Here is a 216,130-nt window from a genome sequence, read left to right as displayed (position 1 = left end):
CACATTCTCCCCACGTTAGACCTGGATCACATTCTCCCCCCATTAGACCTGGATCATATTCTTCCCCCGTTAGACCTGGATCACATTCTCCCCACGTTAGACCTGGATCACATTCTCCCCCCCCCCCCCCCGTTAGACCTGGATCACATTCTCCCCACGTTAGACCTGGATCACATTCTCCCCCCGTTAGACCTGGATCACATTCTCCCCACGTTAGACCTGGATCACATTCTCCCCCCGTTAGACCTGGATCACATTCTCCCCCCATTAGACCTGGATCACATTCTCCCCACGTTAGACCTGGATCACATTCTCCCCCCCCCACCGTTAGACCTGGATCACATTCTCCCCACGTTAGACCTGGATCACATTCTCCCCCCGTTAGACCTGGATCACATTCTCCCCCCATTAGACCTGGATCACATTCTCCCCACGTTAGACCTGGATCACATTCTCCCCCCCCCACCGTTAGACCTGGATCACATTCTCCCCTCGTTAGACCTGGATCACATTCTCCCCCCGTTAGACCAGGATCACATTCTCCCCCCCTCCCCACCCCCACCGTTAGACCTGGATCACATTCTCCCCCCATTAGACCTGGATCACATTCTCCCCCCGTTAGACCTGGATATCATTCTCCCCCCCCTCCCCCCCCCCCACCGTTAGACCTGGATCACATTCTCCCCCCATTAGACCTGGATCACATTCTCCCCCCCCCCCCCCCCCCGTTAGACCTGGATCACATTCTCCCCACGTTAGACCTGGATCACATTCTCCCCCCCCCCACCCCCGTTAGACCTGGATCACATCCTCCCCCCCCCCCCCCCTGTTAGACCTGGATCACATTCTTCCCCCGTTAGACCTGGATCACATTCTCCCCACGTTAGACCTGGATCACATTCTCCCCCCGTTAGACCTGGATCACATTCTCCCCACGTTAGACCTGGATCACATTCTCCCCCCGTTAGACCTGGATCACATTCTCCCCCCATTAGACCTGGATCACATTCTCCCCACGTTAGACCTGGATCACATTCTCCCCCCCCCCCCCCCCCCGTTAGACCTGGATCACATTCTCCCCACGTTAGACCTGGATCACATTCTCCCCTCGTTAGACCTGGATCACATTCTCCCCCCGTTAGACCTGGATATCATTCTCCCCCCCTCCCCCCCCACCACCGTTAGACCTGGATCACATTCTCCCCCCATTAGACCTGGATCACATTCTCCCCACGTTAGACCTGGATCACATTCTCCCCCCCCCCCCCCCGTTAGACCTGGATCACATTCTCCCCACGTTAGACCTGGATCACATTCTCCCCCCCCCCCCCCCCCCCCGTTAGACCTGGATCACATCCTCCCCCCCCCCTCCCCCCCCCCCGTTAGACCCGGATCACATTCTCCCCCCGTTAGACCTGGATCACATTCTCCCCACGTTAGACCTGGATCACATTCTCCCCCCATTAGACCTGGATCACATTCTCCCCCCCCCCCCCCCCCCCGTTAGACCTGGATCACATTCTCCCCCCATTAGACCTGGATCACATTCTCCCCCCATTAGACCTGGATCACATTCTCCCCACGTTAGACCTGGATCACATTCTCCTCCCCCTGTTAGACCTGGATCACATTCTTCCCCCGTTAGACCTGGATCACATTCTTCCCCCGTTAGACCTGGATCATATTCTCCCTCCGTTAGACCTGGATCACATTCTCCCCCCCCTGTTAGACCTGGATCACATTCTTCCCCCGTTAGACCTGGATCACATTCTCCCCCCGTTAGACCTGGATCACATTCTCCCACCCCCCCCCCCCCCCCGTTAGACCTGGATCACATTCTCCCCACGTTAGACCTGGATCACATTCTCCCCCCGTTAGACCTGGATCACATTCTCCTCCTCCCTGTTAGACCTGGATTACATTCTCCCCCCCCCCCCCCCCCCCGTTAGACCTGGATCACATTCTCCCCCCCCCCCCACCCCCGTTAGACCTGGATCACATTCTTCCCCCGTTAGACCTGGATCACATTCTCCCCACGTTAGACCTGGATCACATTCTCCCCCCCCCCCCCCCCGTTAGACCCGGATCACATTCTCCCCCCATTAGACCTGGATCACATTCTCCCCCCATTAGACCTGGATCACATTCTCCCCCCATTAGACCTGGATCACATTCTCCCCACGTTAGACCTGGATCACATTCTCCTCCCCCTGTTAGACCTGGATCACATTCTTCCCCCGTTAGACCTGGATCACATTCTTCCCCCGTTAGACCTGGATCACATTCTTCCCCCGTTGGACCTGGATCATATTCTCCCTCCGTTAGACCTGGATCACATTCTCCCCCCCCTGTTAGACCTGGATCACATTCTTCCCCCGTTAGACCTGGATCACATTCTTCCCCCGTTAGACCTGGATCACATTCTTCCCCCGTTGGACCTGGATCATATTCTCCCTCCGTTAGACCTGGATCACATTCTCCCCCCCCTGTTAGACCTGGATCACATTCTTCCCCCGTTAGACCTGGATCACATTCTTCCCCCGTTGGACCTGGATCATATTCTCCTCCCCCTGTTAGACCTGGATCACATTCTTCCCCCGTTAGACCTGGATCACATTCTTCCCCCGTTGGACCTGGATCATATTCTCCCTCCGTTAGACCTGGATCACATTCTCCCCCCCCTGTTAGACCTGGATCACATTCTTCCCCCGTTAGACCTGGATCACATTCTCCCCCCGTTAGACCTGGATCACATTCTCCCCCCCCCCCCCCCCCCGTTAGACCTGGATCACATTCTCCCCACGTTAGACCTGGATCACATTCTCCCCCCGTTAGACCTGGATCACATTCTCCTCCTCCCTGTTAGACCTGGATTACATTCTCCTCCTCCCTGTTAGACCTGGATTACATTCTCCTCCTCCCCGCTTTAGACCCTCTTGAGCATGAATGGCAACGAGTTGATTTCTCCGAGAGCCCGGTGCATGCGCGGCAAGTGAGGCAATAAACCTGAAAACAATCCATGGCCCACACACAATGCCCCATCACTCACTGCAGCTCTCTCCCAGAGTGTTTAGTTTGACGGGAGTGATGATTAACAGTGTGGTTTTCGATCGACGCGTGACATCATCCATCTGCGCATGCGCCGGACCACCCGATGACATCACTCTCGGCGCATGTTAAAAAGCTACAGCTCCGCTAGTGACGTCGCTTTCAAAGACACCATCCGATCTTGTTGAATGAAATGCACCCCACTAAACGAATCTTGCAGTTCAAATTATGTAAAATAGTCAATGCTGTGGATTTGCCAAATTAAGCCTCAGAGAAACGGTTATAGCACCCTGCATGATCTTGCAGTGCCCGTTCATGGGACCACATATTTGAAGGGACCTGCAGGTCAATTGCTGGGTTGGCCTGGCGTGGAGTGCTTTCAGAGTCAAAGCGAGATGAGAGGCTGCTCAATGTGGTGGCCTCACTCCTCCAGCAGAAACAGGAGTTTTTCCAGATCATGCTGATCGTGTGCCATGCGTGATGCCAGGTTCATAACGACTGTCACAAATTGGTGCCATGCAACCGTCCATAGAGTGGGGCCTGGCTTGCCAGTGGAAATAATCTTTCACTATTTACCCTCAGTAAGGTCCCCAGGTTTCACTCACCCCTTTGCTAGCTGCTCCTCTCTTGGCATCGCTCCCACTCACCATGTTCTTGCTGCTGCTCCTGACGCTGCCCGACTTATCCCACCACGTTCCTCTTCACCCCCAGTCCCCAGTCTCCCTCTTATCAGGTCGCTCTAAAATAAATAGACCCAGCTCTTTATGCCTATCTGCATAGCAAGGGTTCTTTAAGCTAGGAATTATTCTTGTAGCTATCCTTTGAACCTTTTCCAAGGCCACCATATCACCCTCCATGCAAAGGATCCAAAATTGAGTTCAGTACTTCAGATGTGGTCCAACCAGCGACCTGTAATAATGACAGAAGGGGGTCCTTTGATTTTACTGAATGGTTCTATTAATACAACCCAATACCGTTAGCTTTAGCTACAGCTTCTCTACATTAGTCACGAACCTTCAGTAATCTGTGTACAATAACACTTAGATCTTTTTCTCTCTCAAGCTTTTTCAGTATTATTCCATGTAAATGATTGCATATTCTGTGTCCTACCAACATACATGACACTACATTTATGTGTTGTTTGCCATTTTGGTGTTTAACGGCAGGCAGGCCTTCATGGGAGCTTTACTAGGGCGGTAGGCCATTCAAGGGTACACCAGTTGCTGCACCATGGATTGTAGTAGGCCTAGGTGATCGATGACTATGGGCCATGAGATTGAGGATGAGGGGGGATAGTGCACCACGGCGACAGTGAGTTCCTTGCAACTTGTCGTTGGAGGTGATCGGTAGGTAGGGGTGAGTTTATGGAAATGATGGTGCAGTAAAGAAGCAGAGGGTTATTGTTGCTTTCCAGGATGTCCCTGGAGTACTAGGCAGTCTTGGCAGAGGGGGTGAGGCCTGAAAGCGCTTGATGTTGTCCATCCTGATATGGTGATGGATGGTTAAGCGTGTTGGACTTGCAGGAGTGAAGATGGGGCCTATACCAGGGGAAGGATGGAAAGAAATAAAGGAACCAAATCACAACAGCCAATTTGCACACAGCAAGGTCTCACAAACGGCAATGAGGCAGTGTTGGTGAAGTATCAGGATGGAACTTATGCCTGCCCATGCAATCCCCCCAGTAACTACTCGCAATGTGGAGAACTCACTCCCCCAGCAGACGGGAGTTTTGTTGGAGTTTTTACAGATCGTGGTGATGGCTTTCGACAAGGTTCCACATAACAGATTGTTAACAAAAATGAGAGCACGTGGAATTGGAGGCAGCCTATTGGTTTGGATTGGGAATTAGTTAGAAAGTAGGAGTCAGAGAGTAGGGATAGTGGGTATGTACTCAAATTGGCAGGATGTGACTAGTGGTGTTCCCCAGTGATCTATACTGGGGCCACAGCTTTTCACTATATTTATAAATGACTTGGATGAAGGAATAGAGAGCCGTATATCTAAGTTTGCTGACAACATTAAGTGAGGTGACAGAAAATAGTGTAGGTGGGAGCAGAAAGTTGCAAAGGGACATTGACAGATTAGGTGAGTGGACAAAAAAGTGCCAGATGGAGTTTAACATGGGAAAGTGAGGTCATCCACTTTGGACCTAAGAACGACAGATCAGAGTACTTTATAAACGGCGAGAAGCTAGGAACTGTGGATGAGCAGAAAGATTTAGGAGTCCAAGTACTGAAATCACTAAAAGCTAGTATACAGGTACAAAAAATAATTTGAAAGGCTAATGGAATATTGGCCTTTATCTCAAGGGGGCTGGAAGAAAAAGGGGTATTTATTTACAGTTATGTTACAGCTGTACAGAGCTCTAGTTAGACCCCATCTGGAGTACTGCATTCAGTTCTGAGCACCGCATCTCAGGAAAGATATACTGGCCTTGGAGGGGGTGCAGCGCAGATTCACCAGAATGATACTGGGGCTAAAGGGTTGAATTATAAGTCAGGTTGCATAGAATAGGCTTATATTCCCTTGAGTATAGAAGATTAAGGGGTGATCTAATTGAGGTGTTTAAGATGATTGAAGGATTTGATAGGGTACATAGAGAGAAACTATTTCCTCTGGTGAGAGAATCCAGAACAAAGACGTATAACCTTAAAATTAGAGCTAGGCCGTGCAGGGGTGATGACAGAAAGCACTTCTTCACACAAAGGGTAGTGGAATCCTGGAACTCTGTCCTCCAAAAAGCTGTTGAGAGTAGGTCAATTGAAAATTTCAAGACTGAGATTGATAGATTTTTGTTAGGCAATAATATTAAGGAATATGGAACCAAAGCTGGTAGATGGAGTTAAGATAAAGATCAACTATGGTCGAATTGAATGGCGGAACAGGCTCGAGGGGTTCAATGGCCTACTCCTATTCCTGTATTCCTATGGCAGTCCAGGAGATCAATGTAGCCATCAGCCAGACATTAGGAGGAAGGTATAAGAGCTGTTGTCACTTCTGTAGTGGTAACAGTTACTGCCCATGTGTTTGAATTTAGCAATCCCCCCCACCCCGTTCATTTGATTCCGGTGGTGGGGGGAACAGCTGAATGATCAGGACCACAGAGGGGTGGTGGGAAATCGAGGTGGCCAGTTCTGGTGCGGAGTTTGGGCTGAGGGGCCCTGCCCCACTCCACTTGTCAGACCACCAACCAGAAATGGGTAGTTTTCATAAGGAAAGTACAGGCCTTTATGTCAGAGGAAGTTGTGGACAGTCCGCTGCTCAGACCACACCTTGACTCCCTTGTGCAGAGCTGGTCACTGAGGCACAAGGGAGCTACTGATGTGCTGTGACCAGTGCAGAGAAAAGCCACAAGGAGGATCGCTAGTGTAGGAGAAATCAACAAAGATTCAAATGTAGGAATGATATCAAGAAATCATTCTTCACACAAAAATGGATCAAAGCTTGATTCAAGGCGAGCCAAATGGCCTTGCTCATCCATAGCTATCTTGTGATCTCTTTTTCTTGAATGAAGAAAAGGAGGATGAGCGGCATTCATAGATACACAGAACCCAACTGGCAGTGCACTTGTAGGGGTGAATTGGAGGCATTGTGTTGCCTGAAATTTCCAACAGTTATTGCCTGTATTCCAAAAGACGCTGTGAGTTATCTGCAGCTGTGGAGTAGAAGGCAATGCTGCTGTCCATTGGCCCCATACCTGTCTGCCATCTTTCCCACAACTCAATTTTTGAACCTCTCCGTTTCAGCCCTAATTAAAGTCAATAATGACGTCCTCTGTGACTGTGGCCCTGGTGCACTATCCCCCTTCATCTTTATTTCAGTAGTTTTTAAACAGGGTTAACCACACCATCATTCTCCAATGCCTCTCCTCCATTGTCCAGCTGAATGGGAATGCCCTTGCTTTGTTCCACTATTACCTATCCAGTCGTAGCCAGAGAATCTCCTGCAATGGCTTCTCTTCCTACCCCTGCACCGTTAACTCTGGAGCACCCCATGGATCTATCCTTGGCCCCATCCTATTTCTCATCTACATGTTGCCTTTTGGTGACATCATCCGAAGACATGATGTCAGGTTCCACATGTATACTGACGACACCCAGTTCTACTTCACCACCACCACCACCACCACATCTCTCGACCCCTCCACAGTCTTTGTGTTGTCAGACTGCTCGTCCAACATCCAGTCTTGGATGAACTGCAAATTCCTCCAACTAAACATTGGGAAGACCAAAAACATTGTCTTCGGTCCCCGCCACAAACTCTGTTCCCTGATTCCACCCCCCTCCCTGGCCACTGTCTGAAACAGACTGTTCACAACCTCGGCATCCTTATTGATCCTGCACTCAGCTTCCGATCACATATCCTCTCCATCACAAAGTTCACCTACTTCCACTTCCACAACATTGCCCGTCTCAGCTCCTGCCTCAGCCCATCTGCTACTGAAAGCCTCATCCATGCCTTTGTTACCTCCAGACTCGACTATTCCAATGGTCTCCTGGCCAGCCTCCCATCTTCCACCCTCAATATACTTGAGCTTGTCCAAAACTATGCTACATGTATCCTAACTCTCAGCAAGTCTCGTTCACCCATCACCCCTGACCTACATTGGCTCCCGGTCTACTAACACCTTGATTTTTAATATTCTCATCCTTATGTTGAAATCCCTCCATGGCCTCATTCCTTCTTATCTGAAATCAGGAGTGTTAGCGCTGTGCCTTGTCTGAACTCTGTAGTCTGCCTGACAATGATTGGATCATTGCAGAGAACTTGAATTACTCTGCAGCAGACTGGATCAAATTACACATTCCAGACAAAGGATTGGGTGAGCATTGTCCTCCCACTTCCTGTTGGTGACAATAGCGAATTATCTTAGTTCCACCACAGTGGTGGTATATTTTAGGCAAATGTTTCGTTTCCTGTTGCTTTTCAGCGGGTTGGAAGCTACTGTGAGCCCCAACTGTCCACAGTCAATTCAGTTTCTGTACAGCAGCATGGTTATTGGTTTTTACTAACGAATGAAATGCAATGCACTGCAAAAATTGTTTGATGTTGTGAGCTCTATCCCTTTTAAAGATGTGGAGATGCCGGTGATGGACTGGGGTGGACAAATGTAAGGAGTCTTACAACACCAGATTATAGTCCAACAGCTTTATTTAAAATCACAAGCTTTCGGAGGCTTCCTCATTCCTCAGGTGAGTGTGGGATTTCATAAAGGTACAGCATATATAGTCAGAGAACAATGCCTGGTGATTACAGATAATCTTTCCAACTGCCCGTTATCAAGGCAATCCAAAGGAGTTGAATAGTGTTCAGACAGAGAAACATTACATACAAGACTACTGAATACACAAACGGTCAGAACACAAAGACAGAGAGAGAGAGAGAGAGAGAGAGAAACATCCGAAAGGCAGAGAAAGAGAGAGAATGACCAGTTGTATTAAAAACAGATAACTTTTTTTCGCTGGTGGGGTTACATGTAGCGTGACATGAACCCAAGATCCCTGTTGAGGCCATCCTCATGGGTGCGGAACTTGGCTATCAATTTCTGCTCGACAATTTTGCGTTGTCGTGTGTCTTGAAGGCCACCTTGGAGAACGCTTACCCGAAGATCGGAGGCTGAATGTCCTTGACTGCTGAAGTGTTCCCCGACTGGGAGGGAACCCTCGTCTGGCGATTGTTGCGCGGTGTCCGTTCATCCGTTGTCGCAGTGTCTTCATGGTCTCGCCGATGTACCATGCTCCGGGGCATCCTTTCCTGCAACGTATGAGGTAGACAACGTTGGCCGAGTCACAGGAGTATGAACCATGTACCTGGTGGGTGGTGTCCTCTCGTGTGATGGTGGTATCTGTGTCGATGATCTGGCATGTCTTGCAGAGATTGCTGTGGCAGGGTTGTGTGGTGTCGTGGAAGCTGTTCTCCTGAAAGCTGGGTAATTTGCTGCGAACGATGGTCTATTTGAGGTTAGGTGGTTGTTTGAAGGCGAGTAGTGGAGGCGTGGGGATGGCCTTAGCGAGGTGTTTGTCGTCATCGATGACATGTTGAAGGCTGCGGAGAACATGGCGTAGTTTCTCCGCTCCGGGGAAGTACTGGACGACGAAGGGTACTCTGTTGGTTGTGTCCCGTGTTTGTCTTCTGAGGAGGTCTACGCGATTTTTCGCTGTGGCCCGTCGGAACTGTCGATCGACGAGTCGAGCGTCATATCCCGTTCTTACGATGACGACGAACACCTCGCTAAGGCCATCCCCACGCCTTCACTACTCGCCTTCAAACAGCCACCTAACCTCAAACAGACCATCGTTCGCAGCAAATTATCCAGCTTTCAGGAGAACAGCATCCATGACACCACACAACCCTGCCACAGCAACCTCTGCAAGACATGCCAGATCATCGACACAGATACCACCATCACATGAGAGGACACCACCCACCAGGTACATGGTCCATACTCCTGCGACTCGGCCAACGTTGTCTACCTCATACATTGCAGGAAAGGATGCCCCGGAGCATGGTACATCGGCGAGACCATGTAGACACTGCGACAACGGATGAATGGACACCGCGCAACAATCGCCAGACAGGAGGGTTCCCTCCCAGTCGGGGAACACTTCAGCAGTCAAGGACATTCAGCCTCCGATCTTCGGGTAAGCATTCTCCAAGGCGGCCTTCGAGACACACAACACAAAATCGTCAAGCAGAAATTGATAGCCAAGTTCCGCACCCATGAGGACGGCCTCAACCGGGATCTTGGGTTCATGTCACGCTACATGTAACCCCACCAGCGAAAAAAAGTTATCTGTTTTTAACACAACTGGTCATTCTCTCTCTTTCTCTGCCTTTCGGATGTTTCTCTCTCTCTCTCTCTGTCTTTGTGTTCTGACCGTTTGTGTATTCAGTAGTCTTGTATGTAATGTTTCTCTATCTGAACACCATTCCACTCCTTTGATTGCCTTGATAACGGGCAGTTGGAAAGATTATCTGTAATCACCAGGCATTGTTCTCTGACTATATATGCTGTACCTTTATGAAATCCCACACTCACCTGAGGAATGAGGAAGCCTCCGAAAGCTTGTGATTTTAAATAAAGCTGTTGGACTATAACCTGGTGTTGTAAGACTCCTTACATTTGTCCCTTTTAAAGATTCATTTTACATAGAATTACATAGAATTTACAGCACAGAAACAGGCCATTCGGTCCAACTGGTCTATGCCGATGTTTATGCTCTACACATTTTGAATATAATTTGAATTGACTTTTTATATGGTAACACTTTTTTGTATTTGTTCTTGTGTCTATTATATTGCAAACTGCTATCACTTCCTCGCGTTTTAATATATATATATCTATATTATTTGTACTGATTCTTTTCCTCCTAGACAAAATGACAAACTTGCAATCAAACGTTTGGCAATGGGGTTTTTCTTTTTAAACGTTTTTTTAAAAACTTAAATTGCACCGTTCTGGAATAGCTTAAATTCCAAAGCTAACAGTCTTACTTGACTGCATCACATCGCGGTTTCACCCACTTGGGAGCGCTCTGTCCGGGAGTTTTCTTCAAGGTTGGAAAGTTTTGAACAATAAAACTGCAGCTCCCAGGATCCACTGTACATAACAGACATGGCTCCCATCTGAGGGGAAGGACTCTGAGGTGATTTCTGGGCTCGCTTTACACTCACTGAGTTTTTGGACACATTTTCGCTCTGGTCTCGATATCTACTGAATACCTTTTTTTTCGGGGGGAGGAGGGCTTCAAATTGTTTTTAAAAAATCTGAAAGGCAAGTTGCATGCCTGGTGCAAAATGTAACTCCCCTCCATTCTGTTTTGTAAATCCTAGAAAGGAATTTAGTATTTCTTTAAATACCAAAGGTTTTGTGACTTAAGGTCGCGTACAACTAAGTGGTTGCCTCTGTGGTTATCATTCCAATATAAGACGTCACTGCGGGAAGAACATGCTAACAGCAAAGAGGAGTTGGGTTTTGACTTGCAGTCGAAGTGCTAGGATGTTCTCGGGTTTCAAAGTAATGAGCAAAGGCCTCCGAGACTGCTACAGCTTGCTTAATGTACAGGAAAGCTGCAACCATGACGAAGTGAAGGAAGCCTATCTCAAATTAGTAAAGATGTATCATCCGGATAGTGGTTCTGTTGAAGCAGATCCTCGAAAATTCATGCAGGTGGAAGAAGCTTACAAAATTGTTGTCAAACATTTGGCCGAGAAAAGAAAGGCAGAGGCTGAGCAAATATTGGATGATGAGGAAGAACAATTCAAGTGCATGGCACCTCAACACAGACAGTATCTTAGCTTTGAAGGCATTGGCATTGGAACGCCAAGTCAAAGAGAGAAACAGTATAGAAAATTCAGAATCACTCGTGCAACTGACCAAGTGCTGGACTACAGAAAACAGAAACTGGAAGGCCAGGACCTAGAAAATTCTATGGTGGTGAAAGATGTCAGGCAGAGCAAGAAAATAAAAATAACCCAAGCAGTGGAACGACTGGTGGAAGATCTCATCCAAGAATCGATGGCCAAAGGTGATTTTGATAATCTAAGTGGTAAAGGGAAGCCACTGCAAAAGTTTTCACAGTATCCATACATTGATCCCATGACTCATAATTTGAACAGGATACTCATAGAAAATGGATATCAACCAGAATGGATTGTCCGGCAGAAAGAAATAAAGCAAACCGTTGAGAAGCTCAGAAATGATATGTTGGGTTATAGGAAAAAGCTTGGCGAGTCTCTGACTCTCTACAAACAGAAGCAGTGGAATCTGAACTGTGAGCAATTCAGAGATGATATTAAACAACTCAATAAAATGGTAGATAGTTTCAATTTAGTTGTCCCTCTACTGAACAGGCAGATGCTGCACTTCAGCCCGGATAAGGAGCTTGCTATCATATTGAAGAAATATGATGCATTAATGGAAGCAAATCAGGCCACTTCAGAGGTTCTGGGAAAATCAACTGAGGAAAGTGGCACTTCTGTACGTACAAAAAATAGTCTCTTTTATTGGATCAAACTTTTCCTTAAATAAGGACTGAGTAAGAAGTGAAAGATCGGTGATCTTTTGAAATCAGAATGGTAATCCTCTGTGCTCAAATTGTTAATTTATCTCTTTAATTATAACTGAATGTGTTGTGTACAGAAAAGCACATTAATAGCAACAGGCCATTCAGCCCCTCAAGCCTGTTCCGTCGTTCAGTTAGATCATGGCTGATCTGTACCTCAACTCCATTTACCCGCCTTAGCTCCATATCGCTTGATACCCTGACCTAACAAAAATCTATCTATCTCAGTCTTCAAAGCTCCAATTATCCCAGCATCCACAGCCTTTTAGGGGAGAGAAATCCAGATTTCTACTATCCTTTGTGTGGGAAAAATTCTTCCTGATTTCCCTGCTAAGTGACCTGGCTCCAATTTTATGTCCCCTCGTTCTTGATTCCCCCACCAGAGGAAATAGTTTCTCTGTATCTACCCTATTGGACAAGCAGGTTATCATCTGTTCATGCCAGTTAATGCTTTTTACAACAGTGTTTAACTTGCCTGTAAAATTTCTCTGTCCTGCAATATACTGTAACCAAGGAAAAACAAATAATGTAGGATCAAGTTATTCAAATTGTCACCTAATAAATTTGAATGCAATTATGATTTTCTAGAGCTTGCTTTTTTAAAAAATGTGATTGTTGCCTTCCTGGTGGGAATGGGACCTGTGTGCCAATTCTGTCCTCAAGCTAGTTACAAGGAGATATGCAAGTGTGGGCTCAGCCTCCAGTGATTCTTCCCCCTGTTCCCTCCTCCACTTCATCTCTCAGGGGAGGTTCTTGGCTTCTGCACACATCCTTGTCACAGTATTGTTGGAATCCTAGAACATTAGAATCATATTGATTGAGATCAGCAATTCATTGGAGTGGTGAAATCAAGCTATTGGCCCATCACCTTTTTATTGGTTCGGCATTGCTTTAAACTGGTTACTTCGAAAATTGAGAATCAGACAACAATTGCTCTGGGCTGATTTATTTATTTAGGTTTTCAGATTATACCTGTGGAAATGTATGCCTCCGATCCGAGGCACAGTTAAGATTGGAAATTCAAAATATGGGACCAAGCACACATTAATGTAGAGATGATTAGTTAGAATGCCCACAGCTAGTGTGGAAATATATCATGTTTACATATCTATGTAACATATATGGCCGTATTTGCTCTGCGTCAAGTTGTCCTACATTAACCAATCTGAATAATATGAACTGTGGCTGCAGTGTGTACCACTTACAAGATGCACTGCAGCAACTCGCCAAGGCTTCTTCGACAGCACCTCCCAAATCCGCGACCTCTATCACCTAAAGGACAAGGGCAGCAGGCGCATGGAACACCACCACCTGCACGTTCCCCTCCAAGTCACACACCATCCTGACTTGGAAATATATCGCCGTTCCTTCATCGCCGCTGGATCAAAATCCTGGAACTTCCTACCTAACAGCACTGTGGGAGAACCTTCACCACATGGACTGCAGCGTTCAAGAAGGCGTCTCACCACCACCTTCTCAAGGGCAATTAGGGATGAGCAATAAATGCTGGCCTTGCCAGCGACGCTCACATCTCATGAATTAATAAAATTAAAGATTCTGCCAATAGCCTGAGTGAAGTGCATCATTGGTAGTTGAAGGAGCGATCATTGCGTCTTTTAAGGGAAGTGTGGATAAATATTTAGAGGACAAGAAGATATGGGACTACAGGGAGAGAGAGATTAGGATTAGTTTTGGATTGCTCTAGCAGAGCTGGCACAGCATGGTAGGTTGAGGGGCCTTCTGTGCTCTAAACTTCTAAGGTATTGATTGGAAAACAATTAGCTTTTAACTTGCTAGAGATCAAGAAATGAATGGCAACAAAAATTGTATCGCTAACACTACTTTATTTTCCTAATTGTATATTCATTCTCTCTACCATGTGAGTGGCATCTAGATTATTTGTCAATTTTGTTCTTGGTTCATCAGGCATCCTCTCTGTTTCTTCTGAACTGTTACTGAATTATTAGTCACAATACTGCTAGATAGCTTTCTGACTGAACTGAGCTTTTGCTGCCTTATCTCTTTTCCAGCACAGATTTCTTTCTGTTTTAAAATGGTTTGCATCTTCTACAGAGTCTCCCTTTGTTTGTCTGACTGAATTATTCTAATCCTTATTCTGAATGTCTTCCATTGTATATGCCCTTGGTCTGAAGTTATCCTTCTCATGACTCATTTATCTAACTGCCTAACTGGAGTAAAGCCATTTTTAAAAATATATATATATACACATACACACACACACACACACACACACACACATCACAGTTATCCAAGGGAACGTTTATGTCGCAAACCGATTTGGCCGAACTTTTACTTGGAAAAGGTCTAAGTGTTTTTACATGTTATTGATAAGTGATCAGAGAGAGGGCACAAATTTATTGTAATTACAAAGAATTGAAGAAGAGGATAGGAAAAATTCTGTTGAGGTTGATTAGAATATGGAATTCTCTGCTACAATCAGTAATTGAAGCAGAGTCCATAAATTTAAATGGGAGTCAGATAGTTGCTTGAAAAGGAGGAATATTAAAGGATATGGGGAATGAACAAGAGAGTAGGATTAGATAGGTAGCTCATATCAGGAAAAAAAAACTGGCACAAACTTGATGGCTAAATGGTCTGTTTCTGTACTGTAATATCCTATCATTGTAACTCTGGGCTTCTGCTGTTTGATGCCAACAGTTGAATGCTTCTGGCAGGCAGCTTTAAGGGCCTTTAGACTATAGTTTTATCAAACTGCCTTCTTTTGGCCATCTTTAAAATGAAGTATTTCCTTATAAGGAATGTTGTATTTTGATGTAGGAGAGGGTTCAGGGTGAGGGGACCTCTGGCCTCTCGTCACCCACCCCAGCGAAGTAGGAAGGTGAATGGGTAGGGGACATGATGGAGCAAGTGGATCGGAGGAAGCACGCGATGGGGGAGGAGATGGGAAGATAGCCCCTGAGGGTTGCAGGCTATATATTCCCTACCAGATTATGCAGCCTGTAGGCCTCAGTAGCTACATGTAATGTCACCCACTACCTCCCATCTGATAGGAAAGGAGAAAAAGACAGAGAAGCAGAAGAGTTAGGAGACAGCAGTAGAAGAGAAAAGAAATAGAGAGACAAAAGCAAATTAAGAGAGAGAAACGCCACCATGAAGACAACAGAGACTGGTAAGAAAAAGGCTACATTCTCCTACTTGCCATGTGCAATGCCATCGAAAATACACCAGCATTTACTGAACTTCCCTGTTTTTCTTTCTGCCTCTAATGTCTTGTCCTCAATTATTAAACTGAGGAGCTATCTCAATAAAACTCCTTTGAAACTCCTATTTATTTTTTAGATAATCAGATGATAGTGAAATTTGACTTGATTCATTTTTAGAGCAACGGGTCAAAACTTTTAAGCTATTTTAAGCCGATTCTAGTGTATGAAAAATTGCTGGATAAGATAGCCCATCAACAGCCTTTTTTCCGATGGATTTGCCAATTCCAATTTAGTGTTGTGGTGGTTTTCTGCTATTGAAATGTACCTAACATTGGGAAAACTGAAGCCATTGGGCTGGAAATTGCTCTGAGTGGCGGACAAATGGCGCTTGCCGCTCCATAGATTTATACTCACCCACAAACTTACTGTGGGAACTTCCTCTAATGTGAACCTGAAAACAGTCCAGTGTTAACTCCCGCGAACCTAGGATCTATGTGGCCGACAAGAGGATCGCTCTCTCCTCTCGACCAAACAGATTGCAGCATCGTTGACAAGCCGCGAAGAGTCAAAACCTTGAAGTGCAAGCTACAACGCGTCAAAACCAGGAAGTAAAAGCTACAACAGTAAAATCATTGTTAAAAACAGCTAGAGACAGCGAAATAGAGAGGGTAAGAAATATTGAACTAAAAGACAGAGATAAAAGATATAGAAAGATAAAGTAAAAAATATATTTTTTTTAAATGTCCAACAACTATCAAAATCGCAATGAATGAGACTCCATATTTTAAATATTTAATTTTCAGTGCCAGAGAGGTTGTCTGGCAGTCATTAAGACTTACCGTGCTGTTAAAACTTAGTTTGGACCTGATATAACTGAGCATACTTGTTTTGTGGCATGATTAGTTAGCTTCCAGCTGGGCAGGAGTGCAAGTTGTTGCTGGTCCATTGATTGCAGCCGGTGAGGTCCCTTTAACACGAAGCTGTCAGATCGCCGGCGAACCAGGAAGACCAGTTCCGGATTTCCGCATTTGACTACACATGTGCAGTTGCCGGAACTTGCTCTTTGATTTCGCCACTAATAATGGTGAGTACTATTAGGCTCACCGTTATTTTGAAAGCAATTTCTGGCCCATTGTCTTTGGCCCCTGCCACCGATTCCATTCCCCTCTCTGGCCACTTTCTCAAGTTGAAGCAGACTGTTCGCATCCTCTGTGTTCTATTTGACTGGAGCTGAGTTCCGACCCCATAATCCTCTCCATCATAAAGACCGCCTGCTTCCATCTCCATAATATCATCCATCTCTGCCCCTGCCTCACTCATCTGTTGCTGAAACCCTCATCCATGCTTTGCTACCCCCTGACTCGACTATTCCAATGCTCTGCTGGCTGGCCTCCCATCTTCCACCCTCCGTAAACTTGAGCTCATCCAAAACCCTGCTGTCAGCGCCCTAACTCGCACCAAGTCCCGTTCACCCATCACCTCTGTGCTCACTGGCCTACATTAGCTCCCACTCCATCAATGCCTCAATTTTAAAATTCTCCTTGTGTTCAAATCCCTCCATGACCTCGCCCCTCCCTATCTCTGTAACCTCCTCCAGCCTTACAATCCTCCAAGATCTCTGCGTTTCTCCAACTCTGGCTTATTGTGCGTCCCCCATTTCCTTTGTCCTACCATTGGTGTCTGTGCCTTCAGCCATCTAGGCCCTAAGCTCTGGAATTCCTTCCCTAAAACTCTCCGCCTCTCCACCTGCTCCTTAAAACCCACCCCTTTAACCCAGTTAATATGAGTGTGGAAGGCATGAAATTTATTTCCTAGGGATGGCTGAATCATGTCTCCCCCATTCTCCCTGAAATGTGTTTTAACACTTGATAAGCTGCATTTACTGACATTTCGGAGACCACTATAAGTGCAAATTTCAAACTTCTCATTTTATTTCAAACTCTGGCATACAGTAAGAATGCTGAAAAAAGCTAGATAATGCATTTGTATGAGGGAACACCCTCTCCAGAAAGTTCCCCTGTGAAAGATTAACATTTTTTTAAAAAGCTGCAATTTAGCTTATTGCAAATATATTTCTCTGGGGATAAACACTAATCCCACCTGTAACTATGTCCCTCAGAAACCAACAGCTGATTTGAGAATGTTCTGCTCCACTTTGTTCATAGCCACCAACAGGAGAAAGTAATATCTAGTTGGTTCTGACAGCCTCCAGTTGTGTCTTCCAGATGATCAGATTAGGATTGGAGGTTATCAATATCAAATAGTGGGGTGGGGAGTTGATTTTTATTCTTGCCAACAAGCTGCTACGTGGCTTGAAATGTTGATAGTTGACATGTATGAACCTTCCCAGCTCACACAGTCAACCTGATAGCTACTTTTTCTGATGGAAAAGTGCAACCTGTTATTTCTACTTGTCTCCTTGGAATCTAATGGATTTGCAGTTGCTCAAAATCCTGTCCTTGTAATGTGTTGAGTTGGCAGCTACTCGGTGAACTATCTATTAAGCTGCTAACTATTATCTTAAACATTCTCTGACTTGTACTGTTATTGCCTTATCAGTAACTTGACGTACTGGAAGTCTTCACATTGGACATCCAATGGTGACTCTTGTTCTATTCGATACGCACCCATTAAAGTGGGCGTAACCTCGTAACTGTGAAAAGAGAGCCGATTGGTGGTTTAGGTGACAGCCGCTGTTCCTATTGGCGGACGGGGGTGTCCATCACTGGCCGGGGAGGCGGGGTCGGCATGCGGTTAGGATGCGGAGGTTGGAATAGTTGTTACGCGGACAGGACGGAGCCCGGGCGGCTGGTTCGGTGGAGGACTCGACGGGAAGAGGCCGAAGCCAGGTTTGTGCATTTGAAAAGGAATGAAAAAATTGTAAAGTATTTCTCATTGATTGTGGCCTTATTTTTTTTTTAAAAAGAAAGAGCCGGTTTCGCCCCTGCGGCCGAGTCTGTCCGGTACCCTTCTTGTGACGTTAGGAGGTGACTGCCGGGGAAGCTGCAGCAGGAGCAGCAGCGACTGAAATAACCTTGTACCTGCATTTCGGTCCAATGCATCCCTTCAGTGCAGAGTTATCGGCTGCAAACATGGCTTTATTTCATATGTTTAAAGTCAGGGGCATGCTATGAACCTGTCACCTTCAAACAAATGGAAAGCTAAAATAGTGACTGCTGTTGGACTACACGTTAATTCCATTTTACTCTGGCATTGCTGACCCTAAACTGATGACAATAAATGTTTCATCACTTTCTAGTGTTCTTTGTGGGGTTTTGTTTTGGTACAAAAGACAATCCAACCAGCAAGATTTGCTTGCCTGACAAGCAGTTTATTCGATTTCATAATCAGGAAATCAAAACAAAAAGCAGGAAGTGTTTCTTTTAGTTTAAACTCTTGATTAGATTTGTACAACATTGCCTTAAACTCTAAAATTGTATTCTTGCAAATAATTTACTCCTCACTTTTACCTTGCTGTGCAGCATTTTGAGGCTGGGAGGGGGGGGATAAGGTACCTTCAACCTCTGCATCAATTAGGTTGACCCTTTGTAACATAATGCTGGGAGATGTGCAAGATGTGGGGTAGCAGGTGTCAGCTTGACTCAGTTGCTAGTACTCTTGCTTCTACACATGTGATGTAGGTGGACATTTCAACACAGCACTGCATTGTCAGAGGCAACATCATTCCGATGAGAAGTTAGACCAAAGCCATCTGCCTTTCAGGTGGCATTTAAGAGATCCCGTGACATTATTTAAAGAAAAGTGGAGCGTTTTCCCAGTGTCCTGGACAATATTTATCCCTCAACCAACATCACCAAAACAGATTAATTGGTCATTGATCTTGATGTTTGTGGGGCCATGCTGTTTGCAGATTGGCTCCTGCATTTGTCACCAATGCAACAGTGACTACACTTCAGAAAAGGATTGCATTGGCTGTGAAGTGCTTTGGCATGTGAAAAGCTGTACATAAATGCAAGTTTGTTCTTTCTTTCATGGAGTGCCTGGTCTACCTTTTTTTTTTGCCCCATCCATAGCTCTCCCTGTGGGCAAATGAGCTCCTGTGAAGGCACAACTGAGATGAATTTCACTCAGCGATGGAATATGTGGCACAACTGTTGTGCCATCTTTTTCTGTGAAAGATACACTTTTGCTGCAGCCTTAAAGTATATTAGCAGGGAGAAAGCATTGCCACCTGAAATTGTTTTTTCTGCATGCCACTCTGTTGTGATGAGGAGACAGACTTTTAATTTTTGCACTCCATGCACAGTAGTTGCCATTGAAAGCTTGTCTCCCTTCCCTTTTTTAAAAATGTTACCTGTTAGGATTTTGCTGTTCAGGAACTGTTTGAAAAGGGGAAAAAAAACATTCATTCTTCATTCCAATGTCTGTCTCCTGAACTCTGCAAAAGAGACCTTCGCCTTTATTTCACAAAAGATGGTTGTATAAAATATGCATAACTATAGTTATATAGATCGATTATACTAAATCAGTATCGGAATGTTAAAGAAAATGTTTCACAAACAATATGCTAAATATCATAACCCAGATTGGTTTTCCTCCAGCTGGTCGCTGATGTGTGCTTTGATTTTGCCACATTCTTTGGCAAATAGGTTATTTTCAAGATAGCTTAAAACTTTATCTTTAGAATCATAGAATGGCTGCAGCACAGAAGGAGGCCATGTGGACCGTTGAGCCCGTGCCGGCTCTCTGCAAGAGCAATCCAGCTAGTCCCACTCCCCCGCCCTTCCCCGTAACCCTGCAAATTTTTTCCTTCATGTAGTTATCCAATTCCCTTTTGAAAGCTACGATTGAATCCGCCTCCACCACCCCGTCAGGCAGTGCATTCCAGATCATAAGTTTTTCCTCATGTCGCCTTTGGTTCTTTTGCCAATTACCTTAAATCTGCATCCTTTGGTTCTCGATCCTTCTGCCAATGGGAACAGCTCCTCTCTATCTATGCTGTCTGGACCCCTCATGACTTTGAACCTCTATCAAATCTCTTTTCAACCTCTTTTCAATATTCTGGAGTTGTACTTGATTACCTTTGGGAATATTTATGTTAAATTTCCCTTTAAATGGTAGGGGTAAAGTTCATGGAAGGGTAGATTGTAGCTTTGTGGACGGACCAGAATTGATGGGTTGGTGATCTTTTGTTATCGCGTGCATTATTTTCTTGCGTCATCATCTTGTCCTGGTCCATGGTCTCACTGGAAGCAGCCCTGCTTCTGAGTCATTATGCATATTGACTGGTGGCTCCCTGCTGCTGTTACTACAAATATCTCATCAAATCTGCACCACTGCAACTGGGGGTAGGGGTGGGAGTTGAGTCGAGTCAACACAGGCCAGAATCGTAAGCCTTTTTAAAAATGTTTTCAATGAACTAGTGGTTTTTCACCATTAAGCGAAGACTGACTATTAGAATTTTTCCACAATTACGTATATAGACAAAAATGGTGAAGCTTTACATATAAAATCAACATTTGGGAGAGAGCATAGATAGAGGAAGAAGATAGAGGAGAGCAAATATAGATTCATTAAATAAATGGATATGTACAAGTATAAGTGTTTTAGCTAGGGATAAACAGTGTAAGATATAAGCCTCACTTACTAAAACCTTTCTCTAACATGAACCTTTTGCATTCCAATATGGAGAAAACACCTGTGTTGGCATCATTTTTTTTGTTCAAGTTTTAAAATCTAATTTTCAAAAGCCAGCTGTTCCTTTTTTATGAAGATATGACAGATAATATCTACAGCAAATTAATTAACCAAGTGAATGTCTTTTTTGTTTAATTGGAAAATGTATCTAGTGCATTTCTGAAACTTGCTGTTGGCTCTTAGGAGCCTGTTATACTATGCACAAAATGTGTTCATATGTACTAATATTCTGATTGCATTAATATACTGCAGCACTGACCAAATGTGAGGCCGGTTCAGTATAGCAGACAAGAGATTTGGAATAGAATCAATCTAAATCTATTCTATTCTGTGATACTAAGCCAAATTCGAGTGGAAGCAATTGAAACAAAGCAGTACAGGAGGCATTTTTAACACTAAAAAATTTAAATGAAGTCAATTTGAATTAATAGTAATATACTGTGTGTTGATTCAATACCATAGGATTTTAAGTCTTCGGAGTCCTAATTATAGGTCAGATATGTAGTAAGATCATTTGTTAATCTGTCATCTGTATGCATTTTAAACTGTGCTTTGAGAGCAAATGTTTTATCTTGCACCTCTTAGAAATGGTACTCCAAAAAGTTGTAACTGTAAAGAGTTCCACCAAATATTGGTCGGCTGGGTCAGCACAGGCCAGGGATCAAACCTGGACCCTTCCTGTATGAACACCTCTTGTACACCACCATGTGGCTGGTTATAGAGCAGTTTTGGCGGATATGTTGGGAATGAGTTATGTGCCCATCCTCTGGTATCGTGTGACTAGGGAGAAATAGGAATAGGAAGGAGAATTTTTTTAAAAATTACAATCTTGCTTTTATTAAAATGTGATGTTTTATTCTCTGTAATTTTTAAGACAAAAATGGAAAGAATACCATTTTTAGCAAGAGGCCAAACCATCCCATTTCTTTTCATAGAACAACCCCACCCACCTGCCTTCTCACCAGATCCCTCAATCCTTTCTCTCCGGAAACACATCCAATTGTTTCTTGCATGGCCTTCCCTAGTAATGTATTTCTTGACTTTGGTATCCTTTGCATGAAAGATTTCCACCTGACTTCCCTCCTTACTCCTAACTTCCTAATTTTTCACGTGTGCCCCTGGTATTTGAACCATGGAGAGGTCATACGTAGAATCATAGGTCATACAAGTTGAGCACATACTAATTTTTGCAAGTCTACACTTGGCTCAGTTGGTAGCACCCATGCTTCTGCATCACAAGGTTAAAGGTTTGCGGCCTACTATGGGACTTGAGTACATAACCTAGGTTGACACTCGTACGTTATTGAGCGAGTGCTGTATTATCAGAGGTGCCATTGTTCAAATGAGATGTGAAACTTGAGATCTATCTGACTGTTAAGTTGGATGTTAAAACTGTAATGGAAAAATAGTAGGGTTGGTCTTCTGGAAGGAAACGGAGCCCTTTCATCTGATTTTATCCCATTTATCTTATGATCTTGTAGTGAGCTCTTGTGCCAAACAAAAGGTATGCCAACATGTAGAATGGGTATCCAGGAAGAGTTTGGATATTGAAACATTTAGATGCTGTAATGAAAGCAGAGTTTTTGCCCTGCGTCAAACAAGAAAAATTTCTGAATTTTAAGTCATATAGTTTTGGAACAACTGGAGTTGAGATGGAAGCTGACCTCCATTAACTAAACTTCAAGAGAAAACAGAGTCCAGTTATCTGTGAGAATGCAGGCAGGTTCTTTTGATCTGTAGAAGATCCACGGTGCAGAAATTTAGTTCTAAGTGCTAATCAAGTTATTGGCCCATTCAAGACCAATGGGTATTATATGTGGCCTCAAGCTTCAGTCAGTCACACAATGGAATTGTTTCAATTGCTGGCCCATGTTATATGTGAGCTTGCAGATAAATGGATTAGATCCTAAATAGGTGAACCATCAAAGGAGCTTTCTTCTAAGAAGAGTTCAGGTTGTGCATTGTTTAGAAGCATTGAAGGATATGTGAGAACTGGACAAGATGCAAGTTCATTCAGTGGCTGGCAAATGTCAAAAGCAAACATTACATCAAAGAAAGGGCACCCAATATCATTCACTGTCTGTCCCATGATTTTCATTTCCCTGCTTCACTCTGCCTATACCATGACCATGAAGGACTCCATGTGAGTCATTGCCATGTAGCATCCATCAGAGGCTCAGTCAAAAGAATCTGAAAAGAACAACGGATATGGAGTATCTTTTTTTGGTTTGCTTTGAAAACATTTATGTATTGTGTAAGTCAAGTATTGTGCTACTAGTTTCTTGCTGTGTCTTTCTGCTTCTGTTGAACTTAAATGTAAGCTATTAGTTTTAGCCTGAATGCATGTCTGACTCAGTGGTATCTGCAACCTTTTGGATTGGCCAGGAGAAAGTAGTGGGTGTCCCTTGCAGTTCTGAGGCACGTTCTCTCACTCGAGACACACGTAACAATCTAGGTTTCCATTCATAGGTGAAACAGGGGCCTGTAGGCTCTTTTTGCATTGATGAGCCCGGATGTATGTGATCTTATCCATATCTGTCTTGCGTGTAATCTTGATGCACACGTTATCCCCCCAGTCTGCGTTGAGGATGTTAATCCGCTGGACCTGATGGCTTACATCCTAGGGTTCTTAGAGGTGGCTGCAGAGATAGTGGATGCATTGGTTGTAATCTTTCAAAATTCCCTAGATTCTAGAACGGTCCCAGCGCATTGGAAGGTAGTAAATGTAACCCTGCTATTCAAAATAGGAGGGAGCGAGAAAACCGGGAACAACAGGCCAGTTAGCCTAACATCAGTTTTCAGAAAAATGCTGGAATCAATTATTAAGAAAGTGGTAACAGGGCACTTAGAAAATCATAATATGATTAGGCAGAGTCAACATGGTTTTATGAAAGGGAAATCATGTTTGACAAACCTATTAGAGTTTTTTGAGGATGTAACTAGCAGGATAGATAAAGGGGAACCAGTAGCTGTAGTATATTTGGATTTTCAAAAGGCATTAAATAAGTTGCCACCTAAAAGGTTGTTACACAAGATAATGGCTTGTGGGGTTGGGGGTAATATATTAGCATGGATAGAGGTTTTATTTAACGGACAGAAACAGAGAGTAGGGATAAACGGGTCATTTTCAGGTTGGCAGGCTGTAAATAGTGGGGTGCCGCAAGGATCAGTGCTTGGGCCTCAGCTATTTACAATCTATATTAATGTCTAAAATGCAATAACCGAGTTTAATGTATCCAAGTTTGCTGACGATACAAAGCTAGGTGGGAAAGTAAGCTGTGAGGAGGACATAGAGTCTGCAAAGAACATAAGAAATAGGAGCAGGAGTAGGCCATATGGCCCCTCGAGCCTGCTCCACCATTCAAACAGATCATGGCTGATCTTTGACCTCAACTCCACTTTCCCGCCGGATTCCCCTAGAATCCAAAAATCTATCCATTTCAGCCTTGAATATATTCAATGACTTAGCTTGCACAGCCCTCTGGGGTAGAGAATTCCAAAGATTCAAAACCCTCTGCATGAAGGAATTCCTCCTCATCTCAGTTTTGAATGGCCGACCCTGTATCCTGCGATTATGCCCCCTAAACTCTCTAGCCAGGGGAAACAATCTCTCAGCATCTACCCTGTCAAGCCCCCTCAGAATCTTATATGTTTCAATGCGATCACCTCTCAGTCTTCTAAACTCCAGAGAATATAGGCCCATTTTACTCAACCTCTCTTCATAGGACAACCCTCTCATCCCAGGAATTAATCTAGTGAACTGTCGTTCCTTAGATAAGGAGACCAAAACTGTACACAATACTCCAGGTGAGGACTCCCACAACTGTAGTAAAACTTCCTTACTCTTGTACTCCAACCCCCTTGCCATAAAGGCCAACATGCCATTTGCCTTCCTGTTTGCTTGCTGTACCTGCATACTAACTTTTTGTGTTTCTTGTATGAGGACACCCAAGTCTCTCTGAACACCAACATTTAATAGTTTCTCACCATTTAAAAAATATTCTGTTTTACTATTCTTCCTACCAAAGTGAATAACCTCACATTTCTGCACATTATACTCCATCTGCCACCTTCTTGCCCACTCACTTAACCTGTCTCTACCCCAGAGGGCTGTGCATGCTCAGTCATTGAGTATATTCAAAGCTCAGCTAGGTAGACTTTTGGACTCTAAGGGAATCAAGGGATAATGGGATTGGGCGGGAAAGTGGAAGATCAGCTGTGATCTTATTGAATGGCGGAGCAGGCTCGAGGGGCCGTATGGCCTACCCCTCCTATTATGGTCTTAAAGAAATTACGACAGAAAAAAAATCAACTTCTATATTTACAAAATACATGCTTGCCAAGCAAGCGCTTCCTGTATTGGGCGTTACTTGCATTTGACTGAATGAGGCCACCAATAATGTCAGAGAGGCTATTTTTACACCCTCTTTAAACTGACGCTGAAATCCACACATAGGGTTGAAATTGATCTTACAATTTTAAGGATAAGCAAGCTATGATATAGAGCTATAATAACTAGTTAGCAATCCAATCCTCATGTGCTCTCAAGCCTGTGAAAGCTTACTATGATTTCATGAAAGGGACCTGTCCCTTCATGTGAATTCCGAAGAAGTATCAGCTGTACTGAAATAACGTTCTTCCCTACAGGGTGCTGAATAATCCTTCTGATATTCCCGTAAGTGCTTGTGCTTTGGAAACGAGTAGTAGCTGCCTTCCAACTTCTCTGCAAAGACAATTGTTACAGCTGCTGCTTTTCCTGGGGTGTGTCTTCCATTCAATAGCATCTTTGTGCAATGTTAAGCTACTTTTATACTTAGTTAAGTATCACTGACTGCTTGCATGAGCCTTGCACAGTTAGTGGCGACCCCAAAGTAAACTGGATGAATTTATGACTGCTGGCTGCCAGGAGGACCATATTTCCTTTTTATAAAAATGTATTCCAGGGCACCAGCCTCGGAAAATTCTGCCTTTACTGTCATTATCAGCAGCTGCGCAGGAGCTAGTGGCACTAGCATGGTACTTAGCCCGATATAACGGCAGCTTCAACATGCCCTTCAATTCCCCAGCACATGTTCTAAGTGTTTTCTGTGTTTTGAACTTGAATGATAATAGGTGGTTGCCTGCCAAGTTATTTCTTTGAGTGCTGCTTGAAGTGCAAAAACCACAGTTCAGTTCTTTATCGACACAGGCAGCTATTAGAAAATCGATGATGTGGTTCTACACTTTCACACGTGACATATTGAGCTGGTGGGTTACCGTATCTTCGAGGTACTGTTTTTCAGAGAAGACCATGGAAGGAAAATTCATAGTTGGCTTTTACCAAGCTATTGATGCTGCTGTTTATAAAATAGCATTCAAGATTTTAACAAATTTCATCATCAATGGTAAATCTGTGTTTTGTTTTATTTTGGGGTGGGTGGTGAGTTAAAGCTTTCTTTCCCCTCTTATCCTTTCATTGTCTCCTCACCCCAAACACCATCGGTGGCCGACAGTCCAGGCAACTTTCCCTTGCCGCTCTGCCAGTGTTCTGAAACCTACCACTGGGAGGTGCATGACAGCATACTGGTGATGACTTTGCTGTTAACCCTCCACATGTGTCCCTACCCCCCCCCCCCCCCCCCCCCCGGACTTCATCTCCACCACAATGTGTCATACCCTGGTTATTTACTACTTTAGTTTATGGGTGGGAAGGTCAAATGATGACGAACTCTCCAGCACTAAAGAGATCAGCCAGTCTAATTAATACGTTAAACTCCTGGCCTGTAAAGTGAAGTGACATGATGGCCCTACCCCTTCTAGAAACTCTCCAGATGTGGAATGAGACTGCTGAGACAATTCACATGCTGATACAAGTTGCTTCACCAAGCTGGTAATTCTCTCCACAGGCCCTGTAAACACATGGATAAACCCTTGACCAAGCAAATAATAATGTTGAAGTTCTTGTAAGCATCACCACCAATAGCGTACATTCAAATAATGCTTTAGCAAAGCAAAACGACTCATGGTCTTAATAGGTGGGTGTCAGACTTGGCTGGGGTGGCAGTGAGGAGAAATGACCAAAAGCCCAATTGAAAGAGGTAGATTTTAAGGAGGTTTTGAAAGGTAGTGAGATCTAGAGTTTGGGGGCCACCAAGAGTAGAGCGGAAGATGGAAGAAACGCACAGTAGAGCAGATTTTGAAGAGTGGAGGGCACGGATAGGGACCATTCCTTGACTTCACTTGCATCTTAATTGATGCCCCTTCGCCTATTTGTGCAGTTAATTTGTAACCTAACTCTAAACATCAAAGATAAAAGAACATGACTTTTCATTAGAAACTAGTGTGGCATTGCCTCCCTGTATTTAAAATCCATAAAAACATTTACAAAATTTGACTTATAAACTGGACTGTACAGTAATAATTTAATACCTTTGTAAAACTGAGTGTAAAAATCTTCGTTTAATTTTTATTTATAACACAAACAAATGTAGTCCCTAATCCTAACAAAGTGCTTCGGAAAGCCATTTAACGGTTTTAAAATCTAAAGCTCAAAGATCCCAACTGCAGATGCAGATTTCTGAGCACTTCATCCTCTTGCTCCCATGCTTTTTGTTGCTACTAGCTGTAATATTCACCCTTTCCATGTGATGACTAATAAATTGAGGCATTTTCCAGAACTGGTTTGATAGGTTGCGTCGCTAACTGTCAATGGGTGTTTCACTATCTGCGCTACAGGATAAATATGAAATTGTGTTTTGTTTTAAAAAGAGAGGTGACTGGAATTGTTACTGCATAATCCCAAATGTCTCTGCTTCTTCCCCTTACCTCTCGTGACTTATTCATGAACTTTAAAAAAAAATAATTATTTAGTATTTAGCTATTTTTTCCACACTTTTATTCAAGTTGTGTTTCTTGGTGGTTTTTGGATAGTATGTTGAAATTTATTCGCATGCTGTAAAACCAGTTTGTTTCACAGTTTGAAAAAAAATCATGATTTCCATTGTGTGAGCCCAATATTTGTTTTAAATCATTTGTATATTTTAAAAAAAGGAAAACATTCTGCTTCTACCTGTTTATCTGACCATGGAGGAAGTTACCAGCTAATACAGTAAATGGCTGCTGATATAGTCAACACGTGTTCTGCTCACTGGCACTTTAAACATTTAGAATTCTAATTTTAAACACCTATATTTAAAGTGCTGGAGGCAGAGCATCAGGACAAGGGCATGTGGGGAGAAGCAGAACATTGGGACTTGTTCAGCTGTGAGGCAGTTGGGAAGAGAGAATCATCAGGACTCTTGCGCAAGTCAGCCTATGGTATGGATAGCATGAAAATTTGTACACTTTATTTGAGAGTCCTGGATCATGTGAAACATACTGTGCACAAAATATACCAATTTTACGGTATATTTTGTGAGAACAATGTACATTTTGTTTAAATGAAGATTGTGGGAGTGTCTGATATTTTCAGAGTTATTCGCCATTTACTTTCAGGCACCTGTTTAGTTTTCAGACGTGAATTTTGCTGTGCGCAGATTGGCTGCTGGGTTTGCCTACATGACAGCAGTGACTACACTTCAAAAGTACTTCATTGGCAGTCAAGTGCTTTGGGACGTCCTGAGGATGTGAAAGGCACTATGTAAATTAAAATTCTTTCTCTGAAAGGGAATGATGTAAGTACTTGGGAATAGAATGTCACCCAGTGTCAGCACCCACGACTTTGAGTCAGGGTTAGAAGGGTAAATTTCTCTACACTGATGCAGCAATCCCATGGATTAATGCCAAACTCAGAGCGCACGTCACTAGCCAGGTAGGTGTGACTGTTAGTGAAAAAATTATGACAAGTGTGTTCATGCCCAGTGGGAGCTGAGCTTGTTTGATATCCAAGCTCCTAGAAAAGAAGTAGATTCATATTGTTAGAGCTGAAAAATCAAATGTTCATTTCATAAAATAAACCTCGTCATTCAAAACTTTGAATGGGACCCAAATCTCCCTCCGTTTTTGGTCCTCTTTTAATGAGTCCTAAGGTGAAAAAAAGCCTGTTTAAAAATAAAACATTCAATTGACTCAACTTTCCTTCATTCTTGTATCCGGCACTCCTCTTGCAGAGTTTCTCTTTCCCTTCCCACCAATGGAATTTTCATTTGCTGGTGCCTCCACAGTAACTGAGGTTAATGCATTCTGGAATTATTTTCTTTTACGAGCTATTCATATAGTATGGACAACAATTTTATCAAAATAAAAGTACTTCATATTTGAACAAGCAGTTCCCATGTGTTTCGAGCCTTACTGTAAGAACTCTGCTCGTAGGGTGACTTTCTTTTTGGGAGAGCGTAACAACATTAAGTACTTCTCCGTGCTACAGTATCTGCTGGCTGTTGTGCAGCTTGTATAAATACTGAAACTTACTCCATTTCCAAAAAGCAGAGTGAAGAACAGGAAAACGCTTCTACACTCTGAAAAGGGCAGTAATATCCTTCCTATGAGAACCGTGCACAGAACTTCTGATGAGGTCTAACCGTGTGTACTCTGTCCCTTTGCTAATAAAACCCAGTGCTTTACTTACCTTTTTCCACAGCAGCCAAACATCAGTATCTCCAAACTGCACTTCTGGTGTAAGGCATCTTTTCTCTCCAATAGCAGTTAGCACCAAAGTAAAGCACACCTTTAGTTGCCTGCATCATTTGTGGATGGTTGAACATCGTTCCTGAGAGTGACATATATTTATATTTTAGCATTATTATGCAGTACTTTGTAAAGAGAGTTGAAATATTGTATGTATTTGTTCCCAAAGTTATGCTGTTGATTAAACTCTCAACAAAAGCTTTCTGATTAAGAACATATTTTTGTTTTATTTTTTCACCTTCAGAAACTCAAATCAGAAGGCCTAGTAATTAGAATAATTGGGACCAGTTGAGTCCTGCAGAACTGAATAATCCAGCATTCAGCTGAGCTATATTATGGGTTTGGCCTCATATTATTCAGCTAAATAATGACGTGGGGTAGCAGGTGCTGTTTGAAAGGAGGTTTGGAACACCAATGATAATCAAGGTGTATCTTTTTTTTTTCAGTGAAACACAAACTGAAGTTGAAGGCGGAAAACTACATTGAGGTCCAGCCATTTAGAGCACGGTCCCAACAGCAGCTTTAAGATGGCAGGATTCCTAGACAATTTTCGCTGGCCAGAATTTGAATGTATTGATTGGGGAGAAAGCAGAAATACTATTGCTTCTATAGTTGCAGGGATGTTGGTAAGTTCTGTGAATAAATTTAATTTGTAACCAGGTGATTTTTTTTTTCAGTGCCTCACTTTGTAGATGTATCCAACGTGGCTATATACTTTTTGAAAACTATAAATTATATGCTAGTGATCCATGACATGGAGAAAGAGAAAATTAATGATTCTCGTGACACTGTTATACGTAGAAATTACGACATTCGGCCCAACCTGTCTGTGTCAGCGTTTACATTCCATGCGTACAAATAGTCCTAATCATTTTTATCTGTCCTGTTACTGGATATATTCATCATATACAGTTCACCCTCATGGTGAAATGCTATTTGAGAACTGAAATGCATTTATATAAAGGAACCTTATAATGAGCGTCCCATTAACTGTGAACACTATTGAACCGTACTTGAATCTATGGAGAAAGCTCATTTTATTCCTTTAAAATGTCCAACTTTTACATTCAGGCTAAAAGTAAGAGATTAACCTTCAAGCAAGATATTACACAGGAGCAATGGAACACCAAAACACGGTATAGATACTAGAATCAGTTCACCAGGGTTTAAAATGTCTTTTTAAAATGCAGTTCATACAACGTAAGTTATGCAATGTAGCTTTTGATTGTTTTTTTCCCACCTTCGATGATTCAGTGGTGTTTGTGGGCGAAGTGATTCTTATGTTGGCCCAGGGGGGTCCACGTATTAGTTCCAGAAACTGAAATGGTTGTTAAGAAAAGCCTTCAGTATATAATCTGGACAAAGGCCTATGGGAAAAAAATAATTACCAATGAAATTCACACACCGTGGACTATTATGTGTATAAAATCAATTGCCATGTAGATGTTTACACCATGAAAATGTATTTGCTTGACTACGTGTAATCTGATTTGCACCTAGGATAAAGCTGCTGCATCTTGGTTAATCTACAGAATAAAGAAACCTGCCTGCATCTTTCAGACAGCTGGGCCCCAGTCTCCATTTTGAAGTTTAGTTAGGAAAGGCTATTTCAATATTATCTCTAAGTATTTCTAGAACATTTGCCCTATATATCTACAATCATAAAATTATCTGTAGAATTACTTAGAGCACCACTTTTAAATTGTGTTTGTAGAATGCGAATTTAAGCATTGCACTGCAGCAGGCTTTCTGGGCCACCTCCATTTTTTTTGAGGACTGGGGTATGAGATAATTAATTGGCAGAAAAGAAATACTACCTAGAAATTCAAAATTGTCTTCACTCGCTCCTTTTGGGTCATACCATAGGAAGCTACAACTGTATCATAGATAACTACTCCATTCCCTCCCCCATCTTAACTAAAAATAAATACAGTTTAGTTTCAAAGAAGTCTCTTTTTATAGGGCTCCACTGTAAAGACTTCCTTGAGTGTGTAAATTGGGTCATTGCGACCAGCAGCTCAATATAGAACTGCATAGAACATCTTTGATCCTTTAGACACTGGTCTTTTCTTCCCCTCCCTCCAATCAACAACACCACCATACTGTACTAGTCTCTACCAAGTACATAAGTACCACAATTTTAGACACAGTAATTGATCTAAGCCTGGCATTTTGATCCTGATCTAGTCCTTAGCAGTTCTTCTAGGGGCTAAGAAAAATATTTTTACTGTGCTAGCTGAAGGATTAATTTGCATTCCCTCAAATTTATCTCTGTGGCTTGCAGAGGTTCTCTAATCATTTAGTGTGTGAAAATTAAACTATTTTAATCAGACTTGGAAGTGTATGGAAAGCACCTGGGAGTGAAAAAGAAGATAACTGATGAGCATCCCACATTACAATCATAGCACAAGGGGTTGTTCAGATGTATTGCAAAGGGAAGAGTCTAAATGGCTGTATGCAAAGAATGTAACTGCAAAGAGGGAAGGCGTACTCAACTGGGATTTAAGGTATTAGAAATTGGTATGTAATAAAGTTGAAGCAATTCATTTTTTTTTGTATGTGCATGTACATATGCTTGTTACTCTATTTGGAAATCAACTATAGTTTTTACAAGGAAAAAAACCCTATGCACTATAGGACCTTAATACATGTGCACGTGAAAATGGGATGCTGTTTGTGAGACAGACCTGCCTTGAGATAGTGGGGCCAATTTTCGGATGGCGGAGTGGGGGTGGGCTCGTAAAATGGTGGAAACCCGGAGCAAGGTTCGGAGCCTGGCTCCAACCCTCTGACTTCCGGGTTCCCCAGTGACACGTTCAGGTGCGCGCGCAGCTTCCGAATGTGGGGCTCCCACCGGCAATTAAAGCCGGCGGGATGATCGTTTTCATAGGTAGATAGTTGAGGTACTTGAGAGACCTCATTGAGTGGAGATTTTGGCAGGGGTGCAATTTTGAAGGATCCTCAGCGTGTTTCCTGTGCTGTGGGAAACACTCCCTGTTGGATCAGACGTGATTCAGCCAGCAGCCAGTGAGAGATGCAAAGGATTATTTGACAGGTGGGTGGAAAACCTTATTTATTGCAGCAGGGCACTCTGTCACTTCAGACAAAGTTTTGGCTGCAAGACCTTTGTGTTTCCAATCAAAATTATTAATTTATACCCTAAACTCTGCTGTGCAAACACATTTACCTACTTTTCGGACCCCCTTAAACTCACACCGTCAGGATGGGGGGGACGCCATGGCTGCATTCATCACTTCATCCGAGGACGAGCAACACCACCCACCTCACCAGGCATGCCGTCCACCTCCGCCACGTGGAGCTCCACAACACAGTGCTGCGCCACAGGCACCTGCACAAGAGTACGCAGGAGGCACTACCCTCGCAACAGGGTCTGCAGACCGAGACTCATCTTCCTGGACCTCTCTGAGGAGCAGTGCATACGGAGGCTCAGAGTCAGTTGCCAGGTAGTCGCAGACATCTGCAGCCTCCGTCATGCCGAACTGCTCCAGGCTGGCACGAGCAGCATCTCCTTACCTGTCACTGTCAAAGTCACCACTGCCCTCAACTTCTTTGCCTCCGGATCGTTCCACCAGGGACATCGCCGGGGTCTCTCAGTCATCTGCACACAAGTGCATAAGGCAGGTCATCAACGGCTTGTTTTGCAGGGCCTCGCATACGTCAATTTCCCTATGGATGACCTCGGCCAGACGGAGAGGGCAGTGGGATTCCACGCTGTGGCTGGCTTCCCACGGGTGCAGGGTGTAATCAATTACACCCAAATAGCAATACGAGCACCTCCAAATGAGCCAGGACTGTTCATCAACAGGAAGGGCTATCACTCCATCAACACTCAGCTCATCTGTGACCACGGCAAGAGATTCCTTCACGTGTGTGCCAGATACCCTGGCAGCTGCCACGATTCCTTCATCCTCCGGGAGTCCAACATCCTGCCCCTCTTCCACGCACCGAACACCCGCAAGGGCTGGCTCCTCAGGGACAAGGGATACCCCTGCATATGTGGCTTATGACGCCTCTGAGGAACCCGATCACCGAGGAACCCCATCACCGAGCAACAACGTCGATACAACGACAGCCACATCACTACTAGGTCTACAATTGAGCACGCTATAGGACTGCTCAAGATGCGCTCCAGGTGCCTTGATCGTTCTGGGGGAGCGCTTCAATATGCACCAGACAGAGTGGGACGCATTATAGTCATCTGTTGTGCCCTGCACAACATGGCACAACAGAAAGGGGTACTGCTGGAGGAGGCCCCATCCACATCTGCCACCCACATTGAGGAGGAGGAGCAACGCATGGGCAGAACAGCGGCTCACCTGGCTGCTCATGAGGCCAGGAAGTCACTGATATGTGAACGGTTCTCCTAACATCAGACAGTGTGAAGAGTCCAGTCCTCAGCACCTGGAAAGAGCAGCGGCCACACCAGCGCCCCCGCCCCCTGCATAAAACAGTCCTGCAACTACACATGCAATCACTGTAGAGTGACCCAATGGGTGGTATCAAGTGTGGGCGTTCATGGTGAACCTTATGAAAGGGCCTTATTACACAAGCTAGTCAAGAATGGCCAAGACGTGGCAGTGGAGGTGACAATAATAATATTTAATGTGCGATTAACAAAAAGCAAATATAAATAAAAACAATGACAAACAATCAAACACCTTTTGTGCATCCCCCTTGTGCTCACAAAACCTTTGCCTTTCGCTTATGACTACTCCTACGTGGTGCATCCCCTGTGGCTGCAGCAGAGGTAGCGGCAGGTTGCTCTTGTTCATGCCCTGAATGATCAGATGCTTTGGGCCAACGCCCTCTGGGTTTCGGTGCCCGTGAGGGCTCCTCCAAAGACTGCTCCACCTGCTACCTGGAGAGGAGGCAGCATTGCGAGTACTGATTGAGAGGGGGGTAACGGGTAAGACATGGGGGCGCTTTGAGTGGTGTCCCCACTTCCATGTGCCCTTATGCCATCTTCCCTCCCCTGGGCCAGGCTCTCACCACTCCTACAACTCTGCTGGATGACAGTTTGGAGGACATGTGTGAAACCTTGTAAAAGCCAGTACCGGAGTATCTGTCTGCCTGTTTAAGGCAGCAGAATGTTGTTCACCCTGAGTCCGAAGGGCCGTTGTCAGGGCCTCAATAGACTCATTGATGAGCTGTGCTTGAAGCTCCATGGAGGCAAGCCTTCCCTCCATCGCAGACATTACCACACTTACCTGCGACATTATCTCAGAGGTGCCCTCGTGTCCCTGTGACAGTATCTCAGAGATGCCCTCCCTTACCTGTGCCACCATTCCACTCATGCAGGCGTTGGACTCCTCCATCCTCTGCGCGATTGTGGAGAGTGCGCGTGACACCTGTTCCAGCACCTCGCAAATGCGCTGCTGCCCCTCGATCATTCTGCTTTTAAAGGATGGCCCCCAGGGTTCAGCATCTGTGTCCAACTGAGCAGAGCCTGGAGAAGAGTGCTCCCACCGAGGCGGACTCTCCACAGCTGCCCCTGCCACCAGTGTCTGCTCGTGCTCATGTGTGTGGAATCTCCCTCCACCGTCACGATGGTCGCTGAAGGCCCTGTATGAGAACAGAAGGCAATATTAAGCATGATGATAGATGTTGAGGTGCTGAAGATGGCAAGGCATGTTAACATCAATTGCTATTGTGTGTGCTGAATGTTAAAGTTCTGTCACCAGACATTTGTCGGGTGCCAGTCTTGGCAACCCCGACGGACAGGCATTTGAGGGTGCGGCTCAGTTCCAGTGCCTCCTGCTCCGCGCCTGTGAGGATGACTAGATGTTGTGGCCCCCCTCCGGTCTTCGCCCTCTCCCGTGCATTTTGGGCTCTCTTCTATCAGGGGAGAAAGTAGAGAGGCATGAGTGAGGGATGATGACGTGGCCAACTGCTGAATGCATTGGTTTGGGTGAGGCTGACGGTGAAAGAGATGCATCAGAGGGTGAGTTTGAGACAGAGCCATGACATTGTATGAGGATTAGGTTGAGCGGTAGTGGTGGGATGAGTACTGGGGAGGTGAGGAAATGGTAAGTAAGTGCAGATAAGTTGAGGATGAGGTTTGAGTGGGTGTGAGGAGTGATGTGATAGTGTTGGCAGTGCAGAAGGAGTTGTGGGGCGGGGGTGGTGATGTGGAAGACGGAGTGTAGGAGAATGAGTAATTGCACTCACTTTGGCTGACCTAGTTAGGTCATTGAAGTGCTTCCTGCACTGTATCCTGGTGCAGGAGACATTGCTGCTGCTGGTGACCTCCTCTGCCACCTCGAGCCAGGCCGCCTTGGTGGCAGAGGCAGGCCACTTCCTCTCCCCTGCCAGGTAAAAGACATCCCTCCTCCTCCTCACCCCATCCAGTAGCACCTGGAGTGAGGCATCACTGAATCCAGGAGCAGCCTTTCCCCTGGGCTGCTCCATTGTGTAATTTTGGGTGTTTGCTCTAGGAGCAGCATTGGTGGACTGCCCCTTTAAATAGGGCTCCTCCAGCTGACAGCCTATGATGCCGGTGCGCAGTCTGCCCGCTGCGCAGGTTTCCGACGGGAAACCCGGTAGCCAAGGTAAGTAGCTCCAATTTACCCGCGATCGCGTAGGGAACAGACGGATTTTACTGGGCGGGTTACCCATGTGCCCAGTCGCGCGCCCCCCTGCTGCCATCCCGCCTCCCCGGTAATATCGGGGTCAGTGTTTCTCCTTGAGCCCCTAATATACTGGCTTGTTCATCTTTTGTTGTAGCACCTGATTAATACCTCTGGGTGGCAGTGTATTAAAACTGTGATCAATAGGCATAGAATAAATGAAGGAAAACGGCCTGGCTTTTTTACAAAGAGAAAAAAGGTAGTTTGAAAGGAGGTATAAAAATGTAAAAAGCAAATAGAATGAAATAGACAGAATAAAAGTAATACAATTTAAAGAAAATAATTGGAGATAGATTTTTCTTTCTATGAATGCTGGAAATCTGAAATAAAAAGAGAAAATGACAGAAAAATGCAGATCTCTACTAGATACATTTACCATATAATTTCTGTTTTCAGATGCTGCTGGGCCTGTTGCATATTTCTAGCATACTTCGTTTTTATTTTAAGGAAAATAAATGCATTTGTCCAGATAACCATTAGAAAATTGGTGCTGCTCGTGACTCTGTTGCAGTGATGCCAAAGTTTGCAACCAATAAATTGCAATACGTGCTCACCCTAGAAGGTTAACATGGATTTTTTTTTTTAAATCACTATGCAATTATAATTCATGTTTTTCTGCTTTCTGGAATTGTAATTTGAATACAAAGCACGCTATACCAGACGGGTCTGTTTTTATTTTAAGTTGGGCTAAGCAGGGAAATAATGGCGATTCATTCCTTTTATTTCCTTATGCTCATAGGGTTGCAAAGATTTTGTAAAATTGGTGAAACAAGAAATCACTTTAGAAATATATATTTTTTTTAATTTATTTTTTTTATTCGTTCACGGGATGTGGGCGTCGCTGGCAAGGCCGGCATTTATTGCCCATCCCTAATTGCCCTCGAGAAGGTGGTGGTGAGCCGCCTTCTTGAACAGCTGCAGTCCGTGTGGTGACGGTTCTCCCACAGTGCTGTTAGGAAGGGAGTTCCAGGATTTTGACCCAGCGACAATGAAGGAACGGCGATATATTTCCAAGTCGGGATGGTGTGTGACTTGGAGGGGAACGTGCAGGTGGTGTTGTTCCCATGCGCCTGCTGCCCTTGTCCTTCTAGGTGGTAGAGGTCGCGGGTTTGGGAGGTGCTGTCGAAGAAGCCTTGGCGAGTTGCTGCAGTGCATCCTGTGGATGGTGCACACTGCAGCCACAGTGCGCCGGTGGTGAAGGGAGTGAATGTTTAGGGTGGTGGATGGGGTGCCAATCAAGCGGGCTGCTTTATCTTGGATGGTGTCGAGCTTCTTCAGTGTTGTTGGAGCTGCACTCATCCAGGCAAGTGGAGAGTATTCCATCACACTCCTGACTTGTGCCTTGTAGATAGTGGAAAGGCTTTGGGGAGTCAGGAGGTGAGTCACTCGCCGCAGAATACCCAGCCTCTGACCTGCTCTCGTAGCCATAGTATTTATATGGCTGGTCCAGTTAAGTTTCTGATCAATGGTGACCCCCAGGATGTTGATGGTGGGGGATTCGGTGATGGTAATGCCGTTGAATGTCAAGGGGAGGTGGTTAGACTCTCTCTTGTTGGAGATGGTCATTGCCTGGCACTTATCTGGCGCGAATGTTACTTGCCACTTATGAGCCCAAGCCTGGATGTTGTCCAGGTCTTGCTGCATGCAGGCTCGGACTGCTTCATTATCTGAGGGGTTGCGAATGGAACTGAACACTGTGCAGTCATCAGCGAACATCCCCATTTCTGACCTTATGATGGAGGGAAGGTCATTGATGAAGCAGCTGAAGATGGTTGGGCCAAGGACACTGCCCTGAGGAACTCCTGCAGCAATGCCCTGGGGCTGAGATGACTGGCCTCCAACAACCACTACCATCTTCCTTTGTGCCAGGTATGACTCCAGCCACTGGAGAGTTTTCCCCCTGATTCCCATTGACTTCAATTTTACTAGGGCTCCTTGGTGCCACACTTGGTCAAATGCTGCCTTGATGTCAAGGGCAGTCACTCTCACCTCACCTCTGGAATTCAGCTCTTTTGTCCATGTTTGGACCAAGGCTGTAATGAGGTCTGGAGCCGAGTGGTCCTGGCGGAACCCAAACTGAGCATCGGTGAGCAGGTTATTGGTGAGTAAGTGCCGCTTGATAGCACTGTCGACGACACCTTCCATCACTTTGCTGATGATTGAGAGGAGACTGATGGTGCGGTAATTGGCCGGATTGGATTTGTCCTGCTTTTTGTGGACAGGACATCCCTGGGCAATTTTCCACATTGTCGGGTGGATGCCAGTGTTGTAGCTGTACTGGAACAGCTTGGCTAGAGGCGCAGCTAGTTCTGGAGCACAAGTCTTCAGCACTACAGCTGGGATGTTGTCGGGGCCCATAGCCTTTGCTGTATCCAGTGCACTCAGCCGTTTCTTGATATCACGTGGAGTGAATCGAATTGGCCAAAGACTGGCTTCCGTGATGGTGGGGATATCGGGAGGAGGCTGAGATGGATTATCCACTCGGCACTTCTGGCTGAAGATGGTTGCAAACGCTTCAGCCTTGTCTTTTGCACTCACGTGCTGGACTCCGCCATCATTGAGAATGGGGATGTTCGCAGAGCCTCCTCCTCCCGTTAGTTGTTTAATTGTCCACCACCATTCACGACTGGATGTGGCAGGACTGCAGAGCTTTGATCTGATCCGTTGGTTGTGGAATCGCTTAGCTCTGTCTATAGCATGTTGCTTCCGCTGTTTAGCATGCATGTAGTCCTGAGTTGTAGCTTCACCAGGTTGGCACCTCATTTTTCGGTACGCCTGGTGCTGCTCCTGGCATGCTCTTCTACACTCTTCATTGAACCAGGGTTGATCCCCTGGCTTGTTGGTAATGGTAGAGTGAGGAATATGCCAGGCCATGAGGTTACAGATTGTGCTGGAATACAATTCTGCTGCTGCTGATGGCCCACAGCACCTCATGGATGCCCAGTTTTGAGCTGCGAGATCTGTTCTGAATCTATCCCATTTAGCACGGTGGTAGTGCCACACAACACGTTGGATGGTGTCCTCAGTGCGAAGACGGGATTTCATCTCCACGAGGACTGTGCGGTGGTCACTCCTCCCAATACTGTCATGGACAGATGCATTTGCGACAGGTAGATTGGTGAGGACGAGGTCAAGTAAGTTTTTCCCTCGTGTTGGTTCGCTCACCACCTGTCGCAGGCCCAGTCTAGCAGCTATGTCCTTCAGGACTCGGCCAGCTCGGTCAGTAGTGGTGCTACCGAGCCACTCTTGGTGATGGACATTGAAGTCCCCCACCCAGAGTACATTTTGTGCCCTTGCTACCCTCAGTGCTTCCTCCAAGTGGTGTTCAACATGGAGGAGGACTGATTCATCAGCTGAGGGAGGACGGTAGGTGGTAATCAGCAGGAGGTTTCCTTGCCCATGTTTGACCTGATGCCATGAGATTTCATGGGGTCCAGAGTCAATGTTGAGGACTCCCAGGGCCACTCCCTCCTGACTGTATATCACTGTACCACCACCTCTGGTGGGTCTGTCCTGCCGGTGGGACAGGACATACCCAGGGATGGTGATGGAAGAGTCTGGGACGTTAATTTATATGTAGGTGAATGCATTTCCACAACATTCACCTGAGGAAGGAGGAAGCCTCCGAAAGCTCGTGAATTTCAAATAAAATTGTTGGACTATAACTTGGTGTTGTAAAATTGTTTACAATTGTCAACCCCAGTCATCTCCACATCATGGCTAGTCATGAAATGCATTAGCTCGGTTATGAATTTATTTGAACAACTACAAATGGCCAGTAGATGGAGTCAGAAGATTGCCAAATTATGATTTTTCTTTTATAGTTAAACAATGTTTTGGACAAATGCAGCTCAGTTTTGGGGTCAATTAGGTGTCAATTTTCCAGGTTTGAGAGTCATATAGAATATTTTATTTTCTCTTATTTTAGTCCTGTTGTTAAATCGTGTGCTGTACTTCAGTGTTTTGCAGCAATTCCTGTTCCTTTGAACATATTTGGAAAAATTATTTTCCTAAATATTAGAAGCCTTGCTGTACATGTAATCATGTTTTGGTACAAATCTATAACTAAAGCAAAATCAAATGATGACTTTCCAGTAGCCAGATTGATTCAGGGTTTGCACTGGACTGTTGCAATTTGTGGGATGCACAAAATGTACTTTTTTTTGCTGTGATCCTCCCTCCTCCCTGGCTCCAATTACAGGTCTGGCACTATTCATATGACAAACACAGTTTGCCAAGACACTTGGGTACCTGCTGGAAACAAACACATAACTTGTAGAAAATATTGTTGATTCATTCACACAGGATAATTGCTTTGGGCAAACTATGCATTGAGCTCTTTATTGGGCAAGTACTCTAAGCATTCCTTAGCTTTGAAATTACATTGTAGGATCCTAGCTTAAAGCATTCATTGGAAATTCCCCTCGGCTATTTTGGTTGAGATGTTGATCTATATTTAAAATAAATGGGTTAACACCTGTATACATAAAGAGCATCTGGATTTTGGGGGATACCACAACATTGTTGCTAAGTACTGCTGAAATTTCAGTTTTTGAAGCTGTGCAGTGGTTTGTCAGTTTATACTTCTCGGCTGATGCTTCTTTGAGTCTTTCACTCTCTTTGTTGCTGAGATGGTTGCACCTGGTGCTCTGCACTCTTTCGACTATAGTGACCATTTATCTCTTGTAAGGTTTCATATTTAAAATTAGATGTCAAAAATGTATCGATACTGTAAGGCATTCAGTTATATTTCTCCCCCTCACCATTCACGGCCAAGAGATGTTAGTTGGCAGTCCTCATTCCAATCCTCATCAAATTCTGTTCCTTGTATGGTCTACTAGGAGGCACGTCAAAGTAGCCAGGGGTATTCATCTCCCCTCTTTTTTAACAGTTTGCTCACGTCCACATAGAACTGTCTGTTGCTGTTTTGTTGGCACAGTTGAAGTTGGGAACTCATTTTGTAGGAAACACAAAAAAAAAACTTTTTTTTACTTTCCTGCCCCCACCCTATAACTCAAAAAAGGAAGTAATGGGAGGATTGAAAAAGTAGTCAGGTATCTGAGGAAGGAATAGAAACAACTGAAGGTCCTTTTAAGCTGGCGAGTGTGGGTCAGGAAACTCAGATTCAGTGCCAGTAAATTTGTCCATTGTATTATAATTGCCAAAGTTCTGTCTTAGGAAATGGTTTGGTAATGTTACAGTATATAGAATTCTTATTGCCTGTTGCAATCAATTCTGTCTAGACATTGCAGTGCCCCTAGTAGTTGTACTGAAGTTAAATAATTTAAACACAAACTTAACAGATATGCAATCCATTTCCTCTTGGGCCTTATTAATTTGGGCTGGTCCACAGTTACAGGTTATATGCTTAGTCACTCATTTATCCAGAAAGCGGGAAGTCGTCATTGTTACGATGGTGTATGTGCAGGGTTGTAACCGATTCTTGGAATTTCATTATTTGATTGTGAATAGTAATGAAAGTAATATGCGCTTATCATGAGTAATTTTATATTGCTGTATGGTCCCCCATGAAATCCCTTTGCTCTCCCACGATGATTGTGTAAACAGAAAAGAGGAAGTAGCATTGCAGTAAGTGTAATGCTCTTACTGTAAGTAACTGAAGTTATAAGGAAGCTTAGCCAATTTTGAATTAGTACAGTGTTGACACCATTGTTATTTTGCATGATAAATGCAGATGAAGAAGGTTGCTCAGCCCACCTTGGTTCATTCCCAGAAAGTACAGCCCCCTTGTGGCATCCAGTTGTTAAATGATTTTCACCTCCATTAATATATGTCCAATCCATGTAGTGACCACTCTGAAGAATTTCCTCACATCAATCCTAAATTTGCCTTTTACTAGTTTGAATCTGTTTTTCTTTGTCCTACTGTTACGTTAGAGCTTTGCATCCTGTTTAAGCTAAAGTTCTGCATGCTAATGTTGCACAAAGCATACAGAACTGTATGTCTGTCTAAATGTCCCAGGATTACTCATAGGTAGGGCTATACATTTTGCATGAAGTGTGTTTGTCAATCACCTGAAGTTCTGTAAACTTGGCATGACTCCTTGAAATGTTTTATAAAGTTGTATACAGTAACCCCAATTAGGGAAAATCCTAAATCTAATCTGATCATTTCGTGTATGTTATATGTCCTTTGAACAAATATCTGTTCAGTTTAACATTAGTTAGTACTTTGCTGGTTCATTGTTATAGCTTTTGGGTGTGAATAGTATAGGTGGTGGGGGAATTCCACTCAGAGTGATTCACTTTTCACCTCTGCTGAGCTGAAGCACAAAGCAGTTCCCTAATACGCAAGCAATATCGATGTGTTCCTCCACCATCTCCAATCCTCCAGTGGAAATGGTCAAGAATGGTTTCTCACCCTTGCAAAATCTTTGGTCCCACCCCATAACTTTCAGTATATTTAGCTATTTATACTTAGGAAGTAAGATTGATATGCTGATATTTTGCTGAACAGATGGGACCATACTTACAACCACAAATTTCTGACTCTGAAGTGAGAGTGCTATCACTTAGTCAAGGTGCCTTGGCTCAGTGGCAACACTCTCAACTCTGAATCAGGAAGTTGTGGGTTCAGTATCTAGGCAGCACTGAGAGGGCACCATCAGAGGTAACGTCTTTCAGATGGGACGTTAAACTGAGGCCCCGTCTACCCTCTTAGGCGGATGTAAAGGTGCAGAGAAGTTCTTCCGGTGTCCTGGCCAACTTTATCCCTCAACCAACGTCACCAAAACAGATCAAAAGCAAAATACTGCGGATGCTGGAAATCTGAAATAAAAACAAAAAATGCTGGAGAAGCTCAGCAAGTCAGGCAGCATCTGTGGAGAAAGAAACAGAGTTAACGTTTTGGGTCGAAGACCTTTTGTCAGAAACTGTTTCTTTCTCCATAGATGCTGCCTGACTTGCTGAGCTTCTCCAGTATTTTCTGTTTTTATTTCACCAAAACGGATGATTGGTTCATTTTAGTTCTTTGCAGTTTGTGCTCAACAAGGCCCCACAATTTGGCTGCTGCATTTCCCAACAGTACAACAGTGACTGCCCTTCAAAAGTAATTCATTGGCTGTGAAGTATTTTGAGACATCCTGAGAACATGAAAGATGCTATATAAATGCAGGTTCGTTCTTCCTTACAACAATGGCCAGAAACTGGGATCAGAACTGGCCCATGATCATCAAAGGGGATCAGGACCAGGCTGCAGACAGTTGGGATTTTGACATTTTTGAAATGGGGATAAGAGCACTGAAATTTATTTTCTGCAGGGATAGGGAGTGGCAAATGTGAAAGACTTGTGGAGTTTATGTCTGAAAGACTATCTGCTATCTTAGGTCCTGGCCCTGACCACCTTATCACTTTGTTGCTCCTCAGTTATTTCCTCCACCAAAGCTCCTGTCTTTTGACACACACCTCTTGCCCTCTGTCTTCTGACTAGTCAACTACTTCATTACTTCAATTGTAAATGGCTTCCATTGCTCAGGCTCTGTCTCTCCCCTTCAAAATTGTCATCCTCAACATTCTCCCTCCCAACCTGGCTCTACTCCTGTCTTACCAATGTAGTCATGCATATTCAGTAATTGCTTCTCATCCTTTCCCCACACAGTCATCTCTAGTATCCCAAGGTTCCATACTTACTGCGTCCCGTCCATTTGCATGTTGCTTCTCTCTAACATGATCTATTTCTATTCCATTTGTGTGCTGACAACATTAAAGAATTTGAGTCGAAATAATGAAATCCATCAGTCTACCTCTCATCGTCTCTCTCAACTCCCAGACCATTACAGTGTCGCTGGACAGGCCATTTGACATCGTCATGGATGAGTCAGAACTTCCCCCAGTGGAATTTCGGGAGAACTGAAGCCATCCCATTCATCTGATATCAAAAACTTTGTACCCTTTCCAGGCTGCTCGCTCAGGTTGAACCACTGGATGTGTAATCTTGGTGTCCTTTTCAACCCAGAACTGAGCTGAGCTTCAAACCCCACATCCTGTGAGTCACTAAAACTGCTTACTTCACCTCCACAACATCTCCCACCTTCACCCTTGCCTCTAGATTCAAATTCCCCAATACTCACCTCACTAGCCTCCGGCGTTCCAACTAGCACAAAATGCCACTTATGTTGTGCTGTTCTGCTTGCCTGTCACCCACATCTCAGCAACTTTCATTGCATCTCCCTCTTCCCCACCACCCCCCACCACTCCCCGCCATTCAAAGTTTCCATTTACTAATACCTCCACAGCTGCACCCCACCCTGTCTCTGCAATCTCTTTCAGCCTTGCATCCCAGCCTGTGCACTTTGATCCTCCAATTTTGGCTACTGTGACACCATCTTTCTAATCCCCATTAATGTGTATCCATGCACATTTACTTGCTAAACTGGATCCAGCTAATTAAGGAGCTGAGATCATTGTGGTTGAGTTATGAGGAAAGATTAGAAAAATTTGGACTGCAGCCTGGAAGGAAGTGTATGAGTAGAGACTTCATAGATTCTAAATAGAATGGGAATTGGGGGCAAGGGGGGCTGGTGGGGAAGAAGGGGAGAAATTCCATTGCAATTTCTAAGGGGGTGGAATCACTGAACACTCTACTGAGTGTACTACTATATTTTAGGTTTTGAATCAATATGTAGTGGGTTTTGGCTATGTGATCTTAGGTTTATGATTACAACATTAGGGTGGGGTGCTTAAGCTATGAAGTGAGTGTTGCTGACCTGCTAGTGGGCAGGTCTTAGTTCCTCATAAGTGTATTTTAATACTTCTTCTTTGGGCATGTAATCTTTAGGAAGGGAAGATTTGGAGGGGGAGAGGCGAAACATGAATTTGCCGCAGTGAGTCCTATTTTCATTAGATGCCCTTGGTTGAATGTGAAGCAGGGGCAGAAAGATCTGGAGTAGGTATTGGAATTTACTTCCTAAAACTGCTACAGAAACCCGTGGAAAACAAAGTGCGATTCAGCACAAAATGGTGATCAACCGTATAAATCTTGGATATCCATTAAATGTACAAATATGCATTTGGAAGTTCCAGAACGGCAGGTGAGCTTAGGCAGTGAGCGTTGGCAGACTATTCAACGATGTGGGTAGGGGAACCATGGGGAAGGTAGGGAAGAAACGTTGCCACAGCTCAACATGATGTCCACAAGTATGTACTTTACAGCAATGGGACACTGAATAACAATGAGAATAACAGCCCTGTCTATTTCTCAACCCTTCCTCCTTCCCACCCCACCCCCAACCCCCCAGTCTGGGGGCACTGGGGACACCATTACCACAATCCCAGCTATTGTCAGTTAAAAGTATTGTCTGAGGGTCAGACCTATGACTCACCTGGTCCATTATGTCTCCATTCTATACTAAGCAATGTGTTTACAGTTGAAATATTGGAGAAGTCAGCTTTATGATCTTTAAAAGGCCCTTGCTGTTTTACAACATTGTAATTTTTAGAACAGGATTATAATTTGTGCCACCTATTTTACTAGGAAAAATGAGTTTTTTATTATTTGTTCATGGGATGTGGGCGTCACTGGCGAGGCCGGCATTTATTGCCCATCCCTAATAGCCCTTGAGAAGGTGGTGGTGAGCCGCCTTCTTGAACCGCTGCAGTCCGTGTGGTGAAGGTTCTCCCACAGTGCTGATAGGAAGGGAATTCCAGGATTTTGACCCAGCGACGATGAAGGAACGGCAATATATTTCCAAGTCGGGATGGTGTGTGACTTGGAGGGGAACGTGCAGGTGGTGTTGTTCCCATGTACCTGCTGCTCTTGTCCTTCTAGGTGGTAGAGGTCGTGGGTTTGGGAGGTGCTGTCGAAGAAGCCTTGGCAAGTTGCTGCAGTGCATCCTGTGGATGGTACACACTGCAGCCACTGTGCGCTGGTGGTGAAGGGAATGAATGTTTAGGGTGGTGGATGGGGTGCCAATCAAGCGGGCTGCTTTGTCCTGGATGGTGTTGAGCTTCTTGAGTGTTGTTGGAGCTGCACTCATCCAGGCAAGTGGAGAGTATTCCATCACACTCCTGACTGTGCCTTGTAGATGGTGAAAAGGCTTTGGGGAGTCAGGAGGTGAGTCACTCGCCGCAGAATACCCAGCCTCTGACCTGCTCTTGTAGCCAGAGTATTTATATGGCTGGTCCAGTTAAGTTTCTGGTCAATGGTGATCCCCAGGATGTTGATGGTGGGGGATTCGGTGATGGTAATGCCGTTGAACGTCAAGGGGAAGTGGTTAGACTCTCCCTCGTTGGAGATGGTCATTGCCTGGCACTTGTCTAATAAGTGGTATAATTTGCATGCGTAGATCTGCTAATAATGCTATATTGTTTTCCTTTTGTAGTTTTTCACAGGTTGGTGGATAATTATAGATGCTGCAGCGGTTTACCCAACAAATGAAGAAATGAATCATGCTTTTCACACGTGTGGAGTCATGTCAACAATAGCTTTTTTCATGTAAGTTGCTGATTGAATACACTACCTTGTTGCTTGCCTGTCTATCATTTTTCTATGTGCACTGTATAAAGTTATGTTCTTTTATGGGTATAAACCCAAGTGTGAACACAGAACCTTGCTGAGTCTTTCCTACTTTCAGTTTGTTAATAACCCAGCCCAATACACAGGAGAATTTACACCTGGGTAAACCTGCCAGATATGCTCATATCAGAAGGAAGGATACTGTTGAAACAGTGACTTGGTTCTGGCATGACGTACAGCAGTGGGACAAGAGAAATGTGGATGCAGGCCACAAACCTGATCCCTAGTGATAGAGGATGAGTTATGAGGAAAGGTTAGAAAAATTCAGACTCTTCAGTTTTAAAAGGAGGCAAATGAGAAGGGACCTTATAAAAGTATATATGATGCTAAGTGGAATGGAATAGGTTAATCTTAAACACTCTTTCAAGTTAAACCACTATTGTAGGACGAGGCGGACATGGGAACAAACTGCTTAAAACCAAGTCCTGGACTGATTTAAAGAAGCATCTCTTCACCTAAAGAATATCTGGAGTAGTCTTCTGGGTTGGGTAGTGGAAGTAAAAACTCTTGAATCATTTAAAAGGGAGTTGGAGGCTGTGATAGATGACTATAGGTTTCTATAGAAGGATAAACTTGATGAGCCAACCCTCATCTGTACTTGTCTTTGTGATTATAGTGTGTTCTCTGGTATGAAGTTTTGCACAATATTATCCTGCACTGACTACTTCCCACATGAATCATTTGGTAATCTAAAACTCCTACACAGGTCCATAATAAATGTACATATTACAGCTCATCACCATAATTGTCTCATAACATATGTAACATAACTTGTTTTTAATTCTAAAATTTAGGATAAATGCTGTGTCTAATGGACAGGTCCGAGGGGATGGATACAGTGATGGCTGCTTGGGAAGAACGGGTAAGAATACTTTAAGCTATTTAATTATTTTAGTGATTACTATATTTTGAGAAGTCTTGAAGAATACAATTACCTAACAAAGACATTGTAGAGAGAATTGAAGGCAAAATGTCACAGAATGAACATACAGGAGAGTGCCGACCACCAAACTAGAGTGCAAAATGATGCATTATAGAAAAATGTTCATCTCATGTCAGACACCTCTAACTAGAATATGTAGTGTGATGCATTGTAGGTCTAGTACCAGGCTAATGAGTACTGTGTATATCACTTACTCCATGTGCCACTCTTAAGTGGTTAAAGCCGTTCCCATATTAGAGTTGCTAGTCATGTCGAAAGCAAGTTATTTTTTGTTGGTCACTGAGGAAACCACAGGCTTTTTGTTTTGTTTTTATTCTTTGCCAATTTGTTTTGTAAGGTAAGTTTCCTTCTAGTCCCCTGAGCTATGCTCCTCCCTCTGGCTGTGAGTAGTCTCTGGGCCTCTGCCATTGTTGTGCTGGAGTAAACTAGGAGGAGGTACACAGGAGTAAACTAGTTTCCTCCATACCCCCACCCTATTCCTTTCTGGTCCCTGGCATCTGCTTTGTGCCACTCCACAGCAGTGAAACTGAAGTTGGGAACTCTGTGGAGTGGGAGAGATTGAATCTGTGAACTATTGCCATGTGTTTGCATTCCATGCTGCTTAGCTACATATTTATACTTTCTAAAGAACTGACGTCCAATCTCAGGTGAGCACAAGCTGGACACTAATTTGGGAACTATGCGCCACTAGAATTCTGGTGGTTGAGCCAAGTTTTGGAAAATGAAATGGAATGTCTTCTGTTTCTGATAATGCTGAAAGTTCACCCCCCTCTGAAGATATTAACTCTTACTGATTTTACAAAGCCAGAAGCCCTCGGATACCTTGCCCAAATAAGCCTTCATCTGTGAGCCTAGATTGTGGAGAGCGTTTACAGCCTGCGTGATCCTGTTCTCACCCAACATCATCCACAAGTCTACTTATCAATAGGATAGCAAACAGGAATGGGAAACCTGGATTTTTTTTTTCTCTTCTCTCCTTCCTCCCAAGTCCAAAGACGCTGTGACTATTTGTAGCACTCCAACTACTTCCATGGCTAAAATCTACAAACTCAGCACAGATCAGGAATTAAATTTGGGACCCTCCTGGTCTATTTGGCTCAATAGTGCACTGGGTGACGCATTTATCTATTTTGTGGGGGTAAGGGGGTGTTAAAAAAGACAGTAAATACCTCAAGAGCATTGTAAAAATATTAATCTCTTTCCAGTATTGAGTCCATGTGATCAAAAATGCCTACTGATGACCAGTAGCATATGGTGATAAATATAGAGAAACCCTGTGCCACAATTCTTCCAGCTGGAAGAATCATGGAATATGGTGTCTATACTTTTATCATCAAGGCAGGTGTTTTTAAATTCATTCCATAGAAATCTATGTGTCTGGGTTATGTAAGAACTGAGTGAAATAATTTCCATATGCTACTGGCTCAGATGAATTATTCTATTCATCACATAGTAAGTTTGTTTTATTTTAACCTGTCAGAAAAGTACAAAATTTGGAGTTGGACTTTTTGGGCATGATTTTAGCTGGGAGACAGGAACCCAGCCCGTCCCTAGATAATCGCGTGGGGAACCCGGAAGCCAAATGAGTGCATCGCAATCTGCGATTGCAACGCAATTGAAGATGAGTATTTGTTCTTCCGGGTTTCCCACGTGCCAGGCAGCCAGATTGACAGGCTGGCTGTCTTTCGGAAGGGAAGGGGGGGGGGGGCGGGAGGGAGAGATCGTGGACTCTGGAACAAATCGGAAGTGGGGGTGGGGGGGGGGGGGGACTTGGACGGCATCGGATGGGCTTTGAAGATCGGGTGGTCCAGCATCGGAAGATCGGGGGGGGGGCGTCCAGCATCGGGCGGAGGTGGGGGTCAGCTGATCACAGGTGAGCCTGTTGGGCCTGGATGAAGCACACCTGCTGCTCCGGGCTCACAAGCAGCGCAACAAAGGCACTCACCTCATGGATCCGGCCCTTCCTGCTTACTTCCACCTGACATGAATCGGAAGCAATGAGGAAACCTGAATGGGTACGGTTAAATTAATTTTACTTTTGCAATACACAAAAAATTAAGCACCTCAACTATTTCAAAGAGGTACATTGCCCCTTTAAGTATCGGTCCACCGGCTTTAAGTGGGGGCGGAACTTACGGGTGTCTGTTGTGCACGTGCATCCAAATGCGCCTGGGTCAAACCCAGAAATAGGCGCGCTGAAGCTGCGATGTGGTCCCGCCCCAAAAAGCTATTATTTTAACCTCTCTCTTACCCCAACCCACCCGTTCTTGGGGGTTAAAATTACCCCCTTTGTGTGTCAAAAGAGGAAGGTAATATCGGGCATTATCTTGTTATATGATCAGAATTAGACGCACGCTCTTTAAGACGCATAAAGTCATTTTTGTGGATTGTACATTTGCTTCGAGCAAACATTTATTATCTGTAAATCACCATTGAATAGTGTTAATGGCATGTGGTGCTAATAGGATTTAATGTCACACAATAAAAATCCATATTGAAATCATTCCCTCAAAATCCTCCGCAAAAATGGCAGCACAGTAGGAATTCTTCCCAGTGCAGATATTGATGGGTGGCGACAGGCAAATCCCCAGTAATGTTGAGCTGCAGTAGAATTTCAAACAAACGTTGATGCTGGCAGAAAATGTACTTATAGGCATTTGGTCTACTTAATGCGTGTTCAAATTTAAAACCAAATGCAGCCCATGATGGATCCAGGAATCTGCACCTCCCCTCCCATTCAAAATAAAATATTCTGTGGATTAAAAAGAAATGCAAAGAGAAAAGATAGGTTTTAGGTGTAAGCTTTTTAATTTGATGAGGGGTCTAAATCTGAAATGTTATAGAATCATAGAATCATAGAAGTTACAACATGGAAACAGGCCCTTCGGCCCAACATGTCCATGTCGCCCAGTTTATACCACTAAGCTAGTCCCAATTGCCTGCACTTGGCCCATATCCCTCGATACCCATCTTACCCATGTAACTGTCCAAATGCTTTTAAAAGACAAAATTGTACCTGCCTCTACTACTGCCTCTGGCAGCTCATTCTTTTCTCTCTTCAGATGCTAACTGACCTGTATATTTTTAGCATTTTCTTAAACAATCTTTCAGTACAGGAAATGGTTGCTTCAGTGTCCACCAATGTGATGTTCTGCTTACCTTTTTGTGGTAACAGTGATGTACCAGTATAAGGGTACGGTAGCATAGTGGTTATGTTACAGGACTAGCAATCCAAATGCCTGGACTAATAATCTAGAGTCATGAGTTCACATCCCGCCACGTCAGCTGGTATTAGTTAAATAAAATCTGGAATAAAAAAAACTAGTATCAGTAATGGTGGCCATGAAACTACCGGATTGTTATAAAACCCATTTGGTTCGCCCTCTGAAATGGCCGAGCAAGCCATTCAGTTGTACAATATTGCTACGAAAAGTCACATAAGAATAAAACCGGATGGACCACCCGGCTTCGGACCACGAGGCACCGGACACGACAAAGGCAAACCAAGCTCAGTCGACCCTGCAAAGTCCTCCTCACTAACATCTGGGGACTTGTGCCAAAATTGGGAGAACAATCCCACAGTTGAGTCATGCAAAAGCCTGACATAGCCATACTCACAGAATCGTACCTTTCAGCCAACGTCCCTGAATCTTCCATCACAATCACCAGAGGTGGCAGTACAGTGATATACAGTCAGGAGGGAATGGTCCTAGGAGTCCTCAACATTGACTCATGGCATCAGGTCAAACATGGACAAGGAAACCTCCTGCTGATTACCTCGTAGCACCCTCCCTCAACTGATGGATCAGTCCTCCTCCATGTTGAGCACCACTTGGAGGAAGCACTGAGGGTAGCAAGGGCATAGAATGTACTCTGGGTGGGGGATTTCAATGTCCATCACCAAGAGTGGCTCGGTAGCACCACAACTGACTGAGCTGGCTGAGTCCTGAAGGACATAGCTCCCAGACTGAGCCTGCAGCAGGTGGTGAAAGAACCAACACGAGGGAAAAACCTACTTGACCGCGTCCTCACCAATCTACCTGTCGCAGTTGCATCTTGTCCATGACACTATTGGTAGGAGTGACCACCACACTGTCCCGTCGCAGTCCCGTCTTCACACTGAGGACACCATCCAAAATGTTGTGTGGCACTACCACCATGCGAAATGGGATAGATTCAGAACAGATCTAACAGCTCAAAACTGGGCATCCATGAGGCGCTGTGGGCCATCAGCAGCAGCAGATTTGTATTCCAGCACAATCTGTAACCTCATGGCCCGGCAAATTCCTCACTCTACCATTACCAACAAGCCAGGGGATCAACTCTGGTTCAATGAGGAGTGTAGAAGAGCATGCCAGGAGCAGCACCAGGCATACCTAAAAATGAGGTGCCAACCTGGTGAAGCTACAACTCAGGACTACTTGCATGCTAAACTGCGGAAGCAACATGCTATAGACAGAGCTAAGTGATTCCACAACCAATCAGCCAGAAGTGCCGAGTGGATGATCCATCTCGGCCTCCTCCTGATATCCCCACCATCACAGAAGCCAGTCTTCAGCCAATTCAATTCACTCCACGTGATATCAAGAAACGGCTGAGTGTACTGGATACAGCAAAGGCGATTTGCCCCGCGACATCCCGGCTGTAATGCTGAAGACTTGTGCTCCAGAACTAGCCGCGCCTCTAGCCAAACTGTTCCAGTACAGCTACGACACTGGCATCTACCCGACAATGTGGAAAATTGCCCAGGTATGTCCTGTCCACAAAATGCAGGACAAATCCAATCCGGCCAATTACCGCCCCATCAGTCTACTCTCAATCATCAGCAAAGTGATGGAAGGTGTCATCAACAGTGCTATCAAGCGGCACTTACTCACCAATAACCTGCTCACCAATGCTCAGTTTGGGTTCCGCCAGGACCACTCGGCTCCAGACCTCGTTACAGCCTTGGTCCAAACATGGACAAAAGAGCTGAATCCCAGAGGTGAGGTGAGAGTGACTGCCCTTGACATCAAGGCAGCAATTGACTGAGTGTGGCACCAAGGAGCCCTAGTAAAATTGAAGTCAATGGGAATCAGGGGGAAAAGTCTCCAGTGGCTGGAGTCATACCCAGCACAAAAGGAAGATGGTAGTGGTTGTTGGAGGCCAATCATCTCAGCCCCAGGACATTGCTGCAGGAATTCCTCAAGGCAGTGTCCGAGGCCCAACCATTTTCAGCTGCTTCATCAATGACCTTCCCTCCATCATAAGATCAGAAATGGGGATGTTTGCTGATGATTGCACAGTATTCGGTTCCATTTGCAACCCCTCAGATAATGAAGCAGTCCATAGCCGCATGCAGCGAGACCTGGACAATATCCAGGCTTGGGCTGATAAGTGGCAAGTAACATTCGTGCCAGGCAATGACCGTCTCCAACAAGAGAGACTAACCACCTCCCCTTGACATTCAACGGCAATACCATCGCTGAATACCCCCAATCAACATATTAGGGGTCACCATTGACCAGAAACTTAACTGGACCAGCCACATAAATACTGTGGCTACAAGAACAGGTCAGAGGCTGGGTATTCTGCAGCGAGTGACTCACCTCCTGACTCCCAAAGCCTTTCCACCATCTACAAGGCACAAGTCAGGAGTGTGATGGAATACTCTCCACTTGCCTGGATGAGTGCAGCTCCAACAACACTCAAGAAGCGCGATATCATCCAGGACAAAGCAACCCACTTGATTGGCATCCTATCCACCACCCTAAACATTCACTCCCTTCACCGCCGGCGCACCATGGCTGCAGTGTGTACCATCTGCAGCATGCACTGCAGCAACTTGCCAAGTCTTCTTCGACAGCACTTCCCAAACCCGCGACCTCTACCACCTAGAAGGACAAGGGCAGCAGGCACATGGGAACACCACCACCTGCACGTTCCCCTCCAAGTCACACACCATTCCGACTTGGAAATATATCGCCGTTCCTTCATCGTCGCTGGGTCAAAATCCTGGAACTCCTTTCCTAACAGCACTGTGGGAGAACCTTCACCATACGGACTGCAGCGGTTCAAGAAGGCGGCTCACCACCACCTTCTCAAGGGCAATTAGGGATGGGCAATAAATGCTGGCCTTGCTCGCGATACCCACATCCTATGAACAAATAAAAAAAAACACATACAGGACGTTTACATTTAAAGGAGCAATTAAAGTCCATCTCACTGACGTCCACGTTCGCTTTAATAGAATAGATTTCAATCTCTAGGGCACTTGGAATTGTGCTCGGCATTAACATTGGTTGCAACATTAATGGCAAGAATCAAATTTTGTACAGGTGGAGATTGAGGTTGGACAGAAGTTGCTTATGTACAACAACCATTGAGGGAAATGAGTGCCTGCATCTTGGGACTTGATTCCTGTGGAATCTATAGTTGTTATAGATTTAGAGTAAATATGTTTGCATAATGATTAGTGAAGGTGGCATTATGGTGCAGTGTACTGGAGCTTTAACAAAGTACTACAGAGTGACCAGGCAGTCTTGCCATGCCACCTGGGAAAGTGAAGGCCAAATGCTTTCTTACAAGAAGGGGGACAAAGTAAAAGGTTTACCTTCCCTTGACTCCCTCCTATGTCCATATTTGCTGGCTTTGGGCACTGTTGGAAGCCTTAGGAGCAGATCTCAAATCTATTCTCGCAGCCAGTGGAGCTACATGCTATGGAGATTGAGAGAAAGCAGTGGAAAATAAACAGATATTTTTTAAACCTTTTATTGATTTTGGTGGTTGTGTACAATCTAATGTTGGGAGAATTTGTTTGGCAGTTACTTGGTTTACCAATGTGTAGAACTACAGAGAAAAGAGTTGGACATGGGAATCTGTGCAGCCTTGCGTGCAGTAACTCAACAGTCATGCTGCATTGGAAGTGTCTCATGCCAAAATCATAAGCACAGGCTTAGTTGATAGTTGTTGTTACTTAATGTTGTCCAACAGTTATAGAGGCAGTAACAGTGTGGCACGCTCTGATTTACTTGGGAAAAACCCATGACCAATTTAACACGCGCATGGATAAGTCAAAATAAAGTCCCAAATTAAACCTGAGCAATCTTTCTTTGCGTTTTTTAAATAGTAGATTTATAATTGAAGAAGTTCTAGGATGAATCGGATTTATAGTCTTTCCTGAGCAAATATAAAGAACATTGGGAGGCTAAAATGAACACAGTAAACATGGTAGCACAATGCAAATGCAGCCTTTAGTTGAAATGATTGCTGTGGAGTTATGCTTCCTGGATTAGGTTTTAATGAGTTACAGCAGCATATGATTCATTATTCCAACCCAAGCAAAACTAATATGCAACTAACCCAAACAAAGCCAATGTTTGACAAGTTGCTTCATTTAACTGTTCAAATAAAAAGGGCTAAGTGGGGAAACAACAAATGCTGGAAGTCTGGGACAAAAACACAAAATTCTAGAAATACACAGATCATACAGCATCTATAAAGAGGAAAAATCACCAGTTAACATTTTTAGTCTGAATTATTAACTTTTTTTCTTTCCAGATTCTGCCTGATCTGTGTATTTTCAACATTTTCTGTTTTTGTTGCTTCATTTAACTCTCTCTGAACTATTTGAGCGAATAATGTACCTAAACACATAGTTCTACACTGTGCACTTAACTTCTGCTGATAGTGCTCATATTAATAGTTTGTTCAGCCAGGGAGTTTTTTAAAAAAAAAAAATATTTTTCTGGATTTTACTGTAACTTAATTGGCCACTTGGCATCTGAGAATTTGGTCATCAAGCTGGCTGGCTCAGATTTTCTATCCAATAAAATGATCAAAATAAAAAATCCAACTTTTGAATCTTTACTGCCAAGTCAAACTGTAGGATTTGGGTTTACTGTATTAGTTTGTTTTTGGGAGTGTGTTTTGTTACTGTAATCGTGAATGGTAGACTAATTCCAGTAGTAAGGGCACATTCTTCGTGGCACTGGTTTGACACTTGGCCAGGCATTTTCAGCTGCACAGAGCTAAATGAGACAAAGGTGGTTATCATAGTTCACTTCGATGTCCAACAAAAATATAGCCGAGAGGAAAGCAGTATTACTACACAATGCCAATTGATGTACCTGAGTATTCTTGTCCATTGTTTACAGATTCTCTATCTATAAATATTGGGCCATAATTTGTTGTGGCAGGTCATCTAACAGCGTCTACCATCAGTTAGACTTGCCCATGCACATTTAGGTTTTAACTTTTTTTAGGTGGCAAGTTGCTGAAAGTGTGAGGTGATAACGTTGTAGTGAGGGAAAGAGGGCATCTGGGACCTGAGTGAACAGGGCAAGCAACAGGGTATCTCCTTAACCAATCAGATTGAAGGATTGTGAAATAAACAGTGCAAGGATTGAGAAAGAAGTGTGAATTAGAGTGGGTGAATTCAATGTCAAATCAGGTACAGAAAGAAAAATATAGAGAGGGAAAGAAAGATTGGATTATGAGAGAGAGAAAAGAGACAGAAAGGAAAAGGAAAAAATAAATACATTTTACATTTTTAAAATCTCCACCAACAATTAAAATCTGAAGGAATGAGACTCCACACTTGTAGTAGTTAATTTTCAGTGCCAAAGAGGTTGACTGGCAGTAATTAACACTTATCACATTGTTAAAAAGCTACTTAGGCTGAACTGGGCAAGACTTAAGATTTCTGTGTCAAATTTAGTTCATTTCTACTGCAAAAATACTACAACTTCACACCGTTCAAAGCATTTCAATGGTGAGGCAGACAGCGAGATGCCATTTCCGTGAACGGCGGAGCAGCACATCTTGGACAGCAACTTTTGGATTTCCACGTCTAACCATGCATCTGCCCTCACCTGAAGTTGCTGTAGCATTTGCGCATAAATAATGGGAAGCGCCATTAGCCTCACTGTTATTTTGACAGCAAATTCTGGCCCACTATGTTGGGATGTTTTCCCACGTTAAAGGAGCTATATAAATGCAAGTTGTTGTTGCTTAAAAACATATTCTTTTTAAGAAAGGTAGCGCCCTCAAAATGACTATTGCCATTGCATGCTGGAAAATTGGTGGGATTCTTCTGGCTGAAGCACCTCAAAGAAGTCAGTCAAGCAGCTACCTACAACAAACCTGGCATCTGTAGAAAGCAACAATCCAAGCATTAGAAGCAATTAGCATCTATCACTGGGTAATTCATGCCTCAATCTAATCAGGGGAGCTATGACTTGGGTAGCCCTGGTCAGCACCCCAGGTAGTCATTGGCATGCCTTTGTGTATTGTGTTATGGAGCTCACTGTTCATTGTGGAAGTAAATGCCTTGGTCTTGCAGATTGGCATCTTAGCTGTACTGTACTTGAGAGTTGAGGAGTATGAGGATCAGATATATTGGTTTTCAGTTTTGACCTGACCACTACAGCTGTAGAGACATGCCGCAAATTCCATAGATAGAAGCACCTTTTGTAATTCTGAGTAAGACTGCAACCAGAAGGCATTAGCTTACTACTGACCTACTAGACCTTCTTGAAATGTCTGCAAAGAAAGCTATTCAAAGGGTCTCCACTGATTTAGTTTGTTTTACCTTTTTGTGAGCTGGTTCAAAACTATATTGTTATTTAAGCTATCTTTGACAACTGGCTGTATCTACTGCTGCTGCAAATGACTAACCATGAATAAACCTGTTTGGTAGTTTACTCTTGTACAAAATTGTCTGCTGTGACTGTTACTGTAAATTCTATTCTTGTCCTGGCATGCTATCCCAGACTTCTTTGTCTCATGTTATGTTTCATTTCAAATGGAGTAAGGGTTCTTGCCTTTTAGAACTGACTTATTTTGTTGAGCAAAACTGGTGAGAGTTGGAATTGTAATTAGAAATTGAGAAGAAAGCTAATCAAAAGCTTTGTTAGAGCTGAGAAGCCTATAATTTGTAGAAAGAATTTAGATTGCAAGAAAGTTTGTGCTTTGCCGGATATGGATGGCGGTGATCCTATCTGTACAGTTACTGACTTTAGAGGCGTGTGCTTTTTGTTAGCTCTGTTTCCAAAAGCTTGAACGATAAAGCTGTTCTGTTAATTGAGACCAGAGAGTACAGTGAAGCATGTGGTTAATGAGGAAGAAAAGGATGTGGTTACAGAAATGGTTTATGTTCTTGTACAACAAAAAGCAGCTAGTTCATTGCTGACAAACTAGCTTTATTGACAACAGATATATCATCTCCTTGGCTGTAGATGAGCCAATTGTGTTAACCTAGTTATGGAAATAAAGCTACTCAGAAGAACACCACATTTTGTGAAGCAGATGATCCAATTAAAATTTTAGTGGCTTCAAGTCTATTTTATATGTGACAGTTTTGTTTACATTTTTCAAACAGCACATTAAGTGAAGTTGGGACAGATATGTGAGGTGATTTGTGTAGAACAGGATCCGCTGTCTTAAGCTTTGTACAAGTAACTTCAAGTATACCTCCTTTGTCCACTGGTTTGTTTGTTCATGTGTGTGTATGTATGTATTGGCTACTGCCCCAGACCCGAGCTCACCCACCTCTTTGCTAGTCCATTCTGTTCCCTTCTATTTCCATCCTCTTCTCTCCTCTGAGTCCCAGCCATTCATTCTTCTTACTACCCCCTTCCTCTCACCCCCATCCCCCTCCCCACCGTCACTTCTGCAACATGCCCCCAAACTTCTATCTGCCAATCTCCTCTCCTGCTCTAGGGTCCTGATTTGGCTTCCCTTTACACCGATCTATGCATCATCTGTCACGTCATCTACCTCTGGTTGTCCCCAAGTAGTAACGGCAACTGTCTCATCCCCTTCTCCTGCCACCAGACCTGCTCTCTTCTCCCTTTCCTCTCCATTCACCTCTGACACGGTGGCTGTCCACTGCAGAATGCTCCCATGTAAACAGGAGCCTCCACATCCATGACCTTATCCTGGAGGACTCAGTTGACATGCTGGGCTGACTAAAACCTGTCTCATAAGTGATTCTTTTCCCTTCATCAAGTCCCCTTGGCCCAGCTACACATTCTGTTATGAACCCCCCAAAGCACTGTCTCCCACCTCGACCAGTCCTCTTGCGGCTTGGCTCCTCTGCTTACAAGCACCTCACCGTTTACCACCCCACCCGCCTCTGCTTCAAGGCCTTCTAAAGCTCCCTGCTGAATTACTTAATTAATTAACTGCAACCTTGATCTCATCCTGACTGCTCCTCATCACTCAAATACCCCTTCTCATCCCACTTTTTGGCAAAATGATCAACTGCTCCCTCTTGGTGGGCATTGTTTCTCTCTTTCTCCTCCCAATTTCTTTACCTTATTTTGTCTTCACTCTTTGCACCCCCCGTGTGTGTGTGTGTGTGTGTGTGTGTGTGTGTGTACGCACGCGCTTGTTTCTCATGCTCAATTCCTGATGTGGAAGCACTTGCAATTAGAGGCAGTTTCACAATATAAATACTGTATATGCCTCCAGAGGCACGAGACCTGCTCTCAGGTAAAACACTGCTGATGGTAAACACAATTGGCAGCCTCCCATAGCACAAACCACAGCTTTGCTGTAAGTAGGCTGAGCTCACAGCCCACTGAATAGCCCAGCAATACAGTTTTTGCATTCCTGGCCTATACAGATATTCTATCTGATTTCTATTACTCTCTCTGTCTCCATCTCTATCTCTGTATCCCTATCTCTGTCCAACTCTATCTCTCTCTCTCTAGCTCCATCTCATCAGTGAGGGCAGAAGAGGTGGCTATCATTCTGGCTGAGGCACTCCTATGGTGCTCTTCCCTCTCCCCACTCCCAGCATAGGAATGAAGCAGTTCAGTTACCACTCATCTGTCCAAAGCTTCCCCAGCCATTGGAAAAGTCATCGGAACCAATTGAAAAGATTGTTTGTGTATTTTAGTAAACTGAGCAGCTGTGAGTGCAACTTTAGAAAAGTTTGTTTTTCCTTTTGCTGCAGTAGCTCAATGTGTACAATTACTTGTGCACTAACATTTCTGCATTCTTTCACAGGCGCAAGAATCTGGCTTTTCATTGGTTTCATGCTAATGTTTGGATCTCTCATAGCTTCCATGTGGATCCTATTTGGGGCGTATGTTGTACCTAGTAAGTAGTAATTTTTACCTGGTCCTATAAATGATGGCTGACTTTCTAAACATTTACCCGTATTATAACAACCAAGCTAATGTCTATCTAAGGTTGGCTGGAAATTCTGTGTGCTCTTTTATTTTGGTTGGAGGATTTGTTTTAAATGGAGATTGACCCTATCAGATAAAATTTCACGGTTGAATGACATTGAGAAGTATAATGTCACTGCTGCAGTGCTTTGCTGTATGAATGCCATTCCCTCAGGATGGTAGAATATGGGCTTCCTCTATTTCCTGAGATGCATTCCAATCTCCTGGGGCCTTCAACAGGAGAAACCATTGAAGTTTCCAGCATATAATGAGTCAATTTGACCTATCTTTTCTGTGCCGGCTCTTTGCTAGAGCAAATCAAAATCAATCTCATGCCCTACAATCTCCCCATAGTCCTGTACCTTCCTCTGCTTCAAATGTTTATCTACTCTTCCCTTTAAAAGATGCTAGGGTCTTAAAAGAAGAGCGATGTGGAGGGATTTAGGAAGAGAATTCCAGAGCATGGGGTCGAGGCAGCTAAAGGCACAACCATTAATGGAGTGGGGGAGTGAGTTGCACAAGAGGCCGGAGTCAGAGCAATGGAGAGATCGGGGGGAAAGGTTGTAGCACTGGTATAGGTTACAGTAGATAAGGTGAGATTTGGTTTGAATTGTTGAGTAGCTTTATTTCGCTGTAAGATAAATGTACAGAGCAATAGTTAAGATCAGATTCTCTTAATTAAATCAGTAAAACTTATCTTTACATAATAGTATAAAAATAATGAGCATGTGACATTCCCCCACACCAAGTGGGTTAGAACATAAGAACATAAGAAATAGGAGCAGGAGTAGGCCAATTGGCCCCTCGAGCCTGCTCCGCCATTCAATAAGATCATGGCTGATCTGATCCTAACCTCAAATCTAAATTCATGTCCAATTTCCTGCCCGCTCCCCGTATCCCCTAATTCCCTTTACTTCTAGGAAACTGTCTATTTCTGTTTTAAATTTATTCAATGATGTAGCTTCTACAGCTTCCTGGGGCAGCAAATTCCACAGACCTACTACCCTCTGAGTGAAGAAGTTTCTCCTCATCTCTGTTTCGAAAGAGCAGCCCCTTATTCTAAGATTATGCCCCCTAGTTCTAGTTTCACCCATCCTTGGGAACATCCTTACCGCATCCACCCGATCAAGCCCCTTCACAATCTTATATGTTTCAATAAGATCGCCTCTCATTCTTCTGAACTCCAATGAGTAGAGTCCCAATCTACTCAACCTCTCCTCATATGTCCGCCCCCTCATTCCCGGGATTAACCGAGTGAACCTTCTTTGTACTGCCTCGAGAGCAAGTATGTCTTTTCTTAAGTATGGAGACCAAAACTGTATGCAGTATTCCAGGTGCGGTCTCACCAATACCTTATATAACTGCAGCAATACCTCCCTGTTTTTATATTCTATCCCCCTAGCAATAAACGCCAACATTCCGTTGGCCTTCTTGATCACCTGCTGCGCCTGCATACTAATTTTTGATTTTCTTGCACTAGGACCCCCAGATCCCTTTGTACTGCAGTACTTTCCAGTTTCTTGCCATTAAGATAATAACTTGCTCTCTGATTTTTCCTGCCAAAGTGCATAACCTCACATTTTCCAATATTGTATTGCATCTGCCAAATCTCCGCCCACTCACCCAGCCTGTCTATATCCCCTTGTAGGTTTTTTATGTCCCCCTCACTCTCTACTTTTCCTCCCATCTTTGTATCATCTTACTTAACTTGAATACATTAACTCTTCTGAATTCTGTTCTACACTCCACGGCAGAACCTCTTCTTCCTGCAGACTCCTGTCTTTCACAGCCTTTTGTTGCCTGACTGCCTGTTCAGTGTCCTCTTTCCAAAATCCACACTGCCTTTTTGGTGACTGTCTCTCTTAGCCCTCATTTCACAGAGACCGATCAAAAGATTTTCCAACACAATGGGTGAGAGGTGTTTTCCCAATTACCCAGAAAAGCTACCAAATCATTTATTTACTTTGTGGGGAAAACAACTTCCTTTAAGCATATCAACCACCCTTTGTCTGGGAACCCCCTTTTTAAAAAAAAAAATACACATTGCTTTTAAAACACAGCATTAACACTCTTTTCCCCAAATCCTTTGTGGAAAGATGGCCAAAAAATCCTGAAATGTAATAGTCGTCGAGGGGGCAGCATGTAGATGAGAAAGGGGTGATGGTGTGGGGGTGAGAAGAGAAGGCATTGATAGAGATTTTTTGACTGCGATCAGGTAAGAGTGGACCCAAGTAAAAGTCGTTCCACTGAGCTCGACATCAGAGGAGAAGGTCAGCTGTGTCAAAGGCTGCAGAGAGGTCGAGGAGGGATAATGCACCATAGTCACAGTCATGGAGCACGTTGTTCATGACTCTGGTTAGGGCTGCTTAAGTACTGTGAGAGGGAAGGAATTGAAGGGATTCAAACAGAGTTGCGGGAGATCAGAGATGGGGTGGTAGTTTGCAAAGACCGAGTGGATGAGGGTGGGGTTTTTTTTTGAGGAGGGAGCTGATGATTGTGGTTTTGAAAGGGGAGGGGGTCAGTACCTGAGAAGAGGGAACCATTTATAATATTAACCAGCATGAGAACCAGGGAGGTAAATTAAGTTGTCAGCAATTCAGTGGGAATCAAGGGAACAGGAGGACGGTCTCGGGCAAAATGAGCTTGGAGTGGACCTGGGGTGAAATAGGATAGAAACTAGAGAGTCCGCTCAGGGCTAGGGTAGGGGGTCCAATTGGATGAAGTTTGGGTTGTATGCGAGGAAGAGAGAGGAACGCAACAGAGGCTGCTGAACAGATGGCCTATCTTGGTGACAAAGTAATCCATGAGCTCTTTGCATTTGTTCTTAGAGGAGAGAGGGGTTTAAGGAGGCAGATGGTAGTGGAAAAAAGAAGCCTCGCTGTGCTCTCCAGGATGATCCTAGAGTAGTGGGTGGTTTTGGCAGAGGAGAGTAAAGCTTGATTTGATCCAGCCAGTTCTAGTGAAGGATGGCTAAGCCATTTGTGTGCCAGATATGCTTAAGTGTGTGCTCCTTGGACATGAGGGAGCAAAGATATAAAAAAAAAGGAGCAGATTTGTCCTTAACCTGAATTTACTTAACCTGAAAGTACCACAGTTCTATGTTTGACTATTTTTAGGAGTAAAATATAAAATCTACATTCAACAATTTAACAGTTAATATACATTTAGAGTACTGGATTTGAATACAGCTCAGACTAATGATTTGAAAGGATTCATAGCTGGTGAAGAATGAAGACTTGCGTGAATCAATGTGAAAAGTCTCAATCAAGTTCTTTGAAATGAGTCAACAGCGCAATCACATTAAATTGATGGTCTCATTCTAAGAAAACACAGGAATGGTTGGTGTAAATAGAAATTCAGACTGGAAGAATAGCAGGTGCTGTTCTCAGGATTTAGTTTAGGGAAAATGCTGCAGTGAAGTAGCAGGTTACAACTGCCCATGTTGTGTTGGGAATGCAAAAGTAATAGCTTGCTTCATGAATTTTGATGAGCTCAAAGATTCTCTTTTTAATCCCCTGTTCCCCACCCAATCAAAAAAAACAAGTCAATCTTGTTAATCCATTTTCATTGTATTTTCTTCTGTTTATTGACTGACTGAGCCATGAAGTAAATTGTTCCACATGAAGTAAAATCTTCCCTATAGAACAATTGCAATTTAATACTTCAATATTAATTCCACTTACAAGTATATTAAATAAACTGTTATTACCATGTGATCAGTTAATGTGTGTATATCAGCAGGCCTTAAGTGCTTTTAACCAGTCAAGTTAAAATAGATTTTTTTTCAGTTTTATTCAGTTTGTGTTTTATTTTTGTTTTGCTGTAATAAAGACCTACAGCTACAAACTATTTCTAGAACTCAATAAAATCAAATGAACAGATTAAAATAGATGACAAAATCTGTGTCATCTAACTGGTCCATTTAAACCGATATGTTCTAAATCTAATCTGTTTCCTTGGTTAATGTTCCGATACTTTTTGTTGCAGAGCTTAATGTGTATCCAGGCCTGGCTGTGTTCTTTCAGAATGCATTAATATTTTTCAGGTAAGTGGGTCATTTGCTTCAGGAAATGGTCAGTTGCTGCATTGTTCCTCAGAGGTGTAATAGTTTCTTGCTTACAAAACACTAACTCACACGTTTTTTTACTAGGCCATACACCCTTGCCAGACTCATCTGTTGTGAATTGTTGTTTGTTGTAAACAATTTTACAACACCAAGTTATAGTCCAGCAATTTTATTTTAAATTCACAAGCTTTCGGAGATTTTCTCCTTCCTCAGGTTTGTGTGTGTGATCTGGAATGCAGTGCCCAAAAGGGTGATGGAAGCAGATTCAATAGTAACTTTCAAAAGGGAATTGGATAAATACTTGAAGGGAAACAATTTACAGGGCTATGGGGAAAGAGCAGGGGAGTGGGACTGATTAGATAGCTCTACCAAACAGCTGGCAAAGGCATGATGGGCCGAATGGCCTCCTTCTGTGCTGTAGCAGTCTATGATTCTATCTCTTCTGTGAGACCCACCTGCAGCTTTCTTGATCCCCTGCCAACTCGGCTCCTAACCACTCATTATCCCATCTCGTCTTGAGCTTGCTGACCATCCTCAATCACTCCCTCTCATCAGGCATTGTTTCCCCTCTTGTTCAAAACTACCTGCCTGCCTCCCCCACTTCTTAAAGTGTAACCTTGGCCCTTCCACCCTCTAACTACCCCTATCTTCAACCATCGCTTTCTCTTAAGGTTCTGGACAGTGCTGTCACCTCTCAACTCCTTGCGCACTGCTCCTAATTAAATCCCATCAGTCTGGCTTCCACCTCACCCACAGCAATGAGAGCATCCTGGTCAAAGTCACCAACAACACTCTGTGTGACTGTGACCATGATGCTGTATCCCTCCTTGACCTCTCTGCAGCTTTAAACATGGTCGACCACCACCTCTTCTCCGTGGCACTGCTGATTCATAGTTCTAGTCTTGCCTTTCACAACACAGCCAGCACATCCCCTCTTGCAATGGCTTCCCATCCAATGCCCACAGCCTAAGCTCTGCCCTAGCCCATGGTTCTATCCTTACCGCTCCTATTCGTCATCTATATACTCCTCTCAGCAATGCTATCGGGGAATAAAGGGATATGAGATCAGGGCGAGCATATTGAATTAGGACTACTGTTCGTGTGCAGGGTAAACCAACATGGACTGGTTGGGTGGAACGTCCTGTTTCCATATTGTAAGCATGACATCAGCTTTCACAAGTATGCCAATAATACCCAGTCTTCTCCCCATAAACAGCCTTAATTCCATGATTATCGCTATGTTGTCTGACCAGCGGATGAATGCACTCTTCTGTAAACCATATGTCTCTCAGGCCTCACAGATTAGGTGAGGCTATCACCACTTCCCTGCCTTGTGCCAACTTCCCTAATCTCCTTTGCATCCCTTTTACCCCAACCCTGCCAGCAGATTATAAATCACAACCCCGCTGCATATCACCCTCCAGAATGTTTGTTCCCTCATGAGCAAAGCTCTCCTTCCATAACCTCATCACAGATGAATCTATTGTCATTCTGACCAACAGAAACCTGGCTTATGATCATTAGATCCTCTCTCACTGAAGCTTTCAACCTGACTATAGATTCCATCATTCCATCTTATCATCAACCTCTCCCTGGATTCTTCTGGCATTTTTGCCTCCTTTTGAGCACCTCGTCCTCTTCGTGTCTCACTTCAAATCCTCAATCTGTACTCTCCTCTCAAGCCCCATGCCTACTTCCTCACAGACCTCTCCTCCCTTTTCTTCTTTCTTAGCCTCGGCACCTGACACTTCATTCTTAGTGATTTCAACTTACACTTAAACTCCTCTAGTTTCCCTCCTCTGACTTCTCTGCCCTCCGTTCTTCACTCAGTCTCAGCTTTCACATGAACTCTTCCGACCCTACCCACAGTCTTCCCCCTTGACTTTGACATTTCTTGTATCTCTCTACTTCCAAGGCCTCTGTCACCAATGAAATCGTCTATGACAACTTTCTCATCTCCCTTAACAATCGCATCCCTTCATCTTCCCCAACTCACATCACCTATCCTGGGAAAAAAACTTACTTTCTCAGGCCCTCCACCCATCAGAACATTCTTGCCACTGTTGATCTGCTCCTTTGTCTCTGCTTTGATGTACTCATTCCTACCAAATCGATCACTATCTCCCATCTCTGCCTTTTCCTGGTACTTCCTCATCTTCACTTCCTTAATTTCGAGGGCCACAGATTTGAGTGCATCTGATTTGCAATTGGTCTAGTCATTTATTGCCAGATCTGGCTGGAGCATGCTAAGCACAACTGTGCCTCACTTTCCTCAACCAAAACCTCTTCCTGCTCCAAGATTGTCCTGCAGAGCAGGGAACCCCAAGGCTCCTTTTCTCTGTCTCTCTTCAATCCAATTTCCCCACTCCCCTCCAAACCTAATGTGAAGCGCCTTGGGACATTTTACTATGTGAAAGGCGCTATCTAAATACAAGTTATTATTGAAGAGTGCATGGATTTCTTTTGGGCCAGAGACCATCCGTACAGCTGCCTTTGCTGCTACCTCCCTCGATGCTCCTAATCTACTGAAGTCTCCCACCCACTCTACCCCCAATCACCTGCCACTTTACAATTTCTATTCCATCTTTCCTTCCTGCCCTCTCCAAGCTTATGTCGTCCATAAGACCCCGCTCCTGCTCATGAGGCCCTCCCCACTGAATTACTGGCCACTCTGCTTGCTGACATTGTAAATGGTTCTGTTTCTTCATTTCCCTTTTCGTTTCAAAATCACCATCATTACCCCCTTCCTCAAAAAAACCTATCCTCAACCTAACTATTCTCTCCCAACTATTGCCCCATCACTAGCCTTCCTTTTCTCTCTAAGATACTTGAACATGTCATTTCCTCCTAGATCCATTTCCCAAAACGTTCTGTTTGAATCCCTTCCATTCAGTTTCTACCCTGCTCACCACATTCACACCACTCTAAAGTCATGAATCTCAGAAGGATACTAGTGAATTTTTACCTCCCTCTTCCCAGTTGACCAAAAACCTGCCAAGCTTGATGTACTTCTTGTATTGCACTTATACAACATACTTGTATTTTAGTTTTGTAAATTAAAATGGTTACCTAACTGTTTTTACTCTTCAAAACAGTATTTTAAAATTAGAATTTTAGAAATTGAGCAATAAATGATGAAAGAGGTAGAATACTTGAATACAAAAATAAAGACGAGTGCTCTGTGCCCTGCGGTTTGTATTTGAAACTGGATTTTAAAAAAAATATTTCTTGTAACTTTGCATTATTTGCGCTAAGTAGAGATTTTGTGAAAATCTAGTTGTACCTTATTTTCAAGAAAGCCTGATCAGCTCAACAGCTTGGTTTCAGTTCCTTTTATTAATCTTTAGAGACCAAAGGTATCGTAAGGATGTTACAAGCAACAGACTTGTTCCCTGGGGACTTTAGCTATAATGGTAATACTGTAGTTTGAAGTGTACTACACAAGTCTGTATATGTGTGCCACCATTGCTGCAACAAAGAGTTCTACTTTTCAATATCACATTTAAGAAAAACAACACATCTTCACAGCTTTCCCAATGGCTTAATGGGTAAAATTAGCTGCAGCCCCCTTGGGCTAAGATAGGGAAAAAGATCAGCCGCTATTCTTGCATGTCACAGCTGCCCAGTTATTCCTGCTCCAGAGAACGTATGTGCGGACCATCTCGGGCTTGACAATATGATGGGATCCTTGTTTAAGTTGCTTCTGACACTGTCCAATCTCTCATAGAATAGCCATTTCAATGAGCTATTGGAAGGCAACTGATACTCTGACACTTTGTATCCAAGCAAGACTCAGTGCCTTCAATGGAGGACAGAACAAAATTGGAACTGGAGGGAAAGAAACCTGCATTCCCTAAAAAAAAATACCGTAGCACTAAATTAATCCGAGGAGAAGTTGTCACAATTTTGCTAAAATCTCGAGAGGTGGGTCTCCTAGTGCTACCAAAGGATAACGTCAACAGAGGCAAGCTTGCATATACAGTTTCATTATTGCTGCCGGTGCTCTGTATCTGCCCACAGTGTAAACTGGGTGAATTCCAGAGCACAAGTGGAAATAGTTGCTGCAGTAGAGATCTCCAGAAATTCTAGTGTGAAGATGTTAATAAAGTTTCGCCCCACCTTTACAGACTAACTGGAACTGCTGACTGCTGCTTAGTTTTGCATACAGATTTTCATGGAATGTAGCTTGAAAACTTTTTATGACATTAACATTAAATTAAATTCACCTTTTTCTAATCCCATAGTTGGATATTTTGAGAGTGCTTTTTATGGAAGCAACGCATTTCCATTGCCGGGAATTTCCTTAGAGCCACTCCCCTACTGCATTGGAAACCCTATTTACACATAAAGAGGGTTTCTATTACACTTCCGGTGAAATTACGGCAACGGATTGAGAGCAAATTGAGGAAATTCCCAGTGCATGACTGTATTGTCAAGTCCACAAGTAGCTGATGTAGATCCTAGCTCAGCTTAGCTTAATGGAGTGTAGTCCTGCATGTTTTTTTTAAAAAAGTGGCTTCTATTCACATCAGATAGAAGTGCAGGATGACACTAGCTATTATGTACTCTGGACACCATTCTCTCATAGTAATTCTAGCAACCAGACTCAACACACCTGATCAGCTGCTTTCTAGTGAATAGTATGAAAAACATTCAGGCAACTAGGAATTTCATTGTAGTATATATCACTAGGTTCGAGTATTTCTAGATTAAGATTAGCAACAGCAAGGTTTAAGATTCTGAGGGTGTTTTAACATTAAAATTCAGACAATTGAAACCTAAAATCATTTTTTAAAAAAATTTTGTTTTGAAATATTTTTTGCGTAACTGAGAAGTTTGATTATTACTTTGAGGGTACTGACTCAAAACAGTTACTGAACCTAACAAGTACACAGGAGCTGAATTAAACATACTGTTCAAAGCAAGATTGGAGAATCCTTGTGACTACTGATAATTCAGCCCCAGTCACTTTCAGACTCTACCTCCTGCAGCCAAATAGCCTGAAACTCACTATTTATTTATAAAACGAGAAAAAGTTGCTTATTCCTTCTGAACTCTCCTTCCATTTTTATAAATTTTCGCTGCTTTTCTCAAACAAACAAACTTACATTTATGTAGAGCCTTTCATCCTCTCAGGACGCACCAAAGCGTTTCACAGCCAATGAATTACTTTTGAAGAGTAGTCACTTTTACCATGTAGGGAAACATGGCAACTGATTTGCGCACAGCAAGGTTCCACAAACAGTGATGAAATAAATGATGGTTTAATCTGGTTTTGGTGGTGTTGGTTGAGCGTTAAATGTTGGCCAGGTCACAATGAGGGAGCTCTGGCTCTTCCTCAAATAATGCTGTGGGATCATTCACGTTCACCTGAGCAGGCAGATGGAGACTCAGCTTAACATCTCATTCAAAAGACAACACCTTTGATGGTGCAGCTCTCCTTTGGTGTCAGTCTAGATTATGTGCTCAAGTTCTGGCCTCAGTCATCTCCTGAAGGCGATGACTTTTGCTGGGTTCCACAAATTCTGACAAACCTCCAGGAGCTTGCCGAAGTGACCATTCTTAATGTTTGATCCAAGACGATGAGTGTTGCTAATTAAACTTTTTGTACCCAAATTAAGAATGTAGGAATCGATTAAGCATCTTGCCTTGTCTTGTTTTGCAGCAGCCTGATCTATAAGTTTGGAAGAACAGAGGAACTTTGGGCATAGATTCTGCCTAACTCAGCACTGATTCAGGATACTCTGCACACGAACGACAACTACAAATACACATTGTTTTGTATTTTTGGCCAAATATTAATTCAAGTTGATTTTAGTGATAAAGCATATTCAAAATAGTTTTGAAAAACTCATCTTTTTATTTTAAGAACATTTAATATTTTGTATTCTGATACTGCTTTGTGAATAATCATATTGAGTCATATAAACAGAGGATGATGCACTGTTTGGGCTGATAACTGTCATATGACCTCTACTCAGTTAAATTCATTGGAAAAATATGGGTAGTATATCAGATATATGTTGCTAGAATTATTGTTGCCACAATTATTGCTGCTTTTCATTTTTAAAAAAATCCTGATCCTCTGCACCCCCAAAGCATTATAACTTGTAAACTTTCAGTTTTGCTGAATATTTGTAGCTGTTAGTTATCTGTTTAACTATTTTAAAAACACTTAGAAGGCACTGCTGTTGAATCATATTGTTTGCTCCAACTCTGTTTTTAGTTGTCTGAGGGACCGCCACTGTTAATTAATGGGTTTATTTTTTTCCTTGAACAATATTTATGAAATAAACCTTTTCAGTGGCATATTTTTTTGTGGCGTTTTCTGTTAAACAAAATTCACAAAATAAATTAATTCTGTTCTGTTGCAAGGCTGGAGAAAATTAGCCATTTGAAGACTTGGTATAGTTGACTTAAAATAATTGATTTTCTTTTTCATTTTATCAACGACCCTCATCTTATGAATGTTTTTAAAAATTTCACACATATAACAAGGATTTTGAAAGGAATTGATAGGGTAGATAGAGAGAAACTTTTTCCAGTGGTGGGGGGAGTCTAGGACAAGGGGACAAAACCTTAAAATCAGAGCCAAGCCATTCAGGAGAGAAGTTAGTTAGTTAACAATCACTTCACGCAAAGGGTGGTAGAAGTGTAGAATTCGCCCACAAAAAGAAGTAGATGCTAGCTCAATTAATAATTTTAAATCTGACATCGATAGCTTCTTGCTAGCCAAGGATATTAAAGGATATGGAGCCAAGGCGGGCGGATGGAGTTAGAATACAGATCAGCCATGATCTCATTGAATGGCAGAACAGGCTCGAGAGGCTGAATGACCTACTTATGTTCCTATATATTCATTTGATCCAGTATCCACAGCCTTTTGGGGAGAGAACTCTAGATTTCCACTACTCTTTGTGTGGAAAAAGTGCTTCCTCCTTTTCACTCCTGAATGGCCTAGCTCTAATTTTAAGATTGTACCCCCTTGTTCTGGATTCCCCACCAGAGGAAATAGCTTCTCTGCATCTACCTATCAAATCCTTTTATCATTTTAAGCATCTCAATTAAATCACCCTTCAACTGTCTAAACTCAAGGGAATACAAGCTGTCCTCATAACTTAACTCTTTAAGCCCCGGTATCATTCCGGTGAATATGCCACCTTGTACTCCCGCCAAGGTCAACATATCCTTTCTGCAGTGTGGTGCCCAACGCTGAACGCAATATTCCAGATGGGGTCTGACTTAAGGTTCTGTATAACTAAGGAGTCACTTCCTCACTTTTGAATTTCAATCCCCTTGAGATAAAGGCCAACATTCCATTAGCCTTTTTGTACCTGTGCGTCAGCTTTGTGATTTATGTATATGGACACCCAAATCCCTTTGCTCCTCCATACTTCCTGGTCTGTCACCATTAAGAAAATATTACGATTTGTCTTTCTCCGATCCAAAATGGATGACCTCACACTTCCCCACATTGAATTCCATCTGCCACAGTTTTGCCCATTCACTTAAACTGTCTATGCCCCTTTGTAATTTCCTGTTCCCATCTACACAACTTATCCAAACTTAGTGTCATCTGCAAACTTGGATATACAACTCTCTATTGCTTCATCCAAGTTATTGATGCATGTGATGAAAAGGTGTGACCCCAGTACAGATCCCTGGGGAACACCACTTGTCACATCCTGCCAAGTAGAGAATGAACCATTTACCCCTGACGCAATTTTCTTTCATACTCCCTTTTTGCACCTCATTATTTTCTTTATATCCCCTTTTTGCATTTTCAGGCTCTCCTAGTCTTCTGGCTATCCACTTTTTCTTGCATTTGTGTAAGCCTTTTCTTTTAGCTTGATGCTGTCTCTCACCTTGTTTGTTGACCACGATTGCTTAACTGCAAAAGTGGAGCTTTTGCCCTTCAGGAGTATGTACTGGTTTTGTATTGTACCAAAAACATCTTTTGAATACTTCCCACTGTTTGTAGGTTTACCCATTGACAGCTCAGCCCAGTTTACTGTGGTCAATTTATTTCTCCCTTTTGAAGTTGGCCTTACTTAAAATTAAAACCATGGTTTGTGACCTTCACTTCTCCATCTCAAACCTAATATCAAATTCAATCTATCATATTAATGGAGAAAATGTCCATGGTGTTTTACCGGGGGTGGAGAGGGGGATGGGATTAGTGGGGTGTCTGGAAACTTGCTCAAAAAGATGAGGTTTGAGAAGGTTTTTAATGTTGGTGACAGGAAATGAGAGGTGGAGGGACTTGGGGAGGTAGTTTGAGAGTAGAATTGATGTGGGTGAAGGCTCTACTGATAGGGCCAAGGGAGCTGGCAGGGATGAACAAAAAATCACAACCAGAGGGCTTGAAGGATGTTGGACATATACAGTTGGAGTGGGGTAAAGCCATGCAAGGATTTGAATACGAGGATGAGAATTTCAAATTTAATGGTTTGGTGAACTGGAAGCCAGTGTAGGGCAGTGGGGATTGGGGTGATGGGTGAGCAAGTCTTGTGGTTTGGACAGAATATGGGCAGCTGTGTTTTGGACCAGTTGGAGGATGGGAAGCCAGCAAGAGTAATGTTGGAGAAATCAAGTCTAAAGGTGACAAAAGCTTGGACTGAAGTAAATGTAGCAAACGCTTTTATCCCAAGTTAGGTGGGTGCAAAAAAATACAACCAGGTAGATTATCTTCCATTACACTTGTATTTTCTATTATTCCCTTTGTTTCTAACTTTGTGTGTACTTTTTCTGGAATTTTTTTAAAAAAGAGAAACACTATAACTTCCTCATAATTAATATGGAATATGGTATGGGATGTACATGGGGTAAAGTATGTAAATTTAAGAACTGGAAACGAAAGTAAAAATTAGGACCAAAGATTTAAAATTTAGAAAAGATTTAAAACCCACTCATAGGATCTATATTAATGACTTAGATGAAGGGACTGAGTATAATGTATCCAAGTTTGCTGATGATACAAAGCTAGGTGGGAAAGTAAGCAGTGAGGAGGACACAAAGAGTCTGCAAAGGTATATAGACAGGTTAAGTGAGTGGGCAAGAAGGTAGCAGATGGAGTATAATGTGAGGAAATGTGAGGTTTTTTTCCTTCGTTCAAGGGATGTGGGCGTCGCGGGCAAGGCCAGCATTTATTGCCCATCCCTAATTGCCCTTGAGAAGGTGGTGGTGAGCTGTCTCCTTGAACCGCTGCTGTCCGTGTGGTGAAGGTTCTCCCACAGTGCTGTTAGGGAGTTCCAGGATTTTGACCCAGCGACGATGAAGGAATGGCGATATATTTCCAAGTCGGGATGATGTGTGACTTGGAGGGGAACATGCAGGTGGTGTTGTTCCCATGTGCCTGCTGCCCTTGTCCTTCTAGGTGGTAGAGGTCGCGGGTTTGGGAGGTGCTGTGGAAGAAGCCTTGGCCAGTTGCTGCAGTGCATCCTCTAGATGGTACACACTGCAGCCACGGTGTGCCGGTGGTGAAGGGAATGAATGTTTAGGGCGGTGGATGGGGTGCCAATCAAGCGGGCTGCTTTGTCCTGGATGGTGTCGAGCTTCTTGAGTGTTGTTGGAGCTGCACTCATCCAAGCAAGGGGAGAGTATTCCATCACACTCCTGACTTGTGCCTTGTAGATGGTGGAAGGGCTTTGGGGAGTCAGGAGGTGAGTCACTCACCGCAGAATACCCAGCCTCTGACCTGCTCTTGGAGCCACAGTATTTATGTGGCTGGTCCAGTTAAGTTTCTGGTCAATGGTGACCCCCAGGATGTTGATTGTGGGGGATTTGGCAATGGTAATGCTGTTGAATGTCACGGGGAGGTGGTCATTGCCTGGCACTCGTATGGCGCAAATGTTACTTGCCACTTATCAGCCCAAGCCTGGATGTTGTCCAGGTCTTGCTGCATGTGGGCATGGACTGCTTCATTATCTGAGGGGTTGCGAATGGAACTGGACACTGTGCAATCATCAGTGAACATCCCCATTTCTGACCTTATGATGGAGGGAAGGTCATTGATGAAGCAGCTGAAGATGGTTGGGCCGAGGACGCTGCCCTGAGGAACTCCTGCAGCAATGTCCTGGGGCTGAGATGATTTGCCTCCAACAACCACTACCATCTTCCTTTGTGCTAGGTATGACTCCAGCCACTGGAGAGTTTTCCCCCTGATTCCCATTGACTTCAATTTTGCTGGGGCTCCTTGGTGCCACACTCGGTCAAATGCTGCCTTGATGTCAAGGGCAGTCACTCTCACCTCTGGAATTCAGCTGTTTTGTCCATGTTTGTTACTCACTTTGGTTATTCACTTTGGTAGGAAGAATAGAAGAACAAAATATTTTTTTAATGGTGAGAAACTAGTAAATGTTGGTGTTCAGAAAGACTTGGGTGTCCTGTTGCAAGAAACACAAAAAGTTAGCATGCAGGTACAGCAGGCAATTAGGAAAGCAAATGGCATGTTGGCCTTTATTGCAAGGGAGTTGGAGTACAAGAGTAAGGAAGTCTTATTACAATTGTACAGGGCTCAGTGAGACCTCACCTGGAGTACTGCGTACAGTTTTGGTCTCCTTATCTAAGGAAGGATATACTTGCCTTAGAGGCGGTGCAACGAGGGTTCACTAGATTGATTCTTAGGATGAGAGGGTTGTCCTATGAGGAGCGATTGAGTAGAATGGGCCTATACTCTCTGGAGTTTAGAAGAATGAGAGGTGATCTCATTGAAACATAAGATTCTGAGGGGGCTTGACAAGGTAAATGCTGAGATGTTATTCCCCTGGATCGAGAGTCTAGAACTAGGTGGCAGAGTCGCAAGATAAGGAGTCGGCCATTTAAGACTGAGATGAGGAGGAATTTCTTCACTCAGAGGGTTGTGAATCTTTGGAATTCTCTTCTCCTGAGGGTGGTGGATGCTGAATCATTGAGTATATTCAAGGCTGAGATGGATAGATTTTTGGACTCTAGGGGAATCAAGGGAATTGGGGATCGGGCAGGAAAGTGGAGTTGGGGCCGACGATCCACCATGATCTGATCGAATGGTGGAGCAGGCTCGAGGGGCCATATGGCCTACTCCTGCTCCTATTTCTTATGTTCTTATGTGTGCCTGTGTTTTTCCCTTCTCATTTAATTGCTTAACAGAAATCCGATGTCTTTTGCTGGGAACATGTGATTGCAAATCAAAATACTTAACCTCCTTCATTTTAAGATTTGTGCCGTATTGAGGGCCTATTGTCCCGTAGAGTAGACATGCCGGGTAGATTACATAGAACTTGATAGAAAAGGCCATCACAACTTTATATTTAGCTCATTTGGGGATAAATTCAGGGAAAACTGCTCTGTGTCAACTGTTTATTTTAGGAAGATTTGACACTTCGAGTACCAGTTTTTTTTTGTATTCGTCCATGGGATGTTGGCGTCGCTGGCAAGGCCAGCATTTATTGCCCATCCCTAATTGCCCTTGAGAAGGCGGTGGTGAGCCGCCTCCTTGAACCGCTGCAATCCGTGTGGTGAAGATTCTCCCACAGTGCTGTTAGGTAGGGAGTTCCAGGATTTTGACCCAGCAACGATGAAGGAACAGCGGGACGGTGTGTGACTTGGAGGGGAACGTGCAGGTGGTGTTGTTCCCATGTGCCTGCTGCCCTTGTCCTTCTAGGTGGTAGAGGTCGCGGGTTTGGGAGGTGCTGTCGAAGAAGCCTTAGCGAGTTGCTGCAGTGCATCTTGTAGATGATACACACTGCAGCCACGGTGTGTCGGTGGTGAAGGGAGTGAATGTTTAGGGTGGTGGATGGGGTACCAATCAAGTGGGCTGTTTTGTCCTGGATGGTGTTGAGCTTCTTGAGTATTGTTGAAGCTGCACTCATCCAGGCAAGTGGAGAGTATTCCATCACACTCCTGACTTGTGCCTTGTAGATGGTGGAAAGGCTTTGGGGAGTCAGGTGAGTCACTCGCTGCAGAATCCCCAGCCTCTGACCTGCTCTTGTAGCCAAATGTGGCTGGTCCAGTTAAATTTCTGGTCAATGGTGACCCCCAGGATGTTGATGGTGGGGGTTTCGGTAATGGTAATGCCGTTGAATGTCAAGGGGAGGCGGTTAAACTCTCTCTTGTTGGAGATGGTCATTGCCTGGTATTTGCCTGGCGAGAATGTCACTTGCCACTTATTAGTACAAGTCTGTATGTTGTCCAGGTCTTGCCATATACGGGCACGGACAGCTTCATTATCTGAGGGTTTACAAATGGAATTGAACACTGCAATCATCAGCGAACATCCCCATTTCTGACCTTATGATGGAGGGAAGATCATTGATAAAGCAGCTGAAGATGGTTGGGCCGAGGACACTGCCCTGAGGAACTCCTGCAGCAATGTCTGGGGGCTGAGATGATTGATGTCCAACAACAATTACCATCTTCCTTTGTGGAAGGTATGACTCCAGCCACTGGAGAGTTTTCCCCTGATTTCCATTGACTTCAATTTTACTCTGGCTCCTTGGTGCCACACTCTATCAAATGCTGCCTTGATGTCAAGGGCAGTCACTCTCACCTCAGCTGGAATTCAGCTCTTTTGTCCATGTTTGGACCAAGGCTGTAATGAGGTCTGGAGCCGAGTCATCTTGGTGGAACCCAAACTGAGCATTGGTGAGCAGGTTATTGGTGAGTAAGTGCCGCTTGATAGCACTGTCGACGACATCTTCCATCACTTTGCTGATGATTGAGGGTAGATTGATGGGGCGGTAATTGGCCGGATTGGATTTGTCCTGCTTTTTGTGGACAGGACATACCTGGGCAATTTTCCACATTGTCGGGTAGATGCCAGTGTTGTAGCTGTACAGGAACAGCTTGGCTAGAGGCGCGGCTAGTTCTGGAGTGTAAGTCTTCAGCACTACAGCTGGGATGTTGTCGGGGCCCGTAGCCTTTTCTGTATCCGGTGCACTCAGCCGTTTGTTGATATCACATGGAGTGAATCGAATTGGCTGAAGACCGGCTTCTGTGATGGTGGGGATATCCGGAGGAGGCCGAGATGGATCATCCACTCGGCATTTCTGGCTAAAGATGATTGCAAATGCTTCAGCCTTGTCTTTTGCACTCGCTTGCTGGACTCTGTCATCATTGAGGATGGGAATGTTCACGGAGCCTTCTCCTCTTGTTAGTTGTTTAATTGTCCACCAACATTCACGACTGGGTGTGGCAGGACTGCAGAGATTTGATCTGATCTGTTGGTTGTGGAATCGCTTAGCTCTGACTGGCATGTTGCTTCTGCTGTTTAGCATGCATGTAGTCTTCTGTTGTAGCTTCACCAGGTTGGCACCTCATTTTTAGGTACCCCTGGTGCTGCTCCTGGCATACTCTTCTATACTCTTCATTGAACCAGGGTTGATCCCCTGGCTTGTTGGTAATGGTAGAGTGAGGAATATGCCAGGCCATGAGGTTACAGATTGTGCTGGAATACAATTCTGCTGCTGATGATGGCCTGCAGTGCCTCATGGATGCCCAGTTTTGAGCTGCTAGATCTGTTCTGAATCTATCCCATTTAGCATAGTGATAGTGCCACGCAACATGTTGGATGGTGTCCTCAGTGTGAAGACGGGACTTCGTCTCCGCAAGGACTGTGCAGTGGTCACTCCTACCAATACTGATCTGGACAGATGCATCTGCGACAGGTAGATTGGTGAGGACGAGGTCAAGTAGGTTTTCCCCTAGTGTTGGTTCGCTCACCACATGCTGCAGGTCCAGTCTGGGAGCTATGTCCTTCAGGACTTGGCCAGCTCGGTCAGTAGAGGTGCTACTGAGCCACTCTTGGTGATGGACATTGAAGTCCCCCACCCAGAGTACATTCTGTGCCCTTGCTACCTCATTGCTCAACATGGAGGAGGACTGATTCATCAGCTGAGGGAGGACGGTAGGTGGTAATCAGCAGGAGGTTTCCTTGCCCATGTTTGACCTGATACCATGAGATTTCATGGGGTCCGGAGTCAATGTTGAGGACTCCCAGGGCCACTCCCTCCTGACTGTATGGCACTGTACCGCCACCTCTGGTCGGTCTCTCCTGCCGATGGGACAGGACATACCCAGAAATGGAAGAGCCGGAGACGTTTGCTGAAAGGTATGATTCTGAGAGTATGGCTATGTCACGCTGTTGCTTGACTAGTCTGTGGGACAGCTCTCCCAATTTTGGCACAAGTCCCCAGATGTTAGTGAGGAGGACTTTGCAGGGTCGACTGGGCTTGGTTTGCCTTTCGTGTTTGATGCCTGGTGGTCCATCCGGCTTTATTCTTACTGTGATTTTCTGTAGCGATATTGTGCAACTGAGTCACATATAGGCCAGACCGGGTAAGGACGGCAGGTTTCCTTCCCTAAAGGACATTAGTGAACCAGATGGGTTTTTACGACAATCCGGTAGTTTCATTGCCACCATTGCAGATACTAATTTTTTTAATTCCAGATTTTATTTTAATTTAATTAATTGCTCTCTCTATGTCCTGCTGGGATGTTTTCACAGCTGCCGCAGCCCACCAATATCTCGTCAAACTGGCCATTTTTTGAGTATTAGACAAGAGATTTGACTATTGAGGGCATCACAGCTATGGCTTAATTCAACCCTCATTCAACATATATTTGTATATTCTCTTTTTTTCCCCTCTCGTACTCTCTTTCAAGCCAGAGTCTTTGAGTCATGAATAGGAATGAGAAACCTGGCTGAAATTTTTTTTGCTGTCACCGCCCCCTCCCTCCTCACAGCCCAAGGATGTTGAGGACATTGAATAATAATAAGCCAGGAGGCAGTTAGGGCAACTATCAAAGGCAGGCTCTACCCAGTTTGCAGAGACCGAAAGGCAGTGGTTTAAAACTTGGGTCTCTGGACCGGAGCAGATTTACGATGGCATCAGATTTTTGTGTATTTCTGTATTTGTTGACATACAAATTCTACTTCTGCTTCTGCTACATACTATTGAAAAATTTTCTGCACTAACAATACTGTTTTCCTTTAAGTAGTAGATACTATCAAAAATTAAAATGGGGGTCATGGGAGTGTCCATACTTGCAGGGATTCCCCATGTAAAAAAAAAATTGAAAATTATAATTTTAAAAAAACTTACATTCTAGGATAATGACTAGGATATCACAAATAGAGGAACAGATGGTCAGGGGAACATTATAGATGTGTTTGTTCAAAGTTTTAAGTACGCACATATGAATCTTAATCTGTATACATCTGTAATAAGTTCTACTGCGCAATGGATATCTAATACTGGAAAAGAAAATTACAGAAATGGTGCAGCTCCGACATTGCAGCTGACAATTCAGGCTGATGACACTTATGCCATGTAAGTGACCCCATCCCTGCAATTTGACAAAGGATCTGTGGCTACTGGTATGGGTAAATGTGGTTCTGCTCCTCCACACTTGCACTGGTGAAGTGGGCCCCCAGGAATTTCAGAGCCAATGACTATTTTTGGCCAGCAATAAACCTGCCTGCCTACCCACCCACTGGAAAATTACCTGCACAGCACTTAGCAAATGCCACTGATGCTGTCTGGACCTTGTGTTGAGCACATTGGGAGACAATCAAAATCTAAGTACATTATAACAATGAGTTAAAAGTTCTTTATTTTCAATTGCAAAGCTAATTTCACATTCATAAAAAAAAATGAAAGATATAAATCCAGTAAGAGATTACATTTTTTCATAGCTCATACATTGAAGTAGAAACAGGAAAACAAAAATGTTTTGCTACTAACATATTTACAAAGTTATTTGTACATGTAACATGTCCATTGAAATACTGGGGAGCATTGACAACAGTTAACGGTTTTTGAATAGACACAGTAAGTGTCCTACCACAGTAATGAAACGTGACCCCTGTAAATTGCTGAACAGTTTACCAGAAGTTATTAATTAGTTTTAGTAGTTGCACCTTTTACTAATTTGTAAGCACCATATAGTAAAAAGACTTTGACAACTGTCGTATTATCAATGTTCACAGATCCCTGTATGCAAATAACTAATGATGATCATCATAAACTGATAATCTTCACTCTTGTGGTTTATGACAGTATATGAATCCTTTCATTGTAGATGATAGACTCGTGCGGTCTATTATTTGCTTATCCTTTACTTGTTCCACAAAGAAGTAAAACTATTTTGGGGCCTACATACTGCTGAAAGGGTGAGAAGCCTTATCCCCAGCAGAGTCGGGCTGGGTTTAGGCCCTGCCTAATTACCACTGAACGATATGGCCCATTTACTCAAATATTTAAATTTTCTATTGGTGGAAATCAAGTGTTTTACAACTGAAAGCACAGCTTCCAATAAAAGTGAAAGTAGAAATACACACCAGGGCCAGAGCAACAATTATGAGCTGAATGATTTTTGCCCCGAAACAAAACATATGAATGGACTCCTGCCTTATTAATGATAAGACAAGCATCTTGTGAGTTTCCCTCCTCCCCCAAATAACCATAAAGCACAATTAAAACCTACTTTGTGGTAGTCTTAATAGTGTGCCATAATTTACTGCGGAAAATTGGAGGTGACGAAAACTGTTAACTTGCCGTGATTTGTACACGATGCCCATGAACTGGTTAGCCTCCTACTGCTTGATGCAAATGGATCAGAATGCTCAATAATAATCCGAAGAGACGACTCTAAATGCTTTGGCTTAGAAAAGAACAAGTTTTTTTTTCTGATAACAATGAACAGAAAGATATTAATTTTCCCAAAGAGCCAGATATAATTTACATGCATACTACACTGTCTACTGTGTATATATATATATATATATAGACACATAAGGGTTCCTTCAAAATGGTTGCATCAGCATCAAAGGCTACTTTATAAAAAATACTGCAAAGCTAATTTCACATTCATAAAAAAAAATCCAGTAAGAGATTACATTTTTTCATCGTTCATTTCAGCCAAGGATATTAGAAAATCACTGATAATGTTCCATTTTCCATGATCTTTATCAGAGGACTAATTATGCTGCAACTATCAGCAATGTCAGTCTTCATGAATATACAGATCCTGATCCTATATAAAAACAGGAAAACATATAAAAGTTTGAAGGGAGTTGTGCTCACTTAGTGAAGTCAATTACAAGGTGTCTTAGTTTATCACAATATTAATACTGAAGTAATTTTCTTATCTTTCATATTATGTCCCTTTGCTGTCACCACATCTGCTATGCTTCCTGCTTTAGTTGGGAAACTGAGACCGTCTGACCCACAGACCCGACCAGAACTAGACAATGCTGTTTCACATTTGACAGCTGTGAGGAGGTACAAATTACAGCACAGAAACAGGCCATTCGGCCCAACTGGTCCATGCCGGTTTTTATGCTCCACACAAGTCTCCTCCCACCCTACCTCATCTCACCGTATCAGCAAATCTGCAGGAACTACTTCCATCAGCTTATTACATCTTTCTTGAGTTTCCATGCAGTGTTCCATCTACAGGCCCAGTCACAAATCAGCAAAAGTTCACTCAGGAACGTTAAACAACCTAAAATGAACCTGCGGCTGAGGTCCAAGCTCACATCCTGTGGTTGAGAGTTTCAAGGTTAGCTACTACTAGAACAACCAGGCCATTTAATAATGAAAATATTTATGTTAACATGTAATTATCCTCCAGTATGTTTCACAACAGCACTATTGCAAGATTTTTGTTTGAATTAATTTGCGGCAGCTTGATGGAAGCCCTGGATAGAAGTTAAACGAGGTTTCAGCAACAACAACTTATATAGCCCCTTTAACATAGTAAAATGTCCCAAAGTGTTTCACAGGAGCGTTATCAGACAAAATTTGACACTGAGCCACATAACATGATATTAGGACAGGTGACCAAAAGCCTGGTCAAAGAGGTAGGTTTTAAGGAGCGCCTTAAAGGAGGGGAGAGAAGTACAGAGGCAGAGAGGTTTAGGGAGGGAATACTACAGCCTAGGGCCTAGGCAGCTGAAGGCATGGCCACCAATGGTGGAGTAATTAAAATCAGAGACGCACAAGAGGCCAGAATTGGAGGAGCGCAGAGATTTCGGAGGGTTATAGGGCTGGGGGAGGTCACAGAGATAGGGAGGGGCAAGGCCATGGAGGGATTTGAAGATGGATGAGAATTTTAAAGTCGAGGGGTTGCCGGACCGGAAGCCAATGTAGGTCAGTGAGCACAGGGGTGATGGGTGAACGGGATTTGGTGCGAGTTAGGATGCGGGCAACAGTTTTGGATGAGCTCAAGTTTATGGAGGGTGGAAGATGGGAGGCTGACCAGGAGAGCATTAGAATAGTCAAGTCTAGATACCACAGCCAACTGGGAGAACCACCAAGGAAATTCCTGACGATTATGTTCACTTTAATATAAATCAAATGACACCATCAAGAATGAACTAAATAGAAATGCACACAATAACATCTTCGTGTTGCTGTGGTAACTCATTCTTGCCTTCAGATTGTAATTTTTCATTATCTCATACAACAAGAAACACTAGTGTGTTGGGTTTCTCACTACTTTCCCACATAACGATGGAAATGCTAAATATCTACACCTATCTAAAACTGCCAACACATAAATTTCTTTAGTTATAGATTGTAGCTCAATGAATAATTATTATGCAACAAATAATCAAATGAATCCATTCTCTCTAGCTTTCAAACCATTCATATGTATCAGATATATTGATTTTAAATTGCATCAGGTTAATCTCAGTGACCTGTCTTAATGTTAGCACTACCACCTCAAAAATAAATTCTGGTACGCTCTTTGTGGTTAGTTTATCTGACCTGTTCAGCTTTGAGTGGCACACACCAATTGCAAGTAACTGCACTAAAATTGGGTTGACCTGAGAATGATCAGAAGACATGCTCTGTGTAAATAAAGAATGATCATTTTTAATACTCCACAAAATTAGATTGAGTTTAGTCATTGTTTCTAGCATGTGGGAATAGGAGGATAGATTTTTGTCTTTAGTACCTGGGCGATAATCTGGCAGCATGAATCCTCACAAAATTCAACCAGATTAGTTAGACATGCCCTAACCTTCACAAATCCACGCTGACTTGGGATCAGCTCTTAAGTGTTCAAATGCTCCGTCACTGTCCCTGATGAGAGATTCCAGTAATCCCCTGTAATTTCCTTACAATTAATGTTAAACTGACAGGTCTGTAAGTTTCCTGGTTTCTCCCTCCCTCCTGTCTTAAATAATGGATTGACTTTTGCAATTTTCCAATCCAAGGACACAATTCCCAAATTTGTGGCTTCAACATGCACTCATCTTTTTCAGTAGTTAACTGAATAAATGCCACTGAATCCAAACAGAACTCGAAATGCATGTTCAATTCACTCCCATCGTAATGAGTTCCAAAGCACTACACCTCATTTATTCCCATTATACCAAATTCAAATGCACTGTACCATATTGCATTCCAATTATAGAGTTCCAATGCACCAAATCATACTCTCCTATATTATACCGAACCTCATTGTACAAAACAACACTGCATGCACTTTCACTATGCAGAGTTCCAATGCATCAAACCATGTTGCACTCACACTCATTCAGTAAATCCACTAAACAGGAAGGACAGATTGCCACATTAATAGTTAAGGTGAAAACATCTCTAGTATGCTGTTTATCAGTTCCTGTTTGAAAAATAATATTTTGGGAGGAGATCGTCTGTTAAGTATTCCTCTATAGAACAAAATATGTGTTAAGTCCAAATCTTTTCATAGTCCAATTATTTTGAGATATAAGATTAGTCTGAGGTTTGTCTATGTACTTCCTTCAGTAGTCCTATCATTCAAAATGTTAGCAGCCTTAAGGTATTTACTGTTGCTAGTTAATTTCTAAATGTTCTTTGTTGGGCAGTGAAAATAATGTAGATACCCAGTTACAATTCCTTCAGTGAAAGTGAGTGCATCAGTACTTAGTATAGAACATCAGGAGACAAAGGGAATGTTAATGTTAATCCACCAAATTCATTTGTCTTTTAATTTCTATGTCTTAGATGCATCTTCTAGACTCTGTGGATTTTTTTGGGAAGAATTTTCCGTATTATTGGAATAATGTCCAGAATCTACACTTGATTGACTGCTTTGCAGATCATCCTCTTCGTTAAGGACCTTCCCGTCAGACTTGGTTGTGTCTTTGTCTGACTTTGATCCGTCAGTTTTATTTGAATTTAGCAGTACTGAAGTAATTTCTGAATGAGATACAATGGAGAGTTTGTCCCAGTGATCCTCCTGCAGGACATCTTTATCCAGCGTTGCAAATATGGGCTGTTGGGATGGTTCAGTCAAGTACTGAAAAATGTAAAACACATCTATTAACATATTTATTCAAAGTAACCTATTGGCAATTTTTGCTGAATATGCTAAATTAAAATAATCTTACTTTGGTTGCTACAAAATTTTTTTTAAAAATCCAAAAAAATGAAATTTCTCCCTAAGGATTTTATCAGTAGTTTCTCCCCAAACCACCCACCCCTGATTTGTACTTTTTCCCTCCCCTTCACCCTCACCCCCAAAGCACTGCCCCATCATTCCTCGGCTGAGCAGGCAATTTTCTCCCAAGCCTTCGTCTGATACTAGGAGCTTCAGAAGAGCAGTGCAATTCAAAGGTGAGGGTGGCCATTTGCCCCACCTAGCCCCTGCTTCCATGGAGACGCATATAGCAAAAAAAATTAATTTTTTTTGCCTTCTCATTGTATCATTTTTCAGCTCCTTAAAATTGCTCCTCATGGGCACGATTTTAAAAGGGAAAAATGGGTGGGTTGGTTGGGGGGGGCGGGAAAATCAAAACTGCTGCTTTTGGGAGCGGGCAGACATCCCGACTGGAAGCTGCACATTTTTGAAGGAGACTCAGGCAAATCTGTGCGCGTCAACAGGAAGTCCCGCCCCCACTTAAATCCGGCGGGCTGATAATTAAAGGAGCAAATGTACCTCATTGAGGTACTTAATGGTAGTTTATTTTTTGTGTATTCGATAGTTAAAACAATTTTAACATTGCCTGGGCTGCTTTCCCACGACTTCTGATTCACGCCTGGTGAAACCAGACAGGAAGGGCCAAATAAACTAAATAAAATTACATTTCCCATTGCAAACAAATTAAATAAACATACCTTAAAAAACAACGTTTCCTGGACCCCCCTCACTCTGATCCCGATGTCTGATGTCTCCACTCTAATCCTTGTACCCCCCACCGCATTTCTATCCTAACCGCCGATGAGGTCTCTCTCTTTCACCCCCCCCCCCCCCTCCACCCCACCCCACGGACGTGCAGGTCCTGAGGGCAGCCAGCCTGCCAATCAGGCTGACTGCCCGGCGCGAAACCCAGAAGAGGCTTTGATTGGCCTCATGAGGGTTGCGATCACAACCCGCCTACTTCCCTTCCGGGTTTGTCACCTGCAAATCACCCCCACTCCGGACTCTTCCCGCGGCATATTAAATTTGTGCCCCATGAGTCAAACTCACCTGGCCTCTTTTGTTTTTGCATGAATTGCTATATAGTACCTCTCCCATTCACATTTGCCATGTGAGGAATCATGGGTGCAAACTCACATCCTAACACTCAGCAACACAACACACTGGAGCATGAACACACAATGTGATGGATGAATAGGATCTATTGAAAGTGGATTTTTTTTGGCACAACCTACTAACTGTTGTAATGCACTGTCCACCCAGTCCTTAATTCCATGATCTTTATATAGTATTTATAAAAACAAAATCATTTTATGTGTGAACTCAACTCTAAAAATGATGGGTTATAATAACACTAATCCCCAAAATAATATGATTTCACTAGTAATGTTGCCGTATAGCTGTAAACGTTGCCTGCCTAAACAACAGGAAAAGGAGCTGAAGGATAAGGTGAACCCGTAGCACTTTTACACATGTTGTGGTTTATTAATAAATAACATATTTACTGCTAATTGTAACTGCCTTTGGAAGTTTAAAACATCTGCAGCATTTTCAATGCAGGGCCTTGCTTTCAGCAAATAGTGCCATGAACAAAATCAGTATCAAACACGGTTCCCATTTATCAACAGAAGAACAGAATTTCCAGATTCTTTTAAGGGGAGAAAGTGAAGCCTCCTATTTCTTATTTATTTTTCTCCCCTTCTTCAGAGTCTCCTGTGTCACGACACCATTCCCTAGTTATATTAGCAAGCAGCTAGGAGGTGTGCAAGGTTAGTTCGGGATGATTCTCCATTTTCTGCTTTCCTGTTGAAAAATACTGGACATCAGATCTACAGCTTGCCCTGATGGCATGGCTAAGACCATGAACTTCCCATGTGGGAAATCTTGGGTACTTGTCTGTAACGCTACACACTCAAACATTAATCACCATTACCACTCAACCTTAAGACCTGAAGCTGCACTGAAATATAAACCAGTGAGATAAAAGATTAGTCATACCTCTTTTATATGTAGCGGGAGTCTATAGGAAGGATACATTAGGTACTTGATGGCTTTGCGTGCATAGATCACAAAGAAGAAACATCCCAACGTTACCATCATAACAGCAACTAATGTTATGAAAAGGACCTGGGTTGCTTCTAGAGCTCTTCTCTTGGCTGCAGATAAAAAAACAACACTGACTGTAGTTACGAGGACTGGCAACATGAGATGCAATGCAGGACATCAGCATTGCATAATACTTCAATATGCCATCTGGAGCTGGGCTGCTAGCTGTAATGTCTTGCAACTCGCTATAATTTGAGTTCTGACCGCAGGGATAGCTAAATGAAGTCAGTTTCCCTCAGGGTTGCTCCCATCTCTGAAAGAGATCACAGCCATCAGCCCAAGGTTATCCCAGGTTCATTTTTAAATTGGCGACATCACTAATTCACTATTTCGCTGTCCAGCAGGGGGTACAATGCAGACCAACAGAGTGAGCCATGTGTTGGATGTGCAACTATGCCATTGGCAGCTGTAGCTGAGCATTCAATACCTTCACATGTTCTCTGAAAACAGAAAGGAAGGTAGATAAACAAGGAACAAAATTAAGCATGAGCAGTACGTCAGAAAATGTGTCAGAGCACTTTGGTGTACCAATGAGATGAGTTAGGTTGTGGATTTACACTGAAAGACCCCCAGACATTCAGTTCAATCTTAATCAGACCATATAGGGAAGGCATCAAGGGTATGGCGCATAACCACGGGAAAGGAATAAAAATTAGGGGTCAAGCTAACATCTATAGTGTATCTCCTACCTCCTGAACAACAGCACTGATAGGAATGAGAACAAATCCTCTCAGTTGGAGAATGGCATGTGGCTTGGGAGACCCAAAGAGAGGCTCTAAATATTTAAACACAGCAGTAAAGATAGCTAGCTGTCTACGTGTGGAGTCTAGGAGTGGCCCCAAGATAGGAGAAGCAGAGATGTTTTAATCATGAATATTGTGCTAAGTAAGCCTATTTGCAGTGGAGGCATATACCTAACATTCTCTACATTCATAAGTGAAACTAGAGACACTCAAAATGAGAAGATGGCTTGGAATGACATTAGTCACTTTCACAGCATTTTTACACGGTCTTCAAATTTACAATTACATTCATCTAATGGTATTATAGAGGAAGAAGGTAATGGCCCCTCAATGTACCAGTATAATGCAGTTAATCCCTTTTCTTGCTTTTCCAGAACCAAATATATAGTCAAATCCATAGAGTACAATTCAGAGATATGATGCTAAGAGAGTAGTTTCTGGTTAGACTGCACCTCAAGTATTGTGCCCAGTTCTGTCTACAAGACACAAAAGAGACATTCAACACTGGAAATGGTGCAGAAAGGAGTCATGAAAGAAAAAAAGACTTGCATTTATATAGCGCCTTTCATGACCTCAGGACGTCCCAAACCACTTTACAGCCAATTAAGTACTTTTGAAGTGTAGTCACTCTTGTAATGTAGGAAACGCAGCAGCCAATTTGAGCACAGCAAGGTCCCACAAACAGCAATGAGATAATGACCAGATAATCTGTTTTTAGTGATGTTGGTTGAGGGATAAATATTGGCCAGGACACCGGGGAGAACTCCCCTGCTCTTCTTTGATAGTGCCACGGGATCTTTTACATCCACCCGAGAGGGCAGACGGGGCCTTGGTTTAATGTCTCATCCGACAGTACTACACTGGAATGTTAATCATGAGGTTAATCCCTAGCGCTGGAGGACTATTATGCGGAAAGACTGAAGAAATTTGGACTTTTCAGCCTTGAAAAGCTTCTAACTTAGAGGGAATGTCATAGCGGCATACAAATTGGTAAATGTTTATAGTTACACCATAACACGAGGACTAAGAGCCAGCAACAGCACCAACAAAGCACAGCAGAAATATATATAAATTCGTGATTTGCCTATTCAACATGTCATCTAATAGAACTTGAGGTTTTGCTGCACAATGGAGCAAAGTACCACTAATAGCAGGAATAGAATTCTGCCCACAACATATCACTATTAAAATATAATAAAGGGTGAATGTAAAAATCTTACCATTAGCAGTGACAGAATTACAAATCACTGGGCTAAGCTGTCCTTGCTTTGAGTTATCCTTAAGCCAGACTTGTACTTCCAAGCAGTAGGTGGTCCATGGTTTGAGATCAGACAAAACAGTTGATGTAGTAACAGATTTATTATGTACCTGAAATAAGATAGGCACAAGACAACTAGTTAGCATCTCCTTATCTGCTAAGTTTGTGTAATGAAAAATAGCCGCTAAGTTGTTTGCACGACATTGCTGCAAGAAATCAAAACCCATCAACTCTCCTTCATTGGAATCATTCCATTCTAATATGTAAGTGACAGACCAGTGGCAACATAATTTGATATGGATAAAAGGATAAAATACAGAAAATTGGAAAAAAAATGTTGACTTATGTACTCCATGAATATTGTCAAAGTTGCTAAGGGTGAAGTTGGCAAAGATCTAGAGATATTAGAAGACTTAGCACTTAGCATGTCCAGTCACTGTAGAGCAGCAATCAACAGAGTAATTGGAATGCTGAACTAAATAGTCAAATCGGTAGGATACAAATCAGAGGAAGTAATGCTAAAACAGTACTGTTCTGGTCAGACTGCACCTCAAATATTGTGTTCAGCACTGGTCACCAAGACTCAAAGGAGACATTCAAGAGCTGAAGGTTGTGCAGAGAAAAGCCATGAGGCCAATCTCAGAGGACTGAATTATTAGGAAAGACCAGAGAAACCTGGGCTTTTCGCTCTTGAAAGGCTTTTGACTTAGAGAGAGTATCCTAGAGGTACATGATAGTACATCGTATGGGAACAGTAAACCTGGAACACTATTACAAGTTAAACTATGTCAAGAGGACAAGGAAGTATAGTTTGAAACTGGCAACAGGCAAAGTTAGTACTGGTGTCAGGAAATTCTTAACACAGAGTGATCAACGTATGGAATACAGGGTAGCGGAGGCAAAAACCCTGGAATCATTTAAGAAACAATTAGATCCTATGATGTGGCAGATTAGGTTTGTTCTGGATGGGTGAACTAGTATGAATTGAATGATCTTCCTCATCTTTATATATCTTGTGATCTTCTACAATCACTATAAAAACATATTTTAAAATTATTATTCATTTTTGTGATAAGGGCGATGCTGGCAAGACCCCATTTATTGCCCATCCCTAGTTGGTGAGAAGGCGGTGGTGGTTCATCTCCTTGTACCACTGCAGTCCTTATGAGTACGTTGCTCCCATGATGGTAACAGGGAGGGGATTTCTGGTTATTGACTCAGCGATGATGAAGGAACAACAATACATGTCCAAGTCAGGATGCTGTGTGTCTTAGGGGGGGAACTTGGAGGTGATGGTGTGCCCACGGTATTGCTGCTCGTGTCCTTCTTGGGGGAGGTGCTGTCAAAGATATAGGGTTAGATTTTCTGATTGGGTTCATCCAATTTACAGGCATAAATCAGATCAACCCAATTAAAAAAGTGGCCAGAGATCAGTAATGTTGCGTCTCTGCCCACTTTACATCACCTATTTAATCCTGATGTGCAAAACATCAGAAGCATAAAGTGCCTACCTGAAATATCTTGATTATGATAATAAGCCGACCATGGAAAATTGGGTGCAAACAGTACAGCTCACTTTGGGTCAGCATTTCAACATCTTTTTCAAACTGTGTGGGGATACTTTTAACTTTTATTGCCAGGTGAAAAACAGACAATAGTGAATTGGCCACTCATTTTACAGCCTGCCTGATTGTCTTTTCTACTGACTTCAATGCAAAAGACAATTGGGCAGGGTGTAAAACAGGCTACAGATTCATAATAGCCCGGTTTTCGCCCGGCAATAAAAGTTTCCATTACCCCCTTTGGGTCTAAACTGCGACCATGTCAGAAAATCTGCTCTAAGGGGACAAATTTAAGGAGGCATCGTCTTTCTTCAATACCGTTTGGCAAAACTTTCTTGTTTATTTGCCAAACACTTCATGGAATGATATAATGAGGATTAGAACATATCATTTTATCGTGAAAATGTCATATTGAACACCTTACATTCCTGTTTCCAGTTCTGGTCTCCGTATTACAAAAAGGATTGTAATAGCACTGGAGAAAGTGCAAAAAAGATTTACAAGGATGATACCAGAACAAAGAGGGTATAACTATCAGGAAAAACTGAACAGGTTGGGGCTCTTTTCTCTAGAAAACAGAAGACTGAGGGGTGACCTGATAGAAGTCTTTAAGATTATGAAGGGGGTTGAAAAGGTAGATCTAGAGAGGATGTTCCCACTTGTAGGGGAGTCCAAAACTAGGGGCCATGAATATAAGATAGTCACTAACAGATTCAGTAAGGAATTCAGGAGAAACTTCTTTACTCAGAGGGTGGTGAGAATGTGGAACCTGCTACCACATGGAGTAGTTGAGGCGAATAGCACTGATGCATTTAAGGGGCAGCTAGACAAGTACATGAGGGAGAAAGGAATAGAAGGATATCTTGATAGGGTGAGATGAAATAAGGTGGAAGGAGGCACGTGTGGAACATAACATGGCATAGACCTGTTAAAAACATAAGAACATAAGAAATAGGAGCTGCTCTGCCATTCAATGAGATCATGGCTGATCTTCTATCTCAACTCCACTTTCCTGCCCTATCCCCAAATCCCTTGAGTCCCTAATGTCCAAAAATCTATCGATCTCAATCTTGGATAAACTCAACGACTGAGCATCCACAGCCCTCTGCGATAGAGAATTCCAAAGATTCACAACTCTCTAAGAGAAGAAATTTTTTCTCATCTCTGTCCTAAATGACTGACCTCTTATCTTGATACTATGACCTCCATTTCTAAACTCTCCAGCCAGGGGAAACAGCCTCTCAGCATCTACCCTGTCAAGTCCTCTAAGAATTTTATATGTTTCAATGAGATCATTGCTCTAAACTCCAGAGACTATAGGCCCATTTTACTCAATTTCTCCTCATAGGGCAACCCTCTCATCCCAGGAATCAATCTAGTGAACCCCCTCTAAGGCAAGTATATCCTTCCTTAGGTAAGGAGACCAAAACTGTACTCCAGGTGTGGTCTCACCAGAGCCCTATATAATTGCAGCAAGACTACCTTACTCTTATACTCCAACCTCCTTACAATAAAGGCTAACATACCATTTGCCTTCCTAATTGTTTGCTGTACCTGCATGTTAACTTTTTGTGATCCGTGTACAAAGATATCCAAATCCCTCTGAATACCAACATTTCTTAGGCTCTCACCTTTTAAAAAATATTCTGCTTTTCTATTCTTCTTACCAAAGTAGATAATTTCACATTTCTCCACGTTACACTCCAACTGCCAACTTCTTGCCCACTCACTTAACCTGTCTATATCCCTTTGCAGTTTCTTTGCGTCCTCCTCATAGCTTACTTTCCCACCTAGCTTTGTATCGTCAGCAAACTTGGATAAATTATACTCGCCCCCCTCATCTAAGTCATTGATATTCATTGTAAACAGCTGAGGCCCAAGAACTGATCCTTGCAACGCCCCACTAGTTAAAGTCAGCCAACCCGAAAATGACCCCATTATCCCTACTCTCTGTTTTCCGTCCGTTAACCAATCCTCAATCCACGCTAATATATTGCCCCCAATCCTATGAGCCCTAATCTTGTATTGGGCTGAATGTCCTGTTTCTGTGCTGTAAAATTCGATGTAATTCTATGAAGTGGCATCTCTCCCTCTAGTTACAAAGAAACACTCCTTAAAAATAACTTACCTTCACATTTTCTTCACTATCCTTTTCCCAGTAGAATATACGATAAGCAAGATCATGATAATTGTCATTCAGAGAGATTCCATCTTCACGGACTGGATCTGAAATGGTGACGTGTATTACACCTGACTCTGACAACACCGTAACTGATGGAGGCCCAATCACTGCTATAGTTTAAAAAGAGAGGAAAGTGTTACAGAGATCCAGTGTTTCAATCTTTACTTCAAAAACATTCAGTGCATAATGTATAATGTATTACAAACTTTTCAATTCTTTTTTTTAAGAAAGGATTCTAGCTTAAAGTTTCATCTTTTTTCTTCGCCGTTCCCCCAAATTTTGCCGCTCCTCTCTTGAAGGTGCCAACACATGTGAGAATACGGTTCCAAGGGTATCATCAGCCCCCCAGTACCCCATCAAAGAGGCTATCCTTCAGGTGTGAGGTGTGACTATGAGTTTCGGTGGGCTATTTGTTTGTAGAGGACATCACACTCTGCATATTTTCCAGCTGGGGTTATCGGATAGGCAATCCGGAGCCTGAATCCTGGGCCTCCGAGGCTAATGGTAGCACCTCTAGTGTCGCCCTGGCAAAGATCAGCTAACTCAGCACACAGTGGGAATCTTCATACCGGCAGCGATATGAAGACAGATACCAGGCACTGTTAGGTTCACAGTGTGCAGGCACCACTCACTTGGAGCAGTTAGCCCTCTGATAAAGTCAGGGTGTAGGGATGGGGACGATGTCAGGCCACCTGGAATTGGACCAGGAATAAAAATGTTGTTGTGACTCCAGAGGAAATCAAAGGGCAGATTGAAATGAGCATTCCTACCATTGTTGTGAAAAGGATGGGACAATCCAAAGTTGGCACAGACCAATTTCAGCTTTTTCTAAGTAAATAACAAACAGGTTCAGCCAGTCACTTCAGCTTTTGTGGCTCCGTGGGTTGTAGATTCAAGTCCCACTCCAGAGACTTGAGCACAAAATCTAGGCTCACATTCCAGTGCAGTACTGAGGGAGTGCTGCAATGTCGGAGGTGCTGTCTTTCAAATGAGACATTAAACCGAGGCTTTGTCTGCCCTCTCAGGTGGACATAAAAGATCAAACGGTACTATTCGAAAAAGAGCAGGGAAGTTCTCCCCGGTGCCCTGGCCAATACTTATCCCTCAATCAACATCACTAAATCAGATTATCTGGTCATTATCATATTGGTTAGTGGGACCTTGCTATGTGCAAATTGGCTGCTGGGTTTCCCCCATTATAACAGTGACTAAAAGTCAAAAATACATAATTGGCTGTAAAGTGGTTTGGGACATCCTACGGTCATGAAAGCTGCTATATAAATGCAAATCTTTCTATTGTTTAATGGATATCATAGTTTTGCGAATCCAATCCATGTCAGAACAAATCACGATATCATTTGGACACTGGGAGATTCTGCAGCGCCACGTTAAGAAGTTCAGGGTATGGAAAGCAGAAGTACTCAAGAAAACATCACCAACGTATGTGAATTTCTTACTGTCTTTATATGGAGAAAAGGGCTCTGTTTCAAACCATTCTGATGTTGCGCTTTCATATTCTGTTCTCACTCTTAGATAGTATGTTGCATAGAAAGCGAGACTGTCCAACAAATCACATTCCGTTTCAGTGATGTGCGTACAGTTCGGTGCATTACTCCAACTCTCGTTGTATGTTGTTCTTTCGAAATTTCTGGAGAAAGTAAAAGATTGCATCAAGAAGATTGCATAACCCAGTGACGCCTTAACAAATTAATCTGTGCTAAAGATACACCTAATCTTCCGTTGAAAGCAACTTCATCAGCAGCTGCGTTTACAGTGCTGCCCTGCACAAGAATACAGTTAGTTCAGATCATGATGATCCACCCTGGTTTAATTCGCATGTTAATTGGTATTGTAACCTGGAAAATACTGTTAGATATGTTATTGAATGAATGCTTAAATCATTTGAGTGATAACATTCTTCAAATAATTAAAAAGAAATAAGTTAACGCCTACATTCAAATAGTAGAGAGAGGAATTTGATACAAACAAGTTTGGCATTCGTACAATAACATCTCTCTCATAGTAATTTCCAGGCCTGGCTCTTGATATATAAAAAAACATTTTTCCACTCTCCCCCTCCTTAACCCCCAACACCTTAATGTTATTCTGGGCCTGGAGAGAGGACCTTTCCGATAACTTCTAGACAATAGCAAAACACTACACATCAATCAATAATCTGGCTAGCATAGATGTCCAAGACTGAACACTCTAAGGAATGCAACATCCATCAGTATCTGCACTAAGATAAATATTATAAAGAGAATGAAATCATATTGTTCATTCAGTTAGTAGCACATATGATGTCGTCTACAGCACGTAGTTCTTGAATTCTGCTTAATATTAGAACTGTGACAGCTTTTACACGTTGACAGGTACGATAAACCGCTTTTAGAAGTTCAGCATTACTGACGTATTTAAATATATTCTGCTAATAATTTTATGAATACTTCTAAATTTACAGCCACCAAGATTCCAATACTGTATGAATGAAAAATAAAGATATTATCACAATTTATCCTGTTAAGGAACCAGCATTTAATTCAAAAAAATATAGACAAATTGTAAACACAAGGAAAGATGTAATTTTACAAAGTAAACATATTTCAAAGCAATAAAAGGAGTCTTCAAAGAAGGATAATTGCATTGAATACAAATGTAAACTGAGGATTGCAAGTCAAATATAGAGAAGGAATTTAAAATAAATTAATATGGAGAGCAACAAAATAGAAATAATTAGGGGATAACATAGTAGGTTTGTTTAATATTATGTATAATGCTACAGGAAATCAAGTAGTATAACAAAGAGCAACAAGTGACTGTAAGGCAGTCAATCAGACTCTGGGGAAAACCTCGAAGTAATGCTCACGAAACTTATTATAACTCTGTGACTGTGAGGAAGTTCTTGAACTCACACAAGAGAGAAATGACAAGGCTGCTCATAATATGAAAAACGACACACTGCAGGCACACTACTCGTGAATCACAAAGAAAAAATTGTTGGAGGTTCTTGCTGCCTGGAAATATTGATGGTAATAGACCAAGAAGCAGGCAAAGAAGAACGTAACTAGACAACGTGATGGAATAGGCAGGTGTAATGTCAAAGGCTGGTAGTGCAGAGACCAGAAAGTGCTATACATTGCATATAAGGTGACCCATATGTAAAACAATCCCCGTCCCCACCAATGTTTCTGCCCAAAAATCTGAAAACAAATCTATAATCTGCATACAAGGCAATGATCAATCTTACTACAGTACCTGGCTCCTGGGCTAGTTCCTTTCTTTTTCTCTCTCTCTCTCCCTTTCCAAGTACAGTACAAATAGACTCTTTCTGTTGCGAATTTATTTCAGAATAGAAGAATCTGTCGACGCGTCCTGCTTTTCATTTGAGATGAAGTACACTGGCACAATGAATCACACACTGGAGATCACTGTGATTGACTACTTTTGTTTTGGTAAAACTCCCTGTAGATTGGCTTAAGCTGCAGAAGACTGCCAATTACAAATCTCAAAAAATACCAGCTTTTCAACTTTTATGAATTTCTTATTAAAGATTTGCTATTACTTGTAGTGTTTGCGCACAGTAGCCAAATATGGTGGCTTGTGTCCTTGAAAATATGGTACGTGTGCAAGTCGATAAAGTTTTTCAAGCAGAGCTTAAGGCCCTGCCTTGTTCAACTTCTTCTGTATCAATGAGGATAATTGAGAGCACGGTTCATTTAACTGTTTTTAAAAAAAGCGAAAGGGTTTGGCCGCAGGGCAAAACACACAAATCAGCCATGGACAAATGGATATTACACTTTTTTGTAGAAGACTTGCGCCAGAAATTTCCTCAGGAGTTTTCCCGATTGGTCAGTGTAACCTCGGTGGAAGATTGGCAGAAACTCCATTTACCCGACTTTCCGGGGATTCCGCTATCTTCTGCCAAAGTTACAACTTCCGATCAGGAGAGCCCCCAGGAAATTCCCGGTGTTGATGTACATGCGTAAACAGGGAGGGGAAATTTGTATCTCAAACTGCTGTGGCTGGGACTAAGGCTGTATTAGGCTCTGGGTGCAGTACTGTACTTGCTGACTGTTACTTGCAGTGCCCCCTACTTTGACTTCCAACTAGTGACACAAACCTCCCATTATTATATGCGAGTATATGTGGTAATGGAGTACACTGTTCACCAACCTCCAGAATGGAAAAACCACATTGGGGCAAATTTTCCAGTCACCGCTGTTCTTGTACCAACATTTAATGTGGTTATACTAAATCCTTTTGTGCTCTCTTTAATAACACAGGCATTAACTTGTTTATTTTAAACGGGCTAATGCTGTGTTAATCAAGTGCAGAGAGCAAAAAGGGAATCAGTAAGAGCACATTAATTGTTCATACAGGAATAACATCAGTCAGAAAGTATTCACACACACACACACACACACACACACGTACATAAATACACGGATATATGAGATATACATGCACACATTCATATATACAAAGAGAGAGAGATATTATGAAACTGCCTTGAATTCCATGTATTTTGTAATTACTAGTAAGTTGCTTATGGTGTTGCTAATGGAGAGTTGATGAATGTAAGTTCTTTTTAAACGCAAGAGTTCAGAGAAAGACTTTAGAAACTTACTGGCTACAGCATCTAACCACATTGTTACAGGCAACTGTTTACTCACAGGGTTTCCATTCTAACTGTTTACATAGGCAGTTTCAATGTTAAATGTTGACTTAAAATCATGACCAAAGATTTCTAACATATATATATATATATACACACACACATAAGCCTAGACTGCTGCTAGTGCACTCCATGCATGCATTTTGAATGTTGCTCTGAATCCAAGCCCATTATTTCTATCTCCTTTTTTGTTTTGCTCTCAGCCCTTAGCGCACTTAAAACAAAACTTTAATTCACCCCTCCTAATAGTTCCTTCTTTAACTCAGCATCCATTTTTTTCCCTTACGCTTCCATGAAGCACCTTGGGACATTTTGGCACGTTAAAGGCACCTCATAAATGTAAGTAGTTGTTGTGGGCTAAAATATGGGCTGCAAATCTAATACAATGGGCCATCTAATGAAAAACAGAGAAGCACAAGTCCTCCTGGTCAGTTATAGACTACAATTAGGAGGAAGGTGAGCACCTCAAATAGCAATGGGAAAGTAAAGGCAGCTGTTTATTCAACAAATTTACTGCAGAACTGTAGCTGTGGAGTGAGGAATGCCTGTTTTGGAAGCCAAGTACTGCAGTACCTATTGTGGAAATCAAGAAGAGGAGGAACACAAGTTCTGGGACGTACGGCCTCCCCACACTCAAGAAGCGTCTGGTGTAAAGGGAATGGAGGAGGTGGCTGAAAACATACAGCATTAGTTAGTCTTCACAGTAGTTTTTGGGGGGTTGGGAAATGATTGTAAAAGATTGCAACACCACACTCCCAATATTGCACATTTGCCATCAGTGTTAAGCTTAATTGCTACAGCAATATCCAGGCTTCAGTCTTTTTAAGTTAAAGTCCATTCTCTCACCCTTGAAACTGTACTGAATAGGTCACCGGGCCAAGTTGAAGAACATCTGGATCCCATTTGATGACATGTTTCATATTGAAAGAATCAACTGTCACATTTGTTGGTTTGGGCACTACACAAACAGAAAGAGCAAACATCGGAAGAAATTATTAGCATGAGAAGATAAACGGTTTTATTTTTATTTTTAAAAAAATTATCTACCATTGAGTTGTTGTACAAATGTCAGAATACTTTTGAGTTGAACGGGATGTATCTGTAGGAAGCAGGTCCACACCTCTTAAGGCTTTCCCAACTCTACGTGCAGCTAGTCCTTTACTTGCTCAGATTGACAAAAGGTGAAGGGTGTAGGGTTGTGCCACAGTTAGGAAATGCAACTTCTCACTGTTAGACCAAGGGGTTCATTCCGTGCTAGAAGGAAGCATGGGATTAGATCTGTGGGATGGTAAAGCTGGTTATGGCACCATGAGAAACTATCTTAGGTGGTAATGGTAGAACACATTAGTGAACCCAATTCCACACCAGATTCCACTTCATACTTCCTCTATAGGAGGGAGGAAAGTCAATGCAGTACATCTCTCAGCAACCACTTACAGAGCCACATTAGCAGAGGCCTGAAGGTGATGCAATCAGTTTGGACCAATCTGCACTATACTCTGTAATTGAGTTTATAGTAGCACCAGTGGCATCTGCAGCAGCAACTTCATTTACACGGGCTATTGGCAATGTAGGAGCATCCCTTCCACTCTTGTCAGTAAGAGTGCTACACAAGTGACATGACTGCTGCCTTAATCAGCAACATGCCCACAGCAAAGAAGAATCCGGATACTGAGACAGGTTCATCAGAGTTAATCACAGATACAGGTAGTAGGTCTTCTACATCCATTGTTGCGACTACACACTTCCTCAGCTAGAGGAGCACTTAATGTAGGGAACATCCACTGGCAACAGAGAAGTTCATGACATACAAGATGCAACACCACCAGCACAACATATTCATCATTAGCACTGAAAATCTTAATAAAATTAATTTATTTTTAATATTGCTTGTAATCTTATGTCATTTTTTTCATTGTGAAGGGAAATTGCTCAGATGTCCAAGGACTCATGTGATGCCCCCTGTGAGAACCTGGAAAGTCCCTGCAACACAAAAACGAGGGTAGTCATGACCTTCATTGCCACTGGTAGTGCCTGGCAGTTGGATGACGGTACTTCACATTTTGATCTGACTGCACAGCTGTGGAATGCCACACAAGCTCAACATCAATGTCCTTAACAAGAAGAATCAACTTTTTCCTCCTGTTTTCCTAACCTCTCTGCTCCTTTTCTGGAGAGGTAGGTATCCTCAGAGGAGGTTAAATGTAGGCAGACAGTCTGTTAGTGCTTTCTACCTATATTCTACCACTTTTGACTCACATCTGCTATTTTTTTTATTTGTTCATGGGATGTGGGCGTCGCTGGCAAGGCCAGCATTTATTGCCCATCCCTAATTGCCCGAGAAGGTAGTAGTGAGTCGCCTTCTTGAACCGCTGCAGTTTGTATGGTGAAGGTTCTCCCACAGTGCTGTTAGGAAGGGAGTTCCAGGATTCTGACCCAGCAACGATGAAGGAACAGCGATATATTTCCAAGTTGGGCTAGTGTGTGACTTGGAGGGGAACATGCAGGTGGTGTTGTTCCCATGTGCCTGCTGCCCTTGTCCTTTTAGGTGGTAGAGGGTTTGGGAGGTGCTGTCGAAGAAGCCTTGGCGAGTTGCTGCAGTGCATCCTGTGGATGGTACACACCACAGCCACGGTGTGCCGATGGTGAAGGCAGTGAATGTTTAGGTGGTGGATGAGGTGCCAATCAAGTGGGCTGCTTTGTCCTGGATAGTGTCGAGCTTCTTGGAGCTGCACTCATCCAGACAAGTCAGGAGTGTGATGGATTAAACTCCACTTGTAGATGGTGGAATGGCTTTGGGGAGTCAGGAGGGAGTCACTCGCCACAGAATACCCAGCCTCTGACCTGCTCTTGTAGCCACATATTTATGTGGCTGGTCCAGTTAAGTTTCTGGTCAATGGTGACCCCCAGAATGTTGATGGTGGGGGATTTGGCGATGGTAATGCCGTTGAATATCAAGGGGAGGTGGTTAGAATGTCTCTTGTTGGAGATGGTCATTGCTTGGCACTTGTCTGGCGTGAATGTTACTTGCCACTTATCAGTCCAAGCCTGGATGTTGTCCAGGTCTTGCTGCATGCGGGCATGGGCTACTTCATTATCTGAGGGGTTGCGAATGGAACTGAGCACTGTGCAATCATCAGTGAACATCCCCATTTCTGACCTTATGATGGAGGGAAGGTCATTGATGAAGCAGCTGAAGATGGTTGGGCCTAGGACACTGCCCTGAGGAACTCCTGCAGCAATGCCCTGGGGCTGCGATGATTGGCCTCCGACAACCACTACCATCTTTCTTTGTGCTAGGTACGACTCCAGCCACTGGAGAGTTTTCCCCGATTCCCACTGACTTCAATTTTACTAGGGCTCCTTGGTGCCACACTCAGTCAAATGCTGCCTTGGTGTCAAGGGCAGTCACTCTCACCTCTGTCATATGCGAAGCGAGAAAATTATGGGCTTCATTGCCTGCCGTCATTGCTTCAGAAAGGAACCCAAGGTAAAACAATCAATTCATAATTTTTTTAAAAAAAACTACGCATTACCAATTACTGAAATTCTTTTTAATCAAATATATTCGAAATTCCAACTTGATGTTTCTGATTTTTACACCCCTCCCCAGTTTTCTTCCTTTACTGATCTTCTGATGGGGTTCACCAAATAAACAATCACAGAGGGTCACAGAGATAAATCACACCAGATGACTGCCCATTTTGTAAATTGTGCACAGGGCAGAAAGCACGCTGCAGGCTCTGCCCAGTTCCAACCTGAAATGGCAATCGGGGTCCTATTTACATCATAGGAACCCGATTTCCATATTCAAAGGGGTGTGTTGCCTGAAACAGGCGGGTGCTTTGGACACACAGTGGTAGGCCCCTTTCAAAATGGAGTCGGCCACATCCCCGCAGTTAATGGGACGGTAAGGTTACCGAGCCCATTTTGTGGCCGTAACTGCCACGCTAACGCCGGGTGAAGGCAGCGAAACTTACCCTATGGTTTCCTGTCACGTAATTGTTGCCCGTCACTTATTATTCCTCTCTCCTATTATCCTTGCCAAAGGTCATCAATGGGTTGAAATGGCTTTTGAGTCTTTCCTACTGGTCCATTTTACTTTAATTGTGTGCATCCCTTTAGATTTCACTTACATGCTATTTACTGCACACATCCAAATCTGCACCTAGAGTTATGCATAATTATGATAATGAGCCAATTATGTAAAATTGCAGGCAAACAGCACATTTCGGGTGAGCTTTGCAGCCGTTTCTAACCATTCACCTACTAACAATTGCTGGTGTACAGTTCCATGGATGCTGATGAACTTCTGGTACTTTATCCTATTGGCTATTATGCAAGTGGGGCTCTAGATAGTAAGCTATTATATGATAGAAGATGTCACAACTGAGTCAGCAGTGGTCACTAGATAGATGAACCCTGGCTTATTTTTTCCCTTCTCCAGCAGGGCCCCCAGCTCAAATCACCTGAAACCAGTAAATGAACCTGCGGCCGTTATGGTCTTTATGACACATTAACACAGATCTAATCAAATACTGGTCTGATTGAGCTCTGGGAGATTCTCCACTGCATGTTTAGTTTCGGTGTCTGTAAAGCAGAACTATTTAAGCAACAACATAGAAAACATCACTGATGCATGCCGATCTCTTACCTTTATATGGAGATAAAGGCTTTGCTTCAACCCAGTTTGATGTTTCACTTCCATGTTCTGCTCTCACTCTTAAGTAGTACGTTGAATGGAAAGTGAGACTGTCTAACAATTTACATTCTGTTTCAGTGATGTGCGTACAGTTCTGTGCATCAGTCCAACTCTGGTTATTTTTTCTTTCAAAAGTTCTAGACAAAGTGAAGAAGATTGCATCAAGAAAGTCATTTAACCAAGTGATGCCTTAAAAAAAATAGCAAGTCAATCTGTGCTCAAGAGAAAGTTAGTCTCCTGAGGAAAAGAAATTCAATTCAGAAGCTGTATTTACACTACTGCCAGGCACAAAAGATCACATTTAGTTCAGATCATTAGTTAGGGTGCAATTAGAACATGGTGGCCAGTTTTTGGTGCCCTACTTTAGCTAGGATGTCAAGGCCGTGCCGAGTGTGCAGAAAAGATTCACTAAAATGATACCAGGGATTAGATGCTTTAGTTCTGAGAACAGCCTAGTAAAGCTAGTGCTCCCTTCACTAAATCAGAGAAGGTTAAGAGGAGATCTGATGCAGGTGTTCAAAATTATTAGAGGTTTTGATGAAGTAAACAGCGAAAGACTGTTTCCAATGGTCAGTGAGTTGATAACTAGAGGCCAAATGAAATTACCAAAAGGGAGAGGTTAGGAGAATTTTTTTTTTTTTTTAAAACGCACAGGGCCGTTAGAACATGGAATGCCCTACCAGAAACATTGGTGAAAGCAGAATACAAAATTTTAAAAAGGGAAGTGGGTAACCATTTGTAAAAGGAATATTTAAAAGGGTATGGGGAAAGGGCAGGGGAATAGAAGTATGTGCCTATCTCTTTCACAGAGTTGGTGAGGGTGCAATGGGCTGAATGGCCTCCTCTTGTACTGTAAAATTCTATGAGCCACCCTGGTTTAGGTCGTGTACCATTACTATTTTTTTTATATGATTCCTCCTCCCAGCCCCATTTCATGGCTGAGACGGTTGGACAGCAATAATTTTGCCTGCCAATGCTTCTTTGACGAAACGCAAACTTCCCCAGAACGCCAGCACTGCGGGCAGAAAACTTGCAGAGCTGCCAACAAGGGAGAAATGCCAGAAATGGGGGATTTTCAATCAAAAGCTGTCGTGTGCTCTCGTCCCAGTGAGAGAGGAGACAGAAGAAATTCTGGGAATTATCTGCACAGGCCACATACATGCAAGACAGCACAAGTATGAGATCAGAATATCGCTTGTGAGACTCCTGCCAAATACAGGACAGTTGGTGAACCTACCTCACTGATACAACTGCTGTCCATGACTGGATCAACCAGGAGCTGAATCATCAATTTCCTGCCCCTCCCTGCTCTTTTCAAAGTCTCATTCCCAATTCTTCGCTCTTTCTGAAAGCACCACTCCTCTTTTTCTTTCTCTTTGAAAACTCCCCTCTCTGCTCAGTTTGAAAGACCCATTCTCCATGAAACCCTTGTTTTATATTCTCTATGAAAGATCTGCTCCACATTCTGTGTGAACGACTCACACCTCATTCGCTCCACTCTGTGAAAGACTCGCTCTCCATTCTCTCTAACAGCCCTGCTCTCCATTCTCTGTGAAAGCCACAATTGCCATTTTCTTTGAAAGTTCCACTCCCTATGCCCATTGAAAGGCTCACTTTCTATACTATTCTGCACATTCTGTTCTCATGCAAAGTCTTGCTCCCCCCACCCCCGCCCCCCTACTCCTGGATCTTTTGAAAGTCCTACTCCCTGGCTGATTGAAAGACCCAGCAACCAGCTTCCTCATCTTCCCTGTGCCATTGCATTGCTGTAAGTTGAGTGAAGGGAAAACTTTTGAAGAGACATTGTGGAAGCATCATCACCACAATTACTGCAGTAGCCCAATGAGAAGGACCAGCGCCACCTTCTCAGGGCAACTAGGGATGGGCAATAAATGCAATCTGGTCAGTGATACCCACAAATCGAGTACACATAAAAAAGGAGAAAGAGGTAAGCAGGCAATTTAGTGGTCTTCCTGGTCATGATCCTAGTTCGGAGACTCTGATGGACCACTTCTGCCCCTAAAGTGACATGGACACGGGTTTCTTCTCGGCATCCAGATCGTTGGGTGGAAAGGAGGCAGGGGTCACAGGAACGGGGACGTTTTTGCCAGCCCTGCCTCCTTGCGATGTCAGAGGCAATATCTAAGGCAGCCTTAAGTTCCTCCTGTCTCAAGCCCCATCGGAAATTGGTCGTAGATTCTCTTCTGGGCAGAGAACCATCTGATTTTGCTCCACTACAGGACTTTTTGCGCCTGCTTTGTCCAACCCCCATTATGCCTCAGGTGCCAAGGAAATTCGAGACCTAAGCGTATAATAATGCAATGAACTTGTAGATTCAGAAAGTACCATCTATCATGAAATGTAGTCTGAGCGAGGGTTTCTTGAATTCTCATTTTTCTGTACAGTTCTAATGTGAAATATGAATAATTGCTAGTCACATAAAAGCTATCAAAATAAGTGAGAAAAATCTCCCCATCAGCAGCTTTGATAAACCAAATACTTAAAAGTTTCGACATCACTGGGGTTACTCATACTCCTTCTGCAGCAATAACTAGTACAATTACTTCAATAGCACCTCCCTCCCCATGACCTCTTCCATCAAGGAGGACAAAAACGCAAGATCATGGGAAAACTTATCACTGCTAAGTCACACATCATCCTGACTTGGAATTTACAGTACTTTCTTCATCGTCACTGGTCAGAATTCCACACCCAACACCAATGTGCACCTTTGGCACTAGGAGCGCAGCAGTTCGAGAAGGCCTACCACCATCTTCTCAAAGCATCTGAGTTTGGGCAACAAAAATGCGGCTTCACCCCAGTAGCCGACGTGATTCCGAGATGATCATCCCCGAAGCACAAACAAAACCTGCTCTGATGTTCGTTACTCTGTGCACAACATTCACTCAAATTGTGCAGAGGAATAAATGATCTGAACTATGTTGTTTTTTTACAATCCATCACTGCCTTTAAATATTTTTTTCAGCTCTAAATCTTTTACCTATTTCTGACTGCAATAACATACGCTTGACCTGATTTCCCAGTAACCCTTTATGGGATGTTACTTCATAAACCTGTAGTATTTATTTCACAATGAATTATTTTCTGAAATGTAGTGAATTTTGTGTGGGCAACATTTACTTAGAACAGAGTAATACATCATTTTTCATGGAATATTACTCAGTTTTGCAGATACATTCTCAGATCAGCTGAAGGTTACAGCTGCCTGAGCTTAACTCTTGTGGTTTATGATGTTAGCTGAATCCCTTCCTTGGAATGTCCATGGAACTCATTCCTTACCGATGTGCTATTGTACATTTATATACACAATACACTGACTGAGCCAATATCTCACCACTGCAATACCCTTCTGCCTGTTACGTGATTTTTACTTGTCACTAATAAACAGCAGAAGGAGAGTCAATTTTATTTAAGAAAGGCTTTTACAAAGAAAATCCAGGTAGAAAGTCATTGTATACATAATATGGCAAATGGTAATAAGTGATTGTAAGGCAGTAACTCAGGGCTCAGCATTCAGCAGGCATTAAAAACCCCTGTTGGGAATAATTTATGAAAATTACTTAAATTTCTTGATTGTGCACAGTCTTTTATTGCAATACGCTTTTACAGAAGGATCTCCATTACCAACCATAACTGATTTGAACCCCTGGTGGATAATGAAAACAGGATGAACAAGAGTCTGTAAATTAAGGTCTTGCACTTAAGGAGCATCAATACCTTAAGGTATGGAACTTAATCTTTTTTTGGGCTTTATATCAGAAAGGATGACACCAGTGTTAGTGTGCTAAGCAACGAGGCACCATCTTACACAAGGCTTTGTTCTGTGAGAATTATTCCTGGATAATTGGAAAGGTGAATAATGGGGGCTTGGATAATATAGCTGTTCTAATTTAAAACTCATTCTCTTACCTTTGAACTGAGTATGTCACCGGTCCATCTGGGAAAGAAACTGGATCCCATTTGAGGACATGCTCCCATCTGACAGTATTAATTCTCAGGTTTCCTGGTTGCGGGATCTCTCCGAGCACTATATATAAGCAGAAAGAAGAAGCATTAAAAAAGGCTTTAATCCTGAGAAAATGAAACATTGTATTTTTTTTTTAAAAAGAGGACGAAAGCTAGCCATTTTATACTAGGTTCATCTGGCTTGGAGGCAGAAATTTACGAGCAGTTACAATTCCCTGCATTTAGGCCCAGAGGTAATTTTACACTTCCACACAGTCAGCTGGGGGTCTCACTGGCAACACAGACTTAAAATTACCCCTTACTTCCTCACAGGGGGAACTTGAGCACTGGCCTTGGAGGCACAGACTAGGTTAAACACAGCTCCATCTTAGCATCTAAACATCAAAACTATGCTCCAGAGCACAGGTTATTTGAGAGGAAAGCTATGGGCGATGCATTATTATTTCATATAAAGAGCATTGGATTATGTGAAGTTTATACACTTTGTGGATTAGACCGCACATACATTGAGGTTCTTAGATGGTTATGCACACTTGAATAGTACTACACATTGATAGAATCAAGGTTGTTCCTTGGCTAGAAGGCTAGGCTGAGTAGGGGTTGGGTGGAGGTAATGACTCAGCACTATGTATAGGTTTATGTATTCTTGTGGTTAGTTGTTTGGGGGTCCCTGATTTGAATCACCTCACTATCAAAATGTCCCTACATGAAAAATCCCCTGGGACAAGAAAATCATCTTAAGTGGTTTCCAGTTTATACAGCTGGTAAATGGCACCAGCACAGCTGGTACCTGACTGTAGAAACTGCATGCTCCTGGCCTTCGCAAAATAAGAACATAAGAAATAGGAATAGGCCATATGGCCCCTTGAGCCTGCTCCGCCATTCAATCAGATCATGGCTGATCAACAACCTCAACTCCACTTTGCTGCCTGATCCCCATATCCCTTGATTCCCCTAGAGTCCAAAATTCTCTCTCTCTCAGCCTTGAATATATTCAATGACTCAGCATCCACAGCCCTTTGGGGTAGAGAATTCCAAAGATTCACAACCCTCTGAGCGATGAAATTCCTCCTCATCTCAGTCTTGAATGGCCAACCCCTTATCCTGCGACTATGTCCTCGACTAGTTCTAGACTCCCCAGCCAGGGGAAACAACCTCTCAACATCTACCCTGTCAAGCCCCCTCAGAATCTTATATGTTTCAATGAGGTCACCTCTCATTCTTCAAAACTCGAGAGTATAGACCCATTCTACTGAACCTCTCATCACAGGAATTAATCTAGTGAACCTTCATTGCACCGCTTCTAAGGCAAGTATATCCTTCCTTAGATAAGGAGACCAAAACTGTATGCAGAACTCCAGGTGAGGTCCCACCAAAGCCCTGTACAATCATAGTAAGACTTCCTTATGCTTGGACTCCGACCCCCTTGCAATAAAGGCCAACATGCCATTTGCTTTTCTAATTGCCTGCTGTACCTACATGCTAACTTTTTGTGTTTCTTGTACCAGGACGCCCAAGTCTCTCTGAACACCAACATTTAATAGTTTCTCGTGATTTAAAAAATATTCTGTTTTTCTATTCTTCCTACCAAAGTGAATAACTTCACATTTCCCCACATTATCCTCCATCTGCCACCTTCTTGCCCATGCACTTAACCAGTCTATATTCCTTTGCAGACTCTGTGTCCTCCTCACAGTTTACTTTCCCATCTAGCTTTGTATCATCAGCAAACTTGGATGCATTACACTGGGTCCCTTCATCCAAGTCATTAATATAGATTGTAAATAGCTGAGGCCCAAGCACCGATCCTTGCAGTACCCCACTAGTTACAGCCTGTCAATCTGGAAATGACCCATTTATCCCTACTCTCTGTTTTCTGTCCCTTAACTAATCTGCTAATATGTTTCCCCCAACCCCATGAGCCCATTGAAAAAGAGATGGGGGCTTCCTCTAAAGGTTTGGCTGTGAACAACTTGACTTAGTATAGAGGCCATTTATGTATGGAACTAAGCCTAGAGAATGTAAGACTGGCCATAGTGCTTTTGGTTTTCATAGTTTCCATCCAGAAGTGGGGACCATTCTTTTTTAAAGAGAAACTATCCCAGCTGTTGGGTGGTGCTTCTGTATTTTCCCTATAGATGGAACTGATGTGTTTCTCCAGTAGGAGAGAAAATTTAGAGGATGCCTTCCCACCACAGAATATCATAAGGAGAACCAGTATTAGGTGTCAGCCTTGACTCGGTGGTAGCACGCTCATCTGAGTCGGAAGGCCGAAGGTTCAAGCCCCACTCGAGAGACTTGAGTACATAATCCAGGCTGACACGCAGTACTGAGGGAGTGCGACACTGTTGGAGCAGCAGCCTTTTGGATGAGATATTAAACCGAGGCTCCATCTGCCCTCTCAAATAGATGTAAAAGATCCCATGGCATTATTTGAAGATGACCGGTGGGGTTCTCCCGGTGTTCTGGCCAATATTTACCCCTCAATCAACATCACTAAAAAAAATCATGTCATGTATCTCACATGGGACCTTTCTTTGTGCAAATTTGCTGCCGAGTTTCCCTACATTACAATAGTGACTTCACTTCAGAAGTTTTTACATTGGCTGTAAAACACTTTGGGATATCCTGAGGTTATATACAATTACAAGTTTGTTCCTTTCCTTTTATTGCCTAGATGTAGGTGAGGGCAGTAGAGCGCCCCCTGCAGGCTTGGAGGAGCAGCCGGATCTCTCACATTGATGACTGCACATTGGAGGCTGCTAACCTCTGTGTTCAGGTTCATCGTGCCTTCATGTAGCTTGGTCTTGCGCTCGGGAACTGCGAGCAATTAACAGTTAAGGTGAATGAACAGTTGTGGCACACAGGTGCCAGAGCACTCGTTCATTCTCAGAGCAGATTAGATGCTCTCCTCCCCACTTTTAAAACAAAAAAGTCAGTTGACCTCCCGACAGGCTCTGAAGTAAACAATCCAGTTTTGGGGGTAGCTGCCCAATATTTTTGACATCTAAAACCCAAATCAGTAAATATCTATTTTTTTTAAATTATGAAATTTGAAACACTGTTATGTGCATATCCATTCATGCATGTGCACAATATTTTAAATGCTCTTCCTCCTCCAATTCTAGATTAGGCAACAGGTGATTCTGCTATTCCACAATTACAATCGGTAGACCAGCTCACAAGGGTTAAAATAAGCACAATCTGGTGTGTAGAAAGACCCCTGCACAATTTTTCTAATGCACTGCTCTCACGGTGCTATGTTGTCCTGTGCACAGTATAAATCATCATTTACGTTGATTATATATATTTATTACCATTGGATCAAGCACCAGATGAACACAAGCCCTATCAAAAGCAGAAAGTGTCAGCATCAGGGATGGGACTGGATCACTTATTATTGGTTTCACGTTTTCTGTCCTTAAAAGACCCAAGGTGGCTGATGGGACAGCTCCCATACTGTGGAAAATTTGATTCTCCCATTTTTAATGCACGCAAGGGCCCTCCTTGATCACAGTCCGGCCCTCCCCAGTGCTGCCGCTCTCCACTTTTCACAGGAAGATATGCTGCTGGATCTGACACAGGCTATGATTGTGGGCCTGAGGCCATAGCTGGGCCTGAGGGGAGACCGCAGTTAGCATGGTCGATTCTGATAACCTGCTGACACTTACTGTCAAAGCACTTAGCTGAATAATGAGCACTTGGCTGAGGTATTGGAGCCTTATCTATGTCCTTGAGGCATATTCTAGTTAGGAAAGGATGGGAGGGAATGGGGATTGGAGAAGAGTGAACCTATTACTGCAAATAACTATAAAATGTTATTGTAAATATGGAAGAGGACTTTTACAGTCTAGCTACAGTCACACTGGGTCGTGGACAGTAGTTCTTCTTGTCAGAGGATTCATTATCATGAAGTTTTGGTTCCTCTTTTCACTTTACTCCCAGTCCCTGGCCTGTAGGCTGCCAAGGTGCCTCCCCCTGCTTCTGTATATTTGTACCTTGAAATCGTGCTGTCTGATATTGGTAAGAAAGACGTTTAACACGCTCGTGTGAAAAGCTTTTCATGCTATTTTAAACAGCTTTGTTAAAAGAGCAGACAGAAGAGTTTCACATATGATGCGCAGTGTCTTTTCATAGAGCTGAACTTGATTTGAAGTGGTGCAGTGAGGTCATACAAAAGAATTATTAAAAGCATGCGGTCGCCATGGTAAAGCTTCTCATGAAGCACTTTACCTTGTCTGAATTCTGATGAGATTACACTGACATTGTAGTGCACTAGCTGCATCTGCTGCTATGTGTTGTAATAGTTTTGACTACAAAACTAAAACCTAAATTCTAAAGACCATGTTGCAAAGGTTTGCTCTGCCATGTAGTGCCTGCAGACATGGCAGACCCTGAGAGAACAAGAATATATTGGAGAAGAACTCATTTCAGAATCGATGGCATAGAAGCAAGACATGTGGCCCATCATCCATATGGCAGTGCTCGAGCTATCTACTTTAATCCCATCTCCCTCTTTCGTCATATTCTTTTATACACTTCCTTTTCAAAATCTTATACAATTCCAGTTTAAATGACGTTATAGTCTCTGACTCAATTTCGTCAATAGCATTTCATGTTCTAATAGCCCACTGTGAAAAAAATTCTAACTTCCCCTTTTGTTCTGTGTTATACTCCTCATCTATGCTACCTTGTACCAATTCACCAACCAGTTGAAACAATCTTTCACAATTAAACCTTAAAACAACACTGAAAAAGCATGACAGAAAGGGCCTGAACACTGTAGATAAAACTAACCGAGGGAAAATATACCAGAAACAATGAATGATTCAACAAAAGATAACATTTGAAAGAAAGATCCAAGTGAAACGCCAATGACAAAGGTACAAAAATAGAGTAAAATATAAAGAGCAAGAAATATGTAGGTGGAGGGAATGACAGAGAGAAAGAAGAAAGAACTTGCACTTCAATAGAGTCTTTCTTGTCCCCACGATGTCCCAACGAACTTCACAGCCAATTAATTACTTTTTGAAGTGTAGTCATTGTTGTTAAGTAAGCAATCGTGACAGCCAATTTTGAGAGAGGTATAGGAGAGATACAGACGCAGAGATAAAGAAAGCGCTTCTACAAATTTGAAAAGCAGTCAGTTTAAAACGTTAGCCAAACGTGTGTTTATGTAGCGATTAAAAAAAAGTAAAAATGTTGGAAATTTTGAAATAAAAATAGAAAATACTGAAAATACAAAATAGGTCCATTAGTATCTGAAAATAGGGACAAGACAGGTTACAACCCTTTGCCAGAATTGGAAACTGGAGGGTAAGTTAGCTGCTGTATAGGACTGAACAAAGCAAAGAGGGGAGAGACAGAACAATAGACTGAAGTCAAGACTCGGGTATGCTGACTCTTGCCACGAAGGCATTTACCGGGTTTAATTCTCTGGAAAGAGGTGAAAAGCAACCGGGTGATATAACAATCAGCAACTCGGTCTAATCCTCAACCAGAGTGTCCTGTGGCTCTTCACTTGAACCTTCTCCCATTCCCAATCTGACTTTTCCATCTTTCGTCTCTTACATTGTTCCAACAAGTTCAACACAGACTTCAGGAACACTGGAGCAAATTCAGCGAGGCCGTGTTTCTGGCACGAGATCTCTCAGGGCGGAATCACAGGTTAGGGAACCGGGGATGTAGAGTTATAGCCTTGTCTCTGACTTGCACTTTCATTTAGTGAGGCTGCGTGCAAGTGTTGTAGCATCACGGATCTTAGCCTAGTGGTGCTTCTTACTGCTTAACAACCTGAACCCTGCAATCCTTTTGTCCAAGTATCGACTTTTGCAACTTTAGTCCATTTTCTTTCATCTTCCTTATTCCTGATTTTTTTTTGTTGTCCCTTTACTTTTTCACCCCTATTTTCAGCTATTTTTATGTTCTTTTTGTCCTTTTAATGCTTTCCCACCGGGGTGATCTGACAAGAGGTCGACACCTGAAATATTAAGTTATCTTTCCATTTTACAGATACTGACAGACTAGTGTCTAACATTGGTTAAAACACAGAAATGTTGCCATGAGTCTTGTACAAACAAGAAATGTTGAGCAAGGCTCACAAGGATTCCCCTCAGGATAGCTGTCGACAGAGATGGCAACATCTCAACTTCAGTCACTCCAAAAGAAGCTGAATCATTTCTGGAGATGTCAACATGCACAGACACACAAACGGTATTGCAAATACAATGCTTCAACTTTGAAATGTTGAGCTATTTTGTTGCACAAACTATGTTCGGCCTTCTTTTGTGTTTGTGCGCTATTTTTATTTGTGGGCGTTTTCCTAAGACAAATGTTTACATAGAGGGCACAAGGGAATATCGCTGGAAGCAGAAAATATTTATTGCCATTTTATTTTTTACATCTGACACTCCATTTTGGGTTCATTTTCTGATGTAAAATAGTGCAAATTCTATCTTTTTTTTTGAAAATTTGTTTCAGAATTCCCCAACATTTGAACTTTCAACCAAAATTAGCGAGTGACAAGCTGATTCTGAAATTTGGATAAAATTCAGTAGTACTTTCGAGAGGTGCTTCTTAAAGATGGAATACAGGGATGGCGCCAATATTGTTTTTTCTGAAAAGAACGCAGACGGATTTTCAATCAGGGAATAGAGCTACGTTGCAGGTGGAGCCCATACAGGTAGTAACGGTTTACTATCCCCCAACAGAATAAGCTCACTAAACCAGAATTTCAACATACTTCCCATCTGGGACAGTCTTCCAATCTGGAGATTTGCCTCCATTTTACTTGCTGATCATTCCCATTTTCTTCTCAGTCTCTGACTCCATTAATTTAACATCCATCTTCATTTACCACCAACACCCCCACCCCGCACCACCAAACCTGTCACTGTCCATACCAAAAACTCACACAAATGAAAACTAAAATAAATTAATTCTCTGTGAGGCGAGTTCTGCACAAAGTATAACTGTAATTCCCAAATCTCCCATTCTCAGAAATTCAGAAAAAAAACCCCAGTACCAAAAGTTTCCAAAAAAGAACAAATTTGAGGAACAGATATTTTCACTTCTTCCACAACAGTAGAAAGAAACTCCCCATCTTGGTTTGATTAAAAAAATGGAACAAAAAGTACATATTAGGGTTTATAGACAAGGTAATTTGTTAAGCAGCCACAATGGAGAGAGAAATAAACTGCCTCAAAAGGAGTTGCTGTCTATTTTTCCACGATTTTAAAAGTGATGGGAACCTGATGATACAAGTTATCCTCTCACCCACTCTAATATATTATGTGCTTCCTCTCAGATCCTTCTCCACCTGTGTGGTATATTTTCTAATTGCCACTCTTCTCATACAAGCATTTAATATTCTCATATTCAAATTTCTCTGTGCACTTTTTATTTTAAATTAGATATCAACCTGGGTAAATGCCTGCCTTAAAAAAGTACACAAAGGAATCTAGTAGAAGCACATTAAGCTCTCATTTAGAGACAGAGTTGGTCAGGAAATAGACAAGATGGCCCTGAATTTCCGCAAGATTCTTTTGATCTTCCATTGTAACTTCGGCACAAACCCTGGAGAAACGATGTTACTGGCCATTTTGCGCCATAAAGACCATTTGTTACACTCTTGTTCAAAAAAGGATGTAAAGATAAACCCAGCAACTGCAGGCCAGTCAGTTTAACCTCGGTGGTGGGGAAGCTTTTAGAAACAATAATCCGGGACAAAATTAATTGAGACTTGGATTAATAAGGGTAAGCCAACATAGATTTGTTAAAAGCAAATCATGTTTGACTAACTTGATTGAGTTTTTTGATGAGGTAACAGAGAGGGTTGATGAGGGCAATGCGGTTGATGTTGTGTACATGGACTTCAAAAAGGCGTTTGATAAAGTGCTTGTCAGCAAAATTGAAGCTCACAGAATAAAACGGGCAGTGGCAACATGGATACGAAATTGGCTCAGTAATAGGAAACAGAGGGCAGTGGTGAACAGCTGTTTTTCAGACTGGAGGAGGATATGTAGTGGTGTTCCCAGGGTTCGGTATCGGGAACACTGCTTTTCTTGATATATATTAATGACTTGGACTTGGGTGTACAGGGCACAATTTCAAAATTGCAGATGACACAAAACTTGGAAGTGTATAGAATCATAGAAAATTTATGGCACAGAAGGAGGCCATTCGGCCCATCATGTCCGCGCCGGCTGAAAATGAGCCACCCAGCCTAATCCCACTTTCCAGAAATTGGTCCATAGCCTTATGGGTTATGGCATTCCAGGTGCATATCCAGGTACTTATTATAGGTGAAGAGGGTTTCTGCCTCTACCACCCTTTCAGGCAGTGAGTCCCAGACCCCCACCACCTTCTAGGTGAAAAAATGTTTCCTCATTTCCACTCTAATCCTTCTTCCAATCACTTTAAATCTAAGCCCCCTGGTTATTGACCCCTCTGCTAAGGGAAATAGGTCCTTCCTATCCACACTAAACAGGCCAGTCATAATTTTGTACACCTCAATTATATCACCCCTCAGCCTTCTCTGATCCAAAGAGAACAACCCCAGCCTATCCAATCTTTCCTCGTAGCTAAAATTCTCCAGTCCTGGCAACATCCTCGTAAATCTCCTCTGTACCCTCTCTAGTCCAATCACATCCTTCCTGTAATGTGGTGACCAGAACTGTATGCAGTATTCAAGCTATGGCCTAACTAGTGTTTTATACAGTTCCAGCATAACCTCCCTGCTCTTTTATTCTATGTCTTGGCTAATAACGGAAGGTATTCCATATGCATTCTTAACCACCTTATCTACCTGTCCTGCTACCTTCAGGGATCTGTGGACATGCACTCCAAGGTCCCTAACTTTCTCTATACCTCTTAGTATCCTCCCATTTATTGTGTATTCCCTTGCCTTGTTTGCCCTCTCCAAAGGCATTACCTCACACTTCTCCGGATTGAATTCTATTTGCCACTTTTCTGCCCACGTGACCAGTCCATTGATATCTTCCTGTAGTCTACAAGTAAACAGTTAGGAGGATAGTGATAGACTTCAAGAGGACATAGACAGGCTGATGTAATGGGCGGACACGTGCCAGATGAAATTTAACACTGAGCAGAGTGAAGTGATACATTTTGGTAGGAAGAATGAGGAGAGGCAGTATAAACTAAACAGTACAACTCTAAAGGGGGTGCAGGAACAGAGAGACCTGGGGGTATATGTACACAGGTCGAAGGTGGCAGGATAGGTTGAGAAAGCAGTTAAGAAAGCATGCGGGATCCTGGGCTTTATAAAAAGCGAGAATGTTTCGTTGAACCTTTATAAAACACTGGTTCAGCCAAAATTGGAGTATTGAGTCCAATTCTGGGCACCGCACTTTAGAAAGGATGTGAAGGCCTTAGAGAGGGTGCCGAAAAGATTTACTAGAATGGTTCTAGGGATGAGGGACCTCAGTTATTTGGATAGACTGGAAAAGCTGGGGTTGTTCTCCTTAGAGCAGAGAAGGTTGAGAGGAGATTTGATTGAGGTGTTCAAAATAATGAAGGGTCTAGACAAAGTAAATAAAGAAAAACTGTTCCCACTGGCGGAAGGGTCGCGAACCAGAGGACACAGGTATAAGGTGATTAGCAAAAAAACCAAAAAAGTGACATGAGAGAAAACTTTTTAAACGGAGCGAGGGGTTAGGATCTGGAATGCACTGCCTGAAAGGGTGGTGGAAGCAGGGTCAATTGTGGCTTTCAAAAAGGAATTAGATAGGTACCTGAAGGAGAAAAATTTGCAGGGCTGCAGGGAAAGAGCAGGGGAGTGGGACTAGCTGGATTGCTCTTGCACAGACTCGATGGACTGAATGGCCTCCTTCTGTGCCGTAACCATTCTATGATTCTAACAGCATATGGGATCCTGGGCTTCATAAATAGAGGCATAGAGTACAAAAGCAAGGACGTTATGTTGAAACTTTATAGAACACTGGTTTGGCCACAACTGGAGTATTGTGTCCAATTATAGGCTTTAGGAAGGATGTGCCGGCCTTAGAGAGGGTGCAGAAAAGATTTACTAGAATGGTTACAGGGATGAGGGACTTCAATTACGTGGATAGACTGGAGAAGCTGGGGTTGTTGTCCTTAGAGCAGAGAAGGTTGAAAGGAGATTTGATAGACGTTTAGATAAAGTAAATAAAGAGAAACTGTTTCCATTGGCGGAAGGATCAAGAACCAGAAGACACAGATTTAAAGTGATTGGCAAAAGAACCAAAGGCAACACGAGGAAAAACTTTTTTTACGCAGCGGGTAGCAATGATCTGGAATGTACTGCCTGAAAGGGTGGTGGATGCAGATTCAATCATGGCTTTCAAAAAGGAATTGGATAAATACATGAAGAGAAAAAATTTGCAGGGCTACGGGGAAAGAGTGAGGGTGTGGGACTAACTGGATTGCTCTTATAAAGAACCGGCACGGGCTCGATGGGCCGAATAGTCTCCTTCTGTGCTGTAACCGTTCTATGATTCCTCCAGGGGTTCCACCCATCTCCCACTGGAGCATCCCGCAGAAATTCCAGGCACAAGTCTAAAAGATTCCGCTAGCTCAGATGCTTCGTGTCTGTAAGACTCATCCTGCCTCTCCAAGAATCATTTTCCCCAGTCTCAGTAATCTCCGAGATCTTCCGACTCTATGGCTTGATTTTCGAGTGAAGTAGCGGGATCGCGGAAATCCCGAGTGGGTTCAGAACCCGGCTCCAACCCACAGATTTCCGGGTTCCCCACTGACGCATGCGGGTGCACGCGCGCCTCCCGAATGCGGAAGTCCCACCGGCAATTATAGCTGGCGGGATGACAGTTAAGAGAATTATTTAGATACTTTAAGTACTTAATTTTGTCCACATTGAGGCAGCGTCCGATTTTTAAACATCCTCAGCGTGTTTCCCGTGCTGTGGGAAACACTCCATGTTCGACAGACGTGTTTCAGCCAGCAGCCAGTTGGACATTCAAATGCTTGTTTGACAGATGGGGAGAAAAGATGAGTTCTTGCTGCAGGGCACTCAGTTCTTTCACACAAACTTTTGGCTGCGAGATCTTTGTGTTTTCACTGAAAAGTCTTACTTTCCACTCACAATTCTGTTCACACATATTTAACAACTTTTCGGACCCCCTCAAACTCACACCATCAGGATGGGGGGGGGGGGGGGGGGGGCACCATGGCTGCATTCACCACTACATCCGAGGACGAGTAACATCACCAGCCTCGCCAGGCACAGCGTACACTTCCGCCACTTGTGACTCCACAACACAGTGCTGCGCCACAGGCACCTGCACAAGAGCACAGAGGGCAACAGAGAGAGCGACATCACAGGAGGCACCACCCTCACTACAGAGTTTACAGACCGAGGCTCAGTTTCCTGGACCTCTCAGAGGAGCAGTGCATATGGAGGCTCAGAGTCAGTCGTCAGGTAGTCGCAGACATCTGCAGCTTCCTTCATGCCGAGCTGCTCCCGGCTGGGCCGAGCGGCATCTCATTACCCGTCGATGTCAAAGTCACCACTGCCCTCAACTTCTTCGCCTCCAGATCATTTCAGGGTGCCACCGGGGACATTGCCGGGGTGTCTCAGTCGTCTGCGCACAAGTGCATAAGGCAGGTCACCGACGGCTTGTTTCGCAGTACGTCAACTTCCCCATGGACGGCCTCAGCCAGACAAAGAGGACAGTGGGATTCCACTCTATGGCTGGCTTCCTACGGCTGAAGGGTGCAATCGATTGCACCCAAAAAGCAATACGAACCCCTCCACACGAGCCAACAGAAAGGGGAATCACTCCATCAACACTCAGCTCGTTTGTGGCTGGTGCAAAAGGATCCTTCACGTGTGCGCAGATTCCCTGGCAGCTGCCACGATTCCTTCATTCTGAGGGAATCCAACATCCTGCACCTCTTCCACACACCGAACACCCTTAAGGGCTGGCTCCTCGGGGACAAGGGATACCCCCTGAACACATAGCTCATGATACCTCTGAGGAACCCCAGCAGTGAGCAACAGTATCGGTAGAATGACAGCCACATCGCCACCAGGTCTACAATTGAGCACGCTACAGGGCTGCTCAAGATGCGATTTAAGAGCTTTAATCATTCTGGGGGACAGCTTCAGTACGCACCAGACAGAGTGGGACGCATTATAATAGTGTGTTGTGTCCTGCACAACAGAGAGGGGTACCGCTTGAGGAGGCCCCATCCACATCTGCCACCCACATTGAGGAGGAGGAGCCCATGGGCAGAGCAGCTGCTCATGAGGCCAGGGAGTCACTGATATGTGAACGGTTCTCCTAACATCAGAAAGTGTGACGAGTCCAGTCCTCAGACCACCTGGAAAGAGCAGCGCCCACACCAGGCCACCCACCCCTCCCTGCACAAAACAGTCCTGCAACATATACACCCACTGTAAAGTGACCCAATGGGTGGCATCAAGTGTCGCTGTTCATAGTGAACCTCATGAAAGGGCCCTATCACAAAAGCCAGTCAATAATGGGCAAGGTGTGGCAGTAGTGGTGACAATCAGAACATTTAATGTGACTTTAACAAAAAGCAAATATAAATGAAAAACATGACCAAACACCCTTGTGCATACCCGTCGTGCTCACAAAACCTTCACCTTTCTCTTACAATTACTTCTACGTGGCTGCAGCAGAGGTAGTGGTAGGTTGCTCATGTTCATTCCCTGATTGGTTAGATGCTTTGGGCCAATGCCCTCTGGGTTTTGGAGGGCCCCTCCAAAGACTGCTCCACCTGCACCTGTGCAGGGGCAAACTCAGCCACCTGGAGAGGAGGCAGCATTGCGGGTATTAGTTGCGAGGGGGGCAACAGGTGAGACGTGGGAGCGCTTTGAGTGGCGTCCTCACTTCCATGTCCTCTTGCGCCATCATCCCTCCCCTGGGCCAGGGCCACCTCACTCCTACCAACCTGCTGGACAACAGTTTGGAGGACATATGTGATGCCTTGTGAGGCCAGTGCTAGTGTATCTGTCTGCCTGTTTAAGGCAGCAGAAAGTTGATTACTCAGAGTCTGAATGGCCGTTGTCAGGGCCTGAATGGACTCATTTGTGAGCCATGCTTGAAGCTCAACAGAGGCTAGCCTTCTCTCCCTCGCAGACATTCCCGCACTTACCTGTGACACTATCTCAGACAGTTGCTCACATCCCTGTGACACTATCTCAGAGATTCCCTCCTGTACCTGTGCCACTATTCCACTCATGCAGGAGTTGGACTCCTTCATCCTCTGCGCTATTGTGGAGAGTGTGCGTGGTACCTGTTCCAGTACCTCGCAAATGTGCTGCTGCCCCTCGTGCATTCTCCTTTTAAAGGATGACCCCCAGGGTTCAGCATCTGCGTCCAGCTGAGCAGAGCCCGAAGAGGAGTGCGCCCACCGATGTGGATTCTCCACAGCTGCCTCTGCCACCAATGTTTGCTCGTGCTTACTTGTGTGGTGACTCACCAGGTGCCAACCCAACTAACGGACTACTGAGACCCACCGAGGTGTGAGCATCTGTGTTGGTGGATGGCTCACTAAGGTGTGACGGTGCGCCCTCAGAGGCCGGCAGGTCCTCTGAGGAATTGTCCTCTGAGGAATCGCCCTCTGCCGTCACTGCGGTCGCTGAAGGCCCTGTAAGGGAACAGAAGGCAATATTAAGCATCATCACAGATGTGTCATGTTGCGATGAGCATACTGAGGTGTTGAAGATGCCAAGCACTGTTAACATCAATTCATATTGTGTGTGATGAATGTTAAAGTTGTGTCACCGGACGTTTGGGGGTGCCAGTCTCGCCGTCCCCGACGGACAGGTACTCGAGGGTGCGGCTGATCTGCAGGGCCTCCCCCTCTGCCTCTGTGAGGTCCACTACTTGTTGTGGCCCCCCCTCCAGTCCTCGCCCTCTTGCATGCATTTTGCGCTCTCTTCTCCTGGAAGGGGAGAAAGTACAGACGTGTGAGTGAGCGATGGTGAAGTGGCCAACCGATGAATGCATTGCTTTGGGTGAGGCTGACCGTGAAAGAGATGCATCAGAGGGTGAGTATGAGACATAGCCATCACATTGGATGAGGACTGGGGTGAGTGATAATGGTGGGTGACTAATGGGAAGGGGAGGAAGTGCTCAGGAAGTGCAGGTAAATTAAGGATGAGCCTTAAATGGGTGTGAGGAGTGAGGTGATGGAGTAGTCTTGGCAGTGCAGAACTGGGGGGTGGGGGGTGATGTGGAACACGGAATGTAGGAGAATTAGTAAGTATACTTACTTTTGCTGACCTAGTTAGGTCATTGAAATGCTTCCTGCACTGGACCCCGGTGCAGGAGATGTTGCTGCTGCTGGTGACCTCCTCTGCCACCTCGAGCTAGGCCTTTTTGGTGGCAGAGGCAGGGCACTTCCTTCCGTCCACCGGGTAAAACACTTCCCTCCTCCTCCTCCTCACCCCGAAAGTAGCACCTGGAGTGAGGCATCGTTGAACGTTGGAGCAGCCTTGCCTTTGTGGTTTCTGGGTCTTTGCTCCAGCAAAAGCCTTTGGAGCAGTGGCCCTTTAAATAGAGCTCCTCCAGCTGACAGCCTATGATATGGGTGGGCAGTTCACCCGCTGCGCAGCCTTCCGATGGTAAACCCGGAATCCACGTCAAGTGGCATCAATTCAATTGCAATCGCGTGGGAAACGGACATTTTTTATTGATCGGGTTACCCGCGTGCCCATTCTCCCCCCCCCCCCCCCCCCCCCCCCGACCCTTGCTGCCATCCCACCTCCATTCTAATATCGGGGCCGATGTCTCTTTGAGATCAGCTCTCTATCCTCTGAATGTTTCCAAGACTTCCCTCTCTTTAAAAGAAGAAAATTCAAGGATGAGAAAATGTTATTAAATCCCTACAGCAGGTTAACCCTCCCTTTATAGCATCTAACTGCATCTTGAATGCCCCTACAATGTTTGCCTCTACTACTTTACCTGGCACCTTTTAAGTAAAGAAGCAAAGCCTTTGAATAAAGAAGTTACACATGCTGCTGAATTCCCTCCTCCCATCCTGCCCTGCCTCTCCGACTCTCCCATTTTCTTTGAAATTCCCCCTGCATTCCTTTGAAGTGTCTCCTCCTCCATATTCACTGCTTCCACAATAAGCACTCTCCATTTTATCATGACATACTAAACATCTCTCGTCCTTATTTGCCAATACAAGACATTGTACAATAAATGGTTAGCAATTCCTTTTTCCTTCATTTGCCAAACATAAAATGTAATGCCACAACAGCAAATTGTTTTTTTTAAAATTAGTTCATGGGATGTGGGCGTCGCTGGCAAGGCCAGCATTTATTGCCCATCCCTAATTGCCCTTGTATTTATAAAGTACCTTCAACATAGAAGGTACACAAAAGGCATGAGGAAAAGAAATGGATGCCATGCCAAAGAATGAAATGTTGTTGAAGGTGAGGATGGAGGGGGCTGGGGAGAGATGTTTCAGGATATGGTTGGTGGTGGAAAAAAGCCAAGGTGATCTTTGCCCTCCAGGATGATCCTGGAGTGGTGAGTGGTTTTGGCAGAGGAGACTGAGGCATGATAGCACTTGAGGTGACTCAGCCAGATCTGGTGGTGGATGTCTAAACCAACAACGCACCGGATATGCTCATGTCTGGCCTCTTGGACTGGAGGAAGCAAAGATGCAGGAGAACATACAGCCGCAATGGGAAAGAATAGAAGTTTTGCTGGGGATAAGGGCTTCAATGGTGGAGGTGTAAATCCAAGGTTACAGAAATATCATGGCAAATGGAGGGCCAGTCTAGGCAGTTGGGAGTTTGAAAGGGTGGTTGTCAGTGATTTGATTGAGAGTTTATTCCAGAGGCAGATACAGAAGGAAGTGGGGTTGGAAGGGGTTAGGGAGCTATGGGTATTGAGGGATACAAGGCAGTGGTCAGAGATGGCCTTGTTAGTGATTGAGACCATGGGAGTAGAGAGGCCACAGGAGATGACACGGTCAAGGGGGTCACCGTGAATATGGGTAGAAGAGTTTATATGGACGGAGATGTTTAAACAGGACAAGAAGGCAGCAAATTCAGAGAAGAGAGGGCAAGGGCAGTTGAGATGGAAGTTAGAATCATCACAGATGAGTAGTCACTCAGTGCAGAGGCTGAGGGAGGAAAGGAGGAAGGATATCTTGGGGAAGGAATGGGGTGGTGGTAGACAATGAGGATCTTAAGGGAGAGGCAAGAGGGGTGGAACAAGGGGAAGTGCTTAAGAGGAGAAGGTACCAGAGGAACAGGGGAAGAGACCAAGGTATGACTTGGTGATAAGAGCCACGATGTCAAAGTGGTGGTTTGGGTAGGGAAGATGGAGATAAATAAAAAGATGTTAGAAAAATGCCACAGGCTGGATGGGCACAGACCCACATTTTACTGTATGATACGTAACCATTTAGCTCCTATTGTGTTAATGGCTTTTGGTGAAATGGACAAATCGCACTCTCTCCCAGAAACTGAAGGTGACAAAGTGGGAAAGATTGTCTTCTCTAAGTTGCAAACTATTTCTCTTACAGGTATAGGGACTGATCTTATGAAAGTCAGCAACCAGTGGAGAGACTTGCCTGCCAGACGTACATACCAGCAAATCACTGGCGCACTGTCCACCATTTTCCATCCATTAAAATAAATGAATGGAAAACGTTGGCTGTATGCCCACAATTTCCTGATACACACGGCCGGGTTCCCCACCACCATCTGTACCCCGAAATCCCTTTGCTCCTCTATCCCGTTTGGACTCTTATTTTCCAAGGAGTATGTGGCCTCATTATTCCTACCAAAATGTACCACCTCACAGTTGTCTATATTGAAATTCATTTGCTAATTACATGCCCATTCTGCAAATTTATTAATGTCTTCCTGTATTTTGTCGCAGTCCTCCTCAGAATTAACTATAACCCTCAATCTGGTGTTGTCAGCAAATTTTGAAATCGTACCTCTGATTCCCGAGTCCAAATTGTTTATGTAAACGGTGATCAATAGTGGTCCCAGCACTGATCCTTGTGGAACACCACTTCCCACCTTTTGCCAGTTTGAGTAACTACCTTTAACCCCTACTCTGTTCTCAGTTTTGTAGCCAGCTTGCTATCCATTCTGCTACTTGTCCCTTGACTCCACATGCTATCACCTTAGTCCTGAGTCTATTATGCGGGACTTTAGCGAAGGCCTTCTGAAAATCCAAATATATTATATCTACTGCACAGCCTTAGTCTACACTTTCTGTTAGTTCAAAGAATTCAATAAGGTTGGCCAAGCTTGACCTGCCCTTTGAAATCCATGCTGACTATACTTTATTACATTTTCAATTTCTAGATGTTTCTCTATTACATCTTTGAGTAAGGATCCCATTATCTTTCCTATGACTGACGTTAAGCTAATTGCTCTATAGTTCCCTGGACTTGTTCTATCTCTCTTTTTAAATATGGGAATCACATTGGCTGTCTGCCAGTCCTCTGGCTCTATTCCCTTTTCTAATGAATTTTTATATATCTGTAATAGTGCCTTCCCTAACTTCTTTTAGTATGCGCAGATGCAATCCATCCAGACCTGGGGTTTTATCTTCTTAGAGAAGAACTTAGAGTTGTTGGTGTTCCCATGCACTGGTTGCCCTTGTCCTTCTAGGCGGTGGAGGTCTCGGGTTTGGGAAGTGCTGCCAAAGAAGCCTTGGCAAATTGCTGCAGTGCATCCTGTAGATGGTACACTGCAGCCATGGTGCGCCGATGGGGGAGGGGGGTGGATGTTTAGGCTAAATGGATGAAGTGCCGATCAAGCGAATTGCTTTGAGCTTCATGAGTGTTGTTGGAGCTGCACTCATCCAGACAAATGGAGAGTATTCCATCACACTCCTGACTTGCGCCTTGTAGGTGGTAGAAAGGCTTTAGGGAGCCAATAGGCAGCTATGTTCTTCAGCACTCAACCAGCTCGGTCAGCGGTGACACTACCAAGCCATTCTTGGTGATGGACAGTGAAGATCCCCACCCAAAGTACAGTCAGTATCCTTGCTGCCCTCAGTGCTTCCTCCAAGTGGTGTTCAACATGGAGAAGGACTGATTCATCAGCTGAGGGAAGGAGGTAGGTGGTAATCAGCAGCAGGTTTCCTTGCCCATGATTGACCTGAAGCCACGAGACTTCCCCTAAGTGATCTGAGCACCTTATGTTTAGGATTGTGCCCATAGTGCCCAGTATCTAACGATAGTGTATATCAGGATATAACAATAGTAACCCCCTCTGATCTGAACTAGATGTGCCCTCACCTGCCTCTCCAATCTTATTGAAGGCACCACAAAAAAAACACCTGGTTAAGGCCCAGCAGCCAGATACAAATTGTTACGCTGATTTATTTCACAGCAAATGAACAGAGTACAACGATTAAGACCCGACTCACTTAATTCAATAAGTACAAGTTTTCATGTAATAATGCAAAATAATGAACACACTCCATTTCCCCCAGGTCAGTAGGTAACCTTACTTGACTTAAACAAAATAATTGCTAACTAGCCTACTGCATGCTAAATTTTTGAGCCTAGCCAAAACTTGGCCTTGCAGGTTTCTGTTTTCTTAAAAGAAAATTGACCAACTGCTTGTGACTTGGTCTCTGTTTTTATCACCCTTTGGAAGACTTGCCAGACCACCCCTGCCAAGTACAAAGGACGAGAGACTTCCTGCCACACAGATGTGAAGTGTTTACAGATTAGGGAGATGGCCAAATGAATTGCTTATTGTTTGGAGTCTTTGGAGAATCACTATTTATTGTCCAGGAATCAATTAAAAAATCCTTACTGCACTCTTCTAGGTAGACAAAATTGTTTTTTTTTTAATTCGTTCATGGGATGTGGGTGTCGCTGGCAAGACCAGAATTTATTGCCCATCCCTAACTGCCCTTGAGAAGGTGGTGGTGAGCAGCCTTCTTGAACCGCTGCAGTCCGTGTGGTGAAGGTTCTCCCACAGTGCTTTAGGTAGGGAGTTCCAGGATTTAGACCCAGCGACGACGAAGGAACGGCGATATATTTCCAAGTCGGGTTGGTGTGTGACTTGGAGTGGAACGCGCAGGTGGTGTTGTTGTTCCCATGTGCCTGCTGTCCTTGTCCTTGTCCTTGTCCTTCTAGGTGGTAGAGGTTGCAGGTTTGGGAGGTGCTGTCGAAGAAGCCTTGGTGAGTTGCTGCAGTGCATCCAGTGGATGGTACACACTGCAGCCACGGTTTGCCGGTGGTGAAGGGAGTGAATGTTTAGGGTGGTGGATGGGGTGCCAATCAAGCGGGCTGCTTTGTCCTGGATGGTGTTGAGCTTCTTGAGTGGTGTTGGAGCTGCACTCACCCAGTGCAGTGGAGAGTATTCTATCACACTCCTGACTTGTGCCTTGTAGGTGGTGGAAAGGCTTTGGGGAGTCAGGAGGTGAGTCACTTGCCACAGAATACCCAGCCTCTGACCTGCTCTTGTAGCCACAGTATTTATTTGGCTGGTCCAGTTAAGTTTCTGGTCAATGGTGAACCCCAGGATGTTGATGGTGGAGGATTTGGCAATGGTAATGTTTTCACTGGCGATGCACACCCCTCCCATTTCTACACCCCAGCATTCACTGTTGCAAAAATGTACCCTCTGCCTCACCATAAGCAAAGCCCCAGGAGATCTGCTTGTTTTCATCACACATTAGATTTCACACTCCAACATAACAAAAGCAGTCACTTCCCCCTAGTTTCTTTTGGCAGCATTTACAGATTTGCAAACATCTGCCAAATTACAGGGAAACTGCCCCAGCAATTAATCACTATTTGATCTCAGGCCGTGCTTATTTGCAGGAAATAAAATGAAGATTTATTGCCTTAAAAGGGACACAACTACAACTACAACTTGCATTTATATAGTGCCTTTAACATACTAAAATGTCCCAAGGTGCTTCACAGGAGTGTTATCAAACAAAATTTGACACTGAGCCACATAAGGAGATATTAGGACAGGTGACCAAAAGGTTGGTCAAAGAGGCATGATTTAAGGAGCGTCTTAAAGGAGGAGAGAGGTAGAGAGGTTTAGGGAGGGAATTCCAGAGCTTAGGGCCTTGGCGCTGAAGGTATGGACCCTAATGGTGGAGCAATTAAAATCAGGGATGTGCAAGAGGCCAGAATTGGAAGAGCGCAGAGATCTTGGAGGATTGTAGGGCTGGAGGAGGTTACAGAGATAGGGAGGGGAGAGGCCATGGAGGGATTTGAAAACAAGGATGAGAATTTTAAAATCGAGGTATTGCCGGACCGAGAGCCAATGTAGGTCAGTGAGCACAGGGGTGATGGGTGAATGGGACTTGGTGCGAGTTAGGATACGGAGAGCAGAGTTTTGGATGAGCTCAAGTTTATGGAGGGTGGAAGATGGGAGGCCGGCCAGGAGAGCATTGGAATAGTCGGACATACACAGTTCCACCGTAGCAGCACAATAATACATTATGCATTACATTGGATAATGCTTCTGTTCTAATACAATGTATCACCAAGTTACTACGAGCAATGCCATGGGAGATCTACTCAAAAGAGAATCTCTTATGACACCAATGTGAATTCTGTTTTGCAAACCAGCCATCTTTACACCAGTTCGGAGTAATTTTGTCAACTTACTGCAAATAAGTGCTCAGCTATGTATAGTTTTATATTGTGGATCCATTACCATCAGAAATTGAATTCACACTGCCCAAACTCACTTTACCTAGGACTGATACAGATCATCAGAAAAATAAGATTTTCATACCATCAGTCTAGTTTAGATTTAAACAAAATTCTCAGAGGTGAACGGTTAATCTTTTAAAACATTGCACCACCCAGTCCCCAGAGCCTGTAGAGATTTAGTATGCTTGACATCTTTGACGGATGTATCATATATTCTATATCTATGGTTAAAGAGGAAGTCTCATTCTTGTCCAAAATCAGAGCATGTCTATCAATGTGAGGATGGTAAACTGACACCCACAGTTAAATGACAAGATTGCTGCGGCATACTAAATGTGTCTTACTGCTTGTAAGTCGTCTGTCCCACATTCTCAGGCTTAGTAACTCCTCCATGTCAGGTTTATTAATAATATTTTTACGCACGTTTTTAAATAATTTATTTTTAAACAATCCACAATAAGATGAACAAAACAAACGCAAGGTATAAATTAGCAAAACCAGATGGCCAAGCAACCTGCCCTCTTTAACAGCAAATATTAATCAAAGGAAGAATCCATCAAGATCTTGTTCCACAAAAAGAAACACAAGTCAAGTTTTTAAACAGAATTTTCCCTTCTAATCAATGTATCGTGTGATGACTTTGCCTTGTGCCAAATAATGAGTAAGTAAGTATATCTAACACATAAAACATAACACTCAGAATGCCTGTTACATCAACACTATACTGTGTTCACATACTCAACTGTGTCTAACCAGCAAACTATACATTGTCAGCTTTATATAAAATACCAGATCTTGAAAAAAGCATAGTGGAAATATTTCTAAACAGATATTCCTCATAACAAAATACAGTCACCATCCATCCACATAATGTCAGACTACATAAATGCCAGGCAATGACCATCTCCAACAAGAAAGGACCCAACCACCTACTCAGAGCTTCAACTGTACCACCAAGTACTCCACCATGAACATTCAGAGGGTCCCCACTGACCAGAACCTTACTTGAATTTGCTGTATCAACAATGTATGTACAAAAGTGGGGTACTCTGACAAGTGGTTCACCTACTGACCCCTCAAAGCCTCTCCATCATCTACAAGGAGTGGGGTGCAATACTCACCACTCACAATATCCAAGATGTACTGCAGCAACTTGCCAAGGTTACTTTGACAGCACCTCCCAAGGTAAACCTCTACCACCAAGACGACCAAGAACAGCAAGGTCACGGGAACACCATAACCATCAAGTTCTCCTCCAAGTCATGTACCATCCTGACTTGGACATATACTACCATTCCTTCATTATCTCTGGGTCAAAATCCTGGAATTCCCTACCTAACACCAAAATGGGAGCACTATCACCACCAGGACCACAACAGTTCAAGGAGTCATCCCACCACCACCCTCTCAGGCCAACTAGGGATGGACAATCAATGCAGCTGTGCCAGCGTCACCCACATCACGAGAACAATTTTAAAAAAAACTTAAATCCAACAGATTCTGTACTATTCTTTCCTAGCCATACTGCACGACTGGCATTTTTTTTTGATGAGTCCATAGGATATCAAGGGCTTTTCCCTAATTTTTTTCCTCTTCTGAAGGCACTGGGGGTGAAATTGGTCTCGGGCAGTATTGCAAAACCCATGATAGCGAATCAGGAGCCCATTTTACACCAAGGCCGAGTTTCTTTTCCACTGAAGCCAATGCAAATAAAATCCAGCGGGGTATAAAACGGGAGGCTGATTTGCTACTGCCCGTTTTGCACTACCGCCCGAGACTAATTTCACTCCCACTGACCCTTGCAGAGGTACATCTCCCTGGGTCCCAACAGCCTTCTGATACCTTCACTAAATGGCCATTGGTTACACGTGAGCTGAAACAATGATTGTTGGCAGGGTAATCAATTGTGGGGCGATCATGGCTAAATTCAATCCTGTCCTCTCCCAAAGTCCACATGCACACACCTTCCAGTAGAGTCATTCGACTGTATTCAGGAGGGAGATGCCTGGTTGATTTTTTTTTCCTCTCTCCTGAATCATGGGTGCTAAACCAAATTGTAACTCCATCACGGATGAGAGCTGGCTATCTGGGATAGCTTTTGTTTTACTGAAGCAATTCTGGTACTTAATGTGCATGTATGAAGTTAAAACAACTTCCAGGGAGCCAATTGTGTTTGTAATTAAGCAGCAGGGGTGGGGAAAGCAGCTCAAGAATCCAAAGCATAAGGGAGGAGAGGAGACTGAAGAGTTGAATAATAAACTACCAAGTAAGATCTGTGATGTGGAGATGCCGGTGATGGACTGGGGTGTACAAATGTAAGGAATCTTACAACACCAGGTTACAGTCCGTTGGACTATAACCTGGTGTTGTAAGTAAGATCTATTTAGAACTGATGTCTGAAAGCTTTTCACACAAAGGGGGATCAATATGTGAAACAGGCTTCAGGATAGAGTGGGGGAGGGGGAGCAAAAACCCTGGAATTATTTAGGAAACAGTCGGGACCAGTTGCTGGGACTGTAGGTTCTTTCTGGAAGCTTGTGCTAAGATGGACTAAATGGCCTTTCTCATCTGTTTTGATCTTGTGATCTTATGGTCATGTGAGGCATCTTACAATTGAGGAAGTGAAAGAAAAAGTGCTGGTTTCAGGCATAAATCTATCTCCACAAATATAGTACATGTACAAATCACAAATGTTTAGAAAATACCCACAGTTGATCCCGTGAGAAGATTTTTATAAATCGAATCAACCAATTATTTAGAGGCCATTCACAATGTAACTTTTTCCACAGAGAATACTGCTCATGTTGCCCTAAAGTTCAGTTGGTAAAACTTTCTTTTTAGTTTTTAAGTTATGTGCATTATGACGATGTTATGTGCATTGAAAATTCACAGCACGTGAAAATGTTATGTCACTTGTATGTGAAATCATTGTACGTCATGCTTATCTATAGTCCTCACAACACAGCACCCCACTGTTTCTTAAATAATTCCAAGGTTACCCTTCCCAACACTTGGCCCAGGCATCGTGTTCTCCCTCATTCCACAACACAGCAACAATCCGCTTTAACCATTCGAACCCCGACCAAAGCAAAAGCAAATGGTCTAAGAAAAAAAAAGTTAAATAAATTTTCCCAAGTACTTATCTAGAACATATTAAAATCAGTAGATCTGTTGCCCGCTCCATTTTAGAGTTAGATAAACATCTCCTATGGAGTGTTGCCATGTGAAAAAATATCATTTAGCCATCTTCGTTCCTTGTCATGTCTCTAGGTGTGCCCACGATAGGCTTCCCCATTGTTCAGTGAGCAGCTATTAGCTGTCCTGGTCCAAGTCACACCCAGCAACTCCAGCTCTAGCACTAAATGAAGCTTCAGAGCATAGCTAGCATTCTAGCCTCCCTGCCCAGATACAGGAACATTCAGAGCACCTCCCATTCTAATATATTTATTTTTTTAGTTCAATTTATTATTTGTTTTGATTTAAAACTTGTTTTGTTGACTTCTCTTTTTTAATTTAAAATTGGTTTTGTTTGATTTTTCTTTACCCCTGCCTTGGAAACCTGTTTGGATTGTACTTCAGGCATTGCTCCCCACTCAAACTCAGGCCCCACTGAAGGTAATCCCACTGTTCCATACAGGCTGCACTCAGGTAAGTCCTGCTGCTCTCAAGATCCTGCTGAGGGATATCTCACTCCAGAGTGGGCCTCTGGAAAAAGTGGAATTCCCCTCAAGGAGGCTCACTTCTGCCCACTTTTTCCAGAGGCCCACTGGCTTGGTCTGGCTCCTTTACTTCTCTGCTCCCCCTCTTCACAGACCATGCTTACTGCCCTGGACCCTCATCATTTCCTTCTCAGCCCATTCTCTCCTTGATCTGCAGATGCCACCCCATGGCTTCTGACACATGGGCAGCATGCTACCTCCTTACACTGCCGCTAATGCAAAATAATCTTAAAATGTTGGCTGATACTGAGCTGCAGCTTGAAACTGGCAAGTACATTTATAAGAACATAAGAAGTAGGAGTAGGAGTAGGCCATAAGGCCCCTCGAGCCTGCCAAATAAAAACGCTGGAAATACTCAGCAAGTCAGGCAGCCTCTGCGGAGAAAGAAACAGAGTTAACATTTGAGGTCGATGACCTTTCGTCAGAGCTAGGAGAAGTTGAAGATTTAGCAGTTTTTAAGCAAGTACAGAGCCGGGGGGGGGGGGGGGGGGGAACAAAATAGGGTGTGATAGGGTGAAGCACAGGAGTGATTAAATGACAAAAGGGATGATGGTGCAAGGCAAGGAGGATGGTAATGGGACAAGTAAAGAAACAAAAGATGGGTCTGGGGGAGCTGTAAATGGCAACACCTGAGCCAAGGTTCATCAACAATAATGTTTAAACTCAAATTGTAAACAATTTTACAACACCAAGTTATAGTCCAGCAATTTTATTTTAAATTCACAAGCTTTCGGAGGCTACCTCCTTCCTCAGGTCCACATCGTTCACCTGAGGAAGGAGGTAGCCTCCGAAAGCTTGTGAATTTAAAATAAAATTGCTGGACTATAACTTGGTGTTGTAAAATTGTTTACAATTGTCAACCCCAGTCCATCACCAGCATCTCCACATAAACTCAAATTGGCTTCAGCCTCTGTTTACTTAACACTTAGACTTTGTGGCCTTAAAGGGACACAGCTCCATCTTAGCAGAATAAACATTTTGCATTACTTGGCATAACACTCCTGTCCTTATAAAACAGTGTATCACATGACTTACTATGAACAACACAAGAGATCTCCTGTGTATGTATACCAGTCTATTTTATATGTAAATAAATATATATTATGTATATCAACACATTTGCCTGTGTCCATCACATTTCCAGTCTCTCATGCAAATTTCTGTCACATTTAAAAGAAAGCATTAAAAAAAACTTAGTGAACCAAACAACAGACTGTAATTAATTTCAAGTATGCAGAGGATTTACACCTTGTGTCCTTAAAGGGACACCCAGCTCTGCTTTAGCAACAGAATAATACATCATTAATTACATGGTATAATGCTCTAGTCCTTATTAAACAGCATGTCCTCCGTTTTAACAGAACCAGTGCCAACAGAAATCTGCTAGTGTATGTAAAAGCACACAGGCAGCATTAATCACCTCCCTAAACTTCCTATAGTTCTGTAAATAATAACAACGAATCTTTAAGGATTCTGGCGTGTTACTGCATCACGCAGATTAGGAAAGTCCCTGTTTGAATTCCCGGTCTCTGCTAAATTAACGGATGTTTGGTGGGATGGAAACTGTGGTGCTGCAGTTGGCATCGGGACAGGGGGAAGGGGAGAGTGGGAGTGGGGAAGGGGAGAGTGGGAGTGGGGAAGGGGAGAGTGGGAGTGGGGAAGGGGAGAGTGGGAGTGGGGAAGGGGAGAGTGGGAGTGGGGAAGGGGAGAGTGGAGGGGGCTGTGAAACCAAAGCCCCGCATGAGTTAATAACTTTAGACGAGGAGGGGGAAGTGCGATGTCTTAAATGAAAGACGGGCCCTGCTTTCATTGCCTGACTGATCTGAAATCCTCTCCGAAAACTCGCGTCTTAGAATCACACCATGGAGGAGCGGGTCAAAGCCCCACAGACAAACCCACCCACCCCCCTGTGAATGGGCGGCGAACGGCTTCGCGCAAACAGTAAACAATCTGGGAGGCCGGGGGGGGGGGGGAGCGGTGACCGGAGCCGGAGCCGGGGCCGGGGCCGGGGGGGGGGGGGGGAGCGGTGACCGGTGACCGGTGACCGGGGGGGGGGGGAGCGGTGACCGGGGCCGGGGGGGGGGGGGGGGGGGAGAGCGGTGACCGGTGACCGGGGCCGGGGGGGGGGGGGGGGAGAGCGGTGACCGGGGGCCGGGGGGGGGGGGAGCGGTGACCGGTGACCGGGGGGGGGGGAGCGGTGACCGGTGACCGGTGACCGGGGGGGGGGGGAGCGGTGACCGGTGACCGGTGACCGGGGGGGGGGGGAGCGGTGACCGGTGACCGGTGACCGGGGGGGGGGGGAGCGGTGACCGGTGACCGGGGGGGGGGGGAGCGGTGACCGGTGACCGGTGACCGGGGGGGGGGGGGAGCGGTGACCGGTGACCGGTGACCGGGGGGGGGGGGGAGCGGTGACCGGTGACCGGTGACCGGGGGGGGGGGGGGAGCGGTGACCGGTGACCGGTGACCGGGGGGGGGGGGGGGGAGCGGTGACCGGTGACCGGGGCCGGGGCCGGGGGGGGGAGCGGTGACCGGGGGGGGAGCGGTGACCGGGGCCGGGGGGAGAGCGGTGACCGGGGCCGGGGGGGGGGGGGGAGCGGTGACCGGTGACCGGGGGCAGCCTTTAAACAGGCTCCGGGGTTAACGCTCAGCTCTGAGCCGGGAGCAGCCCGGATTCCCCGGGATCGCTCGGTAAACATTTACAGACAGTCAGACAGTGGCGAGCCGCTGCGTCTGCCCCTGGACCCGGGCGGGAGACCGCTTTTGGGTGAGGCTGAAGCCGGCTTTCGCTGTGACCCGGCGGCCCAGATTAAAGCAGGAAAAGGTCCATAGGACCAGGATCTAAAGGTCAAAACTCTGCTTACCGGCCGCCGACCAGAAGAAGAAGAAGAAGAAAATTCTGCATTTGAGAGCGCTCATGTTGTCAGCTGCCGGCAGATCTGCTCTACTTCCTCTGACTCCCTGTCCTTTGGCAGGCGGGGGTGCGGTATGTGCTGGGCTGGGCTCGGCTCGGCTCGGCTCTCCCTCTTCCTGCGTTTCCTAAAGTGACGCGAAGCGCAACTGGGACCCGGGCCAAACACACAGCAACCACTTGGCCGAAAATCCCTTGAGTCTCGAGCACTGAAGGGAAACCTGCAGTTTGCTTCACACATATGAAAACCAAAGAGAAACATACACATCTTTAATGATTAACCGCAAATAGATCGGGTGCTGCATTTAAACTGGTGAAGAATCACACTCAATTCATATTAGCTTTATTTTTAAGTACAGTACTAAATTGGAATGACGTCCATTGTCTCACTAATGCTATGCGCCCCCTTTTCTGATATTAAGTAGTTAAATTCTGATATTAGTTTAACTGGTAAAAAGTTAAAAACAGTGGATGTCCAAAGGGACTTAGGGGTTCGGGTACACAGATCATTGAAGTGTCATGAACAGGTGCAGAAAATAATCAATAAGGCTAATGGAATGCTGGCCTTTATATCTAGAGGACTAGAGTACAAGGGGGCAGAAGTTATGCTGCAGCAAACAAATCCCTGGTTAGACAGCACCTGGAGTACTGTGAGCAGTTCTGGGCACCGCACCTTCGGAAGGACATTTTGGCCTTGGAGGGAGTGCAGCGTAGGTTTACTAGAATGATACCCGGACTTCAAGGGTTAAGTTACGAGGTGAGATTACACAAATTGAGGTTGTATTCTCTAGAGTTTTGAAGGTTAAGGGGTGATCTGATTGAAGTTTATAAGATATTAAGGGGAACAGATAGGGTGGTGGATAGAGAGAAACTATTTCCGCTGGTTGGGGATTTTAGAAGTAGTCTAAAATTAGAGCCAGACCTTTCAGGAGCGAGATTAGAAAACATTTCTACACACAAAGGGTGGTAGAAGTTTGAAACTCTCTTCCGCAAACGGCAATTGATACTAGCTCAATTGCTAAATTTAAATGTGAGATAGATAGATTTTTGGCAACCAAAGGTATTAAGGGATATGGGCCAAAGGCAGGTATATGGAGTTAGATCACAGATCAGCCATGATCTTATCAAATGGCGGAGCAGGCACGAGGGGCTGAATGGCCTACTCCTGTTCCTATGTTCCTATTTAGATAAACTCAGTTTATTAGATGCTGCCTTCTGTTTATTACATTGCTATACACTAGTGGATGTCCCGTGGCATTGCTCATTGTGAGTCGGAGGAGAGTTCCGCTTATCTCTCGCTTGTATTTGTGTTACAACTTTTCTCTGTCCTTCTTGACTATACATCGTCTGCTCCTGTCTGTCTCTTTTCTCACTTCAGGTAGAAATGGGAGGTATAGTACTTAAAATGTATTTGTAGTTTATCCTTTCCCCAGCCCCACATCCTATTGTACTCTTCATGATCGCAGCTACGCACTCTCGCCACCCCCCCATCCTGCCCCCACCACACACCTTTGCCTTGTTCCCTCATAATTCCACACTACCATGAACATAAGCAATAGGAGCAGGAGTAGTCCATACGCCCCCTCAAGCCTGCTCCCCATTCAATCAGATCATGGCTGATCTTCAACCTCAACTCCACTTTCCTGCCCAATCCCCATATCCCATGATTCCTCTAGAGTCCAAAAATCTATCTACCTCAGCCTTGAATATACTCAACGACTCAGCATCCACAGCCCTCTGGGGTAGAGAATTCCAAAGATTCAGAACCCTCTGAGTGAAGAAATTCCTCCACATCTCAGTCTTGAATGGCCGACCCCTTATCCTGCAACTATGCCCTCCAACTCTAGACTCTCCAGCCAGGGGACACAACCTCTCAGCCTCTACCTTGTCAAGCCCCCTCAGAATCTTATTTGTTTCAATGAGATCACCTCTCATTCTTCTAAACTCCAGAGAGTATAGGCCCATTCTACTCAACTACAAGCCCATTCTACTCAATGTGAGGAGTATGAATTGCCCCATCATCTCTACTTCATTGCCACGACTGATATCATTTCTGAGGCTATTTCTCCCATTCCCCAGCTAACAATGATCCCTATGCCCTTACCCCATCTTCCCATCTTCTCTCCCATCCTTACCTTTACGGTCTCTTAATCAACCCAGCTCAAATCCCCCCTTTTCCCCTCATCTCTACTGTCCACTCTCTTCCCCCACCTCTTGCTCTGCTCTGCTCGCTCCTCCTCCACTTGTGGCTCCTGCTGCATCACTGTCTGCTAATCCCTTCTCTTCATCCCTCTCTCCTTTTCTCTCCTTTTTCTCCATCCCAAACTTTAAAAATATAGGATTAGCCTATCTGCACTACTTTAGGCTTTCTGCAAATAGTTTTTGTCGTGTTCGTAGCAAAAAGGCAGTTTCCATAAGAATACTGAATCTCCTATTAACCAAAACCCATGCCTTTATACACACCTGACCTCAGGTTCCATATCTGGCATTAACAAGCACCCTTTTATTGGCTACTCAAGATCATGCAAGATAGCCACCATATTATCCTTACTCCTTTTGAAAGATAGAAAACATTACACTGCCAAATCGATGTGTATAGACTAAAACAAATACATTTTTAAAATTTGTTCATGGGATGTGGGCGTCGCTGGCAAGGCCAGCATTTATTGCCCATCCCTAATTGCCCTTGAGAAGGTGGTGGTGAGCCGCCTTCTTGAACCGCTGCAGTCTGTGTGGTGAAGGTTCTCCCACAGTGCTGTTAGGTAGGGAGTTCCAGGATTTTGACCCAGCGACGATGAAGGAACAGCGATATATTTTCAAGTCGGGATGGTATGTGACTTGGAGGGGAACGTGCAGGTGGTGTTGTTCCCATGTGCCTGCTGCCCTTGTCCTTCTAGATGGTAGAGGTTGTGGGCTTGGGAGGTGCTGTCGAAGAAGCCTTGGCGAGTTGCTGCAGTGCATCCTGTAGATGGTACATACTGCAGCCACGGTGCGTCGGCGGTGAAGGGAGTGAATGTTTAGGGTGGTGGATGGGCTGCCAATCAAGCAGGCTGCTTTGTCCTGGATGGTGTCGAGCTCCTTGGGTGTTGTTGGAGCTGCACTCATCCAGGCAAGTGGAGAGTATTCCATCACACCCCCGACTTGTGCCTTGTAAATGGTGAAAAGGCTTTGGGGAGTCAGGAGGTGAGTCACTCGCCGCAGAATCCCCAGCCTCTGACCTGCTCTTGTAGCCACAGTATTTAAGGTTCTGGTCAATGGTGACCCCCCAGGATGTTGATGGTGGGGGATTCGGTGATGGTAACGCTGTTGAATGTCAAGAGGAGGTGGTTAGACTCTCTCTTGTTGGAGATGGTCATTGCCTGGCACTTGTCTGGCATGAATATTTACAAATAGTATAATACACAGAAGTAGTAAGATACAGCAAGTTAATGAAAGCACAATAAGTAAAACAATAGAGATAGAATCAGTCCATAAGTGACCAAAATATCTTTTTAAAAATATATTTCTCACACAGCATGATAAACAATTAAATGTTTGGATGAAACCGCTTGTCACAGACTGTCATGATGTTAAGTGGTACAAGGATGATGTGAATTTCTTATCCATTGAGTTCAGATTTCCAGAAAGAACTAATTAGAGCTGTATTTTATGCCATCAGAAATCTTTCAAGTTTCAGTGGTACATTTGAAGCCCACAGGTAACTAGTGAGCACTAGTTACTCACAGATTGTGAGGAAAGATGTTACGGTCAGTTTCTATTCATAGGAAATTCTCTATTTTATCTTTTTTAAAAGGAGAGTCCGAGAGGTGAGTGCAGTGTAAAAGGAGAGTCCAAGAAGCGGGAAGAGAGATGGAGAGGTGAGAGCGGTGTAAAAGGAGAGTCCGAGAGCGGGAGGAGAGTCCGAGAGGTGAGCGCGGTGTAAAAGGAGAGTCCGAGAGATGAGCGCAATGTAAAAGGAGATTCCAAGAGTGGGAGGAGAGTCCGAGAGGTGAGTACAGTGTAAAAGGAGAGTCCAAGAGCCGGAGGAGAGTCCGAGAGATGAACGCAGTGTAAAAGGAGAGTCCAAGAGCCGGAGGAGAGTCCGAGAGATGAACGCAGTGTAAAAGGAGAGTCCAAGAGCGGGAGGAGAGTCCGAGAGGTGAGCGCAGTGTAAAAGGTGAGTCCGAGAGCGGGAGGAGAGTCTGAGTGGTGAGCACAGTGTAAAAGGAGAGTCCGAGAGTGAGAGGGGAATCCGAGAGTGAGAGGAGAGTCCGGGAGGTGAGCGCAGTGTAAATCTAAGGCAAGTCATGGCAGCAGAGCTCGCACCCGTGATATGCTCCTCCTGCACTATATGGGAAGTCATGGACACTACAGGTGTCCCTGGTGACTACGTGTGCAGGAAGTGTGTCCAGCTGCAGCTACTGACTAACCGCATTTCGGAGCTAGAGCTGCAGGTGGATTCACTGTGGAGCATCAGCGATGCTGAGATTGTCGTGGATAGCACGTTCAGTGAGGTGGTCACACCGCAGGTAAAGATTACACAGGCAGAAAGGAAATGGGTGACCGCCAGGCAGAGTAAAAGGACTAGGCAGGTAGAGCAGGAGTCCCCTGGGGCCATCTCCCTCTCAACCAGATATACCACTTTGGATACTGTTGGGGGAGATGGCTTATCAGGGGAAAGCAGCAAGAGCCAAGTTCGTGGCACCATGGGTGTCTCTGCTGCACAGGAGGGGAGGAATAAGAGTGGCAGGGCTAGTGATAGGGGATTCAATTGTAAGGGGAACAGATAGGCGTTTCTGCGGCCGCAAACGTGAATCCAGGATGGTATGTTGCCTCCCTGGGGCTAGGATCAAGGATGTCATGGAGCGGCTGCAGGGCACTCTGGAGGGGGAGGATGAACAGCCATTAGTCGTGGTCCATATCGGTACCAACAACATAGGTTTAAAAAAAAGGGATGAGGTCCTGCAAGGTGAATTTAAGGAGTTAGGAGATAAGTTAAAAAGCAGGACCTCAAAGATAGTGATCTCAGGATTACTACCAGTGCCACGTGCTAGTGAGTATAGGAACAGGAGAATAGACCAGATGAATGCGAGGCTGCAGGGATGGTGTAGGAGGGAGGGATTTAGATTCCTGGGACATTGGGACCGGATCAGGGGAAGGTGGGACCTGTACAAGTGGGACGGGTTACACCCGAGCAGGACCGGGACCGATGTCCTCGCGGGAGTGTTTGTTAATGCTGTTGGGGAAGGTTTAAAGGAGAATGGCAGGAGGATGGGAACCTGAGCAGGGAGACAGAGGAGAGGGAAACAAGGATAGAAATAAAAGACAGAAAGGGAAGAAGCAATAGTGGAAGGCAGAGAAAACAAGGGCGAAAAACAAATAGGGCCATAGTGCAAAATAAAACTAAGATAACTAGCAATCTTAAAAAGACAAGTCTAAAGGTATTGTGTCTTAATGCACGGAGCATTCGCAATAAGCTAGATGAATTAACAGTGCAGATAGATATTAACGGGTATGAGATGGTTCCGATTTCGGAGACATGGCTGCAGGGTGACCAAGGATGGGAACTGAACATCCAGGGGTATTCAATATTTAGGAAGGACAGGCAAAAAGGGAAAGGAGGTGGGGTAGCATTGTTAGGAAAGGAGGAAATCAATGCAATAGTGAGGAAGGATATTGGCTCGGAAAATCACGATGTGGAATCTGTATGGGTGGAGCTAAGAAACACCAAGGGGCAGAAAACGTTGGTGGGGGTTGTCTATAGGCCCCCAAACAGTAGTGGAGATGTGGGGGAGGGCATTAAACAGGAAATTAGAGACGCATGCAGGAAGGGTACAACTATGATCGTAGGTGACTTTAATCAACATATAGATTGGTCAAACCAAATTAGCAATAATACTGTGGGGGAGGAATTCCTGGAGTGTGTGCGTGATGGTTTTCTAAACCAATACATTGAGGAACCAACTAGAGAACAGGCGATCCTAGACTGGGTATTGTGCAATGAGAAAGGATTAATTAACAATCTTGTGTGGGGTCCCTTAGGGAAGACCGACCATAACATGATAGAATTCCTCATTAAGATGAAGTAGTTGAATCCGAAACGAAGGTCCTGAATCTAAATAATGGAAATTACGAAAGTATGAGGTGTGAGTTGGCTATGATAGATTGGGGAACTTTACTAAAAGGGATGACGGTGGATAGGCAATGGCTAATATTTAAAGAATGTGTGCAGGAATTACAACATTCCTGTCTGGCGCAAAAATAAAACAGGAAAAGTGGCTCAACCGTGGCTTACAAAAGAAATTAGGGATAGTATTAGATCCAAAGAGGAGACATATAAAATTGCCAGAAAAAGCGGCAATCCTGAGGATTGGAACAGTTCAGAATTCAGCAAAGGAGAACAAAGAGATTGATTAAGAGGGGAAAAATAGAGTATGAGAATAAACTAGCAGGGAACATAAAAACTGACTGTAAAAGCATCTATAAATATGTCAAGAGAAAAAGATTAGTGAAGACAAATGTAGGTCCCTACAGTCAGAAATGGGGGAAATTATAATGGGGAACAAAGAAATGGCAGAACAATTAAACACATACTTTGGTTCTGTCTTAACAAGGGAGGACACAAATTACCTACCAGAAATGTTAGGGAACCAAGGGTCTAGTGAGAGGGAGGAACTGAAGGAAACCAGTATTAGTTAAAAAAATAGTGCTAGGAAAATTAATGGGGCTAAAGGCTGACAAATCCCCAGGGCCTGATAATCTACATCCCAGAGTACTAAAGGAAGTGGCCCTGGAAATAGTGGATGCATTGGTGATCATCTTCCAAAATTCTATAGACTCTCGAATAGTTCCTACAGATTGGAGGGTGGCAAATGTAACCCCACTATTTAAAAAAGGAGGGAGAGAAAAAACAGGGAATTACAGACCAGTTAGCCTAACATCAGTAGTGGGGAAAATGCTAGAGTCTGTTATAAAAGATGTGATAACAGAACACTTGGAAGGCATTAATGGGATTGGACAAAGTCAGCATGGGTTTATGAAAGGGAAATCATGATTAACAAATCTACTGGAGTTTTTTGAGGATGTAACTAGTAGAATAGATAGGGGAGGACCAGTGGATGTGGTGTACTTGGATTTTCAGAAGGCTTTTGATAAGGTCCCACACAAGAGGTTAGTGTGCAAAATTAAAGCACATGGGATTGGGGGGAATAAACTGGCATGGATTGAGAATTGGTTGACGGACAGGAAACAGAGAGTAGGAATAAACGGGTCTTTTTCCGGGTGGCAGGCAGTGATTAGTGGGGTACTGCAGGGATCAGTGCTTGGGCCCCAGCTATTCACAATATATATCAATTATTTGGATGAGGGAACTAAATGTAACATTTCCAAGTTTGTGGACGACACAAAGCTGGGGTGGAATGTGAGCTGTGAGGAGGATGCAAAGAGGCTCCAATGTGATTTAGACAAGTTGGGTGAGTGGGCAAGAACATGGCAGATGCAGTATAATGTGGATAAATGTGAGGTTATCCACTTTGGTTGTAAAAATAGAAAGGCAGATTATTATTTGAATGGTGATAGATTGGGAGAAGGGGAGGTGCAACGAGACCTGGGTGTCCTTGTACACCAGTCGCTGAAAGCGAGCATTCAGGTACAGCAAGCAGTTAGGAAGTCGAATGGTATGTTGACCTTCATTGCAAGAGGATTTGAGTACAGGAGCAAGGATGTCTTACTACAGTTATACAGGGCCTTGGTGAGACCACATCTGGAGTATTGTGTGCAGTTTTTGTCTCCTTATCTGAGGAAGGATGTCCTTGCCATGGAGGGAGTGCAACGAAGGTTTACCAGACTGATTCCTGGGATGGCAGGACTGACGTATGAGGAGAGATTGGGTCGACTAGGCCTATATTCACTAGAGTTTAGAAGAATGAGAGGTGATCTCATCGAAACATATAAAATTCTAACAGGACTAGACAGACTAGATGCAGGGAGGATGTTCCCGATGGCTGGGGAGTCCAGAACCAGGGGTCACAGTCTCAGGATACGGGGTATGTCATTTAGAACCGAGATGAGGAGAAATTTCTTCACTCAGAGGGTGGTGAGCCTGTGGAATTCTCCAGCACAGAAGGCAGTGGAGGCCAAGTCATTAAATAGATTCAAGAAGGAGATAGATATATTTCTTAATGCTAAAGGGATCAAAGGATATGGGGAAAAAGCGGGAACAGGTTACTGAGTTAGACAATCAGCCATGATCACTTTGAATGGCGGAGCAGGCCGAATGGCCTACTCTTGCTCCTATTGTCTATGTTTCTATATGTATTTGTATCTTTGTCTAGTCACGGGAATCTTTAAAATGGAAGTGTTCCTTTGTCTTAGATTGAACGCTGGCAAAATATACACCTCTGTCTGGAAGCATTGTACATTAATGACAAAATTACATTGACCCTGTTAACCGAATTGTTAAAAAAGAAATGATTCGTTTCTGAATTAAAAGGGAAAATATACAAGCATCTGTCTGGAATCTGAATCCAGTTAAGTCAAATCCTGTCTCACTGCTTTTCCTGATTGGCATCCGCAGCTTGCTGGCAATATGCTGGCCCAAGGTCGAATTTCAGGAGAGTCTCACGTCTCCAGATTTTGGCATGTACTTGATCACTATCCTGTAACCCCTGCTGGCAATGCATGTAGGTGGACCATCAGGTGATAATAGGATTGGGTTCAGCTAGCCCTCCCCTGCAGTTGAATAGTTTGCCGGCACTAGACGTCAAGATTCACACATGAAGAATAGTCACTTGGAACAAGGTACTAGAGGGTGACCAGTGCCCATGGAACCATACCCCAGCAAAGAGTCAACATCTCTAAGGAGAGGGAAGGGAATAAATTTGGGAAGGGAAGGAAAAAAGGGGGAGTAAAGGGTTGAATTGGTAGAGTCATGGGGCCCGATATTAGGAGGGCTGTGGGTTGGCAGCGGGGGGGTCGACTGGGAGTGAGGGTAACACTCCCAGTGAAATCGGGGTGCTCCGCATGCAATCGTAGCTTGATTGAAGGTACTTACCTTGGCTTCTGGGTTTCGGGCTGGAAAGCTGCGCAGCAGGCGGACTGCGCACCCGCATCATAGGCTGTCAGCTGGAGGAGCCCTATTTAAAGGGGCAGTCCTCCACTGACTGATGCTGCAGAAAATAGGCAAAGTTACAGCATGGAGCAGCCCAGGGGGAAGGCTGCTCCCAGGTTTAATGCTGCCTCACTCCAGGTCTTATTGGATGGGGTGAGGAGGAGGGGAAGGACAGAGATCTTCTCCCCGACGGGCGGGAGGAAATGGCCTGCCTCTGCCACCAAGAAGGCCTGGCTTGAGGTGGCAGAGGAGGTCACCTGCATACAGTGCAGGAGGCGCTTCAATGACCTAAGTAGGTCAGCCAAAGTGAGTGCACTTACTCATTCCCCTACACTCCGTCCACCACATCGCCGCCCCCACCCCACATCTCCTGCACTGCCAACACTACTCTATCACATCACTCCTCACACCCACTCAAAGCTCATCTTCATCTTGCCTGCACTTACTCACCTCGCCAGTACTCATCCCACCACTACCACTCAACCCAATCCTCATATAATCTCATGGCTCTATCTCATACTCACCCTCTCATGCATCTCTTTCACGGTCAGCCTCACTCAATCTGCCACTACCTGTGCTGCAGCCACTGGGCATGCATCACATATGTGTAGTAGGGAGCGTAAGGCAAACCTGTCGTGAGCATGAAGGGGATGCACAAGGGTGTTTGAGGGTTTGTCCTGGTTTTTACTCATATTTAATTTCTGATCAACTCACATTTCATATTATATTGTCACCACTACTGCCACGTCTTTGCGAATCTTGTCTGGTTTGTGCAATAATGCCCTTTCTTGAGGATCACAATGAAGACCCACAACTGATGCCACCCATTGTGTCACTGCAGAGTGGGTGTAGGTGTATTTACAGGGCTCTTTTGTGCAGATGACTGAGAGACGTCGGCGACGTCCCCGGTGGCACCCTGGAAGGATGCGGAGGAGAAGTTGTTGAGGGCAGTGGTGACTTTGACAGAGACAGGTAAGAAGATGGTGCTCAGGCCAGCCGGGAGCAGCTCAGCATGAAGGAGGCTGCAGATGTCCACAACCACATGTTGAGTGACTCTGAGCCTCCGTGTGCACTGCTGCTCAGAGAGGTCCAGGAAGCTGAGCCTCGGTCTGTGGACCCTGTGGCGAGGGTAGTGCCCTCTGCGACGCATCTCTCTCTGCGGTTGCCCTCCCTCCTGTTGTGCAGATGAATGTGTCAGAGCATTGTGTTGTGGAGCTCCATATGTCAGAGGTGGACGGCATGGCCGGCGAGGCTGGTGATGCTGTTCGTCCTCCGAGGAGGTCATGACTGCAGCTACGGCGGCCCCCATCCGGAAGATGTACATCTGAGGGCGTCCGCAAGGTAGGTACATGTGTCTGGACCCCGGGGTAAGTGTGCAAGTTGGTGAATTTTATTGTTAGGAGGAGGGTGGTGGAGGCCAAACTTTGTCCAACGTGTCAGAGTGGCCTCCTGCAATGAGTGAGGGTCTCCCCCCACCACCTGTCAAATGGACCTTTGCAGCTGCCACAAATTGATGGCTGCAACACGTCCATTTGAACTGGGAGTGTTTCCCCCAGTACGGGAAACAGTCCCAGTTGACTTGAAAATCCCACCCCTCCTAAAATATCATGTTAATCAGGTCTGTAAACGACCTGAAATACCTAAATAATTACCTTAAGTGGCACCCCGCTGGCTTTAATTGCCGGCGGGAGTCCCACATGCGGGGGCTGTGCGCGCATGTAAGCGCGTCACTGGGGAACCCGGAAGTGTGCGGGTTGGAGCCGGGCTCCGGACCTGCCCCGGGAATCCCCGATTTTCGCAGCCCCCCCCCCTGCCACGACGCACCCGCTCGGGGGTGTGAAAATCGAGCCCAATGGAGTTTAGTGTACGGGGAACCAAAACAAATTTAGAAAGGGACAAAAAATATTCTTTTTACCAGCCTTATTGTATTATAGCAAAATATATATTTAAAATAAAACATAATGTATTACAAAATGCCACCCAAAACATTAAGATACTAATTTTTATTTCAGATTCCTCTTAGATGGTAACTTTATCTCAAGTTATTTGAATTATGACAAATCTTTGAATGGTAACATATGCTAAGGAAATCAATAAAGGAAGTGTTTGTCACCAGTCAGCTATTTTTATTCTCTATAGTTTTTGTTGGTTTCAGAGAAGAGTTTTCATCACATGGCTGCCATGTGTGTCGAATAATTGACAGCTGTACCAGAACTGGCCTTGCATCTACAACAATAACTTGCATTTATGTAGCCCCTTTAATGTAGTGAAACATCCCAAGCTGCTTCACAGGAGCGTCATCAGACAAAAATTGACACCGCACCAAAGACATTAAGACAGGTGACCAAAAGTTTGGTCAAAGAGGTAGGTTATAAGGAGTGTCTTAAAGGAGGAGAGAGAGGTGGAGAGACGGAGAAGTTTAGGGAGGGAATTCCAGAGCTTGAGGCCGAGACAGCTGAAGGCACGGCTACCAAAGGTAGGGCGAAGGAAGTTGCGGATGCACAAGAGGCTAGAATTGGAGGAATGCAGAATTCTCAGAAGGTTGGCAGGAAAAATCAGAGAGCAAGTTATTATCTTAATGGCGAGAAACTGGAAAGTACTGCAGTACAAAGGGATCTGGGGGTCCTAGTGCAAGAAAATCAAAAAGTTAGTATGCAGGTGCAGCAGGTGATCAAGAAGGCCAACAGAATGTTGGCTTTTATTGCTAGGGGGATAGAATATAAAAACAGGGAGGTATTGCTGCAGTTATATAAGGTATTGGTGAGACCGCACCTGGAATACTGCATACAGTTTTGGTGTCCATACTTAAGAAAAGACATACTTGCTCTCGAGGCAGTACAAAGAAGGTTCACTCGGTTAATCCCGGGGATGAGGGGGCGGACATATGAGGAGAAGTTGAGTAGATTGGGACTCTACTCATTGGAGTTCAGAAGAATGAGAGGCGATCTTATTGAAACATATAAGATTGTGAAGGGGCTTGATCGGGTGGATGCGGTAAGGATGTTCCCAAGGATGGGTGAAACTAGAACTAGGGGGCATAATCTTAGAATAAGGGGCTGCTCTTTCAAAACTGAGATGAGGAGAAACTTCTTCACTCAGAGGGTGGTGGGTCTGTGGAATTTGCTGCCCCAGGAAGCTGTGGAAGCTACATCATTAAATAAATTTAAAACAGAAATCGACAGTTTCCTAGAAGTAAAGGGAATTAGGGGTTACGGGGAGCGGGCAGGAAATTGGACATGAATTTAGATTTGAGGTTAGGATCAGATCAGCCATGATCTTATTGAATGGCGGAGCAGGCTCGAGGGGCCGATTGGCCTACTCCTGCTCCTATTTCTTATGTTCTTATGTTGTAGGGCTGGAGGAGGTTACAGAAATAGGGAAGGGTGAGGCCACAGAGAGATTTGAAAACAATGATGAGAATTTCTCATTCAAGACGTTGCTGGAACGGGAGTCAATGTAGGTCAGCAAGGGGTGATGGGTGAACGGGACTTGGAGCGAGTTAGTATATGAGCAGCAGAGTTTTGGAGGAGCTCAAGTTTATGGAAGGTGAAAGATGGGAGGCCAAGTTTGTAAAATTTTTCCTCTTGTTCTTTCTTTTAATTTCAATGGTTTGCACTGATTTAGTTAATTCTCTGTGATACTTTGTCACCCATTTAGGTGAATAATCTGAACTGAATTAAAATAGTGTGTGCTCAACATGTTCATTTGTTCACATACATTTCTTTTTTAATTATGGCTTTTGGCATCAGAAACACATCAGAGTGTGTTTCTATATTTTCCCCTCCGATCTTCTCCCCTCCTTTCCTAAAGGTATTGATTCCTTGGCTCCTTTGATGCTAACAGCCCCCAAATACCTCAGCCAGGTGACTATTCTTCAGGTGTGAGGTTAGTCAGTGAACATTGAGGCCATTACAGCCCATCTTGGTAGTATGCTCGTCTGACATTTTCTCTCTCTCTCTCTCTCTCTCTCACACACACACACACATATACAACATTCCAGCACAAGATTTTTTTTCGGTTCTTAGCCCAGGGATACTGAGTTCAGCTGTAATGCCCTGGGATACCGGGGACCAAATTTGAAACCTTCCTGGGCAGTGCATTTACCAATCATCCTTTCACAACATATCATCGGCTTCAATATCATACCTAGAACATTTCTATTAAAAAGTCGGAGATGAATGGATTTTTGTAAGAACCTTGGGCATTTTTCCTGCACCATTGTATTGCATCGGGATCTAAGCAATGACATCAAAATTTCTGGGTCATCAGGTCAGCTGAACCAATGCACCCCTCGTTTTGTCCCTCCTGTTCCATACCATAACATTACCCCACTGATATGTACCTCATGATTAAGATAGGATTGTTTGCTGGATTATTGTGATTTTCCTGAGAGGTTTATTATAATTCTCATAGAATGCACTTTCCTTGTAGGTAAATGTTAATCTTTCTTACCTGGTTGATATTACCGGATATCTACCGTAAAGATGAATAAGTTGAGGGGACAGGATAGCAAACTGTCCCTTTACTTCTGGGATGCAACCCCACTGATAAAAGTTGTGGCACAAGGCGATGTCTGTCATTGTTGTCTGCAAGGATCCTGTGTCAAATTAGCTTCAGCAATGTCAACCCAATTCCTCGAGGCCATGAACCCGCAGCACAAAGTTGTGTACAATTCAACATAAATTAGCAATCTCATTGAGAGAGACCATATGAATGATTTAGGAACACAGGAACAGGCGTGGGCCATTCAGCCCCTCGAGCCTGCTCCACCATTCAATTAGATCATGGCTGATCTGTACCTCAACCCCATTTACCTGCCTTAGCTCCACATCCCTTGATACCCTTACCTAAAAAATCTGTTGATCTCCGTCTTCAAAGCTCCAATTGATTCAGCATCCACAGCCTATTGAGGGGAAGAATTCCAGATTTAAAGTGGAAACAGCCTCATAGTGCAGTAGGGGTGCTCTTCTAAGGCTGGGTTATGGCTCCTACAAGGCAATGCACCTATGTGAACTTTGCGTAAAGAACAAGATATCAGCAAAGTCAAACAGCCTGCCTGTACCCACTGCTCAGATTCACAGAATAGTCACTTGGGCAAGGCACCAGAAGGCATCATGAAACTTTGAAAATGTAACTTGAAAATGATTTAGAATCATTGGGAGAAGGGGAGAAAGCCTTTAAGTAAAAATACAGTACTTTACAAGAAATCACTGGTTTTGTAATTTAGGGAACTAATATTGGCACGTGCAGTTTGTTTCAGACCTTATGAATATGCACAGAGAAGGATCACAAGAAATAGCAGTTCCTGATGCTTGACTTTTGATTAGCATATAAACAAGTCCACTGGATGATGGGAATTGTACTCTCCTACATTTCCCTTTTCCTGTCTGATGTGTCCGACAGTCTCACCTTCCTTCAACACTACAGGGCATTTTTAACTGGGAATTTGTGCTGATCCCCTCCCCCCTCCCCACACTCCATGGCATCAATTTGAGGCCTAAGCTATTTTAACTCCAGGGCCTCATTTACATCCCGCCTACCAGCTGCCCGCCCGAAACGGGTGGAAAGAGGCAGTTGGTTGGCGGCCGACTCGTTAAAATCAAGCAACCCAGAGGTTGCCTATCGGCTAGGAGGTAATTGTTGAGGTGGGGGGGGGGGGGGGGTGGTGGGTGTGGTTAGGCAGGGTCTCATAAGCGGGAAGGTGGGGGGAGCCTGAGGCAGCAGAGGCCAAGACTTTCCTGCTACTCCTGGCCCCACCAAGGAAAGTTTAACACTTTCCTTGGTGGGGCCAGGAGTAGCAGGAAAGTCTTGGCCCCACCAGTCGTCAGAGCAATTTTCACTGAGCAAGGTGGCTACAGAGGATGCCCCACTCAGACCACGGTTAGAAGACCTCCAGGGGTTATATTGACATAATAGGACCTTGATTTGCATACATGTGTGATACCTCTGCCTGATTTAGACGGATGCCTCATCTGCCGCCAAAAACAGCGGTGTTAAATTCCCTGCAGAACGTGAACACAGCGAATAATTGACCTGCTCCTTTTTAAATGCCCTCCCACCCGGTACACGCCAAATGGTGGGAGTTAAAATTCCCCCCTCCATGGGTCTGAAGTCTCACTGGTGTTCTGCTGGTTTCCCGCTGGAGTTACAGCAGCAGACCAGTGGATCCCCCATGGAATTTCAGCCCATTTCTTTTTCCTCAAAATTGCGCCTCAAAATATATCAGTTTAGAAAACAATGACCTGCATCCTCAATAACCATGGCTTTCACTTGAGGTCGTGGAAGAGCTCCTCTGAATGAAAACTGAAGATTGAGTTTGAGGGCAAAATGGAATGAACTGAACTGCAATGGCTCGTGGGCAATTCTTGTTCAAATTAGACGCAGATATGGGGAGCATATCAGTGATTTTGGTAACACATATATAAATTCTCAGCCTCAAGTTAAAAATATGCCTGGTTCAATTTTTACTATTTATATTCCTTTAATTGCTTAATTTTGGCCAATTGAAAAAAACTTCATGGCTCTATGTTCCACTTGTAGTTCATGTTCTCTTTAATCTCTTTTAAGCAATCATTTTTTAAATTTCATATGCCCTTCTCTGAATGTCTAGAGAATCATAGGGCTGTGGGCTGAATCCTGTGGGAATGCAGTAGGCCGCTAACTGAAGGAATCTCTCAGCCCCCTCAAGGGAGAAAGCATCTCCGTGAGTATGACAGTTTCAGGCCTCATTTTAAAGTTAAACCATTTGCATTGATGTGAACGGCGCTTTTAGTCTTATAAGGTCTCAAATCAGTTCGTTCAGTACTGACTCACAATGTAGCTGCAGGATTTGATTTTCTGTCCAAAAGCTGCTGGAGGCAGATTCCCAGTCATGGTCCGAATGAGTCAAGAATACTCTGAAATAAAAATAGAAAATGTTGGGAATGTGTAGCAGGTCTGCAGGCATCTGCAGAGAGAAAAGACAGATTAATATTTTGGGTAGGGAACAGTTCTGACGAAAGGTCTCCGCCTGTAAATTTGACCTTTATTTGTTCAAATGCTAACAGACCTGTTAAGCATTTCCATCATTTTGTACTTTTTTTTCATTTTTATTTAAGATTTCCAGAAATTGTAGGATTTCCTTTCATTTCATGTCTATATTATTTTTATTTCTCTCCATCTCTCTTCACACATTCAGAGATGGCGCTCTTGCCTCTGAATCAGAAGGTTGTGGGATCAAGTCCCACTCCAGAGCCTTGAGCACAAAATCTAGGCTGACACTCCAGTGCAGTATTGAGGGAGTGCTGCGTTGTCGGAGGTGCCATCTTTCGAATGAGACGTTAAACTGCCTTCTCGGGTGGATGTAAAAGATCCCATTGCACTATTTCAAAGAAGAGATCGAGAGTTCTCCGCAGTGTCCTGGCCAATATTTATCCCTCAACTAACATCACTAAATCAAATTATCTGGTCATTAACACATTGCTGTTTGTGGGACCTTGCTGTGCGCAAATTGGCTGCTGCTTTTCCTACATTACAACAGTGAGTACACGTCAAAAGTACTTATTTGGCTGTGAAGTGCTTTGGGACGTCCTGAGGTCGTGAAAGGCGCTATATAAATGCAAGCTTTTCATTTTTCATGCTCATTCCTCTCTTTGTCGTCACCTGCCACCTCTTTCTGTTTTGTTTTCACTGTTGTATAATTGACCTCTTTCTTATACATTTATTTATTTTACTTTGTCCTATCGAGGTTTGCACCCTGCTCCATCTGGTCTAAAGCAAAACTACTGGCCAATTAGGATAGAGGGTGACAGTAGGAAAAAACTTATCACCTGATTGGCAATTATCAACTTTTTTTTTCTCTCTGTTTCTTCACAATCTTTCTTGCCTTTCCCTGCCATCACTTCTACATTGGTCACTGCTCTTCTGAATTTTCAGATCTTGTTCTCCCTAAGGTCCAAATATAACATCTTACACACTCCTCCTTCTCAATGCATCCTCAATATTCATCACATCATATTCTATTCTAAATCATTCTTTCTCAGAGCCTCAAAACTGTGCTGCTGTTTCCTTCCTTCCCTCAGTCTTCTTTTCCTCTTACGATCTTTTAAAACTCAAGCTTGGCATCACCTAGCTGTACATCTTGATTTATCTGGTATTCTACTGTTTACAACCTCTGCCCCTTCACCTGTTTTTCTCAATTTGAAAAAGTCCCCTTCGAAACATTAACCTATCATTTTATTACTCAGATGCCAATGAACCTGCTGCCTGTGGACTTTTCTGTTTTTGTTTTCAATTTCAACATTCGTAGTTTTTCCTTTCTGCCCTTAAAAGGGTTTTATTCTTTTGCAATTCCCAAACTGACCAGTGGTGCTTGCTGTAGAGTACCTTTACCTGAAGTCACGTCTGTCACTATACCGTACTCTGCCTGTGAAATGGAATTAGTCTGCAAATAAATGAGAACATGTTCTGTAGTCATCTCAGATCAGCCACAATGAAACTGGCAGGGTCATAGGTGTGCTCTGGTTTGAAGCTAATTCAAAAAAAAAATTATTATTATTAAAGGACAATTTTTTAATTTGACAGATTGATAACAGCAGGATTACAGAATAGGAATTGTAATGGCAAATACTCCTTTAACTAGGAAGTTATGGAAAAAAAAATTCCTTTGCTTTTTTGTTGTAGAAAATAGAAGTATTTGGTTCAAAATGCATTTGGTTCAAGTCAAAGGCCAAAACATGTCCTATACATTAAAAACAATCAGTCAGAAATCAGCACGAATGCAGGAAAACAAAATCAGAAAATGACAGATAAGGGTCATGGCGTCTAAGCACAATGTCCTCCCCGTGGAAGGTGCATGATAAAATAACTGAATAAAATTATTACAATTATTAAAACCAACACAGAGTTTAGGGCCTAGATGGCTGAAGGCACAGCCACCAATGGTAGGGTGAAGAGAGCGGGGCATGCACAAGGGGCCAGTGTTGAAGGAACATAGAGTTCTTGGAGGATTTTAGGACTGGAGGTGGTAACAGAGTTAGGGAGGGGCGAGGACATGGAGTGATTGGAATACGACGGTAAGAATTTTAAATTCGAGGTGTTGGCGGACCGGGAGCCAATGCAGGTCAGCAAGCACAGGGGTGATGGGTGAACGAGACTTGGTGCAGGTTAGGATACGGGCAGCAGAGTTTTGGATGAGCATAAGTTTATGGAGGGTGGAAGATGGGAGACCAGCCAGGGAACCATTGAAATAGTCAAGTCTGGAGGCAACAACAGCATGGTTGAGGCTTCAGCAGCAGATGGGCAGAGGAAAGGGCGGAGATGGGCGATGTTACGGTGGTGGAAGTAGGTGTCCTTTGTGATGGAGAGTATCTAGGGTCAGAACATCAAGGGTGCCGAAATGTTATAAATACATCCTCAAATAGAACATAACAGTAAAATGGAGGAAGAGAGGTTTCTATTCTGTTTTTCTTTTCTTATCATTCTGTTCTAATTTTATCCTTCCTCTCATTTTCACACATTGTTCTTTCAGAGTGAACAAATTGTTAATGTCTTCTGTTGTGACGTCTGATGCAGTGGCACATGCTTCTTGCAAGGTGAAAAATAAATAAGGAGTCAAAGGATTGACACTAACCTTTTGGGGAACTGTGATCCGGCCTCTTAACAGGGGTCTTACACTCTAAGGGTTTTGTTGCACCTGGCAATATTATTAGTCAAACTGGCATTTTTTTGGCCAATATACACCCAAAACCAATATGCACCAATCTAGAAATATCAGAATAAAATACAGCCCCCTTCAGTTAGTGCATAAGTTCAAACAAAAATTGCAAAGTGTGCAGTAAAAAATGATACCTTTAAATCTTCCAGTGGTTTTGAGGAAACCATAAGCTAGTTGTAGAAAGTCTAGTAGTAGCAGCAATATGTCACAAAAGGAAATATTGTTAGGTGTGATAACTGTTCCAATGGACAGCCTGAAATATAGCATGTAAAATGTGGTTTCTAACAGTTACTGTGTTCTACTTACAACGGTATCAGTCTATTCTGCTTTAGAAATGGTATATAAAGTCAGATCTGGATTTGGTAACAAACATTCATACTTGGGATTTTGTGGCATAGTGAGTTAACACAGTGTCCTTTGTTGAAATATAACCCAGAATGATAGATGTAAGTCTTCCCTCTCTGCCACCTATTATATGGGTCAATTAAAAAGTACCTGAAGGTTCTCCTGACGGCATAACGTCTGGTGCTAAGATCCCAGATTCAATTCCTGGTTTGTGATGAATTAGAAGTGAAACCAGGAAGCTCTTTTTCACACAAACGGTAGTTGAAATCCAGAACGCACTCCCCACAAAAGGCTGTGGATGCTGGGTCAATTGAACATTTTAAGACCGAAATTGATAGATTTTTGTTGGGTTAAGGGATATGGAGCCAAGGCAGCTAAATGGAGTTGAGGTACAGATTGTAAACAATTTTACAACACCAAGTTATAGTCCAGCAATTTTATTTTAAATTCACAAGCTTTCGGAGGCTTCCTCCTTCGTCAGGTGAACGATGTGAATGGTGGAACAGGATCGAGGGGCTGAATGGCCCACTCCTGTTCCTATGTTCCTCACAATGATCAAAAACACTCCAGCTATAGTTTTCTTCTTACCATTTTACCAACAAAAGTACCCATGCAGACACTGTGCAAATATGAGTATTGAGTTCACATGTCCAAGGACGGTGCCTATTACTCATTTTTTATTTACTAATCAGAAATGCAATGATCCACATCTGAATTCCCCATTAGCCACATGTGGGGAGTGGCTAATATATTGGACAACACTGTGTTTGGGAGTCATAATCTTTTTAATGGGCACAAATCTACTCATAATTCAGCAGTAAATGGGAACACTGAGGTGAGGTGGAAAATGTCACAGTGGTGTGGAAGGGAATGCTCTTCTCAAGTTGGGATTGGAGCACAGTTGACCATGTTACTATATGTGGGTATGCTCAATGCTAACACAAGGGAGAAGAATTTCTATTAGAGTTTTCCCGATCATCCACTGTAACTTCGGCAGAAACCCTAAACAGCCATTAACGCTGTTCCTCCAGGGTTTCTGGCGATCATAGGAACATAGGAACAGGAGTAGGCCATTCAGCCCCTCGTGCCTGCTCCGCCATTTGATAAGATCATGGCTGATCTGTGATCTAACTCCATATACCTGCCTTTGGCCCATATCCCTTAATACCTTTGGTTGCCAAAAAGCTATCCATCTCACATTTAAATTTAGCAATTGAGCTAGTATCAATTGCCATTTGAGGAAGAGAGTTCCAAACTTCTACCACCCTTTTTGTGTAGAAATGTTTTCTAATCTCACTCCTGAAAGGTCTGGCTCTAATTTTTAAATTGTGTCCCCTACTCCTAGAATCCCCAACCAGCGGAAATAGTTTCTCTCTATCCACCCTATCCGTTCCCCTTAATATCTTATAAACTTCGATCAGATCACCCCTTAACCTTCTAAACTCTAGAGAATACAACCCCAATTTGTGTAATCTCTCTTCGTAACTTAACCCTTGAAGTCCGGGTATCATTCTAGTAAACCTACGCTGCACTCCCTCCAAGGCCAATATGTCTTTCCGAAGGTGCGGTGCCCAGAACTGCTCACAGTACTCCAGGTGCGGTCTAACCAGGGTTTTGTATAGCTGCAGCATAACTTCTGCCCCCTTGTACTCCAGTCCTCTAGATATAAAGGCCAGCATTCCATTAGCCTTATTGATTATTTTCTGCATCTGTTCCTGACACTTCAATGATCTATGTACCTGAACCCCTAAGTCCCTTTGGACATCCACTGTTTTTAACTTTTTATCATTTAGAAAGTACCCTATTCTATCCTTTTTTGATCCAAAGTGGATGACCTCACATTTGTTTACATTGGGCAAAACTGTGGCAGATGGAATTCATTCACCTAATCTATCAATATCCCTTTGTAATTTTATGTTTTCATCGACACTGCTTACAATGTCACCAATCTTTGTGTCATCGGCAAACTTAGATATGAGACTTTCTATGCCTTCATCTAAGTCGTTAATAAATATCGTGAATGATCTTCTGTCAAAGTTACGGCAGGAGATCAGGAGAACCCCGAGGAAATTCCAGGCGTAGGAGTTTCATGCAAAAGTTTCTCTCTATTCATAAACTTTGAGCAACCTGATCTTATTGAACTCAAAAATCTCTCAACATTTACATACTACAAAAAAGTTCAGACACTTTTTGGTGCTACTAGGGAGTTGAGAATTTGCATTCTCAAATTGAGTTGTGAGTACATGAAAGTAATATAATGTAAACTGTTAATTAATTGCACAGATAAAAGAATTTTGAAGATGTAATGGAATGAGGTGGATGGGATCGTTATGTAAAACAGAATGTCATCAGGATAGAACAATGTTGCATTGGTTCCTTCAGCCTCTACTCGATGGAGGTCTGGGCGTGCTCTGATGTTTCCTGTTAGAGGATCTACAGCCATGGTAAAAAGTTTGGGGGATTTGGAGAGTCTTTCTCTGGATCCTCACTAGAGGAGAGAACGCAAGTAGTTAAGGCACATGGTGGATGTAAGATTTAAGTGGAAGACTTTTCCATTCTATCCAGTCAAATGCCTCCTCTGTGCCCAGGGAGAGTATTAGGACAGGGGAGTTGGTGCTGTTGTTGTCATCACTGTGTTGAATAAGCATCTGGTATTCACTGCTGAATGGCAGCCAACATAACAGGGGCAAATTCTGTTCAATTTTCATAGCACAACAACTGTGAACATAAGGAAGCAGCTGCAACATGGAGGAAGGAAATACAAACCTACAGGCTGGTTTCAGAGAATTTTTACTAAATTAAGCCTCAATAGCTTAACATACAACTAACATGCCCTTTTATCTCAAAGGTGCAGATGTACAGACAGGGAGGTATGGCTGGGAGGCTTCCTTGTGTGTACAGGATGATTATTCTCAAGATCTGCCAACATCAGGGTGACTGATAACCTTTAAAAAAACTCTTATTCACTTCACCTTCAGAACCATTAACAAAAATACAGGATTAAAAAATAGTGGAGAGGAATCACTAATCCAGGAAAGAACCCAAAAATCTAGTCTTCCTTTTTAAGATTTGATTTACATAGAATCACATAGAATGCACAGCACAGAAAAAGGTCATTCGGCCCAATTGGTTTATGCTCACATGAGCCTCCTCCCACCCCTCCTCATCTAACCCTATCAGCATAACCCTAACAGATTTAATCCATTAGAAAGGGAACAATGCTCCTTAAATAAACCCTGGACTATTAAAAGAATTCCAATTTCCAAAAATATGCATCTCTTTTCTGTAAACCATCCACAAAAATAATTTGCTGTAAATTTCTAGTGAAAATCATTATAAACTAGATTTAGACAAGCCTCCAGACAAAAGACACATTTCTTTAACTTGCAGTAATCTAAAACTCAATATTTTAAAAAAAACTTCATCAAAATTTAGACTTCGAAAGAAAGAACTTGCATTGATATAGCGCCTTTCACAACCTCAGGACGTCCCAAAGTGCTTTACAGCCAATGGAGTACTTTTGAAGTGTAGTCACAAAAACAGTAATGGTATCGAACACCTAAAGATTCCACAAATTTAAGAACTCTGGAAATCAAAGTTTTTGTAAGATTCGATTAATGTTGGTATGGACACGCAGCTGCGCTGAATATAAATTACATTAATTGGGACCCACCACTGAACAATTGATAGCTGTCAGATAGAGGCCTGCAGCAGATTATAGCACCCACAAGCTTTATCTTTTATAATCCTTTTCACAGATGGGGATCCAGTTGCTTTATAGCATTTTTGGTTTAAATTGCTCCATTTGTGTCGGGGTTGGTATTGTAATGGAACACCAAAAACGTGTTTCTTGTTTCCTTGACATGAAAATTACACTAGTCCAAAGACACCCAACATGTTTTTTTTCTTATGTTTTCTGAAAATTTAGTCCTTCAAAAGAATTTTATTGTGAAAGTCAACTGTAAATCTGAGCCAAGGTTCTAGGCTGGAGCCCAGTGGTGATCAGTATAAGTTGGACTTAGCTGAACAGGCTCAGGAGATCAGAAGCTGGGAGAAATAGTGAACCAGACCATGAAAGGGATTTTTAAATTATTATTCAACTGTAAGATCTAGCCTACTTTCAGACTCTAGTATCAGAGGATTAAGTAGATTCTCCAACCCATGAAGATCTAACAAAAAATATAAAAGCTGCATTTTATAATAACTTCATGGGAGTTTAGCAGCTAAAAATGTCCTTGAGCCATACCATTAAAATAGGATCTAATGAAACTAGGTTGAGTAATGTAATGGAGATTTGCAGTTGAATTATTTTTGCAAGCTTATTACTGCCATCAAGTGGTAATTTTAAGAATCCCCATTAGTTCAGGATCCTGACCTTGAGAAGTTATCAAGAGAGGTTAAGAGTCTGAAAACAACTTTGTGATCCACATCCTCTCCATGTTTGTTTGTACTCGCACATTGGGCTGGAATCTGCTGGAAACTTGCGCCATAGTAGTGGCGAACGAACGCCGTATGCCATTATTCCAACATAGATGTTCCAGGAAATAATGGTCTAAATGCCATTATTTACGCTGCACCATAATTTCCTGGGACTTTTGCGCTGCTCCACCGATACTCTTGCCGACACTGAAAAAAGTTCATTATCATAGCTCCGCCCACCAGTTCAGTCAAAAGTGATCGCGATTCTCCTGAATTCATGACCGTTTTCTTGCCGCAGCCACTTGGACTGAAAAATAATGGTGCAGGTGACCTGGTAATGAGTTGATTTATGGCCCTCATATGACTCTCAGCCTGAGAGGCCAACGTGGGGACCATCAAAGCTGTGGACCCTCATCCCTGCAGTCTGGAAATTGTTCTCAGATTTCTAATTTTCTCAGTTTTGGCAGTCTTTCCTTGCCAGTTTTTCCATCCAGAGTCGTGTGACTGTCTGAAGGCAATACTTTCAGGGTCCCCACCCCTCTCTACGCACTAAGGAAACATAGGAACAGGAGTAGGCCATTCAGCCCCTTGTGCCTGCTCCGCCAAGAAGGTGAATGGATTGCAATGGCCTATCCACTGAGCATTCCCCTATTCTTGATTATCATGAGCATATGGAGGAGACGGGAGGCACCATGGCTGGAGACTGCAGTGCACCCGCTACTATCGTCTCCAGAGAGTGTACAGGGAGCGAATGTAATTCGAGGCACTGTCGGAGAAGCAATTGACCACCTCTGCAAAATGCAGCAGGCAGACCTGAAGTCGCTGTCTACCTCCTGCAGGGCCTTGTCAGTGGGAATGAAGGCGGGTGACGGCCCTCAATTTCTACAGTTCTGACTTTCCCCAGTCAGGCACTGGAGACCTCTGCAACAAGGAGCCAAGGAGCTGTGAGGGCCTGCATTCAACAAGCGACAGGTGCCCTCTTCCACAGAGCATCCGACTTCATTAAATGCGGCGTGTCTACTGTGGAGCAAAAAGACATCCACAAGCTTACTGGCTTCACCAGGGTGCAGGGCGCTATTGATGGTACCTTTCCCAGGGGGCACCCACGTGCCACTGAAGGCTCCACTCGAAGAACCGTTCACTTTTCTCAACAGGAATGGGTACCACGCGCTATATGTGCTAATTGGCTGTGATGCCCACCAAAGGATCCTGCATGTTAACTCAGAGCATCAGTTAAACCCTCACGATACCTTTGCCCTTCACCACTCACCATCTACGACTTATTCAGCAGGGAGGGACAAAGAGGTGGATGGACCCTGCAGAATAAGGCCTACCCGCTGAAGCCATGGCTGATGATACCATTCCACATCAGCAACAACGCAAGGAATAACCGGGTACATCTGGCGACCCAGGAGGTGGTGGAGAGGACCATCAGAATGCTTAAAGCCCGCTGCAGGTGCTTGGACAGGTCGGGGGTGTCCTACAGCACACCCCCGACAGATTGTAGTGCTCTGCACTATCCAATTTTGCACTGCAGGAAGATCTCAGCCTGGACTTGGCAGGCGAGATGTCTGTGGAACCAGAATATCCCGACCCACATGTGCGTGAGCTCGGGCTGGTGAGCCCTCCCCCCGCCCTGGAGGAAGGCATGGCGACAATGGCCAAGGTGGCCAGAGAGTTGCTGATGGCTCTTGTGTGCAGAGGATGATAACTCCTCACCCCACTGCCCCCCCCCACACCAGGTTACACCAGCCGAATCAAACTGGAACAAGAAGTCTGGAACAATTGTGCCCTGGACTGATCCCTGTGGGGCTGCGAACACAAAGGACGACATGCAAGATTGTAACAAACAACTGAACTTTTATTCAGTAGAACAGGGCAATGTAATGAACAGTCAGCAAACAACATCAGTGTAAAAGCAGATGACAACACAGAAGCAGTAAACTTTTATCCATGCCTAACGTTTGGCAAACATTTATTCAACAAAAGACAACTACTGAAAATTGAACTGTTTTAAAATCGGAAGACACAAAATGGTCTCGTGTAACTTATGCGACTGGCACAGAGCCTGGGGGAGGAAGGACGTGACCCTGAGGGTGGCACTGGCTGGGGGAGGGGGAGGGGGAGGGGGTAGATCCACAGGCACCAGCTGCAGGGCGGCTGTCGAGGCCTCCGCACAATCATGATGGTCTCGTACAACCTCCTGGCAAAGGGTGTCCAGCTTGTGCTTCTGCCGCAGCAGCCTTCTTCTCGGGCGCAGATCCCTGTAATCCTACTCCCAAGCCCCCTCAGTCCTGTCCCGACGTCGACCCTGCCACACGGGGGACCGGGACACATCTTCTCTTCCCCCACCTTCCGCGACGCTCTTTGACACATCAGAGTCGGGCCGCTCTCTTGGCCCCGCGGGAGCCCTTGTCACTGCGCGGCTGCACGCTAGTGGGGAGGCGGGTGTGTCTGCTGCAGAGTGCGAGGGGCTGGGAGTCGGTGATGAGGCGGCGCTCTCAGGTAAGGTGGGAGGATGGTGACCACGGTCTCGCCTCCCCCCTCTGTGTCAGAACCCTCACAGTGGGGTGTGGTGGGGAGGCCTGTGCCACTTCACACACCTTCTTCCCTGGGGCGCTCAGCCGCCTCGTCTCGATTCCTCCCGCGACCTCACCATGGAAGAAGGGGTGTGCAGACATTGGAAATTACTTTCTACAGCGATTTACGACAATTTGTAAATTGACTGAGGGTATTTTCAGAACAGGCAGCACATTTACCGCCCAGTGCCAAGCCTCGCTTTAAGTTAAAGCATCTGTTCTTGGCTTTTTATAGTGCCATGGTCTGCAGGGTACACCATTGGCTGCGCTGCAAGCATGGTCCCTGATTCGTTATTGAGCTCGCTGCGCTGTTGTCTGATGTAACTACAGTCAAACTGAGCTGGCACTTCACAAAGAATTCAGCCAGCTACGCTTTCTGCATGTAATTTGGGGCATTGGTTTGAAATGCTAATTGATGACTCTGGGAACAGAAGTCGGCCATTCAGCCCCTCGAGCCTATTCCGCCCTTCATTGAAAATCACAAGCTTTCGGAGGCTTTCCCTTCGTCAGGTGAATGTGGAAATGAAATCCTTGAACGTTTCGCATTTATATTCAGAGAACAATACCTGGTGATTACAGATAATCTTTCCAAGGCAATCAAAGTGTTCAGACAGAGAGGTGTTACCTACAGGACCACCGAATATACAAACGGCCAGAACACAAAACAGAGAGAGAGAGGGAGAAACATCCGAAAGGAAGAGAAAGACAGAAAATGACCCATTGTATTAAAAACAGATAACTTTAATTCGCTGGTGGGGTTACGTGTAGCGTGACATGAACCCAAGATCCCGGTTGAGGCCGTCCTCATGGGTGCGGAACTTGGCTATCAATTTCTGCTCGATGATTTTGCGTTGTCGTGTGTCTCGAAGGCCGCCTTGGAGAACGCTTACCCGAAGATCGGTGGCTGAATGTCCTTGACTGCTGAAGTGTTCCCCGAATGGGAGGGAACCCTCCTGTCTGGCGATTGTTGCGCGGTGTCCGTTCATCCGATGTCGCAGTGTCTGCATGGTCGCGCCAATGTACCATGCTCCGGGGCATCCTTTCCTGCAACGTATGAGGTAGACAACGTTGGCCGAGTCATAGGAGTATGAACCATGTACCTGGTGGGTGGTGTCCTCTCGTGTGATGTTGGTATCTGTGTCGATGATCTGGCATGTCTTGCAGAGGTTGCCGTGGCAGAGTTGTGTGGTGTCGTGGATGCTGTTCTCCTGAAAGCTGGGTAATTTGCTGCGAACGATGGTCTGTTTGAGGTTGGGTGGCTGCTGGAAGGCGAGTAGTGGAGGTGTGGGGATGGCCTTAACGAGGTGTTTGTCGTCATCGATGACATGTTGAAGGCTGCGGAGGACATGGTGTAGTTTCTCCGCTCCGGGGAAGTACTGGACGACGAAGGGTACTCTGTTGGTTGTGTCCCGTGTTAGTCTTCTGAGGAGGTCTATGCGATTCTTCGCTGTGGCCCGTCGGAACTGTCGATCGACGAGTCGAGCGTCATATCCCGTTCTTACGAGGGCGTCTTTCAGCGTCTGTAGGTGTCCATCGCGTTCCTCCTCGTCTGAGCAGATCCTGTGTATTCGCAGGGCCTGTCCATAGGGGATGGCCTCTTTGACGTGGTTAGGGTGGAAGCTGGAAAAGTGGAGCATCGTGAGGTTGTCCGTGGGCTTGCGGTAGAGTGAGGTGCTGAGGTGCCCGTCGTTGTTGGAGATTTGTGTGTCCAAGAAAGAAACTGATTCTGAGGAGTAGTCCATGGTGAGCTTGATGGTGGGATGGAATTTGTTGATGTTATCGTGTAGTCTCTTTAGTGATTCTTTGCCGTGGGTCCATAGAAAGAAAATGTCGTCGATGTATCTGGTGTATAGCGTTGGTTGGAGGTCCTGTGCAGTGAAGAAGTCGTGCTCGAACTTGTGCATGAAAATGTTGGCATATTGGGGTGCGAATTTGGTCCCCATGGCTATTCCGTGTGTTTGGGTAAAGAACTGGTTATCGAAGGTGAAGACATTGTGATCCAGGATGAAGCGGATGAGTTGTAGGATGGTGTCTGGAGATTGGCTGTTGTTGGTGTTGAGTATTGATGCTGTCGCAGCGATGCCGTCATCGTGGGGGATACTGGTGTAGAGTGTCGAGACGTCCATCGTGGTGAGAAGTGTTCCTGGTTCAACTGGTCCGTGGGTACTGAGTTTTTGTAGGAAGTCTGTAGTGTCGCGACAAAAGCTGGGGGTTCCCTGTACGATGCCCTCGAGGATGCCCTCGACGTATCCAGAGAGGTTCTCACACAGGGTTCCGTTGCCTGATACGATAGGACGTCCGGGTGTGTTGGTTTTGTGTATCTTTGGGAGGCAGTAGAAGTCTCCCACACGGTGAGTACGTCGGATGAGAGCGCGTAGGATGCTTTGAAGGTCTGGATCGAAGGTCTTGATCAGTTTGTTGAGCTGTTGGGTGTGTTCTTTGGTCGGATCTGCGGGTAACCGTTTGTAGTGTTCCTGGTTGTCCAGTTGTCAGTATGCTTCTTTGCAATAGTCCGTTCTGTTCTGTATGACGATGGCTCCTCCTTTGTCCGCTGGTTTGATGACGATGTTGCGGTTGGTCTTGAGAGCGTTGATGGCATTGCGTTGTGCTTGGGTGACATTCTGGACTGTCTTGTGAGTGCGGCTGATGAATCTGGCATTGACGCATTTCCTGACAGCTTGAGCATACATGTCAAGCTTAGGGCAGCGACCCTCCAGAGGAGTCCAGTTTGACTCTTTCTTCTTCGGTTGCTGTACCGCGGATCCCTCTGTCTGCTGTTCCGGATCGTTGATTGTCTCATTGGGTTCGCTGCAGAAATCTTGGGATTTGTGGAAGAATTCCCGGAGCCTGATTCTCCTGATGAATTCCATCTCGTACACCAACTCCACAGCAGACGCCGCAACCTCGAAACCAAGATAGAGTCCATACACTCAACCTGTACTCAGGACACAGCAGACCAGCTACGAGACACCGCCAAACAGACGAGGCAATGGAACTACGCTGCCTACATGAAAACCAAGAGCAGGAAGCTTGAGAAACTCGGCATCACCACCAGCATCAACCAAGCTTCCCCTGGTACCATGGTGGCAACCACAGGGAAGTCTATCGTCAATTTGTCCGACCACATCCTTCAACCAGACGAAATCGAAGTTCTCAGCCGAGGGCTCAATTTCTGCCCCACTACCAAAATGGACCCCATTGGTCTCGCGGCGGACACAGAGGAATTCATCAGGAGAATGAGGCTCCGGGAATACTTCCACAAACCCCAAGATTTCAGCAGCGAACCCAATGAGACAATCAACGATCCGGAACAGCAGACAGAGGGATCCGCGGTACAGCAACCGAAGAAGAAAGAGTCAAACTGGACTCCTCCGGAGGGTCGCTGCCCTAAGCTTGACATGTATGCTCAAGCAGTCAGGAAATGCGTCAATGCCAGATTCATCAGCCGCACTCACAAGACAGTCCAGAATGTCACCCGAGCACAACGCAACGCCATCAACGCTCTCAAGACCAACCGCAACATCGTCATCAAACCAGCGGACAAAGGAGGAGCCATCGTCATACAGAACAGAACGGACTATTGCAAAGAAGCATACCGACAACTGGACAACCAGGAACACTACAAACGGTTACCCGCAGATCCGACCAAAGAACACACCCAACAGCTCAACAAACTGATCAAGACCTTCGATCCAGACCTTCAAAGCATCCTACGCGCTCTCATCCCACGTTCTCCCCGCGTGGGAGACTTCTACTGCCTCCCAAAGATACACAAAGCCAACACACCCGGACGTCCTATCGTATCAGGCAACGGAACCCTGTGTGAGAACCTCTCAGGATACGTCGAGGGCATCCTGAAACCCATCATACAGGGAACCCCCAGCTTTTGTCGCGACACTACAGACTTCCTACAAAAACTCAGTACCCACAGACCAGTTGAACCAGGAACACTTCGCACCACGATGGACGTCTCGGCACTCTACACCAGTATCCCCCACGGTGACGGCATCGCTGCACCAGCCTCAGTACTCAACACCAACAACAGCCAATCTCCAGACGCCATCCTACAACTCATCCGCTTCATCCTGGATCACAATGTCTTCACCTTCGATAACCAGTTCTTTACCCAAACACAGGGAATAGCCATGGGGACCAAATTCGCAACCCAATATGCCAACATTTTCATGCACAAGTTCGAGCAGGACTTCTTCACTGCACAGGACCTCCAACCAACGCTATACACCAGATACATCGACGACATTTTCTTTCTATGGACCCACGGCGAAGAATCACTAAAGAGACTACACGATAACATCAACAAATTCCATCCCACCATCAAGCTCACCATGGACTACTCCTCAGAATCGGTTTCTTTCTTGGACACACGAATCTCCATCAAAGACGGGCACCTCAGCACCTCACTCTACCGCAAGCCCACGGACAACCTCACGATGCTCCACTTTTCCAGCTTCCACCCTAACCACGTCAAAGAGGCCATCCCCTATGGACAGGCCCTGCGAATACACAGGATCTGCTCAGACGAGGATGAACGCGATGGACACCTACAGACGCTGAAAGACGCCCTCGTAAGAACGGGATATGACGCTCGACTCGTCGATCGACAGTTCCGACGGGCCACAGCGAAAAATCGCAGAGACCTCCTCAGAAGACTAACATGGGATGCAACCAACAGAGTACCCTTCGTCGTCCAGTACTTCCCCGGAGCGGAGAAACTACACCATGTTCTCCGCAGCCTTCAACATGTCATCGATGACGCCGAACACCTCGCTAAGGCCATCCCCACACCTCCACTACTCGCCTTCCAGCAGCCACCCAACCTCAAACAGACCATCGTTCGCAGCAAATTACCCAGCTTTCAGGAGAACAGCATCCACGACACCACACAACTCTGCCACGGCAACCTCTGCAAGATATGCCAGATCATCGACACAGATACCAACATCACACGAGAGGACACCACCCACCAGGTACATGGTTCATACTCCTGTGACTCGGCCAACGTTGTCTACCTCATACGTTGCAGGAAAGGATGCCCCGGAGCATGGTACATTGGCGAGACCATGCAGACACCGCGCAACAATCGCCAGACAGGAGGGTTCCCTTCCAGTCGGGGAACACTTCAGCAGTCAAGGACATTCAGCCACCGATCTTCGGGTAAGTGTTCTCCAAGGCAGCCTTCGAGACACACGACAACGCAAAATCATCGAGCAGAAATTGATAGCCAAGTTCCGCACCCATGAGGACGGCCTCAACCGGGATCTTGGGTTCATGTCACGCTACACGTAACCCCACCAGCGAATAAAAGTTATCTGTTTTTAATACAACGGGTCATTTTCTGTCTTTCTCTTCCTTTCGGATGTTTCTCCCTCTCTCTCTGTTTTGTGTTCTGGCCGTTTGTATATTCGGTGGTCCTGTAGGTAACACCTCTCTGTCTGAACACTTTGATTGCCTTGGAAAGATTATCTGTAATCACCAGGTATTGTTCTCTGAATATAAATGCGAAACGTTCAAGGATTTCATTTCCACATTCACCTGACGAAGGAGGAAGCCTCCGAAAGCTTGTGATTTTCAAATAAATTTGTTGGACTATAACCTGGTGTTGTAAGATTCTTTACATTTGCCAACCCCAGTCCATCACCGGCATCTCCACATCATGGCCCTTCAATGAGATCATGGCTGATCTGTATCCTAACTCCATCCACCCGCCTTGGCTCCATATCCCTTAATACCCTTGGCTGGCAAAAAATCTGTTGATCTCAGATTCAAAATTATTAATTGAGCTAGCATCTACTGCTTTTTGTGGGAGGAAGTTCCACCATCCTTTGCCCTCCTGAATGGCCTGGCTCTGATTTTAAGGTTATGTCCCCTTGCCCTAGACTCCTCCACCAGCAGAAAAAGTTTCTCTCTATCTACCCTATCAATTCCTTTCAAAATCCTAAAAACTTCAATCAAATCACCCCTTAACATTCTACATCCCAGGGAATTCAAGCCTAGTTTATGTAATCTCTCCTCATAATCTAACCCTTGGAGCCCTGGTAACATTCTGTTGAATCTGCGCTGCGCTCCTTCCAAGGCCAATATATCTTTTCTAAGGTGCGCTGCCCAGAACTATACGCAGTACTCCAGATGTGGTCTAACCAGGGCTTTATATAGTTATAGCATAACATCCTCCCCTTTATATTCTTGCCCTCTAGGTATAAAGGCTAACATTCCATTAGCCTTTTTGATTGTTTTTTGTACCTGACCACTACATTTCAGTGATCTGTGTACATGAACCCCTTAAACTCTTTGGACCTACACTGTTCCTAGCTTTTCACCATTTAAAAAATACCCAGATCTATCCTATCTTGATCTAAAATGGATGACCTCACACTTGCCGGCGCTGTAATCCACCTTGCCCACTCATTTAATCTATCAATGTCTCTTTGTAATTTTACGCTCCTGTCTACACTTACTATGCCACCAACCTTTGTGTCATTGGCAAACTTGGATATGCGGCTCTCTATTGTGTTATCTAAGTCATTAATAAATATAGTGAATAGTTGAGGCTCCAGCACAGATCCTTGTGGGATAACACTAGTTACTTCCTTCCAATTTGAGTATATAACCATTCTCTGTCTTCTATCGCCGAACCAATCTCATGAGCATGTCAATAATTTGCTTTCAATTCCATGAGCTTTAATTTTAGTTAAATGTCTCTTATGTGGAACCTTATCGAATGCCTTTTGGAAGTTCATATGAACTACATCCATAGACATTCCCCTGCCTACTATAGTTACTTGCTCAAAAAATTAAATTAAGTTCGTTAGACATGACCTACCCTTTATAAATCTATGTTGGCTCTATCTAATCGTAAAGGGCATTGTTGTTTGATTGTACTGCCTTTTATAATTGCTGCATTTCAGGATCTCGGGCCATTTTTCCACTGAATAGATTTTGGCATGATTTATATTGGAATGTGGCTTAAAATGAACACACAATGCAGCATGCAGCTAGGACTGGAGGAGAAGAGTCATATGACAAGCCAGATAAGCCAACCATGGCTGCACCTACACCACTGCTGTGCAAGTATCTCATTTTCTTATTCTTACCAAGAGGAAGTGGGGGGACAATACTCACCCAACACTTTGTCTGGAATGTGTAATTTGATCTAGTCTGCTGTAGAGTAATTCAAGTTATCTGCAATGTGTAATCTGATCCAGTCATTGTCGGGCAGGCTATAGAGTTCAGACAAGGCACAATGCTAACACTACTGATTTCAGAGAACAGACAGAGCTAACACTATCGATTTAACATTACTGAGTTCAGGGGGTCTTCCTCACTTCATGTCCTGCCTCCCTCATTGCATTGCAGATGTGGGTTCTGGATTCCTCCAATTGTCTGGTCATCAGCACCACTGCCTCCACTGCCTGCATGTAAGACTAATGCTCCTGAATCATTGATCTTTAACAACTTCGACCCTTGAGATCTTGATGTGGAGATGCCGGTGATGGACTGGGGTGGACAAATGTAAGGAATCTTACAACACCAGGTTATAGTCCCACAATTTTATTTTAAAATCACAAACTTTTGGAGATTATCTCCTTCGTCAGGTGAGTGAGTGAATGAGAGGTTCTCAAATCACATATCTTATATTAGGCTGGGACACCATCACACCAATCAAAGGTGTCGTTGGTGTTCAGACAGGTTAGCCACGGAAAACATTACATCCCAGTATACTGAATACACAATGGGTCAAATTACACAGACAGAGCGAAAGAGACCCGAAAGGCAGAGAGAGTGTCCAGTTGTATTAAAAACAGATAACTTTTTTTTCCTGCTGGTGGGGTTACGTGTAGCGTGACATGAACCCAAGATCCCGGTTGAGGCTGTCCTCATGGGTGCGGAACTTGGCTATCAATTTCTGCTCGACGATTTTGCGTTGTCGTGTGTCTCGAAGGCCGCCTTGGAGAACGCTTACCCGAAGATCGGTGGCTGAATGTCCTTGACTGCTGAAGTGTTCCCCGACTGGGAGGGTACCCTCCTGTCTGGCGATTGTTGCGCGGTGTCCGTTCATCCATTGTCGCAGTGTCTGCATGGTCTCGCCAAGGTACATGCTCCGGGGCATCCTTTCCTGCAACGTATGAGGTAGACAACGTTGGCCGAGTCACAGGAGTATGAACCATGCACCTGGTGGGTGGTGTCCTCTCGTGTGATGGTGGTATCTGTGTCGATGATCTGGCATGTCTTGCAGAGGTTGACGTGGCAGGGTTGTGTGGTGTCGTGGACGCTGTTCTCCTGAAAGCTGGGTAATTTGCTGCGAACGATGGTCTGTTTGAGGTTGGGTGGCTGTTTAAAGGCGAGTAGTGGAGGCGTGGGGACGTGGGGATGGCCTTAGCAAGGTGTTCGTCGTCATTGATGACATGTTGAAGGCTGCGGAGAACATGGTGTAGTTTCTCCGCTCCAGGGAAGTACTGGACGACGAAGGGTACTCTGTTGGTTGCGTCCCGTGTTAGTCTTCTGAGAAGGTCGACGCAATTCTTCGCTGTGGCCCGTCGGAATTGTCGATCGACAAGTCGAGCGTCATATCCCGTTCTTACGAGGGCGTCTTTCAGCGTCTGTAGGTGTCCATCGCGTTCCTCCTCGTCTGAGCAAATCCTGTGTATTCGCTGGGCCTGTCCATAGGGGATGGCCTCTTTGACGTGGTTAGGGTGGAAGCTGGAAAAGTGGAGCATCGTGAGGTTGTCCATGGGCTTGCGGTAGAGTGAGGTGCTGAGGTGCCCGTCTTTGATGGAGATTTGTGTGTCCAAGAAAGAAACCGATTCTGAGGAGTAGTCCATGGTGAGTTTGAACACGGGACGCAACCAACAGAGTTTCAGCCAACATCCCAGACTCTTCCATCACCATCCCTGGGTATGTCATGTCCCACCTACAGGACAGACCGACCAGAGGTGGCGGTAGAGTGGTATACAGTCAGGAGGGAGTGGCCCTGGGAGTCCTCAACATTGACTCCGGACTCCATGAAATCTCACGGCATCAGGTCAAACATGGGCAAGGAAACCTCCTGCTGATTACCACCTACCTCCCTCCCTCCCTCAGCTGATGAATTAGTCCTCCTCCATGTTTAGCACCACTTGGAGGAAGCACTGAGGGGAGCAAGGGCACAAAATGTACTCTGGGTGGGGGACTTCAATGTCCATCATCAAAAGTGGCTCGGTAGCACCACTACTGACCGAGCCCTGAAGGACATAGCTCGCAGACTGGGCCTGCGGCAGGTGGTGAGCGAACCAACACGAGGGGAAAAACCTACTTGACCTTGTCCTCACCAATCTACACGTCGCAGATGCATCTGTCCATGACAGTATTGGTAGGAGTGACCACCGCACAGTCCTTGTGGAAACGAAGTCCCGTCTTCACACTGAGGACACCATCCAACGTGCTAAATGGGATAGATTCAGAACAGATCTAGCAGCTCAAAACTGGGCATCCATGAGGTGCTGTGGGCCATCAGCAGCAGAATTGTATTTCACCACAATCTGTAACCTCATGGCTCGGCATATTCCTCACCCCACCATTACCAACAAGCCAGGGGATCAACCCTGGTTAAATGAGTGTAGAAGAGCATGCCAGGAGCAGCACCAAGCGTACCTAAAAATGAGGTGCCAACCTGGTAAAGCTACAACACAGAACTACATGCATGCTAAAGAGCGGAAGCAACATGCTATAGACAGAGCTAAGCGATTCCGCACCCAACAGATCAGATCAAAGCTCTGCAGTCCTGCCACATCCAGTCGTGAATGGTGGTGGACAATTAAACAATTAACAGGAGGAGGAGGCTTTGTGAACATCCCCATCCTTAATGATGGCAGAGGCCAGCACGTGAGTGCAAAAGACAAGGCTGAAGCGTTTGCAACCATCTTCAGCCAGAAGTGCCGAGTGGATGATCCATCTTGGCCTCCTCCCGACATCCCACCATCACAGAAGCCAGCCTTCAGCCAATTCGATTCACTCCACGTGATATCAACAAACGGCTAAGTGCACTGGATACAGCAAAGGCCATGGGCTCGGACAACATCCTGGCCGTAGTACTGCAGAAATAGCCGTGCCTCTAGCCAAGCTGTTCCAGTACAGCTACAACACTGGCATCTACCAGACAATGTGGAAAATTGCCCAGGTATGTCCTATCCACAAAAAGCAGGACAAATCCAATCCGGCCAATTACCGCCCCATCAGTCTACTCTCAATCATCAGCAAAGTGATGGAAGGTGTCGTCGAAAGTGCCATCAAGTGGCACTTACTCACCAATAACCTGCTCACTGGTCCTGGCGGAACCCAAACTGAGCATCACTCGGCTCCAGACCTCGTTACAGTCTTGGTCCAAACATGGACAAAAGAGCTGAATTCCAGAGGTAAGGTGAGAGAGACTGCCCTTTTACATCAAGGCAGCATTTGACCGAGTGTGGCACCAAAGACCCCGAGTAAAATTGAAGTCAACGGGAATCAGGGGGAAAACTATCCAGTGGCTGGAGTTATACCCAGCACAAAAGGAAGATGGTAGTGGTTGTTGGAGGCCAATCATCCCAGCCCCAGGACATTGCTGCAGGAGTTCCTCAGGGCAGTGTCCTAGGCCCAACCATCTTCAGCTGCTTCATCAATAAACTTCCCTCCATCATAAGGTAAGAAATGGGGATGTTCGCTGATGCTTGCACAGAGTTCAATTTCATTTGCAACCCCTCAGACAATGAAGACCTGGACAACATCCAGGCTTGGGCTGATAAGTGGCAAGTAACATTCGCACCAGACAAGTGCCAGGCAAAGACCATCTCCAACAAGAGAGTCTAACCACCTCCCCTTGACATTCAACGGCATTACCATCGCCGAATCCCCCACCATCCTGGGGGGTCACCATTGACCAGAAACTTAACTGGACCAGCCACATAAATAATGTGGCTACAAGAGCAGATCAGAGGCCAGGGATTCTGTGGCGAGTGACTCCCCTCCTGTCTCCCCAAAGCCTTTCCACCATCTACAAGGCACAAGTCAGGAGTGTGATGGAATACTCTCCCCTTGCCTGGATGAGTGCAGCTCCAACAACACTCAAGAAGCTCAACACCATCCAGGACAAAGCATCCCACTTGATTAGCACCCCATCCACCACCTTAAACATTCACTCCCTTCACCACTGGCACACCATGGCTGCAGTGTGTACCATCCACAGGATGCATTGCAGCAACTCGCCAACGCTTCTTCGACAGAATCTTCCAAACCTGCGATCTCTACCCCTAGAAGGACAAGGGCAGCAGGCACATGGGATCACCACCACCTGCACGTTCCCCTCCAAGTCACACAACATCCCAACCTGGAAATATATCGCCATTCCTTCATCGTTGCTGGGTCAAAATCCTGGCACTCTCTACCTAACAGCACTATGGCAGAACCTTCACCACACGGACTGTAGCGGTTCATGAAGGTGGCTCACCACCACCTTCTCAAGGGCAATTAGGGATGGGCAATAAATGCTGGCCTTGCCAGCAATGCCCACATCCCATGAATGAATAAAAAAAATGCCCCCTGCTCATTGACCCCTCTAAGCAAAATAGGTCCTTCCTATCCACTTTATCTAGTCCAGTCATAATTTTATATACCTCAATTAAATCTCCCCTCAGCCTCCTTTGTTCCAAAAACAACTCCAGCCTATCCAACCATTTCTCATAGCTAAAATTCTCCAGCCCTGGCAACATTCTCGTAAATCTCCTCTGTACCCTCTCTAGTGCAATCTCATCTTTCCTGTAATGTGGTGAACAGAATTGTATTCAGTACTCAAGCTGTGGCCTAACCAACCTTTTATACAGTTTGAGCATAACCTCCCTGCTCTTACATTTTATGCCTTGACTAACAAAGAAAAAGATCCATTAGCATTTTTAACCACCTTAGCTACCTGTCCTGCTACCTTCTGGGATCTGTGGACATGCACTCCAAAGTCCCTTTGTTCCTCTACAGCTCTCAGTATCCTTCCATTTATTGTGAAGTCTCTTGCCTTGTTTGCCCTCCCCAAATGCATTACGTCATACTTTTCTGGAGTGAATTCCATTTGCCATTTTTCTGCCCACCTGACCAGTCCATTGATACGTTCCTGCAGTCTACGGCTTTCCTCCTCACTATCAACCACGTGCCCAAGTTTTGTATCATCTCTAAACTTCTTGATCAAGCCCCCCACATCCAAGTCGAAATCATTTATACCACAAAAAGCAAGGGACTTAGTACTGAGCCTTGCAGGGTCCCCACTGGAAACAGCCTTCCAGTCGCAAAAACACCCCTCAATCATTACCCTTTGCTTCCAGCCTCAGACAATTTTGGATCCAACTAGCCACTTTACCTTGGATCCCATGGGCTTTTATTTATTTTTTGACTAGTCTGCCACATGGGACCTTGTCAAAAGCCATGTCGACTACATCAAACACGTTACCCTCATCGACCCTCCTTGTTACCTGCTCAAAAAATTTAATCTAGTTAGTTGGACACTACATTCCCTTAACAAATCCATGCCGACAGTCCTTGATTAACCCGTGCCTTTGTAAATGACTTAAGTAAAAATAAAAGGTTTATTTAGTGATAATTAAGTAAATGAAAACAATAAAGAATACAGTTTAATATTGAGAGATTATTATAGATTGTACCCATTTCTTACATTTATTTCAGCAGCTTTTCTTCCTACTGCTCTCTACGGTATAAAATACAAAATATTTTTACAAATTCAGTGCAAAACAACAAAGCCAAATGTGGCAAATGAAGGAAGAAAACTCAGTATAAGGCAGAGAAAAACAAAACAATATTCTGCATTCTTACATCCACTTAATCCAGGAGTGGCAGTGAGGATGATATAAAATGGTCAGGAATGCTGAAGAGAAAGCCCTTGCATGGAGATATAGTACACTTGGTACCATTAGATCTGAACCCTAATTGTGTTTCCACACAGATCAGTAGTATGGAATAACACTTGACTAATTATAAACTGAGTCTGGAGAACTGTTTATCCCTTGGGAAAAAAAACTCAGGTGGGGAAGAGAGATGAATCTCAAATGTTTAAATCCACATGTAATCTGAAAATCAGTAGCTTGTGACTGCATAGTGGAAGTTCGATAGATCACCTTGAACTCCCTATGAAAGGAAACTCTTGATCCACTGCACTGGAGCATGCACTAATGACTGCTTACAATCCCTAACAACACAATTCAATTGTTTGTTTTAAAACTTTTTAGTGTAATTTTCTCTTTCAAAGTCTCCCCAAACCATGGACAATACACCTGTGATGAGATGAGGAGGGCTATTGCTATATGGGTGGAGCTCTGATCTTGCCCTCACTCCTTCCAGCAGGTATCTAAGAACAGTACTCACTAGCAGGAACAAGGCTGATTGTTTCCTTCCCTAACTCAGGCACAAGGAAGCCTACTGTAACATTTCATTGGTAATCTGGCTGAAGTAAGTTCACACAACAGTAACCAGGCACTGAACCTACAATTCTTCCACTCCCTATGGATCAATACCACACCATGCAGTTAGCAACTGAGGGAGTCAGAATTATTTCCTTATGGATTCCATTAACAATGCCAAATTAAGGGACGTACACTTTTATTTAAAAAAAATCTTAATTACATTAACACTGGACATCTAGTAGTTACATTAATATATCTTGGCATTGCTGTTTGAAAGCATCTTGCAACTTTGCTCATGTGCTCTACCGACACTATCAGCATTGTCACTAGGATTTCAGTTAAGTACAATGGTGGCTGTGTGAAATCTTCATTAGATTTTTGCATCTTGTCTACTTGAACTGTGAAACAGATCCAGTTGTACAATTATAGATTTTGTCCTTCCAAACTTGATTTATATCTAGAGTGGGCATTTCAGTCTGTATAACACTAGGGTGAAGTAGTAGTGGTTACAGGTCTGTCATTGCGTGGTAGAAGCAATAAGTTACGATGAACTAATAGCACCTAAAACAAATGCATTACATATTAAAAATGTTTGGGCACCAAAACACTAAATAAGCCTAGTAACAATTCTCTCTCTCTCACACACAAACACACCCGGCATACTTGCATATGGCAGCTTCAGCAATGCAAAAAGAAGTTGGGACTCAGTGGAAAAACTTCAGTTTTATCACAAAAGTACATAATCTATGTATGTAAATCTAGTTCTGTTAACATTCTTTCCTCTGATTCTTCAATACCACCACTCCTGGAGCTTTCTTCATTAGAAAATTGTCCAGAATCTGTACTGGTTCCACCACTTTGATCATATTGCTCACTCTCAGTACTTGGTGCAGAGGAACCAGAATAGGAACTCAAGCTTTCTGTTTCAGAAATGACTTTGATCTGGTCACAGCACTCCTCGGCATCTTCCTCTGATGCCAGCACAAGGAAAGGAGCATTCTGGGAAGATTCACTGAAATACTGCGAATAAAACAAAGGGGAGGGTGGTAAATAGAATTGTATATCTGGCTATAATATTTTATACAGAGCTAAGATCGTGTCTTATTTTAAATAAGAAAAAGATTTGCATTTATATAGCACCTTTCACAACCTCAGGACATCCCAAAGTGCTTTACAGCCAATGTAGTACATTTTGAAGTGTGGTCACTATTGTAATGTAGGAAAACGTGGCAGCCAATTTGCACAGAGTAAGGTCCCACAAACAGCAATGAGATACACGACCAAATCATCTATTTTAATGATGATGGTTGAGGGATATATACAGGACAATGGGAAAACACCCCTGCTCTTGTGTGAATAGTACCTTGGGATCTTTTATGTCCACCTGAGAGAGCAGACGGTGCCTTGGTTTAAAGTCTTGTATGCAAGACGGCACCTCCAACAGTGCAGTTGTCCCTCAGTACTGCACTGAAGTGTCAGCCTAGATTATGTGCTCAAGTCTCAGGTGTGGGGAGCAGAAGAGGTACTTGAGGGCTAAAAATTGATAAAGAGGAGTTACTAGAAAGGCTGACTGTACTTAAAGTAGATAAGTCACCAGGTCCGGATGGGATGCATCCTAGGTTGCTGAGGGACGTGAGGGTGGAAATTGTGGAGGTACTGGCCATAATCTTCCAATCATCCTTAGATACAGGGGTGATGTCAGAGGATTGGAGAATTGTAAATGTTACACCCCTGTTCAAAAAAGGGTGTAAGGATAAACCCAGTGACTACAGGCCAGTTTAGCCTCGGTGGTGGGGAAACTTTTAGAAACGATAATCTGGGTCAAAATGAACAGTTACTTGGACAAGTGCAGATTAATTAAGGAAAGCCAGCATGGATTTGTTAAAGGCAAATTGTGTTGAACTAACTTGATTGAGTTTTTTGATGAGGGCAATGTGGTGTATATGAACTTCCAAAAGGTGTTTGATAAAGTGCTACATAATAGGCTTATCAGCAAAGTTGAAGCCCATGGAATAAAAGGGGCAGTGGCAGTATGGATACAAAACTGGCTAAGTGACAGGAAACAGAGAGCAGTGAACGGTTGTTTTTCAGACTGGAGGAAGGTATACAGTGGTGTTTCCCAGGGGTCAGTACTAGGACCACTGCTTTTCTTGATATACAGGGCACAATTTCAAAATTTGCAGACGACACAAAACTTGGAAGTGCAATAAACAATGAGGAGGATAGACATAGACTTCAAGAGGACAGAGACAGGCTGGTGGAATGGACAGACACGTGGCAGATGAAATTTAATGCACAGAAGTGCAAAGTCATACATTTTGGTAGGAAGAATGAGGAGAATATATAAACTGAGTACAATTCTAAAGGGGGTGTAGGAACAGAGATACTTGGGGGTATAAGTTAAGAAAACAGTTTTAAAAAAGCATTCGGGATCCTGGGCTTTATAAATAGAGGCATAGAGTACAAAAGCAAGGAAGTTACGCTCCACCTTTACCAAACACTGGTTTGGCCGCAACTGGAGTGTTGTGTCCAATTCTGGGCACCGCACTTTAGGAAGGACGTGAAGGCCTTAGAGAGGGTGCAGAAAAGATGTACTAGAATGGTTCCAGGGATGGTGGACTTCAGTTACATGGATAAGACTGGAGAAGCTGGGGTTGACCTCTTTAGAGCAAAAAAGGTTGAGGGGAGATTTGATAGAGGTGTTCAAAATCATGAGGGGTCTAGACAGAGAGAAGCTGTTCCCATTGGAGGAAGGGTCAAGAACCAGAGGACACAGATTTAAGGTGATTGGCAAAAGAACCAAAGGCGACATGAGGAAAATCTTTTTTTTTAAAAAAACGCAGCGAGTGGTTATGATCTGGAATGCACTGCCTGAGGGGGTGGTGGAAGCAGATTCAATTGGGGATTTCAAAAGGGAATTGGATAAGTACTTGAAGGGAAAACATTTTCAGGGCTACAGGGAAAGGGCGGGGGAGTTGGACTAGCTGGATTGCTCTCGCAGAGAGGCGGCACGGGCTCGACGGGCCGAATGCCCTCCTTCTGTGCTGTAACCATTCTATGATAACCCACAACCTTTTGATTCAGAGACGAGTGCTACCACTAAACCAAAACTGACACCTTACAAGAATTCTACCCAAAATGGTGACCTACCTTTCTTCTTTCACCCCTTTCTGCTCATTAGGTGGGACCAAGTTACGGATCAGATGTTGGGAGGGCAACCGGCACTCAGACCCCTGATTATTTTACAACTTTATCTTTGGAACCACATTGGCAAACAGCTAGGAGGGAGACTTGTCAAAATAGATGGGCAATATTTTAAAAGCACCAAACTCTTGGAGTTGGTGACAAAATAATAATCTATTGCTAGCCAGAGAATTTTTTTATTTTCTACTTTTAAATAAAAATCTTTTGTACACCATCTTTCTAATCTTTTCACTATACTTCTTAGCAAATTTACTTGAAGACATTCTTCACCTCCTTGAAAGCCTGACAGTGCAGCTACAACACTGGCATCCACCCGACAATGTGGAAAATTGCCCAGGTATGTCCTGTCCACAAAAAGCAGGACAAATCCAATCCGGCCAATTACCGCCCCATCAGTCTACTCTCGATCATCAGCAAAGTGATGGAAGGTATCGTCGACAGTGCTATCAAGCGGTACTTACTCACCAATAACCTGCTCACCAATGCTCAGTTTGGGTTCCGCCAGGTCCACTCAGCACCAGACCTCATTACAGCCTTGGTCCAAACATGGACAAAAGAGCTGAATTCCAGAGGTGAGGTGAGAGTGACTGCCCTTGACATCAAGGCAGCATTTGACAGAGTGTGGCACCAAGGAGCCCTAGTAAAATTGAAGTCAATGGGAATCAGGGGGAAAACTCTCCAGTGGCTGGAGTCATACCTAGCACAAAGGAAGACGGTAGTGGTTGTTGGAGGCCAAGCATCTCAGCCCCAGGGCATTGCTGCAGGAGTTCCTCAGGGCAGTGTCCGAGGCCCAACCATCTTCAGCTGCTTCATCAATGACCTTCCCTCCAATTTCCTTAATTACAATAAGATTAGAAATGGGGATGTTCGCTGATGATTGCAGTGTTCAGTTCCATTCGCAACCCCTCAGATAATGAAGCAGTCCGAGCTCGCATGCAGGCAACATCCAGGCTTGGGCTCATAAGTGGCAAGTAATATTCGTGCCAGACAAGTTCCAGGCAATGACCACCTCCCCTTGACATTCAACGGCATTACCATCGCTGAATCCCCCACCATCAACATCCTGGGGGTCACCATTGACCAGCCATATAAATACTGTGGCTCCAAGAGCAGCTAAGAGGCTGGGTATTCTGCGGCGAGTGACTCCATCTTTCCACCATCTACAAGGCACAAGTCAGGAGTGTGATGGAATACCCTCCACTTGACTGTATGAGTGCAGCCCCAACAATAATCAAGGAGCTCGACACCATCCAGGACAAAGCAGCCCACTTGATTGGCACCCCATCCACCACCCTAAACATTCACTCCCTTCACCACCGGCGCACTGTGGCTGCAGTGTGCACCATCCACAGGATGCACTGCAGAACTCGCCAAGGCTCCTTCGACAGCACCTCCCAAACCCGCGACCTCTACCACCTAGAAGGACAAGAGCAGCAGGCACATGGGAACAACACCACCTGCACGTTCCCCTCCAAGTCACACACCATCCCGACTTGGAAATATATCGCCGTTCCTTCATCGTCGCTGGGTCAAAATCCTGGAACGCCCTTCCTAACAGCACTGTGGGAGAACCTTCACCACACGGACTGCAGCGGTTCAAGGCGGCGGCTCACCCCCACCTTCTCAAGGGCAACTACTGATGGGCAATAAATGCCAGCCTCGCCAGCGACGCCCACATCCCGTGAACGAATAAAAAAAAAAGTAAATCTCCAACTATAAATTCCAAATGTTGGGCTTTCTACAATCTGACAATAAATCCCCTACTGAAATCATAATGCCCATAAGACTTATTATGTTGAATGTACACATTTAAATGACAAAGTTACGCTGCCACTTCTCATCTCAAGATAGAAGTCAACACACTAAACAAGTCCAGAATTTACTCAGCAAGGACAAAAAAGGTCCTCCTCAAAACTCAGCAATTGGTAACTTTAGCATGTGAATAACATGCCATTTTCACGAATCCAAAAAAAAGTACATTTACTGTAGTTTGCATAAACCTGTATTAAATTTCTGAACATTTTATACAATGAATTCCACTATTTCCTCACCTCCCCTTTAAAAACATTTTAAGCTGAAAAAATCAAAATTTGAAGTCCAGATGGAAAACAAGAAACCTACCGTTTGTATATGTTCTGGCAAAGTGTGTGGGGGAAAGAAGGCATACTTTATGCATCTGTACATGTGATGTATACAGAAGGAGCATCCCACTACCACAACAAAAACAACTGCTAGTGAAATGAGGAAGGCGACACCAATCTGCCACAGCAGAATAGTACCTAAAGAAAATTAGAAACATGATCAGTTTTACCTTTTCACTTGCTTATGGCATGAGAACAATTTTACAGCAATAAGTGATACAAACTAATATGATTTTATAATAAAACTGCTGTTGGATGGATAATTCATCACCACAGATTTTCCTCCAAAATGGAGGGTGGGAGAGTCTAAGCTGTAGACGTAGCGAGATTGGTGAGCAAAATAATCTGCCAGCGGGTAGCATAACTCAAGAAAGCTGAAACAGAGATCATTTTTTTCCCTCTTTCCCATTAGGTTTCTTTTTAATACTCCAGCTGACAGTCTGACCAAGACTGAATAAACTGAGTAGACTACCAATCCTGTGAAACACAAATGCTTGTGCGACCAGACCACCTTCTATTGACAGCCCACAGCACAGCTCCCTTCAACTGGGAAGGCCATATATTTTAATCAGAAGGAACATTCCACTGCCACAACAAAAGCAGTATGTTCATCCATGAACCTGGCCTGAATGGGAGCACAAACAAGTTACGCTATGAAGTTAATGTGCAAACGGAACAATGGCCTGCTCGCTCACTTGGCCAGGTAATTGGTATGTGGTGCAAATGCACGAGAGGCAAGAGAATTAAATATATCAAATGATGATTTGGGGGGGGATGTCAATTAGACAATGTTTTAAAGAGAAATAATTAAAATCATACCATCGGTCTTTTCACATACAACTGGACTAAACTGTCCTAGTCGATTAAATTTAGTGATGAAAGCCTGAACGCGCAGACAGTATGTGGTCCAAGGTTCGAGTTTGAGTGGCACCACTTTACCAGTGCTGTTTTTCATCTGTAATTCAAACAAGTAATAAACATTCCATTTAACACACTGCTCATTTTGCTGTAATATTCTTTTCCTATGCAAAGGATTCAGTCTAATGCAGTATTCAGGTTAAAAGCATTTGACTCTACAAAGACAATTTAAATCAATTTCATGGGTTAATGCAGTTTAGTGCAGAGTGCTTTTGGAGTGATATACTGTTGCATTCCAACCAGTCAACACTGATGCACATAGCAAGAGATGAGGGTGTACTGATTTTAAATGTCTAAAGTGAAGCATTAACAAAAATACTATATGTTCTCCTAATGGGATATGTTGTGGTCTGCTTCCTGAGAGCCGAAAACAAAATCATATTAGCAATCCAAAGCATTCATGGCTAGGAAAGAAAAGGGTGCTATCAAGTTTATTTCATGGAAAAAATAGAAGGGCATCTAGGCGATGATTCGCAACACTAACTATGACTTGCTGATGGATAATGTCCTTTCTGACAGCTGGAAGGTTTCTAAGTGAAATGAGTTTGCACTATCTCAATCCAGTCCATAGCAATGTTTTCAATGATTAATGAGGAGGAAAGCAGTCCGAGTAAAATTATTGTATGAAAATATGTAAAACAGAAACCAAATTTTCCACCAAAAACTATAAAATGACAGGAATTTGGGAATTATAAAGTGAATACTGACAATTTCCTCAAGATTATATGAGATTAAACCTCAAGAGTGTCAGCAGGCTATTTGACTGTACAAGACAACACTGCCAAGTCCAATCATATCAACACAAACATGCTTTTCAGCAGAGCTGGAAGCAAGCAGTCTTGGTGGAAATTAAGTGGTCTTGAAAGCATTTTTATGATATTTATCAATTAATGCGGATAAGTTAAGTGCCATGCACGTCAAGTTAGGAAACTCCAGGTATGTGTATACCATGCAGGGATACCTATTAAAGGTAACGGATCAAGTAATAGATCTGGGGGTAATAGTTGATTGCTCTTTATACGTACCCAAGCAGTGTGAGGTGGCTGGAGGGAAAGCAAAGTGCGATTAGTTTATATTGCTGGGAACAGCAATAGCAAAAGTATTATACTTAAGCTATATAAGGTTCTAGTATGTTGGAACTTGGGACTACTGTGTCCAGATTTGGTCCCTGCACATCGTGAAGGACATTGAGTTTCCAGTGAGGTTGTACAGGAGGTCTACCAGGATGATTCAAATCTCTTACTTGCGTGGATAGGCTCCAAAAAGTTAGGGTTATTTACTTAAAGGTATTTAATTGAAGGTTTAAAAAAAACCGATGGGATTGAAGAGTCAGGTTAGATAGGTTAAACATGATGAAAGGTCATCAACCTGAAATGTTAGCATCTGTGGAGAAAGAGTTGATTGTCTCCAGCATTTTCTGTTATTATTTTAGGTTAAACATCCTCATTTCTTACTGTTCATTATCTTTTTCTATTTTCACAATCAACCCAACTATGTTATAGTCACTAATTCCTAATTGTTCTCCTCCACTCATCCTTCCCATTTTATTCCCCAGAATTAAATCAAGCTATATTTCTTTGTTTGGACTAGAAACACATTGATGTAGGAAGCAGTCTCTCTCTCTCTCTCATTTTTATATTTATATATATATATATATATATATACACACATACATACACACACACTAGTCCATTTTATGATTGCTAATATCAACTAATATTATTAACCCTGTTGTAAATTGCTAGTTAGCTGTAATTGTAGTAAGTTACAGGCAACCAAGGTCTCCTGGAGCTTGTTTAATTGTCTTAGGGAATCAGCGAGGAATTTTCCAGAGTTTGTGGTAAATTAGCCTCTCAGGAGAAAGCATTGCTGGGGTTTTGCAAAGTTGTACTGTCAACTGGATGGGACAGGCTTGATGGGCCCCAACTGTCTTACCCTTGTTTAAAATCAATTAAACATTTTTCCTGATGGAGTCTGATAGTTCTACTTATTTTTAACACCATCAAATTCACTTAGCTCAGTATCATTCCAGATGGCAAACACAAACTATTCTTCCGTAGCTGTTCCAGGATAATGACTGGCTGAACCTTCCCTCCTTCCCCCAATTAAAACAAATCTAACAAGGGCACATCCTACATTTCAAGCACTACTAAATACATATTTAAACATTTAATATAAAGAAAGTTTGTTTGTGCTCTATAGCACCATAACCCAGTAATGGGTGGGAAAGAGAGAAACTTGAACTATTAATTTTTCTTTTGTGAGGTTAACATGTTATAATGCAACTCTACTTCACAGAACATACATTTCTAGTTTCATAAGAATCATTTTTCCAGAAAGATATCCTGTATACAATTTCTTCATAAAACTTCGGTATGGGTTCGTTATTTTCCATTTGGGGGTTGTAAATGTGGACATTAAGCAAATCTCCTTTTGATTTTACATGTACCGATGGAGGACCAATTTCATCTGTAATTTAAAGAAAAAAATATTACAATTCAACAATCAAATGCAGAATTACAATAAATTAGTACACATAAAACAGGTAAATAAAAAATTAACATTTCAGTAAACATGAACAATTCAGCTATTCTATAAAGTTGAATCTCATTACAAAACTATTACAAGCCTATTTACAATCTGATCCTGACTAATTACCCATTTTAGTCAGGAGTTCAAAACTCTGGACCCACCCACAATTACAATTACTTTACAGGTTTCCATGAGTTTGCAATGAGGTTATACCATTTCATTTTATACAACTTGTATCAAAAAGTGGCTTTGGGGAACACGTGACGCAATGGGTTAGACCTCAACTGCAGAGAACATTTACGTCTGGGACTGGGATCCTACCTAAGTCAGACAGAGGGGATGAAAATCTTGACTTCTTTTTTTGCTCAGCCAGATGTCTAACATGCCTCATCATGTGTAAGAGTCTCCAAACTAAACTACCACTTGCACGTTCTTTTATCCGTCCAGTAGCTATCATTCATCATCAGATACCGGAGAAGACATTTGACTTCAACATAGTGAAAGTATTACACATGACAGCTTAACCGGAACATCCACTTTAGATTTTTTTTTATTCGTTCACGGGATGTGGGCGTCGCTGGCAAGGCCGGCATTTATTGCCCATCCCTAATTGCCCTTGAGAAGGTGGTGGTGAGCCGCCTTCTTGAACCGCTGCAGTCCGTGTGGTGACGGTTCTCCCACAGTGCTGTGAGGGAGTTCCAGGATTTTGACCCAGCGACAATGAAGGAACAGCGATATATTTCCAAGTCGGGATGGTGTGTGACTTGGAGGGGAACGTGCAGGTGGTGTTGTTCCCATGCGCCTGCTGCCCTTGTCCTTCTAGGTGGTAGAGGTCACGGGTTTGGGAGGTGCTGTCGAAGAAGCCTTGGCGAGTTGCTGCAGTGCATCCTGTGGATGGTGCACACTGCAACCACAGTGCGCCGGTGGTGAAGGGAGTGAATGTTTAGGGTGGTGGATGGGGTGCCAATCAAGCGGGCTGCTTTATCTTGGATGGTGTCGAGCTTCTTGAGTGTTGTTGGAGCTGCATTCATCCAGGCAAGTGGAGAGTATTCCATCACACTCCTGACTTGTGCCTTGTAGATGGTGGAAAGGCTTTGGGGAGTCAGGAGGTGAGTCACTCGCCGCAGAATACCCAGCCTCTGACCTGCTCTCGTAGCCACAGTATTTATATGGCTGGTCCAGTTAAGTTTCTGGTCAATGGTGACCCCCAGGATGTTGATGGTGGGGGATTCGGCGATGGTAATGCCGTTGAATATCAAGGGGAGGTGGTTAGACTCTCTCTTGTTGGAGATGGTCATTGCCTGGCACTTATCTGGCGCGAATGTTACTTGCCACTTATCAGCCCAAGCCTGGATGTTGTCCAGGTCTTGCTGCATGCGGGCTCGGACTGCTTCATTATCTGAGGGGTTGCGAATGGAACTGAACACTGTGCAGTCATCAGCGAACATCCCCATTTCTGACCTTATGATGGAGGGAAGGTCATTGATGAAGCAGCTGAAGATGGTTGGGCCTAGGACACTGCCCTGAGGAACTCCTGTAAACAATTTTACAACACCAAGTTATAGTCCAGCAATTTTATTTTAAATTCACAAGCTTTCGGAGATTTTCTCCTTCCTCAGGCAAATGTTTCTCAGGGAAACATTTGCCTGAGGAAGGAGAAAATCTCCGAAAGCTTGTGAATTTAAAATAAAATTGCTGGACTATAACTTGGTGTTGTAAAATTGTTTACAATTGTCAACCCCAGTCCATCACCGGCATCTCCACATCCTGAGGAACTCCTGCAGCAATGCCCTGGGGCTGAGATGCTCGGCCTCCAACAACCACTACCATCTTCCTTTGTGCTAGGTATGACTCCAGCCACTGGAGAGTTTTCCCCCTGATTCCCATTGACTTCAATTTTACTAGGGCTCCTTGGTGCCACACTCTGTCAAATGCTGCCTTGATGTCAAGGGCAGTCACTCTCACCTCACCTCTGGAATTCAGCTCTTTTGTCCATGTTTGGACCAAGGCTGTAATGAGGTCTGGAGCCGAGTGGTCCTGGCGGAACCCAAACTGAGCATCGGTGAGCAGGTTATTGGTGAGTAAGTGCCGCTTGATAGCACTGTCGACGACACCTTCCATCACTTTGCTGATGATTGAGAGTAGACTGATGGGGCGGTAATTGGCCGGATTGGATTTGTCCTGCTTTTTGTGGACAGGACATACCTGGGCAATTTTCCACATTGTCGGGTGGATGCCAGTGTTGTAGCTGTACTGGAACAGCTTGGCTGGAGGCGCAGCTAGTTCTGGAGCACATGTCTTCAGCACTACAGCTGGGATGTTGTCGGGGCCCATAGCCTTTGCTGTATCCAGTGCACTCAGCCGTTTCTTGATATCACGTGGAGTGAATCGAATTGGCCGAAGACTGGCTTCCGTGATGGTGGGGATATCGGGAGGAGGCCGAGATGGATTATCCACTCGGCACTTCTGGCTGAAGATGGTTGCAAACGCTTCAGCCTTGTCTTTTGCACTCACGTGCTGGACTCCGCCATCATTGAGAATGGGGATGTTTGCAGAGCCTCCTCCTCCCGTTAGTTGTTTAATTGTCCACCACCATTCACGACTGGATGTGGCAGGACTGCAGAGCTTTGATCTGATCCGTTGGTTGTGGAATCGCTTAGCTCTGTCTACAGCATGTTGCTTCCGCTGTTTAGCATGCATGTAGTCCTGAGTTGTAGCTTCACCAGGTTGGCACCTCATTTTTAGGTACGCCTGGTGCTGCTCCTGGCATGCTCTTCTACACTCCTCATTGAACCAGGGTTGATCCCCTGGCTTGTTGGTAATGGTAGAGTGAGGAATATGCCGGGCCATGAGGTTACAGATTGTGCTGGAATACAATTCTGCTGCTGCTGATGGCCCACAGCGCCTCATGGATGCCCAGTTTTGAGCTGCTAGATCTGTTCTGAATCTATCCCATTTAGCACGGTGGTAGTGCCACACAACACGTTGGATGGTGTCCTCAGTGCGAAGACGGGACTTCATCTCCACGAGGACTGTGCGGTGGTCACTCCTCCCAATACTGTCATGGACAGATGCATTTGCGACAGGTAGATTGGTGAGGACGAGGTCAACTAAGTTTTTCCCTCGTGTTGGTTCGCTCACCACCTGCCGCAGGCCCAGTCTAGCAGCTACGTCCTTCAGGACTCGGCCAGCTCGGTCAGTAGTGGTGCTACCGAGCCACTCTTGGTGATGGACATTGAAGTCCCCCACCCAGAGTACATTTTGTGCCCTTGCTACCCTCAGTGCTTCCTACAAGTGGTGTTCAACATGGAGGAGGACTGATTCATCAGCTGAGGGAGGACGGTAGGTGGTAATCAGCAGGAGGTTTCCTTGCCCATGTTTGACCTGATGCCATGAGATTTCATGGGGTCCAGAGTCAATGTTGAGGACTCCCAGGGCCACTCCCTCCTGACTGTATATCACTGTACCGCCCCCTCTGGTGGGTCTGTCCTGCCGGTGGGACAGGACATACCCAGGGATGGTGATGGAAGAGTCTGGGACGTTGGCTGAAAGATATGATTCTGTGAGTATGGCTATGTCAGGCTGTTGCTTGACTAGTCTGTGGGACAGCTCTCCCAATTTTGGCACAAGTCCCCAGATGTTAGTAAGGAGGACCTTGCAGGGTCGACTGGGCTTGGTGTTTTGCCGTTGTCGTGTCCGGTGCCTAGTGGTCCGATGCCGGGTGGTCCGTCCGGTTTTATTCTTATGACTTTTCGTAGCGAGATTTTACAACTGAGTGGCTTGCTGGGCCATTTCAGAGGGCAATTAAGAATCAACCACATTGCTGTGGGTCTGGAGTCACATATAGGCCCAGACCGGGTAAGGACGGCAGGCTTCCTTCCCTAAAGGGCATTAGTGAACCAGATGGGTTTTTACGACAATCCGGTAGTTTCATGGCCATCATTACTGATACTAGTATTTTAATTCCAGATTTTTATTTTAATTAATTGAATTTAATTAATTGAATTTAAATTCGCCAGCTGCCGTGGCGGGATTTGAACTCTTGACTCTGGATTTTAGTCCATATTCTAGCCATCCAAGTCCAATACTGTACATCAAGCTTCAACTCCTAACCTAAGTCCGCAGGTGAGGGGCTTTGATGGAGATATGTCCACCGTGAAGCCGACTCAACTAGGAGGCTGAGTGACACATGGTGTAGGACAGGACCCTCCAGCCAGTCTGATGGCTTCAAGGGTTCCGATGTGAAATAAGTTTGAACAATCTCAACCAGTTCCTGGTAATCATGGACCCTAAGTACTCCTAATTTGGCAATCTCACTCAGTCAGGTCACATCACAGAATGGATAGTGCGGCAAATGGAAAAATATCATACTGTTGCAGTAGCTTGAGAGGCTGAAGCAGAGTAGAGGGAGATTTTCTTTGCATCTAATCATACTACATCTGGGCTGAGAGTACATGCATACAGACACATGTCTGTATGCATGCAGCAAGACCTGGACAACATCCAGGCTTGGGCTCATAAGTGGCAAGTAATATTCGTGCCAGACAAGTGCCAGGCAATGACCACCTCCCCATGACATTCAATGGCATTACCATCGCCGAATCCCCCATCAACATCCTGGGGGTCACCATTGACCAGAAAGTTAACTGGACCAGCCATATAAATACTGTGGCTCCAAGAGGAGGTCAGAGGCTGGGTATTCTGCTGCGAGTGACTCACCTCCTGACTCCCCAGTATATAGACTATATTTTTTGATGTTGAAACATCTTTGCTTAAGTATCACAAAAGACTTTGTTAGTGTTGAGGCAGAAAAACTTGCCATATACAGAATATACATATAATGTAGGATCCTAGCGGACAGATTTGCACCCCATCAGTCTTGGCTCTGCTTGAACCTAGAGATGAAAAGCCACTGAAAAGACACTTCGAATTTTATCTTCAAAACTTTTCTCACTCTGCTTGAAGGGAGTAAATGGTTTTGATTTCAACCAGGCTGATTTTTGACTCCCTCGCTGTGCTCGTACACGCAGGATATATTTCCCGAGAAAGAGAATGTCTTTTGAAGTGAAATCGCACTCTGTACAGCTGATGCTTTGACATCCCTTCACATCTTTCCAGACTCCAATGGCACTATGAAGAAACAAGCAACAATTCTGTAAATTATAAACTTGACTTCATTTAGTAGACAAAGGCTGGCTTTCTTCTCTGGCCAGTTGAAGAAAAATTAGATAAGTGCTGCTTTAGTCGATAACACACCACACAGCCATGCCACTATTACAAACTAACAAGAGGATCGCGTGGCATTGCTCACAGTGAACCTGAATACAGGCGCTGGTCAGGAGCTGAGCCAGAATAAGTGAGCCACAAAGATGAGGTGGAACAGGATAGGCCTGGGGAACACTCAGGTGGGGCAGAGTGAGATAGGTAACATGCTTACATATCGGAGCAATCGGATTGGTTTGTTTTATGGTTATTGTTTATTATTGTTAAAAAGTGGGAGATAAAAAATAAAATTATTTTCGTTCCAAGTGTAACATGACCACAATTTGTTCAAAACTGGCACTTGGAGTAGACTGCTGCTCAGCTATTTAAAGTACTGGTAAGTAGCAACATTGAATAGTTGGGAACAGCTGATCGGTAAACTATATAAACATCCTATACTGATCAAACTTCAAAAATACTGAAGATGAGCAATATTTTGATCCTGTTAGCTGATTTCAAAATTGAAGCTTTTACATAGTTGACCAACCAGCTGTTTAATTGCCCATCTGCTCTGCTCAGCCATTCAACAACGATGCTCTTCCACTTTAAAGAACTGAGCAGCACCACACTCAGTACCAGTTTGTCATCATTGGAGTCTGCTGCCGCAAAATGGCAGCTGTCTTTAGCAGTGTAATCGTCTGGAGCCACATGACAGAGGCTGATCTCCCAGGATCCAAACTAAAGCAGCAGCATAACAGCTGCTTTATTGGCGGAGACTTGTCTTGTGTATACAGATCTATCAGCTCTGAACCAGCACATCAGCTATGCAGCAAATATGTATGAATTGCAATAGGAGAAAAGTTAAATTAAGATGATTAGTAGGTCTATGCAAAAAGAGGTGTCAGCAATAGGAGAAATTCAAACCTGATTAGCATAACCAATTTGTACTGATTAGTACAAATAATAGAAAAAGCAGGCTTCATGCAATTTACTTTTGGAAATTGTGATTTGAGTACTATAATCCACATCATCATCAAAGGCGGATTTTACTGTGATGATTAAGTTTGTGTTATCATAAGAACATAAGAAATAGGAGCAGGAGTAGGCCAATCGGCCCCTCGAGCCTGCTCCGCCATTCAATAAGATCATGGCTGATCTGATCCTAACCTCAAATCTAAATTCATGTCCAATTTCCTGCCCGCTCCCCGTATCCCCTAATTCCCTTTACTTCTAGGAAACTGTCGATTTCCGTTTTAAATTTATTTAATGATGTAGCTTCCACAGCTTCCTGGGGCAGCAAATTCCACAGACCTACCACCCTCTGAGTGAAGAAGTTTCTCCTCATCTCTGTTTCGAAAGAGCAGCCCCTTATTCTAAGATTATGCCCCCTAGTTCTTGTTTCACCCATCCTTGGGAACATCCTTACCGCATCCACCTGATCAAGCCCCTTCACAATCTTATATGTTTCAATAATATCGCCTCTCATTCTTCTGAACTCCAATGAGTAGAGTCCCAATCTACTCGACCTCTCCTCATATGTCCACCCCCTCATCCCCAGGATTAACCGAGTGAACCTTCATTGTACTGCCTCGAGAGCAAGTATGTCTTTTCTTAAGTATGGACACCAAAACTGTATGCAGTATTCCAGGTGCGGTCTCACCAATACCTTATATAACTGCAGCAATACCTCCCTGTTTTTATATTCTATCCCCCGAGCAATAAAAGCCAACATTCCGTTGGCCTTCTTGATCACCTGCTGCGCCTGCATACTAACTTTTTGATCTTCTTGCACTAGGACCCCCAGATCCCTTTGCACTACAGTACTTTCCAGTTTCTCACCTTTAAGATAATAACTTGCTCTCTGATTTTTCCTGCCAAAGTGCATAACCTCACATTTTCCAATATTGTATTGCATCTGCCAAATCTCTGCCCACTCACCCAGCCTGTCTATATCCCCCTGTAGGTTTTTATGTCCTCCTCACTCTCCACTTTCCCTCCCATCTTTGTATCATCTGCAAACTTTGATATGTTACACTTGGTCCCCTCCTCCAAATCGTTAATATAGATTGTAAAGAGTTGGGGACCCAGCACCGACCCCTGCGGAACACCACTGGCTACTGGTTGCCAGTCCGAGAATGAACCGTTTATCCCAACTCTCTGCTTCCTGTTAGCGAACCAATCCTCCACCCATGCCAGATTATTACCCCCAATCCAGTGATTCTTTATCTTGAGCAATAATCTTTTATGTGGTACCTTGTCGAATGCCTTCTGGACGTCTAAATACACTACGTCCACTGGTTCCCCTTTATCCACCCTGCACATTATGTCCTCAAAGAACTCAAGCAAATTTGTCAGACATGACTTCCCCTTCATAAAGCCATGCTGACTTTGTCCTATTAAATTATGTTTATAATTATGTTTATCCTCACAAAGTTTTGATACTTACACACTGTTCATTGTGTGGTTTACCTGTTGCGCCTCCAAGGAGGGCAGGCTGGTAGGAACAGAGGACATAAGTTTAAATTAGTTGAAAATACATTTTTAAAATATTAGGGAAATCTTTTTTATACAAAGGACGGTCAACGCATAGAGTAAACTGACAGGCAGGTTCATAGATATTAAAATATATCAGAGGAATTAAAATGCACCTGGATGCTAGCCTGGGAGAGTTACAGCAATAAACAGACCACCTTTTGTGGGCCAATTGGTCTTTTCTCATCCTATATTATTCTTGTGTACCAAATGTCCAGAGCAGCAGTGAAGAGCTGCTGAGAGTAGTTAGCACTGGACCTGCCTAGCCCCATCTCTTGCCAAAATAGCATGAGGATTGATTATAGGGCTGGGTGGCAGGAACAGTAGTGCAGAGTTAACAATAGCTGGCTAAATTGGGAGGAAAATGAAAATACCATAATTGCCTCCAACTCCCATACGATCACTGCCCGTGAGCAAAAGGCGATGGCGCTGAACAGATCCTTCGGTGGGGACACCAGGGGGAAAAAGGAGCAAGAAGAAAGTAACTTCTTATAATATCCCCACCCAACTCAGAAAGGGGAAAGTTTAGTGATGAGAAACCAGGGACTGGAGCTCGATACCCCAGTTCTTCACATCTTCATCTGCTTCAAACTGTCTGACCATTGGCTGTGTGATGAGATGTCAGTTCTCACTGGGTTGGGTGGAGGAAAATGTTTCTTCAACGTAAATCAGAGTTTCCCCTGGGGTTTTTCTTGCTGCCAGATTCTGCTGCGTCTTAGACTCTGACCTACTGACATTGCCATTTTGGTTTTACAATTTTGAGGCAAAGCCAAAGATAGATTTCTGGTCCTGGAGCGCTAAGATGAACACTAATGAGGAGGAAGACAGGTGGTCAGCATGGTAAATTGATGGTGATAAGTTTAACAGAAAAAAAGTGCTCTTTTTGCATGGATCCTTGTAACTAAGGAAAAAGAACAAACCTTACATGAACTGAAATAGTTTACAGCATCAGCAACCTGACTTAGAATCATAGAGTGGTTACAGCACAGTGGGCCATTCGGCCCATCAAGCCCATGCCAGCTCTTTGTAAGAGCAAAGCAATCCAGTTAGTCCCATTCCCTCACTCTTCCTCCATAGCCCTGCAACTTTTTTCCCTTCAAGTATTTATCCAATTTCTTTTTAAAAGCCATGATTGAATTCGCTTCCGCCACCCTTTCAGGCAGCACATTCCAGATCATCATTACTCGCTGCATAAAAAAGCTTTTCCTCGCCATTGGTTCTTTTGCCAATAACCTTAAATCTGTGTCCTCTGGTTCTCGACCCTTCCGTCAATAGGAATAGTTTCTCTTTATTTACTTTATCGAAACCCTTCATGATTTTGAACAATTGTATCAAATCGCCTCAACCTTCTCTGATCCAAGGAGAACAACCCCAGCCTCTCCAGTGTATCTACGTAACTGAAGTCCCTCATCCCTGGATCCAGTCTAGCAAATCTTTTTTGCACCCTCTCTAAGGCCTTCACATCCTTCCTAAAGTGCGGTGCCCAGAATTGGACACAATACTCCAGTTGTGGCCGAATCAGTGTTTTATAAAGGTTCATCATCACTTCCTTGCTTTTGTACTCTATGCCTCTATTTATAAAGCCCAGGATCCCAAACGAACATACAAATTAAGAGCAGGAGTAGGCCATTCGGCCCCTCGAGCCTGCTCTACCATTTGATAAGATTACGGCTGATCTGATTGTGACCTCAACCCTACTTTCTACCTACTCTATCTACAAAAACTTTTGACTCCCTTGTTAATCTATCCAACTCAGCCTTAAAAATATTGAATGATCCTGCCTCCACCGCTCTCTGGGGAAGGGAGTTCCACAGACTTACGACCCTCAGAGAAAATTTCTCCTCATCTCCATCTTAAATGGGAGACCCCTTATTTTTAAACTGTGGCCCCTAGTTCTAGTCTCTCCGACAAGGGGAAACATCCTCTCAGCATCGACCCCTTCTCGTCCCCTCAGGATCTTATATGTTTCAATAAGATCATCTCTCATTCTTCTAAACTCCACATACTTCCATTTTTTAATTCTGCTCTGTAAAGTGCTACAAGATATCTTTCTGTGTGTGATCAGAGTTATAGAAATGTAAGATGTTAAAACACTCAATTTAGAAATGGCAATTATTGGCTTACCTTCTGTACTGTACAGTATATTTCATACTGTAATTGCTTCTCTGCTCATCATCCCATTTAAGCAGATACTTTAGATTTAAAGCATGAATCTGTATATTTGTTGGGGACTGTATTTCTCCAAACACTGTTCAAAAATAAATACAAGACACTGAATGTCACATGCACATCAGCTTCAATGGTTTTTTACCTCCCCTAAACAAGAGACTTCTTTTATTAACAAGATTTTTACATAAAGAGAGACACTCCCTTTCTTCCCTTTTGTGGGACAAATTAAAACCAAGATTAATAGCAATAGCATTATGCACTGATAACCTGATTGTTTGTTCTCTCCATATTACTGAGCTGCTAACCTCAACTTACAGGATGGTGCCAAGTGGAGGCCAGGCGCACACTCATACAAGATGGGGCGGGGGAGATGGAAACGAGGGAGAGACATCCTTGGGTTAATGTCACACACCTTTGGTGAATGGCTTACAGCAGCACTGGCAGAAGTCTGCGAGCAGATCATATGTCTGATTCTTGGCTACAATTGGCACAAGTACCAAGGAGAAAATCGAAGAATTTCATACCCTCAAAACAACAAACACAAAAAACATTGGTCTGAGTAATGCAACATCAGATACAGTAATCAATCTGGACAATCCACCTATTCTGCCTTAGGAAAAAATCTAAATTAATCACAAGTAGAGCAACTGCAGTTCACGCTCTATCAAATATGTAACCCCATGTATCTGACAGATTGTCATTATGAGGGAAGAGATCAAGTTAATAATTGAGAAAAAAAATTCTGCTTTCTGGAATTTACAGTGGAACCTCCATTATCTGCCATGACTGGGTCACCTTACTGGTGAATGGAAATTGGTATACAATGAGTACCCAAATATTAGTCTTTACATGTACTGTAGGCATAGGAATGAAGACAACTACAATACAAATAACAAAAGTAACCTTCTTGGGTTGATTTACATCAGACAAGATAGTGGTGGGCAGTGGAATAAGATGTCTCATGCAAGATTTTGCCCTGCAAAGATTCTATTGGATAATTGAGAAGGCAGACAGTTGGACCGCAGATAGTCGAGGCACTTGCAATTTCATTACTAAGAGAAATATAGTTTCATTTTTACCAAGTGCTTCTTTAAAAAGATTTCTATGTGGAACTCCCTATCCCTGACCTCAGAGTCAGGAACCAGGACAAAGTGCAGAACTCAGCATGACAAGTAGGCTGAACACATGCATCTAGCTTTTAAACAACTGCCATACAGAACAGATTTCTTCAACCAGAACACTTAATGACTGCTAATGAGTTACAAAGCACAATTGGAGCTGTTCTGATAACTTCACTTTTGTGATTTGTAGTATTTACAAACATTAGTTAAATCTCAAGATTGCAATACTGCCTTAACTTCATTATCAGCTTCTTAAAGTCTCTTTATAATGTGTATTAGAGAGTTAGTTTTAAAAAAAAATTAAAGTATTACTCAGTAGTCACATAGTGTATGTGACTACTGAGTAATACTTTAATTTTTGTTGTAAAATTGTTCACATAGTGTATGGTATAGGCAGTCTGACGTTAGTGTAAACAGGATTGCTGCATTGAACCCAAAGTCAGAATGTACCACATGACTAATTTCATGTATGTACGCCCATCAAACTAGTTCAGTTTGCTGATCGATAAATAAATGACATTTGGATAAATAGCTTGACCACAGAGATACAAAAAAAACTGCAAATCTGGTTATAAACAGAAAATGGTAGAAAAACATAACAGGTCAATCAGCATCTGAAAAAGGTTAATGCTCTCAACAGAACTCAGGAGGTCAATTTTGATGAAGGATTACACACAAAACAATCCCTATTTTTCAGATCAACCTGTTGTATGTTCCTAATATTATCTCTTTTCACTTCAGCTTCCTGATGAACCTCCATCAAGCTCCATTTGTTTCCTTTTGCAAAGGTCCCAGAGGGATCCATAAAAACTAAGAACCCTAACAATGAATTCTGTAAGATCACAGCATTACTAAATATATAAAAAGTGAGAAAAAAATAAATGTACGACTGAGTTACATTAAATAAACCACTAGTGACAGTGGTCAGAAAACAGATAAAAATGAAGGCGGCCATTTGGCCCTTCTTAACTCATCCATCCAGAATGTTTCTAGAATGATTCCAGGGTTTTTGTCTCTACAACACTACCTGGAAGTTCATTCCATTTGTGAAAACTTCCTGGTATCAATCTCAATTTGCCTTTCAATAGTTTGAACCTATGCCCTGTGGTCTTACTGTCACACTTTAGTTTTAACTAATGTCCTAAATTAGCCTTTTCCATTGTGAGTACTATCAGCCAACTCTGCACGGTCAACTTCAGTCACCTCCTTTCAAAGCTGAAAACCTCAAGTTTCTCCAGTCTTTCCAAATAATTCAGTCTCTGATGTTAGATCTGTGGTTCTTCTCGAAACCTCCAGGGCTTGAATGGTTCCCTTGTGTCGTGATGAAGAAAACTGGACACAGTGCTCTCGGTGAGGTATAAGGGACACAGTGCTCTCGGTGAGGTATAAGGGACACAGTGCTCTCGGTGAGGTATAAGGGACACAGTGCTCTCGGTGAGGTATAAGGGACACAGTGCTCTCGGTGAGGTATAAGGGACACAGTGCTCTCGGTGAGGTATAAGGGACACAGTGCTCTCGGTGAGGTATAAGGGACACAGTGCTCTCGGTGAGGTATAAGGGACACAGTGCTCTCGGTGAGGTATAAGGGACACAGTGCTCTCGGTGAGGTATAAGGGACACAGTGCTCTCGGTGAGGTATAAGGGACACAGTGCTCTCGGTGAGGTATAAGGGACACAGTGCTCTCGGTGAGGTATAAGGGACACAGTGCTCTCGGTGAGGTATAAGGGACACAGTGCTCTCGGTGAGGTATAAGGGACACAGTGCTCTCGGTGAGGTATAAGGGACACAGTGCTCTCGGTGAGGTATAAGGGACACAGTGCTCTCGGTGAGGTATAAGGGACACAGTGCTCTCGGTGAGGTATAAGGGACACAGTGCTCTCGGTGAGGTATAAGGGACACAGTGCTCTCGGTGAGGTATAAGGGACACAGTGCTCTCGGTGAGGTATAAGGGACACAGTGCTCTCGGTGAGGTATAAGGGACACAGTGCTCTCGGTGAGGTATAAGGGACACAGTGCTCTCGGTGAGGTATAAGGGACACAGTGCTCTCGGTGAGGTATAAGGGACACAGTGCTCTCGGTGAGGTATAAGGGACACAGTGCTCTCGGTGAGGTATAAGGGACACAGTGCTCTCGGTGAGGTATAAGGGACACAGTGCTCTCGGTGAGGTATAAGGGACACAGTGCTCTCGGTGAGGTATAAGGGACACAGTGCTCTCGGTGAGGTATAAGGGACACAGTGCTCTCGGTGAGGTATAAGGGACACAGTGCTCTCGGTGAGGTATAAGGGACACAGTGCTCTCGGTGAGGTATAAGGGACACAGTGCTCTCGGTGAGGTATAAGGGACACAGTGCTCTCGGTGAGGTATAAGGGACACAGTGCTCTCGGTGAGGTATAAGGGACACAGTGCTCTCGGTGAGGTATAAGGGACACAGTGCTCTCGGTGAGGTATAAGGGACACAGTGCTCTCGGTGAGGTATAAGGGACACAGTGCTCTCGGTGAGGTATAAGGGACACAGTGCTCTCGGTGAGGTATAAGGGACACAGTGCTCTCGGTGAGGTATAAGGGACACAGTGCTCTCGGTGAGGTATAAGGGACACAGTGCTCTCGGTGAGGTATAAGGGACACAGTGCTCTCGGTGAGGTATAAGGGACACAGTGCTCTCGGTGAGGTATAAGGGACACAGTGCTCTCGGTGAGGTATAAGGGACACAGTGCTCTCGGTGAGGTATAAGGGACACAGTGCTCTCGGTGAGGTATAAGGGACACAGTGCTCTCGGTGAGGTATAACGGACACAGTGCTCTCGGTGAGGTATAACGGACACAGTGCTCTCGGTGAGGTATAACGGACACAGTGCTCTCGGTGAGGTATAACGGACACAGTGCTCTCGGTGAGGTATAACGGACACAGTGCTCTCGGTGAGGTATAACGGACACAGTGCTCTCGGTGAGGTATAACGGACACAGTGCTCTCGGTGAGGTATAACGGACACAGTGCTCTCGGTGAGGTATAACGGACACAGTGCTCTCGGTGAGGTATAACGGACACAGTGCTCTCGGTGAGGTATAACGGACACAGTGCTCTCGGTGAGGTATAACGGACACAGTGCTCTCGGTGAGGTATAACGGACACAGTGCTCTCGGTGAGGTATAACGGACACAGTGCTCTCGGTGAGGTATAACGGACACAGTGCTCTCGGTGAGGTATAACGGACACAGTGCTCTCGGTGAGGTATAACGGACACAGTGCTCTCGGTGAGGTATAACGGACACAGTGCTCTCGGTGAGGTATAACGGACACAGTGCTCTCGGTGAGGTATAACGGACACAGTGCTCTCGGTGAGGTATAACGGACACAGTGCTCTCGGTGAGGTATAACGGACACAGTGCTCTCGGTGAGGTATAACGGACACAGTGCTCTCGGTGAGGTATAACGGACACAGTGCTCTCGGTGAGGTATAACGGACACAGTGCTCTCGGTGAGGTATAACGGACACAGTGCTCTCGGTGAGGTATAACGGACACAGTGCTCTCGGTGAGGTATAACGGACACAGTGCTCTCGGTGAGGTATAACGGACACAGTGCTCTCGGTGAGGTATAACGGACACAGTGCTCTCGGTGAGGTATAACGGACACAGTGCTCTCGGTGAGGTATAACGGACACAGTGCTCTCGGTGAGGTATAACGGACACAGTGCTCTCGGTGAGGTATAACGGACACAGTGCTCTCGGTGAGGTATAACGGACACAGTGCTCTCGGTGAGGTATAACGGACACAGTGCTCTCGGTGAGGTATAACGGACACAGTGCTCTCGGTGAGGTATAACGGACACAGTGCTCTCGGTGAGGTATAACGGACACAGTGCTCTCGGTGAGGTATAACGGACACAGTGCTCTCGGTGAGGTATAACGGACACAGTGCTCTCGGTGAGGTATAACGGACACAGTGCTCTCGGTGAGGTATAACGGACACAGTGCTCTCGGTGAGGTATAACGGACACAGTGCTCTCGGTGAGGTATAACGGACACAGTGCTCTCGGTGAGGTATAACGGACACAGTGCTCTCGGTGAGGTATAACGGACACAGTGCTCTCGGTGAGGTATAACGGACACAGTGCTCTCGGTGAGGTATAACGGACACAGTGCTCTCGGTGAGGTATAACGGACACAGTGCTCTCGGTGAGGTATAACGGACACAGTGCTCTCGGTGAGGTATAACGGACACAGTGCTCTCGGTGAGGTATAACGGACACAGTGCTCTCGGTGAGGTATAACGGACACAGTGCTCTCGGTGAGGTATAACGGACACAGTGCTCTCGGTGAGGTATAACGGACACAGTGCTCTCGGTGAGGTATAACGGACACAGTGCTCTCGGTGAGGTATAACGGACACAGTGCTCTCGGTGAGGTATAACGGACACAGTGCTCTCGGTGAGGTATAACGGACACAGTGCTCTCGGTGAGGTATAACGGACACAGTGCTCTCGGTGAGGTATAACGGACACAGTGCTCTCGGTGAGGTATAACGGACACAGTGCTCTCGGTGAGGTATAACGGACACAGTGCTCTCGGTGAGGTATAACGGACACAGTGCTCTCGGTGAGGTATAACGGACACAGTGCTCTCGGTGAGGTATAACGGACACAGTGCTCTCGGTGAGGTATAACGGACACAGTGCTCTCGGTGAGGTATAACGGACACAGTGCTCTCGGTGAGGTATAACGGACACAGTGCTCTCGGTGAGGTATAACGGACACAGTGCTCTCGGTGAGGTATAACGGACACAGTGCTCTCGGTGAGGTATAACGGACACAGTGCTCTCGGTGAGGTATAACGGACACAGTGCTCTCGGTGAGGTATAACGGACACAGTGCTCTCGGTGAGGTATAACGGACACAGTGCTCTCGGTGAGGTATAACGGACACAGTGCTCTCGGTGAGGTATAACGGACACAGTGCTCTCGGTGAGGTATAACGGACACAGTGCTCTCGGTGAGGTATAACGGACACAGTGCTCTCGGTGAGGTATAACGGACACAGTGCTCTCGGTGAGGTATAACGGACACAGTGCTCTCGGTGAGGTATAACGGACACAGTGCTCTCGGTGAGGTATAACGGACACAGTGCTCTCGGTGAGGTATAACGGACACAGTGCTCTCGGTGAGGTATAACGGACACAGTGCTCTCGGTGAGGTATAACGGACACAGTGCTCTCGGTGAGGTATAACGGACACAGTGCTCTCGGTGAGGTATAACGGACACAGTGCTCTCGGTGAGGTATAACGGACACAGTGCTCTCGGTGAGGTATAACGGACACAGTGCTCTCGGTGAGGTATAACGGACACAGTGCTCTCGGTGAGGTATAACGGACACAGTGCTCTCGGTGAGGTATAACGGACACAGTGCTCTCGGTGAGGTATAACGGACACAGTGCTCTCGGTGAGGTATAACGGACACAGTGCTCTCGGTGAGGTATAACGGACACAGTGCTCTCGGTGAGGTATAACGGACACAGTGCTCTCGGTGAGGTATAACGGACACAGTGCTCTCGGTGAGGTATAACGGACACAGTGCTCTCGGTGAGGTATAACGGACACAGTGCTCTCGGTGAGGTATAACGGACACAGTGCTCTCGGTGAGGTATAACGGACACAGTGCTCTCGGTGAGGTATAACGGACACAGTGCTCTCGGTGAGGTATAACGGACACAGTGCTGTCGGTGAGGTATAACGGACACAGTGCTCTCGGTGAGACACAACCTGAGCTATTTCAACACCATTCATGCAGCACTTGTGACATCCACATTGTCTTCCTACTTTATACTTATCCTGACTGAACTTCACCTGTCATTTTTCTACCCTAAAGATTTTGATCAACTTATTTTGTAGTTTCTGAGTTGCCATCCCAGATTTAACACCCCCCTCCTAGTTTGATAAGTCTGCGAATTTGACCAATTTGCGGTTGCTTTTACACTGGCACTTAAATTTAGATATTAAGGGGATTGAAATCCATGAACTACAGTTCTTTGTTTACCCTACTAAATCTGACTCGATTTTTCTAGCAGCAGAATGGTAGACCCACAAAATTTTTTTTAGCCTATTATCCTGCCGATAAGAAAACTCCTTCCTACCCTTCAGACAGTTTCTTATCTAATATCAAGTTTTCATGTGAATCCCCAGGACTTGAAGTTTAAATGGTATCCTTTCACATAGAAGTTGTCAAATGCTTTTTGCAAGTCAAAGTGCAGCCTTGATGATTTGTTTTCTACAATCCATTAATTCTTTAGGTCATCAACAGTATCGGTACTACAACTTATCTTAGTGCCTCTAGGCTAGGGAATGAAATACAAATCAACAAGACTCCCATTCTTGATCACTGTCCAGTGACTACTGCTTGAATGTACACATTGAGTGAGGATCAAATTGTGCTCGATTATCATGCTCTCCACCCTGCATCGAGGCTCACACCTGAAGAGTGACCAGTTCGATGAGGCACCAGATGGCTGGCAGCACCATATCCAAACATGAAACAGCACTTTTAGGGCAGAAGAAAAAATTGGAGGGGAAAAAAACAGAAATATTGGGTCGGATCTTGCTGTAAAAATAATGGCGTATGTGAATGGCGAGTTGCGAATCTCCAGAATTTACATAAATTTACATTGCTCTGCCATTTGCTTCACACAAACAGTATCGCGCCCTTAGCCTCCTCGTTATTTTTAAGATCTTGCTGGATTGGCACATTAATTGCACATTAAACTCACCACAAAGTTAAGTCTGATAATTAAGAGCATAAGTACTTTTTTAACAACATGATTATTGTTAATGAAGTGCCAATCAACCTCTCTGGCCCAGAAATTGAACAATTTAAACCATGGAGTCTCATTCCTTCAGGTAGCAAATTGTTCTTAAAATTTGACATTTTTAAAATCTCTAATTTTTTCCCTTAATTTAACTTTGTCTCTTTTTTTCTCTTCATCCAATCTTTCGTTCCCTCTCTATTTCTCTTTCCATACCCGGTTTGACTAATTCCCCCTCCTGCTCAGTTGTTTCTTTCTCAATCCTAAATCTCAGTCCCAGAATTTCCACTGCCAGCAAGTTACGGCGCAAAAAAAGTTTGTCGAACAGGGCACGCAGCGATGATCCAGCCCAATATCTGAACAATCGACTTAAAAACTTCGCTATGCCTTCACCCAAACCAAATATTGCAAGAAGGCAATAAAAAGAAATCTATAAGTACTGGAAATCTGAAAGAAAAACAGAAATACTGGAAATGCACAGCGGGGTCTGTCAACAAAAAATAAGTTTCAGGTCTGACCAGGGGTCGACACTCCTAACCCCTTTAGTTACCTGGCGTGGATTTTCTGTTTTTAATCACAGGGGCGAGGCTACGTGTTCAACACACGCTTTAGCCCAAGAGGAGAATAAAAGCAGATTAAAGAAAAATCTGAAGCCTTAAACTATTTAAGTTAAACAAAAATTAAATTAAAAATCATCAGTTTTAAAATAAACAGGACGCCGCCGCACACTTGAATTCCGGGCTGAGGACCGTCGGGTTTGAGCCTCAGTATAGTTGGGGGCGGGGGGGGGGGGGGGGGGGAGTGGCGGCTAGTCCTCGAACACAAGCCCGAGGGCCCAGGAAGGGATGAGTGTTGGGAACCAAAACCCAGACCTTACCTTCGAGCGTCAGCGCTGCCGTTAGAAAGGCACAGAGCAGCGCCGGCACCATGCTGCTCTCCTCTTCCTGCCTTCGCCGGCCCCTGAGAACAGCTTTCCCGCAGCTTCCATGTGATTTACAGGAAACAATACGCCACGAACTAAGTTCATTGCGGAGGATGTCGCCCAGACACCTCCAGGCCTGGGTCACACCATACCTGCCCCTCGTGACGCACGACAGAAACTGCGCCACCGATACTCAGCCCACACCGCCCCTAGCGACGCGGCGGAGATACTGCGCCACTAACACTCAGCCCACACCGCCCCTAGCGAGGCGGCGGAGTAACACTCACTGCCACACTGCCCCTAGCAACGCAAGGAAGGAATTGAATCGGCCGCACTGCACCCAGCGGCGCCAATGCCAGCCACTGTTCGGAGGTGTCCTTGCCAACTTCGGTCAGTTCTCTGTTTTTCAGTGCACCAAATTCAACATTTAGAAATCTTTCCATTACCTAATTACACCCTACATTTGGAACTACGTTCTACATTTAAGGTGATGTTAAAGGCAAACTGTAATTACAATTGTTCTGAGGCCCTAGGAAAAATTGAGTTAGAATTGGAAACTGAGTTTTGATTTCAAGTGAAGATATGAAGAAGAAAACCATACAGGAAACCTAGGGGTGCCAGTTGTCGAGGTTTTGATTAGATAGTAGTTTTATTCAGTCGGCCTCCCAATTTTAATAAGTTGTCAATCATGGTGCATTTCTTTATTTGTTCTTGAAATGTGTGCAACACTGAAAAGTATTTATTGCCTTTCCCTAGTTGTCCTTAGGGTGCTAACAGTCAACAACAACAACAACAAATTGCATTTATATAGCACCTTTAACGTAATAAAATGTCCCGAGGCACTTCACAGGAGTGTTTTCAAACAAAATTCAACACTGAGCCACATATTAGGACAGGTGACCAAAAACTTGGTTAAAGAGGAAGGCTTTAAGGAATGTCATAAAGGTGGAGAGGTTTAGGGAGGGAATTCCAGAGCTTAGGGCCTAGACAGCTGAAGGCAATGGTGGAGTGATTAAAATCAGGGATGAGCAAGAGGCAAGAATTGGAGGAGTTCCAGGGTTTTGACCCAACGACAATGAAGGAACGGCAATATATTTCCAAGTCGGGATGGTGTGTGACTTGGAGGGGAACGTCCAGGTCATGTTGTTCCCATGTGCCTGCTGCCCTTGTCCTTCTAGGTGGTAGAGGTCGCGGGTTTGGGAGGTGCTGTCGAAGAAGCCTTGGCGAGTTGCTGCAGTGCATCCTGTGGATGGTACAAACTGCAGCCACAGTGCGCTGGTGGTGAAGGGAGTGAATGTATAGGGTGGTGGATTGTGCGCCAATCAAGCGGGTTGCTTTGTCCTGGATGGTGTCGAGCTTCTTGATTGTTGTTGGGGCTGCACTCATCCGGGCAAGTGGAGAGTATTCCATCACACTTCTGACTTGTGCCTTGTAGATGGTGGAAAGGCTTTGGGGAGTCAGGAGGTGAGTCACTCGTCGCAGAATACCCAGCCTTTGACCTGCACTTATAGCCACGGTATTTATGTGGCTGGTCCAGTTAAGTTTCTGGTCAATGGTGACCCCCAGGATGTTGATGGTGGGGGATTTGGCGATGGCAATGCCGTTGAATGTCAAGGGGAGGTGGTTAGACTCTCTCTTGTTGGAGATGGTCATTGCCTGGCACTTGTCTGGCACGAATGTTACTTGCCACTTATGAGCCCAAGCCTGGATGTTGTCCAGGTCTTGCTCATGCGGGCATGGAGTGCTTCATTACCTGAGGGGTTGCGAATGGAACTGAACACCGTGCAAGCATCAGTGTACGTCCCCATTTCTGACCTTATGATGGAGGGAAGGTCATTGATGAAGCAGCTGAAGATGGTTGGGCCTAGGACACTGCCCTGAGGAACTCCTGCAATAATGTCTTGGGGCTGAGATGATTGGCCTCCAACAACCACTACCATCTTCCTTTGTGCTAGGTATGACTCCAGCCACTGGAGAGTTTTCCCCCTGATTCCCATTGACTTCAATTTTACTAGGGCTCCTCGGTCAAATGCTGCCTTGATGTCAAGGGCAGTCACTCTCACCTCACCTCTGGAATTCAGCTCTTTTGTCCATGTTTAGACCAAGGCTGTAATGAGGTCTGGAACCGAGTGGTCCTGGCGGAACCCAAACTGAGCATCGGTGAGCAGGTTATTGGTGAGTAAGTGCTGCTTGATAGTACTGTCGACGACACCTTCCATCACTTTTCTGATGATTGAGAGTAGACTGATGGGGCGGTAATTGGCCGGATTGGATTTGTCTTGCTTTTTGTGGACAGGACATACCTGGGCAATTTTCCACATTGTTGGGTAGATGCCAGTGTTGTAGCTGTACTGGAACAGCTTGGCTCGAGGCACGGCTTGTTCTGGAGCACAAGTTTTCAGCACTACAGCAGGGATGTTGTCGGGGGACCAAACACTTTGTGGTATCCAGTGCACTCAGCCGTTCTAGGAGGGTTGTAGGGCTGGAGAAGGCTGTAGGGAGTGGCGAGGCCACGGAGGGATTTGAAAACAAGAATGAGAACTTTAAAATCGAGGCGTTCCCGGACCGGGGGATGGGAGGCCAGCCAGGAGAGCATTGGAATAATAGAGGTAACAAATGCAAGGATGAAGGTTTCAGCAGTAGATGAGCTGGGGCAGGGGTGGAGACGGGCGATGTTACGAAGGTGGAAGTAGGCGGTCTTGGTGATGGAGTGGATATGTGGTTGGAAGCTCATCTCAGGGTCATATGGGATGCCAAGGTATCGAACGGTCTGGTTCAGCCTCAGACAGTGGCCAGGGAGAGGGATGTAGTCGGTGGCTAGGGAAGGGAGTTTGTGGCATGAACCAAAGACAATGGGTTCGGTCTTCCCTATATTTTGGAGGAAATTTTTGCTCATCCAGTATTGGATGTCTATCAAGCTATATGACAAATGAGAGACAGTGAAGGGGTTGAGAGAGGTGGGGGTGAGGTAGAGCTGGGTGTCGTCAGCATACACGTGGAACCTGATATAGTGTTTTCGGATGATGTCGCCGAGGGGCAGCATGTATTTGAGATATAGGAGGGGGCCAAGGATAGATCCTTGGGGGACTCCAGAGGTAACAGTGTGGGATTGGGAAGAGAAGCCATTGCAGGTGATTCTCTGGCTATGACTGGATAGAGAAGAATGGAACCGGGCGAGCGCAGTCCCACCCAGCTGGACGATGGAGGAGAGGCATTGGAGGAGGATGGTGTGATCAACCATATCAAAGGCTGCAGACGGCTCAAGAAGGATGAGGAGGGATAGTTTACCAAGGTAACAGTCACATAGGATGTCATTTGTGACTTTAATAAGGGCTGTTTCAGTACCGTGACAGGGGTGGAAACCTGATTGGCGGGATTCAAACGTGGAGTTGCAGGAAAGATGGGCACAGATTTGGGAGGTGACAACACGTTCAAGGATTTTGGAGAGGAAAGGGAGGTTGGAGATTGCGTGGTAGTTTGCATGGACAGAGGGGTCAAGGGTGAGTTTTTTGAGGAGGAGGGTGATGCCGGCAGTTTTGAAGGGGAGGTGGTCAGTACCTGAGGAGAGGGAACCGTTAACAATATCAACTAACATGGGGGCCAGGAAGGGAAATTTGGTGGGAATAGGGTTGAGGGAGCAGGAGGTGAGTCTCATGGTCAAGGTGAGCTCGGAGAGGGCATGTAGTTTGGGACTGGAGTTACATCTCGGCCAGACCAGGTAGGGATGGTAGGTTCCCTTTCCTGTAGGACATGAACTAGTTAGGTTTTTGCAACAATCGGCAGCTTTAATGATCGTTTTCAGGTGCTCGCCCCTATGAGATTTATTGAATTCAATTTCACAATTTCTCATGGTGGAATTTTGTCTCATGATATCTGGGTTCCTACTCCAGTACCAAACCACTGGTTACCTTACCGCATACATTTTCTAGAAATAGGATACGGTCAGTGTACAGTTGCTTGAAGAATAGATGAATGAGTTTGCTGTAATTAAAACTAAAGGATACATTTTGAATATGCGAGTTAAAAAATATATCAAGGGACTTTACCAATAACTGTGTTATATCCTCATACCATTAAATGTTGCTCTAATTTTTTAATATATATCCACTTCCTCAGTAGATAATTTACTGATATAATTTGCATCAAAAACTATATGAAATATTTGGAGTCTTTGGTTTGTTTGGTGCTGGTAGAGCTAAGAATATGAACGACTGGCACACATGATCATGAGCCACAAGCACACAGTTTTCACACTACTGAGGGAGGATCAAAAGATCAGTTCATTAGACAGCATGTGAGGAAGGCTATGCCAAGTGGAACAAGTTTGGTTGGCGAAACAGCTTCATGTGCACAAATTGCTGTGCAAAGTTTTAACGCAAAGAGTAAATAATTAGCATCTCAGAATCTCATATATACCTCAGATCATTTCTAAAGCTTTTTTGGGCCTAAAATAGTCCCTAAATCCCCAACTAATTTGAATGTACCTCACGCCTTCAGCATTTGGGTACAACTTCACCCTTATAAAAATGTCTTCAGGTTGGAGCAACGATGTGGCTGAGGCACATTTTCTTTTTAAGCTGGCCATACAGACAAGAAAGATCTTAAGTTCAATCCCTGGTCTGTATTGAGTTTGCTGATCTCAAGTGGGGCTACTGTAGGGTCACTACAATTGGCTTCAGTGTTTCTGGATTAGGATGCAGAAGATTAGCCAAAGTTTCTGCTCCTGATCACTATTCAGCAACTGTTGTTCAAAGTACATGTATGTTCAAGGACAAGATTGGACTTGGCTGTAATGTCCCATATGGTCAAGCACAATGCCTAAACTCACACATGAAGAATGGCTACGTAATCAAGGTGCAATAGGGCTACTGGTCTCCATGGAGCCATATTCGAGCAAGCAGTCAACACCTTTAGTAAAGGAATGGAAAAATTGAGAAGACAAAACACCCCTCCATACGAAGGTACAAAGTTAAGGAGATTAGACTTCTCACGCACCTCCATGACTAGCGATAGCGTAGCATTGAGAGAAGCCTGGGAATAGGCCACTTCCCAAAATCTTGGGCAAGAAATAATAAAAAGACTTGCATTCATATAGTGCCTTATCCCATCTTTCAGAAACATCTCAATACACTTCAAATGCAACAGGGTATTTTGAAATATAGCAACTTCTGCAATTTTACACATAACAAAATCCACAAATAGTAATGAGACAAACGACCAGTTTTTTTTGGTGGTGTTGGCTGAGGACACGGGATGAACTTTCTGTTGTTCTTTGAATTATGGGGGGGGGTCCAAAACTAGGGGCCATAAATATAAGATACTCACCAATAAATCCAATAGTGAATTCAGGAGAAACTTCTTTACCCAAAGAGTGGTAAGAACGTGGAACGCACTACCACAAGGAGTTGTTGAGGCAAATAGCATAGTGCATTTAAGGGGAAGCTAGATAAGCACATGAGGAAAGGAAAAGAATGGTATGCTGAGAGAGTCAGATGAAGAGGGGTGAGAGGAGACTCGTGTGGAACATAAACACCAGCATAGATCAGTTGGGCATACGATTTCTATGCTATAGACTTGATGTAACTACGTGATCCATGACATCCACCTGAACTGGCAGATGAGGCCTCTGTTTAATGTTTCTGAAGGATGGAATCTTCAACAATGCAGAACTCCCTCAGTACTGCAGCAGAAAGTCAATCGAAGTTATATGCCCAAATCCCAGAATGGTACTTGAACCCACAACCTTGTGATTGAAAGCAAGATTCATCACTGAGCCAAGCTGGCACTTTTTGCTCACGTATGTGTGGCATAGCAGAGGAAGATAAATAAACCAAATCAGCACTCTCCTCATTGAATGCATATTAGACATGACTTTTATTATTCACATTTGCAATGTATTTATACTGGGATGGACTATACAATTACTTAACTGTAAAAGGAAGGTAGATGGCCAATAAGAAACAATCCTACACCTCTCTCCACAATCTACATATAATGATTGCATTGCTAAATGTTCATCCAAAAATGTTAGCATTTCAACCCTCTAACAGATCATATGCAAAAGAAGATATTTTGCTTGGTATTATCTGATTTCCTGTCCATTAGTTTCTTCTGATGAAGGGGTCTGAATAGCTCTCTTTTATTACTCATTTTACAAATCAGATTCTCTCTTTCTGAAATCTTGAATTTCTGTCTCTTGCTCTTTCTCTCTCCATTACGGTCCCAACAATTTGCTGTCTTGTTCCCTGCAGTACATTGGAGAGTCCCACGTGTGCCACAGACACAGGTGCAAAACATATACTGTGTGTTAGCCGGTCATGGTAAAATGGTACTGGGAAAAGTCAGGGTGGAATAACACAATAAATGTAAGCGACCTGTTTCTGGTACAATTCCACTGACATGCTCCCTAATCTGACCATAGAGGAAGATGCTAGCATTGAAGTGTTTGCAGTAAGCCAAGTCATATCCATGATATGGAATCAAAGAATCATAGAGCACAGAAGGAGGCCATCCTGCCCATTGTGCCTGTGCTGACTATTTGAAAGAGCAGTTCAAATAGTCCCACTCCCCTGCTCTTTCCCCATAGCCCTGCAATTTTTTCTCTTTCAAGTATTTATCCAATTCCCTTTCGAAAGTTATCATTGAATCTGCTTCCACCACCCTTTCAGGTAGTGCATTCCGGATCATAACAACTCACAGCTTAAAAAAAATCTCATCTCCCTTCTACATCCTATGTAGCATACATCCTATATGTAGCATATATTAATAAAATACTAGTCGATCTCCTGTGGCATTGCACACTGGGAGTCAAGAGCAAGTGTAGTCTTCAGGTGAAGTGGAAAGTGCCTATGTAAACTTGTCACATTGTAACTGCACACTCCAGCTCGTAGTGACATTGCAGCGCCTCCACTTGTGCGGGAAGGGTATAATTACAGCAAGGCAAGTTTACATAGGCAGTTTCCTTTATAAATGTGACAGGGGAATTTATAATGGAAAAAGATGACAAGAAATGTGCACAGATATAAGAATTTTAATATATTAATAGCTACATTGAAGTCCCTTACTTTCCATTTCTTTAAATTTTATTGGGAATTTTTCATTTTTTTTAAAAGAGGTTAATGAATATTAGTGAAAAAAGATATTTTTAAGTGAAAAAATATATTTCTAGGTGAAAGTTCGGGGGAAAATAAAAAAGTCGCAACAAAATTCAGCAAAAAACCTTTTCACAATCATTCATATCATGCTAAAATATAATAAATTACTAATTTTCTAGTTTTATTCGGATCAGAGATAATTCTTCATGATCTGCTGAAGAGGAAGTGTGAGAAAACAGTGCAGATCACACGTACATTGCTATCTCCACGTACAGCCAAAAGAGACATTGCTATCTCCACGTACAGCCAAAAGAGACATTGCTATCTCCACGTACAGCCAAAAGAGACATTGCTATCTCCACGTACAGCCAAAAGAGACCTACAGGACTAAATTTTGCGAGTGTCATAAAAATTCCCGAAAATAGAGAGGAGGATGTGTGGGTGGCATTTCCTTCAAGCATCAATATCTAGTAGTTTCTGCATTCTTCCATAAGGATTGCTGTTACTATTATTTTGCGGCCCTTCCTCTTCCTCCTCATCCTCTGTTGCCTGATTTTCCTCCTCCGTGGGCTGTTTCTCAAGCATTTCCATATTTGTATTCATGCCAACATTTGTGTTGTCAAACCTCTCTGGGAAGTCTGAAATAATACTTAGCTTGTCAAATGATTCTTCATACAGGTTCTTGGTCTGGGGCAGCAGGAATTGAGAATTCAATGAAGGTTCTTTCAGGTACTGTACAAAAGAAAAGTCAAGCATTTCAGATGAGTCATTCTCAATTCAGTGTAAATGATAATCTCCCAACAAACATACCCAGCGTGTCACTTGTTTTATGTGATGATTTACTGGGATCCAGAGTTTTTGCTGGGATTAAAAAAAGTGAAGCCCCGCCAATGAATTGGAAGGTGGAAGTCTAGAAAGCAATCAGATGTCCACATCTAAAGTGAAAACTAGTGTTCAAATATTACAGGATGGTGTATACTTAACAGACATATTTCAAGGGCGGTTATTTCATTTTTATCTACTCACTTCTCTTAATCACATTTACAGAGCCCCATTTGAAGTGGATGAGCTAAATGAAGTAGGACTCAGAGATCCATTGCTGTTTGTGGATATCGCTGGTACAGATCGGCTGATACATTTGCCTCCTTATCCACCTTCATGCAGGAACCCCCATTACAAATGAATGCCCCACAATGTATTACACACTATCTCTGCTGTGTGTGCGCTGAAACATTAAGCATCCACAGACGAGGTAACGCACAAAGTCATGGGGGGAATTCAAACACCCCTGAATAACGAATATAGGGGCTACTGTCCAAGTAGCACAAACGGAAGGCTGAAAAGTTGACGGCTTGTTCAGAAAGCATGCAGCTGGCAACTATGGGTTGTTGCCATCTGGTGACTGGAAAGCAATAGCAGTTTGTAATCTGGGGAGAAAGCCCAAGTTTTAGCTCCAAGTTTCAAGCAGAATCATCCTGTGACAGCCAGGTACTCCCCCCTCCTCCCTCATCGCCCCCACACCCAGTCTGAAAAACTCGACTGTTGCACTACAACACTGTATATCATGGCGGCAGTGGCAAGACTTACATTGCAGCCTTGTTACTTTGAACTTTCAATCTTATTAAAATGAAGACAAAAATTATTAGCAGCTACCAAAGCAATTTTGGACGGGAATTTCCTTGGAGCTGCTCCCACTTTGTTGCCATAACGTCGTGGGAAGTGCAGTGTGTAAATGGGGTTTCTGCTGTGCTTCTGGCCGAAGCTACGTCAGCAAAGTGGGAGAAGCTCAGAGGAAATTCCGGTCACCAAATCACATCCTTAAACTCTAATGTTTACCTCTCTTTGTAAACCTCTAAGTCACACCTTTAAAAAGATATCTGGAATTTGTTTAAATTTGCCAAGTTGCATGACGTTAAATTTGATGGCCTGTAAATCAGGACTGGGGATAGATGAGTAGAGTAACACATACCTCCTTTATGTGTTCGGGGAGGTTGTAGGAAGGAAAGAAAATATATCTGACAGTTCTGTAACCATGAAGCGATGCATAGAAAATTCCCATCGTCACAACAAAGACACCAAAAATTGATATTAGAAGCAACACAGTAATCAGCCACACTGGAACTTTACCTGCAAACAGAAACAGGGGTAGAACATTTATAAGTAGGAAGTATCATTTGGCCACACAGCTTGAAACCCAGTTCTGATGGAAGCTGAAACGAATGAAGATAAGATTTATGAGGCCAAAGCATTATTGTACAAATTGTACCGCTGCATGGCATAAGAATGGATTCCGTTATTAGGCACAAGGTGTAGCTTTGCACTGATTAACCGATGTCATGGTATCATTTGTAAGTGCTTCTGCTCCATGTTTCCATCTGTGCTCAGGGGAAGGAGAGGAGAATGACATCACATGGTGACTCTAATCAGAAAACTAAACGAAAATACACACACAACATGGAAGCAAATGGCAGAAAGACTACTTTTTTAATAATTTCAAAAAAAGAATGAACTTATCTAGCTGATGTTGTAGTGCTGCTGTGATGTCATGGGTAACATGGGGCAAAGATTGATGCCAATATTAAAATCACTAGAACTACATCAATGGTTCCATAAGTGATTAATACTTCCTCAGCTCCCTCCGCCTGTAGGCTGCAATGCTTGATTGGATACAAACACATACCTTTAATTAAGGAGAAGGTCAGTAGGTGAGTGTGACATCAATCAAAAAGGATTGTTTTTTTTGGGCCTATGAAATTTTCCTGTCCCTAAAAACTCAGTTACCCATGTCGTATCCTGCACCTAGTCCTGCTCAACCATCACCCCTGTCCTTGCTGACCTACATTGACTCCTGGACCCCTATGCTTCCAATTTAAAACGATCATTTTTGTGTTTAAATCCCTTCATGGCTTCATCCTTCGCTATCTCCGTAACCTCCCCTAGCCGTACAATCTCTCCCAAAAGACCTCTGCGTTCCTCTGACTCTGGTCTCTTGTGCATTGCTCTCCCTTTACCCCACCATTGGCGGCCGAGTCTTCAGCTGCCTAGGCCTCATACACTATTACTGCCTCCCTAAACCTTTCCACCTGCTTCTCCTCCTTTAAGACTCTCTTTAAAAACCATCTCTTTAAAAACCATCTCTTTGATCCAGCTTTTGCTCACCCCTCCCCCCATTCCTCAATATCTTCTTCATTGCCTTGGCATCCATATTTGTCTGATTACACCTCTATGAAGCACCTTGGGATATATTTTATGTTAAAGGTGCTATATACATGCACGCCGTTGTTATGTTCTTCTGCACTACAGAATGCTCCTTTGATATTATGGTTAAGGCACGTTCATGGGGTACGATAAGAAAGAAACACTTTTTTCTTTCTTATTGTATCCCATGAACGTGCCTTAACCATAACATCAAAAGAGCATTCTGTAGTGCAGAACAACATAACAACTTGCATTAATATAGCACTTTATCACATTCTCAAGACGTTGAAAACCTTCACAACCAATGAATTTCTTTTGAAATGTAGTCACTGATTTGTAAGCAAATTCACCATTCAATTTGTATACAGCAAGGTTCCACAAGCAGCAAATGGAATCAATTTCTAGTTAATCTGTTTATGATGGTGTTGGTTCAGGGAGGAATCTTGGCCAGGACACAGATAACCTTCTGCTCCTTTTTGAATAGTGCCAGTGGTCCACCTAAACTACCAGAACATATACTGTTGAGCAGCGGGAGAGGCTGGGAATATGTGGCTTAGCAATACAACATGAGCTCCTGGCAGACCCAGTCTCTGTGAAAATGAAAGAAATTGCAGTTCCAATTGAAAGAAAAGAAAATCAAGAATTGAGTGTTGTAGGGTTTTATCCCAGAGTATTCCTTTAAGAGGAACTGACTGTATTAGTGGCAGAAAATAGTAATACCATTATCCATTGTAGTTTCACAGACAATTGAACTAGGATGAGTCGTGCTGTTAGGCATGACAGGTTCAACTTTCAGACTGTAGGTGGTCCAAGGTTTAAGATTGGTGAGGGTTGTCATCGTCTGCTTGATGTTAACACTTTTAATCTGTGTGGAATGCAAAAGGTCTGGTAAATAGTTACAGGAGCCAAATAGCTGTAGCAAGACAGATAAAACCAAACTTGTTGAATGGAAGTGTTACTAAGAGGAGTACTGTCAATATTTCCTTGAGGCTACTTGTGGACTTACACAATAGACATAGCTCTTCTCAATATACTACCCTAAAACTACTGATGAGTTCAGGGAAACTCTTGTTTTGTTGGGCTGACCGGTTTTACAAGTCCTTAGTGAATTCATGACGTTGAAAAGTGGTTAAAATATAAATTGAATATTACAAACAGAATTTTAAATAAAAATATATACACTTGTCTCTTTATTCGCTGTTCTCTCTTCTTCCCTCTTGTACACTTTGGGGTAGAAGTTAATATGTGTGGTTCCCATTTTTTGGGTGTAAAACAGCACGAAGCATATCAATTTGGCATTGGGATAGCCTACGCCCATCTATGCAGGCATTGGTCCCACTGCCAAATTCATGGGGTCCATTTTTTAGGCATTTTCACGAGGGGTTATTTTGCACAAGTGAATTGTCATTACTGTGAACAGTGAAACCATCAATCATGGCCATAAAAACAGCAATCGATAACTGACAGCCTAAATTGCTAAACTGTAATCCGATCAAGTTATTCTAATGAGATTGTAAATTGTGAAATTGGACTCCGAGCAGTTCAAAATCATCAGTAGTAAACAATTTTACAACACCAAGTTATAGTCCAACAAATTTATTTTAAATTCCACAAGCTTTCGGAGGCTTCCTCCTTCGTCAGGTGAACGGTGTGGAAAATCCACATCATAATCATCAGTAGAACCAGGCTTTAAGTGATTGGGGTAAGGATAACCAGATTGTGTCAGGAAGGGACAGAGCGTACAAACAAAAGAATGCACTAACAAATAGGGTCCGGGTAAGAAAAAATGGTAATAAACAAATAAAGCCATAGTACAAAAAATGTTAAGGTGTCTAAAAATGTTAAAAAGACAAATCCAAAGGCACTGTATCTGAATGCACGAAGCATTCATAATAAGGTAGATGAATTAACAGCTCAAATAGATGTAAACGGATATGATATAATAGCAATTACAGAGACATGGCTGCAGGGTGAACAAGGCTGGGAGCTGAATATCCAAGGGTACTTGATATTTAGGAAGGACAGGCAAAAAGGAAAAGGAGGTGGGGTGGCATTGTTAGTAAAGGATGAAATGAGAGCAATAGTGAGAAAGGATATTGGCTCAGAAAATCAAGATGTAGAATCAGTCTGGGTGGAGTTAAGAAGCACCAAGGGGCAGAAAACACTGGTGGGAGTTGTCTAAAGGCCTCAAAACTATATTGGTAATGTACGGGATGGGATCAAACAGGAAATTAGAGATGCATGTAACAAGGGTACTACAATAATCATGGGTGACTTTAATCTACATATAGATTGGCCAAACCAAATTATCAATAATACTGTGGAGGATGAATTCCTGGAGTGTGTACGAGATGGTTTTTTTTAGACCAGTACGTTGAGGAGCCAACCAGGGAACAGGCTATCCTAGATTGGGTATGGTGCAATGAGAAGTGGTTAATTAATAATCTTGTTGTGCGGGGTCCTTTAGGGAAGAGTGACCGTAACATGATAGAATTCTTAATTAGGATGGAAAGTGAAGTAGTCCAATCCGAAACTAGGGTCCTAAATCTAAACAAAGGAAACTATGAAGGCAGGAGGAGTGAGTTGGCTATGATAGATTGGGAAGCTTCATTATAAGGCATGACGGTGATAGGCAATGGCTAACATTTAAGGATCGAATGCATGAATTGCAACAATTATACATTCCTTTCTGGTGCAAAAACACAAATGGAAATGTGGCCCAACCATGGCTAACAAAATAAATTAAGGATAGTATTAGATCCAAAGAGGAGTCATATAAAGTTGCCAGAAAAAGTAGCAAGCCTGAGGATTGGGAGCAGTTTACAATTCAGCAAAAAAGGACCAAGAGATTGATTAAGAGGGTAAAAATAGAGTATGAGAATAAACTTGCAAGGAACATAAAAGTGGACTGTAAAAGCTTCTACAAGTATGTAAAAAGAAAAAGATTAGTGAAGACAAATGTAGGTCCCTTACAGTCAGAAACGGGAGAATTTATAATGGGGAACAGGGAAATGGCAGAGCAATTAAACAAATACTTTGGTTCTGTCTTCATGGAAGAGGACACAAATAACTTCCCAGAAATGCTAGGGAACCAAGGGACTAGTGAGAAGGAGGAATTAGAAGAAATTAGTATTAGTAAAAAAAGTGCTGGAGAAATTAATGGGACTGAAAGCCGATAAATCCCCAGGACATGATAATCTGCATCCCAGAGTACTAAAAGAGGTAGCCATGGAAATAGTGGATGCATTAGTTGTCATCTTGCAAAATTCTATAGATTATGGAACGGTTCCTGCAGTTTGGAGGGTGGCAAATGTAACCCCACTATTTGAAGAAGGAGGGAGCGAGAAAACAGGGAACTACAGACCGGTTTGCCTAACATCAGTTGTAGGGAAAATGCTAGAGTTTATTATAAAGGATGTGATAACAGGACACTTAGAAAATATCAACGGGATTAGACAAAGTCAACACGGACTTATGAAAGGGAAATCATGTTTGACAAACCTACTGGAGTTTTTTGAGGATGTAACTGGTAGAATAGATAAGGGAGAGCCAGTGGATGTGGTTTATTTGGATTTTCAGAAGGCCTTTAATAAAGTCCCACATAAGAGGTTAGCATGCAAAATTAAAGCACATGGGATTGGGGGTAACATACCAGCATGGATTGAAAATTGGTTAACAGACAGGAAACAGGGAGTAGGAATAAATGGGTCTTTTTTGGGGTGGCAGACTTTGACTAGTGGGGGGGTACCGCAGGGATCAGTGCTTGGGCCCCAGCTATTCACAATATATATCAATGATTTGGATGAGGGAACCAAATGTAAAATTTCCAAGTTTGCTGATGACACAAAACTAGGTGGGATTGTGAGTTGTGAGGAGGATGCAAAGAGGCTTCAAGGCAATTTAGACAAGTTGAGTGAGTGGGCAAATACATGGCAGATGCAGTATAATGTGGATAAATGTGAAGTTATCCACTTCGGAACGAAAAACAGAAAGGCAGAGTATTATTTAAATGGTGATAGATTGGGAAATGTTGATGTACAAAGGGACCTGGGTGTCACTGTACACCAGTCACTGAAAGCAAACATGCAGGTGCAGCAAGCAAATGGTATGGTGGCCTTCATTGCACGAGGATTTGAGTACAGGAGCAAGGATGTCTTACTGCAGTTATACATGGTCTTGGTGAGACCACACCTGGAGTATTGTGTGCAGTTTTGGACTCCTTACCCAAGAAAGAATTTACTTGCCATAGAGGGAGTACAGCAAAGGTTCACTAGACTGATTCCTGGGATGGCAGGATTGTCATATGAGGAGAGATTGGGTCGACTTGGCCTGTATTCATTTGAGTTTAGAAGAATGAGATGGGATCTCATTGAAACATATAAAATTGACAGGGCTAGACAGACTGGATGCAGGGGGGATGTTTCTCCTGTCTGGGGGTCCAGAACGAGGGGTCACAGTCTTAGGATACGGGGTAGGACATTTAGGACTGAGATGAGGAGAAATTTCTTCACTTAGACGGTGGTGAACCTGTGGAATTCTCTACCACAGAAGGCTGTGGAGGCCAAGTCACTGAATATATTTATGAAGGAGCTAGATAGATTTCTAGACACAAAAGGCATCAAGGGGTATGGGGAAAGAGTGGGAATATGGTATCGAGATAGAGGATCATCCATGATCATATTGAATGGCAGAGCAGGCTCGAAGGGCTGAATGGCCTACTCCTGCTCCTATTTTCCATGTTTCTATGTTTAATTATAGCTTTAAATGCAGATAATTATTGCGGTCTGTAATATAGAATCATAAAGCACAGAAGGAGGCCATTCGGCCCGTCTTGCCTGTGCCGGCTCTTTGAAAGAGCTGTCCAATTTAGTCCCACACCCCAACTTTTTCCCCATAACTCTTCAAATTAGTCCTCTTCAATTACATGTCCATTGAAAGTTCCTATGGAATCTGCTTCTATAAGACCATAAGACCATAAGAGATAGGAGCAGGAGTAGGCCATTCGGCCCCTCGAGCCTGCTCCGCCATTCAATGAGATCATGGCTGATCTGATTTTTACCTCAATTCCACTTTCTCGCCTTTTCCCCAGATCCTTTGACTCCCTTGCTGATCAAAAATTTGTCTAACTCAGCCTTGAATATATTCAATGACTCAGCCTCCACCGCTTTTTGGGGTAAAGAATTCCAAAGAATCACAACCCTCTGGAAGAAGAAATTCCTCCTCATTTCCGTCTTAAACGGGGGACCCCTTACTCTGAGACTATGCCCCCTAGTTTTAGATTCCCCATGAGGGGTAACATCCTCTCAGCATCTACCCTATCGAGTCCCCTCAGAATCTTGTATGTTTCAATAAGGTCTCCTCTCATTCTTCTAAACTCCAACCTGTTCAATCTTTCCTCATAAGACAACCCTTCCATACCCGGAATCGACCAAGTGAACCTTCTCTGAACTGCCTCCAATGCGAGTATGTCCTTCCTTAAATAAGGGCACCAGAACTGTACGCAGTACTCCAGGTGTGGTCTCACCAGCACCCTGTACAGGTGTTGCATGACTTCCCTGCTTTTATACTCCATCCCCCTAGACATAAAGGCCAATATTCCATTTGCCTTCTGGATTACCTGCTGCACCTGTATGTTGACTTTTTGTGTTTCATCTACGAGGACACCCAGATCCCTCTGTACCGCAGCATTTTGTAGTATTTCTCCATTCAAATAATATTTTGCTTCTTTATTTTTCCTCCTAAAGTGGATGACTTCACATTTTCCCACATTATATTCCATCTGCCAAATTTTGCCCATTCACTGAACCTGTCAATATCCCTTTGCAGACACTTTGTGTCCTTGTCGCAACTTGCTTTTCCACCTATCTTTGTATCATCAGCAAATTTGGCCAGAAGACACTCTGTTCCTTCATCCAAGTCATTGATATGTATTGTAAATAGTTG

At 44.1% G+C, this 216,130-nt stretch overlaps 5 protein-coding genes across 6 annotated transcripts; 2 read left to right on the top strand and 3 right to left on the bottom strand.

Moving 5' to 3' along the window:
• Positions 1–10,662: 10,662 nt before the first annotated feature.
• dnajc28 (DnaJ (Hsp40) homolog, subfamily C, member 28) lies at positions 10,663–13,677 on the top strand. Its single transcript, XM_067992374.1, has one exon. It carries the CDS (start codon positions 10,997–10,999, stop codon positions 12,077–12,079), a length of 1,083 nt encoding a protein of 360 aa, XP_067848475.1. The 5' UTR covers positions 10,663–10,996; the 3' UTR covers positions 12,080–13,677.
• A 4,357-nt stretch (positions 13,678–18,034) lies between these two features.
• Positions 18,035–70,218, top strand: LOC137326993 (transmembrane protein 50B). The gene is made up of 7 exons (XM_067992373.1): positions 18,035–18,147; positions 30,007–30,186; positions 46,547–46,659; positions 47,535–47,602; positions 59,678–59,770; positions 63,829–63,886; positions 69,573–70,218. The coding sequence occupies exons 2-7, from the start codon at positions 30,088–30,090 to the stop codon at positions 69,616–69,618; spliced, it is 477 nt and encodes a 158-aa protein (XP_067848474.1). The 5' UTR covers positions 18,035–18,147; positions 30,007–30,087; the 3' UTR covers positions 69,619–70,218.
• A 9,254-nt stretch (positions 70,219–79,472) lies between these two features.
• LOC137327425 (interleukin-10 receptor subunit beta-like) lies at positions 79,473–132,900 on the bottom strand. Its single transcript, XM_067993214.1, has 9 exons — positions 132,755–132,900; positions 105,457–105,574; positions 101,479–101,663; positions 97,671–97,782; positions 93,607–93,797; positions 92,096–92,259; positions 88,368–88,515; positions 86,297–86,454; positions 79,473–84,178 (listed from the first exon to the last, which is right to left on the bottom strand). The coding sequence occupies exons 1-9, from the start codon at positions 132,807–132,809 to the stop codon at positions 83,873–83,875; spliced, it is 1,437 nt and encodes a 478-aa protein (XP_067849315.1). The 5' UTR covers positions 132,810–132,900; the 3' UTR covers positions 79,473–83,872.
• A 38,614-nt stretch (positions 132,901–171,514) lies between these two features.
• On the bottom strand, positions 171,515–200,083 carry LOC137327424 (interleukin-10 receptor subunit beta-like). 2 transcript variants are annotated; one of them, XM_067993211.1, is made up of 8 exons: positions 199,851–200,083; positions 191,013–191,136; positions 188,803–188,850; positions 186,109–186,284; positions 180,928–181,091; positions 178,524–178,659; positions 177,685–177,842; positions 171,515–173,379 (listed from the first exon to the last, which is right to left on the bottom strand). In XM_067993211.1, exons 1-8 carry the CDS (start codon positions 199,900–199,902, stop codon positions 173,104–173,106), a joined length of 1,134 nt encoding a protein of 377 aa, XP_067849312.1. In that variant the 5' UTR covers positions 199,903–200,083; the 3' UTR covers positions 171,515–173,103. The 2 variants fall into 2 exon arrangements, with proteins under 2 accessions (XP_067849312.1, XP_067849314.1); XM_067993213.1 differs by lacking the exon at positions 188,803–188,850.
• Positions 200,084–206,759: 6,676 nt separating this feature from the next.
• LOC137326992 (interleukin-10 receptor subunit beta-like) lies at positions 206,760–210,979 on the bottom strand. The gene is made up of 3 exons (XM_067992372.1): positions 210,908–210,979; positions 208,959–209,116; positions 206,760–207,721 (listed from the first exon to the last, which is right to left on the bottom strand). The coding sequence occupies exons 1-3, from the start codon at positions 210,963–210,965 to the stop codon at positions 207,443–207,445; spliced, it is 495 nt and encodes a 164-aa protein (XP_067848473.1). The 5' UTR covers positions 210,966–210,979; the 3' UTR covers positions 206,760–207,442.
• Between the last annotated feature and the right edge of the window lie 5,151 nt (positions 210,980–216,130).

Source organism: Heptranchias perlo, chromosome 11, assembly GCF_035084215.1.
Source record: "Heptranchias perlo isolate sHepPer1 chromosome 11, sHepPer1.hap1, whole genome shotgun sequence".
Lineage (NCBI taxonomy): Eukaryota > Metazoa > Chordata > Chondrichthyes > Hexanchiformes > Hexanchidae > Heptranchias > Heptranchias perlo.
Note: the sequence above shows the minus strand (reverse complement) of the source record. Positions and strands in the feature narration are given on the sequence as shown.

What these genes read in the sequence shown, in the direction of transcription:
- LOC137327425 (XM_067993214.1), bottom strand. Translation starts at nt 132,809, where the DNA reads ATGAGCGCTCTCAAATGCAGAATTTTCTTCTTCTTCTTCTTCTGGTCG. An exon ending in GTGACATACTCAGTTCAAAG is followed by an intron (nt 101,664 to 105,456) that starts GTAAGAGAATGA and finishes CACTTTGTCTAG; the next exon opens with AACTTTTGAAAGAAAAAATA. An exon ending in GCCTTTATCTCCATATAAAG is followed by an intron (nt 97,783 to 101,478) that starts GTAAGAGATCGG and finishes CTGTTTGTGTAG; the next exon opens with TGCCCAAACCAACAAATGTG.
- LOC137326993 (XM_067992373.1), top strand. Translation starts at nt 30,088, where the DNA reads ATGGCAGGATTCCTAGACAATTTTCGCTGGCCAGAATTTGAATGTATT. An exon ending in CTATAGTTGCAGGGATGTTG is followed by an intron (nt 30,187 to 46,546) that starts GTAAGTTCTGTG and finishes TTCCTTTTGTAG; the next exon opens with TTTTTCACAGGTTGGTGGAT. An exon ending in TGGGGCGTATGTTGTACCTA is followed by an intron (nt 59,771 to 63,828) that starts GTAAGTAGTAAT and finishes TTTTTGTTGCAG; the next exon opens with AGCTTAATGTGTATCCAGGC.
- dnajc28 (XM_067992374.1), top strand. Translation starts at nt 10,997, where the DNA reads ATGCTAACAGCAAAGAGGAGTTGGGTTTTGACTTGCAGTCGAAGTGCT.
- LOC137326992 (XM_067992372.1), bottom strand. Translation starts at nt 210,965, where the DNA reads ATGCCTAACAGCACGACTCATCCTAGTTCAATTGTCTGTGAAACTACA. An exon ending in TGAAACTACAATGGATAATG is followed by an intron (nt 209,117 to 210,907) that starts GTATTACTATTT and finishes TTCTGTTTGCAG; the next exon opens with GTAAAGTTCCAGTGTGGCTG. An exon ending in TCCCCGAACACATAAAGGAG is followed by an intron (nt 207,722 to 208,958) that starts GTATGTGTTACT and finishes TCTTTTGTACAG; the next exon opens with TACCTGAAAGAACCTTCATT.
- LOC137327424 (XM_067993211.1), bottom strand. Translation starts at nt 199,902, where the DNA reads ATGGTGCCGGCGCTGCTCTGTGCCTTTCTAACGGCAGCGCTGACGCTC. An exon ending in TATACTGTACAGTACAGAAG is followed by an intron (nt 188,851 to 191,012) that starts GTAAGCCAATAA and finishes TGTTCCTACCAG; the next exon opens with CCTGCCCTCCTTGGAGGCGC. An exon ending in TGTATGTGAAAAGACCGATG is followed by an intron (nt 177,843 to 178,523) that starts GTATGATTTTAA and finishes AATTTTCTTTAG; the next exon opens with GTACTATTCTGCTGTGGCAG.